The 280,431-nt window shown below is 47.9% G+C and overlaps 2 protein-coding genes, 11 long non-coding RNA genes and 38 other non-coding genes across 74 annotated transcripts; 21 read left to right on the top strand and 30 right to left on the bottom strand.

Moving 5' to 3' along the window:
• Positions 1-9,013: 9,013 nt before the first annotated feature.
• On the top strand, positions 9,014-9,085 carry TRNAA-AGC. Its single transcript has one exon. It is a non-coding gene; the product is annotated as a tRNA-Ala (tRNA).
• Positions 9,086-11,335: 2,250 nt separating this feature from the next.
• Positions 11,336-11,407, bottom strand: TRNAA-UGC. Its single transcript has one exon. It is a non-coding gene; the product is annotated as a tRNA-Ala (tRNA).
• Positions 11,408-15,698: 4,291 nt separating this feature from the next.
• TRNAA-UGC lies at positions 15,699-15,770 on the top strand. The gene has a single exon. It is a non-coding gene; the product is annotated as a tRNA-Ala (tRNA).
• A 3,367-nt stretch (positions 15,771-19,137) lies between these two features.
• TRNAT-CGU lies at positions 19,138-19,211 on the bottom strand. The gene has a single exon. It is a non-coding gene; the product is annotated as a tRNA-Thr (tRNA).
• Positions 19,212-26,515: 7,304 nt separating this feature from the next.
• TRNAA-AGC lies at positions 26,516-26,587 on the bottom strand. Its single transcript has one exon. It is a non-coding gene; the product is annotated as a tRNA-Ala (tRNA).
• A 14,904-nt stretch (positions 26,588-41,491) lies between these two features.
• Positions 41,492-41,563, bottom strand: TRNAA-CGC. Its single transcript has one exon. It is a non-coding gene; the product is annotated as a tRNA-Ala (tRNA).
• A 6,205-nt stretch (positions 41,564-47,768) lies between these two features.
• Positions 47,769-47,841, top strand: TRNAK-UUU. Its single transcript has one exon. It is a non-coding gene; the product is annotated as a tRNA-Lys (tRNA).
• A 3,820-nt stretch (positions 47,842-51,661) lies between these two features.
• Positions 51,662-51,733, bottom strand: TRNAA-CGC. Its single transcript has one exon. It is a non-coding gene; the product is annotated as a tRNA-Ala (tRNA).
• A 9,357-nt stretch (positions 51,734-61,090) lies between these two features.
• On the top strand, positions 61,091-61,162 carry TRNAA-AGC. The gene has a single exon. It is a non-coding gene; the product is annotated as a tRNA-Ala (tRNA).
• A 439-nt stretch (positions 61,163-61,601) lies between these two features.
• Positions 61,602-61,673, bottom strand: TRNAA-AGC. Its single transcript has one exon. It is a non-coding gene; the product is annotated as a tRNA-Ala (tRNA).
• A 1,939-nt stretch (positions 61,674-63,612) lies between these two features.
• Positions 63,613-63,684, top strand: TRNAA-AGC. Its single transcript has one exon. It is a non-coding gene; the product is annotated as a tRNA-Ala (tRNA).
• A 10,255-nt stretch (positions 63,685-73,939) lies between these two features.
• On the top strand, positions 73,940-74,012 carry TRNAF-GAA. The gene has a single exon. It is a non-coding gene; the product is annotated as a tRNA-Phe (tRNA).
• Positions 74,013-74,624: 612 nt separating this feature from the next.
• TRNAF-GAA lies at positions 74,625-74,697 on the bottom strand. Its single transcript has one exon. It is a non-coding gene; the product is annotated as a tRNA-Phe (tRNA).
• A 427-nt stretch (positions 74,698-75,124) lies between these two features.
• Positions 75,125-75,197, bottom strand: TRNAF-GAA. The gene has a single exon. It is a non-coding gene; the product is annotated as a tRNA-Phe (tRNA).
• Positions 75,198-76,170: 973 nt separating this feature from the next.
• TRNAT-AGU lies at positions 76,171-76,244 on the top strand. Its single transcript has one exon. It is a non-coding gene; the product is annotated as a tRNA-Thr (tRNA).
• A 1,257-nt stretch (positions 76,245-77,501) lies between these two features.
• TRNAF-GAA lies at positions 77,502-77,574 on the bottom strand. Its single transcript has one exon. It is a non-coding gene; the product is annotated as a tRNA-Phe (tRNA).
• A 2,029-nt stretch (positions 77,575-79,603) lies between these two features.
• Positions 79,604-79,675, top strand: TRNAA-UGC. The gene has a single exon. It is a non-coding gene; the product is annotated as a tRNA-Ala (tRNA).
• A 2,484-nt stretch (positions 79,676-82,159) lies between these two features.
• On the top strand, positions 82,160-82,231 carry TRNAA-CGC. The gene has a single exon. It is a non-coding gene; the product is annotated as a tRNA-Ala (tRNA).
• Positions 82,232-82,573: 342 nt separating this feature from the next.
• Positions 82,574-86,043, bottom strand: LOC123385650. Its single transcript, XR_006598584.1, has 3 exons — positions 85,686-86,043; positions 83,709-84,394; positions 82,574-83,559 (listed from the first exon to the last, which is right to left on the bottom strand). It is a non-coding gene; the product is annotated as an uncharacterized LOC123385650 (long non-coding RNA).
• On the bottom strand, positions 85,475-85,546 carry TRNAA-AGC. Its single transcript has one exon. It is a non-coding gene; the product is annotated as a tRNA-Ala (tRNA).
• Positions 86,044-91,119: 5,076 nt separating the features above from the next.
• TRNAR-CCG lies at positions 91,120-91,192 on the bottom strand. The gene has a single exon. It is a non-coding gene; the product is annotated as a tRNA-Arg (tRNA).
• Positions 91,193-94,840: 3,648 nt separating this feature from the next.
• On the top strand, positions 94,841-94,913 carry TRNAK-UUU. The gene has a single exon. It is a non-coding gene; the product is annotated as a tRNA-Lys (tRNA).
• Positions 94,914-103,363: 8,450 nt separating this feature from the next.
• TRNAA-UGC lies at positions 103,364-103,435 on the bottom strand. The gene has a single exon. It is a non-coding gene; the product is annotated as a tRNA-Ala (tRNA).
• Positions 103,436-105,682: 2,247 nt separating this feature from the next.
• TRNAF-GAA lies at positions 105,683-105,755 on the bottom strand. Its single transcript has one exon. It is a non-coding gene; the product is annotated as a tRNA-Phe (tRNA).
• A 5,933-nt stretch (positions 105,756-111,688) lies between these two features.
• On the bottom strand, positions 111,689-111,760 carry TRNAA-AGC. The gene has a single exon. It is a non-coding gene; the product is annotated as a tRNA-Ala (tRNA).
• A 2,698-nt stretch (positions 111,761-114,458) lies between these two features.
• LOC123385651 lies at positions 114,459-116,007 on the bottom strand. The gene is made up of 3 exons (XR_006598585.1): positions 115,851-116,007; positions 115,273-115,436; positions 114,459-115,180 (listed from the first exon to the last, which is right to left on the bottom strand). It is a non-coding gene; the product is annotated as an uncharacterized LOC123385651 (long non-coding RNA).
• TRNAA-CGC lies at positions 115,511-115,582 on the bottom strand. Its single transcript has one exon. It is a non-coding gene; the product is annotated as a tRNA-Ala (tRNA).
• Positions 116,008-119,348: 3,341 nt separating the features above from the next.
• Positions 119,349-119,420, bottom strand: TRNAA-AGC. The gene has a single exon. It is a non-coding gene; the product is annotated as a tRNA-Ala (tRNA).
• A 6,315-nt stretch (positions 119,421-125,735) lies between these two features.
• Positions 125,736-127,115, bottom strand: LOC109500081. Its single transcript, XR_002742589.2, has 2 exons — positions 126,969-127,115; positions 125,736-126,219 (listed from the first exon to the last, which is right to left on the bottom strand). It is a non-coding gene; the product is annotated as an uncharacterized LOC109500081 (long non-coding RNA).
• Positions 126,316-129,480, top strand: LOC111560575. The gene is made up of 2 exons (XR_002742590.2): positions 126,316-126,991; positions 128,970-129,480. It is a non-coding gene; the product is annotated as an uncharacterized LOC111560575 (long non-coding RNA).
• Positions 126,319-126,390, bottom strand: TRNAA-AGC. Its single transcript has one exon. It is a non-coding gene; the product is annotated as a tRNA-Ala (tRNA).
• Positions 129,481-133,713: 4,233 nt separating the features above from the next.
• On the top strand, positions 133,714-133,786 carry TRNAR-CCG. Its single transcript has one exon. It is a non-coding gene; the product is annotated as a tRNA-Arg (tRNA).
• A 6,351-nt stretch (positions 133,787-140,137) lies between these two features.
• LOC102899754 lies at positions 140,138-150,009 on the bottom strand. 4 transcript variants are annotated; one of them, XR_006598548.1, is made up of 4 exons: positions 149,299-150,009; positions 148,554-149,084; positions 140,460-140,565; positions 140,138-140,367 (listed from the first exon to the last, which is right to left on the bottom strand). It is a non-coding gene; the product is annotated as an uncharacterized LOC102899754 (long non-coding RNA). The 4 variants fall into 4 exon arrangements; XR_006598549.1 differs by having other exon boundaries at positions 149,332-150,009; XR_006598547.1 differs by having other exon boundaries at positions 148,542-150,008.
• A 1,111-nt stretch (positions 150,010-151,120) lies between these two features.
• LOC123385641 lies at positions 151,121-156,315 on the bottom strand. Of its 5 annotated transcripts, none has more exons than XR_006598566.1 (4): positions 156,187-156,315; positions 155,459-155,523; positions 155,119-155,270; positions 151,121-154,406 (listed from the first exon to the last, which is right to left on the bottom strand). It is a non-coding gene; the product is annotated as an uncharacterized LOC123385641 (long non-coding RNA). The 5 variants fall into 5 exon arrangements; XR_006598564.1 differs by having other exon boundaries at positions 156,191-156,267; XR_006598567.1 differs by lacking the exon at positions 156,187-156,315 and adding an exon at positions 155,790-156,137.
• Positions 156,316-156,484: 169 nt separating this feature from the next.
• On the bottom strand, positions 156,485-156,590 carry TRNAL-CAA. The gene is made up of 2 exons: positions 156,553-156,590; positions 156,485-156,530 (listed from the first exon to the last, which is right to left on the bottom strand). It is a non-coding gene; the product is annotated as a tRNA-Leu (tRNA).
• A 171-nt stretch (positions 156,591-156,761) lies between these two features.
• Positions 156,762-157,550, top strand: LOC123385643. Its single transcript, XR_006598576.1, has 2 exons — positions 156,762-157,018; positions 157,317-157,550. It is a non-coding gene; the product is annotated as an uncharacterized LOC123385643 (long non-coding RNA).
• A 5,132-nt stretch (positions 157,551-162,682) lies between these two features.
• On the bottom strand, positions 162,683-179,710 carry TRIM27 (tripartite motif containing 27). Its single transcript, XM_023254671.2, has 8 exons — positions 179,198-179,710; positions 178,058-178,153; positions 175,433-175,663; positions 169,591-169,613; positions 167,699-167,814; positions 167,534-167,566; positions 165,723-165,749; positions 162,683-164,268 (listed from the first exon to the last, which is right to left on the bottom strand). Exons 1-8 carry the CDS (start codon positions 179,615-179,617, stop codon positions 163,673-163,675), a joined length of 1,542 nt encoding a protein of 513 aa, XP_023110439.1. The 5' UTR covers positions 179,618-179,710; the 3' UTR covers positions 162,683-163,672.
• Positions 179,711-189,614: 9,904 nt separating this feature from the next.
• TRNAL-CAA lies at positions 189,615-189,720 on the top strand. The gene is made up of 2 exons: positions 189,615-189,652; positions 189,675-189,720. It is a non-coding gene; the product is annotated as a tRNA-Leu (tRNA).
• A 286-nt stretch (positions 189,721-190,006) lies between these two features.
• Positions 190,007-190,078, bottom strand: TRNAQ-CUG. Its single transcript has one exon. It is a non-coding gene; the product is annotated as a tRNA-Gln (tRNA).
• Positions 190,079-193,747: 3,669 nt separating this feature from the next.
• On the bottom strand, positions 193,748-193,829 carry TRNAL-AAG. Its single transcript has one exon. It is a non-coding gene; the product is annotated as a tRNA-Leu (tRNA).
• Positions 193,830-194,265: 436 nt separating this feature from the next.
• Positions 194,266-194,338, top strand: TRNAM-CAU. Its single transcript has one exon. It is a non-coding gene; the product is annotated as a tRNA-Met (tRNA).
• A 1,835-nt stretch (positions 194,339-196,173) lies between these two features.
• TRNAK-UUU lies at positions 196,174-196,246 on the top strand. The gene has a single exon. It is a non-coding gene; the product is annotated as a tRNA-Lys (tRNA).
• Positions 196,247-197,673: 1,427 nt separating this feature from the next.
• LOC123385652 lies at positions 197,674-201,377 on the top strand. The gene is made up of 3 exons (XR_006598586.1): positions 197,674-198,001; positions 198,151-198,234; positions 200,100-201,377. It is a non-coding gene; the product is annotated as an uncharacterized LOC123385652 (long non-coding RNA).
• Positions 198,347-198,419, bottom strand: TRNAM-CAU. The gene has a single exon. It is a non-coding gene; the product is annotated as a tRNA-Met (tRNA).
• A 5,952-nt stretch (positions 201,378-207,329) lies between the features above and the next one.
• Positions 207,330-213,461, bottom strand: LOC102899671. 7 transcript variants are annotated; one of them, XR_002742577.2, is made up of 6 exons: positions 213,306-213,443; positions 211,860-211,969; positions 210,684-210,852; positions 209,961-210,117; positions 209,651-209,847; positions 207,330-209,085 (listed from the first exon to the last, which is right to left on the bottom strand). It is a non-coding gene; the product is annotated as an uncharacterized LOC102899671 (long non-coding RNA). The 7 variants fall into 7 exon arrangements; XR_002742576.2 differs by having other exon boundaries at positions 209,961-210,087; XR_006598560.1 differs by having other exon boundaries at positions 209,651-210,117.
• On the bottom strand, positions 209,114-209,186 carry TRNAF-GAA. Its single transcript has one exon. It is a non-coding gene; the product is annotated as a tRNA-Phe (tRNA).
• On the top strand, positions 209,708-209,779 carry TRNAE-CUC. The gene has a single exon. It is a non-coding gene; the product is annotated as a tRNA-Glu (tRNA).
• A 538-nt stretch (positions 213,462-213,999) lies between the features above and the next one.
• On the top strand, positions 214,000-214,081 carry TRNAL-AAG. The gene has a single exon. It is a non-coding gene; the product is annotated as a tRNA-Leu (tRNA).
• Positions 214,082-214,306: 225 nt separating this feature from the next.
• On the top strand, positions 214,307-233,800 carry LOC109499513. 8 transcript variants are annotated; one of them, XR_006598553.1, is made up of 5 exons: positions 214,325-214,462; positions 225,759-226,561; positions 226,767-226,915; positions 228,644-229,719; positions 233,586-233,800. It is a non-coding gene; the product is annotated as an uncharacterized LOC109499513 (long non-coding RNA). The 8 variants fall into 8 exon arrangements; XR_006598557.1 differs by lacking the exon at positions 228,644-229,719; XR_006598555.1 differs by lacking the exon at positions 233,586-233,800 and having other exon boundaries at positions 229,461-229,912.
• On the bottom strand, positions 221,749-231,932 carry ZNF311 (zinc finger protein 311). Of its 4 annotated transcripts, XM_023254666.2 has the most exons (7): positions 231,459-231,931; positions 230,751-231,034; positions 230,395-230,464; positions 226,807-226,883; positions 226,339-226,465; positions 225,877-225,981; positions 221,749-224,362 (listed from the first exon to the last, which is right to left on the bottom strand). In XM_023254666.2, exons 2-7 carry the CDS (start codon positions 230,757-230,759, stop codon positions 222,978-222,980), a joined length of 1,773 nt encoding a protein of 590 aa, XP_023110434.1. In that variant the 5' UTR covers positions 230,760-231,034; positions 231,459-231,931; the 3' UTR covers positions 221,749-222,977. The 4 variants fall into 4 exon arrangements, with proteins under 4 accessions (XP_023110434.1, XP_023110436.1, XP_023110433.1 ...); XM_023254668.2 differs by lacking the exon at positions 230,751-231,034 and having other exon boundaries at positions 231,459-231,932; XM_023254665.2 differs by lacking the exon at positions 231,459-231,931 and having other exon boundaries at positions 230,751-231,403.
• An 11,929-nt stretch (positions 233,801-245,729) lies between the features above and the next one.
• LOC123385266 lies at positions 245,730-250,978 on the top strand. The gene is made up of 2 exons (XR_006597465.1): positions 245,730-245,785; positions 247,159-250,978. It is a non-coding gene; the product is annotated as an uncharacterized LOC123385266 (long non-coding RNA).
• The last annotated feature ends 29,453 nt before the right edge of the window (positions 250,979-280,431 follow it).

Below are 280,431 nucleotides of genomic sequence, written 5' to 3'. Positions count from 1 at the left end.
TAGGGGCCCCGGGGAGCCGTAGGTGGGGAGACCCTTCCCCCCCTTCCCCGGGGAGACCCAGATGGGGAGGTCGGAGCCCCGGGGAGCCGCAGGTGGGGAGGCCCGGGCTCCATCCCGCTCTCCGTGACACTCGGTGCAGGCCACCTAGCCAACTCCATCACCACCCTTCTCCCCCGGAGGAAGCCCACCTTGGCCGCTTCAGGTAAACCAGCATTCAGAAACTCCTTTCACTCACTAGACTACGTTTGTTTTTTCTATATTTCGTGCAGGATTTTGGAGAGAAATGGAAGAGAGAAGATTCTTACTTGCCAAGATGCCGTTGCATTTTCCTTGCTATGAAACCTCTACTTGTGTTTTGAGCTCTGGTCTCCCTCCCAGGGTCCCTTACCGAGTTTATAAACTCACCTTTGCATGCACCGCCCATCATGGGAATCCACGGGTTAGAGGACTGAGGACTTGTTCATTTAGTGAGTCAAACAATCGTATCACTTTTTCGAATGAGGTCGGCTGTTATGATTTTCCTTCAGCCTTGAGTCAGGACTCCCGTTTTGTTGTTCAAAACATCCCTTCTCATTGTCCTGTTCACAGTTCCAAGGAAACCTGATTTTATACCAGTGACTTCAAAACTACTTCTCAAGACAACTTTTCAAGAGAAAATTTACCTGTTAGATTAACAAAGATTTTTCTTTTAGACAGTTCTCCCGCCATACTCCCCAGAGGGCAGGGATCATATTTCATTATTCATCATTTTACACCCAGCACATCAGTGTGTAGAATGAATATGTAAAGTGCTTTAAAATGCCTGACCCTGGGGGCGCCTGGGTGGCTCAGTCGGTGGTCAAGTGGCTGACTTCAGCTCAAGTCATGATCTCACCATTGGTGAGTTCGAGCCCATGTTAGGCTGTGTGCTGACAGCTCAGAGCCTGGAGCCTGCTTCCAATTCTGTGTCTCCCTCTCTCTCTGCCCCTTCCCTGCTCATGCTCTCCCCCCCCCCTCAAAAATAAATAAACATTTAAAAAAATGTAATACCTGACACTGCAATCACTATGTAAATGCTTTGCATTATCATTATTCTCCCTCAGAAAAGACAACCAGCAGAGAAAACGTGAACCAATAGTGTGTGCAGGCAATCCACAGAAGGAGAAACAATTCAGATGACAACCATAATAAAAGAAGCTTCCCTTCACATATATTTAAAAGATATGCTAATTAAAATAGTAATATATTCTCCCCTCCATTAGACTAACAAGTATTTACAAAATTCATAATAACAAATCTGGGCCAGAGTTTCGGAAAGCATGTTTTGAAATACTGCTGTGAAATTGTAACTTGGCACAAACACATTAAAAGATAATTTTATAAGACCTATTAAAATTTAAAAACTTACATCCTTTTTCCCTTCCTAAAACCCAACTATCAAGTAGGGGTAGGAGGGAGGTAACTCCAACTATAGTATGTGTAGTTTTGTTATCATTATTATTTTAAGTAAATATGAAGATAAATTAATAGAGTTTTAGATAATATCAGTGAGGCCACTTAGCCTCAGCCTCAGTTTTATGAAGACCCAAATATAGACTTTTCTTGATATCTCCAAAGTACATTATACATACAATTATTGTATATTTGTTTGATGTTAACAGAGTTCATGTTTAAATATAATTATTTCAACTATATCCCAACTTTTAGAATATTCCTTTTGTATTTTATTTTAAATATGGTAGAAAACTAAAAAAAAAAAAAAATGCCACAGGCCCTTTGCAACTTTGGAAAAACCATGATGGGCATTGACATGAAAAATGCCTGCAAGAATATATACCGACTGTCAAAAGTTGTTATATCCAGGGCTGCAGCTACGGGGCTCCAGCACTTTCCATATCATTTTTGTAAGGTTTTACTTTTTACTTTAGTCTCAAACATGTATTAATTATGTAAATATAGATGGAGATAGGATTTTTGGTTTCCGATCAACATGTAGAGAGCTTGGAAGGCGTCACTCCCATCCTCACGACAAGGAAAGAGCTGAAACAACCCTTCTTAGACCCATCAGAGAACTGAGGTCACAGAACTAACTGCTGCCCCCAAGCTGGAGAGACAGGTAAATGATCACAATTTTCCAGAGCAGAAGCCAGGAGGTGGCAGCAGAAATCAATACCAGGGCAGGAAAATTAAACCATAATTAATGAATTGCTGGAGGCTCAGTTATTTGTAATTGCCAAACTTGGAAGCAACCATCCCTCAGTAGGTGAATGGATAAGTGAACTGGTTCATGCAGACAATGGAATACTATTCAGTGTCCCCCAAAATGAGCCATTAAGCCGTGAAAACACAAGGAGCAACTTTAAATGCATATTACTGAGTGAAAGAAGCTGGTCAGCTTTAGTCAAAACTCCCATAAATAGTATAAGTTAAGTCTTGTTATATACAATTTAACTGTCACTTAACTAGCAGTTGGAGGTAATTTCTGCTTAAAATGACTACTGATTTATTTGCACTTTTAAAACCTTTTTCTCCTGTCATTATTTTGCTTAAACAGATATTGTATGAGTTTTTTTCGCTTTCTTTTATTTATTTGGTGGCTTATTAATTTTTTACAACTTTTTTTCTCCATTTGTTTGGAATGTAATCATTCCATTTCCATTGTTTTAGTGAATATTTGAAGTAACATATATAATTATCTTAACAAAATATAAAGAAAAAGATCTTGATCTTTTTTAAAAAAAATTATTTGAGAGGGAGATAGAGGGCAAGCAGGGAAGGGACAGAGAGAGAAGACAGACCCCCAAGCAGGCTCCGTACTATGAGCACAGAGCCTGATGCGGGGCCTGAACCCATGAACTGTGAGATCGTGACCTGAACTGAATTCAAGGCACCCCTCTTGATCTTTTTAAAAAACATAAAGTCTTTCAAAACACTTTAGTCCCTCTTCTTCCACTTTTTAAAAAATTGTGGTAAAGCTCACCTAACATAAAATTCACTGTTTTCATTAAAGTGTACAATCAATGTCATTTAGTCCCTTCCCAACGTTGTGCAGCCATTACCACTATCCAAACATTTTCATCACCCCAATCACCCCAAAGGAAACCTTGTACCCATTAAGTAGTCATTCCTCAAACCTGCACTCACCCCCAGCATCTGGAAATCACTAATCTGCCTTTTGTTTTTTTCTATGGATTCACTTATTCTGGATATCTCCTATAAACGGAATCACACAGAATGTGGCCTTTTGTGTCTGGCTACTTTCACTCAGCATAATGTTTTCAAGGTCCGTCCATGCTGTAGTCTTCCTTTTTGATGACTGAATAATACTCCATCCTTATGGATATACCACCTTCGTTCGCTCATTTATCAGTCTATGGACACTTGCGTTACTTTCACTTTTTTTTGCTATTGTGAATAGTGCTGCCATGTAGATTTGTGGACAAGTTTTTGTTTGAACACTTGTTTTCAACCTTTTGGGTATCACCCAGGAATGGGATTGCTAGGTCCTACGGTCACTTCTTGTTTATTAACTTACTGAGGAATCGCCATTTTCCACAGCCGCCACACCATTTTACATTCTCACTAGCATTGTCCAGAGTTCTAACTTCTGGATCGACTCATATTTTCTATTTCTTCACGATCCAGTCTTGGGGGATTGTGTGCTTCTCAGAATTGTCCATTTTGTTTAGGTTTTCTGATTTGTTGGTGCATAATTGCTCTTAGTACCCTCTTATAATCCTTTTATTTCTGTAAGATCAGCATTAATATCCTCACCTTACTTTCGGCTTGAGTCATTTGAGTCTTTTGTCTTTCTTTTTTAGTCACTAGCTAAAGATTTGCCAATTCTGTTATCTTTTCAACAAGCAATTTTTGGTTTCGTTGATTCTATCGTTTTTGTGCTCTCCGTTTCATTTATCTCTGCTCGAATCTTTATCATTTCCTTCCCTCCATTTCCACTGAGTTTAGTTGCTTTTCTTTCTCTGGCTCCTTAGGGTAGAAAGTTATGTTACTTATTTGAGATCTTTCTTCTCTCCTAATGCAGGCATTTGCAGCTATAAATGGGTCCCATAAAACCATAAAACTTGGCGTTTTGTCTTTATTGTCTTCCAGCCAAGTATTTTGTCCATCTCCCTGATGACCACCTCTTTGACCCAGTAGCTGTTTACAGGTATGTTTTTAACTCCACATATTGGCGTATTTTCCAGTTTTTGCTTTGTTATTTGATTTCTGGTTTCATTCGATAGTGGTTGGAAAATACACTTTGTATGATTGGAATCACTTTAAATTTGCTGAAACTTGTTTTGTAGCCTAACATAAGCAGCTTCTGTCTCCAGGCAGCATTCTCTGGTTGCTATTTTTATTAGATTCCAGAGTTCTGCAAAAGTTGTTTCTGGTTTTTTGCCACCTAATCGTCGCTTTAGTGGAGACGCGGATATTTGGAGTCCCCTCCTCCTCCGTCTCTGGTTATGCCCCTGCTCGCCATTTTTTATGGTTACAAATTAGATACTACTATTATTTTATTCAGATAATTATTGTTCAAATTTTCCTACAAGCTCACATTTTGTTTGTTCTCTATTGTTGCATCTCAGACTATCATTCTAGTATTTTTCTTTTTCTCTGAAGTATATCATTTTGAGGTTGTTTTAATAATTAACTACCATTTACCTTGCCTTTGTAAAGATAACCAATAAGTAATCAGGAAAGGTGACTCTTTGTAGAATATTTACAGCTAAAAAATGCAAAAGAAATGCTTTTTAAAAATCACCATTTTATAACCCTTAATGCATAATGAATCTAGGTAGTAATAATCAGTGGTTGAATAAGCCATTAGGTGGAAAACAAAGGTGTGGATCTGAACCCACCAAACAGCCTCAGCGTAATTAGAAGTGGGAAAACCTAGGTTATATGCCACCTCATGTGATACTATAGGAAATCCACCATAAAACCCATAATGTATTCTAGCCTAAAACAACCGAATATGAGTCTAACAAAACTTCACTGTCTAACTACCAGTTTACAAGAGATATGGAGAATAAGAAAACACATTAGGTGCTACCACAACGGTGAAATCAACCACACTTAGAACATAAGAAATTCTATGGGACAGATTACCCAGTTGCATAAACAAGTGAACAGCATAAAAAAAAAATAAAAGAGACCCCGTTAATCTTGAGAACTTTAAGAGATTTTCTCAACCAAAAGCAATGTGTGGACCTTCTTCAGATTACGAATGAAACAAATCAACAACAACAAAAAAGGCATGTTCACAAAACCGAGAAAATTCACCATGGACTGGGTATTAGATAGTATGAAGAATCTTAGTTAAATTGTTTAGATGTGAATTTTGTTGGAATTTTGTTTTTTAAATGACTATCTATTATCTATTATCTATTACCTATTACCTATTCTCTATTATCTATTGTTTTTTAAATGACTATATACAGAAATATTTAAAGATCAAATGCATGATGCTTGAAAGTAGCTTAAAATGCTTCAGAAAAAAAGGGTGATAAAATAAGAATGGTGTATGTTAATCATTGTTGAACCAGGTTGGGATGTATATGGACATTCATTATATCGTTCTCTCTAACTTCACGTAAGTTCCAATGTTTTGATAACATATCTCTGTGAGAGAAAATTTCCCCAAGTTAGGCCTGCAGGACTCATTCATAGTAAGATCACACAACCCTCCCAACAGTAAGGATGACCACAGACGCAAGAAGATAAACCACTATGCTTATGGATCCGCAGATACAAAACGTGACATATTTAGACCTAAATGGCAGCAGATGTTGAAATTTTAAGATACAAGATAAAGAACAGCGATGTGGGATATACATCAACAAATTAAGGAGACAGTACACCAGAAGAATGAGTAGAATGATATAATAATTTAGAACTCAAGAAATAAGATACAATAGTTGAAGCTAAAAATTCCTGAGAGGTCAGGCTAAGCAGCATGTTAGCTACAGCCTAAGAAAGAATTACTACATTGAGAGATGACTCCAAAATGTTGGTCCAGAATACAGCAAAAATAGTTAAGGACACGGAACAAAGTCAGCTGTGACAGTCTGGTTTTAAACTCCCTGTTTTTATTTGTAAATGGTGTTAAAAAGCTTCCATTCTTGGGGCGTCTGGGTGGCAGTTAAGCATCCAACTCGGTTTCGGGGTGTCAGCTCGTGTCATGATCTCATGGTTTGGTGAGTTCAAGCCCCGTGTCAGGTTCTATGCTGGCAGCACAGAGCCTGCTTGGGATTCTCTCTCCCCCACTCTCTCTGCCCCTTCCACACTCATGCTGTCTCTGTCTCTCTCCAAATAAATAAATAAACTTTAAAAACTTTTTTTTTTAAAAGCTCCCATTCTTGAAGGTTAGTTTGATGAGCACACAAGTCTAGATTGACAATTATTTTATTTCAATCCTTCAAAAATAGATTTCCTTTTTCCCTGGTTTGTTATGGAAATTAAGGTTCTTGTTAACATTGTAACTGTTCGTCCTTTGCAGTAGATCCGTCCATTTTCTCTGGCTGATTTCAGACCTTCTCTTTGGTAACACACTTTCAGTGTGAGGTGTGAAGTTATGGTTATTTACTTTTCCTTGCTTGTGATACACTGAGCTTTCTGAATCTATGTATAAAAAGTTTCTCCCGGGGCGCCTGGGGGGCGCAGTCGGTTGAGCGTCCGACTTCGGCCGGGTCATGATCTCGCGGTCCGTGAGTTTGAGCCCCGCGTCAGGCTCTGGGCTGATGGCTCGGAGCCTGGAGCCTGTTTCCGATTCTGTGTCTCCCTCTCTCTTTGCCCCTCCCCTGTTCATGCTCTGTCTCTCTCTGTCCCAAAAATAAATAAACGTTGAAAATAAAAATAAAAAGTTTCTCTCCAGTTCTGGGAAATTCTAATCTCTTATGTCTTCGAATATGACCTCACCTACGTTTTTCTCTTCTTCTATTCCTGGGCTATAATTATATACACTCAGAATTTCTTATTTGTTCCTACATCTCTACTATGTTCTTTTATCCATTTTCTGTGGCCGTGTAATAAACTACCCCAAAACTCACGGGCTTAAAGCAACACCCACTCACTTTCTCAGAATTCTAGGGGTTGGTAATATGGGCAGAGCTCACAGGGGCTGTGTCATCTCTTCTGTTTGTGGGGTCAGCTGGACTAGTCTCTCTGCAGCCAATTCGCAGGTCAGCTGGAGACTGACGGCTCCAGGACAGCCCCAACCATATCCAGCAGTAGGCAGGGACTGTTTCTGGTTTATCAGGTTTCCTTACTGTGCTCTTTCTAGATGGTGGCCCAGCTTTCTTACAAAATGATAGCAGTGTTCCAGGAAAGCGAAGGCTGACGCTACAAGGTTTCTTGAGACCAGGCTTGAGAGTGCCACAACGTTACCTCATTGTACTCCACTGGTCAGAGCAGCTCAGATTCAAGGTTCAGAGGAATAAATTAGACTCCACCCCCTGACGGGAGGAGGTGCAAATGACCTGTGGTGAGGTTCGTCTGTCACGGCTGACTTTGTTCCATTTCTTAACTACTTTTGCTGTATTCTGGACCGACACTTTGGCATCATCTCTCAACATGTTGATGAAGAGCGGGATGTTTGGGGTCTTAGGTTGCTGCCCCACAAACCAGGTGATCCATGGAAGGCACAGTCTCCAGGTAATTACCCCCACATTATCCACGATAAGTATCCCCACATCAGCTCTGCAGTACTCTGGTGGGAAATGCATGCCCTGAATGTGATCATAAGAAAACAGACCCAAAGCGAAAGACATTCTATTAAAAAAAAGAAACAAACAAACAATAAAAAAAGGACATGCTTCAAATGGCATGTTAATGTCATAAAAGCCCCCCCCCCCTCCAAATCTGTGAAAATGTTCCAGATTAAAGAAAACTAAAAAGGCCAACTAAATGCAATACCATCCCCAGACTAGATGCTGTAGGAGGGGCGATCGGGTCAGTTGGGTCAAATGCAAACCGTAGATTAAATACAGCTGCCTGTTAGGGTTAAATTCTCCCATTCACCACAGTCCTGAGGTCATGAGGTCAAGGGTTTAAGGGTAACTGAACATGTGATACTCCCTAATGAGAGAAAGAGCGGGCAAACCACAAAGCAAATGGAGTAAAATATTAGCAATAGCCAAATCCGGGTCAAGGGAATAGGGGCAATTTTGTACTATTTTTATTTTTTTCAACTTTTTAGTAAGTTTGAAATTGTTTCAGAGGCAGAGAAAGACTCCAGGGAAATCAGCGACTGGGGGTGGGGCCGGACCCGGCCAACTCTGCAGCGTGAGGAGCGGTCCCCCAAACCATACGAGGAACCCCGAATTCCTCACAGCTGGGGGGGGCTGCTCGTGGAGGGGGGGGGTAGTGGGGAGGAGGAAGTCAGGGCTGCTGGGCCAGCTCAACACCCCCCCCCCAGCAGCACCCCTGCCGCCCTCCGCTGGCCCCAGGGCAGGGGTACCTGCCACCCAGGTTCCCAGCTTGTCCTCGGGGTCCATCCAGGACAGGGTGACCCCGCGGGGACGGTCCCTGCCACCACCGCCCAGCCTTCAGCGGAGGCTTCTGCCTCCCGGAAATGGGGAGGATTTGAGGGTCTCGGACCCCCGGAGGCGGGAGGCGCTGCGCACCCCCTGGGCTCCCCCCGCCACACGCCCCCGCTGAGCGCGCGCCTCCCTCCCTCTCCCCGGGCTGTCCCCCCCCCCGCGCCCCCGCCCCCCGATGCGCCGCACCTGCTGCGGTCTCTAGGGACGGGGTTGGGGGAAGGAGCGCAGAGCACTGGAAATGAAGCTGGGAAGAGCGAGAGAAGACTGACCGTGTCTTTTCAGCTTCCTTCTTCGTTTGGAATCTCATTTTGTGCTTTTGAGGTTTTTTGTTTGTTTGTTTGTTTGTTTTGTGTTTTGAAACCGCTTCTCAGCCTGTTTCGCAAACGAGGCAGCTCGCACCGCGCGCTCCCTGCAGGTTACCAAATCTTTAGGAGACCAGGAAGTAATGATTATAAATCACGACAGGAATCCAAAGTGGCGCGCTCACAGTCGGGGGTGTAGCTCAGTGGTAGAGCGCGTGCTTAGCATGTACGAGGTCCCGGGTTCAATCCCCGGCACCTCCAGCAGTTTTGAGGGGTCGTGCTCGTGGTCAGAACACCTGCCTGGCGTTTCCCCCGCTAGACCCGGTACCCTCTTCCGTTTTCCACCCAAGCGCCCTGCGGTCAGGACCCCCGATTCCTGCCCCACACGTGCCCTGGACCCCTGATTTCTGTCCCACACGCGCCCTGGACCCCCAATTCCTGTCCCACTTTCTGTCCCACACGCGCCCTGGACTCCCGATTCCTGTCCCACACGCGCCCTGGACCCTGTGCAGCAGATGTAAACAGCTCTTGTTCCAGAAAACTTCAATCAAAGTAAATGACCTGTCAGGCTCATTGTAGACATAAATTTGACTAAAGGACCACTTCCACTGCCCCCAGACAAGCATCCCACAAGTAAATCTGCATCGCTTAACCAATTCCAAAATGACTACTGATTTGCCCAGGCCACAGCTAGTGTGAAATAATAGTTGAATACATAGTATAAGACGGGGGGGGGGGGGGGGGGAGAGGGAACTGCCATCACTGTTAAACTGATTCATTTCTAGGGATTATTTTTCATCCTGGAAAATAATTCTGGGTAATATGTGTTGTTCAGAGATTTTTACGATCTGTATCACTATTTTAGTCTCTTTAAGGTATTTTGTGGTCAAACAGATTTAAAGTTGTTTATGATTAGGCACGGATGTCCGTTAACTTCACTACTATTTAACGCTGTGATGAAGGTATAAATCAAGGCCTTCAGATACGGGAAGAATAGAGGATTCGGCATTGAATAGAGACAAAGTTATCTTTCTAGATCTTGGTAGTATTATACATCTGGAAATCACCTTTCTCTACAAATAGAGAATTTAGAGAAACTGGTTGTAAAATCAACACACACGCACACACACACACAGACACACACTAGTTCTTTGGAGGTTTTTGGACAACAGCTCATTCTCTTGAACGCTGACAAATGAAGGGAGAGAATCAAGCATTTATGGATAATATGGAATGTTTTTAGGAGATACATATAGTTGGTAAGGGAAAGATTTTCTCCATCGAAGGATCACAGCTAATAAATGCAGGAGGAAGAATTAAAACCACAGTCAACATTTTACTACTGATATTGCTGTAATGCATCCAGGTTGCGATCATCGATGATGGCTACAACCATGAGGAGAAATTGGACGGGGAAACCTAGAACGGATGGAACAGGTGGACACCGCCTGAAACCAATGATTAATTCCATGAGGCTAGAAGTGAGATGGTTACACATCCACCTCCTAATGCTGTAAAACAGAACACGCCCAACCCCACCAATGAAATACTGGCGTTAAAAGATGACTGCTTTCTCCAAGCAGATGGAGCCGGTAACACATTACAGTAAGTATTGGGAACGCCAGAAGATGGGTTTTTTAAGTTTTATGTATTTATTTTGAGGGAGACAGAGACAGCACAAGTGGGGAAAGGGCAGAGAGAGAGAGGAAGGGAGAGAATCCCAAGCAGGCTCTGCGATGCCTGCGCAGAGCCCCATATGGGGCTTTATCTCCAAAATGGATGTCCCCAAATGGACCTCAGTGGCATAGCAATTATTTTTTAAACGTTTTATTTATTTATTTTGAGAGAGAGAGCGCGCGCACATGCATGGGGGGGAGGGGCATAGAGAGAGGGAGAAAGAGAATCCCAAGCAGGCTCCACACCATCAGCGCAGAGCCCCAGGGGAGGCTCCACTAACTCAGAGATCATGACCTGCGCTGAAATCCAGAGTCCCCAACGGACACCTAGGCGCCCCAACGGCATATTAATTACTTTTAATTGGAGCTACTTGGGAAACAGCAGGTTCAAGGACATCACACCCTCCTCTGTGCCCTGGAAGCAGGAAATAAACTTTCCATACGAAAGGGAGTTTCCTGTACTAAGAAGTAAAAGACATCCTTATCACCAGAGACGCGGGTTGTAAAATTGAGACAGCTGTATAAGCTCGTTACTTTTTCAGTAAATCTACCTCAGCCCAAATTCCACTTAAAATCCCTTACTAATCAAAGTCCCCAAAACGTCTGTTTGCTCCGTCCTGTCATTTCCTCACGAATTCATCTTCCCTCTGTCTAAAGTGCTTCTCAGTGTCACTATTAAGCCTCTTTTCACCCTGGTAACCTGTGTCAAGCCAATTTAATTCTTAGTCCAGTAAGAATTCCGGATGGAAGAAAACTCCTTTCTCTCAGTCACTTCAGTATTTGAAGAGGGGCCTGCCAAGGGCTAAATAAGAAGCGAATTGGAGCGTCTATAAAGTGGAGATGCCGGGGATCGAACCCGGGGCCTCATACATGCAAAGCATGCGCTCTACCACTGAGCTACATCCCCACCACGAAAACCGCTCCCTTCTCCTTCGTTGCTGACCCAGGTCCTCCCTCATTCACAGAAACACCATCAGGTGGATCTAACAAGCGCTTATTACCTAACACATCGGAGTGCCCCGCGCTCCCCTTTAATGCGCGTTTTATATTTGCAGATCTGTGTTATTTGGTTACGTTTGCCTGCTTCCCCCTAGGGTGATGTCAGAAGGGGAGAGCCCTGAGTGTCCTTCCCCATCACCCTACCTCCAGCCGACGGCACCGAGCCTGGCACGCGGCAGCCCCTCAGTAAAGGGTGGCGAGGGATGCCGGAGAGGTGACCTCTGTCCAGGGTTCGTGTCGCAGCGCAGAGAACCGTGCGGTGAAGTGCGCGGGCGAGAGGCGGATTGCGAAGTACGCGCATAGCTCGTTCAGGGCAGCGGGGCGGGCGCTCCGGCCCACACCGGACGGGCAAGCGTACCGCGCGCCCTTGAGGAGACACCGGACCCCTGAACAAAGGCCCGTTTGCGCTCGCAGCGGTGGGCGGCGACGCTTCTCCATTTCGGCCGAAGTTCTGCGCGCAGGTGGCGCGTGGACGCCCCAGGTGAGCCCCCGCAGCGGTCCGCCCCGGGTCTGGGCAGGTGCGGCTCTGAAACGCACTCGTGGGTTTCACCTAGCGCATCCTCTGCAAAGATGCGCGGGAGAAACGAGACCCGGGCGGCCGCTGGGTGGGGGTGCTCTGGGCTCGCGGGGGCCGACCCCCGGGGGGTTCCCCGCCCAGACACCTGCATGCGTCCTGCTCGTCAGCCAGCGCAGCACGGCCCTTGCCGCCCGCTCCCAGGGCTGCGATTTCGGCCTTCAGGTTCTCGCCGCGCGGCCCACCACCCGACCTCTGCCTTACGCGGGGCTCGGCGGGGACTCCCCGGGGTCGCTCCCAGCGTTCGTAGCCAGGTCACATTTTCAGCCCGTGCCCCGGTCTGCCTCACACTTCCTCGCCTTCCCTCAGGCCTTTCCTTCTGGCAGATTCCTTGGCCTTTACCGGCTTTACTGCCGCGGGCGGGCGGCTCCTCGGTGTTTGGAGAGAGCCGGGCTCTGTGACCAGTCCGGCTGCTCCCGGTGACCCCGAAGCCCTGGAACTCTCCCAGAAAATGCCCACAGCGGCGATGGTGCCCTGCGCGTCCCGAAAACGCACCCGGGCTCGGCCGAGTTGGGGAGGGAAGGACAGTGGACGTACAGCCAGAGAAGGAAAGGTAAATTGGAACCGGGAAGGGAGACACAAACATAAACAGAAGTGTCTAAAAACAAGCAATGAAGCCAACGGTTCTACCCCCGCAGGACGCGAGGTCCTCGGCGAGCCTCGACGTCTCACCGCAAGCCTCCAGGAGAGCCGTGCCAACCACTTCCCGACCGACGTGCGCAAAGGACCCGACTTCCCTGCGGAAGCGCGTGGTGTCCCTTCGCTCTGCCGACTGCAGTTCGCGCCAGCCGCCAGCTGTCCCCAAGCTTCTCTTGGTCCCGGACCTCACCTGCCCGCCACCCACCTGCAGACCCCGCCAGGGGAGTGGTTCCTGTGCAGACCAACCTGTGCACAGCACCACCGTCGCGTGCACACCACCGTCGCGTGGACACCACCACCCCATGCACACTCCGTGCACACCACCACCCGTGCACACCACCACCCCGTGCACACCACCACCCCATACACACCACCACCCCATACACCACCACCGCGTTCACACCACCACCCCGTGCACACCACCGCCTTGTGCACACCACCACCCCATGCACACTCCGTGCACACCACCACTCCGTGCACACCACCACCCCGTGCACACTACCACCCCGTGCACACCACCGTCGCGTGCACACTACCACCGTCGCGTGCACACCACCACCACGTGCACACTACCACCGTCGCGTGCACACCACCACCTCGTGCACACTACCACCGTCGCGTGCACACCACCACCCCGTGCACACCACCACCGCGTGCACACTACCACCATCGCGTGCACACCACCACCCCGTGCACACCACCACCTCGTGCACACTACCACCGTCGCGTGCACACCACCACCCCATGCACACTCCGTGCACACCGCCACCCCGTGCACACCGCCACCCCGTGCACACCACCACCGCGTGCACACTACCACCATCGCGTGCACACCACCACCCCGTGCACACCACCACCTCGTGCACACTACCACCGTCGCGTGCACACCACCACCCCATGCACACTCCGTGCACACCACCACCCCGTGCACACCGCCACCCCGTGCACACCACCGCGTGCACATCACTACCTCGTGCACACTACCACCGTCGCGTGCACACCACCACCGCGTTCACACCACCACCTCGTGCACACCACCACCCCATGCACACTCCGTGCACACCACCCATACACCACCACCCCGTGCACACCACCACCTCGTGCACACTACCACCGTCGCGTGCACACCACCACCCCATGCACACTCCGTGCACACCACCACCCCGTGCACACCACCACCACCAGCCCCCTCCTCCAGGACCCCGGGAAAGCCCCCGCCCCGCCCCCTGACTCATTTGCAGGTTTGTGCCGGTGGGATTTTAGCCAGAATGAAGGTTCGGTGCGGGAGAAGGAGCCTGAGACACCTGCTGCCGGGTACAGGAGGGCGGCGCGTGAGCCGCCGGGCGCAGGTGCGCAGGTGGCGGGCGGAGCCGCGGGCCGCTCTCCCCCAGCCTGGGGCAGGGCCAGGGGCCGTAGCGAGGGGGCCGGCGGCCTGTCTAGTGAGGAGGGAACGAGACTCGTGTGCCACGACTCCTGCGTGGTCCCCGGACGGTCAACGTGGCCAGATTCTTAGCGATTCGGCCTCGGGGGTTTTGGAGGCTCAGCCCGCGGACTGCGCTGACCGGCGGGGGAGGTGCTAACCTCCATGCCCCTGAATCCTGTCCGTGGTGGGATCATGGGGTGCAACTGTTGCCCCGGAACAGGAGTTTTTATCATTTTGGTCATAATTGCCCTGGGTGCCGGCCGGCACCGCGATTCGATGCTTGAGTCCAGTCCTGGACAGGGCGGTCTCCTGCCCTCGCTCCCTCCCACGTGACCTTCGATGCAGGCCTGAGGTCCTCGGTTCATCCCTGGTCTGTCCATGCACGGGACCTCTACACCTGTAGACTCGCTTTCTTTCGGCCTTTTGCCGTTCTTAATCTGCCTTCGCTCGTCTTTATCTTCCTCTTCTCTTCGAATGGCCAGTGGACAGATGATCTGATGTTCAAGGGCTTCCCAACATCGAGAGAAGGGTCTGATATGGTTTGTACGTCAGTGCACAATTCATTAAGCTTTTAAAAATTAACATTTGTAAATATTCACACTATTTTCACAGTGTATTAAAAACATAAATTCAAAACTTAGATTTCCCTTACACACAAATATTTATAAAAACTCAGGCCTTATGTTAAATTGTTTAATCTGTAAATGTTGGACGCACCTTAGTCCTGCAGTGTTGTTGGAAAATGATGTAGTGAGGTAGCATTCTGCACAGCAGACTGTTCAAAAATTCTGTACAAAAACTCTGTTCCTGAGTTTTTGCGTGTATCAGCATCACCTCCGGGTCTTGTCAGGACAAGGGTTGCTGGGCCCCCATGCCTCAAGTTCTGGACTCACCGAGATGGGGCCTAAGAATTTGCACTTTTAGCAAGATCTCAGGTGATGATGATGCTGCGGATACAAAGACCATGCTTTGAGAGCCGTTGCCTCACCCTAAAACCCTTTCTACAGTATGAAAACCTGGATTTATGTTTGAATCTTCAGTGTCTTTCTTATACTTTTTATTCCACAGGATACAGGTTTACTCACCCAGTCTACAGAGTGGGCTCTTCCTTCTTGGGCCAAGATTTACACACACTGTGGACAATTCCAAGCCTAGAACCTGAGATTGAGTGGACCCTGCAAGATGACTCTGTCTCCGTCCTGTACCCAGGACTTTGTCCGTCCATCACGACATTCCCCAGGGGGTTGCTGTAGCCATCTGTGGGTCTAGTTTTTCTCATGCCAGCCTTTCCAAAAGCCTCATGATCTGAATGACATATTCTTGGTCATTGTTAGGATAAAACCCAAATTTGCACCTGCTTGTTTTGAGCTGGGCCTGGGCAGATTAAGGTGAATCTAAAGCCTTTAGTGATATTGACTTACAAACATTTTCTTTCTGACATTCAAGACCTGTAAAATTCATATAATTCTTGCACAACAAAGTATAGCGAAATACATTTTACAGAAAACTTGATGTATATTCATAAAGAAAGGTATTTTTGCACCCCATAAACTCCACAGTTCCGGGGATGTAGCTCAGTGGTAGAGCGCATGCTTTGCATGTATGAGGTCCTGGGTTTGATCCCCAGCATCTCCAGTCTCTTGCCGCTTGTGGCATACCTTTTTAAAATGCTACGTCTTGAACCAGACGTCTGTGGCTTTTAGCCCTTTTGACACTTTTGAGCGATTTAAACTGGAGGCAACTAAGTCAGGTTTCACTCTGGCTGGAAAGCCAAATATGCTGCTGAAGAAAATACTCGACTTGCTCTGCCAAGGGCACAGACTGATGTTCTGTTCCCCTTGAACAAGGAGCAGAGGCGAGGGTAAGGAGGGATTAAGCTGAGACGATGGACGGGTTATTTCCACTTCTGCAACTTTGCTTTGTCAGCAACTTTTTGAACTTTGTCATAAGTGCCTCTACCGTTCATTACCAAAGAAATCCTTTACGTCTCATTCTTTCTGTTTTAGAGGAGATCACATCTAAAGCCAGCCGCTGACTAGGAAGTCCACCACTGGTATAAATGGGGTAAACACATGACTAATTTCTAATGAGTTGGTTGCTGGAAGCTGAGAATGTAACAAGGAGAAATTGTAGGCCAAGAACAGTTTTCAGGTACAAGAGGAAAGAGAGACTTGGTTAGAAATCCATGCAGAGAGCAAAGGGTTTTATTAGCTTCTCCTTGGTTCTTTTTGTAAACCAGAAAAAAACTGCTATTACCAATTATCATCAGCGACATAGGCCAACAGTGTCCTCTAAAAACATAGGCTAAGAAAATTTGTTCTTGGAAATCATGTCAGTAACAATAGAGTATCCTTATTATCTAGCCGATGTGGCTTAAATGACTTTGGCTTTGACAAAAATTTTGCTATGACTTTGACATAGAAACTTAGACTCTATTTCCAACCACTTTCCAGAGTTTCAGTAAGGATTTTCAGGAACATCTTCTAAAATTCATTATAACTGTATAGTTTTCTTTATTACTTTTTTAGAGAGAGAGCAAGCACATGCTAGCGGGGGCAGAGAAGCAGAAGGAGAGAGAGAGTCCTAAGCAGGCTCCACACTCAGCATGGGGCCTCATCCCACAACCCTGGGAGCATGGCCTGAGCTGAACTCAAGAGTCGGTCGCTCAGCAGACTGAGCCACCCAGATGCCCCTCTAACTCTGTAGTTTTAAGAAAACAGGATGCGAGTCCAATTCTCAGGCCTGCCTGATGCTGCCACTTTATATACAGTCCTGCTTTGCTTTCATTCTATAAAACACTGTTTCGATTATATTGTACTATATTATATTATTATATTTAAAACTTAAACTCACCCCCCCTCCCCACCAAATCCTATAATGACGATGCCTCTTGCTTCGTTTGGCCAAAGTCTGTACTTCTGTTTGCATTTCCCCCATTGCCTGAGCAAGGATTAAGTTCATCTTTTATGTGTGAAGATTCAGCAATTGTAATTTATTTAACATTTTCTAATACAGAAGCGACAAAATTGATATGGCGAGGCTAAGAAACAGAGACTGGTCTTTAAATAAAGTAAAAATTAATGTTCTTGAACTTTCTATAGGGAAAGCCTATTTAAGACACCAAAAAAAAAAAAACACCCCTACATAAATAAAAATATTGATTCACTTGCCTGGTCATATTTAATATAAAGACACTTGTGGTTGTCATCCACAAGCCAAGGGGAAAGGCTTTGGAGAACGACCCAACCAACACCCAATTGCAGACTACTTTCCTCAAGAACTGTGAGAAAAAAAAATCCTGTTATTTAAGCCATCGTGTCTGTGGGGCTTTGTGACGGCAGCCCTAGAAAGCTGACACAATTCTAAATGCGCCCAGGAGGCAGTGCTATTGTTACTGTCTTCACACCCCAGGGATAAAAGGAGAGTGTACATTTGTTGGATACGTATTGGCATTCAGCATGCATTCCTACTTTCTTCTGGTTGGCAGTCTTTACTGGAGGGCTTGGAAAGCTACAAAGGATATGTCCCATACCCCCCTCGCACCTAGGGATCTTGATACAAATGATATTAAAACAACTATTAGGCACACTTCTCTGAGGTTTACAAAACAGGATATTATCCTGCTCATTTTGGCCATTTTCTGCTGGCAAGCCAGACTGTGGATACATGCTTTCTCTGTACAGTGTTACAAGCCCAGCCTCTGTAGAACAGGAGAGAGAGCGGTGACAGAGCCAATGCCATCGTCCACGTTCCAATGTGCAGTCACAGCTCCTGAGTTTGGGAAGGGTTCTAGACAAGGCGGTCTCCTAAGCTTAACCTCATGGTTCACAGACATGATGGCATGTCCACGAGCTCAGCAATGTTATCACTAGCTTCCCTTGTAAAGCAGTTCTATAGATATGTGTATCCTTGTAATCAGGGGAAAGCACAAACACAGTCTTGTGGGTATTTCTTGGACTCTTGAAGGTCCAGTCTGAAGTCTGTCTCTCAATCACTTCTGCTGACTTTATACTAATCCAGTTTCCTGTTTTTAAATCCTTCCTGCTTAAGACATTTAGAGTGCTTCCTGTTTACTACACTCAACTCTGAATTGTGCTTCAGGTTAAGAAAAATCAAAATAAATACTGATAGTAATGGGCTATAACCTATTGGATACAATAACAACCTGTGAATCCGTACAAATAAATAAGTCAATGAAGAAGAAAGAAATCGTCTTCTTCTTATACTAAGAAGTCAAATTATAAATATAGAAAGAATGACAGGTTTAGAAAATCACCATTTGGAAATCATTACATTAATAATTGATTTAGGCAAGAATCATCGAGTGATAAATTAAATAGGTAAAAGTTGAATGAGAACAGTACCTTTACATAGTCTCAAAGCATGTCCTCAAAAGATACTTATTAATTGCAAAAAAAAAAAAAAAAGTAGTTACGGAGAAATCTGGAAGACATCATCATAAGCAAGTGACCAGCATTAACATCAGCAAGAACGGGACAATATGGGACAATTGACATTATATGTCCACTGATGTGATGCACTGAAAAAGACACAACATCAGTTGTATTCCTGCCCAAAATACAGAGCCTAAATTAATTGTGAAGAGGCCGCAGACTAACCCAAATTATGCAGTATGTTACAACATAATTGCTCTGTACTCTTCGAAAATGGCCATGTCAGAAAAAGAAAGCCCACAGGTTAAAGATGAAAGAGAACGACAAACGAGTTCAGTACATAATCAAAGATTTTTGCTAAAACGGGCATCATGAGGGGAGGAGGACTGACATCCGCAACATGTCAGAGTTGGACCCTCCTTGCCCCAACAAGCGCACTATTCAGCAACAAGTCATTAATCCCTTCCTGAGAAATCAGGATCTATTGGAAAGGCTCCCGCACGCAGGACTGTAAACCAGATGACAGCTCCAAACAGATTTGAGATTGAGATTAGAGATGATTTCAGACTAAACAATTGGAGTAAATGGCCAAAACAAAAAAGCTTTGCAGGCCCCGCTGGGAGTCGAACCCAGGATCTCCTGTTTACGAGACAGGCGCTTTAGCCAACTAAGCCACAGAGCCAGCTGCGCGGCGGGCGGAGGGACTTTGGTGATCAAATCGCGGTGCATTAGAGGGAAAGCCACTTCCGCCAGGTTCCCGCGCTCGCCCTAGCGGAGGAGGTCGCGCTCGCATGGGCGGGGGCTCGCGCGGGACACCCGGGAGCTTGGACTGGAACCGGCACGACAGCACGCATGCGCGCACCCTCCCCGTGCCGGGGAAAAAGCCTGGACCAGCCTCGCGGCGGGAAAGGCGGGAGCCGAGCTGAGTGTTGTGCGCGGGAAGGGGCTCGTCCGCGTGACGTCACACCGATCATGGTCTTCCGGAACCTTCCGGTGAGAGGCTGGGTGAGGGGCCGGCTCCTCCCTCGAAGCAGGTGGGTGCGGCTTCCATCCCGGCGCGCAGAGGACCTCGCGCTGCGCTCGGACAACCGAGCCGAACCGAAACCAGCCGGGCGCCTAAAGGTTCCGGGCGGCTCTGCCCGAGCAAGTAGCAGACGGAGCAAGGCGGCTGCTCCGGGGTCGCCGCCCCGTCCCGCCCCGCCCGGTGCCGCAGCCCCGCAGTCCCGCCCTCGCGGGCCCGAGCCCACCAGCGCCCCGCCGGCCGCGGCAGGTGCACAGGGGGAAGCGAAGTTGGCGGCGGCGGCGGCGGCGGAGGAAATTCCTCTTCGCTTTGGTGTTTCCAGAGGCTGCCCTTCTGTACTTTCCTCGTGGACTCTCGGCTCGTGGGGGCTAAACAAGCATCAGCTGACTGTGTAAATAAACATCACACAACCAAGCATTCATTCTTAAACCGTCAAGGACAGTACCCAGTTTTTCTGCCTTTAATTAGAATAAAGTGCTACCAAGGAGGAGAGTGAAGTCGCCGGTTTAGAAGGTGACGCTGCACGTCCGCCCAGCTCCCGCTGCCCGGTTCAAATGCAAGACCGAGGACTCCTGAATTCTGTATCCATCCAAGCAAGGCTAGAAGGAATTCTGCATGAGGAGGCCCTCGAATCGCAAAGTCGTTTTAAATTCCCTTCTTGAACCAAATGTTCTGGCCTTGCCATTTTCTATTCCACTCACAGTGTTTTGGTAGAGAGTGTAAACACATGTCTGCGAACCAGATGATCACTTTTAAACTTAGTCTGTTCGCAAACTTCTGTGGCTAGGACGGTGTTTACTGTGTACTCCAGATACTGTGGGTTTACTGAGTGTGGAAACCAGCACCCCAAGTCATAATTGGGCCAGGGACCCCGGCATTTCTGAATTCTAATTAGCTGCGTTGTTTATGATAAGGACTGAATAAATTTCAGTCACAAAAGTGCAACTGGGGGGCAGCTGGGTGGCTCAGTCGTTGAGCATCAGAGTCTTGATTTAGGCTCAGGTCATGATCCAGGGTCGTGGGTTTGAGCCCCCTCCGCCCCCCCCCCCCCCCCATGAGCTCTGTGCTGAGCGTGGAACCTGCTTAGGATCCTCTCTCTTTCTCTCTCTCTCTCCCTCTGCCCCTCCCCTGTTTGTGCCCCCCTTTCTAAAATAAAAAATAAAAAAATAATTTTAAAAAAGTTCAATTGGAATGTCAACATTTTCAGTGAAGTATGGCCAGCAAGAGTTGTACTACTGAGAACCTAGCATGTGTCAGGTGCTGAAATGACTTCTGTGGATACAACTAGGTACAAGATGGCCACAGATAGGAGGAAAGAAAGGAGAAATGTTACTGAACATTGTAAGTGTTACAATAAAAGAAATACAAGATAACAGATGAACGCCTAACAGGGCCGGCAACATAGTTAAGTACATAGTACTCCCTATGTACATGGCTCAGTACATTTTCTTGGTCATCGCTCTTTAATTTATTAGATTTTTCTTCTAGAAAAAAAATTATGTGTGTGTATAAATGATACAGGTAGCACTTAAAGACGTCTGTAATACTTTCAAGTTAATCCCAGGCATTTAACCAAAATAGGAATCTGTGCTGAGGTGCAATGAAATAAACCTGACCAAGGTCCAGTGGTGGGAAGGTCTGGAAGGCAGTTTAAATAAAATTATCATGAAAGCAAAAAGAGGCAGAAGCCGGGGAACCTATTCCAGCGAGGGTCTCCCAGAAGTAGACTTGCACAGGGAAAGAACTGTGAGTGAACTGAAAGAGCAAACGCCATGAGACTGTGGGCCAATTTGATGTAAAATCGCTTGACTAACATTAGACGCAAAATAGCTACATAAGGGAGCACGGATACTGGAGCCTGGAGATTTTTCGTGATTGCAGTGATTTCTCATGACCCTCTGAGTGCTTTCTCTGTTGAGAATAGGGTGAGTTGATGTACCACTAGCTAACAGGTGTTATCAGTGGAACTACGTCCCCCTAAACATCCATATGTTGACATTCTAACCCCCAGGCCTGCAGAATGGGATATAACTAGTGAAGATAAAGTCACCCTGGAGTAGGGTGGGGCTCTCTGATATATTATATATGTACTATGGGTCCATATATACTCCTGTCCTTGTACAAGGGGAGATTTGGAGGCAGACATGCACACGTGTGAACATGAACACCAGCATCTGGGTGATGCATCCACAAGACAAAGAAGATTCCAGCAAACCACTAAAAGCTGGGGGTGGGGGGAGCATAGAGCAGGAGAAACGACCCCGCCTGCACCTTGATCTTGGATGTGTAGCCTCTAGAACTGCCAGGTAATAGACTTCTATCATTTCAGCCACATAGTTTGTGTTATTTGGTTATGGCTGTCCTAGGCATCCTCCTCTGAGGAAGAACTAAGTTTTTTTTTCCTGTGTTTTGCCCCAACCTTAACTGAAATAAATTTATTTTAAAAGGGAACTACTGAATAAGGGGGAATGGGAGGAAAGTGCAAGAGGTTCCTATGTCCTAACTAAAAAGCTGGACAAAAATTCAAGTTCAAAAGCAAAAAGAAAAGGAAAGTAAAAAAGGAAGGAGAAAGGAAGGAAAGAAGCAAGGAAGAGGAAGGGAGGGAAGGAATAAAGGAAGGAAGGGAAGGAAGGAAGGGAAGGCAGGAAGGAAGGGAAGGAGGGAAGTAGGCGGGGAAGGAAGGAAGGAAGGAAGGAAAGAAGGAAGGAAAGAGGGAGGGAAGGAAGGGAAGAGGGAGGGAAGAGGAGGGAGGAATGAGAGAGGGAATGAAGGGAGGGAGGGAGGAAGGGAAGGGAGGGAGGAGGGAGGGATAGAGGAAAGGAGAAAGGAAGGAAAATGAAAGGAAGGAAGGAGGAGGAAGGAGGGAAAGGGTGGGAGGAAGGTAGGGAGGGGAGGAAAGAAGGAGGGAGGGAGGGAGGGAGGGAGAGAGAAAGAAAGGAAGGCAGTCAGGCAAGCACAAACAGAAATATATGTCTGATCAGTGATCAGGTCCAAAGTTCCAGAAAACAACCAGAGGTGGGGAGACATGGAAAGAAATATGGGGCACTCAGAATTGGAACCCCTGATGTGTTGGGAAGGGGACAGCTTCAGCCTGGGAAGGAAAAGTTAAGAACAGGGATACCATGGAGGCTTGGGGGAGAAGGATCAAATGGGGGTAACCAGGTAAGGGGCCATTACAAGGGGAGCAAAAGCAAAGACTGAGTGAGGAACACACAGAGGCCAGAGCCTCCAAGGGGGTTGGAGGGGGGAGGCAAAGGAGCGGGGAATGTGGGGAGCATGGGTGAGTGAGATCTGGGACGGAGGTGGCGGGCAATCCGCACCAGGATACGTGGGGGTGCAGGAAAAGGCACTTTGAAGAAGACAGGAGAGGTGCAGGCAGTGCAGAGGGCAGAGTGGGCTGTTAGGGGGTCAGTACAACAGACTTCTAGTGTAAAGTGTAGACTGCAAGGGTCCACATGGAGAGAGGAAGGGAAACAAAAAGGTAGGGTCCATCATTTTCCTAGAAAAAGAAAGATTTGGATAATGAGTTTATGAGGTCTATTGTAACATTCTCTGTATTAATATCTTAAATATCTCGTAATTAATTTTAATAACAGAATGTTTTGCATAAACTTTCACATGATCACATTAGAAGAAGAATATGGAAGTAGGGCTGGAGGCCAGCGCACCTGCAAACTCCGAGCATGAGCCTGGTTGCTTTACACGTAGTAGAGCCTCTTCCATTATCAAGTGTTGCTGCCATTTCTAGACTTCCAAGTCTATGAATCCAATGCCCGAGGAAAGTAGCAAAGGGTAGAGAAATGGTCTTTGTCCCTAAGTGGCTCCATTTAGATACAAAACAATGTATCCGTGGGCCACCATACTGTGGCTTTCCTAGAACACATGCCATTCTTCCTCAAAGTGATTCCTACTTCTTCACAAAGGTAGGGATCATTGCTTCCCTGGAGAATTGGCAGACTTTTGTTAGATAAAATTTTACTCAAGAGAATGCCAGGACCTAAGAACAAAGTGTGACAGTTTAATTTTATGTGTCAACTCGGCTAGGCTGTGGTGCCTGGCTGTCCGGTCAGAACCCAGTCTCGTTGTGGCTGTGAACATGTTTTTTTTAGACGCGATTAACATTTATATTAGTAGACCTTGAGTAAAGCAGATTACCCTCCATAAGGTGGGTAGGCTTCATCCAAACACCTGATGGCCTTAAGAGTAGTTCCCCCAAAGAGGACACATTCGGCTTCTGGATTGCCTCTGCACTCAAGACTGCCCCGTCAACTCTTTCCAGACTTTTCAGCCTGCCCTGCAGACTTCAGACTTGCCGGCTTCCACAGCTGAGTGAGCCAGTTCCTCAAAATAAGTCTCTCCCTCTCTCTGTCTCTGTCTCTGTCTCTCTGTCTCTACACACACACACACACACACACACACACACGCACACACACACACACACACAGCACTGGTATATTTCTCTGGAGAACACGGACTAGCTCACCAAGTAAGAAGATGTTCAATTGCTAAGAGAAAACACCTGTACAGCTCCCAGGAGACCAGCAAGACCTTCGGGCTCAAGGAACTCCTAGCTGTTAAACCTGACCCCAGGCTGAGTGTTTAAGCTCTCCCAGATTTGCTGCATTCTGCTGACATCCTGGTGCCCGGAATGCAGTCTGGTTCTATGTAAATGTCTGCATGAGAAGTGCAGTTGGCTTGTCTCCTCATCTGGTTTGTCCTCTCTTCGTACCTGAAGGCCCAATACAGGCAGGAAAGAAAAGAGATTAGCCTTCTGTGCTATCTACATACCTGGACATATCTTATTTTCAATTACCAAGAGGCCCATGGTCACAATTTAAGATTAAACTGTGCGAGGGTCACCCAGTACTCCCATGCAGGTCGGCTACGTCTCATTCTCCTTGAAATGAAAAGAATAAGGTGTATTTCTTTTTCATGAAACGACCTAGGTTCACCTCTAATTTTCTCTAGCCACAAGACTGTAGAAACTGCTAAATGGAGTCAAACTCAGTGTGGGCTCAGAGAAATCTCATGGCTCCTAAATAAAAGGAGTCCTTAGCCTTTTCAATGCTAAGGAATAAAGATCAGCAAATCGCATTGTCCCCAGATGTCAGCTCTGCTCCTTTCTGTGTTCTTAGAAAATAGCTGCATTGCTTTCTATCTTTGCTCCTCTTAATATTCTTTGGGCCAAAAGAAAAAAAACTACAAAAAAAATAAGATCTGGCTTTATGTGATTAAAATAGTCATCTCTTGAAATATTGTTAAAGACATTATTATCTTCCTATCAGGGAGCCAGACTCACATGACACATTAAAACAAGCCCTCCTTTATGAAGACATAGCCCCAAGTTACCAATATCAACCCCTGCGTTCCAGGAGTAATTTTATTTCAGGAAACTTGTGAGTCTATATCAGAGTCTCTTAGATCACTGAGAGATACCTCCAAATTTAAATCTGGGGAAGGAGAGTTTAGGGTATATGCCTTCTGTCCCAGATGGCCCTCAATGATTAGATGATCTCCTTTCTTCCCAATGACCAGCTTTGCAAACTAGGGACCTCAGGGGGAGAGAGGGGGAGAGGGGAGAGACAGAGAGAGAGGTGGAGGGGGGAAGAGGGAAAGAAGGAGAAAAAAAGAGAAGAAAGAGAGGGAGAGAGGAGAGAGAGAGGAGGGGAGAGGGAGAGAGTGACAGAGATGTGCGGAAGAGGGAGACAAAGGGAGGGGGAGAGAGAGGGAAGGAGGGTGGGGGAGAGGGGGAGAGAGCCCTCTTCTCTCTACTTAATGGAACGGAACGTGGAGAACTTAAGTTCCATCCGATTGGTGGCCTCCAGCTGCCCCTGACGCGGCCAGCCTGGGGACTGCCCAGATATCTGCGACCATCTGAGTGGCCAGTGGCGTCTCTAGATTAGTTTAGCCTAACTGAGAAAGGAAAAAACCTGCAGACGACCTGCCTTATCCCTCATCCCACCTTTGAGGGCATTTGGAGAGAATTTCAGTAGACACCATTGGAGTCAGGGGGCCAGCTGTGGTGACAGACGGGGATATTAAGGTCTGACATAAAGGATGCTGGCCACGGTCACAGTTTAGGCCGGGCTCCTGCACCTGCTAGGAATCTGGGACGTTCAGGGTCGTGTCTGCGGTCCCTGGGACTCTGGGGAGGCCTGCCTGGGAGTGGGGGGAGCGAAGCCACAGAAAACCGTTCCCTAAACCCCCTGCTGGCAGAGGTGACAGAGGGTCCCAGGTGGAGAGGTGGAGGCTGAGGCACGAGGGACAGGACGCCGCGTTCGGAGACCCGGCAGACCCGGCGGTGAACGGTCCTCACCCGCAGGCGCCGCGTCTACGGGCATAGATTCTCCGGGTTGAGTCTGCAACCTGCACACCCGGTCCGCGCAGAGCACACCCGGACCCAGCCCTCCCGGGGTCGCACCCGGGGGCGAGAGGTCGGGCTGAGGAGGAGGGGGGAGGGCCTCCCACGCGCGTCTGCACCCCCACCCCGGGGAGGGAACCCCTCTCCCTGTCGCGCGTCCGCAAACCCCCACCCCGGGGAGGGACACCCCTCCCTGTCGCGCGTCCGCACTGCCCCACCTGGGGGAGGGACCCTCCTCCCTGTCGCGCGTCCGCACCCCACCCCCACCCCGGGGAGCCTCTGGCGGCCACGGCCTGGAAACTCAGCGAAGATAACGGATTCATCCGCAAACCTTCTGGTGCAGACTTTTCACGGACAAACGTCACCAAGTCACCAAGGCTTTCTTCCTGTATGGGCGGGGGAGGGAGGGGGGAGCCGCTCCTGCTTCGCTTTGTGGGCAAGCGCGGCCAGGCACGCAGTGGAGACGGTGGAGGGGTTCCGTGGACAGCCCCGCACACCGCTGCCGCGGAGGATGAGAGGGGGGTAAGATTAATCGGCTTCTGCGGGGATGGACCCGGGCCGGAAGCAAGAAGGAAGCCGTGTCCCCTGCGAGGGGACAAAAGGCTGGAGATGCTGGGGATCGAACCCGGGACCTCATGCATGCTAAGCATGCGCTCTACCACTGAGCTACATCCCCACCGCGAAAGAGCCGGCTTTTCCAAACTGTCTTCACAGAACGATACAAATTTACCCCCTTCACACTCTACCTGCGTGTGTGGTTCGGGGAACTCGGGTTTCCATCTCTGTCTACGGGAACCCACTGCCCAGGAACCCTGACCTGCAAGCCGTCCCCGCAGTAACCGCGGGGACACGCGAATGGGGAACCTGTAAGAAACACGCTCCCACAGCCTCCCCCCGTCAGTGCCTCGCTCTTCCCTCTGGAGGCACGTGGGCCAAAGGACAGGTGCTTCAGGGAAGGAAAAACCGCTTTGCCAACGGGACCCTCCAAACTGCCCCCAATTCTCCCCCCACTTCTGCACCCCGAACCCGGGCTCCAGAAACAGCCCTGCACCTCATTCCCGGGCTTCAGAAACTGCTCTGCGCCCCGTCCCGGGCTTCAGAAACCTCACTGCATCCCATCCCCGGGCTCCAGAAACCGCCCTGCACCGCGTCCGGGGATCCAGAAACTGCCCTGCACCCCATCTCGTGATCCAAAACAACCCTGCACCCCATCCCCAGGCTCCAGAACCGCCCTGCACCCTGTCCCCAGGCCTGCACCCCATTCCGGGGCTCCAGAAACCTCCTCGCACCCCGTCCCCGGGCTCCAGGAACTTCCCCTCACCCCATTCCCGGGATCCAGAAACAGCCCTGCACCCCATTCTCAGGCTTCAGAAACCTCCCTGCACCCCGTCCCCAGGGTCCAGGAACCACCCTGCACCCCATTCCTGGGCTTCAGAAAGCGCTCTGCATCCTGTCCCAGGCTTCAGAAACCTCCCTGCACCCCATCCCCGGGCTCCAAAATCGCCCTGCACCCCATCCCGGGATCCAGAAATTGCTTTGCACCCCGTTCCGGGCTCCAGAAACCGTCCTGCACCTCGTCCCCGGGCTCCAGAAACCTCCCTGCACCCCGTCCTGGGCTCCAGATCGCCCTGCACCCCATCCCGGGATCTAGAAATCGCCCTGCTCCCCATTCCTGGGATCCAGAAATCGCTCTGCACCCTGTCCCGGGCTCCAGAAACCGCCCTGCATCCGGTCCCCGGGCTCCAGGAACTTCCCTGCACCCCGTTCTCGGGATCCAGACACAGCCTTGCACCCCATTCCTGGGCTTCAGAAACCTCCCTGCACCCTGTTCCCGGGCTCCAGGAACCTCCCTGCACCCCATTCCCCGGATCCAGAAACAGCCTTGTACCCCATCCCAGGATCCAGAAATAGCCCTGCACCCCGTCCCCGGGCTCCAGCAATCGCCCTGTACCCTATTCCCGGGATCCAGAAACAGCCCCCCACCTTTCCTTGGAAAACTGGGGCCGGTGGAGGGAACTCTGTCACAAGAACGATCTGCTTCCTCTCCCCTCGACTTGGGGAGCCAAAGGGCGGAGATGTAAAGTGCTGCCCTCGGCTCGTGGCCCCCATTTTATCCAAAGAATGCAACCCAAATTCGGAGACTGGGAGTTCTGCGTCTTTGAAACAAAGGGCCTGGAAGGAGGTGAGAGAGGCGATACCGTGGAGGGCTTCCGTAGGGCTTTATTTGCTACACAGACGTGGTTCTCGGCCATCGGGGCCCCTTTCTCACCAAGGGTTGCGAGCCGAGGCTTGGCGCCCGAGTGCGCGCACCCGGTGACCCAAGAGCAAATCTGGAAGGACGGAGGGGATGCGGGGAGAAAGGAGCGCAGAGCTGAGGCTGCCGCGCTCAGTGGCGCGGACGTGTGAGCGGCTCGGAGGGGCCGGCAGCGCCCTGCTAGACCCCTGGCCCGCGCCCCGCGCCCTTCCTCCCGGCTGGGGGAGCCCCCGGCCCGCGCCCCACACCCCACACCCTTCCTCCCCGCTGGCGGGGGGGGGGGGGGGCTAGCGTGTGTTCCCGCACTGGGGGTGGTGGGCCCACACAGTCTGCGCAAAACTGAGTCGTCTCGAGTTCAATGGTCCTTCCCTTCCCCGGGGCCAGTGATGGTTTTCAAGGAAGGTACCGGACCCTCTGGTGGACACACACACTAGCCAGTCCGCAAAAAGACCAGTTTTCTCAGGATAAAAAGAGAAACACGAAAGGGCAATCACAGGTCTTCATTTAACCTTGCAACTCGATTTTCCGGGAGTGTGGTTCCTAATAATAGTCTGCTATCTTAAAGGAAAGGATAAAAATTATTTTTTTGTGAGCAATTATTATTTACTAAAGAGAAAATGTGTTTAAGGCCTGCGGTGACTATTAGTTATCTACTGTGTAACCTGGAGGTAGGCATCATTGCGTGCCTTCCTGAAGGTTGGCCAAGACACTGCTATCCCTAATCCTACTGTACCTGGCCCAAGTAATATCTGAGTCATTTTTTTTTAAAGAGTGAATGAGTGAATGGATAGACAGATGGATGCTTGCATAAATAAACCAACAGAATATTTCAGTGGCCACTTAGGAGATTTCAAATGGGAGAAATCATGAAATTCGCTTTCATTCCCCTCAATTCCAACAGAGAAATGGCAAATGTATAAAAATGTACCAGTTATCAAAACCAACCCAAGAAGTTACAGAAAATCTGATTCAACATACAGCCATTTAAAAAGCCGAATCGAGAGTTTGAGCAACATTTCCATAAAATATATTTTCTAGTCTGATATTATTTTATTGGCACGGGATATGAAATCTGAAAGGAAATGATAACCTCTGTTATACAAAATATTCCAGCAAACAGAAAAGCTTTATAAGTTATTCTAGGAGAGAAGTATAATATTGCCACCAAAACTCAATGGAGAAAACTTAAGAAAGAAAAATTACAGGACAATTTCACTAACAAACACAGAGGCAAAAACATAAATAAAAACCCCAGCCAACAGACTTCCAGTTTCTGATTCCATAGGTAAGGACTTTGGAAGTTACCACTCCATCCTACTAACCAGTAAAAAGCAAAACAGGCTGAAAAATCAGCAACTACTGCCCCCGAGTTTGGAAAGACAGATGGTAAGTACAGGAAGTAAACACACTCTGGACTTTTATCCAACACGGTACTGGAAGTCCTAACTCCTGCAGTCAGGCAAGAAGAAGAAATAAAAGGCATCAGGGGCCCTGGGTGACTCAGTCGGCTGAATGTCTGACTCTTGATTTCTGCCCGGGTCATGATCTCACAGTCTTGAGACTGAGCCCCATGCCAGGCTCTGGGCTGACAGCGCAGAGCCTGCTGGGATTTTCTCTGCCCCTCCCCCACCTGTGCTCGCTCATGCTCTCTCTCTAAATAAATAAATAAACATAAAAAATAAAAGAGAAATAAAAGGCATACAAATTGGAAAAGAAGAAGTAAAACACTCACTATTTGCAGATGACATGACACTATGTATAGAAAACCCTAAAGACACCACCAAAATCTAGGAAAATTAATAAACAAGTCAGGAAACTTGCAGCATATAAAATCAATGTACAAGAATCAGTCGTGTTTCTAATAACAAATGATCTGAGAGAAATTAACAATCCCATTAAAAAATTTTTTTTACATTTATTTATTTTTGAAAGAGCACAAGTGGGGAGAGGCAGAGAGAGAAGGAGACAGAATCCGAAGCAGGCTCCGGGCTCTGAGCTGTCAGCACAGAGCCCCACCCCACGCGGGCTCGAACTCATAAACCATGAGACCATGACCTGAGCCGAAGTTGGACGCTCAACCAACTGAGCCACCCAGGCGCCCCAACAATCCCATTTTAAAGAAGATGTGGTATATATAAACAATAAAATATTACTCAGCCATAAAAAAGGATGAAATCTTGTCATTTACAACAACATAGATGGAGCTAGAGAGTATTATGCTAAGTGAAATAAGTCAAAGAAAGACAAATGCCATATGATTTCACTCATATATGGAATGTAAGAAACAAATGAGCAAAGGGAAAAAAGAGAGAGAGGCACACCAAGAAACAGACTCTTAACTACAGAGAACACACTGGTGGTCAGCAGAGGGAAGGTGGGGGGAAGGGTGAACTAGGTGATGGGGATTAAGGAGGGCACTTGTGATGAGCATCGGGTGATGTATGGAAGTGTTGAATCACTAAATTGTACTCCTGAAACTAATATTACACTGTATATTAACTAACTGGAATTTAAATAAAAACTTAAAAAATTTTTACATGAAAAAAGAAACAAAACAATCCTATTTATAGCTGTATTGAAAAGAATAAAATACCTAGGAATAAACATAACCAAGGAAGAAAAGATCTATATACTAAAAACTATAAGACATTGATGAAAGTAATTGAAGAAAACATTAAGAAAATGGAAAGATATATATCCATGTACATGGATTAGAAGAATTAATGTTGTTAAAATGTACCCATACTACCCAAAGCAATTTACAGGTTCAATGTAATCCCTATCAAAATCCCAATGACATTTTTTATAGTAAAAGAAAAAAAAATCCTGAAATTTGTATGGAATCACAAAAGAAATGGAAGAGCCAAACAATCCCAGAAAGAACAGAGCTGGAAGTTTCACACTTCCTGGCTTTAAACCGTACCACAGGCTGTAGGAACCAACAGTATGATACTGTCATGAAGACAGACACATAGATCAATGGAACAAAATAGCTCAGAAATAAGCCCTTGCGTATATGGCCAATGAATTATGACAAAGGACCCAAGAATATACAATAGGGAGAGGATAGTCTCTTCAATCAATGGTGCTGGGAAAACTGGACAGACACATGGAAAATGAACCTGGACCCCCATCGTACTCTATACACAAAAATTAACTCAAAGTGGGTTACACACTTAAGTATAAGACCTAAACCATAAAACTCCTAGAAGAAAACACACAGGGTAAGCTCCTTGACACTGGTCTCAACAATGATTTTTTGGATTTGACAGCAAAAGCAGAGACATAAAAACAAAAATACAGAAGCAGGACGACATCAAACTAAAAAGCTTCTGCACAACAGAGAGAATCATTAACAAATGAAAAGATAACCTATAAAATAAGCAAAAATATTTGCAAATCATATATCTGGTTAGTTATTCGATAAGGGTTTACTATCCAAAATATATAAAGAACTCATACAACTCAATAGCAAAATCGAACAATCCAATTTAAAAATGAGCAGAGGAACTGAATAGACACTTTTCCAAAGAAGACCTACAAATGGCCAACAGGTACACGAAAAAGTGTTCAACGGCACTCATCATCAGAGAAATGCAAATAAATACCACAATGAGATATCACCTCACACCTGTTCCAATGGCTATTGGCAAAAAGTCAGGGCTGTAGGCAAGGATGTGGAGAAAAGTGGACCCGTCTACACTGTTGGTGGGAATTTGAGCAGCCACCACTAAAAATATAGAGCTCCTCAAAAATTAGAAACAGAGCTACTATATGATCCAGCAACTCTACTTCCGTGTGTGTATGTCTGTGATATTGTGCTTTATAATAAGAGAAAATTTGTATTTGATTTTCATCCTGTTGCTGGCACACAGCTCCTAAAACCCACAGAATTTCCTAGGTCATTAGCGCGGCAAAGATGTGTTTTGTTATGTTAATAGTGACGGCTTCTGCCATTGGGGGCTGGGCGCCAGGAGAACCAGCTCGGCGGCAACAAAGGTTGGAACTTCTAGCCCCACCTCTCTAACTTTCTGGAAGGGGAGATGGGCTGAAGGTCAAATCGACTACCAATGGGCAACGATTTTATCGATCATGCCTGCGTAGTCGTGCCTAAGCACGGAGATTTCTCTGCACCGAAACCCTAAAGAACAGGATTTGGAACAAAGCCTCTGGGTTGGTGATCACGTAGAGACTGGGGGTGAGTGGCACACTTGGAGGGCAGAGAAACTCCATGCCCTTTCCCTAAGCCGTTCTTCCATCTGGCTGTTCTGAGTTATACCCTTTTAATCCAGTAAGTAAACTGTTCCTCTGAGCAGTGTGATCTGTTCTGGGAAATTAATCAAACCCAAGGAGGGAGGGTCATGGAAACCTCTGGTTTATAGTCAGTCTTGGACTTGTGACTGGTGTCTGAAGCAGAGGAGGGGAGAGGAGAGGCAGTTCTGTCGGACGGAGCCCTTAACCTATGGGATCCAATTCTATCTCCAGGTAGATAGAGTCAGAATACAGCTGAACGCTAGGACACTCAGCTGACACACAGAGCATTGCTTATTGGTGTGGGGAAATTCCCTGCACACACACACTGGAATTTGGCTATTAGAATCACCTTTTAATATTCAAAAGAAATTAAGATAGATATCAAAGAGATATCTATTCACCCATGTTCACTGCATCATTAATTGCAATAGTAATACATGGAAACAACCTAAGTGTCCACCAACAAATGAATGGGTAAAGAACATGTGGCATATATATTCAGTGCAGTATTATCCAGCCACGAGAAAGAAAATTCTACCATTTGTGACAACATTTGTGGACCTTCAGGGCATTATGTTACATGAAATAAGCCAGACAGAAGATAAATATGGCAGGGTGTCACTTCTATGTGGAATCAGGGTGGGCGAAAGTCAAACTCATAAAAAAAAAAGGGCAGAAAAGTGGTTGTCAGGGGCTGGAAAATGGGGGAAATAAAGAAGTTGGTCTGTCACCTTAACATGACTTCTGCCCCAGTTCCATGCGGAAGTCCCCATTGTGAAAGCCCCTTCATGAATATGGATGCACTCTTAGGCTAAAACTTCCCAGTTTTATTTTTGAGGAGACACTACTTTGAGAAATATCCCTGGTGTTCTCCTTTATTTCTTGCGAATAAAACCCTTCCTTTTCCTACTCTTTGGCTTGGTTGTGTCTTTTGGCTGATGCCCCCTCTCCCCCGAGAAAAACCCAGTGTCAGGTAGCAGTGAGTCTGATGTGTTCCCCTCCCCACCCCAACAACACCAAGCAATTCTCCAATTATCAGCGGACACTGACTGGGTGTCCTACAAATTTAATTCAGATCTGACCCTATGTACCTGGAGACACTATCAGATTCCATAGGTTAAGGGCTCAGTCCCACCAGACAGCCCCTGGGTGGCTCAGTTGGTTGAGCGTCCGACTCTTGGTTTCGGCTCAGGTCATGATCTCACAGGTTTGTGGGATTGAGCCCCTCATAAGGCTCTGTGCTGACAGTTTGGGATTCTCCCTGTCTCTCTTCCCACCCCTCCCCCACTTGCACACACACACTCTCCCTCTCAAAATAAATAAATAAACATTAAAAAAAAAAGAGATGGCCCCAATTCAGATGCCAATCACAAGTCCAGGGTGTTACCTGTGTTTCTGACTGACTGGATATAAACTGGAGGTTCACATAATTGCCTCCTCAGATTCAATTAACTTGCTGAAATAGCTCACAGAACTCTACTTACCAGGTTAGTACTTGATGTCAGGTTATCTACTTGACCAAGCCCTTATAAAAGATATAATAAAAGATGCAGGTGAACAGCCAGATGAAAAGACACATAGGGCAAGGTCTGGAAGGGTCCTGAGCATGGGAGCATCTGTCCCCATGGAAGTGGGTGCACACCCCCCCCCCCCCAGCATATGGATGCTTCACCAAGACAGACAGTCATCAAATCTTGTTCAATAGTTTTTATAGTGGTTAGTCTTCAGACCTTGTCTTCCCAGAGGCCAGTGGTTGAGGCTGAACATTGCAACACTGTAACCACTCAGTTGCTCTGGGACCAGCGAATCCAAGGCCATGGAGGGGTCCCTTTCTAACCTACCACATTAGCATAAATTCAGGTGTGCTTAAAAGGGGCTCCTTATGGGTAACAAAAGACATTCCTATCATTTGGGAGAGTACAAGGGTTTTAGAAGCTCTATGCTAGGAACCTGGGACAAAAACGGAAGATATTTCTTGTTGTGCCACAATGAAAAATAGCAATTATTAAGACAGGGAAAGCAAATGACTAGGGGACAATATTTTCACCAGGCAGCAGTGTCTACCCATTTAATATTTGTTTCTGTGAACTTAAAATGACTCCCATGAGCATGGTTAGGTGTTTTTCTTTGGAAAATTTTGGCTTCCCAGGCATTGGCATGGTTAGTTTTAACCTCGATTAAGGACCTTGCTAACAAAGCCCAGTGCAAGGAGGGAAGGGAAGTTGATCTGTGGGTGTTTAGGAGTTTGAAGAATGGCTGGAGATGCATACTAGAGTGAATGAGCAGGGAGGTAGCATATGGTTTTGAGAGGTAATGGAGAGTAGCACTGGGAGTCCTGGGTGATTGATTAGATACGTGTGGGCAAAACAGGGCACGGCACCCATGGGGCAGCTAAGTGGAGATGTGCTAGACTAAAGATATATTTTGAGAAGTGTCAGCTTATTGAGGGCGTTAGAGCCATCTAGTACACAAGAATGCTTAGGAAGGATGTGTAGTGTAGGAAGAAAGATCATCTAGGTCCAACCTTCGCCAAAATATGTCCATTAGATTTAGAGACAAAGGCCTCATTGGTGACTCTGGTAACCAATTCACTGGAGTTCTAGGGGTCAAGGCCATATTTGAGGGCTGAGAAGGGGGAGTGAGATGAGGGCTAGAGACAGGGTGCAAAGACTGGCAATTCAAGAAATAGAGCTGGTGTCCAGAGAAGAGGAAGAGTGGGGACCATAAGAGAACATGCAGCTAGGGGAGAAACTTGAGCCATTTTAGATAATAATGAGAAGAAGCCAGTGGAGAGGAAGAGATGTAAGAAAAAAGAAAGAGCGATTGACAGAACAGGGTCCCTGCAAACGCAGGACACGATGGCTTGAACAGTTGGAGGACTAGACCTGGGGGGGTTCAGTTCTTGCCACTAAAAGTGTAGTATGGAGACCAGTGACATTTGATAGGGTTTGGGGGTAATGGTGGGGTCTGCAGCCGACAGCCAAGAAAGAATTCTTGAAGATATCTTTGGTGCAAAGAGGTGATTTTATTAAAACACGGGGACAGGGGCGCCTGGGTGGCGCAGTCGGTTAAGCGTCCAACTTCAGCTCAGGTCACGATCTCGCGGTCCGCGAGTTCGAGCCCCGCGTCAGGCTCTGGGCTGATGGCTCGGAGCCTGGAGCCTGTTTCCGATTCTGTGTCTCCCTCTCTCTCTGCCCCTCGCCTGTTCATGCTCTGTCTCTCTCTGTCCCAAAAATAAATAAACGTTGAAAAAAAAAACACCAGAAATAAATAAATGTTGAAAAAAAAAAACACAGGGACAGGACCCATGGGCAGAAAGAGCTGAGGGGTGACTCTTTATATGCTGTGGAGTTGGGGGAGAAAAAGTCAAGAGGAGGTTTCTTAAAGGGATTTCCATATGCTAATAGAAGACTCACAGATTACTGGAGGCCGAGCTGTTGTCAAGCAAAGGTTGTTTTTCCCTCTAGCAAAGCATCAACGTTAGGACAGTAGGAAGTTCCTGGAGATGAAGCTACTCAAGAGATCACCCTTTTCTTATAATTTACGAAGATATTTATGAACTGATGGAGACTCAGGTCCTGTTGTCTCTGTCAGTTCAACCATAGTGTTCTGTCCTTTCCTTTGTCCTAGGGCAACCAGGAGACCCTGAAGAATATCACACATTATCCTACCTGGGGTAGGGGGGAGGGCATTCTTAGCTTTTGCTTGGCCCTCAGGCTGCCTTATGCTTCCTCATCAGCATTGACATCACTGGGAGCTGGTTATAAATGTAGAATCTCAGATCTCGCCCCAGACCCATGGAATTTTCTTTCTTTTTTTTAATCTTTATTTATTTTAGAGAGAGAGAGAGAGCCGGAGTAGGGGGAAGAATAGAGACAGAGGGAGACACAGAATCTGAAGCAGGCTCCAGGCTCTGAGCCATCAGTACAGAACCCAACGCAGGGCTCAAACTCACTAACCATGAACCACGAGATCATGACCTGCGCTGAAGTCGGACACTTAACCAACAGCTGCCCAGGTGCCCCTGGAATTTTCATTTTAACAAAATTCACAGGTGATTTTGTGTGGATAGTCAAGCTTGAGTAGCACTGAGACAAGGGATATTTCTTTCATTTTAGCAGACAGCAATTTAAAAAGGATGGATACGCACGTTTTTTAAGGTAGTGAAGGAAGTTATGTGAACCTTCAGTTGATTGAATTTTTATGTTTAAAGTAGGAGGCAAAATTAGCAGAAGGGACAGAAAGTAGGGTTAGATGTTTCAAGGAACTGAAGCAACTACTGTAAATCTTACTAGGGAACTACAGAGGAAGAGTGGCATTGGCAAAGGTAACAGAAGTCACCTCTCTCTCTGCCTCAAAGATAGAAATTTGGACTGAAGTCCCCAACGTCCTATTCGGACCCAAAGGGACAAAATTCATAATAATGCCATTGATCTTTGCTCCTTCTCTCCTCTCTGAAGATGATGCCAGCTTGAATCCTTACACAGGAGGGGACGGAGGTATGGACTGCCTCTCGGACACCTGCAGAAGAGGGTCTGGCTTCTTTGTTTTTGTTCTGAGTGGGGGTGGGGGTGGGGGGATGCAACAGCAGCCGAGCTCCCCAGGCCTCATGCTGGGTGGGGACACAGGGGAGACTCTGGGTCCGGCCTTGGGGACCATGCACTGACGACCCACTCAATTCTCAGAGGGGCACTAACTTTCCTGATGGCATGTTCTCCAGCTGTACGCAGCCATCTTTGTGCAAACAATAAGAAGGTGTGTTTGGAGTCATCTACAGTTAGACTTCTGAGGGAGGGTGCTCATAGGAAACCAAGGAGTCTGCGGTCATTGTCAAAATGTGCTTGAAGGGGAGGGTCAAAGACTCTAGGCTGGGAGTGTGGCTTAGAGCATGCAGGCTGCTGTAACAGAATACTGCAGATCGGCTGGTGTATGAGCAACAGAAATGCATTTCTCACAGTCCTAGAGGCGGGGAAGCCCAAGATCAAGGTGCAGGCAGATTCAGGATCTGCTATGCCCTCACAGGGTGAAAGGGACGGGACAGCTCTGAGGCCTCCTCTACAAGGTCACTAATCCTGTCATGAAGACTCCACCCTCAAGACCTAAGCACCTCTCAAGGGCTCCACCACCAAACACCATCACACAGAGGACCAGGTTTCAATCTGTGAATCTTGGGCAGTCACAAACATTCCTTCTATAACCATAGGGAAAGAAGAAATTGTAGGAAGTGAAGATTCAAAGAGAGAAAGAAAAGCTAGGGAACTGGGAGCTTCAATTCAGTAGAAAAACAGAAGTTGTGGAAGTAACGGGATGAAATTGCCAGGAAGTAGATTAGAACTGGGTTGTAAGCTAGTGCAGTGCCTGGCGCAATGGTCCCATACGACATCCGTGTCCTACTTCCTAAACCTGTGAATACTACTTGACACAGTAAATGGGACTTTGAAGATGGACTTATTTGAGCATCTTGAAATGGAGAGATTATTCTGGATGACCCATGTGTACCCAGTGTAACCAGAAGGGTCCTTGTAAGGGAAAGAGGGAGTCAGGAGGATCAGACTCAGACACCGATTGGAAGATTCTTTGAAGAGCGAGGGAGAAGCCACAAGCCAAGGAACACTGGCACCTCTAAGAGGTGGAAAAGCCCAGAGAACTGACCCTTCCTTGAAGCCTCCAGAAGGAACACAGCCCTGATGACAGCCTGGTATTAGCCCCATGGGACCCACTTCAGACTTCTGATCCTTAGAAATATGAAACAGTAAACGTGTGTTGTTTGAAGACACTACTCTCACAGCAGCTCTCAGGGACTAACGCAGATCTCAGTACTGTTAATAATAGCAGTTAACACTCTTGAGCACACACATTACTCCAGGGCATCATCACAAGGACTTTTACAAGATTTAACTCACTTAATCCTTATACTAGAGATTTAATATTCACTGAGTTTTTTCCCATGAGTCAGTTATCATGCTAAGTACATTAAATATATTATCTTATTTAATATTTACTCAGCCCTGTGAGTTGGCATCATTATTCACCCCATTTTACAGATGATGGAACTGAGGCTTAAATCAGCTAAATGGTCTGCCTCGGATCCCACAGTAGCAGGGCAGCTGGGACCTAAACCTTAGCATTATGTTTCCAGAGGTCATGTTCTTAAAAAAATCACTATATTCCACATGGACTTAGTATATATTTTTTACACTGGCTGGGACAGTCCTATTGGTCTTTTTTTTTTAATGTTTATTTACTTATTTTTAGACAGAGAGAGAGAGAGAGAGAGAGAGAGAGAGAGAGAGAGAGAGAATCCCAAGTGGGTTCCATGCTCAATGCAGAGCCCGACATAAGACTCGATCTCAGGACCCTGAGATCATGACCTGACCCCAAATCAAGAGTCAGGTGCTTAGCTGACTGCACCACCCAGGTGTGCCCCTGGACTTAATATTTTAGCATAATCTTGATTCCTGCTCAGGTGCAGAGGATGGCCACGGAAGTGAGCTGCTAAAGACAGTAGAAGCAAAGGTGATTGGGAAAACAGAGATGGAAGGAGCCAGAAGCTGTTGATCTGGTGACCTGTCTACCTGGGTGCTGATATCACCAAGACCCAGTGGAAGGAGTGAGGCCCCAGTCTCAGTATCCATTCAACTAGGAAGGATCTTCTTGATGAGAAAAGTGAGATAATGGATAGACCATAGCTCCCAAGGACCAGAGTGGTGTTGTTGTTTTAACGCAGATAGAAATGTAATGGTTCGGAAATTGGAAATGTGGCCTCAGGAAGGTCCCAACCCCTCCTGATTCTGAAGTTGAAGGATGTGCTGGATCTGCTTGAAGCAGCAATGCCATTAGGGTGAGCCAGTTTAAGTTAAAGCAAGAAGGTTTGGCTAGATGGGTTGTTAAGCATGGAAACTTGAGTTATAAAGAGTGGAGTCGAAGTATTCAGGGGAGACAGACTGCACGTTTAAGTCATTAAACTCGAAGGACAGAGGGTATGTCTATCCTGGAAGGTACCAGATGGGGTAGAGAATTGGGGGGTTCTTGTCTTGAGTGGTGAACTGGGATAGCAAGAATGAGAGACAGTGGGTTAAGCGGTCAAATGGTTTCTAAGTCAATTAACTGTTCCCCACAGTCGAAAAGATTCCATTGGAAGTGACAACAATGGGTAAGAAGGCATGATTAATTAAGATATTAAAAGATGCAAACAGACAAGGCTCTTAGAATTTAGCTCCGTCCCAGAGATGGATCCCCTGCTGGACCTCAATCTTTGAGACAGTCAGCTGTGCCCACTGTCCAGGTCATTGGGAGCACACCAGCCTCTGGCTTTCTCACTCCTGGGTTCCTAAGGAATGGTCTCAGCACAGGTTTTGATGTCCTGAAGCTCACTTCTCAGTACAGGTCCCCAGGCTCTCAGGACTTTTGCAATAATGACTGAATTGTTTTCATCTTCTCTCACCTCCATTCCCAATCCATTTTCACATTACAGAATTAACTTTGTGAAATTAATATCCGATTGTGGCCATGTCTTGTTTATAAGGCTTCATTGTCTCTGCATTGCCTACTGGATCCTTTGGGAAGGCATCCATACATGGGGACATGGCCATTGGAAATGTGGTGTGTGTGTGTGTGTGTGTGTGTGTGTGTGTGTGTGTGTGTGTGTGTGCCTGCGCTTCTTTATTATGTTCAGGGAATGTGACAGTTTTAGAGTCAGATGCTTGCATTCAAGGCTGCTGGCATGGATCCAAACCTGGCCAAGCAGATATTCTTCTCCACTTAAGTGAACCATATGCAGTCTTTGCTTTTTGCAACCAAGAACACTGACTGATAGAGTCCAAAATCTCGCTGAACCACACAGTCCTACATCCCCCACATTTCCCTACTGAATCCTGTGATCCAGCCTCACATAACGACCCAAGTCTTCCAACGTTTTCTGCCACGGCTTCATGCCGTGCACACGATGTTTGTTACGACTACAGTAACTCTATGATCCTCATTTCCCACTGTGAACCTCGCACTGGTTCTCTAATACCCATCACCAGTCTCTGCTTTTGTGAAGCTTTGCCTGACCCACCTCCTCAAGAAGAATCGATCCAGCCCTCTGCTGTGTCCCAGTGTGTCTCCTACAAACCTCCGGTATGGTGCTTATGAGAGAGCTGCAAATCCGGCTTATAAATCGTCTCTTCCTCTCCTTTCGGCTCCATCCACTGATTCATAGTGCGGTTACACGGTAATAAACAAAAGCCACCCGACAAAGCCTCAATAAGTAAACTATTGGATTTCCTTACAATAAGGCAGGTGAATACATGGTATCAGTTTACCGTATTTTTAAATGTGAACAGAAACGGTAGATTGTTGCTATTTATTATCAATAGTTCAAAGCACTGAGTTGAATCAAGGAATGAATGTAAGTGCGATCGGAAATCACATAAGCCTAAAAATCCATTTGACGAGAGAGGGCCGTCAGGCAATCTTTTATGGGTTTCTTCCCACCCGTGGGCTGTTTCTAACCTTACTGCCTTCCCGACCCTCCTGCACTGACCAGACCTCCCCTGCCCAGAATCCTTAAGTAAAGCCAAAGAACCAGACAGAAATGAAATGGTAAGGACAGCATATGAAGAAATTATTCAAATGGGCCTCGGGTGGACCCTTGAATACTGACACCCAATTCCCACCTCAACACCAGGAATCCTCCCCCCCTCCCCTAAAATAATTACTAAAAGCTATTTTGCGTTTACTGATTATTTTCCAGGGGTAAGTGGAATGGATGGGACCTCATCGAATGGAGCTAAATCATTCTGTCATACGCACCTGTATTCCCTCCTCCTGGACGCTTTCATAGGATGAACTTACTTTTAAGATGGCCCCTCTGGCTTTGCACCCCAGGGGAGTTTTCAGAAAGCAGGGAATGTTAGTTACTGTGGGTAGTTAATGAAATGGCAGTAAAATAAATAGGCAGACGGGAAATAGCTCGACCTAAAGAGAATGGTAACAGCAAAAATGAGAACGGGCTAAAAAAACCTGTTTTCTCTGGCGATTCTAGAGCAGAGGCTGAACTGGGGAAGGATGGGGATAAAAATGCTACCGTGGAGATGCCGGGGATCGAACCCGGGGCCTCATACATGCGAAGCATGCGCTCTACCACTGAGCTACATCCCCTGGCGCAGGTCACCGGCTGGGCAACCTCCCTGTCCTGTTAAAAGCGCGGGCTATTCGGCGTTGGGCCTGCGCGCGGCGGTCGGCGAGGAAGAATCCCATCTGCAGCCTCCTTGGGTGTCACCAAGGGCCTGCCTCCCGCACGCGGAGCCAGCTTCCAGCTCTAGGCTGCAGCGAGCAGAGCTGCGGACGCCTGCTTCCCATCCCGCCGGCCTCGCCGGGCACCGGGCAGGGCGCACGCGGGAGTCCTCTGGGACCCTGGCGAGAACGCTCCCCGTCCCGGCGGCCTCACGGAGCACCGAGCAGGGCGCACGCGGGGGTCCTCTGGGACCCTGGCGAGAACGCTCCCCGTCCCGGCGGCCTCACGGAGCACCGAGCAGGGCGCACGCGGGGGTCCTCGGGGACCCTGGCGAGAACGCTCCCCGTCCCGGCGGCCTCACGGAGCACCGAGCAGGGCGCACGCGGGGGTCCTCGGGGACCCTGGCGAGAACCCTCCACCAGCCAAGGACTTATGGAAAATGCGACCCACATGTTGGAAAGGTGAATGAATCGGGGGGGGGGGGGTGCCGCCCCCGACCTGATCCCGCTCAGAGAAACACCTGTCCAGGTAGATGAAAACGTGGAAATCCTGCCCACATCTTCGTCCCCGGAGGCCACGGCTCGGCTCCGGCTGTCACCGCGGCGGACACCGCGAACCTGGACTTCGTGAAGAGTCTTCCATTTGAGGAGCCGGCGATTCCTTGTTTCCCTCTTTTCTTGACCACGTGCCAGCTTCTGTTTGATCGCGTCCAGCTGAGACCCTGCAGGGCTGCGCGGAAGAGGGGGACCCGCACCAGCTCACCTGAGCCCCCCCCCCACCGCAAGGCTGAGCGGAGGGAGCCTGCACCAGACCCCCTGAACTCCGCAGACCCCGCTGGCAGCCACCCTCCAGGGTCTCCTCTCACCTTGGAAGTTATACAGGAGAGAACAGCGACTGTTCAGAAGAAACTGTGACTGCAGCGAAGGCGCAAGATCCATAAAAAGAGTAACTGACGAGTGGGACTTCACCAGACAAGCCGTAGACTGGGAGAAATACTTTCAAGGCACGGATTTGATAGCGGACCGGTATCCCAAGGGTACAAAAACTCTTAAAACTCAACAGTGAGAAAACAAACCTCTGATCAAAACCAAAGCAAACCAAACAGGCCCAATACATTAACACTCACCAAAGAAGACATGCGGAGTCCAGATAAGCACCGGGAAGGATGTCCCACATATGTCGTCAGGGAGGTGCAAGTGACAGCAGTAATGAGACGCCAGGACACGCCTACTGGGTGGAATGGCCCAAACCCAGAACACCAGCACCACCTAGTGCTGGGGGCGTGTGGGATGAGGAAACTCGTGTCTTGGAGCCAGAAACCACTCCGAGTGATGCTGTGATGGTGCCATTATCCATTTGTCAAAACTCCTACCAGGCGCAACACTGAAAGGGAGCCCTAACACGCTTGGGGGGTAATGATGGACCAATGCAGGCCTTCCTTCCCTACACCCTTGATTTCACTTTTTTGTCTCACTCTGTGAGCTGGTACTTCATGGATATTGGGGAGTGCTGAGGGGGACCTCCTTGCCTTACTCTTGACTTTAGCCAGAAGCTTTGAGTGTCTCATGGTTAAGAATAACGTTAGCTACGGGATTTTTGTAGATACCTACTCTTTATCAAGCTGAAGATTTCCCCTTCTATTCTGAGTTTGCTGAGAATTTTTATCATAAACGAAGTTGGATTTTTATCAAATGCTTTTCTGCATCTATTGATATGGTCATGTGATTTATCTTTAGCCTGTTGATGTGTGGATTAGGTCAACTGATTTTCAAATGTCCAACTAGCTTTGCGTACCTGCAGTAAACCCCACGTGGGCATCATGTTTAATTCTTTTTTGCACATTGTTGGACTTGATTTGCTATTATTTATTTATTTATTTATTTAATGTATTTGTTTTTGACACAGAGAGACAGAGCACGAGTGGGGGAGGGGCAGAGACAGGGAGACACAGAATCTGAAGCAGGCTCCAGACTCTGAACTGTCAGCACATAGCCCGATGCGGGGCTCGAACATACGGATCCGCGAGATCAGGACCCGAGCCAAAGTCGCATGCTCAACCGACTGGTCACCCAGGCGCCCCTGATTTGCTATTTTTTAAAGGATTTTTGCATTTATGTTCATGAAAGATATTGATCTTAACTTTCCTTTATAGGAATGCCTTTGTCTGGTTTTTCTGTTAGGGTGATGCTGGCCTCATAAAATGAATTAGTAAGTATTCCTGATGCTTCTATCTATTGGAAGAAATTGTTGAGAATTGGCATCACTTCTTCCTTAAATGTTTGGTATGATTCCCCAACGAACCCATCTGGCTCTGGTACTTTCTGTTTTGGAAGGTCATTGTTTATTGATTTAATTTCTATAATATATACGCATATATTTAGACTTTCTATTTCTTTTTGTGTGAATTAATTAGTGTAATTTTCCTTTCCTTTTTACTGAAGAACATTTTGACATAGATAAGAACAAAAAGGATGTTATAATGAATTTCCGCATATCCATTACTCAGTTTTATTAAATGCCAACTCATAACCAACCCATTTGGTGCATAATCGGATTAGCTCTGGTGTCCAATTCTGTTCCGATGAGTTTGGGCATCTTTTCATACATTCATATATTTAAGACCCATTTCTATCTCCCTTCTGTGAACCATCTTTTTATATTCTTCGCCAAATTTTCTGCTAAATCTTGGATATCTTTCTAATTGATACATAGGCTCCTTTTATATGTATGGGGGCGTAGTAATTGGTATTTTCCCAAATACGTCTCTTCTCCTTTTCTGGGTGTACGTTCGGAACATGTTTCTCGGCTCCCTTGAAGTTAGGTGTGACCATTTTTTTTCCCCACCCAAATGAGTAAATGGATGCATGTGGCTTCTCTCTTGAACTTTAAAAGCAGGTGCCTAATTCTCCATAGCTCACATTGCCTCTGAAATAGCAACGGACACTATTCTAGATAGAAGCTGAAGTCTGCCACCCCAGAATATGCCATTTTGGCCAAACGATTATTTTTTAGTTGGAGGTAAATGAGAATCAGCAGATTTGAAAAGACGTCCCGCAACTGCCTTTACCTGAGTAAGAGCAGACACTTCTGAGAAATGAGGGCTGTCACAAATTCCCCCTCCTGGGGAAGTTTTCTGGCCGTGGAGAAGTAGAAGGTTGGTGCCGCAATGCATGTGCACCAACAGACCTTCCCGCAGTTTGCTCCAGGAAAGTCCCAAACCCTTTTCCTCTATTTTGTCACTTCTCTACAGATGTGTTCTTCTCTGCTAAGATGCTGGATCAGCCCACGTTTTAGCTCCATCATGAAATAGTGCCACATAACACCGGCTGTGTGCCTTAGCCCACGTCTGCTCACGTTCCCCTTGTTCGTGCTTTAGGTCAGTTTAATTTGCAGGGCCCCAGGCGGTGAATTGAAACTGGGTAGGAGAAAAAGATGTTTTTCTGTGGGGTGCCAGGCTGAGACCGGGTCGAGCAAAGGCTCCCTGTTGACTCAGCCAACCCGGTGGTTCCCCCTCCCATTCATGTGGAAGGCCGGGCCCCAGTGCCAGGCTGAGACCAGGTCGAGCAACGGTTCCCTGTTGACTCAGCCAACCCGGTGGTTCTCCCTCCCATTCCCCCACTTTCAAGGGCATACGAAAGCCTTGTCAAGGCTGAGAGAGTTAATTCCTGAAGCCTGTGGTCTGCAGGTGTTGGCAGTAATGCTACCTCCCTTTTTCTACCCCGAGTCAGATAGAAACAAACATGGGAATTGTGTTTTGCTAGCAATCTTATCAACAAGGTCTTGTGACCCGTCTAGAAAATGCACAAGAAATACAGAACTAAATGTTTTGGTTGGCAGCGATTATGTGAAACCTGTTTATTCTTAGAATGACCTAACCCATAAGAGTCTGGTTATAAAAGATTGTGTACAGCAACAATAAAGCCGTCACTTGGGCCATCAGCCCAGGGGACCCTCCTGTTACCAAACTTTCTCTTCTCTCCTTTTTTCTTGCATTCCCCTACCCTCAGGACCCTGACCTCGGTGTTTGTCACGCGGGTCGCGACATTTTTCCTCCCCTACACTGCTTTATCGTTCTAATTCTCAATCCCAGATTGAGAATGCTGGCAAGGAGAGCCATCAGCCACCCACGGATGGGGGGGGGGATGTAATGTGCCAGAAATAAGCTTTTATTGTGAAGTCACTGAGATTTTGTGCATGTTTTCTCTTACACCCTAATCAAGCCTACACTTAGTGACGTGTGGAAACTATCCTTTTTGTGATATGAAGGGCAATTCTATTTTCCCAGTCTGAGATTTCTCTTTGACTTTGCTTGTGGGTTTTCACTCTGTCCTACAGAAGGTTTTGTTTTGTTTGACTCCATGATTATTCTAATAGTACATATTTATTGTATAAAATTTGGAAAGCAGGAAAAGAGTAAATATACTGAAGAAAAACTACTATACTCTGACCAGTCTTTCAGATGCCCTCTTGAAATAAAATTTGTCAATATTTTTCTTTAAATAATTTTGGATTTTTGAATCACAACTGGAAACACTATTTGGAATTCATTCTGCTATATGCTGTGGAATATGGAATCAATTTTTTCTCCAGGTAACTACCCAAATTCTGTCTCTTCAATTATTAAATGGACCATCTTTACCCATAATGGAAGATTACAACTCACTGGCTTTGATGAGGGAGCGTGGGGCAAGCTGAGGGCAAAGTACAGGTTACAGCACCTGTTCCCCGCCCCCCCACCCCAGGTGGGACATGTGTGATATTCCTCGGACACTCCTGGCTGCCCAAGAACTAAGGAAAGGGGTTTAAGTGCTGGCCATGGTGATAGGGGAAACTAAGGCAAATGAAAAATTAAATTCCCTTACTGCCTACAGCCATTGGCAAGTCCTTGAAACCGGCAGAGTGACCTCCCTCTAGGAGTTCAGCTGCCTCGATGATGGAACTTTGCTGGGGGCAAAAGGGAACCTTAGCTTAACATTATCCTGACCGCCACCCACCCCCAACCCAGGACCCGTAAGTCTACTTTAACCTATAAAAATTCCTTTGGAAACTTCCTTTATTTCAACTGCCCCAAGATATATACTGTGAGTTGCTATCTTTTCAAATGTATGTCTAAGTGTCCTTTCAGATGTGAATTTCACCTTGTTTATGATAACTTCCCTTGTTGAAAGTACATATATCTGGGGCGCCTGGGAGGTGCAGTCGGTTAAGCGTCCGACTTCAGCCAGGTCATGATCTCGCGGTCCGTGAGTTCGAGCCCCGCGTCAGGCTCTGGGCTGATGGCTCGGAGCTTGGAGCCTGTTTCCGATTCTGTGTCTCCCTCTCTCTCTGCCCCTCCCCCGTTCATGCTCTGTCTCTCTCTGTCCCAAAAATAAATAAGCGTTGAAAAAAAATTTAAAAAAAAAGAAAGTACATATATCTGAATCTCTTTTCAAATACATATCTTTTTACTGTTACACATTTTGTTTTTAAAGCAAATACATACTCGAATAGTTTTAAAAAGTATATTATCAACTTTCTGAATGTGTTTGTGTGTGTGTGTGTGTGTGTGTGTGTGAACCCAAGAATTTCTCTCCCCAGTGGATTGCAAAGTAATTTCTGGAATATTAAGGGATTCCAAGGGTTGTGGAAAATTTAAATATGGGTTTCTGCCTGCAGGAAGTTATGGAGGGAATATGTACTGGCAGAAAGTCAGAAACCTCTTTCCAATCTTAACACACCCATTTTATGAGTGAATGATTTGGTTAGAAGACAATCTTAGATCATTCACAGAAAAAATGCATCAGCCTTTAGATATCAGAAAGAAAAAAGATTGTAGAAGAGCATGAAATATGAAGCATCTTATCAGAAGGAATTCAGGAGTCCCTCTTCACTTCTGGAGGAAACACCACAACGTAACAACCAGCGGGAGAGGTGCTTTTCCTACAGCTTCGTAAAGGGGACCCCATCCGCCCCAGACGGGGCGCCACCCCTCGCCTTAAAAAGGGGACCCCCTTTATCCCACACGGGGCACCTGAGTTCCGCGTGCAAGCGGCTGCTTTCGACACGCTGTCAACAACAACAAAAAAAACGGTCAACATCAGGCGACTGCCCTGACCTTTCCTAGGCGGTCAGAGGAGTCCCAGTACGGGAGCCCGGGTAGCTCAGCTGGTAGAGCATCAGACTTTTAATCTGAGGGTCCAGGGTTCAAGTCCCTGTTCGGGCGGAGAGGTTGACCTTTTTCCCCTGAATTCTCACATCCAAAAAGTGTTTGAGCAGTTCTCCCCTCCCGTGTCAAGCAGATTGGATCCAGGCGGGGGAGTGGTGCTCCGACTGGGGCGGATGAGGGCCCCTGCACCAAGGCCGAGAGTGGTGCCTCCTCCGAGGAGGATGGGGTCCCCTTTACCAAGGCGGGAGTGGGTTTGGAAAGGATCTCCCCGCCCCCGACGACCTCAAATCCCACAGTTTGGGTAAAAACGGGTGGATTTTCTCTTGGGACAGAAGTGTCCGCCCCACCGGTCCTTCCTCGTACCTGGAGGGCAGAGAAAGGATGCGGAGCCGGCCGGACCTCCCACCCACCTATCCACATCCTCCTCCCGTGTACAGATCCGCACGCAAACCCTCCGCGCCTTGTCGGGTGGCGGTTCCTTAGGCTCGAAGAGGAAGCCTGGAGGCCGGCGCGGAGGAGGCCGTGCCCAGCCGCGGGGGGGGGGGGGGCCGGAGCGGGGGTCAGAGGCGGGTCCGGGCCGCGCTCCCCGAAAAGCCCCGTCTCACGGACGGGCCCCGCGTGGCGGCGCCAGCACTGGAGGCTCTGAGCAAGAGAGGAGGAAACGTGGGAGACCAGCCCCGAGTCCTGAACATTCTGTCCCCCGGTTCCCAACCGGCGGTGAAACATGGGGGAGGGGAACCCAACCCCTCGGGGATGGCGGCTCGTCCTCGCGCGCTCTGTCACTCACACACACACACACACACACACACACACACACACACACACCTGCTCTCACATCTGCAGACTGTACTATCCGCTTCAGTAAACGTTCCTGCTTGTGTCGCGTCTGCGCTGGATTCCTTCTCCTGAGACCCAGAACCTTCCCGGGCATCTTCGGGTCCGGCTGGGTCGAGGCCCCTGGACCCGGTGTCCCCAGGTCACCGGCTGGCAGCCTCACCTCGCCTTCGCCCTCGTTCGCATCACCCACGCCTCACTCCCCTCTCCTTCCGCCTCCTCCCCCAGGAAGCCTTCCTAATTTCGCGGTCCACGGCTCCCGGGTTCCGGGGTCCCAAGGTCTCGGAGTCGGGGCTTCCCGGATCTCTGCTAGATTATCAGTCCGGGGAGCTTCTCAGTAGTGAATCTTTCCGTGCGGCCCCGCGGGGCTACGATACTCGGTGGCCTAAGGCGGAGAGCGTCCCCCGGGCGCCCGCGGGTCCGGCTGTGGCCGCGCCGCCCGCACGGGCTCTCACGTCAACCCCGCGCCCTGGACCCCGCTCCCCGATCCCCGCGCCCCACGCCTGGCTCCCCGCCGAGCCCCGCGCAATGCTCCCGGTTCCCCGCGCCCCGGCCCCCACGCCCCGCTCCCCCGCTCCCTCTCCCTGCGCCCCGCGCCCGGCTCCCCGATGGAACGGAAACGCTTTCTCGACACATCAGTGGGACCCGGCGCCAGCCGACCGCCGCAGAAAGACCCTTGAAGCAGGAACAGCGAACCCCAGGCTCCAAAACCAGCTTCAAGCAGCCGTTCTTCTGTTTTCCAGAAATTCCTAACCCCCCGGTCCAGCGCTCAGGGCTCCGTCACTTCAGCGTCACCATTCTGCCTTCCCCTTACAGGGGGAAACCCGGTTCGGGACGCCAGCTGTCCGCGGACGCGGCCATCGCCCGCAGGTGGTGTTTCTTACCCGGTTCAAGTCCATCGCGTTCCAGGACTGGCAGATACGTGGTCGTTCCCTCCCCCCCCCCCCGCCCCGTTTCCGTTAGTGGATGAAGATTTTCCGTCTTCTCTTCCCATCTGGACCCAGACTTCCAGAGACAACTGAGTTTTTCCCTTTGTACCCTTTCTTGCGCATTTTCTAGCAGGCCTGTGGGAGCCGGGAGCAGTGGGGCGTCAGGGACCCCGCTATACGGCGTGGAAACCCGTGGAACCACGGAGGTTGAGCCCGCAGGGACTGACAGACCTGGAGGGCCATCTGCGTCACGTGGCCTGGCCGTGTGGGGGGCCCCAGCTGTCAGCCATTTCCCCCAAAAGCGCGCCCAGCACGTGGATTCCCTCGGAGACCGACACTGGCGGGGGTCCCAGCGCTGCAGGCGCTCTCGCGGCTCTGCCCGGGTGCCGAGCCTGAGGCCCTATAGAGCCTTCCTGCTTAACCCCGGGAGGTTAGGAAGAGTCACGGGAAGCACATAGGTGCTCCTGGAAGGGAAAACACCGAGTGCCAGCTCTCATCTCTGCCCAGAATCACCAGAAGGAAAATTGAGGACAACAGCCAGGCCATTTGAAAAGGAATCTGAGAGCAGCCCTCGCGCCCTGACACAGACGCGGCGACCGAAGAGTGTTTCTGAGCTGGGAGGGTCTGGGCGCCTGGGACGCCTGTGCTCTAGGCGGTGACAGCTGCTGGACACACAGGTGACAGTGTGACGGACACATAGGTGACAGCTGCTGTAACAACAGGGCCCCCTGAGCCTGTGTCTGTTCCATTTGCCTGTGAGCGGCCCAGCCTCGCCCCTTCTGGCCCTGTAGCCTGGGAGAGGGGAGATTTTGTTTGTACTCAGGGGACAGCAAAGCTTGTTTTGAGACTCAGGTTTTGCAGAATTCCTACCCTGTGAAACACCGACTAGCACCCGAAAGAAAACGAAAATGTAACTCATTGTGATACATCCACCCAACGTAGAATCATGTTTAGAAATGAAGGAATTCTGTAATTGTTACCCACACCTTGTTTGTTTCAGGAAACACAGGGAACTTACACATCTATCTATTCCCACCCTTCCCTCCGTGTGCCCACAACCACTCTTACACACACACACACACACACACAAATCACACACACAGACACAACACACACAGCACACGCACACACACACACACACACACACACACACACACACACACACACACACACACACACACACTGCCCCTCTGGGCTTCATCTCTCTCTCTGATCCTTGCTGGGACCTTAACACGTGTGTTCCCTTTTATGACTTTCCTTAGCGTTCTAGAAACAAGTGCTAGAAACGGTTGAAGAAGCCGGTTGAGGTGATGCAAACTTACTGAATCCGTCACGAGTGCGCGGTGACCTTCCAGAAGACCGCCAAGTGGGGCAGAAGGCAGGAGACTTCCAGGACAGCGACAGGCGGAAACTCTCGGATGGGCTGGGGCCGCGGGGACTTGGCCTGGGGCGGGAGGGCAGGGACCGCGGTTCGGGTCAAGCAGGTCACCCCGGCAGGGACTCGCACCTGAGGAGCGAGAACCCCGTGCGCGGGTGGAAGCGGCGTGTAAGGGTTGCTCGCGGACACGCGAGGATTTTATGCCAGCTGCGCGCGTGCGCAGCTCGGGGGTTTCCGGCGCGAGGCCCACGGAACCCCCCGCCCGGGGCCGAGACCCGAGGGAACCCCACCCCCCGGACGAGGCCTGAGGAAATCCGCCCCCCATTCCTAAGTGGGGCTTCTCCCGAGTCCGCGGCCCCCAGCGCAGCGGTTGGGTCGCGGGGTGTTTTCCGGGTCGCCCCCCAGCAGACTTGGGCTCCGGCCCCCGCACCCCAGCCATGCGGTGACGGGCGGTGGTCGCGCAGGGGTGCGCGCGCGGGGCACGCAGAGGCCTGGGGTCGCTGAGTGGGGTCAGACCCCCTGCTGTCACAGAACAGGACCTGAACGCGGGTTCAGGTTTCGTCTTCCTGTCCTGTGCGCGTCCTGCCCTTTCCGGACGCCGTCCATAATTAGACCGTGGAGGAGGTCGGGTGGTGGGCGGGGTTCCTTCTTTCACCTGCTGCGGGCGCGGGGCGGGGGTGGTGCGTGACAATAAAAACAAGCCTGCAGATTCCCTGATCCCGGAGAAAACTCAGGCTGGAGGTGCCGGGGATTGAACCCGGGGCCTCGTACATGCGAAGCACGCGCTCTACCGCTGAGCTACACCCCCCGGCCTGCGTCCCTCTCTCCTGCTTCATAAAATAGCACTTTTATTTTTCCTTTTTTTACCATCTAAGAACCGGCCGGCAGAGTCTACTGGGCTAAACTTCGCTGCTTCCAAACTCGCCAAACTGGAGAGCATTTAGCGGCTTGGTCGGAATAGCGCCCCTGCTGACCCGAGAGCCGCCCACCCCCACCCGGGTACCTGCTCCGGCCCGCGCCTCAGGGCAGGGTCTGCGTGGCCTCCGCCGGGAAAGCTCGCGTCTCCCACCCGGACCGCAGCGCCGACGTTCAGACGGACGCGCCCCGCGCCCCGCGCCGCGGCGGCCGCAGGTGCACCTGTGTGTTCTGGCGCCGCGCGCTGGGAGACGTCCGCGTCCGCTCCGCTGTCCCTGTGGGTCCCCCTCCCGAGGGTCAGGTCCACAAGGGGTTGTACGAACAACAGCCTCAGAACTGCCTCCACTTTAACTGAAGTGACCTCGTCCCGCACTGGAGGGAAGAACCGGGGCGCAGGGCAGGCAGGGGGCAGCCGAGCAAAGTTGGGGCACCGAGCGAAGCCGGCAAAGTCCTTCCCTGCGACACCCGCTGACCCAGCGGAAAGCCTGCTGTGGGTGCAGATATTCGAAAGAATAAAATCAAGGAACGCGGGGAGACCTCCAAGTGGTACCCTGGGTGCTTGGGGGTGGGGGGGGGCTCCTGGACCCCGAAGAGCAAGCGGGAGTGGTCTGTCTGGGAAAGACCGAGGAAGAGGCCGTTCGCTCGGCGGCCTGCTTACCGACTTGAGCCCCGTGGAGTGCTGACGGATGTCCTTCGGGTGGATCTGCGTTTAAAGACCCGAGGACGTTAAGTGTAATTGAAGGGCCCCGTCCCCCCCCCCCCTTGATTCTCTGCAAGATTTACCGGAGACACGAGCGCGTCTGGATGTTTGCAATCAGGTGACACGTAAGGAGACACCTGACCTTCCAAATGGGAGATCTGGGACTTTTAGACCTTCATTCCCGGGCTCTCCCCGGGTATTTCGGCCACACCTCCACCTTCATGGATACTGATAGTTTCCGTGTTCAGAACAGTTCAGCAAGCACTGCGTTCCTTGAGAAATCCTTCCCTTGCTCCCTCTCTCAGAAGTTGGGGTCCATACCCTGTCACGTTTGGTGATTGATCTGGACTAAGGAAAAGGAGGGGACACTCAGTGGGCACGTCTTCTGCGCCTCAAGCTTCACACAAGTGCAACTGAGAACCCAGAAGGAAATTTAACAAACATTGTGCGAGGGCCGTCCTCTTCTTTGGTCTTTGTTTTTCTCTCCGGTTCATTGGTGAGCTGCGCCATGGGCAGGGGCATGAGCCTCTTTGTGGGGGCGATGGCATCCTTATTCCTCTCCTTTCCAGAGACCCCGAGTGAGCGTGGTCTTTCTTCCTGCTCACTCCTTCTGGTCTTCCTTGTGCTGATGCTGCTTGGACGTGCACAACCTTGAAGGGGAAAGAGGGAAGCTGTGTTGAAGGAATCCAGGAACACACCCAGCCTCTCCTGCAGGTGAGCCCGAGCTGGGCGCCTGGGTACACCCCACACTCCAGCAAACCCTCTACAATGGATGGTTGCCCTGCCTACCAGGTTATCCTAGGATCTCACAGTTGGTAGAACAAGGTTTGCTGTATTTAGCTTCACTAGTTCACAAAATCTTAGCCCGAATCTTTTTTGCGTCTCTGCAGTGAGAAGGGTATCTGAATGCTAGACCAAAGATCCCGCGGCTAAGATCCCCTGAGTGCAACCGACTCCAAGGTCAGCTCAAGTACCAGGGGGAGTCCCAGGTGGAATATTCACCTCTGTCTCCAGTTCCCTTTTCTTTCAACTTCTGTTGTGACTTCTAAGCAAGGAAGACCCTGTTAAAATTAAATACAAAATAGAGACCAGACTTGAAAATTGCCTGAGCAGACAGGACCACATAAGCCACATAAGCCACAGTAAATGCAGCCTATCTCATGAACACAAGTGTAATGTGGGTTGTCCCTTGTAAATGCCTGAAAAGAACCAAGTCATCTGCTTAAAAATGGTGTAATATAATCACTTCTAACCAATCCCTGCCATCTGGAAATCACTGCAATACCCAATCCCTATAAAAATTAAACAGCTTCATCGGGGCACCTGAGCGGCTCAGTCGGTTAAGCGTCAGACTTCGGCTCAGATCATGATCTCACCGTTAGTGAGTTCGAGCCCTGCTCAGGCTCTGTGCTGACAGCTTGGAGCCTGGAGCCTGTTTCGGATTCTGTGTCTGCCCCTCCCTCTGTCTCTCTTTCTCAAGAATAAATAAGCATTTTAAAAAATTAAAGGGCTTCCCCACTTTCACGTTATAAGCCATCCTGTGATGTCATGCCTTGAGCTTTGTATCAGCTTTACATCTGAAAGCTCCCAGTTCATGAGCTATTATGTATGCACAATAAACTCATACTAAATGTGATTTTATCGATTTGGTGGTTTTTAATTTAATTTTAATTTTCTGGTTTTTGATAGCCGGCAAGATAGTGCAGAGGGGCAGATAGAAGATTAGCAATGTGTCACCTCAGGGAAATTACATCCAGGTTGGAGAAAAGATACAAGTGGAATAAAGTAAGAACCTTGGAGAGAGACAAAGCATGGCGAGATGAGTGATGTAAACACAGATCTCAAAATCTAGGCTACTGTGGGGGAGATGAGACAGAAGAGGACTGAATTGGTCACAAAACTTGGTCCTAGGTGGAGAACAGTGTGTTTCACAGTCACTGCTCTAGTAATCCCTGGTGTAGACCCAGTTAGTGGATGCTTCAGCTCTAGTTCAGGAGACCCCCATACAAAGACGAAGGAAGAGGAAAGGAAGAAAAGGCTACAATTTATCTCAGAGCCTTGTTTGGACAGATTCTCGCCTAAATAAAGAAAGCACAGAGAGGCAAATATGTGAGCTGGGACACTAGGTTTTACAAAACTTTGCAAAATCTAAGACCTCGGAAAACCTCCAGAGGCCTAGAGAAGTCTTCAGCTTCATCACATAGAACGCAGAGCCCTGGGTTGTGGAAGAAGCGCTGGACACCGTTGAGGAAAACCATCAGTAGTTTCCGTGACTTTGAAGTCTCCCCAGTGATTCTAGTAATCGGCCAGTTCAGGAACCATTAGCCTGGAAGGTCAAGCACCCAGAAATTGCATTCAGTTAACTTACTGGAAAAGTGCCATCATCCAAAAGGAGATGTATCTACAGGTGGCCCACCACATCCTTCTCCCCATCTTCTGAATACAAAACAATGGGCAATGTCCCCTTTCTCCGGGAAAGAGAAGGTGATGACGACATTTGTCCCACAGGAAGACCTGACTTGTAGAGTCCAGAGCTGTCGTGGCTTGGGCAGTGCCAGGCTGCTCCTGCTGCTGCTGGAGAACACTGTGAGCATGCGCGGGCTGGTGGGGGGGGACCTCCTTGCAGGAGCCTCTGCTACAGGTAGCTCCTGCAAGAACCACACGAAGCCAGCTTTCCTGAAACCCCATGTGTCCCTGTGTGGGGAGCGTGTTGACTGCGGCATTCAGGCTTGAACGTCTCTGGTATAAGTGGGGGCAAAATCCACATGAAAACCTGGAATAAAGAAAAAGTACAAGGCAAAAATCCACTTGACTAGACATCAATGATCTCTTTGCCTAGGGAGTGGTATGGCTCTGTTGGTGAAGGTTTAGTCTTTGGTGCGAGACTTCAGGATTTCAGGCCCTGTTCAAGCTACTCTTTCCTTTCCCCTACACATTTCTAAGTCTTAGAAGAAGCTAATTGAAACCTGGCTTTCTCTTAGGAAACTCACTATGGTGTTTATAGTGTGGGCATCTCTGTGCATACAGCCTCATCTCTTCTCAACTGGTTTCTGAAGTCAAGACTTTGAGGGGGCAAAGCCAGAGTTGCAATAGAATGAGAACACCATTGTTCCAATGTAGGCAACCCACTAATCCTCTTTAGAGACTTACAAGATTTAGATGGGTGAACAAAAGAGTGGATGTAGGCATGAAAATGGAAAGACAGATTTGAGAACAAGGAAGAGTGTAGACTGACACAGGATTTGCAGCCATGTTGGATTTGGGGAGTGAGGGATTCACTTAAAAGACCTCTAGGTGGCTTGACCAGACTTACAGTAAAACCTGGGTTTCTGAGCATAGGTCGTCCTGGAAACATGCTTGTAATCCAAAGCACTTGTATATCAAAGCGAATTTCCCCATAAGAAATAATGGAAACTCAGATGATTCGTTCCACAACCCAAAGATATTCATATAAAAATGATTACGGTGTTTAATGACAATACTGTAATATAATACAAAATAATAAAGAAAATACAAAATATAAAAGAAAAACAAATTGACCTGCACTTACCTTTGAAAACCTTGGTGGCTGGTGTGAGGGAGACAAGAGAGGAGGATTATTGCATAGCACGACTTTCACTATCAGTAATGGAATCACTGCTATCTTTTGGTTCAATGGAACCTTTTCCTGCACGGGGGCCATTGTATATGCTTGCACGGATGTTGACTACAGCACAGTATTAATAATATAATACTTAAATTTAAATAATTAAAATACTCGTCACAGACTGTATTTAATGTAACTGGCAATAAGGCAGCAGAGGAAAGGGTCTACATCTGCAGGCAGCCTGACCTAAAATGAAGCAAAGGATTCCTAAGCTCACTCTTGGATGGAAAAGCAAAGGACTGTCCATAGGTGTTTGGAAGTAACAAAAAATACACTAGTGCCAGTTACGGGCACCTTCCAACGTGCTGAAAAATCAGTGATTTCTGCCAAACACAGCAGCCTGAGACCCAGCATCTGAGCATGGGAGATGATCACCCACAATCCCAGAGAGAGAGAGAGAGAGCGCCATTGGCTCAGTTGTGATCACATGATATTTGGTGTCACAGACGACTCATACTCCAGGACATCGCTTGTTTATCAAGTTAAAACATATTAGAAATGTTTGCTTACCTTGCAGAACATTCACAGAACAAGTTACTCGCAATCCAAGGTTTTACTGTGTATTATGCTAGTAAGTACAGAGGCATGAACAGGATTTCTTCCAGGGTTTTGTTGTTTTTAGGGTAATTTGTTTCTGCATTAGAAGCAAGAAACAGAAAATTCTTGACACCGTTATGTGGCTTTGGGCTTTGTGTTAGCATCGAGAAACTTGGGCATGAATTAACAATGTAGCTTAATGGATAAAATGTTTAATTCCAACTAGAAAATTAAGAGCTCACAATTGAAATTGGATCAATACCCTTATCTTCTGATACCAATGGATAATTTTGAGCCCTTTTTACCACCTGGTCTCCAAGGGCCCTCCTTTTCATGGAGGGCCTTAGGATCCTTAGGATCCTCATCCTTAGGATAAGAGATATCTACAGAGCTCCCGACTCAGAGATTAGAGCCTTCTGAAACCTCTATAAATTGTTACTTAGATGTAGTAGGCTCTACAGTGAAAAGAAGTGTCATGCTTCCTGCCAGTAATGCCCACCTAAGTCACTAATGTGGATGACCAACTCAGGGTCGAGATGTCTGACCCCAGCGATCAAGTCTGCAATGAAGTTTGTATAGATTAAAATAGTAACAGCAAGGGGGCACCTGTGTGGCTCAGTCGGCTCCAGCCCCGCGTCAGGCTCCGTGCTGACAGCTTGGAGCCTGGAGCCTGCTTCAGATTCTGTGTCTCCCTCTCTCTTCCCCCCCCCCCCCACTCGTGCCCTGTCTCTCTCTCAAAAATAAATAAAAATGTAAAAAAAAAAAATTAAAATAGTAACAGCAAGGACCCGCAGGGAGTTCAGAAGTTCTTTTTCCTCTCTCAGGAAAGTTCTATGTTCCTTTCTCTTCAGCAATATTGCAAAATGGTAGCTCTGGTTGGAAAAGCTGATTAATCTGGTGGCTGCTTGTGGCTTTACACTCATTTCTTTCTTATGTTGTGCCTATCACCCTGTGTAGGAACAACCCACTGGATCTTGTGACAAGACAGGGGGAGGAAGGAGACAATTCCCTATTTCCAGAGTCAGGGGAAGACAGAGCCGCCCTAGATCCATCAGGAACCGAAGCCAGAACTTTCACATATGCCAGAAACACAGCCTCCCATTGAACCATCTTTGACAGTGGCAGGTGTTTTGTAGCATCCTGCAAAATATATGTATATTTCACTTATTTTCTGTGGTTCTTCGAAACCCTCACTTTTGAAACCAAAAGCCCATTCCATTGGGGCATCTGGCTGGCTCAGCTGGTAGAGCATGTGACTCTTGATCTTGGGGTCATGAGTTCAAGCCCCGTGTTTGGGTATAGAGCTTACTTAAAAAAAATAAAAAATAAACTGGATATAATAAGATGTTAACAAAACGATGTTATTTTTTTAAGTCCGTTGTGTTAAACCTACTATATCTATAACCTCAACCTAGATCCATAAAGAAAGGATAATAAATCCTAGACTGTATGATACCATTCTGCTCTTACAACCTTACCTGCCTGGCCAGTCTCTCCCAGACACCCGTTCACTGGCCTAAAACCTCTTTTTATATTATTTTCAAGCCACACCCACGAAACTCCCAAGATGGAACTTTCTCTTCCTCTCTGCAGTTTCTTTCTCTCGTGCTACAAACCAGTTCCAATCCAGTCTCTCTTGACCATCTTGTCCACACCCACGTTCAAGTGTCATCTGTCTACAGTTGACTTGGGGCTTTATTTTCTATACCATGCCTGCCTTCTCCACCTGCAATCAATAAAGCCCAGGAAATACCTCCTGGGAAAGAAGAACTTCAGCACCACCATATACAAAACAAAAAATGTCTCCTATTTCCAGTGGTCTCTTTTCTCTCAACTTTGTAGTTATGAGATGGCTTCACACTACAGCTGGTAAGACCGGAGAGTAGGTTACCAAGAATTCTTGTGGGTTTTGATGTAATTGCCTTCTAATCTTTTGTACTCTCAATTCTAATCTTTTGTATTCCCAACCCCTTGAGGTCAGAGACTACTTCATTCACACTTTAAGTCAAGTGATTAACCCAATAATTGTTTCAATATAAGTAGCAGATACAAGACTTTGATTGAATTGTTGCGGCGTGAACTGGGGAGCCCCCTGGTCCTGGGGTCTCCACCCAGCCCAACCCGAAGGAGTCCTCAAAGGTTCTGAGCCTTGTCAGGGGAATGAATTCAAGGACAGACACGCATCACGGTCAACAAGCCACACAGATGGGAAAGTTTATTAAAGCAAAAGTTACACTCTGGAGATAGGTGAGCTAGTGAGAGCCCAAGCACCCCGGGGTTGGAGTTTCTATCTGTTATTGACAGTTGTTAACAAGCAGGAGGAATATTCATTACCTGGGGGTGGGGATTTCTTGGAAGCAGGATCGTGTGCCTTCTCCTCCATACTTGCTCAGGGGCTTCCTGTCCTGGCTCCGCCATCTGGGGCCCGTCTGGTGTGCTGGGGCTTCTGGGGAGTGCGGCAGGACAGGCCTCTGACCCTCCCCACGACTGGGCACAGCCTCCTCCGTGCTGGCCTCCAGGCTTCCTCTTACAGCCTAATTAACTGCCCACTCTAACACAATGAGTGGAAGGTAATGGGTGCACAGCTGCTGTTTTTTGCTCTTCTTGGAGGGACACAATGAGTGCATAATATATTTTTTTCAAAATTCCACTAATCACCAATTTCTCTGGTCTGGGTTTATAATTCTCCTTTAGGGGCTGCGGAATGATGGCTTCGAACGTGCTGCGATAATTTAAGTACTGTCGAAGCCTCCACCACTAGAGCTTAAGCAGCACAATCCGGCTTCTTCTAAATCTAGTGTTGCCATTCCTTCTCTTGGTGCTAAAAAATCACCATTTGGATTGGAAGTTCTCCCTTTTCTTCCTCTTCCATTTGCTTCTCCTTTTTCTCTTTCTTCTCTCTTTTTTTAACTCCTGCTCCTCGTGAAGCCGCCTCAGCTCCTCCTGCCAACCAAATTGTCTTTAACTTTGAGCAAGTAGCCTTAGCCCATGTCATTGATGAACTTAAACCTTTCCTTGTATCTTGATCAAGATCATGAATTCTTTCCTAAAAAGAACGGAGCCTCCTACCCATCACCAGGCTCTCCTGCACCACCTTGGGCACCAAGGAAGCAAACCCTCTTGCACAACCTTGAGCCCTGAGATAATGTCTGTAGCTGTCGCCATCAAAACTGTGCATGATCAAGAATTGCCACAGATCACTGCATCCCTTAACTGATTAACTAAGTCCCCTTAAAAACCCCATCCCTGGGCCAGGCAGAAACCTTGGAGGTGGCTTTTGGACAAGAGTCCGCCTTCTCCCCAGGTTGCTGGGCTCCTGAATAAAGGTCGTATTCCTTTCCAGTCAAATCTTGTCTCTTAAGTATTAGCTTTTCAAACCAGGGGCAGATGAACTTGGGGCTCAGTGACACATTCTCTCCAAACTAAAAAAGGTTTCTTTGTTTGGGTTTTGATTTGTTTTGTTTTAATATTGGGTGAGTTTTGATGAAGGGAAGCCCTGTTTCTTAAACAATGTCGCAGCTTACCTGGCACCCTCACACACCTCTTTAAACCATATTTAACTTCCACACGAAGAAAACACAAAATCCCAGTCAGCCATCTTTTGGTGATGTTTCTATGTGTCCTAACAAATACTCCCTGGTATCCTGTTACTCAAATTCTGAGTCATAAAGATAACTACAGTGACTAGTCTTATGTTATGGGGTAGTTGTACTCAGTTGAAAGTTCCTCTTCCTCCAAATTCATGGGCATCCTGGGACCTCAGAATGTCACTTCATTTGGAAATAGGGTCTTTGCAGATGTAATCAGGTGCAGATGAGGCCATTAGGTGGGTGCTAACCCAATAGGACTGGTGTCCTCATAGGAAGAGGGAAATTTGAACACGGAACTCCAGAGACAGAGACTTGGACTGATAAGGCTGCAAATCCAGGAAGGCCAGGAAAGAGGGGTGCTTCTGGCCCTTCTAGTCCTTGTGTCTGCCGAGTATTGGTCATCATAGCCGTCTGCTCCACCTCTATTCCATATTTCCTTCCCATCAACAAGCACTCCAGCTGGCCGAGTGAGGCTCATCCACACTGCCACAAGTTTGGTCACATTAGCAGTGCTCCCTATATCAGGTTATTACAGTTTTCATTGACTTTTTAATCACAGTGCGTGAGGTCATTGACAGGTACCCCTGGGAAATCTCCTTGAACTCTACACATATTCCCTATGTAACCCCATTGTATAGTAGTGCAACCTCTCCTCTCTAGTGCGTCTGAAACAGCAGGGTTGTATGCAGTAGGACCTGAATTGTCAGCTTAAATCTTGGCGCAACTGCAGATAATAGGCGCCACCAGTATGGTGGACACCACAGCACTCTACCAGGAGGGGGTGTAGCTCAGTGGTAGAGCGCGCGCTTAGCATGCGCGAGGCCCTGGGTTCAATCCCCAGCACCTCCACATGGCCATCCGTGAGGGTAAGCTTTTTGAACGAACTCCATGGGTTTGACTCGAAGGAGTTCCAACCTGACATCTCACTTTCTTTCCCTGGTGGCATTTTCATGCCGGGCACAGTGTGGAAGGATAGGGAAGAGCAGGGAATAGGAAAAAAGGGAAAGTTTCTTCTCTGTGTATTCACTTGAGGATAGTGAGAAAGAGACAGAGAAGAAATTTGGTGCAATTTGTCCCAGGATTCTTACTCTTTTCTATCTTTCCTTTTCATGGTTGATCGTTCAATTCCTAAGGGCTTGGTTCCTCCAAACTGACTGCTTCAACACTGTGGTAATTATACCTGCACTAGGTAAAGACAACACGGCTATTCTTGTGTCAGTGGTATGCCTGTCCTGGCATTCAGATCAGTGTGGAGTTCGGTCAAAAGTGAACCTGCAGGAAGGAAACATGGAGGTGCTGGGGCTCGAACCCAGGGCCTCGTGCATGCTAAGCACGCGCTCTACCACTGAGCTACACCCCCTCCCGGTGGAATCCTGTGGTGTCCACCATACTGGTGGCCCCTATTATCTGCAGGTGCACCAAGATTTAAGCTGACAACTCAGGACCCACTGCATACAACCCTGCTGTTTCAGACGCACTCGAGAGAGGACACATTGCATTCCAACCTGCACAGCCCTTAACACAATTAGCCTCATAACTGTCCGACCCTCAGAGGACTGCGGGCAGCCGACTTCCTGAGTGAAAGTTCCTGTCCACCATCAAGGAGAGTTTCAGGATGGAACATTCTCTTGGTTCTTCAGTTTCCTTCCCTCCTATCTGCAGAGCTCTCAGAAGAAAAGTGGTGCGGGGGATATACAAAAACAGTACCTGTATAGGATCAAGTGCTAAAAACAAACAAAACAAAACAGAACAGAGCAAAAGAAAAGAAAAAAAGGACAAACCAGTAAGGTGAGGCCACTCAGGAAACTGAGGTCCAGGTTGGGAGACAAGGTGGAGTAAGTACTTCACAATAATGGTGTGAAATGAGGAGCAGAGTGTGTCTGTCACTTCTTCCCTAAATTGCTGTGCCAAACATCTGTGTCGAGGGAGGTGGGGTCCTCACTCTGTCTAGACGCTGCATCTCGTTCTGAGAGCCGGAAGGACAGAAGACAGGAAAGTAGACTAGAAAACACACTCCTGTGTACATAGAGCCTCTTTCAGAAGAAAATGCTCTCCAGGGGAACTTGAAGGAAGGAAAGAAATGAACTTGCTCTTGATAAGCCCCTTCTTACAGAACACACCAAAACTCATAGTGAAGTTGTTCAAGCCCAGAGTGTAGGTGGGTCGTCACTTGAACTCAGGGCCACTTCCACTGAAGACACATGAGGATCCGTGGTTCCACACGTAGTAACGCACAAACCATTATAAAGAAAGCTTTCTCTTCTCTCTCTTTCTTACCAGTATAGACTCAGGTTTTCTTATTGTATCCATTCGATTACATTCCTTCATTGTTCATTTTCCATTTTAATACTCAGGGCTTCCAACATTTCTCTAGAGGCCCCGTGTCCTTTTGAGCCTACTGTCATCTTTTGAGCACTTTCTTACATTCTGGCACAGAGACATGGTCTAGGGTCCTCTTGTGATTCCCCTGCCCCAGCCCTGGGGTGACAGCAACTTCCTCCAGCAGCCTTGGTTCCTGCTAGTGGGGATCTGTATTAAGAAATTAAGATAGAGCCAAATTATGGAAAGAGCCCAAATGTCCATGGACTGATGAATGGATAAAGACACGCATAAAGATGATATGTATACATATAAATAAGTCAGAGAAAGACAAATATCATATGATTTCACCCGTGGAATTGAAGAAATACAACAGATGAACATAGGGAAAGGGAAGGAAAAATAAGATAAAAACAGAGAAGGAGACAAACCATAAGACTCTTAAAGACAGAGAACAAACTGAGGGATGAGGGAGGGAGGTGGGTGGGGGATGCGCCAGATGGAGATGGGCATTGAGGAGGGAGCTTGTTGGGACCAGCACTGGGTGTTGTGTGTGAGTGATGAATTCTTGGGTTCCATTCCTGAAGCCAAGACTACACCACATGTTAATTTACTTGAATTCAAATAAATAAATCTTCAAAAAAGAGAAATTAAGAGAGGAGACTAGCCCTCCTCGTTGTCACTAGGGCAGCACTGTTTCTGTGCTTCTGTGCTGGCAGACCTATGACCCGGCTCCCCATTGCCGTCTTCTCATGAAGCTTTGAGGGGCCCCAAGGTCAGGGTGGGCTGAGGAGCATGAGCGGGTCTCGGGAAGCACCATCACCTTCATCCTCACGCAGCTGCACAAGAGACGCCGTCTAGGCGGTTCCGAAATAAGGAGTCGTGTGTAAGGATGTCGGCGCTCAAAGCTTCGTGTCCTCAGGACGCCCAGCGGGTAGATGGCTGCAATGAAAATGCTTCTGAAAAAGTATGCCCACATCGGGGGTGTAGCTCAGTGGTGGAGCGCGTGCTTAGCATGCACGAGGCCCCGGGTTCAATCCCCGGCACCTCCATTCCCCAGGCTCCTACATCTCCTCGAGGAGGGATCTTTTGATCTTGGAGTGAAAAAAATCCAGGTTTCTGTCTGCAAGTCTCCATCCTCCTAGGAGGAGGATGCTGTCTTGGAGACCTTCTAGCCACTTTGGAACACAAGGTAGAAATTCGTGCTCGTTCACTCAAAGTCAGCCTTTTCATCCTCTACCCACCCTCGGCAACCAGCGCTGCATTCTCCAAGGTCTTCACTCCGCCATCACTAAGTTGGGAAAGTCAGAGTTCCAAAAGCAGGAAACCCTCTGACCGGAAAGGGCATCTGCGAAGACAGTGAAACCATACCCACCTGGTCTTTCCTGCACCTCGAACATCAGGAGCCAAGTCAACAGGGTTTTCCTGGATTTGAGGGAAAGTTTAAAACTAAAGGCCTAGAAAATCTGAAAAAGCCAACCTGCTTCGGTACCTGCAGAGGAAGGTTTCTGCTCCGCAACAAAGAACACGGGATTGCCCAGTGATGGAAGGTGGCCCGGCTGGCTGCATAATCTGCTGGGCCCTGGTCAGGGACTGCGGCTGGCCCTCATGACATGTCGGGTGACAGACCGGGGGGAGGCCAGCCTAGGCCGCTCCTTCCCCGAAAGACCGAGAGCGAGATGTTCAAGGACACCGAAGGTAGCCACTCATGGCAAGCACTTGCTGCTCTCCCTGCCCTATTTGGATTCCAAAACAAGAGAAGGGGGCATAGTGGGGGAAACATCCCCCGCGCACTGGTCCTGAGCTCAGACTCCGCGTAGCTGGCAGAGCACGGCCTCCTGGAAAGGCTGTAAGCGAAGACGGACGGCAGGTGCCGTGAGCACTTACAGGAGAATCAGAGAAGCCACTCACCTTCTCCCCCGATTTAGGGCAATTGCTTTTGCTTGTGGGGCGACGGGACCTTTCTCCACAATTTTTCAATCCACGGTCCTGATGACATAGTAACTTTGGTGAATCCATATGAATTCGATCATACAACCCAGTTTATAAAGTAGAATAGTCTTTATGCCTGACCTAAACCAGGAGAAAATATTGCACGGAGAGACTTGAATGCGAAGCAAGAGATTTGAGGGAAAGAGCAGCTAACTTAGTTTTGAAGTTATCTCTACGCCCAAGGTGGGGATTGAACTTACAACCTGGGGATCAAGCAGCCCAGGCTGTACCGACTGAGCCAGGCAGGTGGCCCGAGAGCTTCTATCGTTGATCACGAAAGAGGTGATTGGTTTGCTGTGCGCTAATTCAGTGTTTGTCACAGATAATGAGCCACTCTCAGGAAACCAAACCACTGTATGAATCGAGAGGTGCTATGAAGGCTCTTCTTCAAGACTGTGGGAACCTTGTATCTCTTGCCCCGCCCCCCGGGGCCCCGTAAGTTCGGGCGACATTGGAGAGTCACGCAAAATCACCAGTTTTCTGTGTACTAACTCACATCGGCTCTAGCGGACATGTTCCACCCAAAGTAAACGCTCCTTTCCTGCAAGAAGGGCCCCCAAGCAATCCCATGCCTCCGGGTTGCACACAACATCCTCAACATCCAAGCCGCAGAAGACGTGCTGTCCACTCTTCCCGAGACCTGAGGCCCGCTGAGTCCACCCATCCCGCACACCCGGCGATTCAGCCAAACATAGGTCCTAAGATCACGTGCATTTATTGATTCCTCCAAATGTCTTCATTAATTTTAATTCTGTACATATTATAAATGTGTAGTTATTCATAAGACAGAAATGTTTTTATGCCACACTACAGTCTGTAAATGCTGTGGGTTTCTCAAATTGTTATAAATAATTGAAGGAATACTAAAGAAAATTCTAAATGACTTATATGTTTGTATCTATTGCGGAGTCCTGAGAAGATAATTTCCTTACGACAATGATTCTTAAACTTTAGCAAGACCACATTCTTGAAATCTACAGTATAAATAAATTGTATGAAAGACTTTGTTTTCTTCTGATGGAGACGTCAGTTGCCGCTTACACATTCTTCCCGGAACATTCCTCCTGTGATCCTCACGTCTTCCTAATATCCTATCCCTGTCTCTCTCCCCTGTTCCTCTCATCTCTCAGGTCATTGTCTCCACCTTCATGGCAGAAGTTGGTCTCTGGCTCAGGTTTCTCCACTCCAGATGCTTGAATACACACACACACACACAATCATGAGAGTGCCATCAAAATCGGCTTGTCTCCCAGACTTTGTGATACGTCCCCCTTTCTAATAAAGAGCTTGTTACCAAAACTTGGTGATCCAAATGGGACCATCATACATCCTTGCACTGTGCTATGCTGCCTGATCTATTCTGATTGTGATTTCATTTAGAAATTAAAAAATAAAAATCTAAAGTGTAATTGGAAAAATATCAAGAAGTGTGTGTGTGGGGATTCCAGTATGATACTCAGCAACACCCTTTTTCATTCATTCCTACCTTGAATGTTATGTGCGTGTGCATGTAGGGTGATGGCCAATCATAGGCACAGTGAAAAGACCCAGAAGAATCTCTATAGTGTGTGTGTGTGTGTGCGCATGTGTGTGTGTGTGTCACTGTGGTGTGCATGTTGTTATGAGAAACTACTTGGCATTAGGCCATCTTGGTTTCACTGGTGACATGGGGAAAATTGTTGAACATCACTGGCCATTTGCACAATGAACTGAGCCTTTTAATTCTCCCTCCTGCCAAACAGTCTTGCAGCGAACCTACCATTACTGGTAGAGTTTTGTCCCTGTCTGGAATGTCTAACTTTTCAGGGCTCCAGGAAAGAACAGTATGAAGCATTCTTAAATGAAGGATACGTTCACTACTGAGATTAGAATACTAAAAACGTTGACTAGAATTTAAATAAAAATTTGAGAAAATAATCAATAACTTAAAAAATAAAAGTGGAAAGCAGATGACAACCAAGGTCATAAAGATTCAGATCTGAAAAACAATTTCATTCACTGACATCAATAACTTCCTTCTTGGTATTCCTTATTATGGATACTAAATCATTTTATTTTATTTTGCCATGTATTCACTTGACATTTCTAGGTCAATATCTTTGATGCAACATTTCGCTAATGTCTTGGCAATTACAGTTTTTAATAAAGTAGCATTTTATAAAAGTAGCCTGGATCACCAACGTTCTTATGCAAAATATTGAACATCTGCTCCCATAGCTTTTTAATTCAGTCTTCTTTTCAAAGATCTCTTTTTATTTTGAATTTATTTTATGTTTTGGTGTTAACATAACTTAAGTTCTAATGGCCTTGTTCCTTGATCAGCCAACACGTTTCTGCAAATAACCCCATTAGCACCTCACCATCAATGAAAACTACAAAACCAAACTTAACCTATGAAAGATCACATGTCCACCTAAAACCAGAAGGACCAATTTTGGTCTGCATTTTTTGCAATCATTTCTATCCTCATCATATTGAGATACTACCACTTTTTTGACAAAAAAAAAACAAAAAGAAAAAGAAAAAGAAAACCATCAAATGAACCTAATTTAGTCTTCAATAAATTAAAATTTAAAAAATATATAGTTTGGAGCCTGCTTCAAATTCTGTGTCTCCCTCTCTCTCTGCCCTCCCCCATTCACACACTGTCTCTCTCTCCCTCAAAAATAAAGAAACATTTAAAAAATTTTAAACATATGTATGTATAATTTTAAAATTCCAATTAGCTACTAATGTTAAACTGTAAAATTTTAAAAGTTTTTAAAAAATGTTTAATTATTATTTTTGAGAGAGAGGGGGAGAGAAAACCCAAGTGAGGGAGGGGGCAGAGAATCCCAAGCAGGTGCTGCACTGTCAGTGCAGAGCTCAATGTGGGGCTCAAACCATGAACCGTGAGATCATGACCTGAGCCAAAGTCAGATGCTCAACCAACTGAGCCACCCAGACTGCCCTAAACTATAAATTTTTAAAAATAGACCTAAACACTTAAATATAACAAGATATGAAAAAAACATAATTTCTCAGGTTTTCATATGCTTTTGGGTTAGTTGACAGGTTAACCCTAAAGTATCATGTGCCACAATATGGTCCCACTACACGTGACTAGTGAAGTAAACCAAAATATATCACCTAAAATATGCCACTTTGACATAAAAATTACTTTGACCAGAAGGCAGTTAAGAAGCAGCAAACACAAGAAAATCTCTCTCCACCCTTCCCCTTCCTGCCTGAAGTCAGTATCTAAAGTCTCTGTTTACAGGAGACGGACATGTACCAGCCTGGAGAGGCACCAGACGAAGCTGCAAACAGACCTTTTCCCCATTAGTTTCCTGCCATGTCTTTACTTTCCGCCTTGCTGCCCTTAGCGCCTAAAACTGTCTTCCTCAGTCCCGTTGGTCCTGTTGTTTCTGTGAAAATTTCCTGCTCTTTGTAGAAGATGCTAAGAAGTTCTAAGCTGATGTTTTCAGCTACTGTTTGTTGAGGTTAATCCCACACGATACATACTTCACACGTTAATAAACTCTGTTTTTCTCTTATTCATCTACCTTTTGGTTAGAGTCCCAGTTGAGAACCTCGGATGGGTAGAGGTGAAGTTTTGCTCCCCTGTACTAGTCTGTTTCCCTCTCTTTGTTCTATTCACTGAGCAGGCGGACAGCCCCCATTAGACCCACACACTGTTAGGTGAGCCAGGTCCTCTGGGTATGCACGTAGGGGTCAAAGCCATCAAAAGATTCCCCAACATTTTTAAGTCCTTATTTCCACGTCTACACTCATTTCATGGGGAACCAGTAGCAACTAATGGAAGTCAGCGGAGACAGGTATGTCTCTGAACTTCTCGGATTATGAGGCAGTGTAGTTCAGCGGTCGAGTGCATTCCTGCCCTTCCCCTTCCGTCTCTTAAACCACACACGGACAGCCTTTCCTCACTTTCCTCTCATTGAATTAATTTACTCACTTTGCCCTGTTTATATCAGAGTTCGGTTCATACCCTGCATGGGTTGCCTTTGCTCCTGACCCATCTCAACGCCATGGGCCTCATCGTTACTGATGATGTCTGTCTTCCCAAGGAATATTTGATTGAAGGAAACAAAAGAGAAAGATCTGGAACTGGGGACGACAGAGTTACATCAAGCCTGAGGACTCGATTCCACTGGCAATATCTTGCAGAGGCATGAAAGAGAAAACAGAAAGAGAAAGAAAAAGTAACGGATGAGATTCTCAGTCAGTTATCTCTTTTAAATTATTTTTTCAACATTTATTTATTTTTGGGACAGAGAGAGACAGAGCATGAACGGGAGAGGGGCAGAGAAAGAGGGAGACACAGAATCGGAAACAGGCTCCAGGCTCCGAGCCATCAGCCCAGAGCCCGACGCGGGGCTCGAACTCACGGGCAGCGAGATCGTGACCTGGCTGAAGTCGGACGCTCAACCGACTGCACCACCCAGGCGCCCCTCAGTCAGTTATCTCTTAAAGGGCATTATTTTTTCAACTGTGCCTGGGTCAACGTACTAGCTGCAGGCCAAGGAGAAACAAACCTTCCCGGTGACAGTTCCTTCTCCCTCCCTCCCCACCCTTCTGTCTTCAGCTAGAAACTATCCTGTACAGTCACCAGAAGGAGCAAGCAACGGGTCGTGACGCTTTCTAAACAAGTAAAGTGGGGTCCTCCACAGAAGAGAACTAATCACTCAGTGCTTCCAAAGGTGAGAAACGTGGGGGTGGGAGTCAGGGTGTTGGTGAATCCACAGTGTTCTGGTGCAACCAAAATAGGTCTCTCCTCCTTACTGGATGCAGGAAAAGTACTGTTTTTGTCCGAAAACATTCTCATCCCTCCGCTCTTTGTACACAACTTAACAGACCACGTCCTCCTTCACCGGTTCCTGAGGTGAATTCTTCAGAGCTCTGACATAGGGAACTTAGCGATTTCATGCCGTCAGGTTCTCCTCTGCATCCCTCACTAACTGCCCACCCCCACTGTTTTTAACTCTCTAAATAAGGTCATGCCTGTTATACAGAAGTTCTGATCACATAGAGAGCACTGGAAAAACATGTAAAGGCTCTGGAGTCAGAATGAAGGTCGTCAATGGCATAGACAGGAAGCAAAATGGTCCCTTGGCCATTAGCCATAAGAGCAAAAGGACTGAGTCCCATCTCCTCTCCCTGACTCCTGCAACCACGAATCCCGATGAGAGAGAGACAGTGCTACGTACTGGTTCAGAGCACCTAGCATATCCTGGATGTCATTACCCCAGCTCCCAGAAAACTGTTGTCTCCTAGCCCGTACCATAACCAAGTACTTGGGAGGGCAGTCCACCATTCCAGTAGGCCAGCTGCTTCAGAGAGATGGCGAACTCCAGAACATTAGCCCACCGCCATACTCCATCTGCTCCTGAAATGGTTTCTTATCTCAGAAAGAATGCTGTGCAATCACAGGACACTCAGCAAATTCATGGATGGTGGTTTGGCCAGAGCATTGTGAGAGGCAAAGGCAAATCTCCACCCAGGGTCAGTTTCTATTCCGGTGACAACATACGCCGACCCTGTAGTGTGAACTTGGTCAGGTGTAACGAACCCGACGTGAGGTGGGTAACTGGTTCCTCCGTGGAATGATAACATGTGAAGACTCAGGGTTTGTGATGTTGTGAGTTTGGTCACTCAGAAGAGGCTCGAACCAGATCTATTTTGCTGAGCCCATAGTGACCTCCCAGCTCCTTGAACAAGGACAGTGGTGGCAAGGACAGGAGAAGCTTACAGACTTAGCAGAATGGGTCATCTTGTCCACCTGCCTATTCAGATTCCCCTCTGAGGACAGTGCTCTTTGAAGAGCATTCACTTGGGGAAGAAATGCCCTTAGAATTTGTACTTTTGGAGAAATCTAACCCTTGGCCTCCTCCCCAGACCTCTTTGTCACCACGTCCCCAATAATTTTCCCTCCAAGCCTCTCTGTAATCATCCAGCCAAACTGTGAGATGCTCTCAGTAATTAGTGCGGACTCTATATCACCTCTGTCCTTGCAGGCAGAGCCGGCAGGTGCCTCAGTGAAGCAATGCTCCCTGGGAAGAACTGCCTTCCCCACTGGCCATCAAGTATACTGGTACCTGCTGGCTTTCGTGTGGTGCAGCAGAACCACCTGGAAGCCCGGCTGGTCTTTTCCCTTCTTCAGTTGTGGGAAACACCCCATGAGGCTGAGGGTGTGGGCTGAAAATGTAGAGAAAATGTCCCAAGTATAAGAGCCAAGGGAACATAGCTATTTTCTCTGCCTGTGGTCCGTGGTTGTCGACCCTGCTCAGATACTCTGCTTCTACTTGTGATGAGCTGATGCTGTCCATACCCAGTGTTATGGCTGTGTGGACTAGAGAGACCTCCATCATGACTGGAAGCCCCCCGGTCCCACTGTAACTTGGTGACTTGTGCTCGAGAATCCAAGCTCTCCTGGACCCAGTAGCAAGCTACAAACTATTTTATTAAAGAGGATAACAATTTTCAGAGGATGCCATAGTCTTTCCTCTAAATCCCAAAGGTGTGTCCTGTGACTCACTTGTAGAAAAATGCATAAACTCCAAATACCATCTGCGTCTTCCACAGACACTCTGCTTTGCTGGGTCACAGAGGTCAGCTGTCATTGTGGCCTTCATACAGCCTGGAGCTGCTACAGACTTCCTTTGTTCCAGGCTTCACACAAAATAGGTAGCTTTTCTAGACACAGAGAGGGGGCTGGTAGTTGCCAGAAGCAGGGGTGGGGGGCGAAGTGGGTGAAAGGTGTGATTCCCATTCATAAAATAAATACGTCCTAGGGATGTAAGGCACAGCACGGTGACTATGGTTGGTAATACCTTACTGCATATTTGAAAGTTGCTAAGAGGTTACATCTTCTCATCATAAGAAAAAAAAACATTTTGTAACAGTATACAACATGAGCAACTGTGCTGGTCATTTTACAAAGCATACAGATACCCATTATGCTGTACATCTGAAACTGATAGAATGTCATATGCCAATTATACCTCAATTTAAAAACAACTGGTTTAAAAAAAAAACAAACAAATCTGGTAGCTTTTCAAGTACAAATGACTCTGTATTGTCTCCGAAGTTTAAGGAGGCTCACTGGACATTTTACTTCTTTTCTAGTGGGACGAGCCAGAAGCAACAGCTTGTTGGTCAGCCCTGAAGGGTTATGTCAACATGGTCGATAGATAGGTCACAGAGATGACAGGCTCCTGAACTCTTGTGGGCTGTGCTTTCACACTGCGGCCTGCACATATTAACCAAGGAGTCTACACTGGTGGCTGCTTGTAATCAAAGACTCAAAACCAGGTCCAATAAGCGTGTTATTATCAATATAATGGACCAGCGCGATATCCTGCACAATGGAGAGGTGAGCGGTGTCCCAGGACTCGATCGTTAAAGGCTAGGCCTGCCCTGTGCTCCTAGGCGAGACTGGAAATATCTCACCGGCCCTGCCCGGCAGAGGCGAACCGTGCCTGATGGCTGTGTTACTCTGCCAGGGCTGCCGGAGCAAAACACCAGAGATTCAGTGGCTTCCACAACAGAAATTCATTTCCTCACAGTTCTGGAGGCTACATGCCCAACGTCAGGGCGTCAGCAGGTTTGGTTTCTTCTGATGCCTCTCTCCTGGAAGCAGCCCTCTCACCACGTCCTCACGTCTCTCCTCGGTGTGCGTGCTGTCTGCGTCCTCGTCTCCTCTTCTTGGAAGGACACGGTCCTTACCTGAGTCATACCGGATTAGCCTGCACTCATATGACCTATCTTACCTTAATTATCTCTAAGTACAGTCACAGTCTGAGGTTGGGACTCAGTGGGTTGGGGCTTCAACACAGAATTTTGGAGAGACAGAAGTCAGCGCGGAGTAGTGGTCAGTTTCCGACGCGAAGAGTGAAATATTTTCTGCAGCAGTAGGTGCACACAAAGTATGAGTGGCCGCGACATTTGCTCCAGGAGGGAAATCCTACTGGACGTGGAAGCGACCACTTCATTCGGTTCACGATACTATGCTGCCATTTCTCACCATGACTCTGCTCTCTGCACAGGCCAGACAGGCAGCGGGACGGCCAAGTGCTAAGAATCACCGCCCTCTGCATCTTTCAAGTCCTTGCCGGTGGTTCTTGTATTTGGAATTCTTCCAGGACCGCAGTATCCTTCGCAAATATTATTTCGGCAAGTGGAGACAACTCTGATGGCTCCCGACTGGCGTTTCCTAACTTAACATCTCACACGTCCGGAACCCGACCCAGATCTCCTCAAACCGAGAGGAGGCTGGCCCCACTTGAGCAGGGAACTTGGCACACAGCTAAAAATGTACACGGTAAGTATTACTTTTCTAGTCTTCCCCAAAGGAAGTCCACTCACCGAGGCAATTGTGAGACTATTTGGAGATGACTGAACACGATTCTGAGCTGACATTAGGTATTGGAACACATTAAAATGTCGCTGTGGTCTATGGTTGGGGGGGGGGGAGGCTTATACAGGTCATGTGAACAGTAGAATCAGGTCTATTTTACTGCAGGCCTATTTGGATCCCTGAGTCTGACCCATAGCTATTTCCAGACCCAGGATGCCTTGCTGCAGTAGACACAGCCACCCCTGTATCCCATCATCACAACTGGGTCCGGGAGCCATTGCAATTGGAGCGTCCATCTGTCCCTCCGGGCCTGCAGAGAGTAGCCCCTGCAGACACTTTTTCGAAGGATGCTGTTTTCTCCTCACCAACACATTCCTCAAGGACTCAGAGAAGAGAGTCCTCTAGACCAGGAGTTGGCAAACTTTGTGTAGATGGCCAAAAAGTAGATATTGTAGAATTTGCAGGTCACATGGCAAAATCAAGGCTATAGATACTTATATAATGATTTTTAAGCATGACACTAAAGTATAGTAATATTTGAGTACAGTTATTATTACTACCAACAAAGAATGGAATTATCTTTGGGGTGACATTCTGTTTAACTGGAGTTCCAAGTTAATGTTCCTGATCACAGAAATTTCTCAGCATTCTTGGAGATAATGAAACAACGGAAAGAAGAGAAAAATGAGAGACAAGATGTATTTCCTTCGGTTTCGTTTATTCTCTGAGTGGTGCCTGGGACACTTCATAGGACACAGAGGAGGGGGGAGGCCTCCAGGGTTTCCCTCATCCCCACCCCCTCCTGTCCCCTCCTCACTGACCACCCCGCCGGGACAAAGATATTGGGCAACTGGACAGTCGCACTTAGGGAATCCAAAAACACCCAAAGACACCCAAAAACTTGAGAACAGTCCAAGTACTGGCGAAAAAAAAAGACAAGAAAACACTCCTAATAAGGAGCCGAAATAGCTCAGCTGGGAGAGCGTTAGACTGAAGATCTAAAGGTCCCTGGTTCGATCCCGGGTTTCGGCAGGTGCAGTTTTGGTTCCCGTGAATGAGCCACGTGGGTGTGTTCCAGTAACACGTCACACGTGGACGCGGGGATCCGAATTTCTTACACGTGCCACGTGTCACCAAGCGCTGTTCTCCTTTTACCTTTCCGCCTCTTACGACAGTAACGGGTGCTCGCTGGGGTCGCACCTGCACGCGGTGCGCGTTGTCCACTGCGTGAGCCGGGCTGGGGAGCCCTCCCTTCGCTCCCCTCTGCTCCCCTCGGCTAGGTTCTCATCCCCTCCGTTCCCCTCCCCTCCGCTCCCTCCGCTCCCTCCTCTCTGCTCCCAGCCGCTCTCCTCCCCTTCCCTCCCTTCTCCCTCCGCTCACCTCGGCTCCCCTCCCCTACCCCCTCTGCCTCCGCTCCCCTCCCCTCCTTACATCACAGTGACAGCGACACGTCGTCCGCACTTTGTCAGGGTCCCGCGTCCCTGTTCCTTCCTGTGACCAAGGTTCGCACAGGTGGGAACAACAAAAGTGCGCTGCGATCGCGACCCTGTTCCTGAGTGCCAGCACAGCCTCTGTGCAATCGGCCCTTTTCAGTAGCTCAGTCTTCTGCATGAACACCTTGTTCATGGGAACCAAAACAGCACCTGCCGAAACCCAGGATCGAACCAGGAACCTTCAGATCTTCAGCCTAACGCTCTCCCAGCTGAGCTATTCCGGCTCCTTAAGAGAGGCCTTTCCCCCCGCCCCCCCCCCATACTTAGACTGTTGAACTGTCGTTTTTTTGGGGGGTGTTTTTAGATTCCTTAAGTGCGACCGTGCAGTTGCCCAATATCTTTGTCCACCCAGAAAGACTCGGAGTCTGCAGTCTTCCTCCGTGCACGGTGCTCGGACTCTTGGCAGGGTGGTCGGTGAGGAGGGAACAGGAGGAGGGGAGCCCCAGCCCGGCTCACGCAGTGAACAATGCGCACCGCGTGCAGGTGCGACCCCAGCGAGCACCCGTTACTGTCGTAAGAGGCGGAAAGGTAAAAGGAGAACAGCGCTTGGTGACACGTGGCACGTGTAAGAAATTCGGATCCCCGCGTCCACGTGTGGCGTGTTATTGGAACACACCCACGTGGCTCATTCACGGGAACCAAAACTGCACCTGCCGAAACCCGGGATCGAACCAGGGACCTTTAGATCTTCAGTCTAACGCTCTCCCAGCTGAGCTATTTCGGCTCCTTATTAGGAGTGTTTTCTTGTCTTTTTTTTTTCGCCAGTACTTGGACTGTTTTCAAGTTTTTGGGTGTCTTTGGGTGTTTTTGGATTCCCTAAGTGCGACTGTCCAGTTGCCCAATATCTTTGTCCCGGCGGGGTGGTCAGTGAGGAGGGGACAGGCGGGCCGTGGAGGACGAGGAGGACAAGCCGGCGCCCACCTCCCCGCACTCCCCACTTGGTGACAGCCCCTGCTCACAGACTGCCGTGTGGGAGGGGAGGGTCTGCCCTGGGGTGGAGGCCCCGCTTCTGGCATCCTCCCGCCTCGCCCCCGCCCTGCCGGGCTCTGTGCCTGGGTGCCTGGAGGTCCCCGCCTCCCCCACGTGCCTGATCCCGGGGCCTCTCCGCGCACCGGGTCCCTGCAGCCCCGCCGAGCGCAGGTCAGGTGGCCGCGGCCGGGATCCCAGAAGCAGAGCAGGGATCCGCGGCCTGCGGGACGCCTGGTGCGCAGGCACGCGGGGGGCCTGGGGACTGGGCGCCCACTCCCCCGAGGGGCTGAGACACCCCCGGGGCAGAGGCAGAGGGACAGGGAGAAGGTGTGAGGCCCCGATGCGGCGTCGCGGGCCTGGTCCCCTGGTAAAACGGGCGCACTGGGACCCGCGTCCCCCCCCCCCGCAGCCTCCCCTCCAGGGTCCCCGTGCTGCGGGAGGACATCCGCGCGGAGCCCCTCCCGCCCCCTGCCCCAGTCTCTTGCTGACCTTCAGTGCTGAGCTGACCACAGGCCCCTGCCCCAGTCCCCTGCTGACCCTCAGCGGTGAGCTGACCAGCACAAGGCAGCAGGAAGACCGACGAGCCCGTGTGCGGGTTCAGGTGGTCCGGGTGGCTCTGAGTGGGTCAAAGGCCGAGGGGACGCAAGCCCAGGAAGGGGTGAGGCCCCGCCCTGGACACCTGCTGGGCAAAACCCTATTGGTGAGAGACCCAGGCTGGCCGGCAGCGGGGCCCCGTGGCTTAGCTGGTCAAAGCGCCTGTCTAGTAAACAGGAGATCCTGGGTTCGAGTCCCAGCGGGGCCTCGAGTGTCTGAGGGTTTGCCCCTTACGCTGAGGGGTGCTGGCCCTTTCCCTTACACTGCGATTTCTGCAGCTTTTTTTCTACCATTGCCCCCCCCTCCCCCCCCCCCCCCCCACTTCCCCACCGTCAACCCCGCCGCCCCAGACTTTGGACAAGGAAAAATCCCAAGACTTCGAAAACAAAATGGAACAGACTTCAGAAACAGCCACACGACGCAGGAGTGTAAGAAATCAAAGAGCTGTGCGACGATCTTAGCCTGTTTTCTCGGGGTGCCTTTTCGTGAATGCAAGCACCATGCAGTGGACTCCAATCCTGATTTCGTATAAAGAGCTGTGCACGGATTAGCCGAAGTCCGGGGCGGGAACACAGACTGCGGGCATGAGTCTTAATGTGGTGGTGGCCAGTGCCCTTGAGGTTATAATTCAACTGTGCTATAATTATAACATATTTATAGTCTACTATATAACTATGTTATAATTATATTTATAGTCTATTATATAACTATGTCATAATTATAACTATAACTGTATTATAATTCAACCCCTGGGGACCCTGGGGTGGCCCTGGAGGTGGGTGTACTGAGTCCACGACGTGTGTGAAAGCGTACCGTGAGTGTCGATTGAATGTCGGGCCCAGTGCAAGGAGACAATGGACAGGAAGCCCATCCTCGCTGCCAGCCTGGCCCTGAGCGTCTCTTCTCCCCCTGCTGTACTCCAGCCATCAGAATTGCCCCCAACCTCGGCGGGCATCAAATCAGGGCTCATATCTGCTGTGCTCTAACAGAAATCCAGAATCTCTTCTGCTGTGCAGAGGCCGCGCCTTCGTGCTTTTGAGATAAGAGTCTGGAGTATAATATGTGGTCATCCCAGGGGCAATAGTTTGTGGCTTTCTCCCCGACATGGATTCTTCCTCTTGACTGTACCCATCGTTCAGAAAATACATAGATAAATAAATAAATACATTTTTTTAAGGAGAGGGAAAATACCATTAAAAGTGGTAATAAAATATAAACTTTTTTCCTTTCTTCCTTCTCTCTCCACCTGTCAATGTATTTTTCGTTTGCTTTCTTAATGTCATTCTAATTAAGTAGAATTAACATTGTGAATTATCAGCATGAATTTTGTTGTTCAACTTTTTTTCCTACATCAGTTAACAAAATATAAGTTTTAAGGTGTCATTATTATGGAGTTTCGAGATGGCCAGGGTGGATCTCAGTGTTACCAGAGTCGTCTGTGTTAGGATCAACAAAAGGCTGTACCTGCCGAAACCCGGGGTCGAACCAGGGACCTTTAGATCTTCAGTCTAACGCTCTCCCAGCTGAGCTATTTCGGCTGCTTAGAGGAGGGTTTCCTGATAATTGGTTTTGTAATACTTAGATTGTTTTCTACTTCCAATTTAGGAGATTTCAGATTCTTCAAGTGTTGCAAACTAATCGTCCAATACATGTACCTATCCAGAAATCTGGGGGATCTCTTGTCTTCCGCCTGTATTAATATTGCATCCAATTCCTGGCAGGTGGGAAGGTGGGTGCAGGAGGAAGACAGAAAAGAGGCGTAGGGTTTCCTCCGAAAGCCTTTCTGCTCTTCTGCAACTTGGCTAATCCAGACACATCTCAGAAAATTAAGGAAACCAAAGAAAACATTTCGTGAGGTCCCTTACATAGGAGAAAGTCTTTGTGACCCTGGGTCAGACAAATATTTTGTAGATACAGCAGCAAAAGCATAAAAGTTTGATAAATTTAACCTCATCAAAAAACCTTAAATCCTGCTCTGTGCAAAACTGTTTAAGAGAACAGCAAGGCTAGTCACAGACTGGGAGACAACCTTTGCAAACCACGTTTGCACCTTTATATCTTAGAAAGGATTTGTATCTAGAATGTGTAAAGCGCTCTAAACAGCCAACAAAAAGAAAACACGATTTTAAAACAGACAAAATATTTAAGCAGATGCTTCTCCAAAGGAGCAATAAGGATTGCAAATAAACAAGAGGTGTTCCACATCGGTCATTAAGCAAAACATGAATTAAAACCATAATGATATACCATTGCACTTATGACTTGCTAAAATTTAAAAATGCCAGGCATACCGAATGTTTGCAAGAATGCGGAGGAAATGAAACTCTCGTACCCTGTTAGTGGCAAAGGAAAACAGCACTACTTTGAGACACTCTGTCAGTTTCTTAAAAAGTCAAAGATATACCTTCCCCGTGATGCAGCCACTCACATCCTAAGTATGTATCCAAAAGAAAAAAATAAAACTATTATGTCCATACAAATTCTGGGACACAAGTATTCATATGCTTGTAAGAGCCAATAATGGGAGAGAACCCAAATGCCTTTCCATGGGTGAACTGATAAACAAATTGTGGTCTATTCATACCATGGAATATTCCCCGGCATAAAGTGGAATAAACTATTGATATGTACAACATGGATGAATCTCAAAATAATTATGATGAGTGAAAGAAAATCAAAAAAGTAAATATGTGATTCAATTTGTGTAAACCTTTAGAAGCAAACTAATGTATAGTGACAGGATCAGATGACCGGTTTCTTGGGGTTGGAGAGGCAGGCAGGAGTGTGACAGAAGGTGAACCCATAAACGTTTTCTTCCTCTCTCTCTCCCCTTCCCAGCCTCCCTCTCTCTCCTCCTCCCTCCTCCCTCCCTCCCTCTTTCCTTCTCTTTTCTGGACTTGCCAGAGAGGCGTGGGGTTAAGACCATTTCTCAAGATATGAAATGGAGGGAAGCAGCAGGATTGGAAATAAGTGATAATGATTTTCATTTTGCATGTAGGGTGTCAAAGTGCTTCCTTGATTTTGCAGAGCATGAAATCCCGGTCTTGAAAATGGCTGGTGAGAAAGGTAAGGTTCCATGTAGAGGGTGAGGGAGGAGAATGAGTACAGACCCTTGAAGAGGTGGGTGGGTGCAGACAAGATGGTCAGTAAAGATTAGGTACAATGATCTATGGAAGAGGAAAAAAACGTGGAGAAAAAGAGAATGAAGTCAAGTGAAACTTCCAACTGGAGACTTTCTGTGGCAGTGGTTCTCAAAAACAAAACAAAATACAGGCATTAGGACGGTAAGATCTTAGAGAAGACTGACCCTGACAGGGAAGAACTTAGGAGCAGGAATAGTATCAATTTGGATTTAGAATTTACTGTTCTTGAGTATAGACAAAAAAAAAAATTCCGATTTAGAAATACAATTAGTGGAGTTAACAGAATGCATTTTCTCGTGTGCGCGCGCATACACACACACACACACACACACACACACACATGCACACACACACACAGCCTTGCCCAAGAATACAGAAAATAGCTGTATTTCCTAATATATCACAAAACAAGCAGCTCTCACCTGGGGGTGTAGCTCAGTGGTAGAGCGCATGCTTTGCATGTATGAGGTCCTGGGTTCGATGCCCAGCACCTCCAGGGGCACTTCCCTTTTTCCTATCCCCAGTCACCAGCCAAATCTGCTTTTCTGCCTTTTGTTACTTTTTTTTTTCTGCTCACATGAAAAGTAAACATGATTGGCACAACATCAGAAGGAAGAAAGGGGGAATAAAGAGACTTATTCAACAACCCCGAATGCAGCCAATATAACCAGCTTTGTCACACAGAATATCATTTTACAAAAGGAGGTAAGAAAGAGGAAGAGAGGGGGAGAGAGAAGGGAAGAGAGGAGGAGAGAAGGGGAGAGAGTGGGGGGGGGTGAGTAAGAGGAGAGGGAGAGGGAGAGAGGGAGGAACCCAGTTTCTTTAGCCTGAACAGTTAATCCTAAAGACCGAGGCATGGGAAAAATTAGGGTGACGTGAGCAGGATTCCAACTGTCTCTGGAAAAGTACTTTGGCCGGCAAACCAAAGCCTTGGACAAACCACTATTGGTGAACCTTCATCACATACCAGGAATAGAACACATGAATCCCAACAAGGACTTTTGTTTGTTTCTTCAGTAAGAGCCTGAAAAATGACAGAGTAAGGAAAATCCCAACTCAACCTACATTAATTTTGGAAACAAAGTAATGTTCTTCCTCTGCAGCAGAGAATGCTTCACTTTCCGATAAATCCGGGGAATGGAGAGCTCTCGTCTTCTAAGAAGTCAACCACGCCCTTGTGTCCTTTCCATCTTCCCATCCCACTGCGTCTACAGAAGGTGGAGGAGCCCTAGGTGTGCTGTGGAGGCAGGAGACCCTCCCTGTCAATAAACCGGCCCTGTGGACAGTATTTCTACTCAAAGAGTGTCCTTTGGGGACTGGTGGAACTGATGGCCTAAGTGACCTACACGTTCTGTGATTGCTTCTCTCAAAGTGGCCACTCCGGAAAGCCGACCTGCGAGGCGTCCACAAAGGATCACCGTGCTATGAGGGAGCCCAAGCTAGAACCGTAAAGAGAGAAGGGAACAGAAAACCGCACAGGGTGGTGCCCCCTGGCACCTGTGAGGCCAGCCTTGCTACAAGCTCTGTGAAGAGCAGAGAATACCCCAGCTGGCTATTCCTCTGGGCCAGAGGAAGGCCCAGCCAAAATTTGTGACCCAGGGAATTGTGAGCAAATGTGATAGATGTCTGTTTAAAGTCACTCGATTTTGAGGAGTTTGATACACAACATTGTATAACTAAAATCGTCCCAGACTGGCAATGATAGGCAAAGAAGACATCACCACCTTATCCGGAAGCTGATAGCAGGAGTGGGACTTTTACTGGTGTTCTCAGGAAAATGTAAGGCCATGATGAGAAGTATAAATGTTTTACAGATGAGATCAGTCTAGGAGCAATCTCTTTTTTTTCCACAAATACCAATAAGTTCTTTACTAGTCTTTTTAAAACGTTTTAAGTTTATTTATTTAGAGACGGGGCAGAGGGAGAGAGAGAGAGAGAGAGAGAGAGAGAGAGAGAGAGAGAGAGAGAGGATTCCAAGCAGGCCTGTGCTATCAGTGCAGAACTCAACTTGGGACTTGATTCCGCCACCCTGATCATGGCTTGAGCTGAAATCAAGAGTCGATGCTCAACCCACTGAGCCACCCAGGTGCCCGGGTGCCCCCTTTATCTTCTGGTCTTAATGGACAACTTTAAGTCCTTACTCTACCCACTCCTAACCAGCACTCTCCTCCCAGACACATGAATGTCCGAAATTCAGGGTCAGAGATGTCTCGAGAATTCCAGACTCCGCTTGTAATGTGTTTAAGAGACAGCCTCAAGGGGCTATCCTGTAGATACTTGAAATATGCCTATCCAAACTCAAACTATTCGTTTCCCCCTTACTGCTCCACATACGCGCCCAAAGCAAAAGCAAATCAACAAACCAGTCACAACAAGGACAAAAAGAACAGAACTGTCATCCCTCCTCCTATAGTTACTATTTTCTGTCACTATCTGCACAATTCAAGCTGCAGGGCTCCCTAGGTGTAAGTATTTGCTCTAGGAAGAGCCCGAGCCCTGTGACTGGACCTCGTTCCTCGTTCCAGATTTCTCCCTTGCCTTTCATCCTTAAATTCTTGTTCAACTCGTCTGGATCCTCGAAGGAACCTCGGAAGTTGCGTGCCTAGATGAGGACAGAGTAGAAGTCGCTGGATTGTACACGTCTGGGCTGTTTCGTGCTCTCGCCCCCTCAGCGCCCTGCTTCTCAGAAGCCAGCTGAGCCCTCAGGCGGTGACAAGAGGAGCGACACGCTGGCGGTCGTTAGGCGGCGCCCTTTCCGTACAGAAGCTGGAAATAATGCAGAGGAAACAGGAAACAACTCCTCCAGAGGCCGGAACTCCGACCCTCATTGAGAGGCTGAGACCCCACTGGGCTGCAGACCTCGTTACAGCAGGTGCAGCCTGAATTCGCCGAGCTGGGCGCGTCTACTTTCTCCGACGGAAATACAACGTGAGCCGCGGATGCGGTTTTCACTTTACAGGTGATGCCGCCCCCTGTGGCTGGGGGTGTAGCTCAGTGGTAGAGCGCGTGCTTCGCATGTACGAGGCCCCGGGTTCGACCCCCGGCTCCTCCACCCGTGCTTTTTTTCCTCCACTATTACGTTGTTCCCGCTGCGTGGGATTTGGTGCCGCCCGGGACGCGGGCGTTCTCGAAGAAACGCGGGAGAAGAAGGCACGGCCGCAAGGTCGCCTGAAGCCCCACGGGGCAGCCACATCCACGGGGACGTCTGCCGCGGGTCTCACCCGGCAGAACCCCTGAAGAGCAGGGCAGGAAAGGGAAAGAATGCATCTGTGAAATTTCCTAGGCTTGAGGAGCACCATGCGGTCCAAGGCGCGGGGGCCGGGCTCCTCTGCTTCGCGCCCCAGCTCGCCCCCAGGGTGCCCCCCACCGCGCCCCCGCTTCCGGGGACGCCAGGACCGCGCTGGTGCGAACCCCGCCAGGCTCCCGCGGGGTGGGCAGTGGGCGCCTACCAGCCCTGCGGGAGTTTAAGCCGTAATTTGGGAGCCGGGGCGGGACGGTAAGGGACAGGTCCTGGGGTTGGCGGCTCGGTTATTTTATATTTTATTCCGAATCGGCGCGACTCTCGCAAGTGTACCCAGAACACACCCTCGAAGACCCCAACTAACCCCACCACCCCCTCAACCAAAACGCCTCCTGGAGCTAAGTCTCGGGGACCCGGACATTTTGTTCTTAAATCTTTAGGTGGATTAACACCTCTCGGAGCACCACACCCAGAGTCCCGGGCCACCGGGGTCTTGGTGGGATGGGGCGGGTGTACAAAGGTCCTGTGTTCACACAGACCAACACTTGTTACGGAGACGGCGCGGACGGCGCAACCGGGAGCATCTCTGCGAGGCGCCCGTTTCCCGCGCGAGCCCCGTGGGTGAGCGCACCAGCCTTCGCCTGCTCCTTTTGTGTTTTCGACCGGGGCGTCGAGAAATCTGAAAGACGGTGCCTAAATCCCCTCCTTTGGAAAAACTAAAAGCACGTTCCTCATCGCTCCTCCAGGATCACGAGAGGGAGCAGGGACCCATCCCCCCCCCCCACCCCCCAGCTGGGTTTCCTCCTGGGCTCGCGCCGCAGACGGACCCTGTACCAGCGAGGCCACAGAACTTCCTGCCAGGGCCATCGCTGGGCTGTGGCCATCCAGGCGTGTTGGCGACACGCTGCTGGTGGAATTACCTGAGCAAAGGCTGAGCGAGCGAGCGTCCCTTGTGATTCTTCCTCCTGACTCCCGACTGGGCGCAGGAACCAGCAGGGGAAACCGCTGGGACCACCTTCCTCCATTTTGCCACACGCGGGTTCTCCGGGCACGATCCTGCTTCTGCTCTTTATGGCCTTGGCCTCGCTGTGATTGGTGTGGAGCCCTGGAACGGCCTCAGGGAAGCTCTCCGGCAGCTGCTAAATAAAAGTCAAGACAGACAGTAAGTCCCCCTCGGGCCATGTAATTCACGAGGGCATCCCTATTTGGGATACACTTTTTCCGGGGGGGGGGGGGAGTAGCTGACCCCAGAACCTAGAAGCTGCAGACCCGGACATGCATGGCCCACCTCAACTCAGGTGGCCTCAGGTTGGAACCCCAAACGTGCGGCTCCTCCTCGGGGCAGTCTGGCTGTATCACAGATTTCCCACATCAGTACCCCAGGGCCTTTGCACCACCAAAGCTTCTCGCTGTCACCCGGGCAGGAAATGCTACAAGAAGGGCACAAAAGGGCAGAACCCGAATCGTTGCCTCAGGGAACTTAGACCCAGATGGAAAGAGGGTACAGATCCCACATAAAAACCAGTATGTGTATGCTGTCACATCGGGTCAGAACCCGGGCCTGGGCCTCACCTTCCGGAGATCCACAGCGAGGCACCTGGGAGGCTCTCTGGACGCAGAGCAAGGACCTCTTCTCGGCAGGTTCACAGTCACAACAGTCCCCCCCCCCCCGGGGGTTGTGGACAAATATTCCAACCACGATCACCACAGCGGCTTCCCTGCTGTTGTTGGAAGGGATCCCGGATGGTCGGTTCTCCTGTCACTTTCCATCGGGCTCTCTTGTCCCCGTGCAGAACCTGTACCTTCCTGACTCTCTCCTTTGACCGCGTGTCGCTCTCCGGTTCACCCCAGCGCTCCTCTGCCCGGAATCGCCCGGCGAGGCTCCGTCGTCGCTGGGAAGTGGCCGGAGCGCGCGCCCAGAGGGAGACGACCTTGAGGAGGAAGGCGGTGAATAACCCCGTCGCCCCAGGTGACCTGTGGATCGGAGACAAGATGTTGGAGCCGGACTCAGCGGCTGCCGACCCCCTGGGGACCGTGCGGGGGGGGGGGGGGGGGACTTGGCGAAGGCGCGCATCCCCTTGTCCCCGGACGGCTCCGGTGCGCGCTGACCACCCCCCCCAACGGGCGGCGGGTGTAGGGGGGCTTCCATAGGATCGAAGCGCCTCCCCAGACCTCTTTGTCCACCGCGAAGATTCCAGAACCGCCAGCCGGGAAAGCGCGGCCGCGGGAGCTGAAGGGAGCGGAGCTGCCTGGGGAGGCGGCACCGGGGCGAGCGCGGAAAGGAGGAGGGGGCGGCGGCGCGGGACTCGGAGAGGAAAAAAGGGGCAGAGGGGCCGCGGGGTGGGTCTCTGCACCCGCATCTCCACCACAGCGCAGGCTGCGGTGCGGGGGGGGGGGGGGGAGGGGGGCGGGGGGCGCCTCGTCTCTGTTCCCACCCGCAGGTCCCCGTCCTCCTGCGAAAAGTGGGCTCAACCCCGGGTGCCCCACGGGAACGCGTAGCCCCCTTTGCCCCGGCTGTCAGGGCTCTGGGGGCGGCTCGCTACCTCTGGGGGTAACGTTCCCGCTGCGGGTTCAGGGGGCCTCCGAGGCACCCGAGGCGCCCTCCCCTGGACGCAAGCCTAAACACCCGCCACAGGAACGACCTGGGGTCCCAGCGCCCAGGGCTGCTGACCGGCCGACCTTTTGCTGCCCAATCAAGATTCTGGGGGGTGGGCGGGGGTGCAGGGGCGAGTGGGGACCGGAGGACCGGCAGGACAGGTGTCTCCTGGGCCAGCAGTGTGTCCATTGAGGCAAGCACAGCTGAGGGAAACGGGGGGGGGGGGGGGGCGGGGGGTCTGAGATAGTTTCTCCAAAGGCCTCCTTGTCTTTCTTCTTCCCACTTCTTAGTAATAATTACGAATAAATCTTAGTAATAACGAAAGCGGTCCAGTGCTCTCCCTTCGGGTGGATTCTGTACTGTGCGAAGCAGTCTGGTCGGGAGATCAAGGGACAACTAAAGTGTGCACTTTGCGGAGACGGAAAAGTACCGGGCCGAGCTACCCGGCTCCGAACGCTTGGAGGTGCCGGGGATCGAACCCGGGGCCTCGTGCATGCTAAGCACGCGCTCTCCCGCTGAGCTACACCCCCTCGGGGGCAAGAGTTTTGGGAATGGCCACTGCACCGTCTGGATCGGTTGGCAGGTCCTTCCACCTCCGAAATCTTGGAACTGAATCCTGCCTCGCAGCTGCGCCCGGGGAGAAACGCGTCCGGAACCGAAGGCCCCCACCTTCCTCCCAAGGCGGCCTGGTGAACCTTCAGATCCCCCTTCTCAGAAAACGTCCTTCTCCGCCCACGAAGCCACCAGACAGACAAAAGGTAGCGCGGGGACACAAGGACGCGCCCCGTGGGCACCCTGGAGACGATCGGCTCCGGTGTGGACTTGGGACAAGAGGGAATTCATTCACAGCACGCGACCCGCCACACGCGACAAGGGTGTGTGTTGGCCACGTTCAGCACCGGCTTTGGAGACGCGACAGCGCCTCTGTTCGGGCGCCGCGGTGGCTCTGGTTTTGAGGACAACACACGAGAGGACACGGCCCTGCCCCGACCGCGTCCGCTGCACAAGCTTTCTGCGCACCGAGGGGAGCCTGGGGACGCTGGGAGCAAACTGCGACACAAACGCGCCCTCTGTGACCCCTCCCGAGGCCCGCGCGTCCCCGACTGTCCTCAGTTCCCGAGGCGCGGAGTCGTCACTTCCCACCTTTACGCAAAATTCGGTGCAAATGTTAACGCAGATGCGAGTTTTGGAGAAAATCCTAAACCCTCTGGCCGGAGAGGGGACGGGGAGGAGCGGACAGGTGCCCGCAGAGGTCACGTTGTTACCGCTCTGGAGAGGCCCAGGGCTTCGACCTGGACCGAGCTGAGGAGCGGACCCGCGGAGGGCTGGAGCAGGGCGAGCGCAGGGGAGATGATGGAGGAGAGAAGAGGCCGCGAAGAGGAGGAGGAGGAAGAGGGGGAGGAGCGGGAGGAGGGGGAGGAGGGGGAGGCGGGGGAGGAGGGAGGAGGAAGAAGAGGGGGAAGGGGAGGAGAGGAGAGGAGGGGGAGGGGAGCGGGAGGAAGAGGAGGGGAGGAGGAGGGGAAGGAGGAAGATGGGGGGAGGAGTGGGGAGGAGGGGGGAGAAGGAAGAAAATGAGGGGGAAGAGGGGGAGGAGAAGGGGGAAGACTGAGGAGGGGTGGTTGGGGGATAGGCCTGGGGGTGGGGGGAGACCGGGAGCATGTGCAAGTAGAAAATGACCGAAGCCCGGTCCCGCCACGCGGTCTCCAGGCCCCGAGGAGGGAGGTTCGGAGAAGGGAAGCCCCTTCGGCTGGTTTTGCCGAAGGTCCTGGGACCCTGAGAGTGTCCCGCGGCCTGTGTCGCGGCGCACGGAGGCCGCGCATTTCCAGGGCGCAGCCCGGATCGAGGATCCGCACCAGGAGCCGGGGTCCTGGGATTTGGGGGCGCCACGATGTACGCACCCCACGTGGAAGCAGCGCCGAGTCTAGAAACACGTTGTAACCCGGTTTTCTGCTCGCGCATCTCACTGGCAACGACGGGTTTTTAGCGCGTTTGGGTTTCAAACACAAGGACGAACGGGGGTGGGGGCGGGGTTCAGCAGTGAGTAAACGGTACGGTTGGAACGAAGATTAGACACCGCCGCGATCCCGAGCGTTGCCAGGTGCGCACAGGCCCTGAGCTGATCCACTGCTAGCCTCGTGCGCATTCTTTCGCTTCCCACGACCTCTCGACCTCCCGAAACTCTTGTAGGCCGAGGGCTGAGCCCAGGGGCGGGGCGCTCTGGCACTTTTCCACCCACACAATTGCCGTTTTGTTTTACCCCGCGCTGGATGGAAGGACACCTGCACAGAAATCAGGGGCACCCGCGCCCCGAGTCACCCTCGTGTCAATGTGGGCGCTGAGGGGAACAGAGCTCGGTTACGCGCGCGCATTCACCCTGCGGAGGAATCTTTGCTCTAAACCCTTTTAAACACTCTCTTCTCTTGTATGTCCCGACAGAAGTCATTTTTATTTTGTAAATGGCGTTTAATTTTAGAACAGTAATAGATTTTCAAGAAAAAACCCTTGAGAATGTTAGAGATTTCTTCTGTCCCAGCATCCAGTGTCGCTTATGATTCTCTAACATTAAGATGATATATTTGCTAAATTAATAAACCAATTGATATATTTTATTAAATGAATTCCGTAGCCTATTCAGATTTCCTTAGTTTTTAGCCTAATAGCCTTTGTCCGATCCACAATACACATTACATTTACTTGTATGTGTCTTCAGGGTTGTTGTTGTTTTGTTTTTCTGCGACAGTTTCTTAGATTTTTCTTGGTTTTGATGACTGTATTAATCAGGGCTCTCCAGAGAAACAAAGCCAGTAGGATACATAGAGATTGTCAAAAATCCAGAAACAGTAAAAATCAAAGCCAAGCAGTGAAATCGTGTTTAGTAAGGGTTTACTGTGCACCAGAAACAGTTCCTGAACTCAGTCTTCAGTTCCAACACTGATAAGAAGCTCAGGGGCATGGCCTCACAAGATGGCTTATAGAGTGAAAATGAGGACGTTGTTTAACCTTTAAAATGACCGGTTATTACATCGGGGAGTTCAAGACAGCAGGAGATGGTTAAAAGTGATGATCTTACACCATTTTAGGAAGATGACAAGCTTCTTTTATGATTATTAGAGACATTTACAGGAAATAACCTCCATTAAGTTTTACTTGTATTCATGAAATAAGCTAGATTTGGGTTCACTTATGTGGTTTGCAGGGTTTTGTTTGCTTGGGGGATTTTTGAGGGTATTCTCCTTTTATTTTATTGTAACAAGATATACGTAAGAAGAGATTTCGTGTGGGAATTGGCTCATGTAGTTGTGGAGGCTGAGAAGTCCTATAATCTGCCATCTATATGCTGGAGAATCAGAAAACCCAGTGGCATCATCAGTCCCAGTTGGAAAGCCTTCCAACCAGGAGCTCAGGATGTCTGAAAATGTAGATTTTCAACATGTAGATTGAAATGTAGATTTCCGAGCTCAAGCGAGAGACAGTCTCCTCTCCTTTGCCCTTTTGTTCCTCTTGGGCCCTCATTGGTGGGGGCAGGTCTGTTCACTCAGTCTACTGAATCCAATGCTAACCTCTCCCGGAAACACTCTCAGACACACCCAGAAATAATGTTTTAGCACTTCTCCCGGCATCCCTTAGCCGGGTCAAGTGGACACACAAGATTGGCCATCACAATGACTTTGATACTTTAGAGGAACTCTGGTGAGGTATTCGGTAAGATGCTCTCTGCTGGAATTGTCTGCTCTTTTGGTCATGATTAGGCTGGGGTGCTGAGTTCTGGGGAGGAAGACCACAAGGTATAAATATTTATATATTCATAGATCTATCTCTATATATTTTTCATCACATATTAAGGGTATATATGACCAGCATGACTTATCATTGTTGATGTTAAAGGAGAACTTTTAAGGGTGGCTCAGGTCATGATCTCACTGTTCACGAGTTCAAGCCCTTCAAGCCCTGCGTCGGGGTCTGTGCTGACAGCTGGGAGCCTAGAGCCCGCTTCGGATTCTGTGTCTCTCTCTCTCTCTCTGCCCCTCTCCTGTTCTTGCTCTCTCTGCCTCTCAAAAATAAATATGTTTAAAAAGAGAGAACTTTTAAAAAATATTGTCTTTGGCATCTTCGAAGCAACTGCTGGACTACACCAAATATTTTTCCAACACTTTGTAGAGAAAAATCCCAAAAGTAATGAGCTGTATTTGCTGTGTCCCACATCATTAGTTAGCAGAAAAATAATTGTGATGCTTTCTGTTACAAATTCCTTAGTTCAAAAGAGAACAAAAACCCAGCTAAGTTAATTATATAAATAATTGTATATAATTATTACATATAATGGGTAAATGCTTTTTAATTTAAATACACTTTTTCTCGTAGGCTCCATGCCCAATGCAGGGCTTGAACTCACAACCCCAAGATCGTGAGTTGCATTCCCCACCCACTGGGCGAGCCAGCCCCCCCTAGGTGTTTTAATGTAAATATATTTGAGCTACTGTGTACAAATCTCATATTGGAGTGGGAAGTTTCTTGAATCAGAAATGCCAGAGAGGCTCTAGCTTAACGATTTCAAAATTAGTGAACTTTCTCTTGCCAATTGTTAGGTTTTTCAAAACTGCCCCAAAATGACACTGATGCTTTATGAAGGATGTCTGGCACAGGCTGATTTCTCTGGGCTTCAGTACCGACATACGAGCCCAGTATCTCCATATGTGTTCTCTGCCATGTAACCAAACCTTTCTTGTACTTTTTCACTCATGTTCTCATGACTCCCCTGCTCACCTCACAAGAAAAGCAATGATCCAATGTTCCTTGTCTTTGCAGCCGCCTGGTCCCAGGTCCTACTCTGTAGTCTTTGCTACCACACAGATGGCTGTTTTGCTAAAAGGAAGACAAGATAAGACAGAAAAAAGATGGGAAGGGGAGAACTCACCGTATTTCCATCAAGGAGCAAACACCTACCCAACACTTACAAGTTCACCTTGAGTTCTATTCTTCAGTAACATTGAAGAACGGAACAGAGAGGGAAAGATGAAAGGAGAGGAAAAATAAAGCGCCTAACAGACATAGTTGTTGAGTCTAATTTTGAGTCACGAAACAGACACTAAACAGAGAAGCAGAGATGTTCCAACGGAGCTCCCCTACCTCTCTCTTTTCTTCTGGCTCCCTCCCCCACCCTTCCATTCGGCACCACCAAAACCTGGATCCCAAATCTTTCTGGGTGAGTGGTAAGTGCGTGAGTGGGTGGTGGAAAACGGCAATGCTTAAGGGATAGGAAGTCGTCCAAAAGTGAAAGTTACAAATCATGTGAACAGTTGAAGAAGCAGTTGAAATATTGATCCCTCTGAGATTAGATCAGAAGGGACAGCCTGGGGCTGACTTGATCCCTGGTTCAGAACCAAGTTTTGGTAAGATGACGCTGGTTTTGGTCAACATCAAGCCCGGTCCTTCACACCTTTTCCCACGAATCACATGATGGAAAATACCAACACTGTGCGCTTGTAATAAAGACAAATAATGGAAAGATTAGAGAATAATTGACTTACTGGCTTTGACTAAATTCTCAGGGAAAGTTGGATCCCTGAGCCCGGATAGTTCAGTCTGAGAAGTAACAGACAGGCACTCACTATGAGTGTTCAGATTTCAAGGGCCTCTTCTGGCCTCAGTATCCCCGGCCCCTGGTATTTCTTACTCTTGCATAGAAGCCCTTTGAAACCCGGCTTTCCAGAGAAGCATTAACAGTTGGCTTTTCCACCCCTTGCCTCCTTTTCTGGGCCATTATCAGCCAGTTCTTTAAGCTGGGAGATCCAGGGCGCGACAATGTTGGTGACTATTCACTCACTAGTGCTTTACTGCTATCTTTACTGATTAGAGGCCACTAGCAAAATGCAGGCTGTTGGTGACTCACTGGCACACAGGCTTGCCAGTTTCCAAAAGACTTCTTTATGCTTCCGAAGACTTTACAAAAAGCTTATAAAGACTAACTTTAGGTTTCTGAAGAAACTTTAGGTTTCCGAAGACTTTACAAAAAGCTTATAAAGACTAACTTTAACTTCTCAGGGGTCCGTCCCATTGCGAGTCAAATGAAAGAGTTACCGTTTCTTGTCCAGCAAGAAAGCAGCGACCACGAAGGGACTCGAACCCTCAATCTTCTGATCCGGAATCAGACGCCTTATCCATTAGGCCACGCGGCCAGCCCATGGGGGGAGGGTTTCCAAACCCACAAGCTGAGATATCTCCCTTCTAAGATTTAATTTTGTAGCTGGAGGAGGATTTAATTATCAGCCTTCAAACCCCCCTCCCCCCCCCCAAAAAAGGAACAAAACCCCATCCGGGATCCCTAACAACCATTACTTAGAACAGGTGCACGGAGGGGGACAGAGTGACGTGATTCCTCCAAGGTCTCTGCCTCAGTCGCTGGCAAAGACCACGCGTGGGGGGGGGGGATTTGCGGGGGGAGAAATAAGAGCCCCAGGGTCGCTGACCCCAGGGTGGGGGAGTGCCCGGGTTTGGTCGGTCCTGCCCTTCGGGCTTCCTCCGGGGAAAGGCGGCCGCCGCGTCCTGCTTTCGCGCGCTGGAGACACTTTACCACAACTCATTCGTGCCGGCGGCGTTAACAACCTGACCCTGCACCCTCAAGGGCAAGGGTCGCCCCCAGTGGGGCGGGGTGCTGGTCCCCGATCTTCATCGGAGGCTGGCTCAGGTGCCTTGTGCTGACTCCCGAAGTGCTCCAAGGTGGGGAGGGGGTAGGGCGCAAACCGCGTGCACGGGCGTCGGCCTCCTGGGCCCTAACGGCCCAAGGGCTGCGCCGTTCCCGGCACCCCCGCGCATCGACCCCCCGGAACCACCGGGGGCCACCTCGTGTGAAATGTGCGCGGCCCAGTTGTCGGGGTAGGAGGGGTAAGAACCCCCCACAGCCACCACCACCTCCCAAAGTAAAGCAATGACAGATCCTCTCCGTCCCTTATCCTCTGGGTTTCTGGAAGAGTCCAGACAGGCCACACTGCTCTTTCTTTTCCTGTGCCCAGCACCGTCTTTCCTCCACTAGTCCTCTCGCCTCTGCACCTGCCGGTCAGTTGCTGGATCCCCTGGGCAGGCAGGGTTAGGTCACGCTGAAGAACCGCTTTAGGCCATGCTCGGGATGGGATGTTCTGTCTTACGGAACTTGCCAGGATGAGTCGCCATTTCTGAGACCAGAGGAGGCTAAGCGTTAAGGCCTGGCCCCGGTGGGTCTGGTTGGACCAAGGAGATGCTTCCAGATGTTTCCTATGCATCTGACTCAGTTGAACGCCTTTCTTTCTGGAGATGGGTTCAGTGAGAAGACTGGATGACGGTCCCTTGGATCCCCGTTTGGGGAGGCTCAGGGCACCGGCAGAAGGAACGGAACCACGCACCTGTCAGAAGGAGGCCCGCACCAAAGTTCCTGAACTCAAGCTCCTTCACAGGCTGGGAAGGGTCTTGGCTGCTGTTCCTCTAATTCTCCCTTGTGGATTTTGTGCTCACGGAATAGCAGACAGAGACCTCAAAACGCCACCAAATTTTTAAAAACTGGAATTTTTTGTTGTTGTTCAGTTTGGGGGAGGAACAAATTCACGATCCGCATAAGCAGCAGAGTAAGGCTGGTGGACTGGGCAAAACCGTCCACATTTCTTTCTTGCGGAGAAGGCGGCGACGTCAGGACACGAAGTCTGGCACAGATGTTTTAAAAACGATACGAAACAGCCATAGGTAGCTTTTGAAAAACATAAACTTTTCTTTCTAGGGATGATACAATTTCCCCCAAAAGCCATTCAGTGCTTCTTTCTCTGAGAGTTTTATCCGATGTGCTCCAGGCAGCATTTCTCTAAAAATCGTAAATATTTTCCATGAACTATTTTGTGAGGAATCCAAGGAGGACTGGAGAGTGTGGAAGTCCTATTCTTGCTGCATCTGTCTGGATATTTTACTCGAGGACGTGGGTGGCAGAGGGTGTCCCTAGTCAGAAGAGGCTTCTGTAGTTTTGGAAAAGGGTTCTTCCTTCCTTTTTATTTTTATTTTTACTAAATCAGAGGGCCTGCCAAACCCTGGATCAAATATTAATTCACACCTTTAGAGCAAGAATCTCCCAATTTGGTCATGTCAGCCACTTGATTTAGGGCCTATTCTTAAGTTCTGAATTCGGAAAGCCAGCATGTCCTGTGAGTTGTGATTCGAACCATACGTTTGCTCACTCCCGCAGGAAGACCGTCTGTAGCCCTGGAGATCTGGCCCCTGGCCCCACGTGCTGTGTGCGCAGTGGGCCGACAATGAATGAAGGGATAAAGAAATGTCAGGTTTTCTATGCTACCTGCTACCTGCTTGCTCGCTGGTGCAGACACAGCTGGGGAAACAGGGAGAGGAAGTCGTCTGTGGCTACCTTTTCTGAACCTGTCTCTTTTCTCTTTCTCTTTTTCTGATGCCTTTTCTCTTTCCGCCTTGCTCTTTAATAAGGCTGAGACTGGAACCAAAGGTACAAGTGCTGGTTTATGTGGAGCTGGCTTGTTACTGCCTCCTGCTGGAGGGATCCTGAGTAAGCTGTATCTCTGTCCTCTCCTCAATCCAATACTCCCTGTGCTGGCTTCACCACAGTTCAGGGGTCCCAAGGCCCTTGGATACACCTTTACTTTCAATACAAGCAGCAGACAGTGAGAGAAGACTGAAGCAGGAAGAGATGGTGAATTTGGAGGGAGGAGAGGAGGAGGAGGAGGAAGAAGAGGGGGAGGAGTGAGGAGGAGGGAGGGGGAGAAGGAGAGGAGGGAGGAGAACAGAGGGGGAGGAGGAGGAGAGGGAGGAGGGGGAGGAAAGAGGAAGGAGAGGAGGAAAAGGGTAGGAGGAGGGGGAGAGGGAGGAGGGGGGGAGGGAGGGAGAAGGAGGAGGAGGGGGAGGGAGGGAGAAGGAGGAGGAGGGGGAGGGAGGGAGAAGGAGGAGGAGGGGGAGGGAGGGGGAAGAGGAGGGGGAGGACAGGAGGGAGGAGGAGACAGGGAAAAGTGGAGGAGGAGGAGAGGGAGGGAAGGAGGGGGAGGAGGAGGAAGGGGAAAATCACAGGAACGACAGGAAGGAGGACTTTGGTCCTGAAGGAAGGCCCCAGGTGCGGAGGATGACGCCCAGGCCCCCTGCTTGCTGAGACACACCCCCCCCCTCCGCCCCTACTCAGGTGCACCGTCGCAGACACTCAGCGTTTGAGCCCGCGTCGGGACTGATTACCGCCCTTGTCTGTGGGTGTTTGGGGAAGGAACGAGGCAGGACGAGGTCGCTCTGTCAGCACTACTATTTCTGAAATCTTTGGGCCGCGACCACCCCAGGGAGGAGGCGCTGCCTTCAGGGCGACCCCGACAGCGCTCCGCGGCTGTCCCCGCTCTCTCAGCCCTGGGACTGCTCGCGCTGCGCGGGGACGGCGGTCCCACCCAACAGCAGAGGGAGGGGTCCCTTGTGGAACATTGTCGTGCACCTTCAAGCTCTTCCTCCTTCACGGTCGGCCCCTCCGACGTGTAAGGGTGCAAACATGGGCCGTGTGAGCAGCGTGCGTGCAAACGGGAAACATTCAGGTGCCGGTGCTTGGCTAGAACCCAGAGCCTCCGCTCTGAGACCTGCCGGCTTCCTGGAGGAGACGGTGCATCTTTGGTTCTGAACAACTGGGGGGTGGGGGACAGAGAGGAGAGAAAAAGAGGAAAAGGTCCCGGAGATTGTAACGTGTCTCTAAGGGCACTTTTTCCCAGTGAGGAGAATTCAAAGGATGTCATTTGAGAACCAGGACACGAAACGATAGGAAGTGCCCCAATGTGCAAACCAATATTAGATACGCACGGAGAGGGAGCAGTGCGTGAGCCTGGATAGCTCAGCTGGCAGAGCATCAGACTTTTAATCTGAGGGTCCAGGGTTCAAGTCCCTGTTCAGGCGTAACCACTCTTGTTTTGCGCTGAGCACCCAAAGGGTGTAGGAGAGAAGGGTTCCGCTTGCACATTGACTGGAACTTTGTCTACTCTTTGAGTTGTAGGCGCCACCTCTATGGAGATTGCTGGCCTGGAGACTCACACTTTTATGGGGTTTTTAGAGAAGAGTCATCAGGTGACTGGAAAGAAGAGCAACCAACACTTCTGAACTCTAAAAACAAGAAAAAAAAATTGAACCAAAAATAATTTGAATGACAGTGGCAATTTCATCAGAAACCATAGAGGCCAGAAAGAGTGGCATATATTTTTTTTTAATTTTAGAGACAGAGTATGCAACGGAGTGTGCAAGCAGGGGAGGGTCAGAGAGAGAGGAGAGAGAGAATCTCCAGCAGGCTCCCCGCTCAGTGCAGATCTTGATGTGGGGCTTGATCCCACAACCCTGGGATCATGACCTGAGCTGAAAAAAAGAGTAGGACACACTCAACCGACAGGCCACAGGCATCCCAAGATGGCACTTTTTCAAGCGCCAAAAGAAAAGGACTGTCAACCAAAATACTATATCCAGAGAAAATATCCTTCAGGAATGAAGGGGAAACAAGATACTCCAGATCAAGGAAAACTAAGATAATTACTCGCAGCAGAACTACCCTAAAACAGTGGCTCCAGTAAGTTCTCCAAACAGACAGAAAATGATAACGAAAGCAATGTTGGGCATCAGGAAGGAAGAAAATACATTGTAAGCAAGAGACATGGCAAATATAATAAATTTTCATCATCAGCTTTCTAAGTTAGTGTTTGACAGTTTGAAGGAAAAGGTATAACATTGTCTGACATGGTTCTAATGTATGTAAAAGAAATTGCTAAGACAAGTACATTACAAATGAGGAAGGGTAGAGTGACAAGAAGGGAGGGACGGTTACTACAGTTCAGGCAAAGTGGTGACACGAGGTGTCTGTGGGAAGGCAAATCCACATGATGTACGTCCTGGAGCAGCTGCTGAGAATCTATGCGAAGGGAGACAGTCCAAAATGCTATACATAAAGGAATATGGAATCTGAAAGATGTACAAGTAGTCCATTAAAAAGCACAAAAAAAAAGGAACAAAAAGTGAAAATCACAGAACCAAGCAGAAGCAAAAAAATAAAATGCCAGACTTAAGCCCTAATGTATCAATAATTGCATTAGATATTAACAGTCTAGGTACACCAATCAAAATACAGACATTAAGAGGGTGGATTAGAAAACATGACCCTGCTGTCTGCAGGAAGCTCACGACAAATATAAATACAGAGGCAGGCTGAAATTACGAGGGGAAAACAGATATGTCATGAGGGACAGCCGGAGTAACTATGTCATCAGTAAAGTAAGCCTCAGGACAAAGATCATTAACAGAGACAAAAAAGGACACGATATAACAGTAAAGATTGTACATTTCCAAGATGGCAGAGTCATCCCTGATACGCACGCACCAAACCACAGAGCTGTGAAATATGCGAAGAAAAAACTAAGAACTGCTAGAATTGAAAAGAAAAATAGAGGGGCGCCTGCGTGGCTCAGTCTGTTGAGCTTCCGACTTCCGCTCAGGTCATGATCTAATGGACTGTGAGTTCAAGCCCCGCATCGGGCTCTGTGCTGACAGCTCAGAGCCTGGAGCCTGCTTCAGATTCTGTGTCTCCCTCTCTCTCTGACCCTCCCCTGTTCATGCCCTGTCTCTCTCTGTATCAAAAATAAATAAACATTAAAAAAATTTTTTTAAAGAAAAGAAAAATAGACAAATCCACAATTATAGTTGAAAACTTCAAAACCTCTCTCAGAATAATTGATACAACTGAACAGGAAATGATCAAGCATAAAGAAGAACGCAAAAATACTATTGGCCGACAGAATCCAGTTTTCTTTTTTCTCATTTTTTTAAATGTTTATTTATTTTTAAGAGACAGAGAGTGAGTGGGGGAGGAGCAGAGAGAGAGGGAGACACAGAATCCAAAGCAGGCTCCAGTTCCGAGCTGTCAGCACAGAGACCAATGCAGGGCCTGAACCCAGGAACTGTGAGATCAGGACCTGAGCCGAAGTCAGACACACAACGAACTGAGCCACCCAGGCACTCCCAAAACCCAGTTTTCTTATCCAGTTTTATTGAGATGTACGTGACATAGAGCACTGTATAGGTTTAACGCATACAGCGTAACAACTTGAGTTACATGTATTGTGAAATGATTATCGCAATGACTTTAGTTAACATTCATCATGTCATAGATACAAAAAAAAAGAAAATACGTGTTTCTCTTTGTGATAAGAACTCTTAGGATTTATACTCTTAATGACTTTTTTAAATATGAAATTTATTGTCAAATTGATTTCCAAACAACACCCAGTGCTCATCCCAACAGGTGTCCTCCTCAATACCCATCACCTCTTAATGACTTTCGAAAATACCATACAGCAGAGTTGACTATAAATGACTTATTATATCCCAGTACTTATTTATTAGTAACTGGAAGTTTTTACCTTTTTTAAAAAAAAGGTGTTTTTTTTTTTTTTAATATTTATTGGTTCTTGAGAGAGATAGAGAGGAGGGGTAAAGAGGGAGTGAGACAGAATCTAAAGCAGGCTCCAGGCTCCGAGCTGTCAGCACAGAGCCCAACATGGGGCTCAGGCCCAGGAACTGTGACATCATGTCCTGAGCCTAAGTTGGCTGCTCAACTGACTGAGCCACCTAGGCACTGAAGAAGATTTTACCTCTTGACCACATTCATCAAATTCTCCCATTCTCCACCCCCCACTCCCTGCCTCTGGTGCCATAAGTCTGATCTCTTTCTGTTAGTATCTTGGGTGCTTTACTTTTTATTCCACATATAAGTAACACCATACAGTATTTGTCTTTCTCTGACTTATTTCATTGAACACAATGCCTGCAAGGTCCATCCATGTTATCACAAATGGCAGGATTTCCCTTTTTATGGCCGAATAATATTCCTGTGTGTGTACCACAGCTTTATATATATAATTTGAGGGGGGAGGGGCAGGAGAGAGAGAATCTTAAGCAGGCTCCATGCTCAGAGCAGACCCTGACACCGGGCTCCGCCCCACGACCCCGGGATCATGACCTGAGCTGAAATCAAGAGTTGGAGGCTCAGCTTACTGAGCATATTTGTAAAAATACTATTAAGTCTATCTTGAAAATGACAGAAACTGATTCGTCTGGCAGAAATTCCCTTATCTGACTTACAGAGCTGCCAGAACAGGATGATAAGAAAGAAGGGATGGATTTCACTGAGGAAGAATCTAGAAAGGTATCAAACACAAAGATCTTTGAGTTCTGACGTGTGAGTGTGTGTGCATGTGTGTAAAATGCTGGTGGTGGCAGGACAAGAAGTGTACTGAGCTCTCTGGTCACACAAAAGCACAGTTAGGAAAGTCTCCAGAATTACTGAGTGATGTTTCTTTGCATTACACCAGGAAGAATCTGGATATTGGTTGGATTCACGATATTTATATTAAGGACGTGGGCTTTGTTTTTCCTGTTTGCCCCATGAACACCATAGGAACTGTTTATTGAATATCTATTACAGTAGCTGGACTGTGTACGCACAGTGCTATTGGAATGCCCGTGTTTGTAGAGGTATTGGACAGTTTCTCAATGGAGAATCTTTTAAAGATCTAAACATTGTGTTCAAGGCAAAGAACACACTCATGCCCTGTTATATGTAATTCAGGAAGCCTACAGGTAACAAGACTGTATTGCACATATGAAACTTACTAACAGTAGATCCTAAAAATCCTCATCACAAGAAAAAAACTGTGACTATGTGTGGCGATGGATATAATAACTAGACTTCCTGCGATGATCATTTTGCAGTGCATACCAATATCAGATCATTATGTTGTGCACCTGAAACTAATATAGTTTTATAGGTCAATTATATATCAATTTAAAAAGAAATAAATGTGAAAGAATAGATTTAAACAATAGGTCTAAAGTGTCACCATTGTGCCACCATCATGGTAATGATTGATTACCATAGAAAATTTATCCATCTATTTTTTTTAACGTTTATTTATTTTTGAGACAGAGAGAGACAGAGCATGAACAGGAGAGGGGCAGAGAGAGAGGGAGACACAGAATCCGAAACGGGCTTCAGGCTCTGAGCTGTCAGCACAGAGCCCAATGTGGGGCTCGAACTCATGGACCGTGAGATCATGACCTGAGCCGAAGTTGGACGCTTAACCGGCTGAGCCACCCATGCGCCCCTATCCATCTATTTTGAAACTGTGGGTAAAAGGGGGCACCTGGGTGGCTCAGTGGGTTCAGTGTCTGACTTCAGCTCAGGTCATTATCTCACAGCTCTTGGTTCAAGCCCTCTGTTGGGCTCTGTGCTGACAGCTCAGAGCCTGGAGCTGCTTCGGATTCTGTGTCTCCCTCTCTCTCTGCCTCTCTCCCGCTCATACTCTGTCTCTCTCTTTCTCTCTCTCTCAAAAATAAGTAAATATTTTTTTAAAGTGATGGATAAAATTTTGGTGAGGAATGAAGTACTTGTTTGACCTCAAATATTTCTGCCCATTTTACAAACTAACTGAATGAAGGGAAACATTACATTTAGTTAACCCCACTAATAAATGAAAAACCCTTATGTGATACACTGAGAACGAACATCGTTCGTATTTTTGCCAAAGTGTGTAACCCGAACCCAATCATGAAGAAACACCAGATAAGCCCAAACTGAAGGGTCGACTCGACGACTGGCTTGAGTTCCTCACAACCGCCAGCGTCAGGAAAGGAAGGAAGGGTTGAGGAGCCATCCCAGATTGAAGGACGCAGAGAACAAGAAAGCCACCTGCCGCGCATGATCCTGAACCGGGCGGGGAAAGTCGCTCAGAAGGACCTTTTTTTAATGATTGGTGGAATTCAAGTACAGCTGGGTGTTACGTCATAGTACGCTATTAATGCTAACATTTCAGAATTTTAACTATTAGAAATAAGACCTGACAATATGCAAGTTATTCTGAAATCAGAAAAAAATAGTAATTTGTGTGTTTCCATTTGGGGGGAAGAGAAAAAACAAATGTGGCAAAACGATTGAAGTGGAGAAATCCGGGTTCGGTGGCGGTCGCTCCTGGCACAGGAAGCCGTGTCTGTGTCTGCAAAGCCCCGACCCACCGACCACGGAGGTCGCGACCCGCGGGAGCGCTCCGCACGAGGGGCCCCGCGGGAAGTGGGAAGAAGGGAGTCACCGCTCTCGGCGCTGCCCGCGGACCGCAGGGGGGTCACCGGCCGTCCGGCCGCCGTCGCGGGTCGGGTCCCGGGTTCGCGCCGTCGCGGGTCCCGCCCGGGTTCGGGTTCGTGTAGGGGGCGCGACTCCGAGACGCGCGGAGGGCGAGACGGAGGGAGGGCGCCGGAGGGGGGCGGGGGGCGTCCCGGGCGGCCGCACCTGCTTCGGGAACCCGAGCCAAGGGCGCGCGCCCTTCCCGCCTCGCCCATAATGCGGTGCGACAGTCACTGGGTTTGTGGGGATCCCGGGTCCTGTGGGGTCGGGGGGTCGGGGACCCACACTGTTTAAAAGCCGCGGCTGATTCTGAAAACCAGAGGGTTTGTCAGGCCGAGGCCTGGAGACGCCGCCGCGGACTGAGGCCGGGCTGGGGGGGCGGGGAATGGGAGCTCGGCGCGGGAAGTAGGCGAGGGGGCCCCGGGGGCCCCGGGAGCGGGCGGGGCGGGGGTGACAAAGGCGAGCGGAGGGTCGCGTGAGTGGGCGCGAGAGGCCGGGGGCGGGGGGTGCGGGGGGAGAAGATCGGTTCCCGGTCCCGAAGGGAGCTGAGCGCGCGTTTTCCCCGGACGGTCGCGGCGTCGCACCGGAGAGGAGGCGCGCGGCGGAGTCGGCGGGGTCAGTCGCCCGGTGCGGTCGGCGGGTCCGCGTAGTCGGTGCGGTGGGTGCGCCCAGCGGGGTCCGCGGGGTCGGTGAGGTCGGCTGGGTCAGCGGAGTCGGTGGGGTCGGCGCGGTCGGTGCGCCCGGCCGGGCCGGCGGGTCGGCCAGGTCTGATGCCTGCGCGGTGACGGCCCGAGAGGAGCTGCAGGTGGGAGCGGGGTCTGCCGGCGTCCGCACGTCGGGCAGCGGGAGGAACGAGTGTTTCCTGGACGTTGAGTGTTGAGGTAGAAGCCGTAGCACGGACCCTAAGGCAGTAACTGGTGCCAGGACGGCGGGCACCTTGTGTGAACAGGTGCAGGGTGTCGGCTGGGTCCAAGGGCCGACGGCTCGGGACTGTACGTGAGCGGTGACATCTGTCATGTAAGCAAGCCTCTGGAATCCAGGTGTCTGTCTCAGAATCTCACCCCCGCTTCTGCAGGGGCCCCGGCGTTGCCCGTGTCCGATTCTTGGGGGCACAGGGAGAGGGACCTGTCACGGCCCCCTCGTAATAGAAGCCTTGTAAGAGTTAAGGGGGACAAGCAGAGACTTAGGCTTAGTGGACAAGGTACAGACGTGAGGGCAGCAGGGGGAGGAGGAGGCGCAGGATTTCTTCCATGGAGGGAGGAGTGGCCTGCGAGCCAACAAGTCTCCGCTGCTGCAGAAGCAGCCATACTGGAAGGAGGTATTTTAATCACTATTCACTCATAGTATAGTTTTTAGCAATTTGATCCCAGACGAGAGAACTGGCCAAATTAGTTGGGAGGGAGAGGACATTTCGGTGTTTGCCATAGGGCTAGAAGTCCTCCAAGTTTGGCTTTCTGAGACCCCCAAATAGTTTGATGGAACCCCTGGCATTTTGGTAGATCAGGTCTCCCCGCGCCCATTGGAGCTCATCCACAGAAAACTCAGGGGCTGTGGGATGGGACCCACAAAGTCACCTAAATTATTGTCTGGGGGATTGGACCTGGAATCTGGAAGTCTGCTCAACAGCACCCTAATTCCACATGCCCTCTCCAGGTCCTTTCTCACTAACACCCCACACTCCATGTGCTTAAATGCTAGAGAAAGCACCCTGATTAAAGAGAATGCATGGAATGACCACATTACCCCCCTCGAAAACAGCATCCTGGAACAAGTAATTGGCCCCAGGGAGCACCACCAATCAGCAGCCAGGCAGACTCCAGGCAGTCCCCCTCGGGAGTGCCCGCTGTAGATTTTGTCACTGGAGAAGGGAATCTGGAAATAAGGACATCCCAGCCTGGCAGAAAGTTAGACTTACAGACTGGAAACAAATTTAATTCCCTCCCAAAGACAAATGATCCAGCAGGAAATAAATCCACAGAGAGCAGCAGTTTTGAAACCATCCTGCATCGGAATTCTTGAAAAGGTGCCGTTAGGGACTGAATTGTGTGTCCCCCCCTCCCCATCTCCAAATTCATATGATGTCCTAACCGCACAGTGCAACTGTATCTGAAGATGAGTCTTTAGGGAGGTAATAAAGGTTCAGTGAGATAAGGGTGCCTCTCATAGGAAGAGGAAGAGACACAAGGCATGTGCACAAGAAGGAAAAGCCACGCGATGGGACAGCAAACGGAGAGGGCTGCTGTCTGCTGCCTCCTGAAAAGGGCTCACCAGAAACCAGCCCTGCGGCACCTTGATCTTGGCCCCCAGAACTGTGAGAAAAGAAATTTCTGTTGCTCGAGTCTGTGGTATTCTGTTACGGTGACCCTAGCGACTAATGCAGGTGCCACCAGTGGGTCAGGAACTCCTAGGTGTTCCCTGGCCACACAGAGCAGAGGCGAAAGTTCAGAGGAAGTGGCCGCCCTTCACCCGCAGAAGCAGAAGCGGCCGACACACCTGTGTTCTTGTCACCTTTGCATCTCTTTCCCATTGTGACAGAAAAGCCTTTCCTACTTCCTCACGTGAGGGCCTTCTTCTGATGTTAACGGAGGCCTCCAGGCAATGTTTTGTTTCAAGATTTAAAACAACGGTGAAAACGGGGTGAGTGAAGAAATGTAGGGAAGCAGATATTATGGAATATCGATTGAGAATGCGTCGATCCACGTTTATTTCTTTCATGTTTGGAAGGCCCCTATTGAGGTTCCTGGCCATCTCCACCCCCCCTCCCCAGTCGTCCAGCATCCTTCGGCTCGCTCACCCCGGAGGGCTTGGGGTCCGCAAGTGCTGGGGGTCTGTAGAGCAGCCAGAGGAGTAATGCTGCTCTCATTCTGTGTTTGGCCCAGAAAACAGAAAGAACCAAAGAAAATGTAGGTAGGGCGATGCTGTTTCTTCTCCGTTGTTGTATTTCCCTCTCTTTAATAATAGTACACGGTGGGAACCACGGTGAACCGCTACCTCATGTGCGCGCTTTTGTTCGGGTTCAAGGGATGTTGTTAGGGTCCCGTCCCCCTGGGTGGTGTGGGAGCTCACAGCAAGAGATGAGGGAGAATTCAAGACAACCCATTAGGTTTTTCCCTCCATATGTGCAGGAATGGAACAAAAAGTTAGGAGTGCTAGATCAGTATTTCTTGAAGAATTAAAAAAAAAAGCTATAGCTTGGAGGTGCCGGGGATCGAACCCGGGGCCTCATACATGCAAAGCACGCGCTCTACCACTGAGCTACACCCCCCTCCGCGAGGGCTCGTTACTAACGGTTATCTGGAAATAAGTTTTGTTTTCTGAGGCCCTTGATTCCTGCCTGTTGTGGTGGTTCAGTTTTAACGGGGCTCCCGTGGCTGCTTTGAGCAGGAGACCTTCAGGAACCAAAGAGGGGCACTGATTCTTCAGAGTGTAGAACTTGAGATGGAAAGGAAGACACTGGAAACGTGTCCGGTGATAGCCAAGAAGTGTCTCCTGTGGCTTCAACACGTGTTTACAGTTTCCTTCTCCCATTCCTGCCAAGGAATTAATCAAGTTTGCAGAAAGTTTTCAGCTCTTTCGCTTTCCTTCAGATATGTCTTACCCTGAGACACAAGGCTTTGGAAAATCAGCATTTTCCGGCCTAAAATGGTTCATAATATTTCTTGTTTGCTCCATTGGAATATTAAGTATCAGATTTAATAGGGAAAAGGCATCACGACCCTAAAAGGAAACCCTAGAGTGATGCATTCAGCATTTCACTTAAAGGGTCGTTTCTCTTCAAACTTAGGAGGCCCTGCCAATTGTCCAAAATCTCTTTTTCAAAAGGCATTCATTAGGCATGAAGGAAACAGCTTTGGGGATGGAGAGAAATGTTGGATTGTGAGAGTGAGACCAAAGGTAAAGAGACACAAGATTTAAGGGTCAAGGGAAAAATCATCTATTTATTTATAGGAAACATCATGCCATTATCAAACAGAAGAAGTGCAGAAAACAGGTTATAAAAATTCTTTTGGAGATGGAGGGAGGGGGGAGGATGGGAACATGAGGAACATGAGCTAGCTTTGCTCACATTAAATTCAAGATACATGCAGCGCACTTGTGAGGATGCTACACGGCCAACTCAGGATCACCTGGGCTTCAAGCCTTGGGTTTGTGAGTCACTAGGAGACCCAAGAATGAGAAGCCAGATAAAGACCAAAGAGTGTGCTCATTAGCATTCATTCCTGGACATTTCTTGAACCCTGGGACTTATCCTGGTTAAGACTGTGTTCTTTGAACTACATGAGAAGATGCTGAGAAAACCCATTTCCTGGTACCGGATTTCTAGTGGTTAAGTGTTTCGCATTCTTTTCCCCATATATGAGCTTTTGCCAATATTCCTAAAATGACAGTGAGTCCTTTCTGAAATTGGAGGAATAAGATTTGTCTGGCAGACTAGTTCTCTCACTTGGCCCATGGAACTTTTATTTCCTTTATTTTCTTTTATTTCCAGTATGGTTGATAATGCAGTGTTAAATTGTTTCAGGGGTACAGTATAGGGATATGGCAATTCTATGCATTACTCACTGCTCATCAGGATAGCTGTGCTCTTAATCCCCTTCACTTATTCTACCCGGCCCCCCACCCACCTCCCCTCTGGGGACCATCAAGTTCTTCTCTGTAGTTAAGAGTCTGTTTCTTGGTTTGTCTTCCCCCCCCCACTTTGTTCATTTGTTTTGTTTTCTTATATTCCACACTTGAGTGAAATCATATGGTATTTGTCTCTCTCCAACTGACTTTGCCGTGCAATTCCTGGGTTGTAGGGTAGTTTTATTTTTGATTTTTTGAGGAGTCTCCATACTGTTTTCTGGAGTGGCTGCACCAGTTTGCTTTCCCACCAGCAGTGCGAGAGGGTTCCTCTTTCTCCACATCCTCGCCGCATCTGTTGTTGCCTGAGTTGTTAATGTTAGCCATTCTCATAGGGGTAAGGGGGTATCTCATTGTGGTTTTGATTTGTATTTCCCTGATGATGAGTGATGTTGAGCATTTTTTCATGTGTCGGCTGGCCATCTGGATGTCTTCCTTGGAGAAGTGTCTCTTCATGTCTTCTGCCCATTTTTTAATTGGATTATTTGGTTTTTTCGGTGTTGCGTTGTATAAGTTCTTTATGCACACATATATCCACATAATAATGGATACTCTCATTTTCTGGTTGCAGAATTGTCCTTGCACATACATGAGCACACACCACACACATTCTACTACAACATTGCAGTGGTTCTTTCTCTGCAGATTCCCCCCTGCAATTGTTGCGTGGATTAAAAACATCACACACACACACACACCCATCAAGACAGAAATGAGTTGTAAGGGTAATGGCGTGTAACATATTGGAATTTCTTAGGTTGTAAAACTTTACATGAAATATTCGCTATGTCGGTTAACGTTTCATCCAAGACCTCAGTGAATAGGAACCAAGAGAGTGTGACAAAAACGCGCCGCCGCCCTCCCCCACGTGCCGGGGCAAAAGCCAAGCTGCCGAAACCCGAGGTCGAACCAGGGACCTTTAGATCTTCAGTCTAACGCTCTCCCAGCTGAGCTATTTCGGCTGCTGGAAGGTTCCTTTTTTAGTCATTCTCCAATTGGTAAAGTCTGCATCGCGGGGCCAGAGTACACCCCCACACCCAACGTGTCCGCTCCCACTTTGCTCGCAGGCATCCGCTTCCCCCAGAGTTGGGGGGGGGAGGAAGGGCTCCCAGAAACCCTGCGCGAGGAGAAGGCCTTCGGAGGCAGCGGGTGAGCTGGAGGAGGAGGGGCGGGTAGAAACGGGTCAGCAGGTGCTCCCTGCGTGGTCGCCTGGGGTTCCCCACGACGCGAACGCCGCTCGGGGATGCAGGGAATTCAACACGGAATTACCGAGTCTTCTCCGGTCCTTTCTCTGTCTTGCTCCTCAGGGGCCGAGCAGCAGGAACAGGGCTAGTGGGCACGTGGGGGTGGTGACTGGCTTCTTGCTCGGGGTTCAGGAAATCCGGACGAGCCGGTGTTTCCTCCCTGGCTTCCCGGAGCGGACACTGCGGGCGACCGAGGGGAGACCCCAGGCGGGGACTCAGGTAGAGACGTTGGGCGGGAACCCAAGGGGAGACCTTGGGCAGACACCTTGGGCGGAGACCCTGGGCGGAGACCCGGGTGGAAACCCGGGGCAGAGACCCAGGGAGAGACCCCGGGCGCGTACCCAGGGCGCAGGCTGAGGCCGATGAGGCCCTCCCTTTCGCCACAGCCTGCAAGACGAGTTGTTCAAAGGAGACCGAGTACTGGATTGCGGGAGACAGACAGGTAGACGTGAGAGCGTGGGTACAAACCCGCTCTCTAGGAAAGGGCGGAGCCCCCCTGAGCCACACCTCTCACTGCAGAAATGCCCTCACCCTCCGGAAACACGAGCCACATTTCTGAGGAGTCTTCAAGGACAGAAAATCCACCGTGTCACACGCCGCCGTGCCCTAAACCTCTGGGCGGGACCCCGTGCTAGAAGTGTAAGAGGAAGGCAGGCCAGATAACGGCGCTTCTGCTCGAGGACCACTCTCCCCATCAGTCCCTCCCAAGGCCCCCGCCCCGCCAAAGGCCCAGGGCATTTTTCCTGCACGGAAAAACCACAGAGATCTCCGGATGGAACTCTCTCCTGTGTCCTCAACCCCTCTCCCCTTCGTTTCTTCTTTCCCCTTCTTCGAAAGTTTGTCAAGCCCTCTCCGCGTTAGGAAGAGATGAGCCACAGTCTCAGAAGGCATTTCAATACTTACAAATTACAAATACTCTTACCTGGCATGTGAAGCACTTCTACAAAACACTAAGAAAAAGACTAAAATCTCGAAAAGAAAGAGCAAATTCAGACGCACTTCACGAAAGAGGATCCCCATATAGCCAGTAGGCGATTTAAAAGGTGCTCAACGTCTTTTGCTAGCAGGGAGATTCAAATTTAAAAACAGTGAAATACTCCTCCTCACCAGCATCAGGTTCTGCTGAGGGTTCGAAGCAGCTACAAGTCTCAGGCATCTCTGACCAGGCTTTCCAGCCACCCGCACACCTGCGCTGGGAAACTGAAAAAAAAAAATTTAAAGATTTTATTTCTAATCTCTACACCCAAAGTGGGGCCCAAGGTCACAACCCTGAGATCAAGAGTCGTGTGCTTCACCAACTGAGCCAGCCAGGCGCCCCCAGAAATATTGGCTGGAACTAAATACGCATATGACCTGTGGCCCCGAGACCACACCTGTGCGTGTGCCCAAGAGAAATGCATGAGTATTTCCCTTGTGGAGGGGTGCAGAACTGCCACCCCGAAATCTGTCACGTTGGCATCTTGATTACTTTGAACTAAAGGGACTTGAGAAACAGCTGGTGTGAGGACACTCTGATTCTCCTTGGTCCCTGAAAGCAGATGAGTGTCCCCTGTACCAAGAGGGCACAAAGCATTTCAGCACCAGAGACAGGGGATTTAGGGCAGAGAAAGTCAGATAAATGAACCTCGTTACTTGTCCACTGTTTACCACCCCAAGCCCAAACCCCTTTGTCTTGTCACTCCTTCGAGTTTCATGTTTCTATGGGGCTCTCATATATAAAGAATTAAATTTGTTTTCCCCCTGTAATTTGTCTTACATTAATTTATGTTGTTAAGTGCTGTTGCGTTGGCTCATGAACGCTAAAACTACATTTTTCTGTCATTTTCTGTCAGTGCACGACTCACACGTCCCACACCTGTTTTAAATCACAGAATATTAGCATAAACCCAGTTATTTGAGAAACTGAGAGAAGAACTTGAATTAAGAGTACAAATGTAGAATTTAGAAGCATTCCTAATTATCTTAGAAGTCTTACGTTAATTACTGGACCAGCAAAGAATCCAGAAGGGGAAAAGGGACAATTTTTCACTTACACTAGAACGACATGAACATGGACAGGAGTGCTTGTGGCCACGTTAGACATTCAGCCAACACCCGGCGCCCTCCAAATGTGCTCCAGCAGTGAAAGGAATCAATACCCTGTGGTGTTATCTCATGATGTACAGTTTCCATCCGAAGGAACGCCTAGGGGGCAACAAAAACTTCCACGACCATCACTATGGATGAATCTAATTGTTTCAAAACTGGAGTGAAATACTCAAATGAGTACATATCATATGATTCTGTTTCTATTTCAGAACAGGAGAAAAACACATCTCTGGTGGTGGAGGTCAGAAAGCAGAGCGGATCGTGGTAAGAGGGGGAAGCTCCGGGAGCCTAAGAGTCTTGGGTCTTTGCCGGGGTGCTGGTTACTGTGGTGCTGGTTACCGCGGTGCTGGTTACCGGGGGTGCTGGTTACCGGAGTGCTGGTTATGGGGGTGCTGGTTACCGGGGGGTGCTGGTTACTGGGGTGTTGGTTACCGGGGGTGCTGGTTACCGGGACGTCTGCATAGTCGCAGCCCATCGAGCTCGTTCATTAAGGTTTATGCATCTTACTTTATAATTAAGCCTCGATTTATGTAACAAGAGAAGAAGAAAGAAGGAAAGTTGTCCTTGCGAACCTCCTTGCCTCCAGTACCTCCTGTCTCCCCAGTGCTTTTCAACCTGCGGGCTCCAGGCTGCTGCCTTCTGTGAGCACTAGAAGCTCCCGCAACAACTCACAGCGCCAGGACCCGCACTCCTGTCAACAATCTCCGCGGTTTTCAGAATTTCGGGAACAGTTTTCTCTGGAACCAGGAAATACAGTGAAGGAGTGAATTTCAATAAAACCCTACATGTCTGCATGGGTCCTCAAACCCCAGTCTCCATGTCCAGGCTTTTTTTTTTTTTTTTTTTTTTTTTTTTTTTTGCCTTTAGCCAAGAGTTGGTAGGAGTGTAAAATTTGGATGTAAGGTTTGGGATGATAACCTCCCAAACTATTTTGGTTCTTTTACCAATTGCTTCTCCCCAGCACAGAAAACATTACCTACTCAGGGTTTACCCGCAGCCCCGCACGTCGCCTCAACCAGGCCCGGGCTCGGCCTGAACTGGGAGCACAGGGAAGGAAGAAAAGTACAAAGTGATGTGGATGGGAGTCAGCACAGAGACTGAAGAGGGCGGGTAGGGACGCGGGGATGCGCTGGACTGCAGGGAAGGCTTGGAGTGCACACCGCGGGGGCGGAGGGTTGAGGCAGGGAGGGGCCGGGCGCTGGGCAGGGCCCAAGGGGAGGAGCGCAGGGAAAAGCATCCTGGGAAGGAACAGCAGCTGCGGGCAGGTGCAGCGGCTAGTGGACGCCCGCATCTCTCTGCAGCTTCCTGCCGGTGTGAGGCCGCGGAGGCGCGCCTTCTCTCTCAAGGGACGCGGGCTTGTCCCAGAGGGGATGTGGCCCATTTTGCCTCGGACCTTGGTGGCTTCGGAGCCTCACCTCTCCTTGGGCCTCTGGCCGGACAGGTTGCGCGCTCTGAGGCCGCGCGAGGCTGACGTGTGGTCGCAGTTCGGGAGCTGCGCGGAGTCCGGGAGTACGTGGACGCGGTGGGGGCAGGTCCCGCCCGCGCCCCTGGGATCGGCACAGCCAAGACGCTGCAAACGTGGTGCTTTGTAAGGTCTTGCCTGACATGCAAAAGGTAAGAATGTTCTCGTTTGTTGGCCCGCTTATTTCCAACTCTCAGAAGCGTATTGGAACCCGACTTTCTCCTGAAGAAACGCTTCTGGCATTTGCGACGCGCTCCTTTCCTTCTCACACCCGGCCCTTGCCTCAGCAGGCGTCCCAAGAGCGGGGCTCGGCCTTGGGGAGCCCGGGGCCCCAACAGGGCTGATGCTCGCGGCCGCCACCCCGTCCTCGGGCCAGCACGCGGGCAGTGTGGGTGAGTCAGCTGAAGGTTGGTGATGACCACCCCGTGTAGACAGGTAGGAAAAGGTGAGGGAGTTTTCTGGAAGATCCCTGGTCTCTTGGCTTCTCTAGAGGGAGAAGGAGGCTGCCTTTCTGCTCTCTGGATGCTTGGAACCTCGACTGCTTTTTCCTTCGGTGACTGATTTTCTTTCTTTCTTTTTAAAATTTTTTTAACATTTATTTATTTTTGAGAGAGGGAGAGACAGAGCATGAACAGGGGAGGGTCAGAGAGAGAGGGAGACACAGAATCTGAAGCAGGCTCCAGGCTCCGAGCTGCCAGCACAGAGCCCGACGCGGGGCTCGAACTCACGGACCTCACGGACCGCGAGATCATGACCTGAGCCGAAGTCGGACGCTTAACCGAATGAGCCACCCAGGCGCCCCAGGTGACTGATTTTCTAAGACGGGATGGCGTGTCCTCCTGTGGGCTTCTGTTGAGGTGCCTTGACATCAGAATCCGGAACTCTGGAAAGTTCCAGAGACAGAGGGTGGCCCTGGAGACTCAGGAGATTGAGGCCGAAAAAGATGTATGGTGTTGCGGTGGGGAGAAGAGCTCCTAACTTCTGGGGGAACAAAGAACTGAGCGTCCCCTGACTGGTCCTGGCCCCAGGACCTCGGTGTCTGCCTTTTCAGATGGAAACGCCCCGGGGCGCCCCGATTTCAGCACAGGGGACCACTGTCATGTCCACACTTATCATCCTTTGCAGTTTAACGGCTTTTCTGTCACTAAGCCCCAGAGTGTGAGAGTCTCTGACAGAAGCGGTGGCCACCTGCACATCAGCCATCAACCGCTGGCCGTGAACCTAGGAAGGTTTGTGTGCAAGTTTCCAAGCCGTGTAGACTTGGCTTGTATAAGTCATCCGGGTTGGGGAGGAGGTAGGACTGTAAACCCACAGGACAGCGTGAGTGCTTAACTCTGATCCAGACCCACATGGCTCTTCCCTTGGGCCCCCTGTACAGACCCCATGCTGGGTGCTTCCAGGTCCCACAACTGGACGCGGACGCCAGGCGGTTGGAAGGACTGCTGTTGTTAGACGAGGTTATTTAGGCCCTGAGAAGCCTGGAGGCCAGTCTGGAGGAGGCCATGGCTAGCCGTGGGGAGGGTCAGAGGCCTGTCCGGCCTCACTCCAGAGAAGCCCCATCACCCCCGACGGCTCTGGGTGGCGGAGCCAGGACAGAAAGCCCCTGGTCAAATAAGGAAGGGAGCCCCCAAACCCTACTTCTAAGAATCCCCGCCCCAACTAGTGGGTTCTCCACCCACTTGTTAACAACTGTTAGTAACAGAAACCCCGACCCCTTGGGCTCACACGCTCTCACATCTCAAGACTGTACTCACCTCAATAAACGTTCCTGCTCGTACCCCTCATCTACTGTGGTGTCTCCCCTTGAATGTGACATCTTTTCCATGGCTGGGTCAGGGCTCAGGGCCTGGGGTCTCCCAGGCTCACCTGACAACACTACCCTCTGGCTCCTGCAGTGCATTGATGGGGCCCAGGTGCTGGTGATCTCTGAGAGTGCTTGCAGATTGGGTAATAACAGAATCAACAACAAATAACCTCAGTGAATGAGCTCGGCCACCTCCCTGCTTCCCAAAGGGGTTAAAAATGAGCGGCGGCAGCAAGTCAAGTTTCACGGAGATATTTGGAGCAGCGGTGGAAGTTAGAAGTACGGGTGGAACAAAACTGGAGGTGCTGGGGATTGAACCCAGGACCTCGTGCATGCTAAGCACGCGCTCTACCACTGAGCTACACCCCCTCGCTCTTACCTAGGCCTTGAAGCCCTTTCATGACCCTACTGTAACTGTAGTTGCCTGTGTCTCAGGGTTAATCATCCAAGCCCTTTATGTTTAGTTCCGTCCTTTCTATACTCCATACACTACATCCCCTCTGAGGCTCGGCTGCCCCGGAAAAAAGGCGTTTCAGTTCCTTGTTCACGGTCAGCTCATGAGCAGCCTTTCCCAGAGTCCACTCCCCCTGGGATCCCACTGCCCGCAGGCTCTTCCAGTCCACCACCTGGGTGCATCCTGGGACACGACGTTCTCTTGCAGGGTTTCCCAGTATTACTTTCGGTGTCCTTTGACTCTTGGATACATCAATGCCTTATATAGTAAAAAAAAAAAAAAAAAAAAAAAAAAAAAATTAAACTCTCTCAAGTGTGTGTTCAAAGACTCTAAAGCTGAATACAAGCAGAAACAAATTGAACATAGCATAACCACATAGAGGAAGAACAGATCCAAGTAAATGTTTTACACAGTATTTTGTTTTAATTGTAAAGACAGAAAAAGCGAATCTTAACTGTTATGTAGCAGGGTTATCATTATTATTTTTTGTAGTGTGTAAGAGTATAGCAATTGTGATATTTTTGTGTGAATTTATTTTTATTTGTGTGTGTGAATTTGTGTGATTGGAAAAGTGAATACATATTTGGTGTTGGAAATCAAGGCTCTCTCGTTAGAGAAGGAAGAAAGGAAGGCATAGTCCTGTTGACTCTGGACAGGAATTAGAGCCATCAGTATGAAATTGTATATAAATCTGTCATTTCCCGCCAGATCTGTCTGCTAACAGGGCCTAGAAGACATGATACTTCTGTAACAAAAAGCAATGCTAGCCCACTATCTTGCTTTTTAAATACCATTCCCCACTCAAAGGAACCAGATACTTTTAGAAATCACTGACTCTAGGACTGGACCAGGGAAAGTACAAGATGAACCTGAGATATCTTTCTGTGCTATAATGTAGGTGCTTAAAAATGAAGGGGGCAGTTCAAAAGGATCCAGAGGCCAACTTGAAGGGCCTCTCACTGGTCAAATCAGAGACACTTCCAGCATGAATAATGACAAGTGATTATAATTCTTGGATACTTAAATCAATATGGAAGAAGGGAAAGTTTTCCTTACAGTGGGGTGTGAGCTAATAATAGAAGTAATAACAAAGTTAGAAAATCACCACTTTGCCACCATCAGAACAATAATAGAGTCAGGCAAAATTCATAAGTCAGTTAAAAGCATAGGTAAAATTTTGATGATGATCAGAATATTTATATAGTCTCAGAGTATTTCCTTACAGGTTTATTAATTATAAGGGAGGGAAATGATCATTTTAAGGGGAAGAAACCTGGTAAACACAACCTTAACAAAGTGATCAAAGCAAACATGACTAATAAGCCTGGTGTGATGCAGGGAGACATCATTCCTGTGACATTCCCCCCAAATATTCACAACCCAAATCTAGTCTAATCACAACATTAACTGGGGAACATGTTGATCTCATGAAAAACAAGAAGTGTGAGAAACCATTCCAGATTTTAAAAAGAATAAAGGGTAAATTTATACATGATGCTGTAATGGACCCAATTTGGGGACAGAAATATCTATAAAGGAATTTATTAGCAAAATTAAAGCTAATAAGACTGCATATTAGACAATACTATTTAACCAGTGTTAAATTTCCTGACTTCAAAATTTGTGCTGTGGTAAGGAAATGTCCTTGCTCTTAAGAAATACATGCTGAGGTGTATAATAAAAAGATTATGACGGAGGTTTACAATAAAAGGATTGTGGATAAAAAGACACAGTATCCAAAAATGGTTTTGAAATAGTTTAGAAAAGAATAATCTCTTTCTCCCTTTGTCTCTCAACAGGATAGATGATAGATAGATAGATAGATAGATAGATAGATAGATAGATAGATGATAGGTAGGAAGAAAGAAAGAAAGAAAGAAAGAAAGAAAGAAAGAAAGAAAGAAAGAAAGAAAGAAAGAAAGAAAGATAGGGATTTATTGGTTGTTGAGGGACAGGCAACACGGTGCTCTGAAATGATCCCAACATTTTGACAGTATGTGTTTCTCAGGTGGCTCCCATCGTATTGAAAAGACTGCTAAGCAGAGACAAAGTTGTGAATTTGCCAACTTAGAATGTTAGAATTTAGCAGGTGTTTTGCTCTGTTTCGCTTTCACACTCCTTGCTTGTGAGTTACTCATCTAAGGACATCTGAAAGGGATGAATTTGTTTCTCCAGAGCTGGGAAGCGAGCAGGGCCTGCCTGGCTGGGAAGAGAGAGTGAGGCTGTGAGACCCAACACTCCTCCCTCTATTATTCAGCGGCAGTGATGGGAGCCCTTTGGTGGGGCCATCAGTGGACTAGAAACTTTGAGCAGTGCCTGGGAAACGCAGAGTAGAAGTTTGGACAAGAAGCAGTAGAAGAAATGGCTGCTCTTTCGCAGCAGCGAGAATGCCTTAGACACCTGCCAACTATGTGTTCTTGTTTTGGCTAATGATTTTGACACAAACAAAAAGTTTCTTTCTGCCACCTCTTCATAGTAGCATGGTGGATGTTAACTGATATTTCTGGGTATACTTTTATGTAGAGAATTTACTTTATTATTTTTTATTTTATTTATTTTGAGAGAAACAGAGCGAGTGGGGGATGGGCAGAGAGAGAGAGAGAGAGAGAGAGGGAGAAAACCCCAAGCAGGCTCCGTGCTGTCTGATGCGGGGCCTGAACCCATGAACCCTGAGATCATGACCTGAGCCCAAGTCAAAAGTCGAGCATTTAACCAACTAGGCCACCCAGGTGTCCATAAGCAGGGATTTTAAAAGAAGGGACTGATTGGAGGGAAGGAAATCGGACGGTTTGAGCCAGCAGTCGGGCCCATGCAGGCTTCTGAGTCATTTAAAGCAGATTTGTTTTTTTTTTTTTTTTTTTTTTTTTAATGTTTGGCAGGACTCTGGCCTCTTTGTGCTGTCCTGTGGCGGCAGCGGCCACCCACTTAGCACCTGCGTCAAACTTCGGGTGATGGAGACAGAAGTGGAGGAGTCGGAGAGAAGACTTGTGGTTCCTCCTAAAAACTTCACACAAACAAAGGAACTACTTTGCCTCAGGCCTCTGGTTTTCTTCTCCTTTTTCCGTTTGCCCTGCTCTCAACAGTGGTGGGAATAGGGGCGAACTGGCAACGTTGTTACTATGGGGGCAGGCTTCTTGTGTCGAGCGGAGGGGTCGTAGGCGGAACACCGGCTCCCAGCGAGCCCAGGCGTCGTCCCCGCGGAGGGAAGCAAAGTCTTTGCCGGTGTGAGGACAGAAGGGTCTTGAAACGCGGAACTTGCCCTGGATTGTGCGGTAGGCCCAGCCGATCACAGGGGTCCTTACAGGAGGGAGGCGGAGGGGGGAGGCCAGCGGGACCTGGGGGCAGGGGTGGGGAGATGCGGCCGCAGGGTGAGCAGCGGGGCCGCTGCCACAGCCGGATGCGCCCCCCCCTGCCCCGGGCCGCACACCTGTGCGTTCAGCCTGTGCGTGCGCAGTGACGCGTTACACCTGCCGGAGGGAACCGACTGCGCGCCTCTTCTGCCCGCAGCCTCTGGTGGCTTTGAGGCTCGTGGGGTCTAAACAGAGTAAAAATCAACGTCTTGGGTCACGTGTTGGTTTTCTGGTGAGCATTCTGCCAGGGAGTAAAGAAGCAGAAGGTAGGATAGTGCAACCTGCACCTCGTAAAGATGGGGGGGGGGGGGCGGCTGGAGGTGCCGGGGGTCGAACCCGGGGCCTCGTGCATGCGAAACACGCGCTCTCCCACTGAGCTACACCCCCCGGCCGCCGCAGGTCCCCCGCACCTGTCTGCATGGGGTGGAGGAGCCGCAGGTGTGGGGGGACGGGGGCGGGGGGGGGGGCTGGGGGCGGAGGGACTAGCCTTTTAGCAAACAGAGCTCGAAAGGGGGCACAGAATATTGGAAGCGCTTGTCAGAAAACTGATCGGCTCTTCCCTGGCTTGAACACGTCTTGCTGTTTGCTGTCCCTCCACGGGGAAGGGAAGGGCAGGGCATGATTTTCTTGGGAAAACCCGGGTGGGAATCCATACCACAGGCCTTTCGGAGTTTCAGAGTCGGATTTATCATAGCCTGAGGGCAACTGAGCAGGCCGGAGGGGGCGTCCAGGGTAATAACGCTTCGGTGGCCGCACAGGGATAGAGACCTACTGGGTTTACAGAGCGAGACCCAGATGGAGACGCGCGAAGGGACCCGTCTTTCAACCCAGAGATTTGTGGTCCTTGATCTTCCGGAGAATGGGGGGTGGGGCGTGGAGAGGAAGGGGTGGGTGTGGTTCGGGGCACGTGGAAGGTAAGGGATCCGTCTCTAAGGTCGGCCTGGGGGTGCAGCACGGCGAACCCCGCCCAGTGCCCAGACCTGACTGTGGGGGTGGGTGGGTGTGAGCAGAACAAGTATAATAGCAGAACGAGAGCTGAGTGTCCTGGGAGATGTGGACTCAGGACCTCGTTTACTGATGGTTCTGGGGGCGGGATTCTGAGGGGGAGACTTCTTCCCAGACTGACCTTGAACCCTACAATTCACACTGGTTAGCCCTGCGGCCTTGAAACTTCCATGGGAGACCCAGAAAGACTCATTTCCTGGCACCAGGCTCCTAGTTGGTATTCTCTCTTCTTCGTTTTACATCTTTTTAAGTAAGTGTGTCACTGAGCCTCTTGAAATTGAAAGGACATTATTGGTTTGGCAGAATTTCTCTCTTGGCTGGTTCATGGGGCTGCTAGAATAGATAGAAGGAAACACAAGTGGCAGGTTGCACTGGACTCGAGTGCTTGAGAAGTGCCCCCCACCGAACTCTGCAAGCTCTGGTACGTGGTTGTATGTGCATGTGTGTGTGTATGTGTGTGTGTGTAAGTGTAAGAGGATGGCTGGAATATTATCTAGGCTGTTCGATGGTGTGGAAACACAATTGTGAAAACTCCCAGGATCATCCAGTAATTATCCCTTAAATCGCTCCTGGAGAAATCTACATATCAGCAGGAGTACTACAAGTGATTCACAAAGAGGTTGGGGTTCTTTTCCTGTTTGCCCCAAGGTACACTGAACAGCATAATTGTTAATCAATGTTCTTTGACAACATTCAGACTCTCCATCCACCACATGATTGAAAATATCTATTCCGGGGGAGGTAGTAGGATGAGTTTCAAACATGATTCTTCTAGTGAAATAACCATTTATCTCATAAAGTAGAACTCAGACCCTGAAGACACATGAAGCCTATTTCCAGTGCATCTAGGACAGGTGGAAACATTGTAACTGGTTGGGTGCCATTTTTAAAAAGGTGGCAGGCCAGCAGGAGTGGGATTTTTATGTGGGGAGCTTTTGTGCTCCAGAATTCCAATCCACACTTAGGATCCGTGTGTGTTTACAATGTCTCACCTTGGTAACATGGACAAGGAAGATTAGTTATACTGCTCTAATAAGTCTCCTACCTTGACTGAATGTGAAGAAACTTTCTACACTAGGTAGTAAATGATTAACTCATCCTTTTTCTCCAATTAAATGTGCCTGTGAAAAAAATAAAGCACTGCCTTTTCAGTTAGAGTGTCTACATGGCCTAAGGGATCATGTCTGCTCCCACATTCCTGTGCAGCCCATGGTCCTACCCAACTGCTGCCTCCTGCACATTCACAGATGGTCCCACACATGGCCACGTCGCCTTTCCTCTAAGAGTTTCTGAATCTGTAATTTCTCCCTGAGAAAGCTAAACAAAAGATAAGTTTGTTGAGATAGAACACCCAAATAAAACAAGGTTGAAGTTCCAAAATTCATCTACAGTGTACTTTAAAATGAGTCAGTCTTATTCTGAGTCAAAGTTAGACACAACTTGCTCTCAAAGAAGTACCTCAGACAGCTCAGGCAGCACGTTATTTGTTTTTATTGTTTTATTTTTAAAATGTTTTATTATTTTATTTATTTTTATAATTTAAATTTTTTCCATCCAATATTTTCTAAAGCGTTCTCATACTAAGCTCTTGACCTTTTCACTATATTCTCTTCTCCTTTAAATCAGAGGTGGGTTTCCATGGAGAAGTCTATGGTTGCATTATTTTCCCTTTTCCTTTTTTTTTCCCCTTCTCCCCGCCCCCACATTTGGGCTGAGCCCTAATATAATACAGAAAGGCAGCCGTGATAATTCAAGATATTCTTTCTCATGTTTTGTCTTGTTTCTTTTTGTGACTTCATGAATTCCCATAGTCTCCTGACATGGTGGGTACAAGTGGCAGAAAGACACTGTAAAATTGTACCTTGAAAACAAGAGGAGGGAAAACATGACAGCAGAACAGAAAGAGAACGATCGTTCGCTTCAAGAAAGTCTGGCTCCTGAGCACTACTTCGGAATCTTTTTTGGAGACGTAAATCCCAAAGCCAAGACATCTTAACTTGAGAAAGAATTGTCCTTGGAACTTATTTCTCCTTTGAAAATTCCCTAATCGCAAAAATTAAAGTAATGAAACAGAAAAAGAAAAAATTTCCTTGTCACTTCACAGGGAAACTTTTGACATTATGTTTGTTCGGGGAACCAGGATTCCCAATACCTGAGCAGTCCGTCAGCCCGCACTTCCATTGTGGTAGCTAAGGGTTAGGATCTTCAAAATCTATCACAGGGCTTAGTACACGAAAGGGGACTTTGGTATTAGCCAAATTATTAATTTTGGTATTAATACCAAAGCTCTTAAAGATTTGATGAGGACGAGGCCGCGCTGAGTATGGAAATGATTACAAGATACTATGCTATTTTAAATGTTGCTGAGCACAAAGACAGACACAAAGTTCCCGGTACATATTGGAAGTTAGCACAGTGTTGATTGCAAAACTTGCGAATGTTTATTAAAAGGAAAAAGAAACTTCACCTCGAATTCAATTATGTATGTTGATTCAGAAAATATTAATATTATATTACCATGGGAGAGAACAAGGTCCATTATCAGGCCGCACAAATGGTTCGACAATAGAAGTACATTTTTGCAATTGTATCTCCTACATTGGAATAGGAAATTGGGGAAAGATTAGAATACAGGCATGCACTTAAAATGTATACCCTCCTGAGCCACGTCCCAGCACCCAACCCGGCGTTTCCCAAAGCTTCCCAAATCACCCAACCCGGCGATTCCCAAAGGAATCGGTTGGGGATCCAGGTCGTGGTTGAGCGGGTCTGCGCGGGTGGGCCGTTCTGCGTTTCTCATCAGCTCGCAGGGGCCACCACGGTTGGTGCGAGGACTGCACTGATGGGGGCGCACCTGCCTCGGGCCGGGTCGCTAGGGGTGCAGACGGAACTCGGCTGGCACCCGTGTTGGGGCGCGGGGACCCTGCGCGGACGCCTTCGGGCGGCGCTGCAGCCGCGCCGAGGGCTGTGGGCGCGGCCACCGCGGACGGAAGCAGGGGAGCTAGGAAGACGGTGTGAGAGCCCGCGCCCTTCCCCCAGTCGGCCTCTCCGTCCTCGCCTCTCCTTTCCCGCGCGGTTAATACAGCTGCAAAATGGAGGCGAGGCCCCCGCGCCCACAGTAACGGTGAGGAGGGACCCGGAGCAAAAGTGGAGGTGCCGGGGATTGAACCCGGGGCCTCGTGCATGCTAAGCACGCGCTCTACCACTGAGCTACACCCCCGCAGGAAAGGCGTTCTCCCGGGAGGCTATTCAAGGGCAGCGCAGGCGCCGGCGACGGGTTCCCGGAGGCTGCCTGGGCCGGATCCGGGACCCCTGATGCGCGGCTCGCAACCTCGCAGCCGGGACGGAGGCTCGCTCCGCGGAGAGACGAGCGAAGCGCGCTGCGGGCCAGAGCCCGTGGGAGCCCCGGATCCGCCCCGCGAGGCCGCCGCGAACGCGTTCTCTCGGGTCTCCGCGCCCTCGTTTTCCCGCTCTCCCGGTTGCCGGAAGTCGTGCGCAGGGAGGCGACCGAGGAGGACAGGTGCAAAAGGCGGGGGGCGCGCAGACGCCGCCCCGGGTCGGTCCTCCCGGGAGACCGCGCGGGCGGTGCACCTGCCGCCCTCCCCCGCCTCACCACCACCCCCCACCCGGACGGCAGGCGCCGCGCCCCTCCCTCCAGCCCCAGGAGTGCACCTGCGAGGCTGACGGTGCGGACGTGGCTCTTTGGGTAGAGACAGTGTGGTTCTCCAGCCTCTCCAATTAGAGGCTAGAAGGACGCTGGCAACAGTGAAAAAGCCACCCAAGTCTCGGCTCAAGACGTTAGAAGGCGAACAGCGTGATAAACCAGAAGACTCGGAATAAACTAAAAGAAGGGAGCGCTGAGAAAGACGAATGCAGAAAATAACGAGTTTTAAAAAGTGGAACTAATAACCTAGATATTTGAAAAGGCAACAGAAGAGTCAAACTTCCAGCTAACCTAATTAAGAAAAGAGAAAATCAGGACCGCAGCCAAGTCCCCATCGTAACAAGAGGGCTTTTAAAGGCGTGAGAAGCATCGTAGCACAGTTCAGCAAATGATTTAAAAACTTAGATGAAGTGGATTTTGTAAATATCATATCCAAGTTAATCCTTGTACAGACGGGAGGCAAGCAGGCTATTATTCTAGAAAAACAGAGAAAGTAGTTGAACAGGCACGCCCCCAAAAGGGCACCAGGCAAAAATACTTTCACAAGGAAATTCTACCAAACTGTTAAATATCAGAAAGTCATGATGCTACTTAGATTATTCAAAGCATAGAAAAAGAAGAAAAACTTCCTATTCGGTGCATAAAGTGAGTATACTATTAACCACTTTTTTCAGGTTGCACCAAAGATTAAAACTATAAGCCTATTTCACATAATGCAGGATGTCCAACTGGGGGCTATTCCAGAAATGCACAGAGCACTCATTATTAAGAAAGATACCGGCAAAGATTCCCTTCTCCACACAAGTCTATGCAGGGCCCCCTGCGCTCCTTTTCAACTAGGCTTTGGCTTTAGGTCTTTGATTTTCATCTCTGTGTTGTCCAGTTTCTGTGAGAGTCCTTAGTTGGGTTAGCTAGGTGTCCCCCATCCTCCGTATCCGATCACCTTCCATGTCTAATTGGGCCCCTTATCCTCCGCCATCCCCCAGGTGACATAGGGTCACCGTGCCCCACTTCCAGCAAGAATCCCGTTAGGGCCATTCAGTCTCAATCCCTCCTTACCCCTGATGTTTCCTCTTGGGAACTTCCTAACCACTGATGAACCCCCACCCCACTCTTGGCTATAAATTCCCACTTGCCAAACACTGTATTTGGAATTGATAGTTCTATACTGAGGCCTCTTCCCCCCATTACAATATTCCTGAATAAAGTCTGTTTTTCCTGCTATTATAGCTACTAATCAGCTCTGGCTTATCTTTAACAACATTAATACAGACCATCATGTTGATAGAGAAAAGGAGGGAAAAAACATACATGATTATCTCTATAGGTTCAGAAAAAGCATTTGACAAAAGACAACGTATGTTTAATATTTTACTGGAGGATTTAGTGCCCTCCAAAAGTTCGTGTCCATTTGGAACCTGAAAATGTGACCTTATTTAGAAATAGCGTCTTTGTAGATGCATTTAGTTAGGAGGAGATCATATTGAAATATGATGAGCCCTAAATCCGCTGACTCATGTCCTTCTAGGAAGAGGAAAACATGTCAGAGACAGAGACACACAGAGAAAAGGAGGCCGTGCCACGATGCAGGCAGAGATTGGAAGTGGAGGGGTACCGGGAGCTGCCGGAAAGGAAGATGAGGCAAAGAAGGAGGCTCAGAGGGAGCATAACCCAGCTGACACTTGATTTTGTACTTCCAGCCTAGATAACTGTAAGAGAATAAATTCTTGTTGTTTTAAGCTACCAAGTTTGTGGTAATTTGTTACAGCCGCCCTAATAGACTAATACAAATAGGGCGCCTGGGTGGCTCAGTTGGTTAAGTGTCTGACTTTGGCTCAGGTCATGATCTCCCAGTGCGTGGGTTCAAGTCCTGTGTCAGGCTCTGTACTGACAGCTCAGAGCCTGGAGCCTGCTTTGGATTCTGTGTCTCTGTCTCCCTATCAGCCCCTCCCCAACTCATGCTCTGGCTCTCTCTCTCTCTCAAAAATAAGTAAGCTTTAAGAAAAAAACTAATACAAATATATTAAAAGCACTCTGTAAAATAAGAATTGACAGACACTTCTAAGCATAATATTTCTTGTCCCATTTTTTGGTGTCACAATCCTCCTGTATTCTAAAGCGCCCCTCCCATTCCGCTTTACTTTGACTCTCTTAGCTGTAGGGGACTCTGGAGTTATGAGAAATGAAGTCGTGATATGGAACAAGTAAGACTTTGATAATACGGAGGACAGAAATCCGGGGCCTGTTTCTCTGGGCATTTACTGAAAATCAGGAATGAGAGTAGAGGGTGAAATAGTTTGAGAAAGAGCAAATCGTTGATTCTATATAGTTTACTTGGTTCTACGCAGCTGTTTTAACCAAAAAGTCAAAAAAAAAATCATAGATGACAAGAGTTCTGTTGCCTTTCAATTTTCCTGTAAACCACTACGAGCAGATTCTGATTTAAATCCCAGCTGGTCCTCTAGGCTTGTGGCCTGAGGCATGGTTCAAAGGAGACGAGGAACCGCCTTGCTGCACAAGGTTCAGTTGGTGGGGCAGAAGACTCTTGGTCTCTGGGGGTGAGCTTGAGTCCCACGTTAGGGGAAAGCTAATTGTTGGTTTCCCGCTGGTGCATTTGCTGGTCTCCTCAGTTGTCCTCTGGGCTGCAGCCCCCGGGCTCCACGGTGAGGACGGTGTACTTGGTGTCTGTCCCAGGGGAAAGCTTAGAACTAAACACAGTTCAGAGGAGAGGGGGAAGGACGCCTTGAGAGAAAAACCTTCCTCTGATTCACCAGTGTCTGTAAGCTACGAAAACGTGATCGTATGAGCAAGAATATACAAAAGTGGAAGTTCTGACATAGAATCCTATTAGGACCCATGCCAAGGGGGCTGTCGACGGTGCTGACGGCCAAAGCTTTTCAGAGGCGAAAGGTCTAGTGAGGTCAGGCATGAGTGTATTTACAAGCTGGTGAAGGAGACTGAGGTGACCAGGATTATCTAATAGGAGTCTACTAAGGAGCCTCACTGATCTCTTTGTCAGACAGAGAAAGGGGGATATGTCCTGACTGCCGTGTGCTGATAGCCCCCGTGCACAACTGTGATTCATATCCTTAAAGATTCAAGGTGTACTTTGTGCTGGATGTGCTGTAACTTTTTCAAACTGGGTAAAAGAAGCTACCTACCCCTTTGCCCAACATCCACTCAGATGGCTGGACTAATGTTCTAACCTGCTAAAGGTTTAAGAGTTCACATCTATCCTGACAGTACATGTGACTTCAGACTGTGATTTTGAAATGCTATGATATGGAAACATATGTTTTTTTAAGTTGATGTATGGTTTGCACACACTGTTATGTTAGTTTCAGGTGCACAACAAATAATTCGACAACTCTGTACATTATGCTATGCTCACCACTATAGAAACACAGAGATTTTTAACTGTCTTGGGAAACTTAATTAAAAATTGGAAAATGTTAATGATTTATTAGAGGAAAATGCACATCTGAAAAAAAGCTCAATTATGATTGTTGAAGCATATTGGGGAATTAGACTTTTGAAGCTAGAGGAAATGCCCTAGAAAACTATCCAGGGGCCCGTGGGTGGCTCAGTCAGGTAAGCTTCCAACTTCGGCTCAGGTCATGATCTCACGGTTTGTGAATTCAAGTCCTGCGTCGGGCTCTGTGCTGACAGCTCAGAGCCTGGAGCCTGTTTCAGATTCTGTGTCTCCCTCTCTCTCTGACCCTCCCCCGTTCTCTCTCTGTCTCAAAAATAAATAAACGTTAAAAAAAAAAAAGAAAACTACTATCCACATTGTAAAAACGGTTTCTTGATGTGATTTTGAGAATCCAGAAGGACATAATCAAAAACCACAATCTACCATTAAAGAAAGCTATTGCCATCTGAGAACTCTCATGCACAGCAAAGGACTCTGATGTTCCCAAGATGGCCATTTGGTGGTGCCCACGCCATTCTCCAGAACATGGATGTGCACATTACCTGAAAGTGCTCACAAGGTCAAGGACAGATTCCTCCAAGCTCTTCACTTTATTTTTAGAAAAGTACACCCAAGAAGCTCCTTGGGTGGCCGAATCTTTTCTATGTCTATTTATCATAAGCTCCTTCCCCAAACAACAACAATGCTAAAGCTCTGATGAATCTTAAGGTTCTCCCATTAAAACGTACATTTCATTGTCCTCATTCTCCAGCCTAAGAAAGCAGTACAAATGAAATTCATGTTTTTTTTTTAAATCAACATTTTCAGAAGAGCTTTCTTTACCCTAAAATTCTACCTATTAAAAGATAAACTGAGGCATATGAAAATTTTTTAGTTTATTTGAGCAAAAATCAACTCGGATCTGCTAGGGGCAAGCTTGTGGTGGTTAGAGATGCCCCTCTGACAGCAGGTATAAACACAGAGCAGAAGACAAGAAAGGAAGTCATTCGACTGGCTAGAGCTTAAAGCCTCGTTGGCTGTTTGTGATTTATTGTCCTTATTGTTTCTATTTCTGAACCTTCGAGCGCATACAGGCTTAGTTTTAATCTGCTTAAGCAGGCATTAGAGCCCCCTCGTCTACTGGCCTCTCTGCTTAATTGATTTAACAGTCCTAAGGTAATACAACTTATGCCACAAAATCCTCACAAACCTTTACTGTATAACATCGCTGGAGAACTCTATAAAGTTTAGATTATTTCTTCCCTGACAAATTCTATCCTATTGCCGATGGAGTTCAGGACATGCTACTCCAACATATGGCACTTCGGCATATTACATATTTTAAGCTGAAGGGATCTGAGAAAACAGCAAAAGGTCACTCTGGCCTCCCTCTATTGCCCTTCTTCCCTGAAACAGGTCATAAAAGGTGACCTGTGAGAGATGCCCGCCCTGTGACTGAGAGAAGCATCCTTATTTCCAAAGACAAAGGGACACCCCTGAAAAACAACCTTGCTAAGTTTCCCCCAACTGGCCAGATTACCTCAGCCTCCTTAACCTATCACATCCCTCCACGGGTGACCACTGTGCACCCAACCCAACCCAAACATACTCACATCTGTTTCCTTGGGTCATCCTTTCCTTAGGAAGGCTCTCGTGTCACGGTGTCATGTGAAACTTATGTTAAGTAAATTTGTATGTTTTTCTCCTGTTAATCTGCCTTTGTCTTTTTAATGTTCAGACCCAGCCAGGGACCCTGAGAGGGTTGAGGAAATCTTTTGCGTCCCCTACATAACCTTCTAATTTTGCAGGTATTATCACAATCTAATGTTAAGCACATGGTTCTGTGGTTCAGGTACAAGTTGTATTTTCAAAAGAGACACTACAGGACACACACATACATGAGTCAGGAAACTGGTTAATTTGGAAAAGATAGCCTGTAACGTTAACCTTAGACCTACATTGGAAAAGTCTGATTAAACACAAATATCCCCTTAAACTCTAGGGCATCCACTCGGTTTCATGTTTAACCATGGGCAAGAGATGATTATGTCCTGGGCCCCTCCTGGCCATGTCTCTTCCCGTGGATATTGGGTCCACACTCTATGTATGGGGGCTCCCAGAATTCTCTATCAAAACAGCCCAGACCCTCCCCTCTTCCAGGGCCTGAACAGACGTCACCCCCTCCCCCCACCCCCTTTCGGAGGCCATCCTTCTGAGGGCAGACCATGCCATTAGCATGCATGCTTCTAGGCCTAGGAGGTGGCCCTGAACTGGCTCTTTGCCAAGTGGAGTGTTTGAAGCTTAGAAGTGTGTGCTGAGGTGTTCACACGTTGAATGTACAAAGCCCTTCAAAATGTGGGATGGAACCGGGGGTGCTAAGAAAGGGGATGGGGCTGTCTATTTTCTGATTCCCCTCTTAACTCATCTATCAGTATTAGCCAAGCAGGTGCTTCTTCAAGTCAGTCAGATAAGGATAGAGTTTATTTAACACAATACAGAATTTCTGTCTAGATGATAAGTTTACGTGATACTTGAGAAGTTTCTTCAAAGTCAGGAATGACTTTAAAGGTGTAACAGCAGAGAGAGGGGATGAGAGGAGAGGGCGGAAGGAGGTAGGAGGGCTGTGACTGGGAGCGGGTGCTGGGAATGCACAATTTCGTCCGCCACCCCTCCCCCCCTGCCCCAGCAACTCGGAGAAGGAGGGCATGAAAGGACAGGGTCCAGTGCGCTGCGCCTACGTGCGTCTTGCTCTCCGACGGTACCGCGAGGTGAAGCCGCTGCAGGTGCGCCGGGTCGTCGCTGCTGCGGTGGTTCTCGGGTGGAGAACCCGCCAGCAGGTGGCTGCGGACTCGGCCACGCCCAGTCCCAGAGCAGAGATGCGCGCGCACCGCAAGCAGAGTGGGGTCGGGTGGTTCTCGTTGTTTTTCATGTGAGTTCGGAGGACTGCAAGAAAACAAAGAGACAAGAGAGAGGCGCAGACACGTTTTAATAAATGGTGAGGCGGCCGGAGAGCTGTTGGAGCAAAACCTGCGTCTTCAAAAGTGGAGGTGCCGGGGATTGAACCCGGGGCCTCGTGCATGCTAAGCACGCGCTCTACCACTGAGCTACACCCCCTCGCACACAGAGAGGCCCGGAAATGTGCCTATGAATGTTCGCTGCGGGTTTCGGTGGCGGCTCACAACCCTTCGCGGCGCCGAGGCGGGTGCACGGGCCCAGTACCAGACTGCCCCGAAGACGCGCTGGGAGAAGGAGAACCCGGGCCGCACGGCGGTCCCGTGTGGGACCTCACTGCGCGCCCAGGCGGAGGTCTGGGAGGAGCCGTGTGTCCGGAGAGGCGGCCGAGGGCCGAGGGGGAGGAGCAATGAGGGGACCAGGACCCCCCAGGACCCGAGGGGCCCGGAGATGCGCCGGGGACGCGGGCAGAGCGGGCGGAGCGCAGCGCCCTGTCGGGCCGAGCCGCACCAACTGCGAGGAGCGCGGGGCCGGCGCGTCCAGGGGGCTCGGTCTGCAAACCCGGCTCCCTGAATCGGCCCTTGGACCGGCGGTGTGCACGCTTCCGCCGTGTGGGTCCTCGTGCGCCGACCCGCGGGTGGATTATTTCCCGCTGGGGACACTCGAGGCGCTGCCGACTCTGGGGGCTCTTGACCTTCCCGGTCACGAGCTGCACGAAGGGTTTGGACGGGGGCCCCTACCGCGAAGAGCGCTGCCACTCTTGGTAAGAAAGACGTCTCTGCACAGCCGGGCGAACGTGTTCGCCGAGCGTGCCTGTCCCTATGTTTGGTGAATTTGCTTCCCCTCCAAGTCCTCTAAGTCTGCGCTTCCGGAGAACGGCTCCTCCCCCACCCACCCCCCCCCCCCACCCCCTGCACTTGCTTGCTCGGTCACCACACGTGGGCGTCTTTCCCGAGCGAGGCAGGGAAGCCAACCGTGTGTCTGCGCTGCCGCGATGTGGGTCCTGGGGTGGGGGTGCACCTGCCTCGGCCCGGGCCGCTGGGGCAGCGGGGAATACCGACCCCGGGAGCTCGCGTGTCTTCAGCGTGTTGAGCTGGGGACCTGGGGCAGAGGATGAGGAGAGACAAGTGTAGATAAGTGCGTATGCTTTACAGGGTTCTCAGGAAACAAAACAAAACAAAACAAAACACGAAGTTTCTGAATGTAAGCATCTAAGCATATTTTATTGCAGGAGCCGAGATTCAGGTTCTATCCGTGGACATGCAAATTATCTTTCTCCTCCAGGCGTAAAGCTATGAAATAGGGCTTGGCCCTGGAGACTCTACATTTATGGCTGGCCCGGGGGTACTCGCACCTGCCGGCTAACAACAAATCCGAACAGCAGAACTGGGGGGACGAGGGAGAGCCACGGTTGCGGTTCAACCCTGCTCTGGCCTGCTGTACAGAAGGAAGTTTTCCGGCGGTTATTGGGCGGAGCAGTGTTCAAGGCCTAAACCAGCAGAGGCGAGGGATGGGAAGGATGAACCCTTTTGACAAGGAGAGTGAATGGACAGGAATTAGAGTCTTGGTGGGCTTGGGAAGATAGCGTGCACTTAGAAACACACACACATAGCTTGACTGATGTGGGCGTCTTTGTCCACATCAAAAGAAAAAGAATTCTGTCCAAAGAAAAAAATATATTTCTTTGATAATTTTCTCCCTTTTGTTCTTCCTTCTTCTTTTCTTCTTTTTTCTCATTCCCTTTCTTCTCTTGTTTAGAATTCCTATTAGTTGGCTGTTGAACTACCTGGAATCATCTCTGAATTTATTCTCTTTCCATTTCTGTGTCTTTTTGTTTTACTGTAAGAGAAATTTCCTCAGCTTGAGAGAGCCAACCCCACGTAGACGTTGCTCATGGAAAGGTCCTTGCAAAGGCTGGAAGGAGGAAACTAGGCTGAAATGATTACCCATACCTGTGCCTCCATTACTCCAGCTCCATGTTAAGGGAAGAGAGAAGGGAATTCTTACCAATCCCTGTCCAGATAATTAGGTATTTTTAGTTCTTTTTAAAAATTTATTTATTTATTTTTTAAATTTACATCCAAGTTAGTTAGCATGTAGTGCAATTCTGATTTCAGGAGTAGAACCCAGTGATTCATCCCCTACATGTAATACCCGGTGCTCATCCCAACAAGTGTCCTTCTTAATGCCCCTTGCCCATTTAGCCCATCCCCCCACAGGTATTTTTATTCCTTGGACTCTTTTTCTGCATCTGTACAAGTATCAGCAAATATTGAAGGTACTGAGGGGATTCAGGTCATCCTGGAATTCTTCCAAGGAACTTCTCTATTATTTCCTTCTTACATAAACACTTGTTGAAATAGCTTTCCAGGCTCATGTTGGAGCCACTCCTGCTGGTGGGGGGCTAGGGGGAAGGCACATCTGTAAACATCTGCAAAACATAGGTAACTTCCGTAACCCTGTGAATGATCTGCTTGACCAGAACCGCAGAGTATCCAGTCTGCCACTCCCCAGCGCCCAGTCAACTGGGCCTTCTCTCTCCAGACAAGGTCCATGCGGCCCCAGCCAATCAGAAATGTTTTGTTTTCTCTTCCTTGTTCTTTATTCTTTATGTTATAAAAGCTTCCTCTACCTTTAACCCCATTTTGCAGTTCTCTGAAAGGAGACTGTCCACTTCATGAAGCACTGAAGTGTGTTTGTATCACCTAACTCGTCTTCTTTAATCATTTTTTAAACACCAGAAAAGCGAGGATGAGCCATGATCTCGAAGCAGCAAGAGTTGGAGGTCTTGGCTGACAGGCTCCTGGGAGCTTCTGGTACCTCAGCCCTAACTCACCAAGGACTTCCCTCTCTTCCCATGCTGCGTGGGAGAGTGGGAAGGGCAGTTCATTGTGAAAAAGCTTCAAGGACTTCCCAATGTGAACAACAATTCAACAAATAAGTATGCTTGGCCTTGCTAACAATCAGTTGTGAGGCTGAAAACATCCTTTTCCAAATTATGTCTTACAAAATAATCCAACCATGTTAGAGGAAAGGCTGAGTTATCTACTTCCACCTATAGAAAATAATATGACACAATTGTTGTTATATGAAAGGTAATAAAAATAATGCAGCGAAGCCGTGTAGGAGAAACATATTATAGAGGTATATCAATAAGCTATCTCTGTGATTGTGGAATCCATCAGTTTTTTAAAGTTTGTAATCTGTTTCTGTTTATGTTCTTATTCTAAATAAATATTTACTTTCACCGTTGACTTTGTATTCGTCGTTTTGAATACAAATTTTTTTTCTTAAAGGTGATCCCTGATATTATATGTAAGCTTTAGGTCTCATAACACATGGATCTGCCCCTGCCAATGAATTTTAAAAATCACACCTGTTTACCTAAAACATTGTGATGTTGAAGCAAAATGTTATGATTGATATAGATACATAAGGAATTAAGACATCGGATGCTGTGATGACCACATGGCTAAGGTGTTGGGCTCGGACCCGGCTGGGGCTTCCCTCTACAAGCTCCAGTCCTGCTCACAACACCTTTGCCTTCTAACCTAGCCTGCTGTTAAGAGTTATTTGTGGCCGAGATACACTAATTGTTAGACTGTGTTAGAGAAGACAGCATTAGGACCACACCCCTTCCTGGTGCCCAGTACTGCTTAGCAAGATAAGGTCCTGAGGCCAATTTGAATGTCAGCATCCTGACCTCAGTTGTGACTTTCTTTTCCTGCTAGAGATGGACTTTCTCAAAGCTGAGGTAGTCCACCATGAAACAGTTTCTTATTGGACAAATTCTGTAACCCAGAAAGAAAATAAGTTTGAAATTGCGTGTTTTCAGGGAAACTGAGCTGATCCTAAATATCCCCAGCTCATTCTGGCAGGAGCCTCAGACAGCTCCAAATCCTGCGCAGAACCCCAGACGTATTCAGGACATACTAACAGTTTTCAGAAATCCTTGAGGAGCTGGTGAAGGAAAAGCAGTGTGGTCACCTAAAACGAGGGCAGGCTTTGGAACAATGTTATGCACACTTCTAATACCGTTTAAGCTTTTTTGCAGCGTACTAAAAAAAATGTAAGGAAAAGAAATGTAAGGTTTTCAATTCATTTACGGTAGCTAGGGTAACCCTTGCTCCAAAACTTTCCAAAGCTGAATGAAAAGGAAATCAAAGACCAATCTCATTCATGTGTATTGTTGCAAAAATTATGAATAAAATACAGGCATGTTAACACAAACACCATGTTGACCCAAACAAATTATTTTTCCAGGAACACAAGAATGATTTATCATCAGGGGAAAAAAAAAAACAATTACTAAGATGAATTAATAGCTTGAAGGAGAAAAAAATGACATGATCTCAATAGGTAACAAAAAGAATTTGGAAAAATTCAAAATCCACATTAGTGCAGATACTCTGGAAAGCCGTATGGAAGTTCCTCGAAATATTAAAAATAGAACTACCCTGTGATCCAGCAATTCCACTTCTGGGTATGTGTCCAAGAAAGCACAAACACTAATAGAAAAGATATCTGCGCCCCCTAAGTTTACTGCAGCAATATTTACAATAATACAAGATATGGAAAAAAACCTATGTGTCCATCAATGGATGAATGGATAAAGAAAATGTGATACACACACACACACACACACACACACACACACACACACACAGAGAGAATGCAGTATTGCTCAGCCATAAAGAGAGAATAAAATCCTGCCATTGTGACAACATGGATGGACCTCGAGGGCATTATGCTAAGTAGAGTAAGTCAGACACAGCGACACAAATACCGTATGACCTAATTTACATGTAGAATCTAAAACAAAACAAAACAAATGAAAAACCTCATACATGCAGAGAACAGATCAGTAGTTGCCAGAACGGGAGCCAAATGGGTGAAGGGAGAGAAAGATATAAACTTCCAGTTATAAGATCAGTAAGTCCTGGCATGTGATGTGCAGCACGGTGACTAAAAATGAAAAAAAAAAAAAAATCAGAAATCTAAAGCTATTCCAGGCAGGTTGGAGAAGATTTCTTCTATGCTTCTACTGTATCCTAAAACTAAACAGCAAATGTTTTCTTAATGGAAACAAGATCATCCATATGCATCCAAAGCCAACATCATATTTAAGGAAAACTGTGGTCGGTCTAGTCTAACTAAGTACAAGAATAATGGAAGGAAGAAGGAAATAAAAAATACAAAATTGGGGAAGGGATGATGTATGTCACGATGTCTAGATAAAAATCCAGACGAATCCCCTGAAGAGTTTAGACTTCTGAAATGTAATGTTATCTCCTCTGGACGGCGACCACCTGTTTCCAAAGAGTGCTACCTAATTGTCATGCAAAACTTATTTCCAGCTGGGATCTGCAGTCCACCTTCAAATTTGTAAATTTGTTTGCCAGGGGTGGTAAGATTCCTTCCGTCTGTATTCTCACTCTTTGGCCCAAACATTTTTACTAGAATCATGAATTCTAGCACGTCCTTGGTCATAGAATATTGTGTCAGATGGCTTCGTCTCTGCCATTTGGGCCATAACAGAACTGGCAGGGCTATAGTCTGTCCCCAACCTGCCCCCACCGCCATCACCCCTTCAGACTAAAGCTCTGACTTGAAACCAGGTTTCTGTTTTGGTGGAAAACAGCATTCCCCTGCCTACCTAAGGACTAATGGGTACGTCATGGCCAAAAAAAGCCGGAAATTTGTGCAGCCATGTGACTTATCAAATTGGGATCAGACAGAAAGATACTATAGATGTAAATACTATTATGTAGGAATGTTTTCCCTTTTTTTTCTCTTTTCGTTCCTCCTTTTCCCCCTCTGTAGAGTGTAAACACCAAGGCCCTGCAAATACGTTGATTTCTAATTATGGATGGGGGATGGGAAATTTGTTAACGAGGCAAAGGAGGGGAAAGGAAGAGAGACAGAAGTTAGGGTCCAGTAGATTTAGAGAGAACGTGTGAAGATTTTTTTCAGGGAGGTTTGTGGCAAATGGGCCCAACTATTACTTCGGCGTATGAAAACAAAGGATGCATTCATTCTTCTCGGTCTATGCGGCCTTCCCCAGGGCTCGGCCAGCTTTCCCTGATCATGACTAGCCCACTCGGAAGCCCATCGACACAAAGATCACCTTACTTGCGCAAAGCGTCCATACAATGTTCTTAGTGACTGAAGCAGTTCAGTTGGCAGAGCACTGGACTGGTTTGGAGTTCTGTGGTTAGATCTTGAGAGTCGCGGAAATTATTCTCTTGTGGCCCTGCTCCCAGAGTAACTGGCTGAGGGCCCCCACCCCTTGCGGAAATACATATTTTAGAGTGACAATGCTTGGTGAACAGGAACTATAACTCTTTCACACCATGGGGTTCAGGGCCTTACCCCAAAATGAGGCATCCTGGCATGTTGGGTATCTTCAGCTGAAGGAGTTTGAGAAAATGGCAGAAGCAGGAAGGTCACTCTGACCCCCACCCTCCAAACAGGTAAAGACCCCATCAAGTGAGAGGCGCCTTCTCTGTGCTGAGAGGAGCGCCCTCACCTGAGGAGACAGAGGGACTCAGGAAGCAGCCGAACAAGCGGGCCTGGCTGAGTTTCCCCAACTTGCCACTCGGACCTCCTGCCTTCTGCCTGTCCTACTCCCACCCCACCTCGCCCCCTTTTCGTCGAACCCGGCATAGAAACACTCAGGTTTCGCGGTTTCTTCCTCTCCCTGCGAAGGCTCCCAGGTGACCCCAAACTGACACGAAAGACATGTGTGTCCCTCCTGTCCACCTACTGGTCCGTTCCGTGTCCAGACTGAGGCCCGAAGGGGGTCACGTTTTCGTCCCCTCACCCCCTTCCTGAAATGAACGGGGTGTAGTGTCTGCGTTTCTACAGCGCCGTGTGCTAGTGACAGCGAGGGGCCCGAGCCCCCTCGGGCCATCCCCCCCCCCCCCCGCCCCGCCGCGCACCTGCCGCGGGTCGCGTCCCCAGGTCCGGCCCCCACAGTGGGCGCGCCGAAGATGGTGACTGAAGGCCTGGACGACCAGGGGCACCGCGCCCACCTGCAGGGGAGACGCGGCGGAGAAACCGGCGACCCGGGAGACGCCGGCGGGAGACCCTCCCCCCCTTCCCTCCCGGTGACCGCGAGCTTCCTCCCCAGCCCTGACCTTGGATGAGGCCGCAGACGGAGCGGGGACATCGCGCGTCCAGGACCAGCCACACGCGCCAGTCCCCCAGGCCCGCTCCATTCTCCGGAGCGCGCGGAAACCCAGCGGCCGGCCTTCCTGGGGGCCCCCAGCCCGCGCCCCCGGCGGGTCCCGGCAGGTGACGGCCGCACCCGTCTGCGCCATCAAGCCGCCCGCATCCCCGCGGTCCCCGCGGTCAGGTGTGCGCCCTGCGGTCGTACGCCCCCCCCCCCCCCCGCAGCATCCTCAGAGCTCGCGTCCGCAAGGACCCCTCCCCACCGCGCCACTTACTCTTTGTGTCGAACGTGGCGGGGGCGACCTGTCAGCTGGCCGCGTGGCCTAATGGATAAGGCGTCTGATTCCGGATCAGAAGATTGAGGGTTCGAGTCCCTTCGTGGTCGCTGTTTTCCTCCGCGGGTGATGCTTCAAGCCCGGCGGGCAGACTTTTCCTCCTCATTTAACCGGCGGGTGTCCGCGGGGTGACAGGGCAGTGTCCTCTGGGGTGACAGTTGCAGATGTTTGCTGGGTGACAGGTGCCTCAGAAAGAACCGGGCGGAGGTAGCAGGTGCGTCCTCGGAGCTTTCTTTCCAGTAGACCCGACACGTGGCATCAGGTGAACAGAAACACAGTGACCACAACTACTTGCAAGCCCTGGGAAGGGATGAGCGTCAGGCTGAGATCAAGAGTAGGGACGGGGCTTCCTCAGGCGGGATGTTCCTGGAGGGACCTGGTCTTCCCCAAGCTGACATTACTGGACATTTTTGTTGGGGGAGGAGGAGGGGTTCACTAAAGTATCAATGAAAAGGGGTAAGGTTGAGTTGCATTTCTGGGAACAAGATCTCTGACTAGGGTTCCCTATGACCGTGGCTCCAAACGTGGTTTGAAATCGGGGTTCTCCAGATTGTCATTAGCTGCCAGGCACGTAACTCCACCAGCTCCCAAACAATGATCTCAGAGAGAAGCCACCAAAGGCTTTTATCCCAGACCCAACTGTCCTCCAGATCAACTCCTGCTAGTGTAGTCGAGATGGCTTCAGTTTCAACAGGTGAACAAATGCCGCAAATGGGTCTGAACAGCCCGGAGTTTCCTCAAAACACTTAAAAACAGAAGCATTAAAAATATGATCCAGCAATTCCAGTCCTGGGTATATATCCAGGAGAAGTGAACGCAGGGTGTCAAAGAGATGTTTGCACTATTCACAACAGCCAGGAGGTGAAAGAAACCCAAGTGTCCTTGGAAGGATAAATGAATAAACAAAATGTGATACTTACAGTGGAGTATCACCTAGTCTTAGGAAGGGAATCCTGTCACAGGCTAGACATACATCAACCTTGAGGATGCTTTGTTAAGCAAAATAAGCTAGTCACCAAAAAAGACAAATGTGGTATCATTCCACTTACATAAAGTAGTTAAAATAGTCAAATTCAGGGGGCACCTGGGTGGCTCAGTCGATTGAGCGTCTGACTCTTGATTTTGGCTCAGGTCATGAGATTGGTGAGTTTGAGCCCCAGGTTGGGCTCAGCGCTGACAGCATGGAGCCTGCTTGGGATTCTCTCTCTCTGCCTCTTTATTTGTCTGCCCCTCCTATGCTCTCTCTGTGTCTCTCAAAATAAATAAATAAACGTAAAAAAATAAATAAGATAGTCAAATTCATAGAAACAGAAAATAGAATGGCAGTTACCATTCTGTGGGGGAAAGAGGAGTTGTTTAATGGTTGTAGAGTTTCAATTTTGCAAGATAAAAAGAGCTCCAGTGATCTGTTCCACAACAATATGGGTATACTTAACTCTACTGAACAGCAGTAACGGTTAAGATGGTAAATTTTATGGGCTTTAAATTCACAATTGAAAAAATAATGGCTGCCTGGGTGGCTCAGTAGGTTAAGTGTCGGACTTCGGCTCACGGTTCATGAGTTTGAGCCCTGCGTTGGGCTATGTGCTGAGAGCTATGTGCTCAGAGCCCGGGGCCTGCTTCGGATTTTGTGTCTCCCTCTCTCTGCTCCTCCCCACTCGCATTCTCTCTCTCAAAAATAAATAAACATTAAAATATATACATATGTAAATATTCATCCTAAAAAAATCATTTGGCCATAAACCTAGAGGTTTGATCCTGGACTCTCAGTTATTTCTTTTTTTTTTTAATGTTTATTTTTGAGAGAGAGGCGGGGTGGGGGGTGAAGCACAAGCGGGGAGGGGCAGAGCAGGGGAGGCGCAAACCGTGAGATCATGACCTGAGCCGAAGTCGGACGCTCAACCGACTGAGCCACCTAGGTGCCCCTAGACTCTCAGTTCTTTTTTAATTAACATTTTTATTTTAATTGCAGCATAGTTAACATGTAGTGTTACATTAGTTTCAGGTCTACAGCTTAGTGATTCAACAATTCTATATATGCTCAGTGCTCATCATAAGTGTACTCTTGATTGCCATCACCCACGTCCCCTCTGGTAACCATCAGTTTGTTCTCTATATTAAGAGTCTGTTTCTTGGTTTCTCTCTCTCTCCCTCTTTTTTGCCTTTGTTCATTTGTTTTATTTCTTAAATTCCACATATGAGTAAAATCATATGCTATTTTTCACTTAGTGTAATACATTGTAGCTCCATCCAGGTCCTTGCAAATGGCAAGATTTCATTGTTTTTGATGGCTGAGTAATATTCCATTGTACATACATATGACATATCCTCTATCCACTCATCTATCGGCAGACACTTGGGCTGCTTCCATACTTTGGCTATAATAATGCTGCAACAAATATAGGGGTGCAAATATCCCTTTGATTTAGGGGTTTTGTATTTTTTTGGTAGATACCCAGTAGTGTGATTACTGGATCCTAGGGTAGTTCTATTTCTAACTTTTTGAGGAACCTCCATACTGTTTTCCAGAGTGGCTGCACCAGCTTTCATTCCCACCAACAATGCAAAAGAGATCCTGTTTCTCCACATCCTCGCCAACATCTGTTGTTGCCTGAGTTGTTAATGTCAGCCATTCTGATAGGTATAAGGTGGTGTTTCATTGTGGCTTTGATTTGTATTTCCCTGATGATGAGTGGTGTTGAGCATCTTTTCATGTGTCTGTTAGCCATCTGGATGTCTCTGGAGAAGTGTCTGCTCATGTCTTCTGCCCATTTCTTACTTGGATTATTTGGTTTTTAGTCTGGATTCTCAATCCCGTTCCATTGGTCTGTATGTCTGTCCCTATGCCAGTACCACATACTGGTAATGTATTGGTTGCCTTAGCCTTTACTGAGTCTTGAAATCAGGAAGTGTGAGTCCTCCACCTTTGTTATTCTTTTTCAAGATTGCTTCAGCAATTCACGTTGAAATTTAATATGAATTTGAGGAATAGCTTTCTCTTTTCTGTAAAAAAAAAGCTGTTGAAATTTTGATAGAGATTATATTGATCTGTAGATCACTTTGGGTAGTAGTAACATCTTAACAATATTGTCTTCCTATTTAGGAACACAGGACATCCTCTTTGGATCCTAATTTCAGGAATGTTTTATAGAATTCAATGTGCATATCTTTCACCTCCTTGGTTGAATTCATTCCCAGGTATTTTATTCTTTAATGCTATTATAACTGGGATTGCTTTCTTAGTTTTCTTTATGGAATCCTGTTCAATGCTAGTATACAGAAACAGAACTGATTTTTGTGTGTTGATCTTGTACTCTTCAACTTTTCTGACTTCACTTATTACCTCCTGTTGATTCTTTGCGATCATGTCACCTGTGAATAGAGGCAGTATTATTTTTTCCTTTCCAGTTTGGACACCTTAGATTGATTTTTCTTGTCTAATTGCTCTGGCTAGAACATTCAGTACAATGTTGGATAGCATAGTGTTGAGGAAGGCATCCTTGTCTCATCCCTGATCTTAGGGAGAATGCTTTTTCAGTCTTTCAACATTGAGGATGATGTTCACAGTGGGTTTTTTATAGATGCCCTTTATCATATTGAGGAAGAGCATGCTGTTTGAAGTGGTGAACCAGTCTCTTTCTCATCTCATGTTCCATGAAAGGGGGATGCCCATAATAAAATTGGGTGAAATGGAGTTAAAATAGGAGTACTGTCCCATTTCAATAAATTCCACATCAAATTTATTTAAAAAATTGAATGATCCCAGCACAAAGGATTTAGCTGAATTCTCTACTAAAGAAGCCTGGCCTAGGGGCACCTGGGTGGCTCAGTCGTTTCAGCATCCCAATTCTTGATTTCGGCTCAGGTCATGATCTCTCAGCTCATGAGTTCAAGCCCCATGTCAGGCTCTGCACTGATGGTGTGGAGCCTGCTTGGGATTCTGTCTCCCTCCCTTGCTCTCTGCCTGTCCCTGGTTTGCACTCTCACCCTCAAAATAAATAAACTAGAAGGAAGGGAGGAAGGGAAGAAGGGAGGAAGGGAAGGAGGGAAAGAAGGAAGGAAGGAAGGAAGGAAGGAAGGAAGGAAGGAAGGAAGGAAGGAAGGAAGGAAGAAACAAAGAAACAAAGAAAGAAAAAGAGAAAAAGAGAAAGAGAAAGAAAGAAATCTGGCCTAATGACCCAGAGAGAGATCAAGTTTGGACACTTGTACTGTGGTTTTCCCAGGAGTCTTCCACTGCCTGAGCTCATCTACTTTGTTTACGCTCACTCAACAACCACGTGGCTTTGCCCAGGTCCACTGGATTAATTTACAGGCAAGTTGCTCTGTGTAAAGACCCAAGGAAATATAAAGAACTGATCTGGGGTTGAATGCTGGGAACACTGATGGCCTCCAGAGAGAATGACTACTATTTCTTTCAAAATCCATGGGTTGTTCTAAAGCCCTGTCCACCCCAATTCATAGTTTTTCTAAATTTTCATTCTGCCAAGAGGTCTATTCTTCTAAAGGATAAAGAGGGGCCCCTGGCTGGCTCAGTGGGAAAGTGACTCTTGATCTTGGGATTGTGGGTTTAAGTGCCATGTTGGGTGCCAGAGGCTGCTAAGTAGGTAGGTAGGTAGGTAGGTAGGTAGATACATACATACATACATAAAGAGAATGAGGAAGGGGCGAGACAGAAGAAAGCTGAAAGGCTCTATCAGCAGAGGACACTGGTTTTTCAATATAAACACCAAAAATGCATGTGATGATCTTTTCATGCATCTGTAAGGAAAGGAGAAAAAAGCAGACCATGCGACAAGTTTCCACAAAATTAGATATACTTAGTTTAAGGGTTTTTATTCTTGGTCATGTGCTTTCTAGTTCTGATATTTAAAATGCTTTTTCTTTTGCTTTGATACTTTAGATGTTAATGATTATAAAAAAAAAAAGGTGTACTTCCGACCAACAGCTTTATATTTAACTAAAACATATCAAATCTTATTCAAAATAACTGGTTGCAAAGTAGTCTCAGATTACACAGAACAAAAAGCATTCAAAACAAAGGTCACTTGGGGTAAAAACTAAGGGCCCAGCCTTCTGCCCTTTTGGAGATTTTCATCATATAAGATGACTTCAAGTACTGTCCAATATTTGTCTTTCCAATGTCCATACAGAGTATTGTAAATAAAATATTACATGTAACTGCATTTTGCTACTTAGACAACACTGAGTCTACCCTGAGTGAACTAGACTGAGCTTTGCTGTGGGAGGAGAAGTTTTATTTGTAATAAGTTTGTACTGAATGAAATTATAGTTAAGCTGGAAGGGTCATATTTCAAACAAGCAGGTTAGAATAAGTTTCCAAAGATTTAGAACAGGTGTCTAAGGGGACGACAGCTCAGTGTGCCAATGAGCTGGGGACAATGAGGTACGGGAGCTGAGAGGAATCGACATTGAAATTGGAGCTAAACAGGGATCTTGTGACCCCCCCTGCGGGGGGAGGGGGTGCGGGGAGGAGACAGATCCAAGCACCAGGAGAGAGTAAACCTCAGGACCAGTTAGACGCAGGGCAGGAAACGTGAACGTGTATCGGTACCATTTTCTGGGTCATAGGCTCAGCGCTGAGAATTTGCAGATGAATGAAAGACATGATTCCTTCTTCAAGGACGTTAACCTACAGAGAAACAGAGCCCAGGGCACTTATGACGGTAACATCCACAGGGTACTATGGGGGACACCGGAGGGTGCAGAAGGGGCTTGCGGGTCAGGGTGTGTGTGAGAGACTGACAGCGGCATCTTGCACCCTCGTGCACAGACACGCACAACAGGTGGGGAGTGCAGGAGGGCTATTTCTGCAGCGGTCTCCCGGAGGACTTGCACACGGTCCCCACACGCCAGCAGGCAGAGCGAAGAGACTCACCCTCCCCCATTTGTCCGTGTCCACATGCTTCTGTGTCCCCAGGCCAGCGGAGCACGGGGCCTGGCCGTAGGGGACCCCAGGAAAGGCTCACAGGGGTGACAGGACGATGGGCTCTAAGCAAAGCTCTGTGTAGTGTATGAGTTTGGAGGGTATCCAGACCATCTTTAGTTTCACCGCTGCAGGGGCTCTGCGGCCGAAGTCTAACACCAGGAGTTGTGCCGTCTGAAAACGCGGGAGTGAAACAAGGAGGCGGCTTTGCCTGGGAAACAAGTGAAAAGCTGCCTCAGTAAATTCATTTCAGCTTGAGTTTCATCGAAGAGAAAACCAGCGTCAGTGACGGCTGACTGACAACGCTCCCACGACGGACAACAACCAGCACCGAGGCTGTGACTTTCCACACTTATTACAAGCCGTGATCTCTCTGCAGACACAACGGGTCTGCATTTCAGGTGCAGAACACATGGGATCTTCTCCTCGCGCCGGACAACAGACAAGCGGAGGCATATTAAACATTTTAAGACTTTATTGAAGCACAACTGGATTGACTCAGGCGGCTCGAGGCCAGAGGCAGCCAGGAAGGCCCCCAGCAGCTGAGGAGGGCCGCGGACCAGAGCAGCAGCAAAGTGAGGAGGCACTGACGGGCTTACACTCGGGTTCACTTACACGGCCGCCACGGCATCGGAGCCACGTCAGCCTCGTGGTGTCTGTTGTGTCGTCTCTAATGGATTCGTCCCACTATGTGGCATTAAAAGCACTGCATCACTTTTGGTAAAGAAGAGAGCACAGTTAAGCTTGCTTGTAACTTGACCTTAGTTTAGGGAACAAACCTTTGTCTCCCTGCGTTGGAAAGACGCCCCGTTCTTTACTTCAGTGTTTTCCAAAGGGACCAGCGGTAGCCTTTTGGGTGGAAAAATTCTTCCTCTGGACAACTGCCTGTACAATACACAATACGTGGCAGATAAGATACCGTAACGTGAAGAATTTCTGGACCCCCCCCCAAAACCTAAGTGGCACAGCCCAGTCAGTCACTGTGACAACCAAAACATGCCCCAAATAAAGTTCCAAACAGACGAGAAGGTGGCAATGCTCTGAATGTTAGCACAGAGGTGGCCGATTTACTGCTTGAAGAAACAAAGTGTTTTGTTTCATGTGACTTGCTCTGCAGTTTCCTTTTAATTAAAAGTTGATTCCCTTTTGGAAGCGAGATTCATATTTCTTAGCTTCTTTTAAATTTTTTTTTAACGTTTATTCATTTTTTGAGACAGAGAGAGAGACAGAGCATGAATGGGGGAAGGTCAGAGAGACAGAGAGACACAGAATCTGAAACAGGCTCCAGGCTCAGAGCTGTCAGCACAGAGCCCAACACAGGGCTCGAACTCACAGACCGCGAGATCATGACCTGAGCCAAAGTCAGCGCCCAACCGACTGAGCCACCCAGGCGCCCCTCTTAGTTTCTTTTAAAAGCAGCAGCCCGGGAGCCTGGGTGGCTCAGTCACTGGAGCGTCCGTCCGACTTCAGCCCAGGTCATTTCTCACGGTGTGTGGGTTTGAGCCCCGTGGCAGGCTCTGTGCTGACAGCATGCAGCCTGCATGGGATTCTGTTTCTCCCTGTCCCTCTGCCCCTCCCCCACTCCCACTCTCTCAAAAATAAACATTAAAAAATAAATAAATAAAAGAAGCGCAGTAAAGTGAAAAAAGGCCATTTCACAAAGAAGTTGAGCACATTGACTGTATCTCCTGGAGAGAGGTAACCTTGAGAAATTCAACACCGTATCATAGTTTTATATAGAACAGAATAGTTACATTAACAAGTTCTTTGTGCTTAATAAATTTGTTACTGTGGTAACAAATCGTCCCGTGTGGGCAGGGACATGATGGCCCCCCCCAACCCCGGGGGCCGGTACTGTGACGACTGTGAGGACGGAACGGCACTCTACAGACACCGGCTCACGAGGCATATGCAGGCTCCTGTGTGTTTCACATGAGCAAATTCACGCCGCGGAGAGGCCGCTGTGAACACGAGGAGAGTGGTAAAGCTTCCATGATTGTGAAACCTTCTTAGACATGAGAACATGTCAGGGAGAGGAAAGGACGCAATTGAGGACATCGTATAAAACCTCAAGAGTCCGCTGTGACCAGCCTTCAGAGGCACGGAGGGCGAACACCAGGAACAGGGTTCCCTGTGACCAGCCTTCAGAGGCACGGAGGGCGAACACCAGGAACAGGGTCCCCTGTGACCGGCCTTCAGAGGCACCGAGGGCGAACACCAGGAACAGGGTTCCCCTGTGACCGGCCTTCAGAGGCACCGAGGGCGAACACCAGGAACAGGGTTCCCCTGTGACCGGCCTTCAGAGGCACCGAGGGCGAACACCAGGAACAGGGTCCCCTGTGACCGGCCTTCAGAGGCACCGAGGGCGAACACCAGGAACAGGGTCCCCTGTGACCGGCCTTCAGAGGCACCGAGGGCGAACACTAGGAACATAATTGTGGAAGGCTTCAGGGAAGCTCTGGCCCACACACCAGTGGGTGCTTCTTCTTTTTCTGTTTGTCTTTTTTTTTGGTGGGGGGGGGGTGACGTTGATCGTGAATGGAGCATGTCTTTTTGTGTTTGCCACAAGCCCTACCTGTCACTACCAAGTCAGACACAGAACATCAATTGCCATCCTATCTCCAGCCTGCTTTGCTGGCTGACAGCACTCTAGCTTTTAGTCATCTGACAAGACTCTAGCTTGGCCCTTACAATGCAATTCTTCTTTCAGGAAGCTCTGGGCCCAACGTGGGGCCTGAACTCACACCTGCAGATCAAGAGCCGCATGCTCTCCCGACTGAGCAGCCGGGCGCCCCCAGCTCAGCCCTTACTCAGCCTCTCTGGTGCTTCATCTCTGACTCTCCCTCCTCTTTCTAGTCACATTCAGAGACTTCCAGTTTCAGGAAAGCATCGCAACCCCCTCGACTGTGCCTTTCCATATTTGTTTTCTCTGCTTTCTCAACTCTCATTCATCCTTCAGAAATTCAACTCATATCAGGATCAGAGCAGGGGTGAGGCAAGTGAGGCACTTAGGGTACACAATTTAAGGAGGGATTCACTCTCTGGTGCCCTGGTGTGTGTTTGTCCAACACCACCCAGCAGTTAGCTGAACCCTCACACGACCCGCCTGGTGGGATAAGCAAAACGTTAGAAAAGATTAAGAAATGTTGCTCGATATTTCTAGAAACTCTCTTGGTTTTTAGGATGCCACAATTATTTGTATTACACCTGAATAGTGGCTTGCACCAAGCCTGCACTGTTCCTTGCTGTGTACCTGAGCAAACAAGAAGATGCTCTGGGAGGGACGAGACACACAGGTAAGTATGCAGGTACAATGCAATATGGCGGGTGCTCTGACGAAGGGGAGGGTTAGAGCCCTTGAGGGATCTAACTCTGAGACAATCGACCGCAAAGCTCCATGAAGCACAGTCTGATTGGGCTGTCTTAAAACATGAGTACGGATGGTTAGACATGGGACGTAAGAACCTTCCAGATGGAACGTATGCACAGAGTTACCAGGGCATTCTGGAAATGGTCCTTTGGGACAACAGATGTACAGACTGAGTAGGAAAGGGAAAGGCAACGAGGCTGGAAGAGGAGGCTGGACATGAAGAGTCTTGAGCCGTCGGCAGATGCTGAGGTGGTACAGGATATTGGCTCTGGGTTTTATGACCATCGCTGTGGTGATGGTGTGGAAGATGGACCCCCACACAACAGGTGGATGGGGGTAGGGCTGGAGACAGGGAGACTGGTTCCAAGGCCACATGAACAATGTAGGAGGGCTCCAAGGAGGTGGTGATTCGAGATCGAAGGAGGCAGAGATGAGTGTAAACATTTGAAGGGAGTCAGGTAGAACTTACTGACCCACTGGCTACAAGGACCAGATGAGATTTACAAGCTCCCAGGAAGTGACTGTCCTGCTTCTAACCAGAGGACTGGTTTCCCTTTTATGTCTCTTGTCTCTTGCTGTGTTCTGGCAGCCCGTACCCCACTACCCTTCTCTTTACGTTGACTTGACTGGCTTGCAAATCTTACAGCTTAATCTTTCTTGCCTATATATTCACAAATAGCCCTAATGTTGCTTAAGCTCAAGTTTTGTACTTTGGCGGAGGTCAAAAGCTCAGTTTCACTAGGACGTTCTGTTTCCTTCTCCCTGTTCAAAACCCAGTGATCATATTTTCCCAAATCAGCCTCTTTTCTCAACTTTTCCTTTGGAGATGGAACTACCCCTTCCTGCACCTTATGGCTGGAAATCCTTGCTTTCGGTCTTTCCTAGGTTCAAACTCTTGGACATACACAAATCACAAAATGAGTAGGGTCAAAAGTAGATTTGTTTCTGTAACATGGGGAAGATGAGACAGCTGTTGAGGAAGCCTGGGTCCCTGGGGCATCTCATCTCTGACAGCAACGTGTACAGGAATCATGTTCAGAGACAAAGCTAGAGTGATCTCTGAGAACAGGAAGGGTGATTAAAGAGTAGGATAGTGATTTTGTGCTGTTATTACACTTGCCACTCTCCCAAAGCCTTGGTTAGCTACAGTGCATTTTCTTCAAAAATCTATCTTCCCTGAAGACGTCCCTGGCTCTAAGGGCTTTTTATCTACTTTTCTACACTAACAACCAATGTTTCCTGCCTCTAGTTCACATGCCAGAGTCTTCAGATAGCAGTGACCCCTACGAAGATGGCAACACTCTCTCTTCTCTACAGGAGCAAGTACCCTCACGCCTCTTCCCCCGCCAAGCCCTGAGGTCACTGTGCTGAACACAGCTCTTGTACAGGCATTTCTTGGGACTTTCCTGAGAGCCCAGAAGACCCAGAACATAAAACTCTCTCCTTTGACCTGGCTACTGTCAAAACAGGTTTAGAAACTGGAAATCTTACTCTTGGAAAAAATAATAAGACAGACTAATAAAAACTTATCAGCCCTTACAGTTTTCAGAGACAAACAAAAGAGTTAAATGATGTATATGACACTTAAAAAAAAGCTGTGGACAAATAATCTAACAGAAAAAATGGGCAAAAGAGCCAGATACACATGCTACAAGAAGAGACATCCAAAGGGCCAGTAGATACATGAAAATGTGCTCATCCTCATTAGTCATCAAGAAAACATGTATGATAACTATAAAGAGATAATACTAGATACCCATGGGAGTGGCTAAAGGTAAAAAGATTGACAAAACCGAGTAGTGATAAGGCTGTAGAGAAAGTGGAATCATCTGCTGGAAATAGAACCATTTTGGAAGATTGTTCAATAAGTACTACTATAATCAGGGACCAGCCCTCCCACCATCAGGTGCACAGCCAGAGGCGCATATACATGCACACCAAACGGATATTCCTAGTGGTAGTCTTTACAATAGCTCCAAACTTGAAGCCACTGAAGATCTTAGATTCTTAACCCACTATTTGTTGACTTATTTTTGCCACTCAACCGTTTTGCTGATCTGTGACAAAAATTCATAGCTGGCATCCCATGCCAGTCTAACTGCAAATCAGGGCTAGGAGGGCAGGGACTCAGTCATGATCACCCTCTCCCGAAGCACAGGGTCTCAAACATTCAACAAAGTTGAACAGACATCTGTTGGACTGAACTGAGTTAAGGAAAGCCTCTGGGTTGGGAGCCTGGAGGACCAAGAACATCAGTGACAGAACTAGAGAATTTGGAAAAAGGAGCTGGTTTAGATTAAAAGAGAGCTATTCTCTTGAATTGTGAGAAAATTTAGCAACTTTGCTTTCAACTGTCTTCCCCTGAAGCTTGTGCTTGGTTGTCAGGTTGGAAAAGGGTAAAGAAAGTAGCAATGTCAACAAACAGCAGAATGAAAGAGAGGGAGTACGTGAGTACGTAGTCAGCAAGAACATCAAAGCAGGATTCGTGATAATGCAAATAATTTGCCTGGACAAGAGACTGACTTGTTGATGTTTACACTGAGATATTTTTTAATGTATTTTTATTTACTACGTGATTATTGTAAGAACAATCGAGTGCATTTTTTTAAGTAGATTCTACACCAACATGGCGTGCAAACTCATGACCTCGAGATCAAGAGTCATGTGTTCTACCACCTGAGGGAGCCAGGCACCCCCACACTGGGATTATTTGTAATGTTTTTGGCTTTTGAGAGAGCTCAAGCGGGGGAGGGGGCAGAGGGAATGAGAGAATCTTAAGCAGGCTCCACACTCAGCACAGAGCCTGACGAGGGGCTCGATTCCATGACCCTGGGATCATGACCTGAGCCGAAATCAAGAGTCGGACGCTCAGCGGGGAATTGTTAATACACGACTTAACCCATTAAACTCTGCATTGTATGCCGCAGCTCTACTGAACAAAGATGAGGAACAGAACCAGTTGGAACCCTGCAGCTGGCACATGCTTGCAGCCGAGGACACTCTCACTGCCCTCAGCTTGCTCCGCAGGTACCCCCCACCCCGGCCCCCGTTGCCGCCTTGTGTGGAGGAGCTCCTGGGTTGCATCTCAAAGGACTGGACTTGAACAGTGGAACCTGAAAGCAGTTAGGTATATGGGCTGCAGAGGGATCCCGTGGCCAAAACACAGGAAGGAGATCGCAGGGAATGAACTCCCAGGATGGGAGGCACCAGAAGCCTGATCCAATCCCAGGACACAATCCACCTAACCTCACACGAGGAGAAAGATCACCTGAACAGGCCTATAACTATTAAAGAAAGTGAATTGGGGCGCCTGGGTGGCTCAGTCGGTTAAGCGGCCAACTTTGGCTCAGGTCATGATCTCGCGGTCCATGGGTTCGAGCCCCGCGTCGGGCTCTGTGCTGACAGCTCAGAGCCTGGAGCCTGTTTTGGATTCTGTGTCTCCCTCTCTCTGACCCTCCCCCGTTCATGCTCTGTCTCTCTCTGTCTCAAAAATAAATAAACGTTTAAAAAAAATTAAAAAAAAAGAAAGTGAATCAATAATTAATAACCTTCCAAAAAGAAAGCACTAGGCCCAGACAGTTTCACTGCTGAATTCTAGCAAAAGTTTTAGGAATAAATGGTACCAATTCCCCATACTCTCCTCCAGAAGACAGAAGCAGAGGGGATACTTCCTAATTCATTCCAAGAGGCTAGCATCACCCTAATACCACAGTCGGATGAAGACATTATAGAAAGGAAAACTACAATGTCTTTCGTGAACACAAATGCAAAAATTCTCAACAAAATACCAGCAAACCAAACCCATTAGCGTATAAAAAGAATTGTACACCATCACCAAATAGGCTTCCTTCCAGGCATACAAGGCTGGTCTAACATTTGAAGATGAATCAGTATAACTGATCACACCAACAGGCTAGAGAAGATGAACAGAAAAAGCATTTGAAAAAACCCAACACTCTTCCATGATAACCACTCTCAGCAAACTAGGAAGAGAAGGGAACTTTCTCAGGATGATAACTAATATTTTTAAACACCCTAGAGCTTCCATCTACATAATGGTGAGAAGCTAGGAGCTTTCCCACTAAGATCGGGAAGAAGGCAAGGACGTCCCCTGGTAACACTCCCATTCGATGCCGTCCTAACTAATGCAACAAGACAAGAAAAGGACATTAAAGGTACAGAGGTTGGGAAGAAAGGAATAAAACTGTCCTTGTTCACAGAGGACATGCTAATCTATACACAAAGTCTCAGAAAGTCAAGAAAAAGAAATCTACTCCAGGAACTAAAAGGTGACTACAGATAGCAAGGTCGACAGATCGAGGTCCATAAACGAAGGTCACTTGCTTTCCTGTATATCAGCAACGAACCACTGGAATTTGAAATTAAAAACACAATACCATTTACATTGACGCCCAAATAATGAAATACTTCAGTATAAATCTAATACACTATGTGCAACATCTATATGAAGAAAACTACAAAACTTAGATTAAAAAAAAATTACATGGGGCGTCTGGGTGGCTCAGTCCATTAAGCATCCCACTCTTGACTTCAGCTCAGGTCATGATCTCATAGTTCGTGGGCTCGAGGCCCACATCAGGCTCAGCACTGACAGTGGGAGGAGACTGCTTGGGATCCTCTCTCCCTCTCTCTCTGCCCTTCCCCCACTGGCACATGCTCGCTCTCCCTCTCTCTCTCTCTCTGTCTCTTTCTCAAAATAAATAAATAAACCTTTAAAAAATAAAATAAAAATAGGGGCACCTGGGTGGCTCAGTGGCTTAAGCATCTGACTTCAGCTCAGTCCATGATCTCATAGTTCATGGGTTCGAGCCCCACATGGGCTCTGTGCTGACAGCATGGGGCTTGGAGCCTGCTTAGGATTCTCTCTCTCTCTCTCTCTCTCTCTCTCTCTCTCTCTCTCTCTCTCTCTCTTTCTGCCCCTCCACTGCTCTTTCAAAATAAACTTCAAAAGAAAAAAAAAAAACCAACAACAGCAAGAAACTCAAGCCACCATCCATGCCTGGTTTCTCTGTGTAGAAGTCCTAGTGAGGGTTTGTGTGACTGATCTTCTGGCTCCACACTCTGTCCCTCCTAACTGCACCAAATCTGAGCCTCTGTCCCTGCACACATTCTAGGCATTACTGGGCACCAGAACCCTCTATTCAGAAAGCTGAACTTGCAACAGAAAGGTTCATTTCTAGGCTGAAAAGGTCACTTTCTGTATTCCTTTTGGCAGCTAGGTATTTGCCCAAGCAACGCTGCACTCTGCAACTGTCTTCGGAGGGCTTTGGTTAGAGTGAAGAATCTTGGAGGTTAGAGAAAAATCCCAGAAAACACTGGCAGGACAAGAACAAAACCTGAAGCTAGCAGCCCTGCATTTGTCTAGAGAAAACTGAAACCTGTTCACCCTGCAACTGCTGGGTAGATGCCTCCCTCAGAGCAGAGACGTGCCCCCCCGCCCCCCCCCCCCCCCCCCCGCGGGATAGCTCACATTTTCCCCCACCTGTTGGCCGGCCTCATGCAGTCCAGCTCCCACTCCAGACCTTACAGTACAGTCATCGCCTCCTCTCCGCTCCCGGGGTGCTGTCCCCGCACCCAGGCCTAGAGCTCCTCAGGCAGGATGGTCAGGAACTGCTCCAGCACCAGCAGCCCCAGGATCTGCTCCTTCGTGTGTGTGTTTCTGGGCTCAGCCACTGGCGGCTCAGCTCGCGGAGCCGGAGCAGCGCCTCCCGGGGCCCAGGCGCCTCTTGGTAGCAAAACTGCCTGAATGAGGTTCCTTCCTTCCGATGCTGGATTCTCGTTTCCACACATGTTCATTCTTCACCTTCAGGGTCACAAGCCCCACGGGCTCCTCTGGAACTTGGGGTCAAAGCGCCAGCCGCGCTTGGCTTCATTTCATGCTCTGCTGCACTGAGAGACCCCCACACAGGGCCCGTTACACTCTCCTTGAGAGATTTCCCTCGAGGTTCTTTCCAGCTGCGAGGAAGCAGGAAACGCTCCGAACGGGACGAGCTCGATGCCAGCCAGATACATGCTAACTCAGGAAACACCGCGGAAATAGTTAGAAAATAAATGCTAAAATTACTTGCATGCTACCAAAAACATTTCCAGAGGAGCTGTCCTAAGCAAAGAAAGCTTGTCAGAGACGAGGGACCACACGCTGGAACTCCCCACACTGAGATTCTTGCTGTTCCTGCCCCTGGTGAACTAGCTGCCCTCCCTCTGTGACCCCCCAGGGATTTGCTCACCTGCGCTTTGGGACTGACCCTCTGCACGCCTACCTCCGTGTAGGGGCTGAGCTCCCCGTCTAGGCAACAACAGCACAGGTACACCCTCAGGTTCTGACGCTCTCCTGCTGCCCAGCAGGACCCTAGGCTCGCCCCGCAGCAGGAGCTGACCCGCGCTGCCCACCAGGAGCGTCGGGCTCGGCTGAGTTGGGGCTGCTGCCCCGCATCCCGGAGGCGGCGGGACGGACGGTGGGCTCACCCCAGGACAGGTGGGCGGGAGAGGGGTGAAGAGCGAGCGCGCGGAGGCGGGGGCCCTGGCTGTGATCTCCACCCCGGGTGTGACATTTACTGTTACAATGAGGGGAGAGGGGGGAGGTCAGCGCTGGGGCCCCTCCGGGTGCAGACGGCTTTGGTCCGGGGTCGGCCAGCCTGTGGCCACACCCGCGTCCGCGTTCCTGCAGGGTGTGCTGGAGGCGGGCAGTTCTCTTCCCCGACGGGGACCGTGTGGGGAGGGTCGAGGGGACCCGGGCCCAGGCCCTCCTCCTCCCCCCACGTCCGTGACGTCACAGCCCCACAGGCTGGGAGCTCAGAAGACAGATGATCAGTAATTCCAAGTAACTCCGGGCCTCGACACGGGGGAAACAGGAAGGTCTCGGGTTCACGCGTCTTCCGTGCGACACAACCGATACACTCGGGAGCCCCACTGGAGGGGGTGGCCTGCCTGGAGCGGGGGGGGGGGGGGGGGGGGGGGCAGACGGCGGCCCGCCTGGAGGAGGAGGGGGTGGCCTGCCTGGAGCAGCGGGGGAGCGGCCCGCCTGGAGGACGGGGTGTGGCCTGCCTGGAAGGTAGGGGGGCAGCCTGCCTGGAGGAGGAGAGGATGGCCTGCCTAGAGCAGGGGGAGTGCAGCTCGCCTGGAAGAGGAGGGGGTGGCCTGCCTGGAGGAGGGGGAAAGACGGCCTGGAGCAGGGCGGAGGGGCCAACGGGAGGGGTGGGGGAGATGGCCTGGAGAAGTGGGGGGAAAGGTCTTCCTGGAGGGTAGGCGGGGCGGCCTGCCTGGAGGAGGGGGCGGTGGCCCGCCTGGACGCGACTTTCAGAGCGGAAGGGCGCGCCGGCGAGGCCCCAAACCGGCCTCTGCACCGCTCCGGCCGCCCCCTCCCCGCAGGCTCCCCTCCCCTCCAGCCGGCAGAGCCCCTCCCACCGGAAGCCGGGCCTCGCGCCGCGGAGCCGGAAGTAAATATCAGCGGCCCCCGGGTCTGGCCGAGGTGGGTCCTAGAGCAGCCGGCAAGGGAAAGCCTAGAGGTTCGGTGGCCTCTCTAGGACGCGAGCGGCCTCCCGCTATCGGTGGTGCCGTAGTCTGCGTTTTCTGCACCCAGAGCGCCCCCAGGCCTTGCAGTTGTCAACCGTGCGCCCGTCCTTCCAGGCTTGTTTGCTTCTCCCACCAACACGGCCCAGAGCGCCTGCAGACCCCCTTCTTTGTGCTGGCAAGAGGCATGCACCCTGATGCTGGAAATAAGGCAGGAAGCTGGGAGAACCTTAGCTTGTTGCCAGAAATCTCCAGTTGTGCTCAGACGCCGTGCTGTCCCAGCCCCACGATGGGCGGGTTCTGCAGCCTGACACCTTGATGGTCTATCTCGTATTCCACACCCTCTCCAGGCTCGCGTGGGCTCTGAAACCTGAACAAATGTTCATTGCTCCCCCTAGCGTCCTGTACATGAATCAATGGATGACACGCCCAGAAAACGCTCGTGTAGAATTTTGACGCTTGTAAGGGAGGAAAACACAATTTTCCCTCGACCCTTCTAACTTCTTGGCTGGCGTCCCGGTAAGACAGATTAAGGACAGATTAATGAGGGGGAAACACAAGTTTATTAATGTGTATATCTCATGTACACGTGGGAGAGACCTAGGGAAAAATGAGTGACTCTCAGAGGTGGCTGAGAATTCAGGCTGGAATCTCACCTTCAGCTAAAGACAGAACAAAGAGCGTGCAAGGGAGACCAGGTGTGGGAGCTAACCAGGAAATGTATGAACAGGAGTAAGGTTTGTTAGTGCCTTCTTGTTTCTTGTGAGTCAGGGTCGACCTTCTCTTCCTCACAGAGAGCAAGACATCCTTACAAAGGGGTAACTTGTACTCTTTTCTGGGCTTCTTCTGTGTCTGCTATTTCTCAAAGTAATCCTTATGCCAAAAAAAAAGTATATTTTGCTGCCGTTCAAACTCCTGCTTTATTCTGATCCCTTTCCTGATGATAATCTCTTGATCTGAAAGGAAGGAATACCCATCTTATACAACCATTCCCTTCATAACATGTAAGGACATCTTCCTTGAGCTGTCCAGATCAAACTCTGCTCTCTAACACGTTTCTCCAGCTCAGGAACTACATATTTACTTTACTTCTAATTCCACTCTCAGATTCTTTCAACTGATAACAGACTATAGACATAGATGACCCCACTCAGCCCCAGCATGGAGACTGAGCTCCTCAGTATTGCAAAGTCCAGACTACAAAATTAAGCCTTCTGGGAGCACCTGGCTGGCTTGGTCAGTAGAGAGTGGGACTCTTGATCTCGGGGTTGTGAGTTTGAGCCCCACAGTGGGTGTAGAGATTTCTTTTATGATTTGGTCCCTGCTAATCTCCCCAACTTTTTTCCCCACCACATCCTTGCAGCAAACACTTCACAAATACCATTTTGAAGTACTCTGGGTCCCTCTGGGCCTTTGTACATGTTGTTCCCTCTGCTAAAATCGGACTCCCCGAGATCATTTTCAGGCTTTCCCTGCCTTATACTGAGGTCTTCACTTAGCACTTCAAGAAAGCTTTCTCTTCGAGCTCCTCCATCACTCATCACACTGTAGTACAACTGCATCCTGGGTTCCTTGTCTCAAGGAGTTTATCTTACGTTTTCTCAAGGAGTCACATTAACATTGGGAGGAGGGGGCTCTTTGGAGGTTTCTGAAGAAAAGACATTTAACAGGCATTCCCTGTGTCCAGCCTCGTAGATTAAATGCCATTTTACTTTGCAAATGGAGGGGTATGACAAGTGGGAGATTCTTTAAGTTTTGTGAAAGCTTTTCTGAGAATAATTCTCATTCCGTGCAAGAATCAGAAACTGGAACATCACAGGGAGTAGAGTAGACCCAGGCATATAAGACGGATTCTGGATAAGAAACCACATCCTCCTCCATACCCATTCCTTTCCAAGAAATTTTGAATCTCCTTTCCTTTATTTAATCTGCTCTTTATTTTTCTTGTTGGGGAAGATAGTTTTGAGGAGGTGAAGTGTGCAAGAGGACATCCAGGATTCCAGAGTTAACAGGGGTCTGGCAGAAAAAGGAAGGGGACAGGAGGGAAGGAATCGAGAAACAGAAGTTTCATGGAGGAAATTGTTAGCTCAAGTTCATCTAGTGTGGAGTTAATACTTCAAGCGCCTGGGTGGCTCTGTCAGTTGAGCTTCCTACTTAGGCTTAGTCATGATTTCATGGTTTGTGGGTTCGAGCCCTGAGTTGGGCTCTGCTCTGACAGTGCGGGGCCTGCTCGGGATTCTCTCTCCCTCTGCCCCTCCCTGATTCATGCTTTCTCTCTCTCAAAAATTAACTAAGTAATTAAAAAAGACTTCAAACCTTGAATAATTGAATTAGATGAAAGTCCTAGGCATTTCCTCTCCTGTTCTTTTCTTTCTTGTTTTCACGGTTAGAGTAGGCAGTAGGTTAGGCTCTAACAGGGTGCCTGGAGGCCAGCCAAGGGGTAGTGGTCCCCGACTGTGGAGAAGTCCAAGACTGGTCTGGCAGCACCCCACAACAAATCCACAAGAAGCCGGATCAAACCAGACGCACCCAAGACAAAGGAGGCTGCAAACCCTGACCGACTAAGGGAGAACAGGTGGGGAAAGCTGCCCCCAAACCCCCTCCCCCAGTAATAAATACTCCACCCCCCAGCCAACAACTGTCAGTAAGAGATCAAAACCCCAACCTGAGGCATACGGCTTTCCTTGAGCTCACCTGCTCTGACATCTTGAGGGTGTGCTCAGTTTAATAAACATTCCTACTTGCATCGTTCAACCATTGTGTCTGGTCTGTCCTTAAATTATTTGTTGCGACAAGACCCGGATCCTCCGGCAACATCCCTGGGACCAGCTGGGCAGAGGCCTCTGGGCCTAGGGTCTCCCTAGGGCACCTGACAACATGGCTACCTTGTGTAAATGGAAACAAAGCTACCTGAAAAACATATATAAAGCACTTGCATGTAACATAATGTAAATTTTCTAGAATTGCTCAGTAAACATCTATTATTGCATACAAAAAAGAAGGACATTGGGGTGCCTGGCTGGCTCGGTTGGTAGAACATGAGATTCTCGATCTTGGGGTTGTAAAATTCAAGCCCCAAAATGGATATAGAGATTCCTTAAAAATAAAATCTTAAAAATAATTACATTGGTTGTCTACAGAATTATTGCAAATTGGAGGTGCTTGCTCAGATGTGGTGAATAAATGCCTATTTCCACTTTAATAAATGCAGCTGTAAAACCCAATTCCACGTGAGTGTACTAGCGAGTGAAGGAAGGATGTGTTCTATTTTGAAAGGAGTTTGAAATGGATGAGACAAAGTTTTCAAGATACTTGAGTAGAACACCTGTCTTAGCAAGGCTCCTGTAGCAAAATGTCACAAACCAGGTGGTCTGTGTAACCAAAGTTTGTATCTTCTGGTTCCCGAAGGTGTAAAGTCCCACATCAGGTGGTCCGAGAGGCTGGGTTCTGGTGAGGGCCCCTTCCTGTGTTTGGAAGGCAGTCTTCCCATTGTGTCCACGCATGGCTGAAGAGCACAGTGAGGAAGCAGGTTTCTCAGGATTCTTTACCAAGACCCTAATCCCATTCTGGAGGGTTCTACCCTTATGACATCTTAATCCTAATTACTTCCACAGATCCCACCTCCTAATGCCATGACGTTAGGAAGTAGGGTTTCAACATGTGGATTTTGGAGGGGCACGGACATTCAGTCCATAACAGAGATTGTCATATATTTGCAGCTACCTTAAAACTCTTCCAGTTGTAGCAAACTGCTAACAGTGCAAATGATTTTCATTCACAGAAATGCAAATGAATCGTGTCCAGTGGAATGCAGGAGATCATTGCCCTAGAAATTGACAGGTAAAAAAAAGTAAATCTATTCATAAATTTACTTCAGCATTCCAGATTGCTTATAAATATGTAGTACTTCAAATTTTCTTACTGGTTGTTACACTGACACATACTCATTTTTATTTGTATGAGAGTTACAATTTTACCTTCTTTTAAGAACACAATCTTTTAACAATTTGGAAACAGGGGGTATACACCAAAGGCAGAAACAAAATACCAACTTGTGGCTGGCAAATGTAGACTAAAGAGCATGGTTTAGATCTGAAACTAGAAGGGCTTTCTCTACTCCTTCTTCTCATGTCTACACCTGGAACCCAGTAGACACACTCACCCAGCAGCTCTGTGAAGGTGCACGTAATCATCCTAAAATCAAACTTAAGATCCAATATACTAGGCATATAAAAAGTCATTTATGAGAACAGCATCATTTTTTTTCCTTCTAGACATTTCCAGCTACTATCTCCTCCCCCTCACATTATCTTCCCGTCCTTTTCTAAGTCACCCAGTTTTCTATCAGAAATTAAAAATTCTTCCAAAGTCTTTAGAAATCCATTTGTCTCCTCCTGCAAAAAATAATTTTATGAGGGCAGTGGTTATACGTGCGTAAGATACATGATGTGCTGTATGTGTACGTATTTAATCAGGAGACACCTTGCCAGAATTAGTTTCATTTCCCCCCCCCCCCTTAAGCTGTTATATTTCATTACCTATTTCTCTTGACCACAGTTAATTTCATACTGCAGGGAGCTAGCCTGTCTTGTAGTACTTGAACCATGTGGTTCCCGCTATCTGCATTCAGAACATGGCCCTCCAAATGGGAACGCTGGATCCTGTCCATGATGAACATGTCCTGGGAATCCTACTGTTGCACAAAAACAGCTTTCTTTACACCTGCACCGCCTCTCACATTTTGACTGATGAGCATAAAATCAATAATGTGATGAGTCCAGTCATGAGTGGTCACAATGACAGGAACACACATGGCCATTCAGACATGAATCCTCTAGACCTGGCATTAAACATTTAACCTCAACATTCAGGACTTACTTCTTATCCTGAGTGACATGGCAAGGCTGGAATGTGTTCCTGAGGCAAAACCAAAAGTCATTTAACTGTAATATAAGCACAAGGGCAGAAATTAATTTTATTATTTCTAAATTATTTTCTGTCCTACCCCACCTTACTCTACCCTATCCTATCGCACTCTACCTAACCCTACCCTACCCCACTCCACCCCACCCTACCCTACCAACCCTACCCTATGCTATCCTATCCTAGCCCCACCCATCCTATCCCACCCTGTCCCATCCTATGTTGTATTTTCACTGGCCCAACCAGGGCTGCATCCCCTGGCACACAGTAGGCATTCATTAAACACTTGTTGGATGGACGGTAGAGGCAGCAGGACGGGTCGTGTCACGCAGAGACCCGCAGCACCGCGATCGTGAGCGGGCAGACTTCACACGCAGTCCGTGAAGTGGGACGCGGGAGTGTGCGCGGTGACCGCGTTTCCGCGGGAACACAGGTGCAGGCACGCGTGCAAGTACCGACAGAGTGGGGATGCAGAAGCGCGCGGTGTGGCTGCCGCGGCGCCCAGGGCACCTAGGGCACACAGCCCTGACCGCGGGCGCACGCGTCGTCCACCCGTGAGACTAGCTCCACGACTGGAAAGCGCAGGGCAGCACGAAGCACCCGTGTACGGCTGCACGGGCGGCAGTCCGCGGGCCTCGCGCGCCGGGCAGCGCCGGGTGTGGACCGGGTAAGAGGACACACACCCACCATCACCGCCCTCCTCCCCGCGCCGCAGCGCCGGCAGCTACGCGGACCAAATCTCGCGGTTTCCCAATCTATCGCGATGCCTCAGCGGCTCCAACGTCTGGCGATCTCGGCTCCCAAATCACTCGGCTTTCAAGAAGTATCGCGATACTTTCGCCTTCGCTATTTTCGGTGTTTTAACGGCCTCTGTGAGAAAATTTTAAGTCCATTTTTAATACTATAGGTCTCTGAAAGCTCCATGCATAATTCTCAAGTCGATGCCGTTGCGTAGAAAATTGCAGGAGGAGAAAAAGGATGTGTCAGAAGTGGGATTCGAACCCACGCCTCCATTCGGAGACCAGAATCCCCAGCGCGGGGAAGCAGAGCTTGAGTCTGGCGCCTTAGACCACTCGGCCATCCTGACACCCTGCGGAAGGGGAGAGATTTTCTACTGAAGTAGATGTCCAGGCCGGGCGCTTCTGTGACGCACACGCTTGTGCCGGAGGCAGCGCTGACGTCAGAGGTGCCCGCAGCAGCTGGAAGAGCAGAGAGCCACCTGTGGCCGGGAGAGGAAGCCGGCGGGAGGAGAGGAGCTGTTCTTGTAAACGCGGCTGGGGCGCCGGCCGGCCGGAGCGCGGGCGTCCCGAGCCCCCGGCCCGGTCCCAGCCTCCGGGCGCGCTGCTGGTTTTCTTTTCAGGAGAGGGAGGAACAACAACCAACGTACAAAACACCTCAGTTCCGTGGCGCGGCCTCTTCCTCCCCAATAGTGCTCGCACGCGCCGGGGAGTTTGTTGGGCTCCGAAAGTGCCTGCGCCCACCTGTGCAGGTGCGGGTGCCTGTGCGGGTGTAGGTGTAAGTACCTGTGCGGGTGAGGGTGCAGGTGTAAGTAACAGTGCGGGTGTCTGTGCAGGTGAGAGTGTTGGTGCGGATGCCTGTGCGGGTGCAGGTGCGGGTGCCTGTACGGGTGCAGATGAGGGTGCGGGTGCAGGTGAGAGTGTTGGTGCGGGTGCAGGTGCCTGTACGGGTGCAGATGAGAGTGTTGGTTCGGGAGCCGGTGCAGGTGTGGGTGACAGTGTGGGTGCAGGAGCCCCTCCCCGCCCTCGGGCTGCTCCCGGATGCTGGGATCTGAGCCCCACGCGTCTGCTGCCAGGTGGGGGACAACAGCGCCACGCCTCCGCACGCAGGCTTTCCCGCTTTCTCCGCTTTGCTGGGAGTAACCTGAGCTCCGGGCCTGGACCACAAGCTCGAAAACCCTTTCCAGCAGCTGGACTGAGAGACCCTGGGGGTGTGGTAAACTGTGCGGAGAAACCCTGGCAGGCCCGATGAGGGTCCAGGACTGTGCCCGAGTGCAAAGTAGGGGCCCAATAAATGGATCTGACCCTTGTTTCTGCAGCTCCGCTTCGGGCTAAGCTCAGGGAGTAGGGACGGATTTGAAAGTGTTCAGTACATTTTGTCCCGATGGGTTATTTTCTGTATTAACCCACAAACGTTTTTCTTTCTGGGAGGCACAGGTTACTCTTTTCTTCACGAAGAAGAACTAATTTGAGGTGTAATAGGCCCTGTTTTAGATTCCCAGACTCTCTTGGTTTCACACCTGTTTTTGACAGTGAAAGAGAAAATGGGAGTGAGAAGCACATGGTTTCCTAATTTCCCTCTCTGCAAGGTGTGAGGTTTGCTGTACTTTAAGAAGCTGTAGTTCCGTGGGAAGGAAGTCATCCCACAAGTGATTCTAGACGTGCTAGGCGTGGCCGTTGTAACCTCTTAAAAAGCTGGGATTGTTACTGGTTTCCTACTTGCAAGGTACTGCAGATACCCCACGTCAAACCGGTGCTGTCCAACGTTGGGTTATTTCTAATATTTCACTCTCGTCAGCGAACGCTTCAAGGAACATTCCTGTGTAGATGAATATTTTCAAATATCCATAATTATTTCCTTACATTTCTAGAAGTGGAGTCCCTAGATTAAAGTTTATCCAGTCTTAAAAGTTTTTGATACATGCTGTCCAGCCGCCACCAGAAAATTTGAAGCCATCTGGATACCGCAAACCTGGCCAACAAAGGATTGATTAAACAACAAAACATTTTAACGGGTGAAAGGTGACAGGACATCATTCTGCAATTCTGAGTGAGGTTCAAGGTTCGTGTTTGAAGGGTTCTCACATTGCTTAACAAACTGAAGTGTTCATCTCTCCGTATTGATTTGCAAAACTCACTATAAGAAACATAAACCCTTGTGACAGTTCCTATTTATCAAGAACCCAGGCAGAAATTCCTATCTTTCACTATATTTTACCGTTTAATCTCATTAAGTCCCTTAAACATTCAGCCAATTTTCATAGAAACTATGAGTCATACAATTAACAGGGTTCCCTTATCAATCTTTAAAAATCGAACTCTGGTCCATGTTTAAGGTCCTTTTAATCATGCTATACATTTACTTTTATTTCTGGTCACTTTTGTCCCATCCTTATCTCTCTTCCTTTTATGGCATGTTAAACTGCTGCTACCTTGATTTTGGTTTTTAAATGGCTTGAAGTCCTTTCTGGAATAAGGTGAGGTATAATTAAACATGTAACTATTTTTACTATTTAATAATTATCATGCAATAGGACTCCCCCATCCTAAATATTTTTTTTTATTTTTAAAATATTTTTTAACATTTATTTATTATTGAGAGACAGAGAGACACAGAGCATGAGCAGCTGAGGGGCCGAGAGATGGAGAGACGCAGAATCTGAAGCAGGCTCCAGGCTCCGAGCTGTCAGCACAGAGCCTGATGTGGGGCTCGAACTCACAGACCAGGAGATCATGACCTGAGCCGAAGTGGGATGCTTAACTGACTGAGCCACCCAGGTGCCCCCCTAAATTTTAATGAAAACATCTTCCACAAGAGGGACTTTGAAAGACCTGAAAATTTTAAAGGGTGGAGGGAACTAAAAAGGAAAGCTGATGGTGGTGGTCTACACCAATTTGAAAAATGGAATTTAATTCCCATTCTCAAAATGAGTTTTTTATGTGACACTGGTAAACACATCTGATTCTCGGATTATCATGTCCGAGAATTACTTTAAAGTAACAGGGATGGGGGTAGGAATGCAGAAGAGGCTATATTGGAAATGGGATTGGCCGTAAATTGATAGTTGTTGAAGCTACGAGGTACCATGGGGAGTTCAGTGTGTATTTTCCTCACTTTTTGTGTGTGCTTAAAGGTTTCCATAGTGAAGAGTTCAATATGGGGGGTGGGGATGAGAATCACCTATCACCTCATTAAAAGCATCTGTTAATACTTTGGCATGTTTTGCTCCAGTTTTGTTTTTTTTTTTAATGTGTAGGTTGAAAAATGTGAAATCTCTACCCTAAAATAAATTATCTTCTTTTTCTATTACATTCTTGTTGTGCATCCCAAACCCCAAAGTGGGTTTGGCAGTTGTTCCCCCACTATTATCCAGACAAATCCTGTGTGTTCTGAATGAGGAATCAGGGAGAGAGGAGTACACCTCAAAAAGTTACCTTCACATGCCTTGGCTACACTTCAGACTTCCAATGTAAAATTAAGCCAGCAAATAAGCCACTTTTCTCTTCAATGGAGAACAAGGAAATGTAACTGGGCCAATACCATTATAGTTTGCGGTTTGAAATCCAGCTACTCCATGAACACCCTAGCAAAGGTCCCCAGTAGCCTACACCGGCTTGGCTTCCTTGCTGTTCCTCACTGAGGCCGCGTGGAGGGGGGACTCCTGGGCTGAAGGAGGCGCACAGGTTTAGTGATCTGATTGCATGGTCAGGTAGAATTGTATTGCAGCCCTCAGCTAGTGAATACCAGCCTGTCCGCCTCCAGAAAAGGGGCCACTAGGAAGTGGAGCCCTAGGATTTCAGCCACCTCGGACCCCAGGGCTGCACAGGGAGGTCCCCTCGCCCACAAATCAGCTTTTGTTGCTTTCTACTTCTTTCTCGTGTTATTTTTTCTCCTCTTAACTGACTTTATTACAGAAGCCACGTTCTCTTGTATCTTCCTGGGGAGTCCAGTTCAGCCGGGGTACCCAACACTGGGTGATTGTGCCGTTTGAATCAAAGAATCTTTGTCCTTCGTTTGTGAAGAGGCAATGCACCCACCATTAGTACACGAAGAAAGAATCTTTTCAGTTTTTTTCTTTGCTGGGAAGAGATGTGTGATTTCCGTCGCGTCTTGGGTTTGGACCACAGATAACTGCCCTGACAAGTGGCTCATTTACTGTGAGGACAGAGATTTGCTTTCAATTTCATGGCTCCTTTAAGTGTTAGGCAGTAATCACCCCAAGTATTTCTCATCTTCTCAACTGCACATCCTGGAGGGCAGGGGCCAGGCACACTTTCCTTTTATTCTCCAAACTGGGCTCTTGCAGGCCCGTCTGCTCTTGGGGAAGATGCTCTTCTCGGCCTGCCAGGCCAGGATCACAGAACCTTAGAGGAGCACCTGGGGGGCTCGGCTGGTAGAGCGACTGACACTTGATTTCTGATGGGGTCATGATCCCAGGGTCGTGGGATCAAGCCCCATGTTGGGCTCTGTGCGGAGTGCGGAGCCTGCTTGACTCTCTCCCTCTGCCCCCCCTCCTGCTCGCATGCTCTCTCCCTCATTCTCGCTCAAATAAATATACAGTAAATATTAAAAAAAAAAAAAAAGAAAAGAAAAAAGAAGCAGCTGAAGGCAGACACAGTAACACCCTGGAGCAGCAAAAGCTCTAAAGACTGGGCTGTTGGAATCCTAATGTGTAGTTAACTTGGGATGTTCTGAGGAAAGAACCAGATAGGAGCCAAAAGGATGCTACCGGGCCCCAAATCCTGATTCACTAAATTGAAGCTTTGCTCACCTTTCTGCAGATGAGTACATTTAGACTCATCTGCAGATTCATTCAACCTTATCCAAAATGGCAGGATTGTTGTTGTTAAATAAAAATTTAAGTAATTTTTAAATACGTATGAACCCACCACAAGGAACGGAAGGTAACCAGTAACACATATCAACCTAAGCCTCCACCTCTGTGGTATCCTCCCATGGTCCTTTTGTTCACATTACAAGATGGGAATCAATCGTAAGGTATCTGGTCTTCAGACACTCCTCACCCAGCATGGTTAGGATCGTTCTCTTGGGACACACCTACATTCACATGGGAAGTAGCTTTGTTGAATCTGACAGACTTAGCAGTGCTCTGGCTGCTGCTGCTAACAAAAACGCATCGCGACGCTGCTCCTGGAGCTCTGGGTCTACTGGGGACCAATGAGACCCACTGCGAGCCCCTCAGACGGCCCCAGCACTGGCTGTGAGGACCACAGTCCACCCCAGATACACTCTTTCTTGGATACCCACAAGGTGCCCTCTTTGCGGGCCTGTATTCCTCCTCCCTGCCCCAGTGGACTAAATTAAGTGACACTGGAATGCAATTTTGATGGGGACCCCACCCAGCTTCCCAGCTGCAGACCCTTCCTGCTGAAGGCAGGTGCTCCGGGTCGACGGACCAGCGCCATTAAGGCCTCTGTTCAACGCTCTGTTTCCCACGCGGGAAAGCAGAATCCACATGTGCGGAGGGCTGCCATCAGGTGTGTGCGGTCGAGCATTCCATCTTAGTGTGAGTCCCGGTTCCATGGCTTCCCAGCTGTGTCTGGGGTAAGCCATTCACCCGTGCCTCGGTTTCTGCATCTGTACAGTAAAGGCAATAGTACCCACTTTGTAGGGTTGTTAGGAACATTCAAGAACTATCTGTGCATTGGTCTGTCTAGTTCGTGGTGCTCCACATACATACCCTACACCCTCATCGAAGCCCCTCTCTGTAGGCCCTGGTTATATGATTTCCCAAACAACACTGGGAACAGGACTGAGTACAGACCATAAGGTCTTGTCTTCTCGAGGCCGTGTCCAGAAGCAGAAATGACCCAAATCCCTGGAACAAAGCTATTCTCTCAGCCAGATCTTTCCTCCTCAGTACATGGTGACCTTTGTACCCCCAAGGGCTTAGGTTGGTGGTTCTGGGCCAGGAAGCAAGTTCTGGGCCCTCTGATCTATGCCAAGCATTGCTGCATTATCCCACCGCCAGCTATAAAAAGGACTTGGGAAGGACACCTAGGTGGCTCAGTCAGTTAAGCATCCGACTCTTGGTATTGGCTTGGGTCATGATCTCATGGTTCGTGAACTCAAGCCCCGCATTGGGCTCTGCAATGACAGTGCGGAGCCCGCTTGAGATTGTCTCTCCTCTCTGCCCCTCCCCTGCTCACATTCTCTTTCAAAATAAATAAACTTAAAAGAGAAGGAATTGAGAACCCTTTCCTGGTGAACTTACAAGACAGTGAACAGTTGACACTGCTCTCTCGGCACCGTTAGGAAGCAGGGACATGGCACCCAAACTTGTTTTATCATCCAGGTGGAAGTAAAACACTGGCCAGACCAGGATTCGGACCCATAGGGAACTCACCTCGAGCCAACCCCTTCAACCCCGCCCCAACATCTGAACCCAATCCTACCAAGACCCGGAAAGCAACAACAATATAAACAACATCCATGGTCACTTTATTTTCAAACAGAGGGGCATATACCCAAAGGAAAGGAGGACGAAGAGCCATCGTGGGGGCCTGCTGAAGTGATCTGTTTAGCCTCGTGACCCGACGGCTATGGGGATAGAGCTGCCCCTCAATGGTACACATACTAGAAAGGTCATTCCCCACAGGAAATGGAGAAAAGGAGGCAAAAAGTCAATGAATCCCTGGAATAGTGCCTCAGAATCACTCCAGGGATGGGGTATGACTGACCGTCAGTCCACAAATGGGAGTGGGAGGGGGATCTGGGGACAGTGGATAGTGTTGGCAGGAAATTATCCTGGATGATGTGCACCGGTCAGAATGGAGGGAGCAGACAAAGCCCTCGGAACAGACAGAGGCAAAGAGCACATTGATTAGAACATTATCTCATAACAGAGGTGGCGCCATTTCCCACCGTTACTGTAAAATAACTGTAACTAATCAAAACACACAGAGGCCTCTTTAATGGAGTTAATAAAACTACGGCAGAATGGGAATGGGGTAGAGGTACGACTCCCCAAGGAGAACCCGGGATCGAGGGAGCCATGCTGGCAGGGCCCTGTGGTTCCTCTCCAGGTTCTTAAAAAGGAGCCTCAGCCCAGAAAACAGCAAATATCCGTGACCACTTTGTGGGGCCAAAACAGAGGGTGCCGGGCGGAGCCCCGGTGAAGTGTCCCCAGCGGCTCTCCAAGGGCCGTCCACACTCTCTCCCCTCCGGGACGGGCTGAATGGAGGTGGACATCCGGTTTTTGTTTCTGGGCACTCTGGCACGTGTCATTACATCTCACAATTTGCACGGGAAGGGGGAGAGGGTGGAGAACGTGGACACCCCGTGTCCCGCTGCAGGACCTGGGGAGCCTAAGGGCGTCCGGCTGAGACAACAGAAGCGGCGAGGCAGCAAGCCGCCTGCCGCCCGGGGTTGGATCACGGCCGCCAGCCCCGGTGGCCTGAGTTCACCTCCTCAAGGGGAAGTCTCCATGGAATGAGTATGGTCGCCAACATGGCCGGAAAACCCATCGATCCCGCTCATGGGGCAGATGATGAGTGGGGCCGCACTCTTCCCCCCCGAGTAGCTCAGGCTGAAGTAGGGCCGCACGGGCCCGCAGAAGGTAGCATGAGAGAAAGTGAAAGTGTGACACCGCTCAGTCACGTTGTAGAAGGACACCTCACCAGCGTCATAGTCCAAGAAAACCCCCACCCGCTGGAGAGGGGTCCGTAGGGGGAGGGCAGTCATTGGGGAGGTGAGAGCCCAGTACTCTTTCCCGTACCACAAGGACACGGCCCAGAATCCATTCTGGGGGGCCGAGGTCACACCACCTTTTCTGCACACCGAGTCTTCACAGACGCCGATGGTCCACTTGGCTTTGTCTCCCACCTCCACCTCCCAGTAGTGCCTCCCAGCGATGAAGCACGGAGAGCCCAAGACACAGGGGAACAGATTGAAGCGCTCGGGGTTGTCAGGTAGGTCCTGTTGCAGGTAGCTGTATCGCACTTGCCGGAGGTTATCGGAGAGGATGAGGCTGGGGTAGGCCGTGTCCGGGTCCAGAGTCACGTCCACTGCACAGACAGAGGGGAGGTGAGGGGCAGGTGAGCCAAGGGCCCGCAGAGCGCCTGGAGGGCTCCTGGCCTCTCTCCCACCTCCCCAAGGGGAGAAGACGAGTGCCCCCTGCAGGCTGCCTTCACCTCAAATTCATCCTGGACTCAACATCCCCAAAATGACTCTGCATTAGCTCATCACCTTTCCAAGCCCAGATATGTCGAAAGTGCCGAGGTTTTACCTCCATTCCCTTTCTTCTACATCTTAAGCCACATTACCCATTATCGGCTGAATCTCCCAGACAGCTTTTGGGATCCGAGGTATGTGAATAAGGGACTGCAATCCTGTTACCAATTTGCCCGCCTTTCAAATCACTCTTTTGTATCCTTACTCAACCGTGCAAAAACCCCCAGTCATCTCTTTTTAACGTCTGGTGCAAGACCCACATCTTCATCAAAAAGTTGTCGTTAGCCAGCCGTGCGTGCCATCACCCTCTCCCTCCCTTAGGCCCGACATGATTTATCGCCCACGCCACATCCCTGGGTGCACCTTGCCAACGTGTGGGGACTTCCCTCTTTGAACTGCCAGGGGCTCTCACACGCCTGTCAAATCCTGCTCGGGAGGAAAACTCCAAACCACAGCCCAGGCAGGCTGAAGGACTCCCATGAAAGCTTCATGATGGGCAACCGGGGAGGTGACCTGGGCCCACACTGGGTTCGTGGTTCAACAATCTGTGCACACTCATCTGTCTGCCATGCCGTGGGTGTGCCTTGAACCTCCCAGCAGACACTAAACTCCAGGGCAGAACAGTGTCTCCTGCTCCTTTGTTCCCTCTATGGCATCCTGCGCGGTGTCAGACAGGGCAGGACACATGCAAGGCATGCGCTTAGCACCTGCTGAAACGGTGGAATATGGATCACAGTGGCCAACACCAACGAACGTAGACCTGCTGTGCTCAGAGCACCTGTCTTCCTGGGGGGGCGGGGGGTGCACATGACTGCAGACGGCACACACCCATGATGTAGTGCCTCTGGGTCCTTGGGACCCAGTCCCCTGACCCTTGGGTGACAGTGACGGTCATGGGGAGTGGGCTTCGTTCAGTTCCCGCCCAGAGATGGGAGGACCCGACATTCCTGGACCCCCAGCTGAGAACAAAAGCCGAGCTCACTAAGTGGAAGCCCACGGTGGTCCTGAGGCTGAGCCGCAGAGCCACAGGGCACAGTGGGAAGGGGGAGAGGCTTCTCCTCAAGCTCCTGGCCTCTACTTCCTCCACTGGCTTCAGCTTTGGGGCATTTTAGGAAGCAAACACGTTGCAAACACATAGAGACAATGGTTTTTATCTGGTTGTGTTTATCACTTTTACACACATAACCCGAAGAGCCCAAATTTAGGCAGTTTCTCAAATCATTCACGACAGTAGTTTGGGCTTTAGGGTTTTTACCCGTTTCCATACAGTTTTGTCTCCATCACCTACCTGAGTATAATTGAGCCTCTCTCAATTCTGAAAGAACAAGAGAGAAGAAGTTATGGACATCATGTGAATATTTCCAAGAAATGCCTAACAGAGGGGCTCTGGTCACCGTCACCATGAAGCCGTGGCCTCATTACACAGCCCAGAATCCCTGCTGCCATCAAGCACAGAGTTCTCTACAGGGCACGTGACTCCATCGTTCAAGCAAGAATCCGAGGGGAAGGGGCGCTGGGAACTGTGGGTGGGAAGGATAACCATGTGCCTGAGGCTGGTAGCAAATGGGGCCAAACTGAGCCAAGATCAAGGACCCCACCCCAAAGTGGGCCAGCTGGCTCTGCAGGGGGAAACTCGGTTCCATGTTCACACAGTACAGAATTCTTGGCTTCCACAAGCCGCCTCTGCTCTAGGGGCTGCGTGACAGCCGCTACCGTGCTGGGAAAACAGGACCACTCACTCGAAAGGCACTTCCCAGTGGACAAAGCATGCTCACAAATGAGCTCTCACGAGCCTTTAAAGTGGCAGGAGAGCCACAGCAAGGAAGGTCAGGTCTGCACTGACCACTGAACTGACCACTTCTGGGATCATCCAGTCTCTGGTAGAGTTTCTCCCTATCTGTCTGCTTGTGGAAGACATTGGGTGTCCCCTACCTAAGTGTTGCCAAAAGAGTGTGTATCTGAAAAGATAAAATGCAAACAAGGTCTTATCATGCGTCACACAGGAAACCACCAGACATTACGGGGATCTGTAAGCTGTAATAAACAAGAAAAGGGTTCACTTCCATCTAAGGCTTTCGGATCCCACAAGACCACCTAGGAACTTTAGCATTTAGGATAAACTCAACTCCTAACTGAATGTGGCTCGTGACCAGAAAATTTTACATTTAAAGGGGCTTCTCTTAAATACCTAAAACACTTTTATCTAATAAACAAAAATACAGGATTTATCGTGTGTCAGGCCCCATTCTAAAGGCTTTAGAAATGGTAACTTAGTTCTACAGCCTTGTGAGGTGAGAACTACTTTCCTCACGTTACAGACAAGGAAACTACAGTGTGGAATCCTTCCTAAGCGCCAGAGCTGGGCCCTGGGTGGCCTGACTCCTGAAACCCTGTTCCCGCCATTGCCCTGCAGGTGCCGCGTGACCCCCCGTCCTGGTCAGCACCAGTGCCCACGGGCAGAAGTTATAATGTTAAATACCGGCTCACATCAAGTACAACTGGCATAGTTTCTGTTCATTCTTTTTCTCAAATTAAAAAAAAAAAATTATTAAATGGGACACCTGGGTGGCTCAGTCGGTTAAGCATCCGACTTGGGCTCAGGTCATGATCTCTGGTCTGTGAGTTCAAGCCCCGTGTGGGGCTCTGTGCTGACAGGTCAGAAACTGGAGCCTGCTTCGGATTCTGTGTCTCCCTCTCTCTCTGCCCACCCCTGCTCGTGCTCTGTCTCTCATTCTCTCAAAAATAAACAAACATTAAAACAAAATTTTTTGGGGGCGCCTGGGTGGCGCAGTCGGTTAAGCATCCGACTTCAGCCAGGTCACAATCTCGCGGTCCGCGAGTTCGAGCCCCGCGTCAGGCTCTGGGCTGATGGCTCGGAGCCTGGAGCCTGTTTCCGATTCTGTGTCTCCCTCTCTCTCTGCCCCTCCCCCGTTCATGCTCTGTCTCTCTCTGTCCCAAAAATAAAAAAAAATAAAAAACGTGGAAAAAAAAATTAAAAAAATAAATAAATAAAAGAAATAAAACAAAATTTTTTTTAAGTAGATGTTCATCTTCCCAGGAAACTTCAACATCAAAAGCCCAGTAAATGTACGTATTTACCTTGGATTTTCTCCATATCCGACTGCATTTTTTCTAAGGGGAGAAAAGGAGACATTCAGTTTGCATCCCACAGCTGGCTGGAATATCGATCTTCCCCTCAGGCAATATGCAGATGTTCAGAGCATGAATCCATTTCCCCCACTGGGATCTCTCTGCTTGCATTACCTGTGAACTGCTTCAGACTCTCTGTCAAGAACAGACATTTTTGTGCAAAAATGTGGATTTTCTCTTGCAGATCTGGAGGTGTGATCCAAGGTTCAGGGATCCGGATTCTTTCAGCTCTAAGTTAAAAAAACAAAACAAAACAATGAGTAAATACGTCCCCCAACCCCACAACTTCAGGATCCCAGACAAAGCCTGGGTTACATTGGCAAAAGGTCTTTAAAAGCAGCCACCACAACTCTTTCCCTGCTCCCCTCCTAGACTGTGATCCTCTCGACAAGAGCAGAAGAAACATCTTGCTCATTCCAAACCCCCCACGGCACGTGGCTCAGGGATTTTCAAATGGCCTGTCCTCAGGAAGGTTCATCTGAACTGAACATAAGGCTGACTTGCCAGAAAGCACCAGATTCCATCCAAGACCTGAGCCTCACGGTGGACAATGACCCAGTGCCCTCAGGTTCCCAAACACGGGGAGAACATCTTCAGAGAGGTGCCCACTCTGCTTCCTGCTTGTGGGGGTTGGGGGGGGGGGTGGGTCTATGGTGAAAACCGATTGCCAACTGCCTCCCGGATACCCCTTCTCCCATCTTCCGAGCTTTCCTGGGTTCCTGGCTGCCCGGTCTAGATGTGACCTTGTGGCTGAGTTCTGACCAATGAGATGGAAGAAGGGTCTTGTGCCCATTGAGAAACCTGCTTTAAGAGGAGTGTGGCTGGCTAGTGTTCCAGCAACCACCTTAGACTGTAAGATCCAGGACCACAACTCGGGCACCGCAGAAGAGCGAAGGCAAGGAAACCAGCAGATGAGCCCTGGGCCACCTACCTGCAAGTCTCTTACACGGCGACACACATTGTATCATGTGTAAGCCCTAAGCCAATGAGATATTGGGTTCCCTACTTCCCATGGCCAAACCCAAACACGAACGTCACAAGGTGCTGGGCTCTGAAGGACCTGCTCTCCCTAGGTTGGGCCAGGATGCAGCACAAGCAACAAGTAAGGGCCGTAATCACCGGGGCCACGTGGCTGGGACTGGACGCGTTCTAATCCGTCTCCTCAAAACCCGCAATTTTACCAACATAATTCTATCCACATGGCCTCCCAGCCAAGTCACTCCACGGACGCACGAGGCCCTGCCCCAGCTCTTGGGGTGCTCCCTCAGGGCCCCTCGAGTGCTCCCTCACAGCTCCTGAGTGCTCCCTCATGTGGCTCCGAAGTGCTCCCTCAGGGTCCCTGGGGAGTGCTCCCTCACGGCCCAGCTGCAGCCCACCAGAGGTTTTCACTGTTCAGCATGTCAAGCAGCTTCAGCGTCCGGCTCCTTCAAAGTCAGTCTCTGCCCCTGCACCAAACAGCGTGTCCCCGAGGCCCAGCCCACTGGCCCTCACTGTCTGCCCTGCAAACACCTGCCCACACGGGGGTGCCCCTGCTTGTTCCTGGCCCGGCATCCAGGGAGCTCTCCCTCACTCCCCATTGCAGACACAGCCCAGGAGTAATGAGGACAAGGCCGGGATCCCCGGAACGGGGCAGTAATTATGTAACCCTGAGCCACTCTCTTCTCCCCATTATGGAACCAGGAGGGGTGGCGGGGACAGGACTCTGCAACCCGTAAGAAGTGACTGGGCCCCTGGGAGCCTTCACTAGGTCCCCAGACGTGTCCTCACAAACCACAAGCACAATTCCATCCTTCACCCTCACAATTTGTCAGTAATTCCTGAGTTTTACTGAGAAGATCCATGGTCCATGTGGCTCTCTGCACACAGTGACTCAGTCCAGAGACAGGCAGGACATGTCACTTGGGGAAGATATCCTTCCGAGGCTCTGGGCTCCTTTCGGGACTTAGGAGTGTGAGGGACACGCCATCCTGCACTCGATTGGACACTGGGGGGAGAGAACACTGTACCTGCTCAACGTGTCCCCGATGTCCTACGAGAGAAAGGAGAAGGGTAACTGTGAGAAGTTGTAACTTTGCTTTTCTTTCAGGGATGTCTGTTGAAAACCCAACCATGGGCTGGCCCTCCTGTGAGAAGCCAGGGAGACGTGGACATAACCCAGTCAAGAGGCTAAAAATCGGGCCAAGGAAACCAGGAGGCACACGATTTGCTGTCCCAGCATTTCCTGTGTCCGGCTCCCGCCCCACCGGCCAAGGACATCTTGATCAAATTTCCCAAGTCAAGTACCCCACCCATGTACCCCAACTGTTCACTGTCCAACTTGCTTTGACTTTTTATCGTGACATAATTTCAAATACACAGAAAAACTGCTAGTACATAGCTCGTGTACACTTGTCACCAAATCACTATGAACACATTTATGTTCAGAACCATTTGAGATCACTCTTTACATTATATCCTTTACTCCTTCATACTTCTGTGTGTACTTCCGAAGGACAAGCATGTTTTCTTACACAATCGCAGTAATCAAGCCCAAGAAAACGAACATGGATGCAACAATTATCTAACCCACAGTCCATATTCTTCTTTAACCAATCATCATCTTTTTTTTTTAAATCTTTATTATTTATTTTTGAGAGAGAGAGAGAGAGAGAGAGAGAGAGAGAGAGAGAGAGGGAGGGAGGGAGGGAGGGAGGGAGGGAGGGAATATGAATGAGCCGAGGAGGGGCAGAGAGAGAGGGAGACACAGAATCTGAAGCAGGCTCCAGGCTGGTAGCACAGAGCCCAACGCGGGGCTTGAATCCACGAACCGTGAGATCATGACCTGAGCCTAAGGCAGACGCTTAACCAACTGAGCCACCCAGGCACCCCCTAATCACCTTTTTTTTTTTTTAAGTTTATTGATTTATTTTGAGAGAGAAAGTGCAAGTGGGGAGGGGCAGAGAGAGAGAGGGAGGCACAGGATCCGAAGCAGCTCCAGGCTCCGAGCTGTCAGCACAGAGCCCGACGCAGGGCTCGAAGCCAGGAACCAGGAGATCATGACCTGAGCCGAAGTCAGACACTCAACTGAGCCACCCAGGCGCCCCAACTGTTCATCTTAACAAAGTTCCTCACAGCTAATCCCCTCCCCCTAGTAACCCAGGACCATTCGCCGCATTCAGCTATGCTGACACTACCTTCCATCTGGAGTGGCTCCCCAGCATTGCTGTCACGACACTGACACTGGTTGTTACGCCAGAATGTCGCCCGTCCTTTGTAGTCTTTCAGACACTCCCCTCATGATTAAATCCAGGCTGTATCCCCTTGAGGAGTGTATACAGGTGCATCCTCCTAAAGACACATGATACTCCCTGGCCCCTTACTGGCGATATTTTGATCACTGGCTAGGTACTGTGTTTCCTCTTGTAACTAGTAAGCAATGTGAAAGTGATACTTTGAAATTGTGTTACTATTCCCATCTTTCTCAAACTTCCTCCCTTAGATTTAACATCCACTGATAATGACTGAATTAACTTCTGTGATGGTTGTTAACTGGTCCTTTTCTAGCTCCAAAGTTCATTTTATTTTTTACATGTTTATTTATTTTTGAGAGAAAGAGTGAGAGTGGGGGAGGGGTAGAGAGAGAGAGAGAGAAACAGAGGATCGGAAGTGGGCTCTGTGCTGACAGCAGCGAGCGGGACGCGGGGCCCAAACTCACAAACCTGAGATCATGACCTGAGATGAAGTCGGACACTCAACCAACTGAGCCACCCAGGCGCCCCAAAATTCCTCCCATATCACTTAATCGACATTCTCCTGGAAAGAGTAGTTTCCTCCTATTTATTATTAGTATGGACTCATATATTCTTACTTTAATAGGCTATAATCCGTCACTGTTCTTATTTATTTTGGTGCTAAAAACTGAGACTTGGCCAGAGTCTCTGTCACTTTTTACCCTATCCCTTTCCATCCATTTCCCCCACCTGGTTTATCCTTCCATGGTTTCCTCTGCAAAAATAAGCAGATACATGACTCTCTTTTTTTCTTCCACAGAAAGTAGCATATGCTACATTTTGCGCTTTTTCACTTAACACATTCCTGGACACACTGCATCAGTGCATGGGTCTCATGGGTATCTTCCTTCCTCTTCCCTACAGCTGCCTACTATCCCATCACGTGTGCACATGCAGAACTGATTCAACCAGTCTCAGTCTGGAAGGTGGGTTTTTCCCAGTACTTTGCTATTATTACAGTGTTACATCATGTAACTTTGTGTGTAGGCATTTTTGTACCTATTTTCATACTTAGGTAAATTCCTGCAAGGACCCTTGGTACAGGTCTAATTGCACACATACTTTGTTAAATACTGCCAAACACTTGGTCTTCCCACCAGCATAGGAGTTCTCTCTCCCACATCTTTGCTAACAGCATATCGAATTAGGAAAATTTTGCTACTCTAGGAGCACCTGGCTGTCTCCGACGGTTAAGCATCCGAGTCTTGGTTTCCGTTCAGGTCATGTTCTCACAGTTTGGGAGTTCGAGCCCTGCATCAGGCTCTGTGCTGACAGCTGAGAGCCTGGAGACCGTCGGATTCTGTGTCTCCTTCTCTCTCTCTGCCCCTCCCCCACTTGTCCTGTCTCTATCAAAAATAAATGAACATTAAAATAAAACATTTTAGGGGCGCCTGGGTGGCTCAGTCGGTGGGGCGTCCAACTTCAGCTCAGGTCATGACCTCGCGGTTTGTGAGTTCGAGCCCCACGTCGGGCTCTGTGCTGACGGCTTGGAGCCTGGAGCCGGCTTCGGATTCTGTGTCTCCCTCTCTGGCCCTCCTCTACTCACACTCTGTCTCTCTCTCTCTCTCTCTCTCTCAAAAATAAACATAAAAAAAGTTAATAAAATAAAAAAACAAAACATTTTAAAAATTGTGAGAAAACAAACAAAAGCCTCCAATACAATGTTAAGTAGAGGCAGGCAACAGCGGGCATCTTGTCCTGTCCCTGACCTCAGGGGGAATGCTTCTAACAGTTCCCTGTGAAGTAAGATTCAGCCCACTTTTCCCATGCTGTCCACCGTAGCCACTCTGGTCGTGATCAAGACCCTCTCCCTCCTCCATGTCCACGGCCCTTTTCTTCAACAGATCCATCCTTTCAAAAATGTCCTCGCAAGTATCATCGGCCTTAAGTAATGACAATTTTTAAAACGCCAAGCGCTCGCTTTGGCAGCACATCCACTCAGACCGGAACGTGGCCCCTGATCACATGATGCAACCAGGCGGGAAGCGAGTCAGGCGCTGCCGTTCAGAGCGCCATTCACAATCGCCAAACGCCCGCCAACTCACGAGCGGAATACCACACGAGGAAACATAACACGCTGCGCATCCACACAGTGGAACGTTACCCAGCCGCGAAAGCAAATGCAGCACTGACACAGCTGAACCGAGAATAAGGTTTGCGAGTGAAAGGAGTCAGACAAAAGGCCTCCAGGTGCCGGACTCTAACAGGCAAACCCGTGAGACATGTAGCCGACTAGCGGTCGCCAGTGGGTAGAACCGAGTGACTGACTGTTCAATGGATGGATACAAGGTTTCCTTCTGAGATGATGAAAGCCTTCCCGAACTACAGAGTTGTGATGATCGAACAATACTGTGAGTTTACTAAATACTGCTGAATGCACACTTTTTTTTTTTGAGAGTGCAAGCAGTGGAGGAGGAGGAGGAGGGGAGAGAGAAAAAGAGACAGAGAGAGACAGAGAGAGACAGAGAGAGAGAGAGAATCCCAAGCAGGCTCCACACTCAGCCTGATGCAGGGCTTGATCCTATGACCCAGAGATCATGATCTGAGCTGAAACCAAGAGTCAGATCCTTGACCAACTGAGCCACCCAGGTGCCCCCATGAGTCCTACACTCGGAAGTGGTTGAAATGGGGGCACCTGGGTGACTCTGTTAAGCTCAGATCATGATCTCACGGTCCGTGGGTTCGAGCCCTGCGTCAGGCTCTGTGCTGACAGCTCAGAGCCTGGACCCTGCTTCAGATTCTGTGTTTCTCTCTCTCTGCCTGTCCTCCACTCACACTCTGCCTCTCTCTCAAAAATAAATACACATTAAAAATAAAAAAAAACTAAAAAAAAAAAGAAATGGTTGAAATGATGAACTTATGTAAATTTTCTCCCAATAAAACGAAAAAAACCTCTCCACTCCACCTTATAAAGCCCTAATCCTGGATACACGCAAATTCCAACTTCCCCTGGGCCTGTACCCAGCAGTCTGGTCTCAAAGAAAGTCACACGACAGGGCAGACTGGCCCCAGTATAAACTGACGTTCCCTGACCGAGTGACCCTCCCACGTCTCACAAAGCACCTGGTCTTCCCAGACTCTGAAACAATTATTTAAAACCTTCCCCCCATTCTCCAAAGCCCACATTTTCCCAAACTCCTGCTCGGTAACAATAGAGGATCCTGCTTTCCAAAGTCAAGAGAACAAAAGACACCAGGGTCGCCTGCCCAGCCTCACCCTGCCTGCATCCTCCCCTCACCCTCCTGTCCCCCCAAAGATCTTCCTGAACTAACTCCTATGCACACGTCGGTCCTCCTTCCCTTCTGCCCTCCCTCTCAGGCAGACAGCAGTGATTTGCAGCCTCAGTGATGTTCCCAACCCGCATCCTTACAGCAGACTGTGCTTGTTTACCTCGTTTCTTTAAGCATCCCCTCCCCGCAAAGCCCCACGACCCCACCCCACCTCCGAGTACTTTCTTGCCGCTCCTCATGGTCTTACTCCCCGACATACTCACCCGCCCCTGTGGTGTCCCTCACCCTGCCAGTGACCACTGTCCCCAACGTGGGTCCTGCCCCACACTGTCCAGTGTTCCTACAGAAGAGCATCTGTGGTGCCCACGGCTTTAAACCAAGTGGATGTCAGCCCTCGACCGCGTGGGACCCTGCTGTCCCCCTCCCTCCTCCTGGTCACGTTCTGCCACACACGCTGGCCACGTGTTCCCTCTGCAAAGTCCTCCTTTGCTCTCTGGCAATGAAATACCGGTGCTCATTAAGGTTCAAGGCTAGGCCTTCTTATCCTAAAGCAGGAGTCAGACACTAGCTCTCAAAGGCCACACAGCATGTTGTTCTGCTTTTGCGAGCCGTGTGGGTCTCACAGGTGCACCCTCTGCTCTGGCAGTGGAAAAGCAACGATGCACTGTGTGGCTTCGTGCCCACAGCACGCACACGACGGAGTTAGAATTTTATATAATTTCACGTTCCACAAAATAAAATTCTGATGGTTTCCAATCACTTACAAGTGTAAAAACCACACTGGGCCCGCAGGCCACAGAAAAACAGGAGGGGAGCACTTTGCTGACCCTTGACCTGGGCCATCATCTCCCTTTTAACGGCATTTATCAACATCTCTTCTCTCGCTGTTCACTCCTTTGTTGTCCGACCTCCACATGAGATGAATTTCAGCAGAGCCCCTGCACCATTCACCCCGTGCCTGGACCAGTGCCTGACCCAGAGCAGACTATCCACACGCACGGAGTGAACACCAGCTCTGTCCTGGTCTGGCTGGGTTGGGGGGCCACCCAGCCGTATCACAGGCCCTACCCCAGGCTCGACTCCCAGGGCGGCTTGGGCCAATGACCCCGGCTCCAGTGCTGACCATTTGCTGGCTGTGCCCACACGTGTGTGCATGTGAAAATGACGAGATACTGCACAGAGGTGGTCTTTACATGCATGTGGGCCCAACCCCTCCTTTCACCAGGAGATCGGGTCACTGAGGTCCAGAGAAGCCAAGAACCTTGCCTGTGATCACAGCACTTGCCCACGCAGGACCCTTACGCGCTGAGCTCCCTGCGGGCCGTGTGGACAGGTGCGCTGACGCTTACCTGCAGTAGCTCCCTGGTGGGCTGCTGCTGCTTCTCCTCCAGCTGGGCAATCAGGCCACTCAAGTGGGAGATGTTGCAGGAGAACTGGGTGATGGCGCCATTGATGCTGTTGTAGATGGCCAGGTCCAGCTCCTCCAGACGGGCCAGGAGGCGGTACTCATGCTCCTTCAAGGAGTGATAGAGCTGCTCAAACTCCCAGACGATCTTCTCCCTCTCCATCTGGGTCAGGCTCTGCGCAGGGGACAGGCAGGGGCACTCAGGAGAGGGAAGGCTCTCTTCTAGCGCCCTTTGTGTTTGTCCTGGACTGTCAGCCCCCCCCCCCCCATCATCCCATCGCAGTGTTCTCGAGGAGCACACGCAGTGACAGAGAAGCCACAGAAGGTAAGAGAGGAGAACATACCTGCCTGGCAGGGGGCTGGGAGGCATGAAAGACTGCCAGGAAGTGACGGGTCACGTACGGGGGACGGACTGGAACACTTACTCCTTGCATCATGACCCTGGCCACGTCACTGAGGCCCTTCCCATGTCACCCGTACCTTCTTTCTGTCCTTCAGGGGTGTTCATCAACTACCCCCTCCCTGGCTCTGGGTGTGTTCCCTCCTGGTGTAGACCTGTTTGCCAAAGACAGTCCGCCCTCCCTTCTCTACCCCACCTCCCAATGACAGGCCTCCCTTAAAGCTCTGTGCTCAACTCCCTTTGTTTACTCCTGTGGAATAGAGTTTTATTGGGACACAACCACACCCATCGTTCACATATTGTACTTAGCTGTCGTCAAGTTACAAGAGTTGAGCAGTTGTGACAGAGATGATGCGGTCCACAGAGCCAAAAATACTTAGTATCTGGCCCTTTACAGAAGTTTTCTAAGCCAGACTCGTGAAGCATCCGACTAACCGCCCTTCCTAAGCACTCACTGTGGGACAGTGATGCTCACACGCTTGTTTTAAATCCTTCCCACAAGGTCACACCTCTCTTTAGCTACACTGAGTTTTTTAAAGATATAAAGGATACAATGTAATCTTAGAAATGGAAAATTAAAGCTGAAAGAGACCTTAAAGGGCAACTGACTCAGTGCTTCTCAGAGGGGTTGTTACTGGCACTCTGGTGGGGGGACAAGTTTGCCTGGCATGACCCTGTTGTCCCGTTGCAGGACATTCAGGATCTCTGCCCTCCCCTCCCCAGTCACTCAGTTCCTCAAGTGACAACCAAACCACACAGCACTGGAGGGAAGGAGAGAGCAGTACCAGCCTTGCTGAAAAACCACGAGGCCAGCCTGCCCATTTCACAGAGGAGCAGACCGGTCCAGGGAGGGCGTATCACTCTCTCCATCTACCCAACTGGCTAGTGTCAGGGCCAAGAAGCATGTGCAAGAGTCCTGGTTCTCAGAGATGGGTCTTCCTCCCCTCTGACAACCGTCCCCCAGGGGACACAATGGCTGTGTGCATGGTGACTTGAGTCCACTCAGGCTCACTAGGACACTCTCCATCCGTCAGAACTATTTTCAAGCAAGGGGAGCTGAGGTCTCAGAGGATTGTGTGGGCAGAGGACACGGCGGTGTCTGAAGGCATCCTGAGAAGTTCCCTGTCCAGGACTGGCAAAATTTCACAAGATGGTGCCAGACTCTACTAGTCTAAGACTTGCCTTTCAGATGTAAGCACCTCTAGGGAATTTCTTTAAAAAATTTTTTTTAAATTGTTTTATGTATTTTTGAAAGAGAGACACAGAGTGAGCAGGGACGGGCAAAGAGAGAGGGAGACACAGAATCTGAAGCAGGCTCCAGGCTCCAAGCTGTCGGCACAGAGCCCGACACGGGGCTCAAACCGACACACTGCGAGATCAGGACCTGAGCCAAAGTCGGACGCTTAACCGACGGAGCCACCCAGGCACCCCAAGGGAATTTCTAATATTTTATTTACTATTTTAAAAAATTACTCAAGCATCTATATGGTGGATATAGAAGTATATATCATAAAAGTCTATGGGGGCACCTGGTTTGCTCCGTCGGTTAAGCAACTTCAGCTCAGGTCACGATCTCACCGTTTGTGAGTTCGAGCCCCGAGCCCACAATGGGCTCTGACAGCTTGGGGCCTGGACCCTGCTTCTGATTCTGTGTCTCGCTCTCCCTGTGATCCTCTCCTGCTTGTGCTCTGTCTCAAAAATAAGTAAATATTAAAAAAAAAAAAAATCTGTACTTCTAGTTTATTTTCTTTTGGCTGTTAAAAAATACACACACACACACACACACACACCTCGATCACAAATTAGGACATCAGTCACTTGCTGAGGCCACTTCATAAGCCACTGTCAGCAGAATGGCACCAAAGGAAGCTAACCACGGCCAAGAATTTCACGTGTATCAGTGTCGTCAAGGATCAACCCCATGTACACAAAACTAACAGGTTACACTTTTGATAGGTCAGATCTCCAGGGGTCCCAACCTCAGCTCTTCCCAAATGTGGGGAACCCCTCGGTTCTCCAAGTGAGTCCCCAACTGCCTTGTGGGGTTGTTTCATCTGCATCCAGAAGTTCTGGATGACTTGACTGGATACGTTAAGGGAAGTCACAGCCTCACACGAGACAGAGTGAGCAGCAGTGGCAATACTAGCTGTGAATTCCAAGTTCCCTTACCAAGAGTTCAGCTCGGGCCTGCTCCCCCTGTGCCCGACGCCTCTTCTTTAAGTCTTTCACTCTTTTCAGATGGTCCAGCTGGTTCTGGATTTGCTCCTGGCAAAAGCAAAAAGTTGCACAGTTGGAAATTAGGCAGACCTCAGCATGGCCATTGTGCCTATTACCCACGCGAGACCGCATTCCCTGGTCAGAGCCTGTCCTGGGACCGCACCGCCATCCCCAGGGCACAGGGGGTCACTCCTCTCTTTGGCAGTCAGTGTGTGTGTCTTAAACCTGCGGGGGGCCTGCCTATCCCAGGAAGGCATCCTTCAGCGAAAAGGTGAGTGGAGGCTTAGGGGTAAGCGGGGGCTCTTCAGAGGCACACACACAGAAAATGCCCTGACCACTACCTTCGCGGCCTCCTCGAAGGTTATCGCCAGCGTAAAATAATGTACCTGAAAGCACCGTAAAGGCTACGTGACTAATTATGCATGAATGCAGTCACTTTCACCTACACACACAGGCCATTGCTCGTGTGCCTTTCCCGCAGCCCTCAAACACACGGACAACAGCACATGCGTTCCCCACACATAGCCTGACAACTGTCACACTCAACACTCTGTTTCCATGTGGCTGTTTGGCTGTGCCAGCGTGCTGGCTCGACGCTTCACAAGGGCCACCCACTCGTGCTGTTTCGTTCAACCTTCATAGTAGCTGCTAACTACGGAACCTAGGGGCTCTTAACTGCCTCCAGCAGGAAAGGACCCCGCTGCCTTCCGTGAGCTTCCAGAACAGGCCGGAGCCCAGGCCAGGGCCGGGGAAACGCGCGCAGACGGAGGCACGCGCACCTGCGGGACGCGAGCACCTGCCGGTCACCGTGCGCGTGTGCTCCGCGCGAGCGATCCGTGTGCGGAGCGCGCGGTCTGACGCGCATCCTGCGCTCGGTCCAGGGAGGGGGCGCGGGTCTCCGCGGGGAAGTGCCCGGGGGTGGGGGGGGACGGGGAGACCCCCGGCTTCCCCCGCACGCGGGCGCCGGGGCTCCGCGGAGGAAATGACGGCTGCTGCGCCCGCGTCCGGCTCAGCCATTTTCTAGGCGGGGAGGAGGAAGCCCCCCGCCCCCGCCCCCCGCCCGCCTTTGTCCGCGCGCCGCGCGGCCCTCACCTTGAAGCCCTCCACCGCCTCCTCGAGCGGCAGCACGCTGTGGCCGCGGTGCTCGCGGGAGCGGTCGCACACCACGCAGATGGGCATCTGGTCCTCCTCGCAGTACAGCTTGAGCGGCTCACGGTGCTTCTCGCACGCGCCCATCTCGCCGCCGGGCCCCGACGGCCGCTCGGTGCGCAGCTGCTTCACCAGCTGGGTCACGTTGGCCAGGTGCCGGTTGGGCCGCATGTGGCGCTGCGGGAAGGTCTCCCGGCACTGCGGGCACGACACGTCGGTCTCCGCCGCGCCCCAGCAGCGGGTGAGGCACGCGCAGCAGATGTTGTGGCCGCAGTCGAGCATCATGGGCTCGGCGAAGTACTGCAGGCACACGGGGCAGCTGGTCTCCTGCTGCAGGCACTCGGCCACGCTCCCGGAGGCCATGGCGCGGCCCCACTCCCGCTTCCGGGCGGCGCCTCCCGGGCCGGGACCCCGGGGCGCGCGCGCGCTGGGCCTCCCCCGCCTGCGCCGCGCCCTCCCTGCGCCGCGGCGCGCCCCCGGGGCCGAGCGGGCGTGGGGCCGGGGGGCCGGAAGGGGGGGGGCGGGGGTCCCGCGGCTGCGCGAGGGGCGGGGGGGGCCGCCGAGGGGCGCCGCGGGCCGGACTCGCGCGGCCGGCGCTCGGGGCGCGCAGGACGACGTGGCCGCGTCCGAGCGGATCCCGGCGCGAGCGGAAGGGGCGGCCCGGGGGCGGGGTTTGGGCCGGGATCCCGCGCGCCTTCACCGCCCCGGGTCCGTGCGCGCCTCGCCTCCCGCGGCCCCGGGCCTGGATCGCCCCCACACACCTCTCCGGGCCTGGACCTCCCTACCCATCCACCTCCCTCCCCATCCACCTCCCCGGGCCTGGACCTCCCCCCACTTCCCTGAGCCTGGACCCACCTACCCGGGCCTGGACCCCTCTCCACCTCCCGGGGCCTAGTCCCCCCTTCCCCCAGGCCTGGACCCCGCCTCCACCTCCCCGGGGCTGGACCTCCACCCACCTCCCCACGTTTGGACCCCAAACCACCACCTCCCCAGCCCTGGACCGCCCCTCCACCTCCCCGGGCCTGGACCTCCCCTCCCTGAGCCTGGATCCCCCCACCTTCACCCGGGCTTTTCTCAGGGTCCCTGCCCGGCCCCCGGCCTCAGTCTAGTTGTGGGGGGCGGGGGTGGGGGGTGGGGTTGGCGAGGACAGTTGTGGCGTTTCCAGGAGACTGGAGCATGCGAGCAGCCGGAACCCTCGCAATTTTGTTTCCAGAAAGGAAGTCTTACCTGTGTGCTGGCAACATTTCTGTAACACAGAATCAGACCCATGCCCCTCGGCTCCTTCCCACTGTTCCCAAGCCAGCGGGTTTACCGCCAGAGCCTCAGCATCCTCTCCGGAGAAATGGGAATGATCACGACAGCCCAACAAGGAGGGAGCCCACCCCGTTTAGTGTTTTAGCCATAAGGGTGTTTATCCATTACACCGAAAGTGCTCACCGGGCACAGAATCGGCTAGAAACCCGCAAGCCTGCCCCTTCCTGGTCACCACTGGACAAGTGCGCCCACCTTGGGATTTCCTGGTCTCCTTTGCTGTTTCCTCACTACTGTCCTCATCCTCTTGGTTTCATTCAATCCGGACAGTCTCGCCTTGCTTTCTCTCTCTACAGGCCTCTCTTTATTTTAATTTCCGTTGTTACACCTTGACCGAAGTTACTTCAACACTGTCAGATTGCAGACGTTTTAAGGTGAGTTAGTAGCCAGGTGACTGAGCATTTCCAGTAATTTCCCTACTGACACTGCCAGGATGAGACTCCTCCTTAGTAAAGCCCCCAAATGCCCCTTTCATTCTGTCACTTCTCACTCAAATCTTCAAAGCTACCCTTTTTTTTTTTTTTTTTTTTTTTTTTTGCCTCCCAGACATTGTCCACACCGTTGAGCACCAGGTTCCAGGGAGCGCTCTGGCCTCCACCACAGACTAACACCTTCACTGTCCTCTCAGGAAGCCACAACCCCAACCCAGCTTCTTAGGGCTTAGGCGGTGCCCACCACAGCCCTCTGCAGGCCTGCTCACCGATCCTACCCCTCCTCAGAGTGTAACCTAAGCAAACAGCACACTGACGGCTCTCTTCCCCTGTGAGTCTCCCACGTTCACGCGGAACCTCAGATTCTGAGCACTTGGCTGTTGTCTAGGCGGAGACTTCAACTCCCTTGCCTGGAACCCTCACCTCTCTATCAAAGTTCTAAAGCAGGACATACTTTTTTCTTTGTTTCTTTTTTCATCCCCCCGCCCAATGTTTCCCCATTTTACCCCCTAAGCACACTTTTAAAGTAGGAAGTGACTTTAGCCCTCACACAGCCCAACATACTTCATAAATAGGAAACTGATACCAGACACTAAGGTACTTCAAAGAGGAGAGTCCTCTCCAGACTGTCTATGCTCTCTATTTCGACTTGCTCTAATCAGACTGAAAATAATTTGTTATTTATTCCGTTGTAAAGTGACCAGTGTTCAAACACACATGCCTATTAGAGGCAAGAGGGAGATTTTTAAGAAAATTATTTTATTTGGAGAGAGAAAGAAAGGAGAGAGAGTGTGAGTTGGGGGGGGTGCAGAGAGAGACCATCTTAAGCAGGCCCCATGCTCAGCACAGAGCCGGACGTGGGGCTCCATCCCATAAACCACAAGACCATGACCTGAGCTGAAACCAAGAGTCAGAGGCCTAAAGGACTGAGCCACCCAGGCGCCCAGAGGCAAGAGGGGAATTTACTAGGCAGCCCAGACCAGGAACCAAAAGGCAAAATGCGGACAGTGACTAACTGTAGGACAGATGTCCCTTCCAAGAGAGGAGATACTCTCCTCTCTCACCAAAGATTGCCGTTGAAAATGCAGGCCCAGCTTACTGCCAAAGTTTTAGCTCAAGAGAAGGCAGGAATCTAGAGTTTTATACGAAACTTTCATGACTTTTAAGTGTTGAAAACTAAAGATTGTAAAAATATCTCTGCAGAAGAAACTGACTTCCTGGTCTCCAGTTTGGGGCTCTGGGACACATATTTATTTTAATAAGTGCCTTTCTGTCTGAACAGAATAATATTTTACAGCCAGTCTCCACTGGTACCTTCCAGTTTTATTCCAGATAGCAATATGCTCAATAAAAGACACTTCCTGGGCCCTTTGCTGCCTGTGCGAAAGTACCTCCTGAAGGCAGTGTGTTACCTTGTCCAACTGGTTATGGATATGTTGTTATCAGGTGAACCGGGGAGACTCCAGGCCCCGGCCCAAAGATGTCACCAAAGGTTCTTGGTCTCATCGGGAGAAAGAATTCAAGCGCAGAGGCAACACAGTGGACGAGCAACACAGCAGGAAAGTTTATTGAAGACAGAGTTGGGAGAGCCGGAGACAGGGATGGATGGAGAGAGCTGCCTGCAGGGAGAGAGCCAGAGGACACAGGGTGCAAGCCTGTTAGCTGCACGCCCTGGGGTTGGGTTTCTGCCTTTTATTGACAGTTGTTAACAAGGCTGTGGAGAATCCCTTGCTTGGGGCGGGGATTCTTGGAAGCAGGGTTTGGGGGCTCCCTTCCTTATTTGACCAGGAGCGTCCTGTCCTGGCGTGCCACCTGGGGCTTCTGGGGCAGACAGGCCTCTGACCCTCCCCACAGCTGGGCATGGCCTCTTCCGTGCTGGCCTCCAGGCTTCCCCTTAGAGCCTAACGAACTGCCCTGTGACCCTGGGATTAACCTTTGTCCTTCCTTCTTCCAGCCTGGAATGTGCACGAGATGATAGGAGCTTGAGCGGCTGTCCCGGACCAGGAAGCAATCTGGAACACCAGAAGCCGACTAGGGGGGTGCAGTGGGAAGGCCACTAAGCCTGGGTCCTTACACACTGCAGAGTGTCTGCAGCAGGCTTCATGGTCCGCTAAAGCCACTGTCTTATTTAAGCCACTTACTTGGATTGTCTGCATATGCAACTAAAACCAACCCTAACTAATAATATACAGTTTTTATTAATAAACAATTTATTTTTCTTTTTTTCTCTATTTTGAGGGAAAGAGGGACAGAGAGAGAGAGAGAGAGAGAGAGAGAGAGAGAGAGATCATGCTCGCAAGCAGGAGCCAGCAGGGGAGGACCAGTCAGCACAGAGCCAGATGTGGGGGCTCAAACTCATGAACTGTGACATCCTGACCTGAGCACGAAATCAAGAGTCAGATGCTTATTAGACTGAACCACCTGGGTGCCCCTAAGCTATTTTATTTTAAAATAAATTCCTACCTACTCTCTTTACTCAATCTAGCTGCTAAATATGAGCTCCTAATATTAGCTAAACCCAGAGGACACCTCAGTCTTTACCTTACAGGTTTTGAGGCATTTGACAGGGTTGACCCCTTCCCTTCTTGGATTGCTCTTTCTCTGGGCTCCAAACTGAGTAGGGCCTGGTGATGCCTAAGGTATTTCTGCTTCCTCCGCTCCTCTTATCTGCCTTCAGCATGTGACACCAAAGTTAGTCTGGAAAATAAAAATAAAGACCAGTCAGGAGAAACACAAGGCTAGGATAATTAAGGAATAGATGGCCAGATCAATGGGACAGAATAGAAGCTGGCCTGTGGACCCAAATCAGAATAAGAGTTCAGTTTGGATAAAAGGGAAAGTTCAGACTGGTGTCCTACCTTCAACAAATGATCCTGTTTGGGGGAAAAATCTCATCTTCTTACACCAAAGTATATTTGAGATCAGTGAAGGATTTAAATTTAAAAAAACAAATCAATAAAAGCTCTTTTAAAAAAAAAGATTTTAAAAAAATGTTGTCTAGAAGAAGGTCTTTCTAAATAGGACCACAGACCCAGAAGCCATCCATCAAATGGATACATTTGGTTACATAAAAGTAAAAATCGACTGACTTCTGTACAGGAAAGTACCTTTATTTATTTATTTAACGTTTATTTATTTTTGAGACAGAGAGAGACACAGCATGAATGGGGGAGGGGCAGAGAGAGAGGGAGACACAGAATCGGAAGCAGGCTCCAGGCTCTGAGCCATCACCCCAGAGCCCAACGAGGGGCTCAAACTCGCGGACCGCGAGATCGTGACCTGAGCTGAAGTTGGACGCTTAACCGACTGAGCCACCCAGGCACCCCCAGGAAAGTACCTTTAAACAGCTGAGCAATCAGGGCCCCCGGGTGGCTCGGTCAGTTAAGTGTCTGACTCTTGATCTCAACTCAGGTCATGACCTTCCAGTCTGTGGGTTTGAGTCCCAAGGTCGCGCTCTGTGCTGACAGCGCAGAGCCTGCTTGAGATTCTGTCTCCCTTTCTGCCCCTCCCCCTCCTCTCAAGCAAATAGTCAAATAATGAAGGAAAATTAGGAAAAAGTACTTTTAGCAAATAACACAAAGGATGAATTTCCTTGAGAGAGAAAATACTTTCACAAATATAAGTAAGAAGAGACAAAAAGAAAACGCTGAGAAGACAGTGTAGGAAGAAGAACAACTGGTTAATAAACATGTGAAAAGTTCAGCTCACTCAAAGTTAATGAGATAAAATGTGATGCTTTGTATCTATGAGATTAGTAGAGATTAGAAAACTGCAATACTGGTTATTGGTGAGAATGAGGCATTCTAGGACCACGCAGGTTGTAAGCTGGGAGAACATTGTTGAGAACAATTTGGCAATGGCTAAAAAAATCTTAATACACATACTCTTTGAACCATCCAGTCCACTTCTGCCCCCTCTGCACAGAGATGATGGATTGTATAAGGACTGTAATTCGAACATTGTTTGGGTTTGTAAAACATTGGAACCGACATAAATAGGCTTCGTGAGGGGATGGGTTGATGGAAGACACTGAATGCACACCCGCCATGGAATACTATGTAGGTACCCAAAGGAATGAGTTACATCTTAGTACACGAATATGGAAAGATGTCTGGGATTCATTCATTCATTCACTCATTCATTCATTCATTCATTCATTCAACAAATATTTGTTGAGTGGCCAGGATGTGCCTGACTTCCAGATTCCAGGATACTGCAGGGAACAAAATAAAGTTCTGTGCTCAGAGTTGCCTTCTAGAAAGAAAGATGGACAAAAAGCAAACCAAGAAATAAATGCAGCGTGTGGAAGATGCCATGAAAAAGGAGTCAGGATACGGAGGGAGCAGTGATGGGGGTGTTATTTTATACGGAGCAGTCAGGGGGCGCCTCCCCTATGAGGGAACCAAATGGCTGCTACAGTTTGGAGTCTCAAATGTGTCTGTTATTGCGAATTTATCTCAGAGAAATGAAAACTTACATTGACACAAAAACCTGCACAAAGCATTATTCAAATAGGAAGTGTCCCAGGATGTGGAGAACAAAGGCAAAAGACGTGCAGAAAAATTAAACTTCCTTACAATTGCAGCCCATAGACAAGTACTTGAAACAGCCACCTTCCTCTGGAAGCTCAGCGGCCCCCAGGTTCCTACTTTGCTGGAGGCAAAAGGCAACCTTAGCTGGACATCAGCCAACATCCACTTTGACATATAAAATTCCGTTGCGAACCTCCTTTACCTCCCCCCCCCCCAAGGTATATGCCTGCAATCATCCTCCAGGCTTATGGCCGCTGATACACAGCGGGAGGGTCTCAGGACCCAGGTTTCGCTCCACTGTAGTCAGTGACCTAACAGCAGCTAGCCCCTCAAGGCCCTGGGAACCTTGCTCCCAAATTCCTTACAGACTTACGCTGTCCCTGACCCCCTCCCAACCTGAGGGTATGTAACCTGTCACTCCTCACAACCCCCCAACCGCCCACGGGTCCTGTCCTCGTGCTTTCGTAAACCACCTTTTTGTACCGAAAATGGCTCAAGATTCTTTCTTGACTATTTGCTCCCAGACCCCAACACCGCATCACATCATCCCAGATAAACTGAGACAAATCATCACAGGGTCTTCGAGGATCCTACTCCCAATGCTCTTCTCCACAGCAACTTTCACTGAAATGTCTTGGGCACCTGCAAAAGGAGGCTGGGACGTGCAGTGTTTCCTGGGCACATTTGCTGACCCAACATAAACATCTGGGTTCCTAGGCAAAGAAGGAGGAAGGTGAAAATGGCTGTTGGCAGTTTCTGTCACCAGCCCTGAGTTAGCAAGGTCTGTGACCCGATTTCAGAGTTTTATGAAACCTCTTGCCTTTCACCCATCTCTCTGAAGTCACTCCAAATAGCACGTGAAACGTGGCTGCGGCCAAACCCTCCCTGGGCCTGTCTTGTCCTTGTGTCTTCATTTTCCAACACCTTTCCGCATCCCGAAACCAGGAGTGCCTGTGCAGAGAACCCAAGGAGTGTGTGGGCCATGGGCTGAGTCTGGGCGGCACACGCTGTCTGTCTGTCTGTCGCAGGTGCTGGGAGGGGCCCACAGGGACCACAGGGGCTGCTGTCCCTAGGGGAACCTCATATGTTTACAGCTTACTTCCAGGAGAAGATGAGGACCAGACCTCTCCTTAGGTGAGGCCAGATTCCTTACTGCACAATGACCGTGAACACAAGGTGAGGAAAACAGAAATATTCCAAGTGACTCAAGTCCGGTACTGCACTGCCACCACTCATCTTGGGTGAGCACTTCAGGGCAGCGTGTAAAAGTGACACATGAGGAACGGCCCTCTTCGCCTTCTGTCCTTTGCCCTCATGCTGATGTAGAGGGGCCAGGAGGGGTGCAAACAGCACGGTGGGGGGCTGGCCAGGCCCACAAAAATCCCTGCAGAGAAATGATCAGACTCCCAGGAATCTGGGGGCATTTCTGCGTTGGGGTGAAAAGTCCTCTGTAGCTTTTGAGTTTTGTACCACGTGCACACCTTCCTTATCCAAGGCAAATTAAAAAAAGTTGTATTAAGGACACGAATGAATTCTCAAGGATGTCAAGCACCCTTTCAGCACAGAGAAATAGGTATTCTATTCTAAACTTCAAACTTCAGTGATGGTTTTGCCTGAATAAAGGAGTGAGTTTTGTTCCAGAAATTTACACTTTGATTTTGAGAGATACTGGTCCATTTACAAACAGGCTCTGGAATCTCTTCTAACAGTAAAAGAAGCCTGAGATATTTCATTCGGAGATAACAGTTTGCGCATTCCTCAGAGTCTGAACACTTCCGTTCTAAGACAGCATGTATCTTGCTATTTTCAGATTTATTTTATGACTCAAATCTAGCTTGTTTGTTTGTGTTTTTTTGGTCTAGTGAGAAAGGGAGAACCAAAATAGTTAAAAAGAAAGTAGCACAGAAAAAAAATCATCAAAAATGTATTAGTTTAAAAATTACGGTGCATGCTCGATGTTATTCTGTCGTTAAAAAGCATGTGTGTACCGACATGGAAAGACATCCCTGGTAGTTGTTATGTTAGAAAGAAGTTGTGGTACATTGTGTGGAATGAATTAATTTTTTATAAGACAATAGCACACACGTGCACACACTAAAGAAATACGCAGGGAAATTTAACCCCAAATAATAAGGGTGTGATGTGTCAGCAGGACTGGAAGGAGGCATAGATGCTGACTGATGTCTGCTTTCTAACTTCCATTTTTCTGCGATGTGTGTTTTATTTTGACTGCAAGCATCTGTTATTTTGTAGGCAGATAATACAGTAGAGACAACTTAACAGTTTTGAAAAGAGAGGGATTTTAGGGAGCCAGGCAAGAGACCGAAGGGTTACAAGCCAAGAAGTGTCCTCAGACTTTCCCCCCCAAATTTAAAAGTCTCCTGTCTCAGTGTATGGTTTCCAGCCCCCTCACCCCCTTTGTGGCTGCCGGTGAGAGCAGTAATAGTTAAGGCATCAGGGGGCGACGTCCAGCCACCGCCCAGGCCCAGCGGTGGTGGGACAGGAGGACGCTGCTGTACTTAGTGATGCTGCTCTGTGCTGTGGGCTCTCCTCTCGCCGGACCCAGGCCATTCGGGCGTCCCTTTTTATCTCAGATTTCAGTCTTGCGTTCTGGAAAAGAACCTTGTGTTTCCTTTTTATCTGCTTCCCTTCATCTTTTCCTTTCCTCCCTCAGCAACCCAGGGTTTTGACACCTGCTGGCAGACACCCTTTTACTTCCCTCTGGAGCCTCTCCTGCTTTCCACGTGCACCACACTCTTCCAGGGCTTTCCACAACCTTGCTTTGAAATCACTGCACTAAATTTTTTCCCGCCTCCCCTTCTCGCCGTGTTTCATGAATGTTGTTTCTTACGTCACTCGGGACTTAGTTGCGGTTTTAAAATCCAGTTTCCCAAAGGTGTTTCTTTCGCCTTAGTTCTCGTCCCACCTCCTGCCTATTGGTTTTGTCTTTATTCCAGAAATATTTTCACAGACATCTGATGGTTCCTGTTTGAAGTGAGGACTACGAGCCCAGCTGCGGAATCCCTGGGGTGGAGAAGGTGGATGTAGGGACCTGGCCGCGTGGGTGCGGGGCCTCCGAGGGTCAAGGGTCTGGGTCTGTTCCGTGATGCCAGCACAGCACAGCACAGCCCCGGCCCCAGGCGGACGCAGAGGACAGTCCCCGGGGCTCTGGAAGGACAGTCCCCAGGCTTTGGGAGGATCGTCCCCGCGGCCCCGAGAGGACTGTCCTCGCGGCTCTGGGAGGACCATCCCCCAGGGCTCTGGGAGGACAGGACAGTCCCCAGGGTTCTGGGAGAACTGGACCGTCCCCGGGGCTCTGAGAGGACAGGACAGTCTCCGGGGCTCTGGGACCGTCCCCGGGGCTCCGAGAGGACAGGACAGTCTCCGGGGCTCTGGGAGGACAGGACCGTCCCCGGGGCTCCGAGAGGACAGGGAAATCCCCGGGGTTCTGGGAGGACAGGACTGTCCCCGGGGCTCTGGGAGGACAGGACCGTCCCCGGGGTTCTGGGAGAACTGGACCATCCCCGGGGCCCCGAGAGGACAGGGAAGTCCCCGGGGCTCTGGGAGAAGAGGATTGTCCCCGGGCTCTGGGATCTGCGGGCAGGGGGCGCCAGAGCCCAGCGGCGCGTCTCCTCCTTGCCGCGCCGGGTTCCCGCGTCCGCGCGCGAAGCCACCAGCAGTTCTGGACCTTCCCCGCCCCGCCCCTCCCCGCTGCAGTCTACCCCGACCGCCGCTGTTCTCCCCGGGTCTACACCCGCTCGCCCGCCCGCGCTGAGCTCCGCCGGTTCTGCGTTGCTGGTAGACGAACGGCTTCTCCAGGGCCAGTTGGGGTCGTTCCGGGTGCCAGCGTCCTGCGCCCTGGGGTACCCGCGGGGCAGGGAGGGCAGAGCGCGGGGAGGGACCCCAATCGCAGCCTCGGCGGTGAGCAAAGCACCGGAGCTCGGAGTTTCCGACCCGCCGAGGAAGGGGCGCAGCTCCTCGCCTCCAGGGATCCACCCCACAGCGCACTGAACCCCGGGGGCGCGCACGGGGCGCGCGCTGGAGACGACGAAAGAGTCTGTTCGCGCGCAGAGCGCACCCCCGGGTGTCAGGATGGCCGAGTGGTCTAAGGCGCCAGACTCAAGCTTCGCTTCCTCGGTTCGAGGGTTCTGGTCTCCGTGTGGAGGCGTGGGTTCGAATCCCACTTCTGACACATGCTTTTTTTTTCTCCCGTTTTTGTCCTCGGTTTGAGCTGTGCTTTCCTTCTGCGTCCCGTGAAGTCTGTCCGCTTACAATCCCCTCCCCTCTTCTCCCCTCCCCCATTCCCGCCCACCCCCTGACCCACTCCCCAGTGCTGGTTACTGTCCCCGCGACCTCGCTGCCCTCGGCGTGCTTTTTGTTCGGTGGGCACGGCCTTCCCTGAGTGCCTGGGCTGGCCACGCAGCAACGCAAAAGTCCAGGTCTGGGAGTGAAGTCATGTAAAAGGACCGGAAATAGGAAGGTTCCACCGAGATTTGAACTCGGATCGCTGGATTCAGAGTCCAGAGTGCTAACCATTACACCATGGAACCCCACGTGAAAGAGACCTTGTGCACCATCCATCTGAGACCTTCCTCCTGTGGCCTTGTCCTAACGATTGAAAATGAGACACCATTTCACCAGTTTTGTTTGTTTTGATTTAAATCCTAGTTACTTAGCACCCAGCGTAGAGTTTATGAGTAGAACCCAGGAATTCATCCCTTACATACACACCTAGTGCTCATCCCAACAGGTGTCCTCCTTAATGCCCATCACCCATCTAGCCCCTCCCCCCACGTCCTCTCCAGTAACCCCAGTTTGTTCTCTGTTTTTAGGAGTCTCTCATGGTTGGTCTCCCTCTCTGTTTTTATCTTATTTTTCCTTCCCTTCCCCCATGTTCCTCTGTTTTGTTTCTTAAATTTCACATATGAATGAAAACATATGATATCTGTCTTTCTCTGCCTGACTTATTTCACTCAGCATAATGTCCTCCAGTTCCATCCACGTTGCTGCAAATGGCAGGATTTCATTCTTTCTCATTGCCAACTAGTATTTCATTGTATATATAAACCACGTCTTCTTTATTCATTCATCAGTTGATGGACATTTGGACTCTTTCCATACTTTGGCTATTGTTGATGGTGCTGCTATAAACATTGGGGTGTCTGTATGTGCCCCTTCAAATCAGCACTCCTGTATCCTTAGGATAAATACCTAGTGGTGCTATTGCTGGGTCTAGGGTAGTTTTTTGAGGAATCAAGCACCACTTTAAACAAAAGCTCTGCCTCTTCCTCCTAATTTCTTTCTTGCTTTCTTGCTTTCTTGCTTTCTTGCTTTCTTGCTTTCTTGCTTTCTTGCTTTCTTGCTTTCTTGCTTTCTTAAATTTATGAAGGCATTTTCTGGCGGATGGAAAAATTCCTACACTTTCCAGCCTGAAGGCGATGGAAAAGCCAAATACAAGAGAGGCAGATGGGGGGCAGGTGGTGGGAGGGGGCTTGCACTGACCTTCCACTGGGCCGAACCCCCAGGTTTCTTACCCTCGATGTCAGGGGAAGCATGGAGTCCTAAGGATATTCTTACTTCTGGTGGTTTTGAGTTTGCCTTCATTTCTGATCCATGCAAAAATAAATTGGATTTTCATCTCACAGTTCAAAAGGGAGAAAAGGAAAATATAACATCTCCTTTCTATAGCCTCAGTTATTTATTCAAAATACCTGTCAAGGCCTTTGGAGCAACCTTAGACTTTCTTGGCACCTCCCTGCTCAGCTGTAATCATGGGCTCGGAATTTGAACATGTGTCCTCCCACTGCAAAATGTCTTAAGTGTCGGACCCGGTCTCATTCCTCTTTGATGCCCCAAGTCTGGTAGGGCATAGAAGTCTCATCAATTCTTGTTGCTTGAAGGTGTAGACGAAAGGATGCGAGCATGACTGCTCAGAGGGATAGCCCAGGGTTAGACTTTCGGGAGGGTTTCCTTTCCCATTCCTCCATAGGCTAAATCTGAGAAGCCTAAAGGGGATGACTGATGCATATTTGGTTTGGTTTTGCTTGTTTTTTGTGCCGGCCAGGTCACGGCTCCCAGTGGACACTCCAGTGTTCATGTGGACCCCTACATAGGCGTCCTCAGGCGTTGGTGACCAAGACAGGAAGGACATGATCGTGCTAGACATACTCACTTATTTTTCAAAATCTTAACTTTGTTAAGATACCATGATTATTTACCTAGTAACTGTAAGAACAACACATAACAAAGAGATCATATATACAGCATGAAATATTCAGGTACAAATTACTCTTTACTCAACCTAAATATTAAGTATTGGTCATGTTCTCAATGTGCCTCTGGTAGTCTCCCAAGGCTGAGTTGCTAAAGAATCGCTGAGTCATTTTCTGTAATTCATCCTGTTGCTCGATCTCCAGCCAAGCAAGGCACCTGTCACAAAATAGCTGCTTATTAAATATGGTGTAGAGAGAAGCAGTGAAACCCAAGGACTTTTGGCCAGGTGACTGTAAAGTTCTTGTAAGTGTCCACACATATAACTCTCCCTCTTCATGAGTCCCCTGTCTTTAAAAGATGGTCTAAGCTAGCTTAGATCCAATAATTCCGTCTTTTTTTCCCAGCTCAGGGGGCATCCTGTATTTATTTATTTATTTATTTTTATTTTTTGGACGAGCTACATCCTTATTTCTTAAAGAAAAAGAAAGTGTCCACTGGTTTTAAAAGGATGCCAGAATATTCTGAGGATAGGCAAACTGGTTTTTCAACCTTAGCACATTTATTCCCTAGGAAAGGACAGTGGGTAAGACCTGGAAAAGAAGGCAAGGGGTTGGTTTATTTTTGAGTGTGGAATTACAAGGCTGCACCCTTTCCTTGGATTGCCCGTGCGTGGCTAACAAATACTGCAGGGCAGATGCAAACAAATGAAGACACAGAGGGGGAGCTACCTGGGGAAGGGGAGAGATGATTGGGCCCCACAGTCCAGAAACAAGCTGGTCCCTGGTGACCTAAACAAGAATGGCTTGCAGTTACCTGGTAGCAGAGTGAACCCCTAAAGATCAGGTCAGTGTGGTGTAATCAGCCGCCCACAATCCAGGTCACATGGCCCTGCCAGAGCTGGGTCCTCAGCTCTGTATACCCTGCTCTCCTCACAAATTAGCAAGTTATTCTTTCATATATTTATTCATTGGAATTTAACACCAACATGTACCTAGTTTTCATGACATGGGGAAGCAAGAGAAATGTGGTTGTGTATCTGACGAAGCTTATGACACATGAGGAAAAGCAGACAGCTACGCAAAAGTTTCCGAAAGTTCTGGTAAATACCAAGAGACCGATTGAGCGACAGCGGAGCGTGCCTGGGGCGTGCGCACAGGAGTGGGCCACCAAGTGCCCACAGTGTGCCACCAAGAGCCCCGGGCGTGCCCACGGGAGTGGGCCACCAGACACCAGGCGCAAATGAGGGAAGCCGCCGCGGAAAGGCTGGCCACGCCTGGGCCTGCTGCGTCCTCCCCAGCGCGCTGCGTTGCTCCTTTACTGTGTTCACCACATTGGGGTTTTAAAAGTTCATTCATAAATTAATGAATCCGCGTATTCGATTCATGAGACACAGAAGCACTCACTCTAACAAGTCCCTCCCCACCTTGTCTCTCCTCTGACACTGTGAGCCCCTGAAAGGTTGGAATCGCGTCCTTCCCTGTACCTTGTGCGGTCGTATGTTCGATTACATTCTTTGTCCTGATAGCAGATCTAGAATGTCACTCAGCTCATTCTCTGCGGAAGTTGTGTCATCCAGGGGCCATTAAGTGTCTAATGCTTGTCCCCCTCCTAGGCACCGGCGCAGGGAACCTCACTCCCGTTCCTCACGTGCCTTCGTTGACTGGCTGGAATTCTGGAGGGACAGATCAAGGAAGGCTTCCTGGGGAAAGGGCCTTCCAAGCCGAGACCTTGAGGGCAGAAGCAAGTGGACCGCGCAGGAGCGGAGGGAGCCACTGGGAGGACGCAGCGCAAGAAGAAGGCGCCCAAGTATTTCTAAAATAAAGCAGTAAAGTGGAGGTGTGCCACACGTTGGGTACTCGAGATCGGGGGGTCATCAGCCCGCAGAGCCGATGTGTGGCTCTCTCACTGTCATCATGGACTGGGGGCCGATGCCCTGTTGGGGGACTCTGGCGAGAGCGGGGAGTGAAGGAGCGGGCAGGTACGTGGACAGAGCAGTAAAAGCAACCTGGCAGCGGTGGGATTCGAACCCACGCCCCCGAAGAGACTGGAGCCTTAATCCAGCGCCTTAGACCGCTCGGCCACGCTACCGCCCTGGGGGTACGGGCTGCCCGCGCTTCCCCGACCTCAAGGTCGCGCAGGTCCCGCCCTCCCGCGTGCCCCTCGCCCCCTCCGTCCGCCCCAGGTCGCGCGCTCGACCCGCGCACTCGCCTTCCTGGCGTTGTCCGATCTTCACCCGCGCGGGAGCCAGGCGCCGACAGAGAGTGAGCCCCCCGGCCTCAGGAGCGAGCAAGTCCCGCCGGCCGGGTCCGGCCCCGGAGCCGCTGCGGACAAGCAGCAGCAGCAGCAGCAGCAGCAGCCGCCAAGGAAGGAGCGCAAGCCCCGATCGCGCCCGGACGAGGTGCCCCGGGGCGGCCGCAGCGTGACCCCCGCCCCTCCCTGTCCCGCGCAGCCGCGACCCCGACCCGCCCAGGAGCTGGGTCCTGCGGTGTGTTTGTAGGAGTGTGCGCAAGAAACGTGAACAGGTGCCTCCTTAGCGCAGTAGGCAGCGCGTCAGTCTCATAATCTGAAGGTCCTGAGTTCGAACCTCAGAGGGGGCACGTCTTTTTTTCCCCAACCCCACGACAATGCGGGGGATGGGGTGGGGGAAGAGTCTGCCTTCCTTCTCCATCCCTTTCTCCCACAAGTGTGCGTTTTTAACCGCGGGAATCGCCTGATAAGACTGACGGACAATTCACTGCTATGTAACGGGGCCGCGTGACGTTCAGTTACGAATAGTGACTTTCCACCGAGAACCAAATGCTCCAAAATTATAACGGTTGTTTTTTATACCAATTTCAGACACAGCCAGGACATTATTTAAATGCCTTTCAGATAGGCTTGGCAATTGTTTTTGTTACAAAAACACCAGGGTCAAGAAACCTACTGGCTCTGGGGCCCAGAGAGGAGGTGCGGAGGGAGGGCTGTCGGGGGGGGGGGGGTGTACCGTGGGGTGCAATCCTTTGTTATTAATTACCGATTGGTCCTCTCTCACCATTCTTCTGGAATTGCTTAGGTCACCAGGGACATCCCACAAGACAGGGAATCCGTACCCACTCTGCCCCAGTCTCACCACATTGTCCCCTTCTCCTGCTCTTTTACGTTTACTGGACTCTAAGTCACCCACAGAGAGACAAGAAGCGAACACACTGAAGTGATATTTCGAGAGTCAAGATAAGCACCCAACTCACACCAAAATGAACACGATTGAAATTTAGTGTCTTACCCTTAGCCTCTCAGCCTATTGTGTAGGAAATATTCAACAGGTGTTTACTGAGGTTCTACTATGTGCCAGGCAAAGCTGTGTCCTTTCTTCCCTGTGAATCCATTCCCTCTCATCTTTCAAGCCCATCCTTGTGCTCTCTGTGCTGTGATGTTGGGGCTGGGCCTCTGCCCTTCCCACAGGTCCCACCCCTTTGCCAGGAGACCTCAATGCAGTCAGGTGAACAACATGTTGGAGTCCTGGGCCTAGGACGTGCTCTGCACCGTTCTGCTACTGCCTCAGAGCCACCAGGCCAAATCTGCACGGCCTCTGTGGGTCCCCATCACCTCTTGCCCCCTTCTGGCCCATTCTTTATGTGAAGCCAGCATACGCTTTCCAGGATCATCTCTGATCAGGTTGTTTCTCCCTGCTTGAAATGCCCAGTACCTAGGCACTGCTGCAGGGGTGAGGTCTCCAGTCTACACTCCTGCCATAACCTCAGGACCTGTCCTGTCCTCTCGGGTGTGTCCCTGCCTTCTTCCCCCACCATCTACCCGCCCTGCCTGCCAGCACCTCAGGTCTGCTTTCAGTTCTTTGAAGGTGCTGTGCTCTTCCCTCTTCCTGGGATGCGGGAGCCACATTTTTGTCCAGCGTCTTATACCAACCCTCTGATTCTCTGTTTAGACAACACTTCCCCCGGGAGAAGTGTCCTCTTACCCCTTGAAAAGGTGCCGTCCCTTTACCGTCGGCTGAACTGGAGACGTGGGTAGGGTGGAGGGCTCTATGTACAGTGAGCATACTTTTTTCTTAATTTTCTGCCTCTATTCCTTTATTCTAATTTAAGTCCATTAACATTTTCCACTTTATGTTATCATAGTGAAGTTGTGAAGACCACGGCAAATCTGCTTTAAGTGGTGGCATGAATAAACACATACCTAGAAATGAACCACAGGACAGTCTTTGGTGGATGATTGGTAAGTTACTTTTCCCCAGTGACCTGGGGCCACAAATAGCCTGGAGCCATGTTCAAAGGAGTGAAGATAGGGTTGGGAATAAGGAAAAGGAACATGGACAGAATTTAAAGGGAAGGGTTAGAAATAATAAATAAATGAATGAACAAAAAGGAAGACATTTGCACTCTGGACAAAACACTTATTTCACACTAGGACATGGAGGAAATACCTTGCAGCAGGGGCCCGAGTAGCTCAGTCGGTAGAGCATCAGACTTTTAATCTGAGGGTCCAGGGTTCAAGTCCCTGTTCGGGCGTGTCTGCTGGTGTCAGGCCCCACCTTTGTGAAGGCGTTGTTTTGTGCAGAAACAGGGACAGATTAGGTAGGTTACAACACCTCCAAGGGTCAAATCTTTCAGCTAACAAAATGGGTAAGTGACTCCCGTAGAAAGTAAAGATAGTGGGAATACCTGGGATTTGTACTAATGTAGACGGCTGGTTGAGATCTTTGTGAATGGAACGAACGTGAACATAGCACGAGGATCATAATCTTTGCCTATTAGTCTCATTTAAGTGAAAAAAAAAAAAAAAGGCTGGAGTAGTTACTACACCCACTTTGTAAAGGATGTGGTTGGCTGTTTGTAGGATTCCTGAGTGAGGCACAGGTGTCTTTAAGAGTTGGTTTGTAAGTGAAGGGCTGAGGAAGGTTTTTGGATATTCAGTTCAAGTTCAGTAAGGGTAACAAGGATACAAATTAAACAGAACTCTCATGTATCCTTGTATTGTACACTATTCTGTAAAGGTGTCGTAATATTGTAAACTTGCTTAAGAAAATAGCATGCTATGACCAGAACTCAGGGTTTCCATGTCTGCCCTGGGGCCAACCACATGGGCCAAGACCATCATTGCCTGATATCATAGTCATTGATATTTGATTTGTATCACTGATGCATGGAGCAATCTTCCAATGTACTTGATTTCCACTGCAGTCTGCTTTACATAGATGAGAATATGCTAATCGACTACGAATGTGGCTGAAATACGTTCACACCCTGGCTTGGAATGTCTCTGACATTTGGTTACAGTGTGTCTGTCCTCCAGGCCTGAAAAACTCTGGGGTGAATTAACATGGTTTCTGTTTCTGCAAAGGAGAGGAACAGATTCTGAACAGCGATGGCACCAGGAAGGATCATTCTCTAAGGAACTGCCTGAAGACCCAGCCCATCCAGCCCTCTGGTGTCTCCCAAATCTTTAAGTGTATCCGTTAAGCTGTGGGGATACAGGCTTCTGGAACCAGAGGCTGAGGGGCCTGAAGACACTGAGATGTGCCGTGTTGAGTCTGCATCCCGGCGGCCTGTTGAGAGAGCTCTCCCAAAATACAAAGTCTCAGCGGCCCAGACGTTTTGCGGGAACAATCCAAGTCTTGCCCTGTCTTTTCCCAGCGCTAAGCCAGAGAGGTGTTGGATTTCAGTAGGTGTGTCCCCTGTGCACAGTATTGCAAAGATCCAAATTTGAGATGTTGATTGCCTGGAGTGAGAGAGTGATAGGGAATATGGAAGACAGAAAGAGTTAAAATGCTAATTAACTCATGGATTTATTTGACGAGGGCTCATGGTCAGGTAGTGAGGTATACGCACCGGAGCTACAGGAGTGGACAAAACATATCGGGAGGACCCTCGTGAAGTGTACAGGGTAAGGGCATGGGTGGGTGATAGTAAGTGTGTTGAATAAAAGGACGAGGCAGGTCAGCAGTAAGTGCTGTGAAGAAAAGAACACAGGTGCTCTGGTGTATTGGGAGGTCAGAGGCCGAGAAGGCCTGGTGTGTTAATTTTCTAGGGCTGCCGGCTCGAATCACCACCAGCTGTGTGGCTTAACACAATTAGAGCTTCATTTTCTATTCGCAGAAATCAAGTGATTAATTACGTTTTGGAGGCTAGAGTCCAAAATCAAGGTATTGACAGAGCTGCGCTCCCTCTGAAGGTCCTGGGGAAGAACCCTTCCTTGCGTCTTCCCCGCGCGGGGTGGTCCTGGCAACGCCGGACACGCATGTCTGTGGAGCACGGGACAGCGCGGTGCGTGTAGGTGGGAAAGTAGTCAGGGCCGGGTTACACTGGAGGCCGCGGCCAGGACCTGCGGTGTATGTGAGAGGAGGCCACAGGCCTCTCCGGGAAAACTGAACGTCAGGTTTTCGTTTCCTCGTCCCATCTTGTTTGCAACACAGTGAGTGGCACCGGTAAAGGCCACTGCCCCGAGGAAGAACGGAGATCAGAGGGACTCGGACACAAGATCCGGCTCTTGGGAAGAGGTGAGGATAAGTCGTAGCGGGTGTAGACGGACCAGGAGCCAGAAAACTGAGACCCCCTCCCTCTCTCTGGCCCCGGGACCTCGGGTCCACCCGCCAGGGCGCAAAAGTGAGCTGCCCCCTCTGAGGTTCGAACTCAGGACCTTCAGATTATGAGACTGACGCGCTGCCTACTGCGCTAAGGAGGCAGGTGACAAAACGCCCTCGGCGCACGGTTTTACCCAGATTGCACGTGGCCCAGCTTCGCGCCGCCCCCGCCCGGGGCAGAAAACGCCCTCCGGCCGGAGCTGCCAAACCCTCGGGCCCACGGAGGCCGAGGCCCAGGACCCGGACGCGCGCCCCCCACCCCAGCTTGTCCCGAACTCCTTCGGGGACCCCGCCCGCCCGTGGGACCACCTTGCACACACACGACTGCGACCCCCAGTGTCAGGAGGAGCCCCAGGTCCCGCCCGTTCTCGGCCTCCCCCCACCCCCGGCCGCGCGGTCCAGATGCTGAGGCGTCCGGGGAGGGGTGGCTGCGGCGCGTCCGACTCCCGCACCTGAGGCCCTTCCCTCCCCCCCCCCCCATCGTCCGTCTGACTCCCGCACCTGAGTCCCTGTCCCCCCCCCCCCGCACTTGTTGTCTGTCCGACTCCCGCTCCTGAGTGCCTGTCCCCCCCCCCCGTCGTCCGTCCGACTCCCGCACCTGAGTCTCTGTCCCCCCCCCCGTCGTCCGTCCGACTCCCGCTCCTGAGTCTCTGTCCCCCCCGTCGTCCGTCCGACTCCTGCTCCTGAGTCTCTGTCCCCCCCCCCGTAGTCCGTCCGACTCCCGCTCCTGAGTCTCTGTCCCCCCCCCCCGTAGTCCGTCCGACTCCCGCACCTAAGTCCCAGTCCCCCCCCCGCCCCTGTCGTCTGTCCGACTCCCGCACCTGAGTCCCTGTCCCACCCCCCGCATCCCATCGTCCGTCTGACTCCCGCACCTGAGTGCCTGTCCCCCACCCCAACCCCCCCCCGTCGTCTGTCCGACTCCCGCTCCTGAGTCTCTGTCCCCCCCCTAGTCCGTCCGACTCCCGCACCTAAGTCCCAGTCCCCCCCCCCGCCCCTGTCCTCTGTCGACTCCAGCACCTGAGTGCCTGCCCCCCCTCTCCCCGCCCCTGTCGTCCCTCTGACTCCCGCTCCTGAGTGCCTGTCCCCCTGCCTGTCTGCAAGCTGTAGTTTGGGATTCTAGAGACACGCCCTCTGAATGACTTCAATATGCCAAGTGAGCATTTTTGGAGCAGCTGTGTTCTGCCTGTAGCTTAACTCGCGTGCTTTGAATCAAATTCTGCAGTTTAAGTACTTTTAGTTGAAGCATAGTTGACACACACAGGTGCTCGTTTCAGGCGTGCAACACAGCGACCAGGCAAGTCTGTACCCTCTGCTGTGCTCAGCACGGGTGCAGCCACCATCGGTGCCCAGGCCAGGCTAGTGCCCCGGGGCTGTGCCTTTCACCCAGTGACTTGTTCATTCTCATGCTAGTGTGATTCTTAAGACTGTGAATAGTGTGACCATGTTTTCTAAGAGATCCGGTAATGAAAACGAGAATGATTGCCGTATGAGCCCCAGTGCGACCCAGACATCCTGAAAAGCTCTAAAATGAAAAACCGGGTACAACTGGATGAGCCAGGTAATCAAAACAGGGAGAACCTCACTAGAGAAGAGGATCTGGAACCCCCCACGGGGGAGGAGGAGGTGTGGACCTGCACAGGGACACTGAGTCCACAAGTCCGATGACGTTCTAACCAAAGATCTTTCACCTCCCAAATGACACTAACAGTTGAAAATGGCATGGGGTCTAATACTAGCAAAAAACAGGCATGATCTTATTGGTTGCTCTCTTTCCTGATCAGAGGTTGCAGCAGATGCATGAACTAGAGAGGACACGTTAGTACCACGTGCTGGCCCCTTGTAGCCTGGAGCTGATTCCACAGAGGACCTTGCTGTCTGCAATGTGCTATCACTTTAAGTCATGCGTCAAAATACAGCAGCAAGACAGAAGATTTCCCCCAGCTCCTATGCCTTTTATTTGCATCATGGCATTGAAAACCTTCTTCTCGGTCAGTATGTAGATTTAACGAAATTACCAGATACATAAAACAAATGGTTGTTGGTATCTTGTTCAAATACAAACTAGACCTTGCCCGCCTATCTGTATATTTGGCAAAAAGCACAAATGTAAATTTTGACAAATTCTATTTAGCCTACAAACTTTTTACCCAAGCAAATGAAAAGATATTATCTGGTAAGTGTTCTGCACACCTTGTACACAGCACTGCTAAAAAATAATTGTGTTTGTTTCCTCGTGATATTGAAGCTGTTGTGGTTTTTGGAGCTTTATGGTCACTGTGTAGTTTCTTCAAAATATGCAGAAGAACTGAATGAGATTTCCGACTTCATAGAAATGGACCGAGGCATGTGCCTCCCAGATGGCTATTGTGTGCCATCTGCCATAGGAAAAAATGTCGAACCGCTGGCTTCCTGTAAAACCTTCACTTTCAAAGTGTGAGAATATCCTCTAATTTGGAAACACTTTGAAGGGGAGAGTAGCGAAAAGGACCAAAATAAAACAGAAATTTATATGCTCTTTCTCCAACATTGTTCGATGGTATGATGTAGATTGTGACAAAAGTTTATACACACATGCAGACACAGACTCGTGTTGAGGGGAAATAACACTGCTTTGGAAAGAAAGAAAATGTTCACAGGAAAGGGCAGCCAAACAGGTGAAATGGGACTTTTTTTATTTATTTACTAAAAGTATAACTTATTTAAAATCAAGTTTTATTTCACAAGTTCAGATTACTGCTGTGTTTTTGGGCTCTGCGCTGACAGTGCAAATGGACCCCGCTTGGGATTCTCTCTCTCTGCCCTCCCCCAACTTGCTGTCTTTCAAGATAAATAAACAAACAAATAAAAGAAAAGCAAATTACTGCTGTGTTTTTATCAAGATGAGGACAAATGCAGAAGGAGCAGCTCTGTAGGCTGGAGAGCAGATCAAGGCATCTGTGAGCACATGCCTTTTAGACGTTCAGTGGAGGAGACATCAGTCACATCACTGACTACACTCGGTGGGAAATGGGGTTGGAGGTCTAAGTATGGGAAGCATCAGGGCAGAGGGTTCTTACCGTCACGTCATCAGGTGAGCTCAGGCAGGCAGCGGGTGTACATACAGAACATATGTGGACTCACATCAGAGCCCTGGGGAACTCCAAATTTTAGAGGTTGGGAAGATGAGGAAGTAAGGAACTGCGTTTAAGTAGAGGGAAAACTGGGAGGGTATGGTATTCTGGAAGCCAAGTGAAGAATGTGTTTCTGTGAAGAGGAAATATCACCTGGGCCAAATGCTCCTGAGAAGTGGGCAAACTGAAGATTGAGAATTGACCACTGGATTTCTCAGCATAGAGTCTGTGGAGACATGACAGGGTTTCTGTGGAGTGGGGGGAGAAGTCTGGTTTAGAAGGGGTTAAAAAGAGGAGCACAGTCAGGGGTGTTCTTGACCCACAGATAGTCAGAGTCTGGAGAAAGTGGTGGTGCATTTTTGATTTGTCCAGGGGCTGGGAGTGGGGAAAGGAAATGAAGGCTATCCTTGCTAGTAATTCTAATGATTACCCATGAAACCTGGGCTGCATATGGAAGGAGGTGTAGAGGTGAGGAGGAACGAGACACGTTAAATAATTTGCCAGTAGGCAAGAGAAAATGAGCCAGAAAGGCAAGAAGTGGTCAGTATAAGATATAATTGAAATTTACATCTTGGGTTGGTACTTGAAGTTTAAGTGTAAGGTCAAAGGTGGTGAGTTTTTCAAATTGCAGGTTGTGACGCCTTTGTGGGCCATGAATCACTTCAGTGGATCGCAACTAGAATTTCAATTTAGATGAAAGAATAGGTTGCAAAATGTCAGCATGCATTACAAATAAGTAAGGGTTGTGATGTGAATAGTGTTTCTAATTACGGATCCTACTAGAAAAAATTTGAGAAACACTAGGGGAGGAGGGAGAGAATACCTTCAGCAGTGAAAAGCGTAGAGAGAGGAGGGTTGGATGGCAGGAAGGGCTGAGGGAACCCGCATCCCGCTTGCACACCTGGGCCCCATTTGCTCAACGAGGTTTTGGAAGCTGTGGCGTATCCTCTCTCTGCAGGGAAAGAGAAGACAGCATGGGTAGGATTTTTTCTCACAAGTTTCATATGTACCTGGAGAAGGCGGAAGTATAGAAGTTGGCTCCTGACAGAATCATGCTGGCAAATTTACTGAAACTGTGATTCTTAAGGGGGAAGAAACTACAGTTCTCAGATTAAGGGAATTGTTAATATTTCTCTCCCTCTTTGACAATTAGTCTAGCCTCGATTTTATCCTGAAATATCTTCCTGTCATTGTCTTCTTATCCTTTTCTCCCCTCCTTTTTCTCCTCAATCTCCTGCTCTGTCCTCCCCACCTGCTGAGACCCCTCAGTTCTGAGCCAGTTCTCAAGTATGTTAAGGAGATGATTCCCAGCAACACGTCCTCATCAGCTCTGTTGGCTTCCTTTCATTCACTTCCAAACTTGTCTTCTGACCTTGGGGACTCCCATGTGGCAGTGAACAATGGCATTTCTCCACCTGTGTGGACTGGGCCTGTTGTTCTGTTTAGACCCTGATTTTCCAATCTCACATCTTCATAAGAAAAGCATCGCCTTGGAGGAGACCAGCTGCTGTGATGGCAAGTGAATGGCATCATCATGTTCCTGTCCTTTTCAACCCCCGGTTCTGTTTTACTTGCCATGTTCCTCCAGCGACCTGGTCCCATGGATTCTCCCTCTTCTGTGCTCTACTCAGGGCCTGTCACTTGACGTGTCCTGCAAGCCATTGTGGAGAAGGTGAATAGGGGCTGACGTTGGGCTGAGCCCAGAGACCCCAGCCCTGAGTCCTTGAAAAGAGTTGGCATTTCCCCTGTTTGGTACTTTATCGTAATTCATCCATCCATGTGGGTCACATAATTTGCATAAAGGCACCTGTGTGTCAGCTGTGGCCCAGCTCCTACAGTACTGGCAGGACCAGCCTGCAAAAATACCAGTTACACCGACCTCTCTGGCCAGAAGGACACTTCGAGGTCTCCGCATGGTCTTCGAGGTCAAATTTAAAGTCTGGAGCGTTGTCAAGACACAGCTCACAATGTGTTCTGATGATCTATAAAAGTGTACACAAGAGTTCCAAAGCATAGAGGCTTGTGGAAGGAAGAATAATGCCTCCCCCCGCCCCCCAACAAAGGTATCCACGTATCCCTGGAACCTGTGAATTTTACATGGTAGAAGGGACTTGGGGGACGCGATGAAGGTCAAGGACCTTGATCACAAGAGTCCTTAAAAGTGGCAGGGGAAGCGGAGAGTAGGTCATAGGGGTGTGATTTGAGAAGGACCCCACTGATGGCTCTTAGGAGCCTTTAGAAGCCGCGAATGGCCCTTAGCCTACAGCCAGCAGAAAACAAAGACATCAGTGTCTAAAGCCTCTCAGAAAGAAATGCACTGGCCAAAGCCTTGATTTCAGCATGGTGGGACCACACCAGACTCTGGGGCGACAGGAGTCCAAGATCTGTGCTGCTTGAAGCCAATTAAGTTTGTGGCAATGTGCTATGATTTCTAAAAACAAAAACAAAACAAAACAAACCCCATTTTATTCTCTTTCTTGACTCTGTGGGCTTGACTGGGCAATTGTTTCATGTGATGTGAGCAGGAACTCCAGTCCTCCCCAGCAGGCATGATTGGGCTGGGATGTCCCCGAGGGCGCACTCACCTGACTGGCAGGGGCAGTTGATGCTTCAGATCTACTAGTGTTGGAGAAATGAATAAAGTACTTCGACAAAGATGGCCAACGGGACTAAAACAAACTCTGGTCTCTGGCTTGGAGACCCCTCTTCCGGGTTCTTCTTGCCCTGTTTGCTGTGCCTGAGAAAACCTCCACAGATATGGAGGCTGACAACTATAAATTACCCTTCCCGCTTGCATTCGGGGCTCAGATCTTTGGAGAAATGGTCTCCTTTGAGCCCGCCGGTGTTAAATAAATTTCCGAACCACCAAGATCTCCAAGTGCTGTTTGGTTTTTCCGCCAGGCCAGCGTTCCAGCCTGGTTCCATAACACTAGGACTCAGCTGAAGCTGCTCCCTGGGGGGCTTTGCCTTGGCCTTGCCACGTGGCTGCTTTCCCACAGTCTGGTTACTGGGTTCTGAGAGGGAGCTTTCCAGGAAACCAAGTGAGAAGCTGCAAGGGTTCTTATGGCTCAGGCCTCCGGCCTGGAGCTGTTGTTGGGGAACTGGGGAGACGCTAGGCCCTGAGGCCTCCACTTGGCCTGTCCAAAAGACATCGCTGAGGCTCTGGGTCTCCTCAGGAGAGAGAATTCAAGAGTAGACACAACGCAGTGGACGAGAGACACAAGCAGGTAAGTTTATTAAAGTGAAGAGTGATGAGGTTTTTGCGGTGATGGTGGGGTCTGGAGCTGACGGCCAAGAAAAAATTCCTGAAGACGACGTCTTTGGTGCAAAAAGATGACTTTATTGAAGCATGGGGACAGGACCCGTGGGCAGAAAGAGTTGCCCAGGACCACGAAGAGAGACTGGTTATATACTATGGTGTTGAGGCAGGTAAAGTACAGGGGAAGTTTCAAGTGAGATTTTCATGTGCTAGAGAAGATTCACAGGACACTGGAGGCCCATCTATTGTCAGGGTGTGGTGGTTTTCCCTCTAGCAAAGCATTAGCATTGAGACAGTAGGGGGTTCCTGGAGAAATGTTTTACTCTCAAGTATTTGTCAATGGGCTGCAGGTTATAAGGAAACTTAGTTCTACCTGCCATTTCCTTCTGCCTTTGTTCCCACATCACTATGGAGGGGAGGGTGATGTTGGGGCTCCAGGAAACAGAGTCTATAGGTTTCTGGAGATTAGACAATGGATAAGATTGCCTTTTCTTGTTAGTTACTAAGGCATTTGTAAACTGATGGAGACTCCCGTCCTGCAGGACTTCGATCTCTAGTTAACCCTTTGTTTTCCCCCCTTTTTTGTTCTTGGGCATCCAGGAGAGCCCGAGGAACATCACACATGTCCCACCTGGTTGGCAGTGGTGGGGGGGCTGTTTGCAGCTTGTCAGCTTGCCTTTTGCTCCCTCCTCAAAAAGTACACTCTAGAGATGTGAGAGGGTGAGTGAGAGAGAGAGAGAGAGAGAGAGAGAGAGAGCGGGAACATGCTAGAGCGAGCTGCGCGCCCCGGGGGTTGGGTTTGTATTTTTTACTGACAGCGGTTAAGGAGGGGCTGGAATGTTCTTACTTGGGACAGGGCTTTCTTGGAAGCAGGGCTACATGCTTCTTTTCCTCCTTATTTGGTTAAGGGTTCCTGTCCTGGCTCCCTTAGGGAGGAGATTTTGGTATGTTAATGTCCTATAATGAAGGAGTAGTGTGAACTGTGACCCACTTTGTAGCCACCTCGCCCGTCTAGTGTGATGGGGGTCCTCGGGGAGTGCTGCCTGGCCAGGACTCTGACCTTCCCCACAGCTGTGCACAGCCTCCTCCGGGCTGGCCTCCAGGCTTCCTCTTAGAGACTAACTAACTGCCCTTTCTTACAGAAATGTCACAGGGCCACTTCAATGACATTCTAGGAGGTCAGCCCAGGTTCACTGGGACCGGCCCACAGGGCGGTCAGTGACAGATGTGCCACATTCAGGTCAGTCTTTGGAGACTGGCTATTACACAAGGTGGGTCTGTCATCCTTCCTTTTATGGCCTCATCTTTACCTTCCCTCCATCGGCCTGGCCCGTGTTCCTCTGATTCTCTTGAGCTAAACTAGTAACTGGTGCATTTCCTGATTGGTTTCCCTGGCAACCAGTCTCTGTCCCCTGGGGATCCAAAAGTCACCTCATTAACATAACAAAGCACACCTTTGTAGTTCTCCTAATTTAGGAAATTCCAAGAGGTGTGGGAGCTCAGTGCCAGGAACACAATAAAGACCAAATATATATTTATTGTTCAAAAGTAAGCACAGGCCCCAAATGGTGTTATATAGGCCAAGTCACCAAACTTGGGCGTAACACCTAACTTGACTGCAGTTCCAGCCTCCTCTGGAAGTGAAAGTCTCAACAGGTCGGTTGGGAATTTTCTGATCAGCACCAAAGAGGTAATTTGTCACTTGGGCCTTCTCAACACCCCCCGCCCCCCCCCTCCCAAATAAGTTGACGTAATCCTCCTAACACTCTCCTGCCCCTTACCCAATGGGAAGTTCACTTGCTCGGAACAATCCTTTTTTTTTTTTTTTGGCTACCAACTTCTTTTGGTGGGGGGGCGGTGTCTATCAGGCAGACTACCTCACTTACACTGATCAGGAAATTCCTGATTGATTGGTTTAAGATTCCATCTCTGGAAGAGCCAAAACTAATTAAGTCTTCTTTTGGTGACATGGTGCTTAGCATAAGCCACTCCATTTGGGGCCTGTTGTCTTATTATTATTATTTTTTAAACACTATCCTATGCTTGATGTTTAGGTTTTGATGCAGGGGAGGGTGGTGCAGTCAGTTGGGACTGGAGGAAACTCTTCTGACTAGCCTATTATCGTGGGGATTTCTCCATCGTGCCCTGGGCCTTTCCCAAAGCAGTAAGGCTGTATCACATTTTGTAAATACAGCTGCATAAGAATTGCACGCTGTGACAAGTATATAATAAGGCAGTAACAAGTCCGAACTTCAAGTTGTTTTCAGGGGCTTCTCACACAAAAACCTGCGCACAAATGTTCTTACTGGATTGGACAAAAGACCTAAAGAGATATTTCACCGAAGAAGATACATAAATGCAAATAAGCAGATGAAAAGTTTCCACATCATTAGCTGCTAGGGAAAGACAAATTACCACCACAGCGAGTCATCATTCTGTACCTGTCAGAATGGCTAGAGTAAAACTGACCACACCAAAGACTGATGAGGCTGTGTACACGGCTGGTGGGCAGGTGATGGCACAGCCACTCTGAAAAGCAGTTTGGCAGTTTCTTTAGAAACCAAACATGCAAGTACCAAGTTGCAGTCCTGAGTATTTACTCCAGAGGAATGCAGGCTGATATTTACACAAAAACCTGTACACAAAGGTGTATAATAGCTTTATTCATAATAGCAACAAACTGGAAATGACCCAGATGTCTTTCAGTGGGAGGAAGTTCACACAAAGTGTGGTAAATTCACACTAGAGAATACTACTCAGTAAGAAAAAGGAATAAACCATTGATGCATTCAACAACCTGGATGAATCTCCAGAGAATTATCATAGTGAGTGCAAAAAGACAATCTCAAGAGGTTCCATGCTCTGTGATTCCATTTATGTCCCATTCTTGAAATTACAGTTATAGATATGGAAATCAGATTAGTGATTGCCACATATGTGGGGGTGGGGGGCAGGAGGAAAGTGGATGTGGCTGTAAAAGGACGACATCCCAGTGCTGATGGAAATGTTCTGTATCTTGACTTTATCATATCAGCAACCTGCTAGTGACATTGCACTCAAGTTTTGCAAGATGTCACCACTGGGGGCAACCAGGTAAACGGCGCCTGGCTGGGATCTCTGTGCCTTATTTATAACTGCATGTGAATCTACAGTTGTCTAACAATTAAAAATTTAATTCAAAGATGATGGAGGTCAGAACCTGGAAAGCAACCATTTCTAGGGGTCCTTACAGGAGGGGAAGAGGAGAGTCAGAAGCGGAGCAGAGCCGGGAGAAGGATGGCAGGAGTGGAAGTCCCAGGACCAAGGGAAGGCGCTGGAGCAGGGAGGGACACCAGCAGTGTGCAGCCTGCACACCGTTAATTTAGGGCCAAAAAAGAACCAAGGCATTTGAAGGCTGGCAAGTGCAGGGTAATGTTCTCTAGGGCAGACCTCAGCTACTGCGGGACTGATGCGGCAAAGAAGTGGAGACAAATGCTGTTCTTCCAACGGGTGTGGTGGTGGGTGAAGGGGAGCCCGGGAAGAATCCGGAGGGCAAGGCCGGAGGGCAAGTGTGTGTTTGGTGTGTGAAGATGGAGATTCAGGCATTCCTACCGTGAAAAGAGGCAGGTAAGGGAGAGGTCAAGACCCAGGGCAGCATGGCATGGGCCGAGCGGTCATAAGCTCAGACGAGTGTTAATCAGCCTTGGAAATGAGGGAAACCTTGTTCTCTGAGAAGCAAGGCAAAGACTGGGCCCAGCTCAGAGCGGGCAGGTCAGCAGGAGGGCTAGGGAGGCTAAGGCAGCGTCTGGGCTCCCTCTGCCGCGCTCCCCGCCCCGCCCCGCCTCGCCTCGCGGGGTACATTCTCAGCCAGTTCCCTGTCCCGGGAACCTTTCCTGTGCTCTCCTTTCCTGCCTCTCTCGCTCTGCAGAGCTGCGTGGAGCGCACTCACTCAATAAATATTTGTTGAAGGGACGTGAAATGGAGAATAAAATGGAATTGCTATTCCTCCTATTAAACTTCCCTTTCCCCTTTACACCTGCAGTCCCTGCCTTTGGCAGAGAATGGGGCTGGGGGTGGGGGAGGGGGTCATGACGCGGAAAGGAGTGCCTCGGGCCTCCTGCCTCGGGCTCCGGGTGCTGGGATTGAGTCCGCGGGCGGGAAGAGAGGGCGGGTTTGTGCGGAGCCGAGCTGCAGCCAGAGAAGCAGATGCCGCAGGGAAGAAGGGAGGGAAGTGGTTTTCCTTGAGCACATTTGGCTCCTCCCTTTACACGTTCTCTTCCGGCCTCTCCTAGGGCGTCCTTATCGCACCATCCTCCTGGTCTGCACGTTTTCAGAAAAAGTCGTCCTTTTCTTTTTTTTTTTTTTTTTTTTTCCGGTTCAACGGATATTGCCACACTTGTTGAGGTCAAAATCAATATTCTAAAAAAAAAAAAAAAAGAGGTCTCGTTGCCGAAACCCGGGATCGAACCAGGGACCTTTAGATCTTCAGTCTAACGCTCTCCCAACTGAGCTATTTCGGCTCCGCCCACTCAGTCCTCTTCTAAGATGGATGACTTTATCACTGGAGTCTTTACGTATTCAGCGTGCTGAAGCATGTTGAGGAAACCAAAGATAAAGGAACGGTTTCGTGTCGGATCCCTCCGCGATCTGCGAGGAGGGGCACGGAAGACAGTCCAGGGAGCTACCATGAAGACCGCCCTAAGGACTGGTTTAGCTCCGCCATGAACCCCGGGCGGGGTCCACATGCCCCTCGTCCCCTCTGTGGGTGGGGTCCACATGCGCCCCGTCGCCCCTGCGGGTGGGGCCCGGGTGGGGTCCACACGCCCCTCGTGCCCCCTGAGGATAGAGTCCACACGCCCCTCGTCCTCCGGAGGGTGGGGTCCACACGCGCCCCGTCCCCCCTGCGGGTGGGGTTCACATAATCATCCCCCCCCCACGCGCGCCCCCGCGCAGGTATAGACCCCGAGGTCGCGCAGCGGCTTACAGGCCGGAGGCAGGTGCATCCAGCCTGTAGGGTTGTTCGGCGTCTCTCCCAACACCGTCCCTGGTGGTCTAGTGGTTAGGATTCGGCGCTCTCACCGCCGCGGCCCGGGTTCGATTCCCGGTCAGGGAAAGTGACTTTTTCTTCTGCCTGCGCCGCCCGGCAGGAGCAAGTACACTTGGCATTCGATTCTACAAAAACTAACATTTCATTTTCACGTGAGGCATCTTTGCAACCCTCCACAAGTGTTGGTGTTGCACGTGCAAAATGACAACGTAACTCCGTGGTGTAAACAAAACGAGAGAACGCTCACCCGGCTGCACTGCCAGCGCCGCGCGGTTCCCAGAGTCCCGCGGCCCCGACCCCACGGGAGGGCTCCGGAGCCGGGAAGTTCGGAGGGAAGCGGTCACCTGCGGGGCTCTTTGGAACGAGCTGAGCACCTGGACCACGAGCAGGAGGCCGGGAGGGGCCTGGAAGTCACCAGGCGGGGGTGTCCCGCCACCCCCTCGAGCGCCCAGGACTGCGGCGGCTGATGCAAGCAGGGTCGCCCCGGACAAGCCTTCCTGGCAGGCCGTCCTGCCCCTCCCTGCCCCAGCCCCGCCGTGGCTCTGACCCCTGGACGCCCTGTCCCTCTGGACGCCCTGTGGCCCCCTGGACGCCTCCCCCCCCCCCCCCCCCCGCCCCCGGTACGCTCTGTCCCCCGCCGTGGCCCTTCCCCCCTGGACGCTCTGTCCCCCGCTGCGGCTCTGACTCTGGGACGCCCTGCCCTCCCCCCCCCCCCCCGGACGCCCTGTGCCACCCTGGACGTCCCCCTCCCCCGGTACGCTCTGTCCCCTGCCGTGGCTCTGACGCCTGGACGCCCTGTGCACCCCGGACGCCCCCCCTCCCCCGTACGCTCTGTCCCCCGCCGCGGCCCTGCCCCCCGGGACACCCTGTCCCCCTGGACGCCCTGTTCCCCGGGACGTCGGTGGCAACAGCTGCCCGAGGAACTGCCGGGACGGACGCACGAGGGGTCGCCGCGTCCCTGAACGCACACCTGGGGAAGCCGACGGTGAAGTCCCGTCTATCCCGCTGCGGCACCAGTCTTCTTACTCGGCTCGTCTAGATCGCAGCCACGTTGTAGTGCTTGTTTCCTCCTCATTTCTCGAGTTCCATGCACCGTGACCTCTCCGCTGCCACACGAGGTCGTGGTGCCCCTGATCTCACTGTACCAACAGGTGGGGACACGATGTTTTAATGATCATGTTAAATGAAGCAGTTCTCTTTTTGTGATTAGTTTCACATTCCCGCCCCTTCCCCTCTATATAAAGTCATGAAATCCCCAAACCTCTGTGAGCTGGGGCAGTCCTTTGTCATCCTGCCAATACCTCCCTCAGTTAATAAAGTTTGACACATATGTAAGATTAAGTTGTCCAATAAGTTTGTCTACCATAGACCTGGGCACTATGCTTGGCACTGATTATATATACAAAACCAAAACCCACAGGTGGCAGTCTGGAGAGCAAACGGAACCTACTGTGCTAAGATACAGATTAGGAAATTTTTTTCTCCATGGAGAAAAAGTAACAGCTTATAACAGGAGAAAAACCATATAGCTTTCAAAGAAGAGTCCCTTGTCCCTAATCTAATTAGCTTTATGTGGAAAAGTTAAAAAAAAAAAAAAAAGACATTAAGCACATTCAGGGCTCCCACCCAGACTGCTCCCTAAAAATAGATATAAAAAGAAATGAAACAAAGGTTGTTGCTACATATAGAGAAGACAAAATATGACAATGTGAAAAGATTGCTCAGGAAGCAATTACATTCAGGCCTAGAGGGCTGATTTCCTGTGAAACATTAGGCAGAAAGACACAGAATAGCCTCGTATATTATATACTGGAAGCTGACAAACTATACTTTTTTATTTCTAATTATATGTGTGTGCATATATATATATATATATATATATATATATATATATTTTAATTTTACATCCAAGTTAGTTAGCATATAGTGCAATGATGATTTCAGGAGTAGAATGCAGTAATTCATCCCCTACATACAACACCCAATGCTCCTCCCAACAAGTGACCTCCTTAATGCCCTTTACTCATTTAGCCCACCCCTCACCCACAACCCCTCCAGCAACCCTCAGTTTGTTCTCTGTATTTAAGAGTCTCTTATGTTTTGCCCCCCTCCCTGCAAACTATCCTCTGTAGCTAGCAGTCAATACTTGCTGAATGACTGGGTAGACTGTCGTTGTCCACTTGTTGATATAGTCTCTCTCAGCTTACTTCATCCTTCTGTTTTCCCCGCTGAGTTCATCATGCAGGAATGCAAACACTAGAGAGAGAAATCAGTTTTTGGATGGATCAAGGTGAAGTTGGTGAAGCACTGGATCAATGAACATGTAGCAGTATGGTGTTCTTGCTCTGTGTCTCTAAGCATTAAATATGGTCACAAAGTGGTGGGTCTGTACCAAGCTCTGGCCATCGCGTCAGGAGATCCAGAACGCTTGGGAGTACACAGTCCTGACGGTGGAGAGGACACTGCTGTCGTGGGGAGGGATTCAGGGAGCACTGGGCAGGGAGCCCAGGTGAGGGCAGCAGACACCACAGGTGAGGAAGGGGGCTCGCAGCTTGGGATATATCGTGGGACTAGGGAAAGTGAGGCTTTAGCTCGGAGGGTGACTATGTTGCTTCTGCTCTCTTGATAATCTTTTTTCTTAGTCATTTTCCTGAAGAAGTTTTGCAGGTAATTACTAGAGTATTGCAACTAAGGATGAGGACATACTAGTGAATCACTTTGTGACATACATTTGTTTGTTGAAGCCACACTAACACTTCAATGATCAATCACCCACCTGCCCTCCCTCTCCCACCTGCTTCCCAAGGGAAATCCTCAGCCTCCTTCCACAGTCACTGGCTGTTTCATGCGCCGCCTTCTCTCCATTCAAAGGAGAAAGGAAGAGGGACAAACATGACCCAGCCCCATCGATGGGATGGCACCCCCGCACCGGGTGGGGCTCTCTGGGCAAATTGTGACTCTGAGTTGTGATCCCCTGGTTGTTTACAAAATGGAAAGGAGACAGAGAACGCAAGGAGCGGGATGTGAACGTACCTAACGCCACTGAGCTCTACCCTTATAAACGGTTAAAATGCTCAGTTGTGCGTGATGTGTTTTTAACCGCAACTTAAAACAAGACACCCGTGCCTGGCTGGGAGTATGGGGCTCCTGGGTCTGGCCGGAGAGGGTCCTGTCATCCGCAGTGTGAATATTCCGCCATCTGGAATATTCTATTCCTGTCCAGGTGGATACACGTTGTCAAGGACAGTAGGTGTGGGCGCTGTCGCACCTGGGAAGGCTGCTGGGACTCTGTCAGCAGGTTATCAGGCCAACATTTCCAAGGGGCGTTATTGCTGCACAAGTCAACCTCAGCGCCTTACACCTGCCTGGTCGTACCCGAGTCTACGCAGGTCTCTCTCAAGGATGACGGTCCAGCCAAACCCCGGTAAAATAACTAGTGTTTCCAGGGGTGCCCTGGCGCTCCTGTGGGGGAGGTGAAGTGTGCCCGCCACGCTTATTTGGGAGGTGCTCCAGCTTGACCCTGTAAGGCGCAGCTGGTGACCTCTGTAGGAGGCGGAGGCCGTGTGAACAGAGGAGAGCCGTGGATGCTGACCTCGGAGGATGGGGGGATGTGGCCACAACCAGGGTCCGGCAGCCACCAGGGGACTGGCGCCAACCTCTCCGCCAGAGCCTGCGCGCGAGGACACCACTGCTCTGCCTCCAGGACCGCGGGAATACGCGCATCCCCTCCAGCGCATGTCCCGCGAGACCACGCGCGTTAGCGCGAGAGCACAAGCATCCCCGCGAGAGCACGCGCGTCTGCGGCTTCCGGCAGTGACGGGAGCCGCGGGAACGTGCGGTGAGTTCCAGGAACGAGTGTGGGAAATGGTACCAAAGGCTAGGCTTCCTTGGAATGTCCGCAAACACACTCCGTGAAAGTTTTGAAGATAAAAGGCAGATCAAACAGAAACTGCAGCTGCTAACTTTACTGCGACCTTATTTCTGACATAAAATGCCCTCAGCGTATTCTCACGTATGGACCAAACTGCCTTCGTTAAAGGTGCGGGTCATGGCAGCCCCGCGCCTGCGCAGAGCAGACGCGGCGCAGCATAGCAGCCGATCTGCTCTGTGACGACACAGAGACTGCTACGCCACCGCCGCCCGGCTCCTCAGGGACTGCCTGGTCCCCGCCCGCAGTGAGGGAGGCGGGCTGCCGGTCAGAGGGCGGAGGCCTAGCGAGGCGGAAGTCTCCGGCGGCTGCTGTTCACGCCTCTAGGGGGCCGGGAGGGAGCATGTGCGCCGGAAGTGGTAGCGTGGCCGAGCGGTCTAAGGCGCTGGATTAAGGCTCCAGTCTCTTCGGGGGCGTGGGTTCGAATCCCACCGCTGCCAAGGCTTCTTTTTCTTTCTTCAAGCGCAGTGTGGATCGTTCCCACATCCTGAGTCAGGCCCCTTTTTCTCCTCCTTTGACTCGTGTTTACTCCGGATACAGCCGCAGCCCGGCCAGGAGGTGCTTTTGTTCTCGCGGTCCTCAGTACGAACGAAGGACGGTACGACAGACTCCGGCATCCTTTTGTACCTCGAGTCACATCCTCCGACGCCTGTGAAGGAATAAGATGTGTCCAGAATGGCCCCGGATCTTCCTGAGGCCCCGGCAGCCGGCTGTCTCGTGTCTGGAACCCTGTGCAGATCCGACAAGAGACCCCCGCGGAGGGGGTACTGGTCCCATGACAACGGACACACCCGTCAGCGCCAGGTGCGATCCGGCGACAGGTGTGTCTCACCCAGCGCCGGGTGCCTCCCAGCTCCAGGTGCTCCCCAGCGCCAGGTGCCCCCTAGCGTCCGGTACGTCCCAGCGTCGGGTACCGTCCAGCGTCGGATGCTCCCTAGTGGCGAGTACCCCGCAGCCGCAGGTGCCCCCCAGCGTCAGGTACCCCCAGTGCCGGGCCCCATCGCCGAGTGCCCCCCTGCGGCGGGTGCCATCCAGCGCCGAGTGCTACTTCTAGAGGCGATCCCCTCCCCTCTGCGTGGTTTTCTGCTTCTTCTCAGCTGCGCCGCACGTCGCCGCCGCTTGGGGGCTCCCTGCTCTGAGCAGATCTTATGCACACAGGCCTCTTTTTCATCTTCTAGTCCTTAGTGTGGAAGCTGTTTTCTCCTGCATGCCTTCTCTGGCCTCCTTCTGCCTCCTATCAGCTACAGGGTTAGTATTAGGGAGGGGATATGGAGAAGAGCTCAGAGAACCTCCACCTCCACCATGAAGCTTAGAGTCCAGTGGGGTTCACAAGCATTACATAAGTTATTACGAAAATATGGTAACATGTCTACCTAAAAAGAGAGTTCGCGTGTGGACTTTGAAGTTCCGGATTTAGGACAACAGAGAAGTTAGAGAATAGCAGGGGCTCAGGCTGGATGGAAGGACACACACCACACTGTTCACCAGACTCTCCGTTTCTGCGTGCATTGTATCTGTACCGATTTCACTCCCCAGCAACCAATTCTCCGATTTTTTTGCAGACACCTATAAGGCCCACAAGACTGTACCCTGCTTTAGATGCCATTTGCAGGTTCCAGACCTCCCTTCTAGCTGACTGACCAGCTACAAATCAGGGGTTCCCGAGACTCCCTCCTCAGGTTTGATAATTTGCTCAAATGGCTCAGAACTCAGGCCCACATCTGACTTTCATTTACTGGTTTATTATAAACAACTGTAAGTCAGAAACAGCCAAGTGGAAGAGATGCACAGGGCAAGGTGGGCACGGGGTGGGGGGATCCGGAGCTGCCCTGCCCTCGCCAGGTGGGGCACTTCCCAGCACCTCCAGGCCTTCATCAGCTGGGAAGCGCTCCTAATTCTGTCATTTAGGAGTTTTTATGAAGGTTTCATCATGTAGGGATGATGGATTATAATCCCTAGCCCCTCTCCCCTCCCAGGAAGCTTGGGGATGGGGGTTGGGGCTGAAAGTTCTAGGCTTCTAACTATGGCTTGGTCTTTCTAGCGACTAGTCCCATTCTGAAACCTACCAACACGGCCTTGTTAGAACAAAAGAGGCTCCTGGCACCCAGGAAATTCCAGGGGACTTAGGAGCTATGTCAGGAAATGGGGACAAAGACCAACTATATATTTCTTATTATCCCCCAGAGCAGTAACTGCCCTTTCTCCTGGACTGTCTTTCAAGGATACTCATATAAAGAACAGCCTGGGAAGACAGAGATAGTGTCTCCATCTGGTGCAAAGGATAGATGTTCATATTGAGCTCCCTGTGCTCAGGGTGGCTACCCACTGTGTGTGCAGGCATCCATCTCAGCCCATCTGAGTCACCCCTGTGGGAGCTGGTGCTTGAGGAATCTGTAGAGGCTGAGAGCCTGGCTCTTGCTGTTACGGTGAGAAATAAAATGTCCTTTGCCTCTGTAGGGTGGTAGAATAATTCTTTGCCATAAGAATTATTTTGAGCTAAAGGCACTTACAAATACAGCTGCAAGAAGGGTGTTCTGACCCTCTCTTTTTTCTTCTGGAAAGGAGATAAAACCCGTATGTGGAAGATGTCCACCTTATATCCCAACACAAAAGTAGCATTCTTATCATGGAGGGCAGGAGGCTGAAGTTGAGAGAATTCTGCACGGACCTCCTTAAAATAATTTTTCCTTTAGCCTCACCTATTTTAGTTTCCTTTCCACAGTTGCTTCTCTGTTCAACCTAATGTAAAGGCATTTCAGTTTTGCCACTGGTTTGATATTCATTTCCTTAGGAGGGTTCATGTGTTGTGTAAAACTTACACGAGGTCAGTTTGTGTGTTTTTGTCTTGTTCCTGCCCTCTGTCGGGCCAGGTAAGGGTCCTGAGAGAGTGGAGGTAGAGTTTTGCCCAGCTTACATCTCTTACATCTCTTGTGCTCCGCCAGCACCCTTGATGCTCCGACAGGCTAATCTGTGTCTTTATCAAACTTGATAGATGCATGTTGTCAACCGGCAGAGAAAAGAGAAATTAGTGCTTTCACTTTTACATGTTAGTGTTTAGATTGTAGCACATAAGTACAAGCTGCAGTTCGCATCCAGGGATTACAGTTCTGCAAAAGGACCCAGATGTGAGGAGTACATCAGGGGTCAGCCAAACAGTCATCATCCTCCTATTGCTGTTTCCATCCTTGTCCTTTTAAACACTGGTCTTTTCTTCCTTCTTTGGAATTTGTGCACCTATCCCACAGCTGATTTCTGTCTTCCTTCCTCTCTGTACTGTGCACTTTCTCCTACTGAAACAGGTATGAAATGATGATGCCATTGATGAGATATCTGATGTTTGCCATCTCGTGCAATTTGATCGTACTGGATTTGTTAGTTACCTTATGTTTTCACTTGATTCGTTTCCTGCCACCATTGGATATTTCCCCCTAATTCTTCAAAATAACAGTGACACTCCTAAATACTCTTTCCCAAGTAGCCAATGCATCAGTTATTATTTTTCCCTGGAGATCTTTCTCTCAGCCTTCTCTGCCTCACTGATCTGCCTCACTGATGCTGCCGGGGTCAGTGGTTTGCCTTGGCTGCTTCCTTTTGCAAGTTTGCTTTTTGGATATTTATTTATTTGATTGATTGATTGATTTTATTGATTTGTTTGGGTGGAGTGTATGATAAAATAAGCATGTGAGGTAAAGTTTTTGAGACCTTTCCTGTCTTTAAGATACCTATTTTACCTCCTAGTGGGCTAATCCTTTGAGTATAGAAATTGAAGTTAAAAACATGTTCCATTAGGATTTTGAAGGCATTGCTCTATTGTCTGTCATCTTCAAGTGCTATTCTTGTTTATTCCCAAGCTAATCTATTTTCTTCTCCTTTGTATTTGACTTTTTTTTTTTTTTTCCTGCCTGAAAACTCTGGAAGTCTTTCTTTTATGCACAGGATTTTGTGATTTCTCATTGGTGTGTTTGGTGTAGATGTTTTGCTGTTCATTGAATTGTGTGCTAGGCAGGGCTTTCTCTCTAGGAGCTAATTTTCTTACGTGATTATGTTGATAATTTCCTGTCTGTTTTTATTGTTCTTTTGGAAATTCTACTAACTGGGATCCCCAGACTGCTCCTCTAGGTTTTTTTGCTTTCTTTTTATTATATTTTATACATTAGAAAAGATATCCAAGTATAAAAATTTTGAAGTGCAATATTAAAATGAGCACTTTTGAACTTGTCACTCAAAATCTAGAATTGTACCATCTCACACAGTATCAACTGGCCACCTATGGCTACGGAGCACTTCAAATGTGGCTAGTGTGACTGAGGAACTGAATTTTTAATTCTAACTATTTAAAAGTTAAATTTAAAAGACAATTCTGCATTCTGTTATTGGAAAACTCTTTTTTTTTAATTTTTTTTTCAACGTTTATTTATTTTTGGGACAGAGAGAGACAGAGCATGAATGGGGGAGGGGCAGAGAGAGAGGGAGACACAGAATCAGAAACAGGCTCCAGGCTCTGAGCCATCAGCCCAGAGCCCGACGCAGGGCTCGAACTCACGGACCGCGAGATCGCAACCTGGCTGAAGTCAGACACTTAACCGACTGCACCACCCAGGCGTCCCTGGAAAACTTTCAAGTATGTTTGGGACAACTTGGCTTTGTGAGTTTATTTCTCAACTGTGAGTTTTAGGAACGCGAGCACAGGTCTGGCACGTTGTCTCTGCCGGCCCGGCCCGGGCTAGAACATTGCTAAGATGTTCACACCAACTATGAACCTCTCTCTTACCCTATCACTGATTCCTTTTGTCACTGACTCCTTATCATTCCTTTACTTAAACAAATAATCTACACTTATGAATAGATCACTAATCAGAGTATTATTTTGTTTTCCATGTTTTCGAACCTTGTGAAAATGGCACCAAACTGCACGTTGTCTTGTGGGACTTGCCTTTCCCGTTCGACAAGAACGTCCGCTCTCTACCCATGTTCGTGGGCACGTTCACCTCTGTGACATACTCATTCTTTAAATCTGGCAACGTTTGTTTCCCTACTTACTGTTGGTGAACACTGGGCTGCTCCCGGGGTTTTGCTACTATGAGCAGATGTGCTGTGAAGATCCTTGCACGTGGCTCTCGGTGCGTACGCGCAGGACCCTCTCAGGGCGCATTCCTGGGAATGGAACCACAGAGTTGTAGGGCATGGTTCAGCTTTCCAGGAGAGCCTGCTTGTTTCCCAGTGTGCCTGCATCAGTTTTCAGCGCGGCCAGTGAGTACCACAACTCTGCGTCCTTGCCAAAACTTGGTCAGGTCCGTTTTATCTTTCTCAACCTAGCGGAGTCTCACAGCCGTCACTGTGCTCAGAGTCCCTGGTTACGAGACTGTACACCCTTTGTGTGTGGTCATCACTCGGTTTCCTGTGAAACACTTCTTCATGCCTTCTGCCTGTTTTGAGGTTGTCTTTTGCTTATTGACTTAAAGGAGTTTTTATATAAGGTCAAACCATATTAAACTGCCACTATTCAACCTCTAAATATGGCAGTTCATGTGACTAACCCTAAAACATTTTGGATGACAATTATTTGCCCAAGTATGTGAGTTCAAAATGTTTTTTCAATTCACGAGAAAATTGTACTTTCCTTTTCTTTATGGTGAATTTGATGAAATAAATTCATTTTAATCTAGTTGAATTTATCAGAAATTTTTCTTTAAAAGTAACCTTTTTGGTGTCTTGTTTGAGAAATCTTTTCTTGACCTGAGGGTATACAAATATTGTCCAAAATTTACTTGTAAAAGGATAAAAATTGGCCTTTCATAAGGCAAATTCTTGGCTAAGAATTACATTGCAATATAAATTATAGAATCAGTTTGCTATTTTCCACAAAAATGCACTCTTGGGATTTTTATTTAGGTTGCAGTGAATGTATTGATCAATTTTGGGAACTGACATTTTAATAACACCGAGTCTTCCAATGCATGAACAAGTATAGTCTTGGCCAACAACAGTCAAATCAGTCTTGAAGAAAAAGAAATAGGACTTCGTCTACCAGATGAAAAGATATTATAAAGCTGTGGTAATTAACCAGTTTGGCATTGGTGTAAGGATAGGCAGTCGACCAATGGAACAGAAGGGGAGGCTAAGACTTCCAGACCCTAACCCTCCCAAACCCCTCTTCAGTGTGACTGTGTCTTCCTAGAATTCTGCTAGGGTCCTGCCACCTGCTTGAAAGATCCTTTGCTGACTCTCAGTCCCGCAGTGAGAAACCCCGCTTCCTGGCTTGAACTCCAGGAATCTTTTGAGGTTTCTTGAACATTTAAAAATAAACTTCGTGAGAAAGCACTAAAGAAATTTCAGGTATTTTGTCTGGTGGAAAAAGAAGTGTTTGATTTGTCTTGAAAATTTTGAAAGAGTATCTTGTGAGAAGTGGGTTAATATTGCTCTGTAATGATCCCAGGGCATCGAACTGCACCCACACGTAGAAGCTACAGAAAGAGGGGGTGCCTGGGAGTAGGCTCAGTTGACTGAACATCTGACTCTTGATTTTCACTTAGGTCATGATCCCAGGGTTGTGGGATTGAGCCCCATGTCAATGTGGAACCTGCTTAAGATTCTCACTCTCTCTAAAAAAAAAAAAAAAAAAAAAAAAGCAGCAGCAGCTACAGAAAGACATTTCTGTACGTGGGTGATTTTAAATCTGAAACCTGTATCTCACTCCTTTTGAAAAATGAGTGAAGTGGGCATTCTCTACTTCCTTTGTGAAGGTCAAGTGAAAACAATCTTGTTATATCAATGTTTAGTGTGAAATTTTTCTCAGATTTTGCATTTAGAATGTAATTAGGTTAAAAAACTATTAACCTGGTGGTTTTTAAGTAAATTATAACTAAATCAATAACTCTAGTTTTGGTAACTCCTCAGAATTAGTTACAAGAATCTTAGGGTTTTAACACTAACATGTTTTGTTATTCAACTATGCTGCTCACCTTTGAATTCCTTCCACATCATTCAGGCCAAACCTACTACCTAATGGCAGACCTCTTTTAAATGTACAGACTTTTCCCAAAGGTAAAATATCTGAACTTTCTTCAGTGTTTCTTCACTGTATTCATTTTAATGCTCAGGAAACACCAGGAGATTCCTGGAGTTTAAGCCAGTAATGGAAGCTTCTCACTGCAGGACTGAGAGTCTTTCCAGCAGGTGTCAGGATCGTAGCGGAATTCTAGGAAAGCATAGTCATGTTGAAGATGGATGGGTGAGGGTGAGTCTAGAAGGCTTCTATTTGGGCTCATCAATACAGAGTCCTCTGAATTCTCACAACAGATTGTCAGGCTGGCCATGCCGTGTGGTTAACTGGTGTCTGAAATGTAGCTCTCCAGTCAACAACACAAAACGTCCACGCTCGAGGACGGTCCAGAACTTAAACGGGATTTGTCCTGTTGCCAGATTCTGTTAAAACTCATTGGAGAAGGGAGATGAAGGATTGCCTCGTCAGGTTCTGAAGTTGGGCTGAGGACTTTGAGCCCCAAATCCCAATATACACCGTAGCGTGTGGGTGCAGAAATAAATGTTATGAACATGTATATGCATTTTCCAAGAGCAGGTACCTGCTGTGAAAAACAAAACCTCAGATTTTTCAGGAAAGCATGATATTTTGCCATCGAGCATTAAAGTACAACATGTGTGCACATGTGGGGGAGAGTGCTGCTGGTATTTGACCATCAAACAAACGGTCCTCAGACTCAAAAAATTATTGGAAAACCACTGCCAGTGCTCCAGACATACCGTGAATTCTGTCCTTAGGTCATGTTTTCTCACCCAGAAGCCACGTATCCAGAATTTTCTCCTCCATAGAGACAATGTCATTGAGTTATGTCTTTAATGTTTTCATCTTGGCTTTCACTAATAAACTAGGTAAGAAATGGCCACATAAATAAAAAGAATTTTTTTGTAGAAACTGAGCCTAAGGAACAATGTTTCAATCCATCCTTTTTAAAGATGAACCATATTGTTACTAGAAAATTGCATCTCTTGGACACTTTGTCCTTCAGTATTAGATAACCTGTAACCATTTCCCAAAGCGTTTTCTGTGATACAGGAGCCCACTAAGATGCTTCAAACAGGACTGTGGTCAGTTTTGGAAAGCAATTTTTTTTATTGTTCTTTCAAGGTTTAGAAAAGATATTAGCATATCATAAAGTGAGAAGTCTTTAATTAAAAAAGCCACCCCTAGCCAGCCTTTCCTAAAGTCATTCTTTTAAAAAACTTAGGGGTGCCTGGGTGGCTCAGTCACCGAGGTGTCGGACTCTTGGTTTCGGCTCAGGTCATGATCTCACAGTTTCATGGGTTCGAGCCCCACATTGGGCTCTGTGCTGACAGTGCAGAGCCTGCTTGGGATTATGTCTCCCTCGCTCCCTGCCCCTCCCCCACTCACGCTGTCTCTCTCAAAAATACACTTGAAAAAGTTTAACGTGTAAAACACCTTTGAGAAATGTTGGATAGCCCATTGCTCATCTTGTCCCCTCTCCCTGCCCGCCCCAGGAGCTGAGGAACTTAGAACTACATTTAATTCTCAGTTATGGTCATTATGCTAATTATGTTGACCTGAGCATCTTCTAGGATTTTCAGTCTCTGATAGCCTTATTCACCGTGGGTCTTAATTCTGTTTGTAGAAAGTACTTGTGACGTTTGAAGAGTAAAAGTATAAAGAGATATTGAAAAATGTGAAAAAATAGCCACAAATTTCTAAGACACTTGAAAGAGCATTTCATCCATCACAAATAAATATAGCAAATCTTTAAGAAATGAACACGTTGACATCTTGATGTATTTATAGGAAAGTGAGATGGGCTTTGTGCTCTTTCCCATGTAAACTGTTACTTGAGCAGTGCATCCTGCTTAGGTCAGATTTCTAAATCTGCCTTCCTTTCCCATCCTGACCCCACATGGGAAGTACCATTCAGTCCTTAAGTTAAAACAACACAGAAAAACCTTGCTAAAAAATGGTCAGTGTTTCATCAGGTAGAACACGGTGGGTGCTGAGCTGAGTTGTCGCTTCGCATCTAAGACGTGGTGCGGGCGAGTCTGAGTGTGGAGGGGTGGGGGTGGGGGGGCGTTGGTGCAGAACCACCCGGTGAAGTGACCCTGAACGAGTGTCCTCTTTTCATGCCTTCGCTTCCTCATCCCACAGGGCAGTTGTGTGGTTAAGTGAGTTGACGCGCGGCAAAGCCTTGGGCTACTGGGCAACGCCCTGGAAGTGAGTCCCTGAGCAGCCGGGTCAGGACGGGCTCTGGGGATCCCAGTCAGGGAGGGGCCCGAGAACCGGGAGGCACCAGTGTGCGGAACCCCGGGTGCTGGTGGTCAGTCCCCGACCACCGACAGGGTCTGCGAGGCCGATCCTGGGGCGAGGGCTGCCCCCAAAGTGCCGTCCAGCTCGTGGGTTCTGCGCGCCGGGTGGATTCTTTTCTTGTGTCCGGTTAGATTGGCGCTCACCCGGAACGCTTTCCCACACTGCTCGCACTCGTAGGGCCTCTCGCCGGTGTGGACGCGCTGGTGCCCGAGCAGGGCCGCGCGCTGGCGGAAAGCTAGGCCGCACTGGCTGCAAGGGTAGGGCCTCTCGCCCGTGTGGATCCGCCTGTGTTGGGTGAGCACGGAGCTCTGGGGGAAGGCCTTCCCGCACACGTCGCAGGCGAACGGCTTCTCCCCGGTGTGGACCCGCTGGTGGGCGGTCAGGTTGGACTTGCCGCTGAAGGCCTTCCCGCACTGGGGGCAGGCGAACGGCTTCTCCCCGGTGTGGACCCGCTGGTGCACGGTGAGGCAGTGCCGGTCCTGGAAGGCCTTTCCGCACAGCCCGCACGGGTACGGCCTGTCCCCGCGGTGTCCCCGCTCGTGGGCGCGGCGCCGGCACTCGTGCCGGAAGGCCCTGCCGCACTCGCCGCACCGGAAGGGCTTCTCCGGGGCGGGGGCCCCCCGGGACCCGGCCGGCCCCGCGCGCGCGTGCACCCCCGCGTGCTTGCGGAGGTCCGAGCGGCGGCGGAAGGCCCGGCCACACTGGCCGCATGTATACGGGCGCTCAGCTGAGTGCACGCGCGCGTGCTTGGCCAGGTCGGAGCTCCCGCGGAAGGCGCGGCCGCACTGCGCGCAGCCGAACGGCCTCTCCCCGGTGTGGGTCCGGCCGTGCGCGGTCAGGCAGTGCTTGAGGCCGAAGGCCTTCCCGCACACGCCGCACCGGTGCGGCCGCTCCGCGCTGTGGACCAGCCCGTGCCGGCGCAGGCGGCCCCTGCTGCCAAAGGCCTTCCCGCACTGCGCGCACGCGTGCGGCCTGTCCCCGCCGTGCTCCCTCCTGTGCCGGCACGCGGCCGCCCTGCTGCCGAAGGCCTTCCCGCACTGCGCGCAGCCGAAAGGCTTCTGGCCGGTGTGCGTGAGCAGGTGCGCCGCCAGCTGTCCGCCGGTCCTGAAGGCCTTCCCGCACTGGGCGCACGCGTGCGGCCTCTCTCCGGAGTGCACGCGCTGGTGCAGGACGAGGTCCGAGCGGCCGCGGAAGCTCTTCCCGCACTGGGCGCACGGCCGGGGCCCCTGGGCTGGGCGGGCGCTGCGCGCTGCGGGCCGGCCAGTCCCCCCGTCCGCTCCTGGCGACCTCCTCGGGGACCCAGGCTCCGGGACCCAGACCCCTCCGCGCTCCAGGACACGCTTCGCCTCCGGCCCGCGGCGGTCCCCGTTCTCAGGCCGCGTGTGGTCCGCCGACACTGAAAAGAGGAAGCAAACACCGGGGCGAGTGGAGCCGGGTCAGGACCGGGTGATCTGACCGCCAAAGGCTGGGGCGGGTTCGGTAGTGGCAAGTTCCCAAGGACCGCGCTGTTCACACTGAATAAACCTGATGAAGATCCTTGCACACCTGCTCGCTCCCCAGACTCTCCAGAGAAGCGAGTGGCAAATCCAAACGCCTGCCCACCTCAGGCAGGAGACGCAGCCTTCAACCCTGTCCCTCCTGGACATTGTACAAGTTACCCCCGTGGGGCCTGTCTGCCGTATGACTGCTGCCGGGGTAGGGCGGGGGAGGGGGGGTCTGGGCCGGTGCCGACCCAAGCCGGACCCCCGCTCCCTGGACTCCGGGCTCGTGCTCCCTGGACTCCTCCCTGGACTCCGGGCCTGCTCTCTGGACTCCGGACCGTGCTCCTTGGACTCCTCCCTTGCGTCTGGGCCCGGCTCCCTGGATTCCTCCCTGGACTCTGGGCTAGCGCTCCCTGGACTCCTCCCTAGCCTCTGGGCTCGCACTTCTATCCAGAGCCCCAGCCGCTCAGGGGAGGGAAGGCGTGGGCACATGGACTGAGCCACTGGGAAGGAAAGTGGGCCAGGGAGGGAGGGGCGGAGGGACAGAGGCAGGCAGACCCACAGGGGGCTGACATGCCCAAGTAGTACCAGTAGTATGAGTAGTACCATAGTAGATGTGTGTTTACAGAAGCCGGCAGGGGTTAACTCTTCCTGCTGTCAGTCTTCCCATGACCCCCGCCCTGACCTGTGCCCTCTACTTCTAGTGCCGGGTCATCAGGTCATTCCGGGTTGCTCACTGCAGCCCCACCATCTGTGTTCTACTCTGCTTCCAAAATCTTCTTTCAAAAAATAAGGTCTTATCACGCCACTGCTCCGCATAAAATAGTTCGGGGGTGCTCCACAGTAAACCAAACAGAGGGGGGTAAAGCCTGCAGCTCTGGAGTGGGAGCATCTAGCCTGAAATCCTAGCTCCATTCGGGGCGCTCCACAGTGAACCAGACAGATGGGGGTGAAGTCTGCAGCTCTGGAGTGGGAGCACCTGGGCTGAAATCCTAGCCCTGACACCTAAGGGAGGTGTTGCATGTGTCTGTGGCCAGACCACCCAGGTGAGCACTGTGTGCATCCACCTCAGGGCTCAGAGCTGAAGCGTGAGGGGGACAGGGAAAGGAAGGGTCAGAAGCCCAACACGGGGAAGGTCCTGAAGGAAAGCTGGAGGCTTTCTGGGCACTGGAGTAACTGATCCACAGAAGGGAGACGGATTCTTGGAGCCTTTCAGAGGACCACATTGCAAAGGGGCCTGTTAGGGTGCACAGAAGCAATTAATGACAGGATAATTGTCCGATTTGCTGCTGTTTGTTTTCTCTCCATTAGGGTTTTCTAAGTGGACTTCCTCCAGGAGGGTGAGGATGGATGACGCAGCACTAAGAACATACTAGAACCAGCTGTCACACGGCACACGGCTGGTGACTGGAGCTTCCCCGTCACTCACCTGGGAAGGAGCAGGTCAGGAACCCCCAGTCCTGCAGGTCCTCAGCGCAGGGCACGGCCCCTTGCTCCAGATGGGAGATGAGGGGTGGCTTAGGGCAGGCAAGGCCTGCTCGTGGAGAAGGGAAGTCAGTGTGCATAGCAGATCACCTCTGTCCCAACACCTGGCCTTGACCCTTCTGCTCACACTGCAGAGGAGAGTGTGAGCAGGGGGGAGAAAAGGGTGTACTTGGGGGGGTCTGCCAAGGTGTAAGCAAGCATGTAGGGATGACCTCAGAAAGGTCACGCTCAGAAGGGCAGAGGAGGAGACCCCAGGAAGCAGTCACTTGGTTGTATTTTCCCCGTTGTGGCTGCGAGGCAAGAATGAGGGCTCTGACTTTCACTGGGAGGCCCGGAGACGTCAATAGACAGCAAGTAAAGAGTAAGGACAGGAAAAAGGACTAAGCCAAGCATGGGGTGTCCTCACCAGCCGACAGCATGTTGCCATAGTTCTCCAGCATCACGTCAGTGTACAGGTGCCTCTGGGCGCGGGTCAGACACTGCCACTCTCCGCTACTGAAGCACACGGCCACATCCTCAAACGTCACCGCGTCCTGCAAGGATATGCTCCCGCTGACCCGGAGGAAACCCCAGTCCCCAGGAAACAGACGCAGAAGAAGGGATTCTCAGGAGGTTTCTAGAAATGAAAGGTGGTTACTGTTCCACATATATTTGGGGTTGCGGTGGAAGGGGGCATAGGCTGTGCACAGCGAAAATCATGACCGGGAACAATCCACAAATGGTGTGGCATCCAACAAAATGTTCCTTGTGAGTGGAATGCCTGGATTGGGGGGGGCGGGGTCAGGGAGCGAGTGAAAACGAGGCCGTATTCAGGACATGGTGCTGTATTTCCAGGAAGGATGGAGGGGCCTCAGCTCGCCTGGGCCCCACTCACCGGTGTGGTATTTGCTCCTGGCCGGTCTCCGTGGCTTCCGTCGTTGGCAAAGGCAGGATGCTGAGGAGCCCGCAGGGCTGAGGGAAGAGAAATGAGTCAACTTGGCACGGTATTGATGAGACCCTATGCTTTCCTCCTCTTCCCTAACGTGCAAGTCTAGACCACACCTTCCCCTCATTTCTCCAGCCTGTTTCCAGTTTGGGCAGCAGGCCATGGCACACAGCCATGCTGACGGTAAATGCTTGCTCTCCCTCACCTACAACGTGGTTTTCTGTGGTCGCTGTTCATCCTAGAATAACCTCGCCTGTCCCCAAGCCCACATCACTGACTCCTGGCTCGTTCGATGACCTTGTTCCAGGATCTGAGTGTTGAGGTCACTTCCTCCAGAAGGACTAGGGATGGGGATGGATGGGGGTTGGCCCACAGCTTGTTCCTTTAGGTAACTTACTAGCTGGCCTACCTCGGGCCATTTTCCCTCGTTCTTATTAGAGAAGCAGCACGTGTCCCGACTCTGAGTCTCCCGTTAGCTCCTGGCACGGAGCCACCGTCCCCTCACCGTGCTGCAGTGCACGCAGCGTATGCAGCATGTGGTGTCCAGGTGTCTGGGGCAGCCCGTAGGGCACTTTGGCCCTCCACCTCGGCCGGCCCACATAGCTGGCTAGGGAGCCCTAATTCACTCCTCAGGGACCAGCTCCACCTTTCCTTAGCTTGTGTTTGCAGTGACTAACCTTTCTAGAAAGTTCTTCAACACATCCCCAATCCGAGTCTGAGCAGTCTCTTTCAGAAGAGACCAGGGAGATTGGTCACCAACTGATAAGACTCTAGGATCACCCTGTGGACTTAGGTCCCCAAAATTTCATTCCAATTTTACCAAAACTTCAATTTAGGAGCAAACTGGTTTCTTCCCAGAGAAATTTCCCAAGAACATTGTTCTTTGGTTTAGACCTGGGCTGTGTCTCAGTCCTCATGGGTCCTGCTCTCTTGTTCCATGTCTCACCTACAAGCCCACGCATTCTGTGGCTGTTGGTCGCACATGGTCCCACACCCATTGGGCTCACAGCAGAGGCAGGTCTGCTCTGCAAGGATCCTCATGACATCAAAAATGTAACCTCCCAGCTCGGTTTTTTGTTCAATCCACATTTTATTTATTTTCTTCTTTTTTTTAATGTTTATTTTTGAGAGACAGAGAGAGAGATTGGATGTGAATGGGGGAGGGGCAGAGAAGATCTGAAGCAGGCTCTAGGCTCTGAGCTGTCAGCACAGAGTCCGACTTGGGGCTCAAACCCATGACCTGTGAGATCATGACCTGAGCTGGAGTCAGACACTTAACCGACTGAGCCACCCAGGTGCCCCTCAATCCACATTTTATTGTGAATGTTTTCAAATATACAGAAAAGCTGGAAGAACTGTTTGGTAAACATCCACATACTCCCCACTCATGTTCCACAATTAATGTTTGCAATGAACCTCTGTCTGTCTAACTAGCCCTGTCTCTACTAATCCACTCGTCTTTGCTGAGTTTCAAAGTAATGAAGACATGAGCAACTTTACCCCAAAACACTTTGTCCCATGTATCATTAACTGGGGTTCAGTATGTGTTTACATTCTTGTTTTTGAGTAAATTTACATACACATTTATATACACATACATACACAAGTCGTAAGTGTACCATTGGCTGAGTTTTGACAAAGCACAGCCCTATTTGGCCCAAAGTCCCCTCCAGAAACGTCCCCGTTGGATTTTGACTATCTTCTTCACAGATTGGGATAGTCATTAAGTCATAGTGGTTCTTCTTTTAAAAAAGTGTTCATCATGCTATTTTTTTTTTTTAAGTAGATTCCGTGCCCCATGGGAGGCTTGAGCTCACGACCCTGAGTCCAAGTCATGTGCTGCACCAACTGGGCCAGCCAGGTGCCCCCAAAGTTTTTTGAACTGTGGCACAGAATATGTGACAAAATTTACCGTCTTAAGCATTCTTAAGTGTATGGTTCAGCAGTGTTGAAAACACACAATGTGAGTCATCTCCACAACTTTTTCATCCTGCAAAACTTAAACTCTCTATGCATCACACAACCTGCCTGTGTCTCTCCCTCCCCAGTCCCTGGTCACCACAGTGATTCTTAGGCTTTATTTTTTAGCTTTAGATTTTGAAAGGTCAGTTTCTGCCCTCAAGTTAAAAATGAATCTGGGACACAGGCTGTGTGCTCACGACATGAAACTACCTTGGTCAGCTCAGGCTGCCCTAACAAAATACCCCAGGCTGGCTGGCTCACTTCTCTCAGTTCCGGAGGCTGGACGTTCAGATCCAGGTGTCGGCCCCTCCTGGCTTCCGTCCCTCTCCTCTCACATGGGAGAGACAGAGTTCTGGGCCCCTCCTCATATAAGGACACTACTCTCTTCATTGCCATCCTTATGACTTTATCTAAACCTCATTTCTTCCTGAGGCCCCACCCACCTCTCCATATCATCACACGGGTTCAGGGACATGTGCATTTTGAGGGGACACATTCAGTCCATAACAAAACTATTTGTTAAAGCTGGGCACAGATAGTATCTGGGATGAGACTGATTCATTTATGATTCCTTATACAGTAGAAATGTCAGGATTTCTCCTTTGGAAGTGCCAATAACATACTTTTTTTTTTCATTGTAGACAATAAATACTAAAAGCCTACTTTCGAGGTGCCTGGTGCCTCGTCCTCTGTCCAAAGGTCGGTGCCATTCAGGGTCTGCCTGTAGGACTCCAGAATTGCTAAACGCCAGGCCCTGGGTTTTACTTCCAGCAGCCACGTCTATACAGCCTTGTCCACCTTCCTCTGCACATGTCCCATCAAAGAGCATTTCTAAACCCAGCCTCGCATTTTCCCAAAGCTTCACAAGACCTTTGCTCCTTCTTGGCCAGTTGTTTCCAGGTACTCATTCTATACCTTTAAAATCTCAGGGTTCCAAAAAGGTTACAGAAGTAAAATTACATACACTCAAAATTTAAACGTTGGTAAAACTGGTGGGTGGGGTAGGAGTTACTGAATTATTTAAGTTTTATGCACACATATATGCTATTTATCATATGTGTCAAGTTGTACATAAAACAAGTGATTGAATGCATTCCATTTCCTTGATAAACTGCTCTGAAGTACCTTAAAAAACTTTTTTTTAAAGTTTATTTATTTTGAGAGAGACAGACAGAAGGGGAGGGGCAGAGAGAGAGGGAGAAAGAGTCAATCCCAAGCAGGCTCCATAGTACTGTCAGCACAGAGCCCGATGTGGGGCTTGATCCCACAAACCATGAGATCACGCATGACCTGAGCTGAAGTCAAGAGTTGGACACTTAACCGACTGAGCCACCCAGGCATTTCCGGCTTTGTAGAGTCTTTTATTATTTTTTCCAAATTTGATTTAAGATGAGGGCAGAAACTGAATAATTTAGTTTCTCTCAATACTGATCCAAGCCTAGTATAGAAAAAATAGAAGGCTTCCAATAAATGCTCAGTAAGGAGATTTCCAGGCCCCAGGAAGCACCCTGCCCACCATGCCCCTGCTCCATTTCAGCTGCCAGGGCCCCTGGCACAGCCTCCTGTGCGCCTCACCTCCTTCCTGCAGGAGCTCGGCATCGGGGGCCCGCTGGTGTGGTCCGGAACTCCCGTCTGGCAGCATCACCTGTCACAAGGCACAGAAACACTCCGGGAGGTTAGGAGGGAGGGGAAAAAGCTCTGGCCAGCTATGAAGGTTTGTCCGTGGACGTCAACTCCCAGAAATATCAAGAGGGGCGAGGAACTCAGGGACTCGTCCCTGAGGAGAGACAGAAAGGGCATCCCATTACTGTCTGTCACTGGAAAGCTTAGGTGGTCGCCAGGCCATCCAGGAAACGCAATACTTCACAGCAGAAAACCTTACCTCTCCTCCCCCCCCCCCCCCCCCATGCTGCAGACCCTCCTTTTCTCACCCCCAGCATCCTTCCCCGGCTTTCTGTGGTCTTCCACCGCTGGCCAGGTCGTTCGCTGGCTGGGCGAGGCTCCCGCGGTCAGTTCTGGCCTTGCCCAGACGTCACGGTTTGACGTGGCCTGGGGGACGCCAGCGGCCTTCTGGGACACACGTGTTGGTGGTGCCCGCCAGAGGCCCCCGCGGACCCCCAGGGCAGCTGCTATTGGGCTTCATGCGTCAAAACCTGCCCTGGACTCGGGGCCTGTCAGCAGCACTGACCTCGCTGTCATCTCGTACCTTGTTTCCCTGCGTATTCGAGGGCAAGGGACAGGGAGGAAGCTGAACACCGCAAAGAGGGGGAGCCACTGAGGGTTCAGGACGGGAAGGCCAGCTGGGGATGTCGCGTGCCCGGGAATCCAGCCTCCTCCCTTCCCGCCTGGTCCGTATCGCCTCTCGGGGTCTCCCGCCTGTCTCTTCTCAGTACCGCAGTCAGAGAGGCCTGTCTACAACCTGGGCGGCTGAGTTCCGCTCCGCCTAAAACCCCTGGTGTACAGTGTCCGCCTTACTCATACACAGCGGCGCACAAAGCGGTGTAGTCTACACAGTCCCACGACTCCCCTCCCAGGTCCACCCTCTCCCACCGCAGGGCCTTTGCACTGGCGCTCCGCCCCCCTCTCCCCCACGCCCCCCCCCCCCCCCCAGCTTCCCAAGGTATCCCGAGAAGACACACCCCGGGGCCCTGTGCTCCCCGGATCCCAACGCCGCACTCGCTGCGTCTTCGCCTGCTCAGCAGCTCTTCATCCCGCCGCGACGCGCGGGGCTAGGATGCGCACACCACGTGCCCCGCTAACACCTGAGCTCTGCCCACCGTGCTCGCAGAATCCCCGTCTACACCCGCGCCCGCGGCTCAGAGAGTGAATACAGGCAGGGGCGCGGGCGACAAAGACGAGCGAGGGGCGGCTGGGGCCACAGGAGCCAGGGGCGGGGCGGGGCAGGTGTGTGTGGGGGAGACTCGCCGACCCGGCCACAACCCTGGGGCCGCCCCTGGGGCGGCTCGAAAGCCCGCCGCTGCGTCCCCGCCCCGCGCGGGGTGGAGGCACCACTCTCCCCGCCCAGGTGTCTCCAGGCGCCCAGAGACCCGGGCACCTGCGCTAACTCCGCTTTCTGGTCCTCCGGAACCACTTCCGGCGACTTTCTAGGAAGCGCCACTCGCTGGTGGGAAGTCGGCTCCGAGTCCCGCGGGGCCCCTCGCGCATGCGTCCTCGAGCCACGCGCGTTCAGAGGCCGCGACCTGGGCGGTGGCCGGCGCGTCCGCACAGCGATGATTTCGCAGGAATTTGGAGACAGAAATAGGTGAAAAAGTCACTTAATTAGGAACCCAAATCACGAGATAAATAATGGGATGCCCTTTTCCAAAACTTAAAAACTTCCTTGTGAAAATTTAAGCCTAGTTGGAAGTTGGGAGAAGGTTGGGAGAAGACTAATGAACCCGAATGGGCTCATGACTCAGATTTAACAATAAATAAGATTCGGATTCTGGTTTGGTCTGTTTCCCTGCCGTTTTCCATGCAAAAATATTTTAAAGCAAAACCCAAAGATGCTTTTTCAATTTTGTGCTTTTCAGAATACATTTCTCCCCCAAATTTTAAAATTCTAGTTAGTTAATATACAGTGTAGTATTGGTTTCAGGAGTAGAATTCAGTGATTCATCACTTACATACACACCCAGTGCTCATCACAAGTGCCCTTCTTAATGCCCATCTCCATCTAGCCCATCCCCCACCTCCCTCCGTCAACTCTTTGTTTTCTGTGGCTAAGAGTCTCTTATGGTTTGCTTCCCTCTCTTTCAGAATGCATTTCTTAAAAAATATGGACATTTTCTGACAACTACAATGCCATTATCCCACCTAACAAGTTCCTGGTTTCCACTAAATACTGAGTCCATGCTAAACTTGTCCAAATACGTAAAGCATGCTTATTTTTTAATCAAGATCCAAAGTCTACATGCTTTTTTTTTTTTTTTTTTTGGTTCTTTTAATTTTCTTTTAATTTAGATCTAGAATAGTACCTTCTTCCATTTTCTATTCCATGCCCCCTGAACAAATTGGGTATTTGTCCTAAATGTTTCACATGCTGCTGGTTTTGTCTATTTGTGTCTTCATTTATTACTCTAGCCTTGTATTTCCTGTTAGCTCTAAAAGTTTGGTTCAAGTTTGGTTTACTTTTATGGGTAAGAATTATTTTTAGGTGGGGCTATGTACTTCTTTTTGCTTTATATTGGGAGGTGTATAATGTCTGACTTGTTCCACACTCTGTGATGCTAAGATTGTTCACTGAGTGCAGCTCTTGATTGTTGTGTCTGTCCATGTGTAGTTCCCTACCAATCTTTCGTTTGGTGGTTTCACTTACCGATCTTTGCCTAAATCAACCATTTCATCAGGGGTTGCAGAATTGTGATTTTTCTAAGTCCAGAGGTCTTGTCACATTTATGAACAGAAATTTCTTTAAAAAGAAGGATTTTCTCTCATTAGCCTATCAATTCAGGGTGATTTGATTATTCTGAAATAACCATACAGGAATAAAAGTAAATACTTTCTTTTAATTTAACTGCTAGTATTCAGAGTAAATAGTTGTTTGCCCTAGGTGCCATGACCATGTGTTGGCCATCCTTTGAAATGGCTATCAGTGAACCCTTCCAGGATTCTTTTCCTGTGTAGCTCCCGTGCCTATTGTACCAGAACTGGTTTGTGTTACCAGTTGAATATGGCAGAAGCGATGTTATGTTGCTTCTAATGTTTTGTTAAGTTAAAAAAGAGACTGTGGCTTCCAGCTTGATCTCTCTCTCCTTCTCTCTCAGATCACTCACTCTGAGGGAGGCCAGCTGTCACATTGTGAGGAGTGGCCCACATGGTGAGGAAATGAAACCCCCGCCAACAGCCATTTGAATGAGTTTAGAAGTGCATCCTCCAGCCCCCAGTCTAGCCATCAGATGACTACAGCCCAGATCACAGACTCAAAGCCAACAGTTGAGCTGCTCTCAGATTCCTGATCTGCAGAAACTGTGCGAGGTAATAAACATTTGATGTTTGATTCTGAATTTTGGGGGTACTTTGTTATGCAGCAATTGATAACTACTTTTTTTTGGTTCTCTCTTTTTGAATATCATTACAAATGCATCGTTTTTTTCTCTTCCTTTTTTCTTCATAATTAATTAGTTAATTATTTACATCCAGGTTAGTTAGCATATAGTGCAATAATGGATTCAGGAGTAGATTTCAGTGATTCATCCCCTATGTATAACACCCAGTGCTCATCCCAACAAGTGTCTTCCTTAATGCCCCTTGCCCATTTAGCCCATCCCCCCTCCCACAACCCCTCCAGCAACCCTCAGTTTGTTCTCTGTATTTAAGAGTCTCTTATGTTTTGTCCCCCTCCCTGTTTTTATATTATTTTTGCTTCCCTTCCCTTGTGTTCATCTGTTCTGTGTCTTAAAGTCCTCATATGAGTGAATTCATATGATATTTGTCTTTCTCTAATTTCGCTTAGCATAATACACTCTAGTTCCATCCACGCAGTTGCCAATGGCAGGATTTCATTCTTTTTGATTGCTTAATAATACTCCGTTGTACATATATACCACATCTTCTTTATCTGTCATCAGTTGATGGACATTTGGGCTCCTTCCATACTTTGGCTATTGTCGATAGTGCTGCTATAAACATTGCGGTGCACGTGCCCCTTCGAATCAGCACACCTGTATCCCTTGGATAAATACCTAGGAGTGCAATTGCAATAGAACTACCTAAGGTAGTTCTATTTTTAGTTTTTTGAGGAAACTTCATACTGTTTTCCAGAGTGGCTGCACCGTTTGTGTCCCCACCAGCAGTGCAAAAGAGATCCTCTTTCTCCACATCCTTGCCAACATGTGTTGTTGCCTGAGTTGTTAATATTAGTCATTCTGACAGGTGTCAGGTGGTATCTCATTGTGGTTTTGATTTGTATTTGCCTGATGATGAATGATGTTGAGCATTTTTTCATGTGTCTGCTAACCATCTGGATGTCTTCTTTGGAGAAGTGTCTATTCATGTCTTTTACCCATTTCTTCACTGGATTATTTATTTTATGGGTGTTGAGATGTTCTTTACAGATTTTGAATACTAACCCTTTATCTGATATGTCATATGCAAATATCTTCACCCATTCCATTGGTTGCCTTTTATTTTTTTTTTCCTTTTTTTTTTTTTTTAATTTTTTTTCAACGTTTATTTATTTTTGGGACAGAGAGAGACAGAGCATGAACGGGGGAAGGGCAGAGAGAGAGGGAGACACAGAATCGGAAACAGGCTCCAGGCTCTGAGCCATCAGCCCAGAGCCCGACGCGGGGCTCGAACTCACAGACCGCGAGATCGTGACCTGGCTGAAGTCGGACGCTTAACCGACTGTGCCACCCAGGCGCCCCAGGTTGCCTTTTAGTTTTGCTGATTGTTTCCTTCAATGTGGAGAAGCTTTTTATTTTGATGAGGTCCCAATAGTTCATTTTTGCTTTTGTTACCCTTGCCTCCAGAGACGTGTTGAGTAAGAAGTTGCTGCGATTGAGCTCAAAGATGTTTTTGCCTGCTTTCTTCTCCAGATTTTGATAGCTTTCTGTCTTATGTATAGGACTTTGATCCATTTTGAGTTTATTTTTGTGTGTGGTTTAAGAAAGTGGTCCAGGTTCATTTTTCTGCACGTGGCTGTCCAGTTTTCCCAGCACCATCTGTAGAAGAAACTGTCTTTATTCCACTGGGTATTCTTTCCTGCTTTGTCAGAGATTAGTTGGCCATACATTTGTGGGTCCATTTCTGGGTTCTCTATTCTGTTCCCTTGATCTGAGTGTCTGTTTTTGTGCCAGTGCCATGATGTCTTGATGATTACAGCTTTGTAGTATAGCTTGAAGTCTGGGATTGTGATGCCTCCTGCTTTGGTTTTCTTTTTCAAGATTGCTTTGGCTATTCAGGGTCTTTTGTGGTTCCATACAAATTTTAGGATTGTTTGGTTTAGTTCTGTGAATAATGCTGGTGTTATTTTGATAGGGATTTCATTGAATATGTAGATTGCTTTGGGTAGTATTGACAGTTTAACATTTGTTCTTCAAATCCATGAGCATGGAATGTTTTTCCATTTTTTTGTGTCTTCTTCAATTTCTTTCATAAGCTTTCTATAGTTTTCAGTGTATAGCTTTTCACCTCTTTGGTTAGGTTTATTCCTAGGTATTTTATGATTTTTGGTGCAATTGTAAATGGGATCAATTCCTTGATTGTCATTTCTGTTGCTTCATTATTGGTGTATAGGAATGCAACTGATTTCTGTGCATTGATTTTGTATCCTGCGACTTTGCTGAATTCATGGATTACTTCTAGCAGTTTTTCGTGGAATCTTTTGGGTTTTCCATATAGAGTATCATGTCATCTGCAAAGAGTGAAAGTTTGACTTCCTTATGGCCAATTTGGATGTCTTTTATTCCTTTGTGTTTTCTGATTGCTTAGGCTAAGACTTCCAATACTGTGTTGAATAACAGTGGTGAGAGTGGACAGGCCTGTCATATTCCTGATCTTAGGGGGAAGCTTTCAGTTTTTCCCCACTGAGGATGATATTAGTGTTGGGTCTTTCATATATGGCTTTTATGATCTTGAGGTATGATTCTTCTATCTCTACTTTATTGAGGGTATTTTTTTTTATCAAGAAAGGATGCTATATTTTGTCCAATGCTTTCTCTGCATCTGTTGAGAGGATCATGTGGTTCTTGTCCTTTCTTTTATTGATGTCATATATCACATTAATTGTTCTGTGGGTATTGAACCAGCCCTGCATCCCAGATATAAATCCCACTTGGTCGTGGTGAATAATTCTTTTAATGTATTGTTGGATCTGGTTGGCTAGTATCTTGTTTCGGATTTTTGCATCCATATTCATCACAGAAATTGGTCTGTAGTTCTCCTTTTTAGTGGGGTCTTTGTATAGTTTTGGAATCAAGATAATGCTGGCTTTGTAGAATTAGTTTGGAAGTTTTCCTTCCATTTCTATTTTTTGGAATAGCTTCAGAAAAATAGGTGTTAACTATTTAAATGTTTGGTAGAATTCCCCTGGAAAGCCATCAAACCCTGGACTCTTGTTTGTTGGGAGATTTTTGGTTACTAATTTAATTTCTTTACTGGTTATGGGTCTGTTCACATTTCCTATTTCTTCTTGTTTCAGTTTTGGTAGTTTGTATGTTTCTAGGAATTTGTCCATTTCTTCCAGATTGCCCATTTTATTGGTGTATGATTGCTCATAATATTCTCTTATTATTGTTTGTATTTCTGCTGTGTTGGTTGTGATCTCTCTTCTTTCATTCTTGATTTTATTTGGGTCCTTTCCCTTTTCTTTTTGATCAAACTGGCTATGGGTTTATCAATTTTGTTAATTCTTTAAAAAAAACAGCTTCTGGTTTCGTTGATCTGTTCTACTGGTTTTTTTTTTTTTTGTTTTTTGTTTTTTGTTTTTTTTTTGGTTTTAGTAGCATTGATTTCTTCTCTAATCTTTATTATTTCTTGTCTTCTGATGGTTTTGGAGTTTGCTGTTTTTTTTTTCCAGCTCTTTAAGGCATAAGGTTAGGTTGTGTATCTGAGATCTTTATTCCTTCTTTAGGAAGGCCTGGATTGCTATATACTTTCCTCTTATGAGCACCTTTCCTGTGTCCAGGAAGTTTTGTGTTGTGGTGTTATCATTTTCATTGGATTCCATGACTTTAAAAATTTTTTTTTAACGTTTATTTATTTTTGGGACAGAGAGAGACAGAGCATGAACGGGGAAGGGGCAGAGAGAGTGGGAGACACAGAATAGGAAGCAGGCTCCAGGCTCTGAGCCATCAGCCCAGAGCCCGACGCGGGGCTCGAACTCACGGACCGTGAGATCGTGACCTGAGCTGAAGTCGGACACTTAACCAACTGAGCCAGCCAGGCGCCCCATAAATTTCCTCTTTAACTTCGTGGATAGCCCATTCATTCTTTAGTAGGATGGTCTTTAATCTCCAAGTATTTGTTACCTTTCCAATTTTTTTCTTGTGGTTGATTTTGATTTTCATAACGTTGTGGTCTGAAAATATGCATGGTATGATCTCGATCTTTTTGTACTTGTTGAGGGCTGATTTATGTCCCAGTATGTGATCTATTGTGGAGAATGTTCCATGTGCACTGGAGAATAATGTGTACTCTGCTGCTTTAGGATGAAATGTTCTGAATATATCTGTGAAGTCCATCTGGTTCAGAGTGTCATTCAAAGCCATTGTTTCCTTGTTGGTATTCTGTTTAGATGATCTGTCCATTGTTGTAAGTGGGGTGTTGAAGTCACCTATGATTATGGTATTATTATCAATGAGTTTCTTTATGTTTGTTATTAATTGATTTATATATTTGGGTACTCCCACTTTTGGAGCATCAATGTTTACAATTGTTAGATCTTGGTGGATAGACCTCTTAATTATGATATAATGCCCTTCTTCATCTCTTGTTACAGTCTTTATTTTAAAATCTAGGCTGTCTGACATAAGTATGACTATGCCAACTTTCTTTTGGTGACCATTAGCATGATAGATGGTTCTCCATCCTATTACTTTCAATCTGAAGGTGCCTTTAGGTCTAAAATAAGTCTCTTGTAAACAGAATATAGGTGGATCTTGTTTTCTTACCCATTCTGTTACCATATGTCTTTTGATTGGAGCACTTAGTACATTGACATTTAGAGTGAGTACTGAAAAATATGAATTTATTGCCATTATGTTGCCTGTAGAGTTTGTTTTTGGTGATGTTTTCTGGTCCTTTCTAGGCTTTGTTGCTTTTTTTTCTTTGTGTATTTTCTCCTCTCAGAGAGTCCCCCTTAAAATTTCTTGCAGGGCTGGTTTAGTGGTCACAAACTCCTTTAATTTTTGTTTGTATTTGAAACTTTTTATCTCTCCTTCTATTTTGAATGACAGACTTGCTGGATAAAGAATTCTTGGCTGTGTATTTTTCTGATTCATCACATTGAATATATCCTGCCACTCCTTTCTGGCCAGCCAAGTTTCTGTGGATAGGTCTGCTGCAAACCTGATCTGTCTTCCCTTGTAAGTTAAGGACTCTTTTCCCCTTGGGTGCTTTCATGATTCTTTCCTTACCTGAGTATTTTGTGAATTTTACTGTGATATGCCTTGTTGATGGTTGGGCTTTTTTTTGTTAAATCTAATGGGAATTCTCTGTGATTCCTGGATTTTGATGTCTGTGTCTTTCCTCAGGTTAGGAAAGTTTTTTGCTATGTATGCCCACATAAACCTTCTATACCTTTTCTCTCTCTTCATCATCTGGGACCCCTATGATTCTGATGTTGTTCCTTTTTAATGAGTCACTGATTTCTCTAATTCTTATATCATGCTCTTTTACCTTAGTCTCCCTCTGTTTTTCTGCTTCATTATTCTCCATAAGTTAGTGCTCTATATCACTGATTTGCTGCTCTGCCTCATCCATCCTTGCCACTGTAGCATCCATTCGAGATTGCAGCTCAGTTATAGTATTTTTAATTTCATCCTGACTAGCTTTTACTTCTTTTATCTCTGCAGAAAGGAATTCTAATCTATTTTCAACTCTAGCTAGTTCGTGATTCTAAATTCTGATTCAGAACATCTTGCTGCTGTCTGTGATGAGTCCCTGGCTGTCACTTCTTTCTGTTCTTTCTTTTGTGGTGGATTCCTTTGTTTCATCATTTTGAAAGAAGAAAAGGAATTACTAAAGTAAAAAAAAATAAAAAATTAAAAACAACACAAAAAAATGAAATAAATGATGCTAGATTGTAGGTGTGTTGAAAGAAGCTTGTTACAATAGAGAAAAAAGGGAAAGAAAGGAAAAGAAAAAAGGGAAAACATTTGAAAATTTGAAAAAATGAGTACTATAATTAGAATGAAATGAAATCATAAAAGTAGAATAAAATTTTAAAATCTTAGAAAAAGGTGAAAAAATATGGTAAAAAATGAAAGAAAAATCTTTTTTATTGAATAAAAATAAAAATAAATTTGTTCTTTTTCTATAATCAAGAATAAGAAAGGAAAAGAAAAAGGAAACAAAAGTGAATAGATGGACCAGTGAACAGACTGAAAGATGATTGAGATTACATCCTGTTTTCCCTAGTTGTCAAACTACGAAGCAATTTATAGTCTGTAAAGTAAGCAGGTGGAGAGACTTGTGGTGTTCCTCAAGAGGGCTGTTGGCCCAGTATGGCAGGGTTTACTGTAATAGCTCCGTTCTCCACTAGATGGCGCTGCTTAGCTTACTGAGGTGGATTGTTGTGGCGCTTGTAGGTGCGTATGTGCATGCGCAGGATGGATGAAAATGGCGTCACCCAGCTACCCAGTCTCTAGTATCTGAACTGTGTTCTCTCCGATCAACAATCGCGCACCCCTCCTTTGTGTCCGGCTTCTGTCTACTCTGCTTTTACACTGTCAGTGACCAATCCATCAGGTTGCCAGGTGGCACCTCCATCCTGAGTTTTATCTCAGATGGGCTGGTTCCCAACCCCTCACTTCTGAGGGACTGCAGCTTTGACCCGTTCTGACCCTCTGTGGGAGGGTCTCACTGAACAATGGCTGGGTGCCCGCCCATACCCAGGAACGTTTCAGGACCATCGTGCTGATGTTGCCCAGAGACTGAAGCCAGGTGTCAGCCCGCCCCAGAAAAAGATCATGCAATTGTGTAGCAGCAGTGTTTCAGGGATTGTGGAAAATCACAACATACATCTGGCACCAGCCTTCCCCCTTAACATCTTTGTTCAAGTACCAGTGAACATGGTTGTTCTCTGGGGTCCACTGGGGCCTTTAGCTATGGGGAGGCCACACAGCCTCTACCAGGTGTCCTTCCAGCAGTGGAACCACCTCTACCCCTGTGGCCTAAGGACCTCTCTGATAGCACTCCGTTCCTGGGGATCCACCCTTCCCACCAGAGCACCGCCAGGTATAGAGCATCAGAATTTCAGACTTTGCGCTTCTCCCGTTTATAGAGTCTTAATGGAATTTAAACCCTCTCCTTTCTCCTTTCTCCCTTTTTAGTTCATTCCCTGCAGCTGTTTCCACTTTTCCATTTTCTCTCCAGCTACTTTGGGGGGGGGGTGCTTTTCCTGTATTCTCCCCCTAGCCTGTGTCCTCTCTTCACAAGCAAAAACAGCTCCCTACCCTCTGCGGCTTTTCTCTCCCCTAGTTCACCTCTCCACACTGTGTACCTGCTAAATTCTGTGGTTCAGGTTATGCAGATTGTTGTGTTAATCTCCACATCAGTTTTCTATGTGCAGGATAGTTTAGTGTTGATCTGGCTGCATTTCAGGGATGAGAGATGCAAAAGAAACTTCCATGCTGTTCTGCCATCTTGGCCCCCTGCCACAAATGCATCAATTTTTAAAAAAAATACTGAAGGAGTTTTAATCATTTGCAGTCTTTATTTTCGATGTTCAGATCATTCCATCTTTGGCAGATGGGAGTGCCTTTATTTTGTCTCCTGTGTCCTTTTCATTTAACTCTAAGAGTCCTTGATAATTTTTTTACTTTCTGGCAGGACAAGATACTTCAGGCTTATTTTGTATATTTCCTGCTTCATTTCTCCAAGGTATCAGTCATTACTCCAAGAGTCTTGGTTCCTTTTGGTGGGGTGAATGATTGCATATCTTTGTGAATGGTTACAATTAGCTTCATTTAAAGCATATTAAAATGAAATCAAATTTATTTAATTATGGGATTGAATTCAGGTTAATCCACTTGGTATGTGTGTGTGACATCCCAACCAATTATACCTCATGTCTCAGTTTCCTCATCTGCAAAATAGATCCAGTGTAAGTGCCTAGTTTTTGGAGTTGTTGTGATGATTAACTGAGATACTGTATTGAAATAATTTAACACATTGTCTGGCCTCAAATTTCATGATTAGGATAATAGATTTGCAAGCCTGGATGATATCATAGTGATCACTGGGTACAATGCCTTCATTTCACACTTCAGAAAACTGAGGCCAGGGGCGCCTGGGTGGCTCAGTCAGTTAAGTGTCTGACTTTGGCTCAGGTCATGATCTTGCCGTTCGTGAGTTTGGGCCCCACATCAGGGTCTGTACTGACAGCTCAGAGCCTGGAACCTGCTTTGGATTCTGTGTCTCCCTCTGTCTGCCCCTCCCCTGCTTGTTCTCTCTCTCTCTCTCTCTCTCTCTCTCTCTCTCTCTCTCTCAAAAGTAAAACATTAAAAAAAATAAAAAAGAAAAAGAAAAAGAAAACTGAGGCCCAAGAGATCAACAATTTGTTTAAAACTACAAAGGAGGATAAAGAAGAGAAAAGAAACTCATGACTCCAGAGTCTTGGATCTCAAACCTGGGTTATTTTGAATGTAAACACAGCCTCTCCCACCCAATCAGACCTTCTGTTTATTCAAAGCCAAAGGAGGTTAGAAACAATTGACATATTGGTTAAAAAGTGGAATTGCAGAAATGGTACCATCTTAGAAGACCTGATTAATGGCTTTGCTACTCACTAGCTTGATATTTTTGGCAAGCCACTTAACTCCTTAGCATTGCAATTACTGCATCTATAAAATAGTGACAATAAACCCTTCACTCACAAGTTCATTGTGAGAATGAAAATGCAATATATTATATAGGAAAATGCCTGGCTCATAATAATTGCTAAATAAAGGTCATTATACAAAAATATTTCCTTGATTCCTCCAATTTAGTAACATTTTATCCTCTTTCTCTAAAGGAAATTGAGTTTGATTAGACTTATTCCTAAAGAGATGAAGTCCCTAATTCTGTAATTGAGTTCAGGGCCTTCTGTACAAAGGTACTGAGTAAGAGGTGCAGGAAGGATGCTCTGTATGGTCACTTAACCTCCAGGCTGAGTGTCTATTCTTCCCTAGAGTAATCTATTTAACAGTCCTATTGACCTCCAGGCTGAGTGTCCATTTTTCTTGATGATAGTAATCTAGTTAAGAGTCCTGTTAAAAAAAAAAAAGAGTCCTGTTTAACTCCAGGCTGAGTGTCCATTCTTCCTGATGATAGTAATCTAGTTAACAGTCCTACTAACCTCCAGGCTGAGTGTCCATTCTTCCTAATGATAGTAATCTAGTTAAGAGTCCTATTAACCTCCAGGCTGAGTGTCCATTCTTCCCAATAGTAATCTACTTAAGAGTCCTAAACGTCCAATTCACATATATTCGCAGGGTACATTTGCCATAGCCTTTGCTGATGTGAAGATACTTTACTTCTACAGCAGACCCTTAGTACAGGACTCTAATAACATAGTGCAATTGAAATAGAGTTTATATACACTATCTGTTCTTGGTTAACCCAACTGATCATAAATGATCTGAAATAATTAGGACAACTTTGTCAGGGATTCATTTCAAACTTTTCAGCCTGTTAATTCCACAGTTCACCTTTTTTACTTTTTGAAAATTTGGATATTTGCCAGTCTTGCGCATCAGTGAAACTTATTTTTTTTTTAACTTTCTTTTTTATTTTTTAAAATTTACATCCAAATTAGTTAGCATATAGTGAAGCAATTATTTCAGGAGTAGATTCCTTAATTCCCCTTACCCATTTAGCCCATCCCCCCTCCCACCACCCCTTCAGCAACCCTCAGTTTGTTCTCCATATTTATGAGTCTCTTATGTTTTGTCCCTTCCCTGTTTTTATATTACTTTTGTTTCCCTTCCCGTATGTCCATCTGTTTTGTCTCTTAAAGTCCTCATATGAGTAAAGTCACATGATTTTTGTCTTTCTCTGACTGACTAATTTCACTTAGCATAACACCCTCCAGTTCCATGCACGTAGTTGCAAATGGCAACTACGATGAGTTTCTTTATGTTTGTGATAAATTGATTTATATATTTGGGAACTGCCACATTTGGAGCATAAATGTTTATAATTGTTAGGTCTTCTTGGTGGATAGACCCCTTGATTATGATATAATGCCCTTCTGCATCTCTTGATACAGTCTTTATTTTAAAGTCTAGATTGTCTGATATAAGTATGGCTACTGTAGCTTTCTTTTGTTGACCATTAACATGATAGATGGTTCTCCATCCCCTTATTTTCAATCTGTAGGTGTCTGTAGGTCTAAAGTTGGTCTCTTGTAATCAGCATACAGATGGATCTTGTTTTCTTACCCAGTCTGCTACCCTATGTCTTTTGATTGGAGCATTGAGTCCATTGATGTTTATTTTTTTTCAATATATGAAGTTTATTGTCAAATTGAGTCCATTGATGTTTAGAGTGAGTACTGAAAGATATGAATTTATTGCCATTATGATACTTGTAGATTTGGAGTTTCTGGTGGTATTCTCTGGTCCTTTATAATCTTTTGTTGCTTTTGGTATTTATATATATTATATATATATATAATATATATATAAATATATATATATAAATTATATATATATATATTTATTTATTTATTTACATGTTTTCTCCCCTCAGAGAGTCCCCTTCAAAATTTCTTGCAGGGCTGGTTTGGTGGTCACAAACTCCTTTAATTTTTGTTTGTCTGGGAAACTTTTTATCACTCTTTATATTTTGCATGACAGCCTTGCTAATAAAGAATCCTTGGCTGCATATTTTTCTGATTCAGCACACTGAATATATCCTGCCACTCCTTTCTGGACTGCCAAGTTTCTGTGGGTAGGTCTGCTGCAAACCTGATCTGTCTTCCCTTGTAGGTTAGGGACTTTTTTTCCCTTGCTGCTTTCATGATTCTCTCCTTGCCTGAATATTTTGTGAATTTGACTATGACATGCCTTGTTGATGGTCGGTTTTTGTTGAATCTAATGGGAGTCCTCTGTGTTTCCTGGATTTTGATGTCTGTGTCTTTCCTGAGGTTAGGAAAGTTTTCCGCTATGATTTGCTCACATAACCCTTCTACCCCTGTTTCTCTTCTCTTCCTCCTCTGGGACCCCTATGATTCTGATGTTCAAACTTTTTAATGAATCACTGATTTCTCTAATTCTTAAATCGTGCTCTTTTGCCTTAATCTCCCTCTTTTTTTCTGCTTTGTTATTCTCTATAAGTTTGTCCACTATATTGCTGATTCTCTGTTCTGCCTTGTCCATCCTTGCCACTGCTGCATCCATCCATGATTTAAGCTGAGTTATAACATTTTTCATTTCCTTCTGTCTATTTTTTACTTCTTTTATCTCTGCAGAAAGGGATTCTAATCTATTTTTGACTCCAGCTAGTATTCTTATTATCGTGATTCTAAATTCTGGTTCAGACATCTTGCTTGTATCTGTGTTGGTTAAATCCCTGGCTGTCGTTTCTTTGTGCTCTTTCTTTTGGGGTGAATTCTTTCGTTTTGTCATTTTGAAGGGAGAAAAGAATTAATGAGGTAGAAAAATTGAAATTAAAAAAATTAAAATTAAAAAAATATTACAATTAAAAATTAAAAATTAAAAACACACACAGACAAAAATTGAATAGATGATGCTAGATCCTAGGTGTGTTTTGGTCTGGGTGTTGAAAATGGTTTGACAGATTAGAGAAATGAAAAAAAAAAGGGGGGGTGAAGGAAATCATTTGAAAATTTGAAAAAATTAATACACTAAAGTAGACTAAAATGATGTGGGTAAAATGGAATTTGAAAAAATATACACAAAAGTACAGAATATAGTAGAAAAAAATTATAGAAATATTTTTTAATAAAAATAAAAAATAAATATGAATTTTTTCGTTTTCTGTATGTAAGAAGAAAGAAAAGAAATGAAAAAGAGAAAAAAGATAAAAAAAGAAAAAAAGAAAAAATCGTTTGAAAATTTGAAAAAGTGAATACACTGTAGTAGACAAATAAAATGATTGGAGTACGATAAAATTTGAAAAAAATTACATAAAAGCAAAAAATATAGTAATAAAAATTAAATAAAAATATTTTGAAAAGAAATTGAAAGTAAAAATGAAGTTTTTCTCTTTCTGCATTCAAGGAAAAGAAAAGAAATGAAAGAAAGAAAAAAGGAAAAGAAAGAAAAAAAAGGAAATTGTTTGAAAATTTGGAAAGGTGAGTACACTGAAGTAGACTAAAAAAATGATGGAAGTAAAGTAGAATTTGAAAAAATTTACACAAAAGTAAAAAATATAGTAATAAAAATTAAAGACATATTTTTAATAAGAATTGAAAATAAAAATGAGTTTTTTCTCTTTCTGTATTCATGAAAACGAAAAGAATTGTAAAAGAGAAAAATGAAAAAGAAAAAAAAAATTGAATAGATGAACCTGCTAACAGATTGAAGTAGGACTGAAATTGCTTTGTTTTCCCCTAGAGGTCAGTCCATGTAGTTCTTTATAGTCCATAAATTAAGCTGGCGGTGAGGTTTGTGTTTTTGAAGAGTGAAGTTGGCCCAGTTGGGTGGGGCTCGGTGTAACAGTTCTGCTCTCCACTAGATGGCGCTGCTAGCCTACTGGGGTGGATTGTTGAGGGGCTGGTAGGTGCATATTCGCATGCGTGGGAGCGGTGAAAACGGCGCCACCCAGCTACCCAGTCTGTTCTCCCGCATCAGCAATGGCACACCAGTACTCTGTCTTCAGCTCTCCTCCACTCCCTGCTTTTCCACTCTCCGTGACCAGGCCCCAGGCAGTACCTCTCTCCCAAGTTTTGTCTCAGATGTGGCTGTTTTCCCCAGCCCCTTACTTCCGAAGGAGTGTCGATTTGATCCATTCTGCCCCTCAGTGGGAGGGTCTCACTGAGCAATGGCTGAATGTCAGCTGCACGGAGGTACACCTGCTGGACCCTGTTGTTGCTGGTGCCCCGAGACTGTGGCCAGGTGCCAGCCTGCTCCAGAAAAAGATCACAAGACAGTGTAGCATCAGTGTTTCAGGGATTATGGAAAATCACCACACACATCTGGCACCAGGCTTCACCCTCCACGACCTTGCCCCAGCACCAGTGAATGTGGCCGCCTTGTGAGGTCTGCTGGGACCAGGTGGCTTCAACAGTCTCTACCAAATGTCCTTCCAGCAGTGGAACCGCTTTTCCCCATGTGGCCCAAGAACCTCCTGGACCCCACTCTGTTCCTGGGGATTCACCTTTCCCACCAGAGCACTGCCAGGTGTAGAGCTGTGGAGTTGCAGCCTTTGCGCTCCCTTGGTTACAGTCTTAATGGAATTTAAACCCTCTCCTTTCTCCTTTCTCCCTTTTAGTCCCTGCAGCTGTTTCCAATTTTCCACTTTCTCTCCAGCTGCTTTTGGGAAGGGGTGCTTTTCCTGTATGCTTCCCCCCTCTGCAGTCTCCAACCTCTCTCTGCCCACAAAAGGGGTTCCCTACCTTTCACAGCTTCTTGCTCCCCAAGTTCAGCTCTTTGTGTCACGTACCTGCTGAATTCTGTGGTTCAGGTTGTGCACCTTGTTGTGTTAATCTTCCAATCATTTTTCTAGGTGTATAGGATGGTGTACTGTTGGTCTGGCTGTATTTCATGGATGTGAGACACACAAAACGCTTCCATGCTGTTCCGCTATCTTGGCTCCTCCCCTTTGAGTCGCACACCAGTGAAACTTCTTAACAGTGGCCTCCAGGGGTCCCTTTGCCAATCTGTCTGACATTCAGGATCCTTCCAGTGATTTTATCTCAGTATGAAGACTTGCACTCATTCAAGGCAAATAGTTATACCTTTACTGTCTGATATTTAATTTCCTTATGTTAATGTTCGTCTTACCATTCCCAATTTCAAGGTCATGCTCTTTGACGGAGAAATAGAAGCCTGATTGATGTTAAGTAATTCTATGGCTCATTTGCCATCTGTTGAAATTATCAAATTCATTTCCTTTTGGGGCTTTTGGGGTAAAACAAATATTTCAGGCATACAAAAAATAATATTAGGAACAATCAACATCCAGCTTAAGTTATAAATGTTACAAATACAATTAAATCTCTTTGTCTGCTCCTTCATGGTTACTCCCTCTTTCCTTCTCAGGTAAACTCCTATCCTGATTTTGATATTATTCCCATGCACGCTTGTATATTTTTAGTACATATGTGCATAGCCACAAATGTCATATAGTATAATTTACATGTTTTACAAAGTTTATACAAATAGTTTCACTCTGTACATATCTTTTAAGTTTGAAGGGCTGAATTTGATTTAGGTTCAATGTTTTTGGCAAGAGTACTTCATAGGGGTAACTATATACTTTGTACTCAACTTTATGGTTTTTAGATTTATCCTTAATGAAATATAGCTTCAGCTCATTCTTTTTAACTGTGGCAAGAGTTCAGAAATAGCCAAAGTAGGGGCGCCTGGATGGCTCAGTCAGTTAAGTGTCCGACTTTGGCTCAGGTCATTATCTTGCGGTCCGTGAGTTTGAGCCCTGCATTGGGCTCTGTGCTGACAGCTCAGAGCCTGGAGCCTACTTTGGATTCTGTGTCTCCCTCTTTCCCTGCCCCTCCCTGCTCGTGCTCTCTCTTTCTCAAAAATAAATAAACCTTAAAAAAATGGAAAGAAATAGCCAAAGTAAAACCAATGAATCACCACAGTAGAAATTAGTAAAAGTTTGTTAAAAAGACATGTTACAAACCAGAAGCACTTAAACGAAAGCATGGAATGAGGCTCAGGGGTACATTGCTATGAAGCAGCCTACATAGTGAGAAAGCAGTGATTATTTTTCACAGGGATTGGTTATAATATAATTTTCTTAAATGATAGGTAATTGGTTAGTGGTTACCTGACATCAACCTTGGGAAACAGTTTACGTTTTGCTTATATTCCCAGAGGCGTAAGCAAGAAATGATGCAGGCCAAGCTAGTAATTGCTTGTGTGACTAAACTGGTTTTATCTGCACAGGGAATTTTCAAGGTTGGCCAGTTTGTTTTTGATTTTAACAACTGTCACAGGCTTTTTCATTTTCCTTCTAATAATTCTCTTAATTGTCCTTATTACTTTTACAGTTCAACTCAGAGCTTTGGTATTTGTTTAGCTTTGATTTTATGGATTTCTTTTGTTTATATTGGCACTTAGAAATACATTTCTTTATTTCCCCTTCTAAAAATAGAATATCTCATAATTTATATGTTAGAAAGTTCATATTCTAGTGTGGGAAAGAAAAATCTATAAAGTATTACTACTTCCTCAAACTTTTATCTTTTGGGCTTAACTTTATTACATACGTGGAATATGTTCTGTTCAAGTTTCTGCTGCTGATCACACTGAAACAGAACATAATGAAAATATAGAAAAATACCATATGCTGGAAATGTAATATTTTGGAAAATACAGCATACTTATAATGTATGCTATGGATCTTCGTAATCTGAAGAATGATAGCACATTTCAATGTATGAAACACTGGTTCTCTTAAATAAAGCTACTGAGAAGAGGGAAATGCAGATATTAGTCAAAGATGCTTTCTAGCAATTTGTTTCAGGCCCATTTCAATTCATTCTTTTACAAGTGTTTCTTCAGCACCTGTTCCTAGAGCTTGGGATGCAGGAGTGAACATTTCAAGACCTCTGCGTTTGGAGCGACATTCAAGTAATTGTGATTAAGTCGTGCTTCCGTTTTCTTTCTTTGTTCTCTCTCTTCCCACACCGAAGAAGACAAATTTCAGACTCCAGCTAATCTGTTCTCAGAGCGGTGACAGCCCCAAATCAGCAAGCAGGACGCAGCCGGTGCACCGCTCGGTCTATAGTGCGGGAGCACCTGGCAGGGTCCTCCCGGTGGTCCTGGAAGTGCTGGCCCCACGTTGCCATGGAGACATGGGCGCGAACTTCTGCGGCAGGCGCCTCGGGTGGGGGTGGGGAGCGGCGGGAGGAGCTGCCGGCGGTGGCCGGGCTGTGTGGCCTATGGCAGGTGCGTGTGTGCAGCAGGTGCGTGCGGGTGGGAAGCGCTGGAGGCAGCAGGTGCGTGAGGCCAGGCATTAGTTGCGTATGGCCGGCGGCAGGTGCGTGGGGCCAGAGGCAGGTGCTTGTGGCAGGTGCGTGCGGCCGCTTCTCCTCTGCTCTTCCTCCGTCCCTGCCCCTCAGTCCCAATACGGTTCTTGGCCGACAGGTGAGGAGACCGCCCAGCGGGCAGGTGGGTGCTGCTGTGTCGCCCCAGGACCGACTCCGCCTGCACCTGGCTGTTCTCACGACCCCGATTCCGACCCTAGCCTCAGCTAGCCTTTTCGCTGCCACTTTTCTTCCCCTGGGACCACGCGCTCCTTAGTGACGTGCACCTGTGGACGTGGCCCTCTTCCTGCTGGTCCCTGCAGGCCCACGGCCTGACATGCAGGCAGAGCCTCGGGTTGCAGGGCTGTCCAGAGCCACGCTGCCAGTGGGCAGAACATGCAGGGCAGCCCCCGCCCCAGGGCTCAGATGGGTGTTCACGGAGATTCGGGTCCCTCTGGGAGGCCTGTCCTGAGGAGCGGTCCCCGACGTGCTGCCTGGACAGAGCCGGGCTGGATGTGGGATCCTGGCTCCCCCTACACCCCCAGGTTGATCTTCTTGGGGGAAGAATCGGCGAGAGGAGGCCAACCGTGAAATGGGTAGTGGTCCTGGGGTGGGGGGTGGGGGGTAGTGGCAAAGCCCCCAGCCGAGGTTCTTCCCCGAATCTCGCTGCTGAGTGTGCTGATACAGCTCTTGGAGCTGCCCGCGTTTGTAGGAAGGACTGTACAGTCCTCGGCTCAAATGGAACAGAATTGGATTTTCCCTCCCTAGTCCACTGAGATGGCGCCTTCGTGGGATTTTAATTCTAAGTCTCCTCTCCTCCCGTGATGCTGTGCCTACATCCTGGTGCCCCCAGCGCCCAGGACGGGTGGAGCGGGCTGCCGCAGATTTTGGCATCAGCCTCGGATTCTCCAGTTATCCAGCCTGAAAATGTCATCCCATTTCCTTGGGTCCCGCAAGGGCGGTGAACCTCCTGCCAATGAGGAGAGTTCTGGAAGTCTAGTAGAAAAGAGGCTAGAGCAAGTCTTCCAAAGGATGGCGGCGAGAACTGATTTTTAGATGTTGTACATTAAATATTTAAAAACAGACCCGAATGAACATCGCGTTGTCCTCAAGTGACTGGAAACCACTCCGTCGCTGTTCCTGAAGGACCCCCACTCTGCTGTGAGCTGGACACTAGCCGCCCTATTCCCTAGGGCAGGAAAAACATTGCTTGTTTTTATATGGTCTCCAAACGAAGAATGGTTTCTGCGTCTTAAAGACGTAGACATGGTTGAGCAAAGTCCAAGGAATTACAGTATTTTGTAACATGTGAAAATGGTAAAGCTCTTAAATTTTTTTTTAAGTTTATTTATGTATTTTGAGAGAGACAGAGACAGTGCATGTCGGGGAGGGGCAGAGAGAGAGGGAGAGGGAATCCCAAGCAGACTCTGCAGTGCTGTCAGTGCAGAGCCCGACCTGGGGTTCAAACCCACACAACCGTGAGATCATGACCTGAGCTGAAACCGAGAGTGGGACGCTCAACCGACTGAGCCACTCAGGCACCCTGAAAATTCTAATTTCAGTGCCCATAAATGTCACTGGAACATAACCAGGCTCATTTGTTTATGCATTGCTCTGATGCTACAGCAGGATTGAGCACATGCATAGGACTTGAGACCGTATGGCCTGCAGTGCTCTAAATATTTGCTGTCTGGCTCTTTAACAGAAAATGTTAGCAGACTATCAGTGTTGGCTTTTGGGTGATTCACAGTTTTGGGTGATTCACACCTCGCTCTTTTTTTTTTAAAAATTTTAAATGTTTTATTTATTTTTGAGAGACAAAGAGCATGAGCAGGGGAGGGGCAGAGAGAGACGGAGACACAGAATCTGAAGCAGGTTCCAGGCTCAGCACAGAGCCCCACACAGGGCTCGAACCGTGAGATCATGACCTGAGCCAAAGTTGCACGCTTAACTGACTGAGCCACCCACGTGCCCCTTCACACCTCATTCTTAAAAGTTGCTATGGAGATCCTGTTCTCAGCAGTTCCAGGCTTCATAGTTCTGTCTGTACCCTCCCCCACTCCCAAAGCTCTCTCTGGACATCACTATCAGTCAAGAGCGGGACAAGCAGGCCAGTCTCTTGAGTCTGCAGCTTGGGTCGGTGTTTGGGTGCTTCCTGGGTCACAGTCCCTGAGTCCTCAGCACTTGCTTAAATCCCAAAGCCTGGAACTATTCATGGACCGTAGGTTGGAGAGCTGTATGTGGACCTGCAGACAGGTTTCTACTTGCAGTAAATAGGGCAGGGGCCCTCTGTCCAGGACATCATCCCTAAAGCCCTTCTCCCCATAAGAGGCCTGGGAAGGGCTGGCCCTTACTGGGCTTGTCAGGTTAGCTTAGGCAGGGGTCCCCTACTTAGGACTCTGGCATGGGAAAAATCTAAGCCTCTGGGTGAAAATGTAGAGGGATTGTCCCAGGTTCTACTTAGGTGGGGGGGAATAGGGAGAGAACAGAAACCCTTAATCTGATATGTCATTTGCATATATCTTTTATTGATTGTTTCCTTCGCTGTGCAGGTTTCCTTTTCTTTTTCTTTTTTAATCTTGCCGAGGTACCAATAGTTCATTTTTGCTTCTGTTTCCCTTCCCTCCAGAGACATGTCAAGTGAGAAGTTGCTGTGGCTGAGGTCAAACAGGTTGTTGCCTGTTTTCTCCTCTAGGATTTTGGTGGCTTCCTGTCTCACATTTAAGTCCTTCATTTTAAAATTTATTTTTATGAATGATACAAGAAAGTGGTCTAGTTTCATCCTTCTGCATGTTTTTCCAGTTTTCCCAACACCCATTTGTTGAAGAGACTGTCTTTTTTCCATCGAATAGTCTCTCCTGCTTTGTTGAAGATGAGTTGATCATATAGATGTGGGTCCATTTCAGGGTTCTGTATTTTGTTCCACTGATCTGTATGTCTGTTTTTGTGCCAATACCATACTGTCTTGATGCTTACAGCTTTGTAAGATAACTTGAAGTCTGGAGTTGTGATGCCTTTCACTTTGCTTTTCTTTTTCAACATTACTTTGGTTATTCAGGATCTTTTCTGGTTCCATACAGTTTTTTTTTTTTTTTAGAATTGTTTGTTCCAGTTCTGTGAAGAATGCTGGTGGTATTTTGGTGGAGATTCAGTTGAATGTGTAGATTGCTTTGGGTAGTATAGACATTTTAACAATGTTTGTTCTTCCAATCGATGAGCATGGGATCTTTTTCTTTTTCTTTCTCCCTCCCTTCCTTCCTTCCTTCCTTCCTTCCTTCCTTCCTTCCTTCCTTCCTTCCTTCCTTCTTTCTTTCTTTCTTTCTTTCTTTCTTTCTTTCTTTCTTTCTTTCTTTCTTTCTTTCTTTCTTTCTTTCTTTCTTTCTTTCTTTCTTTCTTTCATAAAGTGAGTGGGGGAGAGGGGCAGAGAGAGAGAGTCCCAAGCAGGCTTCACACTCAGCATGGAGCCCGACGCAGGACTTGATCTCATGATCCTGGGATCATGATCTGAGCCAAAGTCAAGAGTTGGACATTCAGCTGAGTAAACCACCCAGGAGCCCCTGTTTTTCCATTTCTTTGAGTTTTCAATTTATTTCATAAATTTACATATTATTTACCTTTTTTGGCTAGGTTTATTCCTAGATATCTTAGCGTTTTTGGTGTAATTGTAAATGGGTTGATACCTTGATTTCTTTTTCTGCTGCTCCATTATTGGTGTATATAAATGTAACCAATTTCTGTACATTGATTTTGTATCCTGTCACTTTGCTGAACTCATGTATGAGTTCTAGCAATTTTTTGGTGGAGTCTTTCTGGTTTTCCATATAGAGTATCATGTCGTCTGCCAAGAGTGAACATTTGACTTTTTCCTTACTGATATGGATGCCTTTTATTTCTTTTTCTTGTAGGATTGCTTAGGCTAGGACTTCCACTACTATGTTAAACAACAGTGACAAGAGTGGACATCCTGTCATGTTTCTGACCTTACTGAGAAAGCTCTCAGTTTTTCCCCATTGAGGATGGTATTAGCTGTGGGTCTTTCATATATGGCCTATGTGATGTTAAGATATGTTACTTCTATGCCTACTTTCTTGAGGGTTTTTATCAAAAAAACAATGCCATGTTTTGTCAAATGCTTTTTCTGCATCTGTTGAGAGGAACATATAGTTCTTATCTTTCATTAATGTGGTATATCATGTTGATTGATTTGTGGATATTGAACCAGCCCTGCATCCCAGGAATAAATCCCACCTGATCATGGTGAATAATTCTTTTAATATACTGTTGGATTTAATTTGCTAATGTCTTGTTGAGAATTTTTGTATCCAGGTTTATCAGGGATATTGGTCTGTAATTCTTTTTAGAGGGGTCTTTGTCTGGTTTTGAAATCAAGGTAATGCTGGCCTTGTAGAGTGAGTTTTGAAGTTTTCCTTCCATTTCTGTTATTTTTGGAACAGTTTCAGAGTAATAGGTATTGATTAGTAAAGGTATATTATAATAATTATTAATTATTCTTTAAATGGTTGGTAGAATTATCCTGGGAAGCCACCAGGCCCTGGACTCTCCTTTGTTGGGAGATTTTCTTTAATTTTTTAAATTTTATTACTGAGAGAGAGAGAGACAGAGAGAGTGTGAGCAGGGGAGGTGCATAGAGAGAGGGAGACACAGAATCTGGAGCAGTCTCCAAGCTCTAAGCTGTCAACACACAGCCTGAGGCAGGGCTGAGACTCATGAACCTGTGAGATCATGACCTGAGCTGATGTCGGATGCTTAACTGATTGAGCCACCCAGATGCCCTGGGAGATTTTCTTTAATGTTTATTTATTTATTTTGAGAGAGAGAGAGAGAGAGAGAGAGAGCAAGCAGGGGAGGGGCAGAGAGAGAGAGAGTGAGAGAAAGAGAGAGATCCTAGCAGCCTCCGCATAGCACCAAGCCTGATGTAGAGCTTGAACTCACAAACTGTGAGATCATGACCTGAGCCAAAATCAAGAGCAAGCTGCTCAACCAACTGAGCACCCAGGAACCCCCTTTGTTGTTGTTGTTGTTGTTTTTTAAATTAGTGATTTAATTTATTTTTTGGTTATGGGTCTGTTTAAATTTTCTATTTCTGTTTCAGTTTTGGTAGTGTATGTTCTAGGAATTTGTCCATTTCTTCCAGATTGCCCAACTTATTGGCATGTAATTGCTCATGATATTCTCTTATAATTGTATTTATCTGGTGTCAATTGTGATCTCTCCTATTTGATTCATGATTTTATTTATTTGGGTCCTTTCTCTTTTATTTTTGATAAGTCTGGCTAGGGCTTATCAATTTTGTTAATTATTTTCAAGAATCAGCTTCTAGTTTCATTGATCTATTCTACTGTTTTTTTAAATTTATATATCATTTATTTCTGCTCTAATATTATTATTTCCTTTCTTATGCTGGACTTCATTTGATGTTCTTTTTCCAGCTCCTTCAAGTGAAAGGTTAGGTTGTGTATTTGAGGCTTTCCTTGCTTTTTTTTTTTTTTTTAATTTTTTAGCGTTTATTTATTTTTGAGACAGAGAGAGACAGAGCATGAATGGGAGAGGGTCAGAGAGAGAGGGAGACACAGAATCTGAAGCAGGCTCCAGGCTCTGAGCTGTCAGCACAGAGCCCGATGCGGGGCTCGAACTCACGGACCGCGAGATCGTGACCTGGCTGAAGTCGGACGCTTAACCGACTGAACCACCCAGGCGCGCCTTTTCCTTGCTTTTTTTTTTTTTTTTTTTAAATTTTTTTTTTCAACATTTATTTATTTTTGGGACAGAGAGAGACAGAGCGTGAACAGGGGAGGGGCAGAGAGAGAGGGAGACACAGAATCGGAAACAGGCTCCAGGCTCCGAGCCATCAGCCCAGAGCCCGATGCGGGGCTCGAACTCACGGACCGCGAGATCGTGACCTGGCTGAAGTCGGACGCTTAACGGACTGCGCCACCCAGGCGCCCCTTTTCCTTGCTTTTTGAGGAAGACCTGTATTGTATATACTTTCCTGTTATGACCGCCTTTGCTGCATCCCAAAGACTTTGGACTGTTGTGATATCATTTTCACTTGCTTCCATGTATTTTTAAATTTCTTTTTAATTTCCTGGTTAACCAATTGATTCTTCAGTAGGATGTTCTTTAACTTCCATGTATTTGAGGTCTTTCCATTTTTTTTTCTTCTGGTTTACTTTAACATTCATAGTGTTGTGATCTGAAAATATGCATGGTATGATATCAATCTATTTATACTTGTTGAGGCCTGATTTGTGACCCAGTATGTGATCTATTCTGGAGAATCTTCCATGTGTATTTGAGAAGAATGTATATTCTGTTGCTCTAGGGTGGAATGTTCTAAATAGATCTGTTAAGTCCATCAGGTCCAGTATGTCATTCAGAGCCATTGTTTCCTTGTTGATCTTCTGTTTAAATAATCTGTCCATTGCTGTAAGATGGGTGTTAATGTCCCCTACTATTTTTTAAAATTCTAAGTTTATTTATTTATCTGAGAGAGAGAGAGAGAGAGAGAGAGAGAAAGAGAGAGAGAGAGAGGCAGAAAGAGAGGGAGAGAGAATCTCAAGTAGGCTCCATGCGGTCAGTGCAGATCTTGATGTGGGGCTTGATCTCATGTACCATGAGATCATGACCTTAGCCAAAATCAAGACTCAGGCACTTAAGTGGCTGAGACATCCAGGCACCTCTGCCTTACTATTATTATATTATTGTCAATGAATTTCTTTGTTTTTTTTAAACATATGAAATTTATTGTCAAATTGGTTTCCATACAACACCCAGTGCTCATCCCAAAAGATGCCCTCTTCAATACCCATCACCCACCCTCCTCTCCATCCCACCCCACATCAGCCCTCAATTTGTTCTCAGTTTTTAAGAGTCTCTTATTATTTGGCTCTCTCCCACTCTAACCTCTCTCTCTCTTTTTTTTTTCCTTCCCCACCCCCATGGGTTCCTGTTAAGTTTCTTGGGATCCACATAAGAGTGAAAACATATGGTATCTGTATTTCTATGTATGGCTTATTTCACTTAGCATAACACTCTCCAGTTCCACCCACGTTGCTACAAAGGGCCATATTTCATTCTTTCTCATTGCCACATAGTACTCCATTGTGTATATAAACCACAATTTCTTTAAAAAATTTTTTTTCAACGTTTATTTATTTTTGGGACAGAGAGAGACAGAGCATGAACGGGGGAGGGGCAGAGAGAGAGGGAGACACAGAATCGGAAACAGGCTCCAGGCTCTGAGCTATCAGCCCAGAGCCCGATGCGGGGCTCGAACTCACGGACCGCGAGATCGTGACCTGGCTGAAGTCGGACGCTTAACCGACTGTGCCACCCAGGTGCCCCAAACCACAATTTCTTTATCCATTCATCAGTTGATGGACATTTAGGCTCTTTCCATAATTTGGCTATTGTTGAGAGTGCTGCTATAAACATTGGGGTAAAAATGCCCCTATGCATCAGTACTCCTGTATCCCTTGGGTAAATTCCTAGCAGTGCTACTGCTGGGTCATAGGGTAGGTCTATTTTTAATTTTTTGAGGAACCTCCACACTGTTTTCCAGAGCGGCTGCACCAGTTTGCATTCCCACCAACAGTGCAAGAGGGTTCCCATTTCTCCACATCCTCTCCACCATCTATAGTCTCCTGATTTATTCATTTGGGCCACTCTGACTGGCATGAGGTGATAACTGAGTGTGGTTTTGATTTGTATTTCCCTGATGAGGAGCGACGTTGAGCATCTTTTCATGTGCCTGTTGGCCATCCGAATGTCTTTAGAGAAGTGCCTATTCATGTTTTCTGCCCATTTCTTCACTGGATTATTTGTTTTTTTTGGGTGTGGAGTTTGGTGAGCTCTTTATAGATTTTGGATACTAGCCCTTTGTCCAATACTTGCAAATATCTTTTCCCATTCCGTTGGTTGCCTTTTAGTTTTGTTGATTGTGTCCCTGCTGTGCAGAAGCATTTTATCTTCATGAGGTCCCAATATTCATTTTTGCTTTTAATTCCCTTGCCTTTGGGGATGTGTCAAGTAAGAAATTGCTACGGCTGAGGTCAGAGAGGTCTTTTCCTGTTTTCTCCTCTAGGTTTGATGGTTTCCTGTCTCACATTCAGGTCCTTTATCCATTTTGAGTTTATTTTTGTGAATAGTATAAGAAAGTGGTCTAGTTTCAACCTTCTGCATGTTGCTGTCCAGTTCTCCTAGCACCATTTGTTAAAAATACTGTCTTTTTCCATTGGATATTCTTTCCTGCTTTGTGAAAGATTAGTTGGCCATACTTCTGTGGGTCTAGTTCTGGGGTTTCTGTTCTATTCCATTGGTCTATGTGTCTGATTTTGTGCCAATACCATGCTGTCTTGATGATTAGAGCTTTGTAGTAGAGGCTAAAGTCTGAGATTGTGATGCCTCCTGCTTTGGTCTTCTTCTTCAAAATTCCTTTGGCTATTCGGGGCCTTTTGTGGTTCCATGTGAATTTTAGGATTGCTTGTTCTAGCTTCGAGAAGAATGCTGGTGAAATTTTGATTGGGATTGCATTGAATGTGTAGATACTTTGGGTAGTATTGACATTTTGACAATATTTATTCTTCCAATCCATGAGCACGCAGTATTTTTCCATTTCTTTATATCTTCTTCAATTTCCTTCATAAGCTTTCTATAGTTTTCAGCATACAGATCTTGTACATCTTTGGTTGGATTTATTCCTAGGTATTTTATGTTTCTTGGTGCAATTGTGAATGGGATCAGTTTCTTTATTTGTCTTTCTGTTGCTTCATTATTTGTGTATAAATGCAACTGATTTCTGTACATTGATTTTGTATCCTGCAACTTTGCTGAATTCATGTATCAGTTCTAGCAGACTTTTGGTGGAGTCTAACGGATTTTCCATGTATAATATGTCATCTGCAAAAAGTGAAAGCTTGACTTCATCTTTTCCAATTTGGATGCCTTTGATTTCCTTTTGTTGTCTGATTGCTGATGCTAGAACTTCCAACACTATGTTACACAACAGTGGTGAGAGTGGACATCCCTGTCGTGCTCCTGATCTCAGGGAAAAAGCTCTCAGTTTTTCCCCGTTGAGGATGATGTTAGCTGTGGGCTTTTCATAAATGGCTTTTATGATCTTTAAGTATGTTTCTTCTATCCCGACTTTCTCAAGGGTTTTTATTAAGAAAGGGTGCTGGATTTTGTCAAAGGCCTTTTCTGCATCGATTGACAGTATCATATGGTTCTTCTCTTTTTTTTTTGTTAATGTGATGTATCACGTTGATTGATTTGCGAATGTTGAACCAGCCCTGCATCCCAGGAATGAATCCCACTTGATCATGGTGAATAATTGTTTTTATATGCTGTTGAATTTGATTTGCTAGTAACTTATTGAAATTTTTGAATCCATATACATCAGGGATATTGGCCTTTAGTTCTCTTTTTTTACTGTGTCTCTGTCTGGTTTGGGAATCAAAGTAATACTGGCTTCATAGAATGAGTCTGGAAGTTTTCCTTCCCTTTCTATTTTTTGGAATAGCTTGAGAAGGATAGGTATTATCTCTGCTTTAAACGTCTGGTAGAACTCCCCTGGGAAGCCATCTGGTCCTGGAGTCTTTATTTGTTGGGAGATTTTTGATGACTGATTCAATTTATTCGCTGGTTATGGGTCTGTTCAAGCTTTTTATTTCCTCCTGATTGCGTTTTGGAAGTGTGTGGGTGTTTAGGAATTTGTCCATTTCTTCCAGGTTGTCCAGTTTGTTTGCATATAGTTTTTCATAGTATTCCCTGATAATTGCTTGTATTTCTGAGGGATTGGTTGCAATAATTCCATTTTCATTCATGATTTTATCTATTTGGGTCATCTCCCTTTTCTTTTTGAGAAGGATGGCTAGAGGTTTATCAATTTTGTTTATTTTTCAAAAAACAGACTTTTGGTTTCATTGATCTGCTCCACAGGTTTTTAGATTCTGTATTGTTTATTTCTGCTCTGATCTTTATTATTTCTCTTCTTCTGCTGGGTTTGGGGTGTCTTTGCTGTTTCATGCTTCTATTTCCTTTAGGTGTGGTGTTAGATTTTGTATTTGTGATTTTTCTTGTTTCTTGAGTTAGGCCTGGATTGCAATGTGTTTCCCTCTCAGGACTGCCCTTGCTGCATCCCAAAGCGTTTGGATTGTTGTATTTTCATTTTCGTTTGTTTCCATATATTTTTTAATTTCCTCTCTAATTGCCTGGTTGACCCATTCATTCTTTAGTAGGATGTTCTTTTTTTTTTTTTCAACGTTTATTTATTTTTGGGACAGAGAGAGACAGAGCATGAACAGGGGAGGGGCAGAGAGAGAGGGAGACACAGAATCGGAAACAGGCTCCAGGCTCTGAGCCATCAGCCCAGAGCCTGACGTGGGGCTCGAACTCACGGACTGTGAGATCGTGACCTGGCTGAAGTCGGACACTTAACCGACTGCGCCACCCAGGCGCCCCAGTAGGATGTTCTTTAACCTCCATGCTTTTGGAGGTTTTCCAGACTTTTTCCTGTGGCTGATTTCAAGCTTCATAGCATTGTGGTCTGAAAGTATGCATGGTATGATCTCAATTCTTGTATACCTATGAGGGGCTGTTTTGTGACCCAGTATGTGATCTATCTTGGAGAATGTTCCATGTGCACTCGAGAAGAAAGTATATTGTATTGCTTTGGGATGCAGAGTTCTAAATATATCTGTCAAGTCCATCTGATCAGTGTATCATTCAGGGCTCTTGTTTCTGTATTGTTCCTGTGTCTAGATGATCTATCCATTGTTGTAAATAGAGTATGAAAGTCCCCTGCAATTATTACATTCTTTTCAATAAGATTGCTTATGTTTGTGATTAACTGTTTTATATATTTGGGGCTCCCGTATTCAGTGCATAGACATTTATAATTGTTAGCTCTTTCTGATGTATAGGCCCTGTAATTATTATATAATGCCCTTCTTCATCTCTTGTTACAGCCTTTAATTTAAAGTCCAGTTTGTCTCATATAAGTATGGCTACTCCACCTCTCTTTTTATTTCCAGTAGCATGATAAATAGTTCTCAATCTCCTCACTTTCAATCTGAAGGTGTCCTCAGGTCTAAAATGAATCTCTTGTAGACAGCAAATAGATGGGTCTTGTTTTTTTATCCATTCTGATACCCTATGTCTTTTGGTTGGTGAATTTAGTCCATTTACGTTCAGTGTTATTGTAGAAAGATAGGAGTTTAGAGTCACTGTGATGTCTGTAGGTTTCATGCTTGTAGTGATGTCTCTGGTACTTTGTCTCACAGGATCCCCCTTAGGATCTCTTGTAGGGCTGGTTTAGTCGTGATGAATTCCTTCATCCCTTCAGTTTTTGTTTGGGAAGACCTTTATCTCTCCTTCTATTCTAAATGACAGATTTGCTGGATAAAGGATTCTGGGCTGCATTTTTTTCTGTTCATCACATTGAAGATTTTTGCCATTCCTTTCTGGCCTGCCAAGTTTCAGTAGAGAGATCCGTCACGAGTCATATCAGTCTCCCTTTATATGTTAGAGTACGTTTATCCCTACCTGCTTTCAGAATTTTCTCTTTATCCTTGTATTTTGCCAGTTTCACTATGATATGTCACTCAGAAGATCGATTCAAGTTACGTTTGAAGGTAGTTCTCTGTGCCTCTTGGATTTCAATGCCTTTTTTCTTCCCCAGATCAGGGAAGTTCTCAACTATTATTTCTTCAAGTACACCTTCAGCACCTTTCACTCTTTGTTTCTCCTCTGGAATACCAATTATGCGTAGACTATTTCTCTTTAGTTCATCACTTAGTTCTCTAATTTTCCCTTCATACTCCTGGATTTTTTTTATCTTTCTTTTTCTCAGCTTCCTCTTTTTCCATAATTTTATCTTCTAGTTCACCTATAATCTCCTCTGCTTCTTCAATCCGAGCTGTGGTTGCATTTTATTTTGCAGCTCATTGATAGCATTTTTTAGCTCCTCCTCGCTGTTCCTTAGTCCCTTGATCTCTGTAGCAATAGATTCTCTGCTGTCCTCTATACTGTTTTCAAGCCCAGCGATTAATTTTATGACTATTATTCTAAATTCACTTTCTGTTATAATGTTTAAATCCTTTTTGATAAGTTCATTAGCTGTCGTTATTTCCTGGAGATTCTTTTGAGGGGAATTCTTCCATTTCATCATTTTGGATAGTCCCTGGAGTGGTTCGGAGCTGCAGGGTACTTCCCCTGTGCTGTCTTGAATAACTTGGCGTTGGTGGGTGGGGCCGCAGTCCGACCTGATGTCTGCCCCCAGCCCACCGCTGGGGCCATGGTCAGACTGGTGTGTACCTCCTCTTCCCCTCTCCCAGGGCCAGGACTCACTGTGGAGTGGTGTGGCCCCTTTCTGGGCTATTTGCACACTGCCAGGCTTGTGGTGCTGGGGATCTGTGGTACTAGCTTGGGTGGATCGGCAAGGTGCACAGGGGTGGGAGGGGCAGGCTCAGCTCGCTTTTCCTTCAGTGATCTGCTTCGGGAGGGGCCCTGCAGGAGCAGGAGGGAGTTCGACCTGCTACCGGAGGGATTGACCCACAGAAGCACAGTGTTGGGTGTTTGCGCGGTGCAAGCAAGTTCCCTGACAGGAACTGGTTCCCTTTGGGATTTTGGCTGGGGGATGGGCGAGGGAGATGGCGCTGGCCAGTGCCTTTGTTCCCCGCCAAGCTGAGCTCTGTCATCCGGGGCTCAACAACTCTCCCTTGCGTTGTCCTCCAGCCCTCCCGCTCTCTGTGCAATGCTGTTAGCGTATAACCTTCCAGATGTTGAGTCCCGCTTGCTGTCCAAACACACTCCATCTGGCCCCTCCGCTTTTGCAAGCCAGACTTGGGGGCTCTGCTTGGCCGGTGGGCTGCCCCTCTGCCCTGGCTCCCTCCCGTCAGTCCGTGTAGCGCGCACCGCCTCTCCGCCCTTCCTACCCTCTTCTGTGGGCCTCTCGTCTATGCTTGGCTCCAGAGAATCCATTGTGGTAGTCTTCTGGTGGTTTTCTGGGTTATTTAGGCAGGTGTGGGTGGAATCTAAGTGATCAGCAGGACGCGGTGAGCCCAGCCTCCTCCTACGCTGCCATCTTCCTTCTTCTCCTTAAGTTTGTTTTTAATTAATATATTTGGCTGCTCCTAAATTGCAGGCATAAATATTTACAATTGTTAATCTTCTTTTTAGATGGACCCCCTTTATATAGCGCCCTTTTTCATCTTTTATTACAGTCTTTGGTTGAAAATCAAATTTGTCTGATATAACTATGGCTACTCCAGTTTTTGTTTGAAGTCCATTAGCATGATAAATGGTTCTCCACCCTCTCACTTACAATCTGGTGGTGTCTTTGGGTCTAAAATGAGTCTTTTGTAAGCAGTGTATTGATGGACCTTTTTTTTTTTTTTTTTTTTTTTTTTTTATCTATTCCAAAACCTGTGTCTTTTGGTTGGAGCATTTAGTCCATTTACATTCAGAGTAATTATTGATAGATATGAATTTAATGTCATTGTATTACATGCACATTTGCTGTTCCTATAGATTGTCTCTATTCCTTTTTAGTTTTTGTTGTATTTGGTTTCTTTTTCCCACTCAAGGGGTCCCCTTTAATAATTCTTGAAGGGCTGGTTTAGTGATCATGAACTCCTTTAGTTTTTGCTTGTCTTGGAAACTCTCTATCTCTCCTTCTGTTCTGAATGACAGCCTTGCTGGATGAAGGATTCTTGGCTGTGTATTTTTCCTATTCAGCACATTGAGTGTTTCCTGCCACTCCCTTTGACCTTCCAAGTTTCAGTGGACAGGTCTGCTGCTAACCTTATATGTGTCCCTTGTGGTTTAAGGACCTTTTGTCCCAAGCTACTTTTTAGAATTCTCTTTTTATCTTTGTATTTTGCAAGTTTCCCTATGATATGTCTAAGTGTTGACCTGTTTTTGTTGATTTTGAAGGGAGTTTTCTGTGCCTTTTGGACTTGAATGCCTGTTTCCTTTCCCAGATTAAGGATGTTCTCAGCTATAATTTGTTCAAATAAACCTCCTGTCCCCCTTTCCTGCTCTTCTTCTTCTGGGATTGCTATAGTATGGATATTATTGTGCTGTATGGTATCATTGAGTTCCCTAAGTTTATATTATGATCTAATAGCTTCCCCCCCACCTCTCCTTTTCAGCTTTATTATTTTCCTTAATTTTATCTTCTCTATCTCCTATTTGATCCTTTGCTTCTTCCATCCTCATTGTGATTACGTCCAGTCAGTTTTGCATCTCACTTATAGCATGTTTTTTTAACTATGTCCTGACTAGTTTTTAGGTTTTTTTTTTTTCATCTCTGCAGCAAGGGTTTCTCTGGTGTCTTCTATTTTTTTTCAAACCCAGCTAGTATTCTTATGATTATTGTTCTAAATTCTTGTTCAGATATATTGCTTATATCTGTTTTGAGCAAATCCCTGGCTGTTTCTTCTTGATCTTTCTTTGGGGGAGAATTGCTGCATCTTGTCATTTTATCTAGGTTTCTGTTTTTGAGTTATGTTATGTTATGTTATGTTGAGTGTTAGTTTATGTTTCCTGCTCCTGAGAGTATTGCTATATTAGAAAGGGGCCATATACTGTCCAAGGCCTGGTACTTCAGGAAGTGTTTCTGATGTATGCTTAACTCTGCTATTGTGTTTGGCTGTTCTTTTCCCCAGACCAGTCCTCAACAGAGTTCCTTGCAGTGGGGAGTGTTTGGACCTTTAACTAGATGTGCTTTGATTTGTTTGTTAAAATAAGCCTGATTTAAAAAAAGGCCTAATCTGGAAAAAAAAAGAGAGAAAAGGAAAAGGAACAAAAAACCCCAAGCCAACAGACAAACAAAAAACTATAAGCCTGATTTCCAAGAAAAAGAAACTGAAAAGGAAGAGGAAGAAGAGGAGGAGGAGGAAGGGGAGGAGGAGGAGGAGAGGGGGAGGGGGAGGGAGACAGGGAGAAGGAGGTGGTTGATCCCAAAAAACGAGAAATAGAAATGAAGAAACAAATGAATAAAAAACTATATGGGGCACCTGGGTGGCTCAGTCAGTTAAGTGTCCCACTTCGGCTCAGGTCATGATCTCACAGTTTGTGAGTTCAAGCCCCGCATCAGGCTCTGTGCTGACAGCTCAGAGCCTGGAGGCTGCTTCAGATTCTGTGTCTCCCTCTCTCTCTGCTCATCCCCTGCTCATGCTCTGTGTATCTCTGTCTCTCAATAATAAATAAACGTTAAAAGATATAAAAAACAAAACTATAAGCCATGGGGCACCTGGCTGGCTCAGTCAGTTAAACTTCTGACTCTCAGGTCATGATCTCATGGTTTCGTGTGTTTAAGCCCAGCATTGGGCTCTGCACTGACAGCACAGAGCCTGGTTGGGAATCTTTCTCTCTCTCTCTGCCTCTCCCCCACTCACATGGTCTCTGTCTCTCTCAAAAACAAATAAACTTAAAAAAATTGAAAAAACCTTTAAGCCCGATTCCCCCCAAAACAAAACCCCACAAATCCTGGTCCTATTTCCACCAAAACTGAAGCTGATGCTTTGGAGCACTCTATGATTGGTAGACATGGTTCATGCATTGAGGGGGCTTGTGTTGGTCCTATGGAGGAGAGGCCCACTGTGGTGGCCCTAGTAAAGGTGCTCCTGCAGGGTGCAGGGGGAGTGGAGGTTGTAGTAAGTGGACTCAGCCTTGACTGGGGGTGCTGTGTTGCTCGTTGAAGTCCAACTGTGCTGGTGGGCATGGGGTTGCATTGGGAAGATGGCATCACCCCACTCTTGTTCCATATAAGGCAGCTCACACCCACCACTGCTCAGGTAGCCTTCACAGACAAGCAAGCAATCTCTCTTCCTGTGTCCCAGGGTTTCATAAGATCCCTGCTCTCAACCATTCTGTTCCTGAGCCATTGACAGCCTTCCAGTGTTTTTTCTCTGGTGCATGACTGGGATTCAAAACTCCAAATCTTAAAGGACCTGGCAAGGCGCAGACCTGTTCCCGTCTGGAAGAGAGCCTAAGGGCACTGTGCCTGGTACTGTTCTATCCCAGAAGAGCAGTTGCACAACCACGCAGGCTCCTGGGGTTTGTGGTGAAGCACAAGAAAAGCTGCGACCACATTATTTGCCCCTGTGTGCACCTCTGTCCCCTGCTATTGAATGACCACTCAATGTTGCCAGGGGGTCTTTTATCCTTGGAGAGGCAATATAACCTCCTCCAAATGCACTCCAGGAAGGGGAACATTCTCTCCCAGTGAAACTCAGGGGTTCCCCACACCTCACTGTCCACTGTCCATGGGCCTACCCCCACTTCTCCCCTGGAACACCACCATTTGCCCAGATCTACTTCAGCAAATTGTACAGACTTCCAAAAACTCATAATTTCAGCTCCACTGTGCAAAAACTTTCAATAGTCAGTTCCTCATGACTCCCCAGTCATTGGTTTTGGGGAAGTGCTTTTTAATTTATTTAGAATTAAAAAAATATGAATTAGGGGCGCCTGGGTGGCTCAGTTGGTTGAGCGTCCTACTTCGTCTCAGGTCATGATCTCACAGCTTGTGAGTTTGGGCCCCGCATAGGGCTCTGTGCTGACATCTCGGAGCCTGGAGCCTGCTTCAATTCTGTGTCTCCCTCTCTCTCTGTCTCTACCCTGCTTGTGCTCTCTGTCTCTCATAAATGAATAAATGTTAAAAAAAATGAAAAAAAAAGATTTTATTTATTGTCAAGTTGGCTAACATACAGTGTATACAGTGTGCTCTTGGCTTTGGGGGTATATTCCCGTAGTTCATCACTTACATACAATGCCCAGTGCTCATCACATCAAGTGCCCTCGTCAATGCCCATCAGCCATTTCCCCCTGTCCCCGGCCCCTGTTTTTCAACCCTCAGTTTGTTATCTGTATTTAAGAGTCTCTTATGGTTTGCCTCCCTCTCCGTTTGAAATTATTTTTCCTCTTCCTCTTCCCATGGTCTTCTGTTAAGTTTCTCAAGTTCCACATATGAGTGAAAACATATGATATCTCTCTCTGACTGACTTATTTCACTGGGCATGATACTTCCAGTTCCATCCATGTTGCAAATGGCAGTATTTCATTTGTTCTCATTGTCAAGTAGTATATCATTGTATATAAAAACCACATCTTTATCCTTTCATCAGTAGGTGGAAATTTGGGCTCTTGCCATAATTTGACTATTGTTGAAAGCACTACTATACACATTGGGATACATGTGCCCCTGTGGATCAGCACTCCTGTATCCTTTGGACAAATTCCTAGTGGTGCTACTGCTGGGTTGTAGAGTGATTCTATTTTTGATTTTTTTGAGAAACCTCCATACTGTTTTCTAGAGTGCCTGTACTAGTTTGCATTCTCACCAACAGTGCAAGAGGATTCCTATTTCTCCACATCCTTCCCAGCATCTGTTGTTTCCTGAGTTGTTCATTTTAGCCACTCTGACTGGTGTGAGGTGGTATCTCATTGTGGTTTTGATTTGTATTTCCCTGATGATGAGTGATGTTGAGCATCTTTTCATGTGTCTGTTGGCCATCTGGATGTCTTCTTTAGAAAAGCGTCTATTTATGTCTTCTGTTCATTTCTTGACTGGATTATTTGTTTTTTGGGTGTTGAGTTTGGTAAGTTCTTTATAGATTTTGGATAGTAACCCTTTATCTGATATGTCATTTGCAAATATCTTCTCCCATTCCATTGGTTGCCTTTTAGTTTTGATGATTGTTTCTTGCAGTGCAGAAGCCTTTTTTTATCTTGATGACGTCCTAATTGTTCATTTTTGCTTTTATTTCCCTTGCCTTCAGAGACTTGTCGAGTAAGAAGTTGCTACAACTGAGGTCAAAGAGGTTGCTGCCTGTTTTCTCCTCTAGGGTTTTGATGGTTTCTTGTCTCACATTTAGGTCTTTCATACGTTTTGGGTTTATTTTTGTGTTATGGTGTAAGAAAATGGTCCAGGTTCATTCTTCTGTGTGTTGCTGTACAGTTCTCCAACCACCATTTGATAAAGAGACTTTTTTTCTGTTGGATACTCTTTCCTGCTTTGTCAGAGATTAGTTGGCCATACATTTGTGGGTTCAATTCTGGGTTCTTTATTCTGTTTCATTGCTTTATGTGTCTGTTTTTGAGACAGTACCATATTGTCTAGATGATTACAGCTTTGTAGTAGAGGCTAAAGTCTGGGATTGTCATGCCTACCACTTTGGTTTTCTTCTTCAATATTACTTTGGCTATTCGATGTATTTTGTAGTTCCATACAAATTTTAGGATTGTTTATTCTAGCTTTGAGAAGAATCTGGTACAATTTTGATTGGGATTCATTGAATGGGTAGACCTTTTGGGTAATATCAACATTTTAACAATATTTGTTCTTCCAATCTAACAGCATGGAATGTTTTTTCATTTCTTTGTGTCTTCTTCAACTTCTCTCATAGTTTTTCTATAGTTTTCACGTACAGATCTTTTAAATCTTTGGTTAGGCTTATCTTTGGTATGTTATAGTTCTTGGTGCAATTGTAAATGGGATTGATTTCTTGATTTCTCTTTCTGTTGCTTCATTATTGGTATATAGAAATGCAACTAATTTCTGTTCATTGAGTTTGTATCTTGCTGAATTCACTTATCAGTCCTAGTAGCTTTTTGGTTTTGGGTTTTCCATGTAGAGTATCATGTCATCTGCAAAAAGTGAAAGTTTGACTTCTTCTTTGCCAGTTTGGATGCCTTTTATTCCATGTTGTTGTCTGATTGCTGAAGGTAGGACTTCCAACACTACGTTAAACAACAGTGGTGAGAGTGGACATCCCTGTCATGTTCCTGATCTCAGGGTGAAAGCTCTCAGTTTTTTCCCATTGAGGATGATACTGGCTGTGGGCTTTACATAAATGGCTTTTATTATGTTTAAGTATGTTCCTTGTATCCTGACTTTCTGGAGGGTTTTTTTGTTAAGAAAAGACGCTGTATTTTGTCAAATGCTTTTTCTGCATCTATTGACAGGATCATATGGTTCTTATTTTTTCCTCTATTAATGTGATATATTACATTGGTTGATTTGCAAATATTGAGCATCCCTGCAGCCCAGGAATGAATCCCAGTTGGTCATGGTGAATAATTAATTTAATATACTGTTGAATTAGATTTGGTAGTATCTTGTTGATAATTTTTGCATCCATTTTCATCACGAATATTGGCCTATAATTCTCGTTTTTAGTGGAGTCTCTGTCTGGTTTGGGAATCAATGTAATGCTTGCTTCATAGAAAGAGTCCAGAAGCTTTCCTTCCATTTCTGTTTTTTGGAACAGCTTGAGAAGGACAGGTATTAAATCTGCTTTAAATGTGTAGTAGAATTCCCCGGGGAAGCCATCTGTCCCAGGACTCTTATTTGTTTGAGGGTTTTTGATAAGTGATTCAATTTCTTCTTTGGTTATGGTCCATTCAAACTTTCTAGTTCTTTCTGTTTGAGTTTTGGAATTGTGTGGGTGTCTGGGAATTTGTCCATTTCTTCCAGATTGTCTAGTTTGTTGGCATATAATTTTTCATAGAATTGTCTTATAATTGTATTTGTGTGGTGTTGGTTGTGATTTCTCTTCTTTCATTCATGATTTTATCTGTTTGTGCCCTCTCTCTTTTCTTTTTGAGAACTCTGGATAGAGGTTTATCAATTTTGTTTATTATTTCTAAAGAGCAGCTCTTAGGGACACCTGGGTGGCTCAGTCAGTTAAGCGTCCAACTTCAGCTCAGGTCATAATCTCACAGTTCGTGAGTTCAAGCCCTGTGTTGGGCTCTGTGCTGACAGCTCAGAGCCTGAAGCCTGCTTCAGATTCTGTGTCTCCCCCTCTTTCTCTGCCCCTCCCATGCTCATGTTCTGTCTCTCTCTCTCAATAATAAATAAATGTTAAAAAAATTTAAAAAGCAGCTCTTATATTCATTGATCTACCTTTATTTTTTTGGATCCTATATCATTTATTTCTGCTCTAATCTTCATTATTTACCTTCTGTTGGCTTTGGGCTTTATTTGGTGCTGCTTTTCTAACTCCTTTAGGTGTAAGGCTAGGTTGTGTATTTGGGACCTTTCTTGCTTCTTGAGATAGTCCTGAATTGTAATGTATTTTCCTCTTAGGATTGCCTTTGCTGTATCCCAAAGGGTTTGGATTGTTGGGTTTTCATTTTCATTTGCTTTCATGTATTTTTAAATTTCTTCTTTACTTTTATGGTTAGCCTGTTCATTCTTTAGTAGGATGTTCTTTAGCCTCTGTATATTTGAGGGCTTTCCAAATTTTTTCTTGTGGTTGATTTCAAGCTTCATAGTGTTGTGATCTGAAAATATGCATGGTATGATCTCTATCTTTTTGTACCTGTTGAGGGCTGCTTTGTGACCCAGTATGTAATGTATTCTGGGGAATGTTCCATGTGCACTCGAGAAGAATGTGCATTTTGCCTCTTAGGATGAAATATTCTGAATATATCTGTTAAGTCCATCCAGTCAGTGTGTCATTCAAAGGCATTATTTCCTTGTTGATTTTCTGCTTAGGTGATCTGTCCATTGTTGTAAGTGGGGTGTTAAAGTTTTCTACTATAATGGTATTATTGTCAATGAGTTTAATTTTGTGGTTAATTGATATTTATATTTGAAATCTCTCAAGTTGGGGGCGTAAATATTTACAATTGTTAGCTCTTCTGGATGCATAAACCCCTTAATTATGATATAATGCCCTTTTTCATCTCTCATTACAGTCTTTGTTTTAAAATCCAGTTTGTCTCAGGGTGCCTGGGCTGTCTACTCGGCTCAGGTCACAATCTCATGGTTTGTGGGTTTGAGCCCCGTGTTGGGCTCTATGCTCACAGCTCAGAGCCTGGAGTCTGGTTTGGCTTCTGTGTCTCCCTCTCTCTCTCTGCCCCTCCCCCACTCGTGCTCTGAGTCTCTCTCTCTCTCTCCAAAATAAGTAAACATTAAAAAAATAATATCCAGTTTGTCTGATATAAGTATGGCTACCCCAGCTTTCTTTGATGCCCATTAGCGTGATGGATGGTTCTCTATCCCTTCACTTTCAATCTGCAGGTGTCCTCAGGTCAAAAAGGAGTCTCTTGTCGGCAGCAAATAGATAGATCTTGTTTTTTTGTTTTTTGTTTTTGTTTGTTTTTTAATCTGTTCTGACTCTCTGTATCTTTTGATTGGGGTATTCAGTCCATTTACATTCAGAGGTTTATTGGAAGATATGAATTTATAGCCATTATGTTCTCTGTGGATTTCGTGTTTCTGGTGATGTTCTCTGATCCCTTGTAGTCTTTGCTGCTGTGGCCTTTATTTTTTTTTCTCCGCTCAGATCGTCCTCTCTGTAGAATTTTCTTCAGGGCTGGTTTAGTGGTCATGAACTCCTTTAGTTTTTGTTTGGGAGTCTGTATCTTTCCTTCTATTCTGAATGACAGCCTTGCTGGATTCTTGGCTGCATGTTTTTCCTATTCAGCACATTGAATATTTCCTGCCACTTCCTTCTGGTCTTCCAAGATCAATGGATACATCTGCTACCAATCTTATGTGTCTCCCTTGTAGGTTAAGGTTCTTTTGTCCCTAGCTGCTTTTTAGAATTATCATCATACAATTCTCATATTTGCACTTTGCCAGTTTCACTATCATATGTGATATGTTTCTGATGATTTTGAAGGGAGTTCCTTTGGCCTCTTGGACTTGGATGCATTTCCTCCCCCAGATTAGGTAAGTTCTCAGCTATAATTTGTACAAATAAACCTTCTGCCCCTTTTCCTCACTCTTCTTCTGGGATGCCTATGATATGGATATTGTTTTGTTTCCTGGATTCACTTAGTTCTCTAAGTCTCCTCTTGTGATCTAGTATTATTTTTCCCTTGTCAGCTTCATTATTTTCCATGATCTTATCTTTTATTTCACCTATTTTCTCCTCTGCTTCTTCAATACTTGCTGTCACTATATCTAATTTATTTTGCATCTCAGTTATAGCATTTTTAATTCGTCCTGACTATTTCTTAGGTCTTTGATCTTTGTAGCAAGGGTTTCTCTGGTATCTTCTAGCTTTTCTTTTCTTTTTTGAAATAATTTTATTATTTTTTTAGATTTACATCCAAATTAGTTAGCATATAGTGCAACAATGATTTCAAGAATAGATTCCTTAGTGCCTCTTACCCATTTAGCCCACTCCCCCTCCAGTAACCCTCTGTTTGCTCTCCATATTTATAAGTCTCTTCTGTTTTGTCCCCCTCCCTGTTTTTATATTATTTTTGTTTCCCTTCCCTTATGTTCATCTGTTTTGTCTCTTAAAGTCCTCGTATGAGTGAAGTCATAATGATATTTGTCTTTCTCTGACTGACTAATTTCACTTAGCATAATACCCTCCAGTTCCATCCATGTAGTTGCAAATGGCAAGATTTCATTCTTTTTGATTGCCGAGTAATACTCCGTTGTGTGTGTGTGTGTGTGTGTGTATGTGTGTGTGTGTGTGTGTGTGTGTATGTGTGTGTGTGTATATGCGTGTGTGTATATATATGTGTGTATATATATGTGTGTGTGTATATATATATATATATATATATATATATATATATATATATATATACATATCACATCTTCTTTATCCATTCATCCTTCGATGGACATTTGGGCTCTTTCCATACTTTGGCTATGTTGATAGTGCTGCTATAAACATGGAGGTGCATGTGTCCCTTCGAAACAGCACACCTGTATCCCGTGGATAAATGCCTCGTAGTGTAATTGCTGGGTCATAGGGTAGTTCTATTTTTAGTTTTTTTGAGGAACCTCAATATTGTTTTCCAGAATGGCTGCACCAGCTTGCATTCCCATCTTCTAGCTTTTCTTAAGCCCATGAAGTAGACTTATGGCTGTAGTTCTAAATTCTTGGTCAGATATATTGTTTATATTTGTTTTTAAGAAGGCTCTGGCTGTGATTTCTTCCTGAATTTTCATTTGGGGAAAATTCCTCCATCTTGTCATATTGGCTAAGTTTGTGTCTTTTGTGTGTCAAAAGCTTGTTATGTGTCCTTCACCTGAGCGTACTACTGTATTAAAAAGAGGTCATACGCTGTCCAGAACTGGCACTCCTGGAAGTGTTTCTGGTGTACTGTGCCTCTGCTGTTTCATTTTGGCTGCTCTTTCCCACTGGTCAGTCCTCTGCAAAGCCCCTCGTTGCTTGCAGTGATGGAGTGTTTGGACCTTAACTAGGTTTGCCTGATTTGTTTGTTGAAGTAACCCTGGGGAGAAAAAAAAGAGGGGCAGAAGAAACTGCATCCCATAAAAAGAGAAAAAGGAAAGGGAACCCAAAAAAACCAAACAGAATAAAAAAAACTATAAGGCTGATTCACAGAAAAGAGAAATGAAAAAAAAGGCAAAGCAGAAGAAAAGAGGAAAGAAAAAGAAAAGAATAAAAAAACTTGATTAAAGAAAAAGGATAAAATGATATGACAAAATACAAATCAGAAAGTATGAGCCTGATTCCAAAAGGAAAAAACAAGAGTGAGGTAAAAGAGAGTTGTCTACTGGTGCCTGGGGGTTGTGGCCAGGCTGGTCTGGATAGAGGCTGGCTGGTTTGGGTCAGCTTCAGTCTTGCCCCAGTAAAAAAGCAGTTGCCAGACTCCAAGGGGAGGGATTCAATGTAAGCATGTCCTGCCTCCACTGGGGGCCGCTGTGTTGTCTCTAAAGTCCCACCGTGTTGATGTTGGGGGGAAAATGGCGACGCCCCTATCTCTCCTCCTCACAACAGGGATCTCAACCCTTGCTGTTCAATCAGCCCTCACAGAATAGTGAGGGAGGTCAGCTTGTCCTGGGCCTCAGTGATCCTGTGCCTTCTTGGTTCTCAGCTGGGATTAAAACCGGAAGTCCTAAAGGACCTGGCAGGGCATAGCTCTGCTCTCCTGCTCTGGATTAGAGCCTCTCCACCCTGCTGATGAAAGGCATTGGGCTGGCACCTGGTGGGTATTTTGTCCTTGGGGAGACAATAAACCCTCTTCCAAAAGTACTCCAGGTGGGAGACTGTTCTTTCCCAGTGCTCCATGGAGATTGTCACACCATGCTATACATTCTGGAGCCAGCTCCCCCCTCCCCAGGAGTGCGTGCCATAGCTCTGCTCCAGAGAAAGTGATGCACTTCCAAAACTTCGGAGTTTGAGCTCCAGTTCTTGTTTGCAAAAAAGAACGGGGACCCTCAGTACTTCCTGCTCCCCAGTCTGTGGTCAAGACAGGTTTTCCTCTTGTGCTAACTGGATGCCACACTATCTCAACCCCTCTCTTTCTCTCCCTTTTCCAGGGAACCTGGGAAAGTTTCCCTCCCCTCCTTCACTCCACTGTATTCTCTTCCCCATCTCACATCCACACACCTCACAAATGCCAAGCTGTTTCCCTCCAGCTGTCGAGATCCTTCTGCCAGTCTTCAGATCAGTTTCCTGGGTGTTCCAAGTGATCTGACTCCATTACAGCTGTGTTTGAGGGAGGTGGGATGCCCAGTGTTCCCCTACTTCTCTTCCATTTAACTCCTCCCCCCAATTTACATTTTATTATTCATTGGTAGCTCAGTATATGTGATAACATATCTACGTGTCTTCCTTTCTGAACTATCTTAATGACAAAAAATTAACTTGATGAATCACTGAGGGGTCTGTCGTAGGGAACTGAGAAGTTCTTGCAAATCACTCCATAGGAAAGAATTCTTCTTAGGACAACTACAGTCTCTATGTTGAACACCAAATATATTGCCATTTCAAAAATTTTTAGATTTCATACTCAGAGTGAAAAAATTAACAGATTTCTTCATATATTTAAGTCTTCTACAAGTTGGGAATTATTTAGAAGAAAATTTTCTTAACATTTATCTTTATATTTCCAATCTGTCAAAATTTCTGACATGTTCAATATTTGGTACTTAAAGTAATTTAATTGATATTTATCTAAGTATGCTGATGCTTGATTATTGTGGTACATTGCTTCTAAGAAATATATCTACTACCCAGATATATTTGTCTTTCTTTGCAGAAACAAAAAGTAGATACACCTGAAAATTCATGTCAATCTGACTATTTATATAATGTCAAGTTACATAAAATGAGTTTCACATGTATGTTTGGGTTCGGTGGTATTGAAAGGCCATTGATTTACTTTTTTCTGGTTTGTACTCATTTTCAGCCATAGCTAGTTGATTAGTGAAAGATTCTAGTAGGAAGAATATTGTTGAATATATTTCTTTCTTTGATAAAGCAAAAACAATGTTTCCCAAATGTTAACCATACAAGATTCTAATGCATGAGATGATTTTTGCATAGCGCCATCCACACAGCAGGCATTTCCTACTTACTTACTTACTTACTTATTTATTTATTTATTTATTTATTTATTTATTTATTTATTTATTTATTTATTGTTCTTTCTTGCCTCCCTGTAGCAACACACTTTCGTTCCCTGGATCTATTTATTTATACTCTTTGTTCTAGAAACCATCCATGCTGGTTTTTTAATGTCCCTGGCTTTGCAACAGGCTTTCTACCTGGATATTGTCTGCAAAATTCAGATTTAGAGAAAAGTTCAGCTCAGGTGCCACGTACTTCATGAATACGTTTCTATTTCCTCCAAATCAGACTTACGCATTACTTTTTGGAGGAGTCCTTCTTTGTTGCACTTATTAGTGTTAAGTAACTTAGCACTCAGGTTTGGGGCTGGATGTTCTCATATTATGCAATGTTGTTTTTCCAAACTGATAAAGAGCTGTGAACCTTGGTTATGTATATGGTCTTCCATTTTTATTTGTAATACTGGAGTCAGGAAGCATAAAATTAATTTTGTCAATCAGATTCATCATGTGCTTACTTTGGGGCACCCTCTGGCTTCATGTGAGAGACTGACATCCAGCATTGTCCCTTTTTGGAATGTTTCCCCACCCTTCACATGCAACGGGTGACTTTTACTGTTTGTTCAGGATAGTTTTAGCCCATGTGAAAGAAAATATAAAGATAGTGAAGCCACATTTAGTAAATTAGTGGAAGAGGTGACAGGAAAATAGGGAATTCTTTTGTTTGTTTATATTTTAATTTACATTCAAGTTAGTTAGCATATAGTGCAATAATGATTTCAGGAGTAGATTCCAGTGATTCGTCCCCTGTGTATAACACCCATTGATCATCCCAACAAGTGTCGTACTTAATGCCCCTTACCCATGTAGCCCACCCCCCTACCCACAACCCCTCCAGCAACCCTCAGTTTGTTTTCTGTATTTAAGAGTCTCTTATGTTTTGTCCCCTCCTTTTTTTAAATATTATTTTTGCATCTCTTCCTTTGTGTTAATCTGTTTTGTATCTTAAATTCCTCATATGAGCAAAATCATATATTTGTTTTTCTCTGACTAATTTTGCTTAGCATAGTATACTCTACTTCCATCCATGTAATTGCAAATGGAAATATTTCATTCTTTTTAATCACCAAGTAGTATTCCATTGTGTGTCTCACATCTTCTTTATGCATTCATCTGTTGATGGAAATTTGGACTCTTTCCATACTTTGGCTATTGCTGATAGCACTGCTATAAACATTGGGGTACATGTGCCCCTTCAAAACAGCACACCTGTATCCTTTGGATAAATACCTAGTAGTGCAATTGCTGGGTTGTAGGATAGTTCTATTTTTAATTTTTTGAGGAGCCTCCATACTTTTTTCCAGATTGGCTGCACCAGTTTATATTCCCACCAGCAGTATAAAAGAGACCCTCTTTCTCCACATCCTCGTCAACGTCTGTTGTTGCCTGAATTGTTAATTTTAGCCACTCTGACAGGTGTGATGTAGTATCTCATTGTGGTTTGGATTTGTATTTCCCTGATGATGACTGATGCTGAGCGTTTGTTCATGTTTCTGTTAACCATCTGGATGTCTTCTTTGGAGAAGTGTCTATTCATGTCTTTTGCCCATTTTTTTCACTGGATTATTTATTTTTTGGGTGTTGAGTTTGAGAAGTTCTTTATAAATTTTGGATACTAATCCTCTATCTGATATGTGATTTGCAAATATCTTCTCCCATTCCGTTGGTTGCCTTTTAGCTTTGTTGATTGTTTCTTTTGCTGTGCAGAAGCTTTTTGTTTTGATGAGGTCCAAATAGTTCATTTTTGCTTTTTTCATTTGGTTTCCATTGCCTCCGGAGAGGTGTTGAGTAAGATGTTGCTCTGGCCAAGGTCAAAGAGGTTTTTGCCTGCTTTCTCCTCTAGGATTTTGATGGCTTCCTGTCTTATGTTTAGGTCTTTCATCCATTTTGAGTTTATTTTTGTGTATGATGTAAGAAAGTGGTCCAGGTTCATTTTTCTGCATGAGACTGTCCAGTTTTTCCAGCACCATTTGCTGAAGAGACTTGTCATTTTTTCCATTCAATGTTCTTCCCTGCTTTGACAAAGATGAGTTGGCCATATTTTTGTGGGTCCTTTTCTGGTCTCTATTCTGTTCCATTGATCTGAGTGTCTGTTTTTGTGCTAGTACCATACTGTCTTGAGGGTTACAACATTGTAATACATCTTGAAGTTTGGGGTTGTGATGCCTCAAGCTTTGGTTTTCTTTTTCAGGATCGCTTTGGCTATTTGGGGTCTTTTGTGGTTCCATACAAATTTTAGGATTGTTTGTTCTAGCTCTGTAAAGAATGATGGTGTTATTTTGGTAGCGATTGCATTGAATATGTAGATTGCTTTGGGTAGTATCCACAGTTTAACAACAATTGTTCTTTCAATCCATGAGCGTGGAATGTTTTTCCATTTCTTTGTGTCTTCTTCAAATCTTTAATAAGCTTTCTATGGTTTTCAGTGCATAGATTTTTCACCTCTTTGGTTAGGTTTATTCCTAGGTATTTTATGGGTTTTGGTGCAACTGTAAATGGGATTGATTCCTTGATTGCTCCTTCTGTTGCTTCATTATTGGTGTATAGGATGCATCTGATTTCTGTGCACTGATTTTGTATCCTGCGACTTTGCTGAATTCATGGATCCGTTCTAGAAGTGTTTTGGTGGAATCTTTTGGGGTTTCCATATCGAGTGTCATGTCATCTGTGCAGAGTGAAAGTTTGACTTCCTACTGGCCAATTTGGATGCCTTTCATTCCTTTGTGTTGTCTGATTGCTAAGGCTAAGACTTCCAATACTATGTTGAATAACAGTGGTGAGAGTGGACATGCCTGTCTTTTCCTGACCTTAGGGGAAAGTTCTCAATTTCCCCCCATTGAGATGATATTAGCGGTGGGTCTTTCATATATGGATTTTATAATCTTGAGGTATGATCCTTCTATCCCTACATTCCTGAGGGTTTTTATCAAGAAAGGATGTTATTCACCATGATCAAGTGGGATTAATTCCTGGGCTGCAGGGCTGGTTCAATATTCGCAAATCAGTCAATGGGATACATCACATTAATAAAAGAAAAGATAAGAACCATATGATCCTGTCAATCGATGCAGAAAAAGCATTTGACAAAATTCAGTATCCTTTCTTAAAAAAACCTTTGAGAAAGTCGAGATAGAAGGAACATACTTAAACATCGTAAAAGCCATTTATAAAAAGCCCATAGGTAATATTATCCTTGATGGGAAAAAACTGAGAGCTTTCCTTCTGAGATCAGCAACACGACAGGGATGTCCACTCTCACCACTGTTGTTTGACATAGTGTTGGAAGTCCTAGCCTCAGCAATCAGACAACAAAATGAAATAAAAGGCATCCAAATTGGCAAAGATGAAGTCAAACTTTCGCTTTTTGCAGATGACATGATACTCTACATGAAAAACCCGACAGACTCACCAAAAGTCTGCTAGAGGTGATACATGAATTCAGCAAAGTCGCAGGATACAAAATTCATGCACAAAAATCGGTTGCATTTTTATATACCAATAATGAAACGAAAGAGAAATAAAGAATCCGATCCCATTCACAATTGCACCAAGAAGCATAAAATACCTAGGAATAAACCTGACCAAAGATGTAAAAGATCCGTATGCTGAAAACTATACAAAGCTTATGAAGGACATTGAAGAAGGTACAAAGAAATGGAAAAACATTCCATGCTCATGGATTGGAAGATTAATATTGTCAAAATGTCAATACTACCCAAAGCAATCTATACATTCAATGCAATCCCAATCAAAATTGCACCAGCATTCTTCTTGAAGCTAGGACAAGCAATTCTAAAATTTGTATGGAGCCACAAAAGACCCCAAATAGCCAAAGTAATATTGAGGAAGAAGACCAAAGCGGGAGGCATCACAATCCCAGACTTTAGCTCTACTACTAAGCTGTGATAATCAAGACAGTACAGTATTGGCACAAAAACAGACACATAGACCGATGGAATAGAACAGAGAACCCAGAATTGGACCCACAAATGTATGGCCTACTAATCTTTGACAAAGCAGGAAAGAATATCCAATGGAAAAAAGACAGTCTCTTTAACCAATGGTGCTGGGAGAACTGGAGAGCAACATGCAGATGGATGAAACTAGACCACTTTCTTATACTATTCACAAAAATAAACTCAAAATGGATGAAGGTTCAGAGTGTGAGACAGGAAACCATCAAAACACTAGAGGAGAAAGCAGGAAAACACCTCTCTGACCTCAGCTGCAGGAATTTCTTGCTTGACACATCCCCAAAGGCAAGGAAATGAAAAGCAAAAATGAACTATTGGGACCTCATGAAGATAAAAAGTTTCTGCACTGCAAAGAAAACAATCAACAAAACTAAAAGGCAACCGACAGAATGAGAAAAGATATTTGCAAGTGACATATCAGACAAAGGGATAGTATCCAAAATCTATAAAGAATTCACCAAACTCCACACCCGAAAAACAAATAATCCAGTGAAGAAATGGGTGGAAGACATAAACAAGCACTTTTCCAAAGAAGACATCCAGATGGCCAACAGGCACGTGAAAAGATGCTCAATGTCGCTCCTCATCAGGGAAATACAAATCAAATCCACACTCAGATATCACCTCACTCCAGTCAGAGTGGCTAAAATGAACAAATCAGGAGACTATAGATGCTGGTGAGGATGTGGGGAAACGGGAACCCTCTTGCATTGTTGGTGGGAATGCAAACTGGTGAAGCCGCTCTAGAAAACATTGTGGAGGTTCCTCAAAAAGTTAAAAATAGATGTACCCTATGACCCAGCAATAACACTGCTAGGAATTTACCCAAGGGATACAGGAGTGCTGATGCACAGGGGCACTTGTACCCCAATGTTTATAGCAGCACTTTCAACAATAGCCAAATTATGGAAAGAGCCTAAATGTCCATCAACTGACGAATGGATAAAGAAATTGTGGTTTATATACACAATTGAATACCACGTGGCAATGAGAAATAATGAAATATGGCCTTTTGTAGCAACATGGATGGAACTGGAGAGTGTTATGTGAAGTGAAATAAGTCATCCAGAGAAAGACAGACACCATATGTTTCACTCTTATCTGGATCCTGAGAAACTTACCAGAATACCATGGGGAAGGGGAAGAAAAAAAAAGGTTAGAGAGGGAGGGAGCCAACACATAAGAGATTCTTAAAAACTGAGAACAAACTCAGGATTGATGTGGAGTGGGAGGGAGGGGAGAGTGGGTGATGGGTATTGAGGAAGGCACCCCTTGGGATGAGCACTGGGTGTTGGATGGAAACCAATCTGACAATAAACTTCATATGTAAAATAGAAAAAAAGAGACTCATTTCAGACCTGAGGAACCTGCAGATTGAAGGTTAGAGGATGAAGAACCATCTATCATGCTAGTGGATGGCAAAATAAATCTGGGGT

Source organism: Felis catus, chromosome B2, assembly GCF_018350175.1.
Source record: "Felis catus isolate Fca126 chromosome B2, F.catus_Fca126_mat1.0, whole genome shotgun sequence".
NCBI classification, from domain to species: Eukaryota; Metazoa; Chordata; class Mammalia; order Carnivora; family Felidae; genus Felis; species Felis catus.
The sequence above is the reverse complement of the archived record's forward strand: the minus strand, read 5'-3'. Positions and strand labels throughout refer to the sequence as shown.

Excerpts from the sequence above, each read along its gene's own strand:
- TRIM27 (XM_023254671.2), bottom strand. The coding sequence starts at position 179,617 with ATGGCCTCCGGGAGCGTGGCCGAGTGCCTGCAGCAGGAGACCAGCTGC. Across the intron at positions 169,614-175,432 it reads CCACCAGGGAGCTACTGCAG|GACATCGGGGACACGTTGAG; the intron begins GTAAGCGTCAGC and ends TTTCTCTCGTAG. Across the intron at positions 167,567-167,698 it reads GAGTCTGAAGCAGTTCACAG|AAAAAATGCAGTCGGATATG; the intron begins GTAATGCAAGCA and ends TTCTCCCCTTAG.
- ZNF311 (XM_023254666.2), bottom strand. Across the intron at positions 226,884-230,394 it reads CGAGCTCCTGCAGGAAGGAG|CCCTGCGGGCTCCTCAGCAT; the intron begins GTGAGGCGCACA and ends CTCTTCCCTCAG. Across the intron at positions 224,363-225,876 it reads CCTGACCTGCTCCTTCCCAG|TGTCGGCGGACCACACGCGG; the intron begins GTGAGTGACGGG and ends TCCTCTTTTCAG.